This window comes from Hippopotamus amphibius, chromosome 11 (genome assembly GCF_030028045.1).
Source record: "Hippopotamus amphibius kiboko isolate mHipAmp2 chromosome 11, mHipAmp2.hap2, whole genome shotgun sequence".
In the NCBI taxonomy this organism is placed as follows: domain Eukaryota; kingdom Metazoa; phylum Chordata; class Mammalia; order Artiodactyla; family Hippopotamidae; genus Hippopotamus; species Hippopotamus amphibius.
In genome coordinates, this window is record NC_080196.1 from 67,301,899 (window position 1) to 67,590,256 (window position 288,358).

Consider the following 288,358-nt stretch of genomic DNA (forward strand, 5'->3'; position numbering starts at 1 on the left):
AAATATAATCTTAAGTCAGGTGTCGTCTCCTGATTTTGTTTGGGGAAAAGTTCTTGCTATAATTATATCTGGCCTCTTTGTTGGTTCAATGACCTTGTTGACATAACATTTAAAATTTACTTTACACCAAGGAAAGAGGCACCAGAATACATGGAAAAATCAATGAACGTCAGAGAAAAAAAAAGGCTATTATTTAAGGTTCACACGGGTTGGAGTCATTTTCAACTTTCCCCCACCCTCTTGCCCATCCTCCACCACAACCCGAGGGCTCTTTCTAAACTCTGATCATAAGGTTTGTCCTGGGCTTCCCTGGTGGCGCAGTGGTTAAGAATCTGCCTGCCAATGCAGGGTACATGGGTTCAAGCCCTGGTCTGGGAAGACCCCACATTCTGCAGAGCAACTAGGCCCGCGAGCCACAGCTACTGAGTCCACGTGCTGCAACTACTGAAGCCTGAGCACCTAGATCCTGTGCTCCGCAAGAGGAGAAGCCATGGCAGTAAGGAGCCTGTGCACCAGAATGAAGAGCAGCCCCTGCTCTCTGCAACTACAGTGAGCCTGCACACAGCAACAAAGACCCAATGCAGCCAATAAATTAAAAAAAAAAAAAAAAAAGATTCTCCTGCTCAGAGATTTCCCGTGACTCTTGACTGCATAGAGTCTGGTTCCACGGCCTTAATCCTTAGTCTGTATGTACCCCTTCATGAGTATCTTCTACTACGTCCACTGCATGTCATCTCCCAAACACTAGCCACCCTCAGCTTGTGAGGGGAGCCTCTGATCAGCTGATCCCTGTTTTACTTAATCTCCGCTTTTCATGAAAAGCCCTCTTCTCTAAGAAGACCCCTTAGATATTCCCATCCCCAACCTCAGGGAGGGATTAATCTCACCCAGCAGGCTTTTCTTTTTTAAAAAATTTACCTTCTTAACCATTTAAAAAATATATTTATTTATTTGGCTGCATTGGGTCTTTGTTGCTGTGCACGGGCTTCCTCTAGTTGTGGAGAGTGGGGGTTACTCTTTGTTGTGGTTCACGGGCTTCTCAGTGCAGTGACTTATCTTCTTGCGGAGCTCAGGCTCTCGGTGCACGGGCTTCAGTAGTTGTGGTTCACGGGCTCTAGAGCACAGCTCAGTAGTTGTGGTACATGGGCTTAGTTGCTCTGCGCATGTGGGATCTTCCCCGACCAGGGCTCAAACTCACGTCCCCTGCTCTGGCAGGTGGATTCTCGACCACCGCACCACCAGGGAAGTCCTGGTGTTTTCTATCTTTGATGTCTTATTTGTTACAACCCATCTCGATTTTCAGAATAAGGTGTTTGTAACTACCACCTCCACTACTGTGTGGGTCCCTGAAGAGCAAATTCTGGGTCTTACTCACCTTTGAATAAACTTTAAGGCACTAAGCAGTGTTCTGCCCATAGTGAGAAGGCAAGAAATGTTGGTTTAATTAAATCTTGTTTTGCAGAAAAAGTCATCTCTTCTTAAAATTAGCCCACACCAGTTCGAGTGTGTTATTTGTAAATCCATTGGCCGGTCCACCCTCCAAAGTGCGGCATTTTAAATAGAACCAAAGCCTCGTGAGTGACCTTCAGAAAGACATTTTGTATTTCGCCACCAAAGGAGCCTACAGGTTTCATCAGACTTCCATAATCTGGGCCTCGTTTCCCAGGCAATCCTGAAGCAGATCACACTTTATCTGGGAGGAGTACAGTTAGCAAAAGCAGGTATCGGCCTTTGTGAGTTTGCATTGCTAATGAAATCGCTTAATTTTTTCCTCCTAGTTTTGATACTGAGTGACTTTGATTCCTTTGCTGTCTGCATAGTGCCATCTTGTGGCCACAATGCACATAACACTCATTTACTCCAACAGTACTGCGGCAATGGTTTTGAGCGTGTACTCAGGTCCTTATGCTTCTGCTATTCCATCTATTTCTGTGGTCTGGAGCAGAGGTCCCCAACCCCGGGGCCAGGTACCAGTACTGGTCTCCGGCCTGTTAGGAACAGGGCCGTACAACAGGAGGTGAGCAGCAGGTGAGCGAGTGAAGCTTCATCTGCAACTTCCCATTGCTCCCCATGGCTTGCATTACGGTCCAAACCATCCTCCCCACTCCCATCCCCAAACCCCCCACCTTCATCCCCCACCCCCAAACCCCCCACCTCTATCCCCCATCCCCAAACCCCCACCTCCACCCCCCACCCCTGTGGAAAAATTGTCTTCCATGAAACTGGTCCCTGGTGCCAAAAAGGTTGGGCACCAGTGGTCCAGAGGATCTCCAAATGGAGAAACATGAATTACTACTAGGTGAGCACATACATAATTTATTGCTAAGCCCACTCAGCTTGGGCATCATCTAACAAGAGTGTATTTAAAAGCATTTATGATGTTTGTATTTTGTGCCTTTTCGCACTTTTTTCATAGTAGTACTCCGAGGGCTGTTTTTCCCTCCTCACCCCAGTATTTTTCCTCTGAGAAAGAGCCCATGTAAAACTGGGAGGATGGTAGGCTTGGTTCTTGAATGGGAATGACAAAGCTGGAGATTACTCCAGCAGGGTCCAACTCAAGAGGGTTGTGAAACCAGACTTTCTGCTGGAAGAAGCTGAGAGCAGTAGATGAGGGGAAGCGGGACATCTGGGTTCCATTCGAATGTCAGCTGTGGGTAAAAGGACAGAACAATGAAACAAATCTTTAATACAGTGAGTAAAATGTCTTGACAATCTAAGCGAACAGAATATAGAAAGAAACTCTGAAATAAACAGACATGTTGAGTCATTGCGAATAGTTCCCATTCTGCACTAAAACCTTCATAGTTCTCTTTATATCAGAACCCCTTGGTCCCTTCTCAGAGTTTATCAATAAGACTTTACAATGAGAACAAACTTGGGTTTGGGATGCAGCCGGTTAGAGGTTGCAAGTTAAGTGAAGGATGAACAGGTAAGACACCGACATCATAGATCACACACAGGTTTAGGAAATCCACTTAAAAATATTGTTGGATTTTCAAAATTCACAATTGTCCTCTTTGAGTGTATCATGAGAAGACAGATCAAAAAGGCCCATTCTTGCCTTCAGTGATCTCAATTCCTAGTGAGGGTGGGGATAAGAAACAAGATTAATATACACAAAATCGTTTACTTTTTCTTCTTTAATCTGTATTTTGCCTTTTTTCCCCAACAAAGTACATACAATACAAGAAAACAATTTGGTGAAATAATGCTATAAAGTGAGAAAATTGGAGTGACAAAGCAGGGGTTGAACCCAAGGAGTACATCTTCTAAGAAAAATAATTAAATTAAGTGGACATTCTGGTTAGCAAATGACAACTTTTTAAGATTTTAAATATTGGTAATTTCTGCTAGTTGGAGATAGGAGGATGGAGATACCAATGGTTTATTACAAAGCAAGCAAATATTAAACTAAGTCTACAAAATGTACAAATATTTATTAGCAGACAGGCCCAGAAATTCGTACAACCTGATTTTGTAACTCAGGGCCACTTTTACTCCCTGCCTTAGTCCCTTCTGACTAGCAGTTGATGAACAGTAGACAGAATCGTGTTCCGCTGACAGGATAAGCCAGCATTGTGGCTGGTCAGATGGTGGGAATCTCCCAGAAGTGGAAGGACACAGGATTGTTCTGTCCCACGGCTGACATTCGGAAGGAAACCAGATGTCCCGCTTCCCTTCATCTACTGGTTTCAGCTTCTTCCAGCAGAAAGTTTGGTTTCACAACCCTCTTGAGCTGGACCCTGCTGGAGTAATCTCCAGCTTTGTCATTCCCACTCAAGAACCATGCCTACCATCCTCCCAGTTTTACGTGGGCTCTTTCTCAGAGGACTGGTGAGACTCCAGTGCTTCAGTGGAGCCACACGACTCTTGGGGCCGCCATATTTCCATGCCTAGTTTGTGCATCTGCATTTTGGGGGTGGTGTACCCAGTGCCTCAAGAGTCGCCAGTCTCAAAACCATTCATTTCACCAATTAACAAACTTTGCTCCCTTATGCTAATTAGCAAATCTTCCAATGTGGATTTTTAAAAAAATATATATATATATTTTAAGTTTTATTTTGTTTAATTAATTAATTTATTTTTGGCTGTATTGGGTATTCTTTGCTGCACACAGGCTTTCTCTAGTTGCGGCGAGTGGGAGCTACTCTTCATTGCAGTGTGCGGGCTCCTCACTGCGGTGGCTTCTCTTGTTGCAGAGCATGGGCTCCAGGCATGAGGACTTCAGTAGTTGTGGCACATGGGCTCAATAGTTGTGGTTTGTGGGCTTTAGAGTGCAGGCTCAATAGTTGTGGTGTATGGGCTTAGTTGCCCCACAGCTTGTGGAATCTTCCTGGAGCAGGGCTTGAATCTGTGTCCCCTACATTGGCAGGCAGATTCTTAACCACTGCGCCACCTAGGAAGTCCTAAAAATATATTTTTAAATTGAAGTATAGTTGTTACAATGTTGTGTTAATTACTGCTGTACAGCAAAGTGATTCAGTTATACATATATATATTCTTTTTTTATATTCTTTTCCATTATGGTTTATCATAGGTTATTAAATATAGTTTCAATGTGGATTTTGATAATGATATTTGAAGGGCTAAGTAACCACCCTTGGAGTGTCAATTTCTGATTAGAATCCTTCAAACACTAACCACTCCTCAGAAATAAATGAGAACTAAGTTGTATACATGTTTATCCCACACTTTACACTGAAGTGAATTGTCTCGCAGATGTTATAACGGAAGTCAAAATAAAGAAGCAGATCAACATATCTTATTTTAAGGTCTTCATATCGACATTGTGTAAAACTAGAAGGGAATACAGAGGGAGAATAATTTGTACTGACCTAAATTTAGAATACGAAAGAAAACCAGGAAAGGCCACTGCGCTATGTATAGAAGCCTCAGAAGCAAGTAAGAAATAAAGATTAATCCTTAGAAGGAGTTCCATGGGACAGGAAAAGTATGCTTCCCCTCGCTTAGCCAAAGAGTTATTTGTGGTGCATGGGCTGCAAAAACCTCTGAGGAAACAGAAAATCTATATGAAGCCCCACGTCCAATGCCCCTGAGCTGGGGGGTGGTAGTTGCTGTCCCTGGGTTTGGAATCTGTACAACAAGGTGTGCTTTGCTTTGATTGGCTTCAAGCTTTTCCCTAAAGGCTCAGTAGATACTCTGCAGTCTCTTCATTCAGGCTATTTTCAACTCAGGTTTAAGTTTTATTACCATTTCAAGCAATTTGTATTAATTATTAACCAAATAGTTGGATGAAAGAAACTCATGGCTTTCATGGGAAAAAATAGTACAGCTTTTCAAGCTAAGTATGTTTATTTACTAAGTGTTACGGGCTGAGTCCTGTTCCCTCAAAGTTCATCTGTTGAAATCCTCACCCCTAGTACCTCAGAATGTGACTGTGTTTGGAGCTAAGGTCTTTTTTTTTTTTTTTAATGTTTATTTATTTATTTATTGGCTGCATGGGGTCTTCGTTGCTGCATGCGGGGTTTCTCTAGTTGTGGAGAGCAGGGGCTACTCTTTGCTGTGGTGCCCAGACTTCTTTCTGTGGTGGCTTCTCTTGTTGCGGAGCATGGGCTCTAGGTGTGTGGGCTTCAGTAGTTGTGGCACGTGGGCTCAGTAGTTGTGGCTTACGGGCTCTAGAGCGCAGGCTCAGTGGTTGTGGCACATGGGCTTAGTTGTTCCACGGCATGTGGGATCTTCCTGGAGCAGGGCTCGAACCTGTGTCCCCTGCATTGGCAGGCAGATTCTTACCCACTGTGCTACCAGGGAAGTCCCTAAGGTCTTTTTTTCTTTTCTTTTTTTTTAAAGATAGGAACATTGCTTCTGTATAGTGGAGCTAAGGTCTTTACAGAGGCAGTTGGGTTAAAATGAGGTCATCAGGATGGGCCCTAATTCAGGATGACCAGTGTCCTTAAAAGAAGAGGAAATTTGGACATAGACACACACAGAGGGAAGACCATGTGAAGATACAGGGGAAGACAGCCGTCTACAAGCCAAGGAAAGAGGCCTCAGAAGAAACCAGCCCTGCTGACACTTTGATATTAGCCTTCTAGCCTCTAGATGGGTGAGAAAATAAACCTCTGCTGGTTAAGTCCCCCAAGTCTGAGGTGCTGTATCGTGGCAGCCAGAGAAGGCTAATATAGCAGGATTAAAAAGGTGGGTTCTTATGACTTTAAAAATGAATCGTCATTTAGTAGCTGAATGCCTGTCAGCGAGTGTCCCTGGGGAAGCAGACGGAAGTGAGAGAGTTTAATGGATCAAATACAAGTGGTGAGGCAGGTGGGGGAATTCTCGGTCCAGGACCCTGAGTCTGGCAATATTTGAGGAGGGGACAGTCACCACCAGCAGGCCTCCAGGTGCAGAGAGAGGGAGTGGGTCCTGGAACTCAGAGAGGGAGTTGCTTTGTAGAGAGAGACACCCGGCTGGTGCTGGAAGCAGGAGATGAGGGAGAAATGCCCTGATCTTATGTTTCTCTTTCTCTCCAGTCTCCAGCCAATGCCTCCCACTGACCAAGCCCATCTAGAAGCCAGGGGGCAAGGATGCCCAGTGGAGCATTCATGGGTTAGAGCAGGTGAGAAAGGGCAGGGAACAACACGAAGGGGTACCTGGGGAATCTACAGCTCCAGGCATATGTGGATTTTAAAAAGGTACACATTCCTTGTCATATTCTCTCCACTTGGCTCGTGGGCTGGTGGAGCGTCTCTGATCTGTGGAACTTTGAGTCCATTTCCACTCATGAATGGGCTTGACAGAGTTTCACGTCAATAATGCATTACGGCCAATGGGGTGTATCAAGGAAGTTGTTGGGGATAAAAGGCCATGCTTGAGGGCCTCTTGATGACAGTATGGGTGTGAAGAGAGTCAGAGACCTAGTGATATAGCGAGACCCACAAGGTGTAAGTTCAAGGTTTATGTACATTGTGAAGCAATAGAATATTTGAAGGGAGACTACAATAAAGATGCACACTGTAATTTCTAGAGCTATGGTGCCAAAAACCTGTCCACAATGTTAGACATGGTCTATATTTGTGCTGTGCAGTTGGTAGCCACTTGCCACATAGAATGTAGCCCTAGAATCTAAGGGCAAGGAGAAATCTAAAGAAAGAAAAAACGGACTTTTTTCCTGGTGCGAAAAGGGAAAGAGATTTCCTTCCCTTCACCCCTCTCTTTATTTTAGAAAACTTGTAATTGTTAATTCTTTCTCAGCTCCTTTCAGATGGTATATCAATCTTTTTAACTAAATGAGCCTTTTGCTAGCTTGACAAGCAGGAATGTCTTTCTCAAGGACTTGGGAGCCATCTCTTTGAACATCAAGGAAGAAAGCACCCCTATCTCTCCTCCATGGATGCCTGGCTCCAAATTGTAACTAGCTACTTGTCATAGATATTAAAAGTTTTATTTCTTTGGATAAAGGCAATCAACAAACACAATGGCCATCTCAATTACCAGGGGAATTTAAGATGAGCTGTGTATGAAAATGGTGCTGGCAAGTTTCATTTGAGAACAAGTTATCATTTATCTTGTGAACAAGGATGTAATCAGTTGTGTCTGCCTGGTAAAGAGGAGATTTCCTTCTATCTTTGCAATTTCTTTTTGGGTTGCCTGTGATACACATCACATTCTGGCTTAATGCTTATTAAATAATAAAATTTTTCTTTCTCTTCTACCTTTGTGAGAGTTTTTCCAGGTTGGCAGGAATTTTTGTTTTTAATTAGATTTCCACAAGAGCAACCAGTTAAAAAAATAAACACAAGGAGGTATAGTTAAAAGGTCAGTCGAAGAGTTACAAGTGGAATTCTAGAACACACAACACACAAAGGAAGGCAGACAAGAAGGAGCAGAGAGATGAAAGAACAGATGGGACCCAGAGAAAACAAGTACCAAGATGGTAGGTTTAAACTCATCCATGGGAATAACTGCTGTAGGTAGATTAAAACTTTCCATAAGAAAGCAAGACCTTATCTATATGATAATCACAAGAAACACACATTAGAAATATAAAGGCATAGACAGGTTGGGAGTAAAATGGTCAAAAAGATATACCATGAGAACAGTAAGCATCAGAAAGCTGATGTGATGACATTAATGTTAGGCAAAGCAGATTTCAAGACAAAAAATATAACCAGAGATAAAGAGAGACATTCTATGATGAGGCAATTCTTTGGAAAGACACAATAATTCTAAATATATTTGTATCTGTTAACGTAGGTATAACAAGTTTCAAAGTAGGAGAAGTAAACAGAGAAAGAATTAAAGGGGAACAGGCAAAACCACCATCAGTTGGAGACTGTAACTTTCCTCTCTCAGCAATTAATGGAAAAAGTAGACAAAAAAATCAATAACGGGACTTCCCTGGTGGCACAGTGGTTAAGAATCCGCCTGACAATGCAGGGGACTTGGGTTTGATCCCTGGCCTGGGAAGATCCCACATGCTATGGAACAACTAAGCCCGTGCACCACAACTATTGAGCCTGCGCTCTATAGCCCGAGAGCTACAACTACTGAGCCCGCATGCTGCAACTACTAAAGCCCATGCGCCTAGAGCCTGTGCTCCACAACAAGAGAAGCCAGAGCAATGAGAAGCCGCAACGAAGAGTAGCCCCCACTCTCTGCAACTAGAGAAAGCCCATGTGCAGCAATGAAGACCCAATGCAGCCAAAAAAAAAAAAAAAAAAAAAAAAATCAATATAGAGGGTTTGAACTCTACTTATATAGTGAAACTAAGACATTTCAGTACATTAAAGAAGTGAGATTTACCTATCTGACAGTTATCTGAAACACCTCATTTCTAGGTGATAACTTGATAAGCAACATCTTACTGTATGAATTCTGATGCAGTGGCGATTGGAATATGTCTGTAGTCATTCATGAAATAATCAAGTTGCTCCCATGTGCCATTTGGGATGGAGCCTTGGAGTCACAGAACAGTCTTCATGCTTTAGGATGTGTTGGTGTACTCATGCTGTGAAATAGACTTATTAATGTGACATTATAGTTACACTATAGGCAGAAACTCTGCTCTTCTCTCTTGTCAACTACAGTAAGCAACTAAAGCAGCCTCTCCACCTTGATTGAATGATTTCACCTCCTGGGGTCAGATGTGCAGGACTTCTTCAGCCAAAGCCATAGGCTCCTCCAATGTTCCTTTCTGGGCAGAGAGCAAAGCTCAGTCCCTTAGCACAAGGTTATCAGACAGCGTATAGAAACACAGAGCTCACAGTTAAGTTTGAACTTCAGATAACAGATAATTTTTTACCATGGCACGTACCTAAGCTAAAGAACTATTCATTATTGGCCTGAAGCTCCAATTTAGCTGGGCCTTCGTGTGTTCTACTTCACTTAGGAAGGGAACTGTGTCCTCCGAGGAGGCTGGCAGAGCAGGACGTAAGCAGTTCTAATTAAAATGCCAACGTCCCACAAACACCTGCCTTCAGAGGGCTGTCTCCTCCCTAGCAACCAGCTCTACTCCTTGTAAAATATGATGGGGGCAATAAAAAGATATGGGCACAGGGTTGCACAAAAGGTCGCCTTTTTATTTAAATATTTTGATGATACACATACAAATATAATGTTTCTCCCATAGAACAAATGTAAAAACCAATACAAATCACCCTTTCAGAAACAAAGAAAACTATTTTGAAAATGTGATGCCTTTTTTTTTAAAGCTCTTTATTGGAATATAATTGCTTTACACTGTTGTGCCAGTTTTTGCTGTACAAGAATCAGTTCTATTTATACAGTTATCCCCATATCCCCTGTGATGACTTTATATTCAGGAGACAGGGTAGGTTTTTCAAGCCTGTCCAAGAAGGAAATTTAAGACAAAGTTTTGTTTGGAGTACTCAGGTCATATTCACATTTTCACACAGTCGTGATATTCCTGTTGCAGACTTGGCAAAAAATAACTAAGTCTATAATGAAGAAAAAAAAAAAAAGCAACAACAATTACTACTTAGAGAGTAAAAAATTTAGAGCATGGAACAGTGACCTTCATTTTGGCCACAGGCTTATGGTGTCTAAAAATACTTGCCTTTTATTCATACACATCAGTGGGAGTAAAAAAGTATAAATCTTTTGCATAACAGAATTCAATGATATTTTAAAAAGTGTGCCACAAAATGAATTTTTAGAGATTCATTTTCCTAGTAAAATACATTAAAAATTCATAAAATCACAGCCTTTAAAATTTATGGAAATTATTTTGTCATGGACAATATTTATATAATTGATCACTGATATGCACTTATACTTTGAAACCTGAAACGGGTCATTTCTTCAAGGAGCAATAAAAATACAATCTATTTATTTGGCCAAAACACCCAAATCACTTTTCAGAAAGAAAGGCAAGATGTTGTACAAACTCAGGTCAGCTATATAATATTTAATATTACATGTAGTAAGCCATGACCAGTGAGTCAATGACTTTAAGACATGGAATAAATCATAATTTCAAACTCACAATTATAGAAATTATAGGGTCTTCCAATATTTTTTGCAATTACAGATAAAAGAGAGTGGCTTCTAAAATTCAGTTTAATTCTACAAATATTGATTTGGCACCCATGGTAGGCACTGAGGATATACAGCAGGGAAAGAGTTCATACTATAGTGTATACAGTTAATTTAGCTGTACTAACTTAGAAGATAATGTATCCTGAGTTTTTTTAACAGTATATTATTACTATAAAAAATAAAATGATTCTACATTTATGAAATTTGCCCTGAATTATTCTACTGAATTTGAAGTATCTAATATTTTCATGATTATTGAGAGGCAAAGGGAAGGTATAATGCAATTTTTAGGGTCATATAGAACACACACACACACACAGTTACATGCACAGACACACACAATGTGTGTTCTCACCACGTCAGTGTTCCAAGATTCAATTAACCTCACATGGACTGAAGGGCCTCTAGTTTTAAGGACATCAAACAAGCAACACAGGTCACTCAGACTGTGCATGTATCTGTGGTTAGATAAGCTGTTGGTAAGCTCCCGGGTGCAGGGAAGTATGCAACATCGAACAGCAATGTTAAATCTGAACGTGGTAGCGAAGAGGCCCCTCAGTTTCGTGGGTGGCACTGTCAGACGGCTTACACACTGGGCACTCTGTTAATTTGATAACATTCGTAGAAGCCAGGTTTATTCTGTATTTAACTTGCTTTGTGAGTACTGTTTGGCCGTAAGTCACTCAAAGGCACCCAAGTCCCGGCATCATTGTGCGGTGCCCTCAGTGAGGCCTGGGGCATTTCTGAAGTGCACTCGAGAAGCTGAGACCGTGAGGCTCTTTGCATATCAGTGACTGCGAAATATCTGAAGCCCGAGGTACACGTGCCTCTGACATCTGTAAGGCTCATGAAAAGCCAGGTCCTTTGAAAACATGAAATGAGGTCACTGCTCGCTACACTGCGGGGCAGCGTGTGGCTGACCGCTGGTCAGGAGAAGGACCGCTGGACCGTGCTGTGCTTGGAGACCCTGGTGGAAGATGTGCTTATGGTATAATTAGAAGGACTGGACTCCTCGAAGCCGGAGTCTGGCAGAGGGCCTGTGACTCCAGCTCCAGAAACCACCGTCTTCTTGGCCATGACGGAGGTTTCGGTGGGAATCTGGTAACTAGATTGCAGAGTGGAGGCCGGTGTTAGCACTCTTTCCGTCACGGTCACGTTCTGTCCTGCGGCTACACTGGGTGCAGTCAGAGGGGGCTGCACGCTGGCGCTGGGGGCTAGGAAGCGCTCTCTCTCCCGCACCATCACATAGTGTGCATCCTGCAGAGGCCGGGGGCCCTCCAGGGGGCCAGACGCACCCCCGTGAGGCGGAGGCTGGATGACTCTCTCGGTCACCATGACGCTACCCTCACTAGTGTACGGCTGCTCTCCCAAGGTGGACGCCGGGGCGTAGACCCGCTCGGTCACAATCAGGCCCTGGGACTGTCTGGGGTCCAGGACCACGGTGCTCAGTGGCACCGCGGAGCCCGTGGCGTAGGAAGTTTCTGTCACTCTCACGCTACCAGAAGCCAGTGGGTCAGAAAGTGGTGCAGCTACCTTCTGAGCCTGCCTAGAGGATACAGACTTCTCAGTGACTATTTCCTGAGTTACTTTCTCTGTGTTTGCTTCATGCAAAGGTTTTGGAACCTGAAAGCGGCTGCTGGAGGAATAAGCACTCTCGGAATTACCCCTGGTTTGCTCATAGACTGAACGTGAAGCTGCCTTCACGTCTGTTTCTCTCACAGGTTTTGGCCTCTGCTCAATTTCTGTATCCATCTCTATTTTTTGACCCAAGCAAACTTCAGCAAGTGTCTTGAATTTCAATCCTAAGTCATCTAAGAAGCGGTCATCGAGCTCTCCTTCAATAAAACTGCAGCAGCCGATGGAACCCTGGAGAGACTCAGTTTCTTCCTGAGAATAAACCAGAAGGCAATCTTTGGCTGTGTGAATGTCATCTTCCTCAGTATAAGAGGCAGCTTTCTAAAATGGAAAGAAAAACAGGCATGTAATGAGTGACACACTTCATTTAAGGACAAGACTTTAGATTCCTGGTCAAAATGTATAACCTTGGTCTAATTACAAGGAAACATCAGAGGAACACAAATTGAAGGACATCCCACAGCAGGACTGGCCTGTATTCTTAAAAAAATATTAATATTGTGAAAGATGAGAAAGGTAAGGGCACTGTTTTAGATTAAAGGAGATGGAAGTGTCATGACAACTAAATGGAAAGCGGGGCCCTGGACTAGGTCCTAGATGGGAAAAATGGCCATAAAAGACATTATTGGGATAATTGGCTAAACTGAAATATGGAAAGTGTCATTGTTCAATCTCTGTACTGTGGTAATGTAAGAGGGTGTGTGTGCACGCGTGCAAGCGTGCATGAGAGAGAGAGGAGAGACAGAGCAAAAAGCAAATGTGGCAAAATGTCAGTATTTGGGTAATCTGGGTAAAGAGCATATAGGAGTTCAAACTTTCTATTATTATTGCAAATTTTCTGATGAGTTTGAAATGATTTCCAAATTAAAAGCTGAGCACACGTACATAATCGAGAGACTCACGCAGGATTAGAGCAGAGAGGGAAAAAGATACCGAAATAAAACAAACAGGGCACCAGACTGGGACCTGGCAGTGAGACAGACAATGGATGAGAAGCGCTTTTCCTTGACTCTGACCAGTCTGCCCAGCTAATACTTGGAGGCGGGTAGATGGTAAGAAAGAAAGCAGGATGGGAGGGAGCAGAAAGTAGGAAAGCACTCAGGTAATTCGCAGCCATGCAGGAAGGAGAGGACAGAAGTAAAGCGGCCTCTATGGAAGCGCATCCCGTGGCTCCTCACAAGGGTTCTTCAGCTCCCCAGCAATCTGACCCTGCCCATCCCATCCCCAGGCACGACTGTGTTCTCAAGAAAGGCTTCCGATTCCTAATTCCAGGCATGAACTTCCTGACTGCATCCCATCAATCTTTCCTGCACCCTTCCTCCTAATCTTCTGTGAACCACCTCAACAGAGAACCAAGCATGCACCTTCAGACGAAAACACTTAAACGGACTTAACAGATGGTGTTTTTTCGGTGACACAGTCTCTCCCCTCCCAGCCTACCCGGTTCATCCCCATCAAGTCTGCTCCTGCAGAGGGACCGCACTTTCTGACCCACTGACATCAGCCTGGTCACGTGACTCGCTCTGGCCAATGAAATGGGAGCGGGAAAAGGCAGTGGCTTTGGGGGTCATTGCCAGGTTCTGCATTGCTCTGTTGCCTGTGCCCTGAGGATGCCAGCTTTCCGGGCACAACCTGTGCTCTCAGCACGCATCTTGGAATGAGGACCACACGGAGCAGAGCAGAGCTGCACTGAGTGGCAAAAGCATGAATGTGGAAAGTATGCCCTGGTGAGATGTAAGATGGTGGGGTCACTTGTTATCACCATCTAAGTGAGCTGACTGACTGACTCAGTGGGTCACACCTCTCCTTCCTCATTGCCTGTGAGCATTCTCTTAACAAAAGCAACAAAGTCCCATTTAGATCCAAGAAAATGATTACCCTAATAATATCACGGTCACATAGAAATGTTCCCCCCCATTCATAAAAACCAACGCTTACCTCAGTGAAGTAACCTCTTAAAAAGTCCTCGTTCACTGCCACTGCAGCTGCTCGAGCTCCGGACACTTCTTGGGAAGCCCCCGAGGCTCTCGTGGCCCTAAAGGCTTCTGTGGTCATCAAGGCTCCTGCTGTCCCTGTAACCTGGGTGGCCCCACCCGAGATGGCCCCAGCCGAGACGAGGCTTCTATATTCTTCCCATCGGCCGTCCATCTCCGACATTTCGTGCTGCCCTTTGGTAAAGGAAGCCGAGCTGCTTCCTTTCATGGTAGCATCCTTGGTTATCACAGCTCCTGCTCCACTGCCTACGGCTGCACCATCTCTTTGATCCGCCCCCAGAAGAGGCAGCACCACCTGCGAGAGCAAATACAGTCGAGTCATGGATGGTCAGTACGGTTGGTAGAGGATCTGAGCTAAGTGAGCATATGAAGGGAATAAGTTATTTCCACAGAGGCAAATTAGGAAACCTTTGTTTGAATGATTTCTATTTGACTCTTCTGAAGATCTCTGCTCTTCTTTCTAGTTTTGTTAGCTGATTTTAGCCCAAAGAGATGACAAAAAACTTTAAAATATGGTCTCAGCCCATTTACTCTACTGCTACCAATGGCATTTCAGCTTTCCTCTAGAGTTTGATGTCCTGTTTTATGGTTCTAGAACCTTATTTTGTTTTATTTCTTGGACACATGGCTGCCCGAGATAAAGACTACCTTTCCCAGCCTCCGCTGCTACTAGGTACAGCTGCTTGACTAAGTTCCAGCTGATGTGATTTTAAGTGGAAATGGTGTATGCAAATTCTGGGACATGTTCTTAAAAAGCAGTTTTTCATTTTTCTTCCATCTGCAGGCTGGAATGTGGGGATGGTAGCTAGTGTCTGGAGGGTGGGGACAGCAGAAGAGTGGACCTGCTCCATGGAGGAACAGGAGAAAGGAGGAGGCTGGGGCCATGCGGCAGAGGAGGCATCACATAGGTCCTGGATGGCCCATGTTGATGGTGAAGCCACTGTTATTCTGAGTCCTCTGCCGCCTGATACTAAATCATATCCTATCAGGCCGGATGCTTACGGCAGATGAGGACGAAAGGCCTCAGGTGAAGATGCAGCAGAGAGATGATGGGAGATGGCTATCAAGTAGGTAGGGGAGGGGACTTTGCAACATCTTACAACTGTCACAGGGGTTGTGGGTGCACCTCTGCCGACCCCAAGTATCGTGGAATGGAAACGGAGAAGCACCTGGTTGTGGAAGACTGCCCGTTTAATATCTGGACAAACATTTCTACCGAAATCCTTACACTCTCTTGCTCTCTTTGCCTTTGTTCTACATTCCCGGTGTCACTACCTGACCCTTCTTCTACATTCTCTGTAGCTCAGCACCTGTCACAGTAGAGCAAAACCACCTCAGTCAGCTCTGTTCTGGCAACAAATACAATTCGAACCCTGTGTTTAACGAAGGCGTGTGAATGAAATCTGTAGTAACAACTTTACTCTCTCGTGACCTAAGATGTTACAAACACTTCCCAAGGCCCCTTTAAAGCAGAAAAGACACGTTCTGTTCTGTTGACATCTAGTTGTCTGACCTTGTCTTCAGGTGGCGCCCCTTCATTGTTCCAAGGATGCAGCATCTCTATGGTACCAGGGATGGGGGTGAAGCCTTTGGCACCCTTCCCACAATGGCACATCAGCAGTAGAAGCGGTATAACTGCACAGAAACAAAATTGAGGACAGAGAAGGTTAGTCTCCACAGATTTCCAAATTTATGTTGCATAATTTTGGAATTTGCATATCACATCTTGGAGTTCCATCTTCACTTGTTTACAGCCCTATTTCTCTGTTTTTCTTTTCTTCCCCTGATCTAATGTCACCAAGCCTGTTTTGGGTGAGTTATACCAAAGCCTAAAGGCAGGATGGGGGAGTTTTACGGATTCAGAGTTCTTGTCCATTATAAATACTGTGGTCAATGAATGGAACACCAAGACTGGATTCAATACTATCCAAATCATCAAAACCAACTTAAAGGCTTAAATATTTTTTCAACCACTTTAATTTTTAATATGAGAAAATTCACCATCTAAAAAACATACACGTATGTGTTAAAAAAAAATCAAAAGTTCCTAAGGGTAGAAAAACTTTAATATAGTCAATATTCTAGAACATTGGAACTTCTATAATACCTCACCGCTTTACCCTAGAGTAGATTTGGCAGAAGGCATGACTCACTGAGGTCCCAGTTAACCTTTGAATTACCGAAGTACTATTTTCTAAAATGATTCCGCATTAAAAACCCTTAGAATGTATATAACATTTCATCCAGAATTGAATAAAATTTCAGAGCTTCCTCCTTTAGTTTCCATTTAAATTTTTTTTAAATTTATTTTTATTTTATTTATTTTGGCTGCATTGGGTCTTTGTTGCTGCGCTCAGGCTTTCTCTAGTTGCAACGAATAGGTGCGCGGGCTTCTCACGGTGGTGGCTTCTCTTGTCGGGGAGCATGGGCTCCAGGTGCACGGGCTTCAGTGTTTGTGGCACATGGGCTCAGTAGTTCTGGCTCTCAGGCTCTAGAGCACAGGCTCAGTAGTTTTGGTGGAAGGGCTTAGTTGCTCTGTGGCATGTGGGATCTTCCCGGATCAGGGCGCGAAACTGTGTCCCCTGCATTGGCAGGCGGATTCTTAACCACTGGGCCACCAGGGAAGCCCCCTCCAGTTTTATTCTACCTCCAGGAGGAAGTGGAGGCCAATGCTGGCCCCTTGAACAACAGGGTAAAGAATTACCCACATCTGCAAGCAGCCCACCCTACATTAGCTTTTACTGAGGCGCCCATTCGGCAGCTTCCAATGAACTGCCTACTCCCTAGGGTCCTTTTTATGTAATGGTCACTACAGTTACTACAGGTAATGAAAAGAGTGAAATCAGCCAGCGGTAATTCAACAAATGTTTATCAAGTGTCTGCTATGCACCAAAAGCATCATATTAGGCCCAGGAAAATCTGAGATGAGAAGCTGGTACCAGGAATCCCCACATAAAAGATGTAGTCCTACCTACTTATAAACTTGGTAAGCTGAGACAAGGCATTCACCATCATGTCCGTATTTTTACCCATTAAATGGAGATAATGGTATAAAAGCGCACTGTAAACTGTTGAGTGCTGTGCATTTAACTGCACATCTACTAATGGTTTTGACAAGCTCCCCTTCTGACAGAAATAGCTGAGGCTGCCTTGGAGGTGCTGCTTTGCCCATGAGCAGCGGTCAAGTGGAGTGGTTGTATGTGACTCCAGGCTGCAGTCTTCTGTTCTTCAATGAAAGGAAACCCAAGGTCGTTGGAGAGCAGGACTGGCTGTCATTGTTGGGAAACATACAAGTGCTCAGAGGGTCCGGCTCCTGTTGGTGCAGGTGAAGGGGCAAGCCAGGCAGAGGGTCTGGGGAGGAGGAGCTCGGGCAAGTTGAATGTGCAAAGCAAGGATGGATGGGAATAAGATGAGTTTGTAAAATAACCTTGTATCCATACTCTAAATGCATGCAACAAATCTTTTCTGAGAGCTTTCTATGCACGAGGCACTGTGCATGGAAGAAGAGACAACATCTTTCTTTCTCACTCACAGAGCTTATCAAAACAGGGACATCAAAAGGGTTTAGGTTAAAAGGATGTTGAAGAGCATGTACAATGACCTTGATTATTTAAATCAGGAAATGATACACTCCTATAAAACAAAATTCTCAAGAGCGCTCCGGTAACTTTTGGTGAATTTATCAATGATCAATTCTTGCTTCCCTACTCACCCTCAACAGCATTCTAATGTGATGATAGAAAAGCTAAAGAAATCAATGACTATAGTAACAAAATACTAAACAAACAAACAAAAACACAACAAAAAACCCCCCTAAAAAGGCATTAACATTACTAAAAGAGTTAAAGTGTAGCTTTTAAAATACTTACGTAACAAGAGCAGAAGGGCAAAAATTATGAGCGCAATTGCTGCAGGTCCAAGGCCAACATAGGAGTCAGAGTCATACCGCATTTCTGCACAGCCACTGCCTTCCACACACTTGCAAACTGTGAGTTTGAGGATCTGCTTTTCAGGGCAACTAAAGCCTTTACTATCTGCGATCAGGAAGCGAATATCACTCCTCCCAAGTTTTCGTTCGCTTTGTTGCAGTAGCACACTGGTACCTGCAAGGACAGATAATAAAGGAAATAAAAATGAGTGGTTACCAAGGAAGGGCAAGATTAAATTACATAAATTGATTATATTATATGTTTTAGGTGTACAACACTGATTCACAATTTTTAAAGGTTATACTCCAGTTATCGTTATAAAATATTGGCTTTTTCTCTGGTGTACTATATATCCTCATAGCTTATATATTTTAACATAATGGGTTGTACCCCTTTATCCCCTAACCCTATCTTGTTCCTCCTCACTTCCCTCTCCCCCATGGTAACCACTAATTTGTTCTCTACATCTGTGAGTCTACAGAAACATTCTTTAATTGCTAATCATCTTTAGCTCCAGTTAGAAGCTTTATTATTCCATAACTTCTCTATTGAATTCACACTGTGTGCTTGATGAAATCAATCCAAATATGCAGCTGAATAACAAAGGATCAGATCTGGACATACTTTGCTTTTATGATGACTAATGTTAACAAATGTGTGTGATTTACCAGATGCTAGGAACTCTTTCATCACTGGCATACAGTGACAAACAAGTGGAGAGTTAAGTGGCATTTCCATCAAATGACCTTCATTTTACTGTTTCTTACAAGAATTTTATTAAGGCAATTTTCAAACAGAGAGCAGCTGAGGAAACAGCTTAATTAACTTCCATGGTACCCATCTCCAGCTTTAAAAATTTTCAGCAATGGGCCAATCTTGTTTCATCCAGTCCCATCCTTTTTGTTCCCAACACTGTATAGTAGAAATTTTGAAAAATTTCAAATCTACAGAAAATCTGAAAGACTATTACAATGAATACTGATACACTCTTCATGAATTGCTTACATCTTACAAAGATACTTTCTCTTTACACGCACACCTTTTTCCCCCGAACTATTTCAAGGTGTTGCAGAACTCATGACATTCTTCAGCATATACCTTCTAAGACCAAGGGATATTAGTCCTCTCAAGAAATTTATTATTGATATAATAATACTATCTAATATACAAGAAATTTATTATTGATATTATAACATTATCTAATAACACTAATTCACCACATTCAAACTTGCCAATTGTTGTAAAAATGCCCTTTATAGTTCTGTCAATCTCTCTGGCTTTTTTTATTTTTTATTTTTTGTGATCTTGGATCCAATCAAATATTATGTCCTGCATTTAGTTGTCATCTTAGTCTCCGTTAATAACCTATAATAGGCCCACCTTTCTTTTGGCCTTTCAAGATCTTGACCTTGTTGAAGGCCATTTATTTTAAAGGATGCTCCTGTTTGAATTTGTCTGACTGTTTCCTCATGACTGGATTCAGGCTACACATTTTTTGCAAGAATATTCCACAGAAAGTGTTGTGCAAATGACCTTTTATCTTATTTTTTTTAAATGTGACTCATGTTATTTAAAAATTTTTCTTTCGACATGAATAAAAATAATGACCAGTTTTCACACGAGTGAAAATAATGATCAGTTAGAACAACTTAAAACTTTTTCTGATATATGTATAACATTTATTAAAAAATAATTTACTTGCAAGGCATGTAAAGATGAAAGAATACAAAGAAAAAATGAGGTCTTTGGGAGGTTTTTTTGTTTATTTTTGGAAGTAAGACACGTCTTCTCATTTTACGTCTATATTTTATGGAATTTGATCTCCATAGCAAGAAATATACTTATTAAATCATCCCCAAAGCTCTGGAGAAGTGAGGAAAGCGTCTAGTCATTCATTTAAGGAAAGAGCTTATTAAAAGAAATCTAGGAAACATGGCCTGGAAGAATACAACTAAATTCATGATTGACTCTGAGAGGGAAGGGCACAAAGGTGACTTCTACTTTATCAGTGATTGTTAAAAAAAATTGTTAATATTCTTTTAATTCTACGTGGTAGGTAAAAAGGTGTCTGCCTTATTAGTCTCTGGAATTTTCTGTACTTAAAAAATTTCCTAAATAAATAAAATAGTTAGGAGCTATTTATTATCACGATAGTTGGTCGATCATCTCATTGTATAACCAAGGAGAAAAAAGCCTGGGTTACAGAATCCTGTCTCTCTCAATTATGCAGATACATAATCCCAGTGACTTCCTGTTATAACAGTCTAATCTGTAGGTGTATCCTAAAGAGTTTTATGTTCTTAAGGCTAGGAAAAACTTCAAGAGCCCATCAAATTCAAATGTCTTTGTCTTTAGATAGAAAATCCACTGTGTATCTGGAGAGGCAACAGAGCATAAAGGTAAAGAGTAGAGACTCCACAGTCAGACTGCTTGGGTTCAAATCCTAATTCCAACTCTTCAATCAGCTGTAACTTTCAGAATGTCACAGCTAGTAATGTAAAACTTTCTGCACCTTTGGTTTCCTCATCTGTAAAATGTTGATGACTTAATATTAGTAAAGTGCTTAGACCAGTGCCTGGCATCTCCCAAACATCACGTTTCTTAGATGAAACTAAGTAAGTCTTGGAATCCCAGCAAGTTTGGTACAAAACACATTTACATATCTTAGTCAAAGAAACACAAACTCCAATCAAGCAGTCAGCCTCGATGGGAGTCCCAGACTTCTGTGAGTACAGAATGCGATAAAGTGAGCCAGGGGACCAACCCCCTCATGAGCCTTGAGGCCCTTGACTCAGAAGAATCATTTGGATGTCCGCATCCCAGGGTTCATGCTAGAAGCCAGTACTGGACTACTGAAGAGGATTTCAGGTTTATTTATAAGTTAAATTTATTGGAATTTTAGAGTACAGGAATCACAAGAAGGTTTTATTCATTAATTCAGATCATTGAAATACATAAAAAAGAAACCAAATATATTAAGTTTATAAATACATTGAAATGTTAAATGTGTTTAATTTGTAAATTCGACCAAACATGATTCAAAGCCTCTGAAAATGACTGTAAAATTTGCTAAGCCTAAGAAAACAATAAACTTAAAAGTGAAGAAACATTGGGGTATTACATTTAAAAACTTTTCTGAAAGGGGCACTACCTGTTTAAAACAAGAGTCTTCTGGATAGATTTTTCTGCATTTGAAACCATCTTGAAGGAAGCCAATACAGCAGGTCAATAAGGGGGTATGTCCCAGGATATGGATATATGCACATGTCCTTCTAGCATGGGGGTAAAGGGGACAGACAGACTCTTTTTCATGTTGTGTCCATCACTTACCAGCTTTGTGACTTCAAACAAACTACCTAACTGTAGTGAAGCCAAAGTTTCCTCAGCTGTAATCAGGGAATAATGTTATGGGGTAAGGAGTAAATGTGATAATGCACATGACGGGACCGCAGGGTGCCTGGCACATGGCATATGTTCAATAAGTTATTTTTAATGGAATCACCGTTACTGTACCTCAAGATTTTCAGAAGGCACCTACTCTGACTGCTGTCCTTGGAAAGGCTAGGTATTCCTCAGCTTATGAAACAACGACTTCAAGAGCGATTCGGAGAATACCCAGCTACCTTAAAGATATTAGATATCTATTTTCCTTCTCTCTCTCCAAATAGGCTATTTATTATTAGGCAGATCAAAAACACTATGCCTGGGACTTCCCTGGTGGCGCAGTGCTTAAGAATCCATCTACCAATGTAGGGCACCGGGGCTCGAGCCCTGCTCTGGGAAGATTCCACATGCCACGGAGCAACTAAGCCCATGCACCACAACTACTAAGCCTGTGCTCTAGAGCCCATGAGCCACAACTATTGAGCCTGTGTGCCACAACTACTGAAGCCCACGCACCTAGAGCCTGTGCTCCACAATAAGAGAAGCCACTACAATGAGGAGCCCACGCACCACAATGAAGAGCAGCCCAAGCTTGCAGCAACTAGAGAAAGTCCGTGTGCAGCAATGAAGACCCAACGCAGCCAATAAATAAAATAAATAACTTAAAAAAAAAGATTTTAGATTTCTATCACGTTCATTATTTAAATATACAGTCCACTGATTTTGCTTACTTTCTCGGCGTGCTATTTTCCACCTTTCTGCCATTCCAGCTGGTTTGTCAATGACAGAGAAACTGAAAGGCCAGCTGTTTTGGGGTCCGTCCAGGTCCTGTGCGGTCACGTTCACGTACTGCACGTCATCACAGACAGTCTGCACAGGCTCAACCAGTGTGGGACAATTGTCATTGATGTCTTCAACCGAGATAATAATAGTGCCAGTGATGGTTTTTCTAGGATATTCTTAAAAATAAGAAAAAAAAAAGTATATTCTGGTTAGGCTGCTCATAATGGACATAGTTTGAATTCTCCTGCCAATTTGGTAAGAAGGTAGTAACCAAATTAGGATGCTTCCTATCTTAGATATGTTTTCATATTCAGATCATGTAGTATCTTTTAGTCTATTTGTAGAAATGTGAAAGTTTACCCATTTGACCTTCCTACAAGATCAAAACAAAGATCTCTGATGCTGGAAAATAAAATTTAAATGCATATAACCAAGAAAAAAATGTCTATTTAATAACTGACCTTCTGTCATAGCCAAAATCTTTGCAGTGTATGTACCATTTTTGACATATCTGGATTCATAATCAGGAATTTTCACAAGTCTAATTTCAGAGGTGGCAGAATCCACAGAGATCCAGTTGTCTGCATCTTCAAATTTGGCATATCTGTTAGAAAACAGACAAAATTAACTTTGAGTTCTGGTTAAACTGAGACTATCTACAATTAATATCTACAACTCTTTTAAGCTTAATTTCTGCTTTATTATATATGTTCTTATTACAGGCATTAGTTTGGAATGTTTTTAAATTTCTTGAAACTATCCTAAAAGCTGTTCTGTTTATGGTGTATCACACCTACTTTGGAACCTTCCTTATTTCTGTAACACACCCAAGACACACGTTCAAGGGTGACCATCCCTTGCCTACTCACCCGGGAAGTTTACGAGTTGCTCTTCAGTCTGTCTTACAGCTTTCAATCTAGCTTCCCTTAAATTTGGAGTTAACCTTTGGAGGATAACTTAGTCACCCAACAAGAACTCGTGGAGAAAAGCAATCTTACATTCTATTGTTCGCTGGCATATTATCAATATTTGAAAATATCAATTTAAAAAATCAATGGCTGCCTTAAATGCAAGTACTTTACATTCTGGGATATTGTTGATAGTTTGGAGCAATAGGCTTCTTTCAGTTAGAAATGGTTAAAAGTGGAGACAATGCTGATAAGGTGATTTCTGGGTTTCTTCCCTCAAAGCAAAGGAGAATTAGTGCAAAAAGAGACAGCTTTGGGAAGGCAAGGAGAACATTCATAGTATATTTTCAGAAATGTATGTAATTTAATACCATGGAGTTTAAAATGTATCCAAATACAAATATAAACTAAACATATGAGTATTTGGCTCAATCAGTCAGATTAATAATTTATTTTCTATTAAGTGGCTGTTTAGGCACACAAAAATGAGTGGCTAATGTATAGCAATATTTATTTATAGTGATGATTTTGAAAAATTTCAATTATACACTTGAACTAAATTTTCCTACCTTTTAATATTTTTACCAGTAAATGATGATACATTTGGATTTTCACAAATATATCTGAATTTCACGGCTGGAATTTTAAAGCTTGAACTTAGCTGCTGCCAATGTTTTCCCACATTATGCTTATAACGAAGACAAAGCTATAGTAATAAGAATCATATTTCACAAAGGAATGTTTTGTGTGATCTCATTTAAGGAATCTTCTGTTTTCTACTGTGAAAATTAGACCCCATTCAAAGTCGGATAGCAGCTCACATGTCATGTCAAATACCCATGACAACGATGCATGTGGATAATCAGTAAGAGAGCAAATTATGACAAAGTTAAGAGAGTGATTCTTCTGCTGTCCTCATCGATGTTTCTAAATTCGGTGAATACTGGAAAATTATTTCACTTAGCTGTGCCTCTCATTCCTTATCTGTAAAATAGCAGGTCTGAATTTATCTTTAAGATCGTTCTCATTCTAAAGTTCTGTAATTGTATGCTAAAGAATACAATACTTTGAGAAGTAAAGAAACATGGTTCATTACTTTTCAAGGTAGAACTTATAATCTTTTGATACACTCATAACTCTTAATAACAACAGCAACCAAAATTAAATAGATGGAAATAGAAGTTTCAATAGAGAGTCACAATATTACTAGAGGATAATTAATTAGACCATCTAAGCCTCTCAGTGGATAGCGTGAGAAATCATAAGGAACATTCATCCTCAATGCTGGGATTTGCGTAGGGACTGCCTTCTGAAGTTTACAGCCATGGAAATAAAAATTAGACTATAAAACTCAAGAGAAGCTGGACTGGCTCCTGAAGGTAAAGTGGGCAAACAAGGGTCACCAAGACATTGCAGAAAACACAAGGGAAGCTGTTTGTTAACATTATTTTGGAAAAAAGGTCATTTACTCCTATCGGCTGATGAATTTCATGAAAGGGAGATGCACTAAAAGGAAAGAGATTATTGAAGAGCTTCATAAATAATAGCTCTGTAGAGAGTCATCTTTCCATGGCATGGCTCTGAGATCTAAGATGTAAATTCACTTTGAAAATGTGAATGGATCTTGCAAACCCAGATGTCACTACAGGGTGGGCACAGTCCAGCACCTTCCAGCACAGGGGCGGCATCTAGGTTCTCAAAAGGATATTCTGAGTAAAGGTCATCATGACCAAGACCAACATTACCAAAGGTTCATCAAATCCCTAGACCAAATAGCCTGGTTTAAATGAAGATCCATTTCCAAGGCTTATGAGCGGCTAAAACTGGTTTCCCCATTATTAAAATACATTCTGCAGCTATTTTTAGTTCTCTTAACCAAACTTGTATCAAGTGGAATTTGCAGGAAATTTTATTTGCGATTTTCTTATCTCTAATACTCTTTTAAGACAGATTTTAGAAAGTGTCTTTCTGAGCTTTCTCTTTGTTGCTTTCTAGCCCTCTCTACCCAGAATTGCCTTGAGGTGAGCAATGCAGCCCCCGCCTCACTCACGTGGTGGTGGGAAGGGGTTCCTGGGAAAACGCCTCCCTGCCTCTCAGGGACACGTACAACTCCAGGAAATTTAATCTACAGGCCTCAGGGGGTTATGATGGCGGAGTTCGAAGGAGTGAAGTGTTCAAATTTCATTGTGAGTTTTGAAAATAGGCATTCAAAGTAATTCAAAATGATGAAACAATATTCATAACTATCTCTTACTTTACATGGGCTACTTGTCCACTGTCTCCATCAAAAGCTTGAAATTTTCCCATTATTTGGTTTTGGCTTGATTTTTCCACACTCTCGCTAGTGTGAAATCCGATTATGCTGCTTTTAAAATAAATGCCTTCTTTCACATTTTTCACTTTGACTTTGATGGGAATGGATGTAGGCTTATATTTATTCTTAACCGATTTGTGGAAAGCTGCTTTGTTAGTGACAACAATGCTGAAGTCCAGATTCTTCATTTCTTCATAATCTACTTCCTAGAAAGGCAAAATCAAAGGGAATTCTTTTAAAAGGGAAAATAACTAGAACACACACGTGTGGTGTTAGTGTCAGATATGATAATTTAAAACATGAAAAATACAGCAGTACTGAGTATTCTGACTCATATTGATACCATGCTATTGAAAAGTCTGTCAATTTGGATGTTCACAAACATTAAGGATGTTTACGAAGCATCCCCAATTTATTTTATTTAAAGTCAAAATCGTTTAAAATACATACATGTTTATTTTTAGCAATCCGAAGTGATTTTTTTTCTTAATAAAAAAAGTTAATGGACATTCAATGTTAGCTAATATTCCTTAAAATGTGTTCCATGGGTTTGTTCTGGTGAAAAGGGCTACAAAAGTAGCAGCAGCACTGCCAGTTCTGTCCCACAGCAAATCATAAAACTGAGACCTCCTGTAGGGAAAACAACTATTTAGCTTCGGTAAACCCAGGGGTTTTCAAATTTATTTAAATAAAGAATCTAACCCCTCCTTTTTAGCATAATGTCTATTAATATCTGGTTTGCTATTAATGCCATAAAAGATTAACCCTCCTCTAAATACTCTGTTCTTTGTGAATCGTGGTACTTATAAAGTACATTTGATATAATCAGTTTATCACTCTATGCATATTTTATGTTCTGATTTGTCCATTTTCTTTTTTAAAACATTTCTATTGTATTCTACTATTTAGATACACTTAATTTACTTAGCATTCTCTTTATTAGGCATTTGGACTATTTGCAATTAATACTGCTCTGAACATTTTTAGGCAAATTATTTTTCCCCTGTTGAGCTACAGGGGAAAGACGTACCCAGTAAAAGTTTACGAAGGTCCTGCTGCTTTTTATTTCTAGTGGTCCTGACCATTTAGATGTACTGACTAATCATTTTTGCTGTTTCTTCAGTACAACATTGACTATATTACATGTGTTTAAATGAATTACTGCAATGCTCACTTTTGTTTTTGGATGATTAATTATGAAAGCCATCTTCCTCTCTACAGAGTTTTGGATAGATAACTTCTTCTGCCCCCTTTTTTATATGGGTCACTATGGTGTTGGGACAATGACACAACACACATTGCCTAAAGAAAAATACCCTCTGTATTTGTAGAATCCTTGTGAAAGTTATTTTCTTTTCAAGTTGCTCTTGCACTTTACATGCTTACTTTGATGGCATGATGCATGCTGAATGAGAAATAAAATCTTCCAGACAAATGTCATTAGTATTCAAAGACCATGGAAGACCAAGACAATGCTAAAAAAATGCGCTAGGTACTGGAAACATAAAGACTGTTTCATAGTGTTTGTTATAAATAGCCACCATGCTCCAGAGAGAATGGAAAATTTTTCAGCATCAAGAGCAATGTATGAGGGCAGATACCTCTATTTCTACAACTGTTAGCATATTTTATCACTCCCATTTTTGCTATCTTCAATGGCATTAAAGGTACTAAACTTATTTGTTAACACAGCTGAAGCTTCTTCTCATGTGATGATCTACTATCTCTATTTCTACAGTTTAAAGTATCTAGTCTTCTTCTTTGTCTTTTTTAGACAGCTTTATCGAGGTATGATATACCTACAATGAAATTTACCCCTTTTAAGTGTAAAGCATGAGGACGTTTCATAAGCCTATATGGTTTTGCAAATATCAGGACTTTCCAGTTTTAGAACACTTCCATCACTCCCCAAAAGTTCCTTTTTGCTTATTTGTAGCCAACTCACAACCTCCACCTCAAGCAATCACTGATCTGTTTTCTATATATCTACTTTCTGCCTTTTCTACAAATTTCATACTGTACGTAGTATTTTGTGCCTGTATAGAGTATAATGTTTCTGAGGTTCGTCCACGTTGTAGCGTGTATCAGGACTTCATTCCTTTTTAGTGCTCATCAGTATTCCACGTTTTATTTACCTGCTTACCAGCTGGTGGACTTCTGGACTGTTACCAGTTTTTCACTATTAAGAACTCAAGTCTCTATGAACATTTGCATGTAAGTTTTTTTTTTTTGTAGATATATGTTGTTATTTTTCTTGGGTGGATACGTAGGACTAAATTGTCGGGTCACTGGATAAATACTCTATGTTTAACTTTTTACAAAACTGCCAAACTGGCTCTACCATTTAATGTTTCCAATGGTAATATATAGGAGTTCCAGTTTCTCTACATTCTTGAGGACATTTGGTGTTGTCAATCTTTCGATTGTAGCTCATTCTAGCAGGTGTGCAGTGGTAGCTCAGGTAGTCTTAGTTTGCATCTTTCCTAACGACTAATGATGTTGAGTAACCTTTATGTGCACATTTGTTATTTGTGTATCTTCTTTGTCTAACTTCCATGTCTATTCCTTTGAATGGAATCTGATTATCGCCTTTATAATTTGGAGGCAATTCTTTATTGAGAAAGTAAATCTGTAATTTTCTTAATCTGCTGCTGTCATTTTAATACTGAATTTACTATTTTTTTCATGCCCCCTTTGGTAACTATGTCCCTTTCTGTGCTGCCATGATGCATTGAGGATATTTCTATTATTCATCACTAAGTGATTGTTTCTCCTTATGTGTATTAGTGGCTTTTTATCTGAAGCACCTAGCATGGTTGCACCTCTAATCGATGACTAAAAAGGATGCCTAGTTCTATATAAGCGGGTAAATCTATTTTGTCTCTGATGCCATTATCCATTTATTCAGTAATTATAAAATGTGTCTTCCCTTTAAACGTGAGCTAATCTTATTTTCCTTTGCTTTATGAAAAGTAATCTAAATGCATACAGTAGCCTATTGATAACTGGTATTCATAATTATTACTATGAAACTTCAAGTTAATTTTTCTCTATTCTGTTATATATCATATTATCATCACTCCTCTTCCTGCTGTTAGGGTTTACCTACTTTGCCATATATTAAGTTTTTATAAATGTGGAAACTTCTGGAACCGATTTTTGTCTGTGACTTCATGAAATAGTATTTTGAAAGCTGTAGCTTTTTTATTTTAAAATCTGCTAAGGCAATTCTATCATAAACCATTTAACCATACACTGATATTCTTCCTCACTTACTCTATTAGATAAAAACCCATCCTCTGAGTTTTGTTTAAAAAATTCTGTGGGAGTATGGGTTTTAAATGTTTAAGACCCGTATGCTTAATAACACCATTAAATTTTTGTACACTGATTCAATTAAGCACAATTATAACACTGTGTTTCAAAATGTGACCTTCATACTACTGACATTAGAAACACAAAAAGTGTAACCATTTACTAGCCGCAGAACTTGGGCAAATAGGGATGGCTCCTGTCTCTACAACTGTGATGCCAGTTAACTGATCACGAAAAGTACTTCTAAATGTTTGGACCTCAAAATACATCAGTTTCCTCCTCTGGACCAACTTCTTCCATTCCAGTTTTGAACACTAAGTACTTACCTTAATAAGGGTCACGATTCCTTCATTAGTTTGAGTATCAGTTTCTATGCGGAAATAGCCCCCTTCATTTCCTGATGCAAAAGTAAAATTTGCTAACCAATTATCGGAGCCTACTTCATCTGCATCGAACACTTTTATGCGTAAAACTTCTACATTGGCTTTGTTTTCTTCAACTGTCCCTTCGTACTGCAAGACACAAACAGGTGATTTTTATTCGGATGTAACACAAACATAAGTGATATATTTTTAGTTATGACTAAAATATAAGTAGGCATGTTTGTTATAAAAATAACAGTTACCAGTTTATTTTCAACTACAGGTATATTGTCATTGACGTCCAAAATACGAATCTGAACTTGAGCTTGCTTTACTGGTTTATCTGTTATTTGTCCATTGCCATCTCTTGCTTCTACCGTCAAAGTATAGCTGCTGTGTTCCTACAGGGCAATAAAAAAACATCCAGCTGGGGTGAAAATGAATCGCTCCCAAATCTATCCTTCTGGTTTTAGTTCACTTTATCATCAACGGAATAAACCACAGTACATTTTATTCATAAATAAGTTTCCTGATCTGCTGTTAATCCTGTGAAGATACTGTGTATTTGCCATCAGAGTTTTTCTAAAAGGGCAGAAAAGCCTAGAGCAGTTGTTGATATCAAATTCTTAATTATGTCATTGGTGATATTTATCAGGAGATGAGTCTCTCCTTAAAATAGCCTGAGCACAAAAGAGTGCGTTCAAAATGTAGTTTGGGCTACACTGGAAGTGACGGGACTCTATGAATTGTTTTTTTTCTATCCCACACATCATTTTCACCTACAAGTAAAGCCAGAAAAACTTAATCCCCTAAGAACACTTGACCAGTGAACTTTGTCCATACATCCCGGGAGATTAGATTCTTGGAGAACGTGTCCTAGAGAACAACGTCTCAGATGTTACTCCAAAGGGAGCACTTCTCTTCCAAGTGGTCCCCTTCCGATGGCTCCATTCTGTGTGGCTGTTGTTTAAAGGGCCACGCAGGCAGTGCCAGTGCCTGGGGACCCCGTGCAGGGCAAAACTGCTCGGTGAGAGGCAGGACCGCAGAGGCTCTGGAACCAGCAGCCTGGGTTCCAATTCTGACTTACTAGCTGTGTTGGACACACATTATCCCTTGACCCTTGGTTTTCTTCTATGTAAAATGGGGATAATAATTGGATCTGCTTCACAGGCTTTGCAGGTAGATTAAATGAGTTCATCCACATAAAAGGCTTGGAAGAGCACCAGGCACATGGTGAATGCCCAATAAGTGACAGCCAGAATTTTTGGTTAAACTTGCCAGAGACAGAAGCTCATTAAAAAAAAAAAAAAATCACACTACTAATTCAAAATTGTACTTTTCCACTCTCATTTTATGTGAAAAGGTACAGTAGAATTTTAGGAGTAAAAACGTGTAATTTTACAAAGACTTTGATAAGAATGTTGAGCACTGTCCTCTCCTTCTCTGGCCAGAGTCAGATCATTTTTTCCAAGCAATACAAAATACACAGACTGTGCCTGGAGGATGATTTATATTTGATGTTTTTAGGATCATCAACATTTTACTAGGCATGCTGTTACAATCTCTATGTGTGCAGCATTTAAAAAAATCTTCTCTCTCCCTTTTTCAACTAAAATGTTCCCTTTGACTTAGAAATAAAAAGTGAAATGTTTGAGAAAACATCCTTTTTAGGAAACTGACTCAAATTTTCCTCCAGTTTGGGATTTACAGTAACTCTTTCCTTTACAAATACTTCTATTACCCTAAACAGGACTTGTATTTCATATATCAGCAGTAGGAAAGATTCCTGACGTTTTATTACAGAGCCACAAATTAAAGAACATTGCTTTAGAACTCTCTAGCAAACTGATCCTGATTGGAGAGGCCCTAGGACAGTGCTTATGTAATTTTAAAATTTCCTAACAGCCACAATTTAAAAAGTACAAAGAGGGAATTCCCTGGCAGTGAAGCGCTTAGGACTTCGTGCTTCACTGCCGGGGCCCGGGTTCAATCCTTGGCCGGGGAACTAAGGTTCTGCAAGTCAAATGGCATGGCCAAATAAGTAAATAAATAAACATAAAAAAAATAAAAAAGTAAAAAGAAACAGGTGATACTAATTTTAAACAAATATGTTTCATTTAACCCATGGTATCCAAAATATTATCAATTCAACATGTGATCAACAAAAAATTATCATGGTGATATTTTACACATTCTCTTTTTCATGCTAATCTGGTGTATATTTTCCACTTACAGCACATCTCAATTTTGACTAGTCACATTTCAAGTGGTCAATGGCCACATGTGGCTGATGGCCACCACTTCAGACAGCACATCCCTGGAGGAGGATCATTCCGAGTTATCCTCTGAGTGAGTAACACAGAACAGTCAGAAAATTAGAAAACAAATAGAGAGAGAATAAACTGGAAAGACAGAGGAGAGCTGAAAAGATGAGTAACATAAAATATTAACTTACCTCTCTGTCCAAGGTAATACTGGTTGTATAAATCTCTCCTGTGTCTTTATTTAGGTAAAACACTGGAGAACTAGCAGGCTCCTGAGAGACGATTCTATAGGAAACTTTAGAATTCAGAGTGTTGGGCTCATCTGCATCTGTGGCGGTGATTTTCATCACAAGTGTATCTGGCATCAGAAACAAAGGTGTCCAAGATGAAACAACTTTTAGCACACTTATGTATGTTATTATTTTATTTATAATATCAGCTTGTTCCAAAAGGGATTTCAGGTATTTATCAAAATCAGTATACCAAGATCAAAACATTTAACTGCTTGAGGAAATAAGTGTGAATGGAGGTAGGAATAGGAAAAATAGGATGAGGGTGAGGCTGAGGTTAGTACACAAATTCTTAGGATGAAATCTTGAACGCTTGCTATAGGAGGGCCACGAATTTGTTTATAACAGTTCTAATAACCAATACAAAGAGACAAGAATGAACAGATACAAATACATGCTTATTAAAATACAAGCAATTCAGGAGAAGCATAGCTATTCTTTACATTCTGATCAAAGAGAAATCTCCCCTGCAAGTCTCCGTACAGAACACTGCATTTAACACTTGCATTGAAGCCTGACAGTTGAAACAGTATGTCAAAGGTCAGCAAACTACTGCCAGTAGGCCAAAGCCAGCCAGCCACCTGTTTTTGTAAATAAAATTTTACTGGAATACAACCATGTCTATTTGTTTATATGTTATCTGTGGCTGCTTTCCTGATACAGAGTAAAACTGAGTAGTGGCTGTAGAGACCTAACCTATCACATCAATCTACCTTATCTGTTTTGAGGGTAAAAAACATAACAAAAAAGCAGTTCCAAACCTAGAGCAATAAGTCCATTATTATGTGTCCTGTGGGTAATGCTCAGCCTCCGCTAAGACAGAGGTTTCAGTGTTCAGCTACACAACGGGGATAAGATGGGTATTCATTCGTAAAAATAATAAACTCTTACTTGCTGTACTCAGCTCTTCCACAGACCCCACAAAGACGTCCTGTGTGAACACTGGTTCGTTGTCATTGATGTCAAGAACTTTAATTCGGAGTTCTATTGGTTTCTCTAAGTTGTTTCCTTTTTCATCCAAAGCATAACCAATTAGCTGAAATCACGACATAAATAATAGCAGGGATTAGATTTAAGCTGAGGTCATTCAAGTACCATAGTTTCAAAAAAATAATAAAACATATCAAAACTACTACCCAAGAAAAACTACAAACTTACAAATGTAAAATGGATCTTCTTACCAGAAAAAATGGTGTTTCTTCTCGATCTAGAATGGTGGTAATGTTCAATTCTCCAGTGTCTTTATTAAAGACAAACACACCATAAGGTGGCTCTGTGATTCCTTTTCCAGCGTATTTGTACGTAATTTTTAGTCTTTTTTCTTCTGCAAGATCAGAATGTATCTAACATAAAAATAAGAGAGGAATGCCTCAAGTTAAAAACTCTCCATAACATACCGGTAATTGTTTTTAATGGAAAATTCGCTCTGAAGCTGTCAGATGTTGATAGGAGGGAGGTGGCGCACAGGTGCTCCAGGGCAGAGGTGCTGGTGTCAGAGAACCCGGTTCTGTTCCTGTCTCAGCCACTCACTAGGTAGTGATGCTAAGATAGTTACCTACCCTCCTGTGTCTGTGTTCTTATCTGTAACATGAAGAGACACTACTGCCTACCTCTTCGGGTTATGAAATTAAGATATCGTTGCGGGGGTACATCTTGGTGGGGGTGGATTTTAAATCTAGCATATAAGGTAAAAATTGCAGAGTCAAAATCACCTTCATAACTCCATTCGATCATCTGGAAAGTATGAATAAGGCATCCTTCCATAGAAGGGTTAAAATAGTCAAGTACTTTGCCTGCTTGGAATGCTTCAGCAAATCAGTATTTCTAACCTGCTGGGTCTTTTGTAGTTAACACCTTTGCCCTCTATAAATGGCTTTATTTGTATCTCTAATTCATTTGTTTGTTTGTTTTGTTTACCATTTCTGTATCTCTAATTCTTCATTAGTAAATGAGTCTCTGTGGCCCCCTACTGGATTCTCAATGTCTTTTCTTCAGACATCATTGAAGCCATCACCCCCCACCTGCCTGGCCAGTTCTTTGTCCTGAAACCTCAGGGTTAGCTACACATTCTTCCCATGGGATTTCCAACACGCACTGGGGCTGGGGGTTGCTGCTGAGAATGGTCAGATGTGGCTCCCACCTCGTGCTGCACCTGCTCTGCTCCAGGAGTGGAATGGCGATCCTGGGGCAGCCCTGTGACCGCTTTTCACTGAGCTTCTCTCTCTGTCTTTCTTTTTCTGTGTTTCTGTTTGTCTGTCTCTTTCTCTGCCAAGTACATGCATATACACACACAACACATGTGTATGTGTACATACATATATACTTCAGTATTTATAGAGAATATTCTAGACCTTTATGTGCTAATTATATGCATTATATAATTTCACTTATGTTAATAATGAAACCAAACTGTGTGTGGACATAACAGTTGGTTTGTATACACGTGTATGCACATAAGAGTATGTAACTATATACATACATACATATCTCACAAGATCTGGATGATACTAAACTGTTGACAATATTACTCCTAGATAGAGAATTTGGAAAGCTGGGGAAATACAAGATCTTCTGCTTTTTATGTAAATTTTACTCTTAATAACTTTTATAATTAAAATTAGTAAGAAGAATAGCTAACACCTATCGAACCCCAAAGAATCAATGGATTTTAGGGAAAGAATGTGTGAGTGACTATTGAAAGAATGTGTGAAAGAATGTGTGAGTGACTCAGATATCTCACCAAACCAAACAGCTTAACTGCTTGTATACATACTCTTCTGTAAAGCCATAATTAAACACAGATTTTAGAAGGCTTTTATGAAAACAACATGCTGCTGGACAAAGGAAATTGTCGTCTTCTGTTCCATAGCTGCTCTTTCTTTAAGGAGCTCATCATGTATGATGTTTATAAGATGGGAAAGATGAAGGTACAACTTGCATATGAACATTTACTCGTTCACACAAATGTTTACTGAGCACCTACTGATGCTGGCACTGCTCAGGGCACAGGGCATGAACTGTGAGCCCTAAGGTCTAAGCCCCTGTCCTGGGGGAGCTTACACTCTACAGGGGGGAACCAGGCAACAAGCAAGCAATTTATGACATAACGTCCGGGAGGCAAATGAGCTATAAACTGAGCTGAAGGGAGTGAGGGGATTGAGATGGGGGGAGGCTGGGAAGGGAATTCTTTCAGGAGGTAACTCTTGGCCAGAGTCTTGACGCTGCGAGAGCCTGCAAATATCTATGGGGAGGGGGTTCCAGGCAGAGGGAACAGCAGGTGCTAAGGGTGGGAGGCTGGAAGGAGCTTGTGTCAGCTCAGGGAGGTGGCAGAGTGGGGGCTGGGGGTTGACAGGAGCTGAGGTCAGAGGCGAGGGTGAAGGTCAGCAAATCCCAAGAGCTCTTGTAGGCGAGGTGAGGAATTTGCTCCTTCCACTGCAGCAGGCAGCTGTTGAAAGGGTCTCACTAAGGGGGTGAACATGCTTTAATTTGTCTTTTCAAAGGATCGTTCTGGCCGCTTTCTGGATAACGGACTCTGGTGGGGGGAGGGGCAGGCAAGCGTGAAGGCGGGGAGCCGAGGTCGGAGGTTGGGGGCTGACACGGACTGGGACCAGGAGGGTGGCCGTGGGGAGAAGTGGGCAGATTTGGAATATGTTTTTGGTGTAGAGCTGACAGTACTTGCTATATTTTTAAAATACTGGATAGAATTACAGCGTCATTTATTGAAATGGGTAGAACATACGGAGAACAGCTTTTGGGAAAAATCAAGGGTTCAGACTTTCCACACGCTAAGTCTGAGATACATATTAATAGAATTACCATATAACATTTAAAAAATGGTCATTTTTGAGAGTGAAAGGGGAGTTACTGACGATTAGGCCATGACAACGGCCGCAAACCCAGACTGTCTCAGGCAGGATGTGTGGTCGCCCTACCACCTCTTAGATATCCGTTCTTTTCATTTTGAAAACTAAACTTTCATATGTAGGATGGCAGAATACACGACTCTTGGTATAAGAATTATTTCGACCTGAAAGCAACTGAGAAGAAGCAGATACAAGAAAAGCTCTCTGCCCTCCACCTATTTGCCTAAGAGCAGGACGTAAATGTGTAAAGGTGCCTTTCTACCCCTCTCCACCGGGAGGACAAAGAGCTAATCACAGAGTTAGATCCTTATCAGCCTGGAGACCGGACCAGAGGAATCCACAAAACAAACCTGACTGACTAGCTTTTTCTGTTATTAGTTGTCCATATATTTGCCTTCCTAAAGCTATTGCTCTGGGAGATTCAAGGTCTTTTCCCTTTGTCCTGTCACTTCTCTAAAAATTTACTGTTCTTTTGCTAAGTAGTTACATAAACCCAAATCCTAACCAAACCTTGGAAAGAGTTACTCATCTCTGGGAACTCCCATGTGTTACGTGCTTGATAAACATGCTACTAAGCTTGTTTATTTTTCTCTTGTTAATCTGTTTTTTTGTCAGTCCAATTTACAGGGCTCCAGCCAGAGAACCTAGGAGGGTGATAGAAAAAAGAACACTGCTCCGCCCCCAACATATGATACTAACTCCTTTCCAGCGTTGTAACACTCTGTTAAACAAAGACTCAACTGTTAGTTGAATCCATAATGCTGTATCTTCCAGAATGGGAAAGAGGCTCTTACAAGGTGCCATCTGGAATATTACAAAGCTCAGTAAGTACGTCATGTAATTTTCCTAAAATTTTAAAGGGAACATGAAAGTCCTCAGACCACATTTTAGCAATATGCACGCATTTTCTGTCCCTCTTTAGAAGGTACCTTGGCAATCGGATTCTTCCTGGACAGATCCTCTCCCTCCCGAAGAGCCACAGGGGCGGTGATCCAAGTTCGCTTTTGCCTCACTAAGTGTGTATGTTTAGGAAGCAGCTTATTTTCATTTCTTGAGGGTAAGGCCTAAAACAATAAAATATTGCCAAAAAATTATTAAGTACCCTAAGACATTAGCATGGCATCCTGAAATTTACTAAAAGTTGAAAAAGAGCTGTGCAAATTTTAAGGTATAAATTTCATGTTTTTTAACAGGCTTCATTTTCAAAGAGGAAATATATACACTCTAGCAGACACTATATACCTGAAGAGCTTGTTCCCAAACCAGTAAAGCACTTTCTTAGCAGTCAGAAAAGACCTCCCCAAGTGAAGAGTTAAAAAGGCTAGAGTAATTTTGTGGTCTTACAAATGGGCAAATTAAAATTAACATACCAAATCAAGAATTTTTTTTCTTACTGACTGAAAATGAAGTTTTATTTTTCTATGGTGGCTTCTAATTTAAAAATGAATTACTAATGTTTTAAGACTAAATGTCAGTAACTTGTCGATATCAATTTAACTAAAACCAGTGAAAGTGTCAGTTAATGAATTTATTGTTTTAAGAATGAGGTTAGCAGACGCAGAGGACACAGTGGGGGAAGGGGAAGCTGGGACGTCGTGAGAGAGTAGCACTGACATATATACACTACCATGTGTAAAATAGATAGCTAATGGGAAGCTGCTGCATAGCACAGGGAGATCAGCTTGGTGCTCTGTGATGACCTGGAGGGGTGGGATGGGGACGGTGGGAGGGAGGCTCGAGAGGGAGGGGGTATGCGGATATATGTGTAAATATAGCTGAGCCACTATGTTGTACAACAGAAATGAACACAACATTGTAAAGCAATTACACTCCAATAAAGATGAATAAAAAAAAAAAAGAATGAGGTTTAAGGATTAAATCACCCATCTTTGTTTATCAAAAACTTTAGGTAGAGAACTATTCTATAAATTTTCAGTTGGGCTTTAATAGGTGAATATATGCTTTATCCAAAGAAAATTTTAATACAGCTGACCTAGTATTTTAAGATCAGAAATGATTTTTATACTAGGTTTACCATTTTACTCTTTTTGTTGCTCTATATAACATGTATTTTATTTCAAAATATTTACACCAGTTATCACTAGGTCACTGATTTTTTTCTTTGGTTTTAGTGGAAAAATTCTTCTATAATTAAAAAAATTAAATTATGTATCAAAACATTAAAATAACATTAAAGTTTATAACGTAAAAATGTAAAACAGCCTCCTACTTTTTCACTCATACTTTGGAGCATTCACTGTTAATAGCTTGATAAATATCTTTCATGATCTTTTCTTATGACCATACAGCTGCACATGTAAAAAGGCCTCTTTATTAATAAAAATGGAATTATGCTATACATCTCATTCTGCCCCTTGATTTTTCATTCAGTACTTCATCATGGACATTCTTCCATGTACCATAAATTGCTTTATCCTTCTCTCAGTGATGGACATTTAGATTGTCAAAAAATGTTGCAGAGACATCCCTGGATAGAAGTTCCTGTGCACGTGCTTGAGTGGGAATGGCTGTCTGAGGTGATGGGGATGGAGTAGGATAATCAGATGGTTAGCTCAGAAATCCCACCAGGGGACTGTAGATAGAGCGGGAACTCCAGGGGGCTTTGGGAGACCACAGCAAGTTAGTGATCACTCAAGAAAGCAATGGAAAAATCCTGAAACAACGTGGGCTTGCTTGACTGATAAGGCAGAGCAAGTTGCTTAGGACCAAAACCAGATCGGCTAGTTTAACAACAAAACCATGCAACAGAAGCATGAGACGTGCCCCCAAAGAATAAAGTAGTGGAAAATAAGGCCTACAACCGCCCAGTGATAGCAACAAGTTAATGACCCCTAGGACATGCTCTCTGCATACACAAAAATAAGTTATGGAAAGGTGACATTTCAAAGTGAAAGACCCTCACTGTACTGGGACCTGAAATAATTTTCCATAGGGTCATGATGGTCCCAGATGCACCATATAGGGTCAAAAACTCCCCCGCCCGACACGTAGGAGGACTTGATGATGGACGGCTCAAAGAATGAAAAGGAAGGTGGTCTTCTCCCCTCCCTTGCTTTGATTATAAAAATGTAGCCCACTAAGTACTTGGGGCAGCACAACACTTGCCTGCCCACTTGTAAGCCTCGCAAGCGTCCTATTCTAATAAATCACTTTTTATCTATCACTCTGCCTCTTGCTGAATTCTTTCTGTGCTGAGACATAAAGCCCCAGAGCTCCTCGGTGCGCCCCGAAATGCCACCTAGTGGTTTCAGTGGGAGAGTGTGCTTTCAATCTGGCCGAGGCACAACCATCTTCCGTGAAATTAAGCCCGAGTCCAAAAAACAGGAGTAATCCCCTTGGTTCCTTACCTCTAAATGCAGTCCATTTCCAAAGTGAAAGCAGATCTGGAAAATAAAATTATTTGTTGTTTAATACAATTTAATCACTCAATTCAGCTTAAATACTTTGTTAATAAACTATCACCTAGGATATTATAGAATTAAAGGGGGGGATGTTTAACCACTACTATTCTCCTTTATCAAAAGGAAACAAATTTTAATTTTTCCCTTTGCTTTCCCACCATGACCAGGCCCAGAGAGAGGAACCCTCCTTCTTTTAGGTGCATATTGCCTCCTCCAGGAAACTCAGAACACAACTAACATCTGAGAAACGAAGACAACACCTCTCTTCTTGAGGTCTTAGCCACTCCCTGAGTCTCCTCTCCTTACCCTGTGGTTTTCACCTCATGTGCTCAGGGACCCATGTACGTACCTTTCCTCAAGGGCTTTAGTGTGAGATGCAGTACCTCCCCCCCACCTACTAACCTCCGTCATCCCCCAGGGGCCACACACCACTGCCCATATTCAGACTTCATTCCTCAGGTCCCACTGGCTCTTTTCTTTGGTTCTTATCAAGCAGTCACACGTTGGATTTCATCATTACACAGAACTAAACAGAGTTATGTTTGCTCTACATCTGCACAACAAACTCCCATCCTGCCTTCTGACTTTTGCTGTACTTTATATATAGTTCATTAATCTCCTCTTGGCTTCACTCTTCTCTTGGCTTAATCTGAACCAGCACTTCTAATAGGGGAGCCACATGTGGCTATTGACACTAAAATTATTTGAAATTAATAATTCATTTGCTCAGTCACCACAGGAGCCAAGTGGCTTAAGAATACTTCCACCACTGCAGACAATTCTACTGGACGACGCTAGCAGATTATAACCCACCGTTCCAAAGCCATTGTCAGTGACTCAGGGATCCTCAATCTCTTGATCTTCTAAAATTCCTGCCTCACCTTCTCCCCAACTCAGCAAGCCTAACTATGATTCTCTTTGACCCTGTACTGACTACCTCGCTAGAGAGGGCCGGCCAGAGAGACTGAATGGACCCGTGACACATCCAAGCTCCCTCCAGAGGGGCGGTGTGTGTCTAGGGTGACTATACACATTCACGTTTGCCCAGGTGAGTCCTGCTGTGCAGGTGCCCCATCTGTTAGCATCCCTTTCATTCTCAAGTGTGCTCATTCAGACCATGAATTATACAACCATCTCATCTCTGCTTCTTGCATTGCGTCCCTGTCGTAACATCCCAGACTTCCGGACAATACCCCAACCATGCTGACCACTCTTCGGAACCCACTCACTCTTAGGAGATGACCCCACGTTTTATTTGACTGAGACTATTTCTTCCCTCACCCTCTCCTTCCCTTCTTTCTCCAAGGGAGACTTGTCCTGATGCCTTTCCAAGGCTAACCTTCATCTGTGTGCTTTGTTTTCAACTTTTCCACTTATTCTCCCACCTCTACCTTCTCAAGAACCTTGTTCCTTCCACTAATCTTTTATCTTCATTTGCTACTGGCTAATCAAACCTGTTTATTTCCTTCCCATTGGCTGGCCAAACATACTTAGACCTACACCATCATAAAAACAATCAAACCTTTTCCTTGTTTCTGTTAACACTGAATCCACTGCTCCATATCCTTCTTCTCCCATAATTCCAACGTGAAATAATTATCTGTATTTATTGCCTTTACCTCCCCATCTACTACGTATGTATTAACTTTTTGTAATCTGTCTTAAATGTGGATTTTTCTCAGTCTTGTCTGCTTTTATTCATGTGCCTCTCAGGTCACATGGATCCACGAAGCCTTGATTGGTAAATCATGGAAAGCAGGGCTTTCTCTAAAATTCCTAAGTCTCTTTTGCTTACTCACATCCCTTTGAAGGCTTCTCGCAGGGTCTGTTCTACACGTCGATCTTTCACCGTCTTTTCTTTCCTCTACCTTGTAGTACATGTTCTTGTTTCCACCCTTGCAATGATATACTTAAGGAGAGTGGATGTTCAGCCTCTAGTAGGAGTTTCTCTGGGACAGATGAACAACCATGGCTAATTTTCTATTTTCCAGTTAGATATAATATTTCTTCCGCATACTCTCTATTATTAGTTTACCAGCTAACAATGGCCAGAAAATCTCTAACCAGCGTCATGCTCCCCAAATTTATGTACTTTCAAAGTTGCATGGTATACAACAAGAGAAAGCAGTGCTGAATGGATTACTCCTCTCTGCATGTTTCTCTGGTGGGTGTTTTTGAAGTGAAAGACTACAGACTAGATTCACGGTTCCTCACTGTCACATCATCACATCTTAAAATGTGATATATTTCTTGCCCAGCCTCCTAACTACGAGCTTCTTTCCTCTGTACAGGCCATAGTGAGGAGCTGGCTGGATAAAATATTTACTATTTTTTTTCTTCCCTAGAACCTTATCGGGCCTAGCAAAGGTGTGATATTATGTGTTATTTTAAGTAAATGTTACCAGTCTGACCAAATATCATGTATTCCAGGATATAAGATGGAAAAATGTAAAGGTTTAAAATGTGCAAATGTTGTATCTTTTTTTTTTAAGCTCTTTATTGGAATATAATTGCTTTACACTCTTGTGCCAGTTTTTGAGGTACACCAAAGTGAATCAGCTGTATTTACACACATATCCCCATATCCCCTCCCTCCCATGACTCCTTCCCACTCTCCCTATCCCAGCCCTCTAAGTCATCACCCATCATCGAGTTGATCTCCCTGTGTTATGCAGCAGCTTCCCACTAGCTATCTGTTTTACATTCGGTAGTGTATATATGTCAATGCTACTCTCTCACTCCGTCCCAGCCTCCCCATCCGCCCCACCCCCCCGCCCCGTGCCATGCCCTCAGGTCTGTTCACTACATCTTTATCTTTACTCTTGCCCTGCCACTGGGTTCATCAGTACCAATTCTTTTGATTCCACATATATGCATTATGGTAGTTCCATTTTTAGTTTTTTAAGGCAATTCCATACTGTTTTCCACAGTGGCTGTACCAATTTACATTCCCACCAACAGTGCAGGAGGGTTCCCTTTTCTCCACACCCTTCCAGCATTTATTGTTTCTAGATTTTTTGATGATGGCCATTCTGACCAGTGTGAGGTGATACCTCACCGTGGCTTTGATTTGCATTTCTCTAATGATTAGTGATGTTGAGCACATTTCTTTTTAAATAAATTTTTAATTCAGGGATATTTTTAGATTTACACAAATATTGTAAAGAGAGTACCAAGAGTGCCTTTACTCACTTCCCCCTAAAGTTAACATTTTAAATAACTGTGGTAAATCTGTCAAAACTAAGAGATCAACATTGGTATACTGAGATAATGCACAGTTAGTTAAATTCCATGCTTTATTCAGAGTTTACTATTTCCCCCACTAATGTCCTTTCTCTGTTCCAGGATCGACTCTAGGATCCCACACTGCATGAAGCTGTCATGTTTCCCTAATCTCTTCTGCTCTATGATCATTTCTCAGGCTTTCCTTGTGTATCACCCTGACAGTTTTGAAGAGTACTGGCCAATCATCCTGTAGACTGTCCTCTCATTTGGATTTATCTGTTGTTTTTCTTATGTTTAGAACTGGGTGATGTGTTTTTGTAAAGAACACCCCAGAATGGTGGTGAAGTGCCCTTTTCATCGCAGCGTATCGGGGTACATGGTACCCACCCAACAGTATTTGTTAAAGTAGCCTTTGTAGGTTTCTCCACTGTAAAGTTGCTTTTTTTCCCTTTACCTGATGTATTCTTTGGAGGTGAGTCATTTGGAGTGGGGATGCCGGAAGGCAAGAGGTTAAGCTCCACTCCGAGGAGAGGGGCATCTATACATCTATTTGGAATTCTTTAGTAAGAAAGATTTGTCTCTTCTTCCCCCATTTACTTATTAATTCAATCATTTTTATCAACTTGGACTCATGCATATTGATTTTGTTCTGTGGGTTATAATCCAATACTATTTTATTTATTTTGTCGTTCAAATAGTTTCAGCTTTGGCCTCTGGAAGATCTTTACCATCAGACTGTGTCCCTTTGACATGTCCCCATGTTTTGTTTTTTGAGCTCTTTCTTACTGGCTAGTATTATAAGATGCTCCAGGCTCATCTTGTATTTTCCCTGTCCCAGATTCAGAATGAACCATTTCACCAAGGAGCCCTGATTTCTAATATTGAGTGGTATTTAGAAGCCAAGATCTGGGTGTGTAGGTGTAGCACATACATTATAACATTGTTTTCAGTCTCCTCCGGCACTTTTCAGGGGAGCGCACAAAGATAGAGCTTCTCTTCTTAGCTTTGTTGTTACCAGAGACTTATTGAAGATGCCATGTAGAGGGGTACAAAGTAGTTTAAAATATTGTTTTGACTTTGAGGCATTATAATGGCTTATTATTTCCATTCAGCCAGAGAGAACTTTAGCCTGCTTTAGTAAGGGGGGGGGGGGTCAATGGACGATCTTCGGGACCCAAATAGAGGGGACCTAGCATGGGTCCACTGTTGTTCTTCAATCTCATGCCCACCCCCACCCCCGACAATCACAGGAACACCTGTTAACTTCCCTTTCTTACCCACCCTTCCAACCAGGCAGAATGTTTTACAACTCTCTTTCTCCCTCTCACTGTACAGAAGGCAGAATCAGAAACTGCCCTTAGGGTACCTGGCTTACACCCAACCCATTCTTAAAGTGTTTTCAGTTTTGCTTAAATGACTCAAAGGAACTAAAATGAGATAAAACAAAGGCCATGGATGCCACCCGTTTATTTCCTCTGATCACATATCCTGAATTTTCTAACTGTATAGACAGAACTGGTGCTCAGTAGACTCTGTATCCACAAGAAGGTCCGATAAATCTTGTGTTAGACTTATGTTAGAATTTCACATATTATACTATTTTCCTCTTGGTCTTTTTTTTTTAAGGATGGAAGGTGGTCTATAAAATTTCTTAGTTTATGGCAAAACATCATACCTTATTTAGAAATTCCCAACTTAAAAATCCACCTTATAAATGACTCATACATAAATACAATTCCTAAGGCAGCCTCACTCAACAGCTAGTTTAAACATATAACTATATTTGTTTTCCCGGCTGCTGTTTAAAAAAAACCCTCAACAACCAAGAAAAGCAATATTTTGAACTTTAATTTTTCAGCTCTGAATTTGAATTTTAGATAGTAAAATTATATGCTTTAAGGCTGACAGTAATAAATTCTCTTATTGATCATAATCTTGCCTGCTCTTTAGATGTTTGGGCTAATCTTAATGTAACAAATACGATTTGGGGTGAATCATACTGAATTTAGCTTCAAAGGGGAAGAGATACTTTCCTTGGAAACATTTATTGACGCCAAGAATTTTAAAATACAGAGTTAGCAATGCTGTGCTACAGCAGAGTTGTTAGATCAAGTTGCGAACTGTCAAGTTACATTTTGTGTAATCACGAACAGCTCCTATTTTTAACTTGGCATTGACAGCCTGAAGACCCAAAAAAATCAACAATACTTTATTTAGTGTCATTTCCTTGGCCCCTAAAACATTTTTAAAAAAATCAGAGTTGCTAATAAACAGCTAAAAGTAGGCTTTTTTCATATTTAATCTTCTTTCCATTCTCAATTATTTTCTAGTAGGGATGTTAATAAACAGTGATTCTCAAACTTGAGCAGAATGTGAGTCACCTTATCAAAACACAAGACTTCTGGACCCCACACGGGAGCTTCTGATTCAGTAGGTCTGGGATGGGGTATAAAAATCTGTATTTCTATTCTAACAAGTGTCCAGGTAATGCTGATGCCGGTCCGGAGACCTCACTTTTGAAAACAATTGTGTAAAATTACAGAGTGACAAGGGAAAGGGAAGGGGAGGCTGCATAATGCACAGACTGGATAATGAGCCCTTCATTACAGAGGTGTGTGAAACGATATATTCCAAATAAGGAAATTCAGCAACCGAGTTATTCCCATCACGGGATGATTTTCCACTTTACAAGTAGTAATCAACTACAATAAAATTGCTTTAAACAGAGTTTTCTTCTGGTTCCTACATCTTTTAGCTTAACTTTTACTGATTCGGAGCATTTATCACTTTTGAAATACTTTACCATTTTATTCGTGTTTTCTATAAATGCTTCACGTGCTTTTGGAATCAGGCAAAATATAAGTAAATCTGCATAATACATCTTTTCAGATATATCTATTGTAACATATAATTTCTTAGACAAAAATGATGGGCTGTTTTGACCTTTTGCTGCAATATATTCCTGAAAAGTACACTAAAAAATAGAATGAAGAAAACTAGATTTTTTTTCCCCTCCAGAAGCTTAAGAAAACCAAGAACTTCAAATTGTTCTTTTTCATCACTAGATGGCACTGGTCTGTCAGTAAGTCAAACTTCAGAAACTACCAGAAACTACCAATTGACTCCAAGGTCCAAAGTGGGAAACAGGCATTTTCGATTGGCTTCGAATAAGGGAACCAGCAAAACTGAACAGTGAAAATTAATGGTTTTACAAAGCTGTGAAAATACTTCTTTTGCAGGACTGTGAAATTAGGCAATTTTCAATTTACATTTCTTCATTTCTTCCTTTCTAGAATGATTCTATCTTGTAATGAAACTAAACCAATTACCTAGTTTCAAAAGTTCAGGCCTTACATATGACTAACTATAGAAAACTGCTTGTAAAAGGAGGTCACGCTGATGCCTTCTGATTGACACAGCGGTGTTCACTGTTGGGGGGCTTGGGTTCTACCCAGCTTCATCCATGAATAACATTCACGAAATCCAGTTATTGGCATACAGTAGGTGCTCAAAAGATGTCAAATTAGTTTCCCTACATCTGCCTTTCCCCCACTGCAGGTTCCATGACCGTGGGACAGCTCACCACAAGCATCTAGAAGACTGCCTGGCATATAGCTGAAGCACAGCTAGCAACTGCTTAACGTGTTAAAGTCAAACAAAAATTGACCACCCACCCTACCTGAGCATTAAATGTTTCTTCTAAACAAATGAAATTCAGATTATCATTCCACTTTTTTCCAAACATAGAAAAATACATTAACTCTTGGGTTTTTAAAGAATTCTTCTGTGTCCAAAGCACTGAGCTAGTACAGAGAAGTTTAGTTTAGCAGGAGAGAGAAAGTGTACATAAATTACTATAATAAAGGGAGGGAAAAAAAATAAAGGGAGAAAAACACTGTGTGAAGGACAGCTGCAAAAGCAGTGCTGGGGAGCTTGGAAAAGGCAGAAATTACCTCCTCTTAAAAAATCCGGGGAGGTTTAGAGGAGGGAGCAGATGGGAGGCGGAAGGAAATGATCTGCTTTAAAGACCGCCTGTTCCAGAACACAGAAAGAGAGGGCAAAGAACAAGAAGGCGTGCGGTTTGACACCTAGACGATGTGAGCAGAAAATAAGGACAAAAAGTTGTGCTAAGGATCTTCACTGATCCTGTAAGGATCAGCTTCTGATGACGGATACGATGCCACCAGAGCTGCAGAGAGATTTTTTTTGGCAGTCGTGCATGAGGAGAGGCAGGAGGCAGTTTGCAGGTTAAAGTAACAAGCCAGGAGAGATGTAATGAGGACCAGTAATAGGGTAATGGCGCCGGGATGGATGAGTGGAGGCAAGAGTCTTCATGGGGACAACATTAGCCCTTGGCAATGCCCTGTGTGTGGAGGAGAGGGGAAAGGATCAGAGGGTAACTAAATTTGAAATCTGAGTAGCTAGGAGGATGCAATTCTCAGAGCACAGGCTGTAGAAACGCTAAGCTAGAATCCTGAGTAGGGAGGGGATAGCAGATGCTAGAGAGTAGGGTGCTGGGGCTTAACGGGAGGCAGGGGTTGCACGCACAGTCCCAAGGGTGCACCCCTTAGCCACTGCTGTTGCCGCCCACGCACCGCCTCCCCTGCCTCCCAGCCACATCTGATGTGCCTCCTGGTGACGTGGGTACAGCATATCCTCTGGTGCTGGGTCGGAAAACCACCCGCAGCCTCCTGGTGGTGAAAGCAGCCCCAGTAGAGCACTGCGGAAGCAAAGGAAGGAGATACAATATCTGAAAGAAGAGCCGAGGGAGTGTTAGAAGATGCTGATTGAACTAGGCCCCCTGCCCCCTTGCCCAATTAGCACTTTTGGGGTCTAAGGAGAGTGGATCTCTAACATGAAGAAGTTCATGGGCCGTTTCTTTCAATTTATTTATTTTTACTTTGTATCGTAGGGAACTTGAAAGAGTAGTGGGATGGAGGTATTTTAGAGTAGGGGAAACTGGACCTCTCTCCTCTCGTTTCCATCCAAATCTTCCTTCTCATGCCCCCATCAGCCAGGCAGCACCTGCTAGACTGATGAAAGGAATTCCCATGAAGGTGTGATTTTGAGGTAAGACCTAGAAAAATGTTTGGCACAGAGTAGGTGCTCAATAACACGTTGAATAAATGAACGTATCAAAGCTTCATCAACCGAGAGGATATTTCCACATTAAAAGGACAGGTAAGATGAATCCCTAATTAGAATCTCTCACAACTTGTCTCTCAGCATTTCTCAGCGGGGGTGTTATTGGCATTTCTGATACAGAAAGTCGTTTTGAGTGGCCAATTTCTTCTTGAAGGTTCTGTGGGTTGCTGGAGGTTTAGCATCCCTGCCTTTGGAGTACTAAATACTACTAGCATCCTGTGCCTTGTGACAACCAAAATGCCCCTTTCACACCCCTACCTCCCACCCTCAACATTTTCTTGAGAACCTTTGTTCCCAAACCAACCCTCCTGCCAGGCTGCACCCACCCTCGATTGTACTGTCTGGGCTTTTCTGCCAGTCTTTGATCACAGCATCCCAAATTCTGGAAGGCTTTTTTTTTTTTTTTAAATAATGAGGCAAAGTTGTACCCAGCCAACGACCATCTCTTCTTTCTCCACCCTTTCCTGACCAACTCAACTAACATTCATCTTTTCATTTTCTTAATGATTTGAACACCTCCCTAAAAACACTCACTTATCAGTAAGTCTTGTGGCTTCCCCTGGTACCAAGAAGGCTGCAGACTCATCTTTCTGCATGTCGTTTGCCTTGCATTCTGTGTTCCAGCTACAGGGACTCTTTCTGTTCTTTCAAGGAACCATGCACCCTTGTCTTTGGGCCTCTGCATATGCTCTTCTAACTAGAATATTCTTCTCCCTTCTTCTTTTCATATCATCTCACTAATTTATAATTATTCTCAGGTTGTAGCTGGGATGCTCAGTCCTGGAGCTCCTTCTGTAGGCTTCATGATACCATGTGTTCTTTTATCATTACTTCTCTTACCATCACCCATTTAGAATTCAGCCATTTACTTGCTTACAAGACGTAAGCACCATGAGGGCAGAACACGTCTGACTTTTTCACAGTCTCTCAATGTCTAGCACACTGTCTAGAACTGAGTAGGAAATCACTAAATAGCAGTCATATGTGGTTAGTTCCCATTTAGTTTATTTTCTTGTGGGCATTATTCATCTTACCATTAGACTATGGTACAAATTCTGATGTTCCCGCTTTCTTCACCGTAATCACCAAGCTTTGCATATGATAAAAATGTCAACAAATTTTAAAAATAATTTGAAATAAAAATAGTGCAATGTTATATGTGGTATACCTCTGAAACTTTGATAAACTTTACTGAGAAAATCTTTCATCACATGTGAATTATATCTTTGAAAAGCGTTATCAGCTGTTAAAATTTGTGGCATATTGAAAGACAGAAAAAAAAGCTGTGATTAAGAATTGCTGGGCTTCCTAGGTGGCACAGTGGTTGAGAATCCGCCTGTCAATGCAGGGGACATGGGTTCGATCCCTGCTCCAGGAAGATCCCACATGCTGCAGAGCAACTAAGTCTGTGCGCCACAACTACTGAGCCTGCGCTTTAGAGCCCGTGAGTCACAACTATTGAGCCCATGTGCTGCAACTACTGAAGCCCACGAGCCTAGAGCCAATGCTCCGCAGCAAGAGAAGCCACGGCAATGAGGAGACCGTGCACCACAACGAAGAGCAGCCCCCCTCACCGCAACTTGAAAGGAAGCCCACGCACAGCAAAAAAAAGACCCAACACAGCCAATTAAATAAATAAATAAATAACAATTTACTTAAAAAAACTGCTAAAATTGATCTAAAGCTCATTTATAATTTCAATTAAGGTTTCTGAGTTTTACTGCAATTTGGCAGTTTTAAAAATACGAACCCGTCTGTATTTGTGTAATTTCTTTTCCATATGAATATTTGTATGCTTCATTCATGAATAAACTATTTTGCAAAATTTAGACCAGCAATTCTCACTTTTATATCTGTCTCATAATTAGATTAACTGGGAAGTTTCTATCCATATAGAAATATATATCCAAAAACGCTTCTGGAAATATATATCCAGAAACGATATATATTTCTGGATCTCAGTGTTGAGGATTTTAATTTAGCTCATCCGGTACTTCTAATGATCAGGGAGAATTTAGACTAAATTAACACTCATGTCTTTTTGTAAAGTGCTTTCCCCTAAGTTTATAATTAAAGAAACTGTTGAGTTGCCATTTCCCCGTTACCTATTAATTTTTTAGAAACAAAAACAAATGTGAAATTATACATTTCTAAAAGCTCTGAATATGATAAATGATTATTCATGTAAGCTTCAACATTTACCATCTAACTTATACTTGAATTTATTCCTAAAATCTGTTATCCACTTGCATATTAGAACCTTAAGCATAACTCCAATGTTACTGATGATTTACAGGTACTTGAACCTGCTCATTATGGGTTAAACTGTGTCTCTCAAAAGAAGATACATTGAAGTCCTTACCCCTAGTGCCTCAGAATGTGACCTTATACGGAAACAGAATCTTTGCAGATTTAACCAAGCTGAGATCATTAGTGTGAGCCCTGATCCAATAGGACCAGTGTCTGTATAAAAAGGGAAATCTTGACACAGACTCAGATATGCCCAGAGGGAAGTCAGTATGAAAAGACATAGGAAGAATGCCATGTGAAGACTGAGGATTGATGTGTGTATCAACAAGGCAAGGAATCCCAGAGATTGCTGGTCAACCACCCACACCAAGAAGAGGCAAGAAAGAAAACCTACAGATTTCAGTCCCACAGGTTAATTTCAGACTTCTGGCATCTAGGACTGTGAGAATATAAATTTCTGTTTTAAGCCACCCAGTTTTTGGTACTTTGTTACAGCAGCCCTAGCAAACTAATACACTAGTGGATACAACTGTTCACAGTATAATCTGCTACCAATGAATCTTTAAAATGTAGTTTGCTTTTGAAGGATAAGCTTAATTAGTCAAAGGCAAAATGAGGAAACCACCAGAAAATCTCTCCCCCAAGTGCCCTCTTTAGCAGTCTGTTGAAGCCTATGGATCTCTTCTCAAAATAATGTTTTCAAATTTATAAAACAAAAGCCATCGGATTATGAATAAACTCAATTATACTGAAATAGTTATCAGAATTAAAAAAAAATTTGTGATGCAGTCATATCATATATTTCATTAACAACACTAAATAAGATATAGTAGAAAATCTGAGGGGTGGATGGGATGAACTGGGAGACTGGGACTGACATATATACAACTCATGTATAAAACAGATAACCAATTAGAATCTACTGCATGGCACAGGGAACTCTACTCAACGCTCTGTGGTGACCTAAATAGGAAGGAAATCTAAAAAAGAGGGGATATACATTTATATATAACTGATTCACTATGCTGTAGATCAGAAATTAACACAATATTGTAAAGCAACTATACTCCAATAAAAATAAAGACAATATTTGTGTAAAAAAAAAAAGATATAGTAGAAAGTCTGTTAGTGATGGGAAAAGTGGTATTTTGAGATACCTACAGGATGTGAACAAATTTGTGAATTCTATTGTCTAAAGTCACAAGTACTGCTATGCTGTTGAAGTGTCTTTCTCACACTCATAATTTAAAGAAATGCTAAATTTCAGTTAGACATTACTGAGAATAGATATGTAATTTACTCCCAGCCATGTCTAAGGGCCTTCTGAATTCTATCTACGGACCATTTGGGAGTCGGTAGATCCCAGGTAAAGAACTCTTGGAGAGGAAAGGTTCTCCGACTTTATTTACAAAATTGCCTCTATGTCCCACTTTGATAACGTTGGGCTCTATCTGTGTGACAGCCACAGGGGTGCCACTCAACATCTCACTTCTGGTTTGTCTCCCTGAGCTTCAGAGGAAAGCCAGAGACCACATATTATAGACCTCCAGCAGCTAAGGTTCTGTATGTGATTTAGGTTCAACAACCAGCATTCACATGAGATTTGAAAGAAGGAGGTGAAGCAGAAGCTATGTGTCTACAGTTCTTGCTGGCAAGCACAGATGTGGATGGAGCTGGGTTTCTGCAGCTATCATACTCTGGCTCTAGTGTTCATCTACTAGAATTCTTACTAGATTCATGGTGCCAAGATGCAGCATCCTGGCACATTTCATTGGTATGCACCCTAGCAAACATGGCATGGTTCTGGAGCTGGCAGCAAAAGTAGCACCCCGATCACCGCCGTTTCCACATTACCTGGTGGCAGTGTTGCTTTCTGATCACAGGAGGGGCAGCAGTTCCCAAGTGCTTGGGTTCTGCTGGATGGCTTTGCAGTCATTACTGATAGCTCAAAATGGAGTGCTTCCACAGTCCTTGCCACATGCATGCAATCAACACAACGCCCTGAAATAAATCTCTTCCTGCTTTAACTAGCCAGAGTGAATTGTGTATCTGCAACTGAACTCTGACCCATACACACTACAATTTATATTCCCTTCTAGAAAGGATCTGCGTCCTGGAGAATTCCTAATGTCAGAATAGTTGTTTCCAATTATTCTTCACTAAAATCTACACTTCCAACTTCAAACACATCAGCGGCAAAATGCTGAACTGCCCACTGTTTTTTGACCAAAAATAAACATACTCAAATTTATATCATGTAAAGTATTACAGAAAATACAAAGAACTGTCTACAAATTGTGTTTATTCAGTTAGTTATAATCACTTTTTAAAGGAGCAGTAAACTACTGCCCAGTAAAGTAAAAACACTGAATTGCTAAAGTAAAAAATATGCCCAAGTTATGTACCAATTTCTCTGTAAACGTACTTGAACTGGCCTGCTTGCTATACCATTCAATGATAAAGGCAATTTCTCTTCCTACGTGGAAAGATTTAATATTTAACCCTCAAACTGAGCCAGGTGCTATGCTTGTTTGGTAATCTTCTTAGCCAGGAAGTACCACAATGAGGGAACTGGTTGCTCTGTTATTCTGGAGTCCAAAAAGGAAACCACAAAGTATCTCTGAAAAGCTTTATTAACAAAATAAACTTGAATTGAAAATTACCTCAATGACCTGGGCAAAATGAAATGGATAAAAAGCATGAAAATTAACTGGTGTGCCAGAGGTCTGCCGGTCCTAAATAGCATGCAAGTGAGAGTTCACCAAAATCCCTAGATTGCATTAGTCATGTTTCTTCCTGTGTGATATATATATATAACACAAAGGTAAAAAAATTTTTTTCTCTCCTTCATTGCAATTCTGGGATAGAGAGAAGGCAATCTTTTGGAAGTCTTTTCAAGGTTTTTTTTTTTTTTTTTTTTTTTTTTTGATATGGACCATTTTTAAAGTCTTTACTGAATTTGTTACAATATTGCTTCTGCTTTAATTTTGGCCCAGAAGCATGTGGGTATCTTAGCTCTCTGGCTCTCCACCAGGGATGGAAACTGCACCCCCTGCATTGGAAGGCCAAGTCTTAACCACTGCACCGCCAAGGAAGTCCCTGGAAATTAGAACTTTTAATATAGAGAATCTACTTGTATTTTTTATTTTAACCATTATTTAAGAAAACTGAGTACAATTTTGTACCTAATCTCTCTGAACGTACATTTGTTAAGTCTCTGGAAGGTGAATGCACAGCTATATCAGCAGGATAACTGTCACTTCACCAAAACTCATCTAGCAAATCCCTATAAATCAGATACATTTCTTAATTATGTACAAGTCCTTTAACAAGCAGAAAACAAATATATTTAAAAACCAACCTGAGCATAGAAGCCAAGCATAAGAAATGCAGATCTAGAGGCCATACAGTGTTTGCCAGTTTCTTTAATAACCTCTGAAACCCCCATTTGACTGTGGCGCTGCACTTCGATTTTCTGCACTCTTTTAAAATGAAAAAAAAATCTTTAAACTATCACATATGTTCATTACCTTTAACACTAGGCGATTGCTTTAAAACACCAACTTTGTGATCCTTACGTTCAAACTCTATATGGGTGATTTTATGAATCACGTGGATTAACAAAAAAAATTAAACTGTAAAATACATTCAAGAAACTATTTTCTGCAGTCTAAGAATACAGGTGTTTCCTCGGGTCACGGCCGCGCCCGGGTGGCGGGGGGCCGGGAAGGAGGCGCGGCCGCGGCCCCCACCGCCTCCATGTTGCCCTCGGAGGAGACTGGGGACAAAGTCCCCGACCAGCAGGAAAGGGGTCCCCGCTCCAGGGCTCCCTTCTCCCGCAGATCGCGGATACAGAAAGGCGCTGGGGCTTGTGTGCGGCGGCCAGAACAGCGGAACTTCAGCCAGCTTCCCACGCCCGCTCAGCCCGAGCGGAGCCGCAAGGTCCGCGCTCGCCGCCGCCTGCCCGGCCCTTTCCCACCTCCGGGCACAAAGGGAGCGCCGGGCGGGCCGGCCCTTCCCCGGCGGAAGCGGGCAGGTCTGGGCGCGGGCCCGGCGCCCGCCGCTGCCCCGGCCCCCCCACCCTGCCCCCGGGGTTCCGCGCCCCGGTCCCCGCACTCACCAGGAGAAGCAGCAGCGCGCCCTCCACGCCCCGCGCCATCGCGCCTCCGCCTCCGCCGCGGGCCGCCCGCACCGCTCGGCGCCGCCGGCTCCCCGCCGCCCCGCGAGCGCGCGCCCGCTCCTCCCCGGCGCCCCCGCCCCGAGGGTCCCCTCCCTCGCGGGGCCGCGCGGCCCTGCCCAGAGGCGCGGCTCCAGGTGTGGCCTCCGCGAGAAAATGGAGCCCGGAGCCCGGCCGAGCTGCTCGCGCAGGTGGGACGTGCGCGGAGGAGGGAGGCGCACGGTGGCCTCCGGCCCGCCGCACACGCACCTGGAGCCGTGACGTCCCCGGCTTGGGGACTTTGAGTGACAGGCCCCGCCCCGCCGCCCTCCCCTCCCCGGCCCCCTCTCCGCCGGAGGGTGGCCTGGCTCTGCAGCCGGGACCCGCGGCGGCCAGCGAGCCGGCCCGGCCGCCCGAGGCCGCCGGAAGGTCCGGCGCTCCGTGCCTGTGCGCGAGGCCCGGATGGCGCGGAGGAGAAGGGCGAGTGGCGCGCGGCCCCGCGTCCTCACCGCGGCCGCGGGAGCGAAGGTTCTGGAGCGGGATTTCAGGTGGTTGTCTCCGCCACAACTTCTCACCTCTTCCCCTGGCCTCTTCGTGCTTCCCACAGGTTTGCCGCTTGTCTGGCTCAGGGAGCAGCAGTTTTTAGAAGAATCACACAGGATCCAGACGACAGTTTGGGGGCGACCTGTTAACTAGCCTCGACTAAGAGAAGACTCTCGAGGTTTTAAGGGAAGAATGTACTTTTCGATATGATTTACAAAATCCCCCACACAAAGCATTGCTAGCGATCAGAATCGGTGCCTCCGTTTCCAGAGTATGTCAAATGAGGTTAATGACACCCAACAATTAGGGCTGCTGTGAAGATTAAATCGGAAAATCTGTATGATGCGTTCCGTAGTGTCTGACATATCCGGGTTCAACAAATGGTGGTGTAGTTATCATTGCAAGTGTAAATATTAAGCGGAATTCTTCTTGAAAAACAGAAACACTAGAGTCAGCACCAGATTAGGAACCTTCTAAGAAAAACTATCGACAAGGAAGTGTTGGAAGAGCCTGTCAGATTGTAAAGGGTTGGTTTGCTACTGGAAAGAATGGTTTGGCATCAAAGTTGGCCAACATAGCGTTCTCTTGTGGTTAAAAGCGCCTTCCTCTCCCTCCCACAGTATCTCCTACCCTTCTTTCCCCAGTCCTAATCTTGTCACTTTTCCAGACCCAGTGCAATGGCCTTCTCTGCCTTAGTGGCTTTCTTCCTCAGCTGCCAAGGACCACTCCCTCTGTGGGCTGAGAACCACACTTTCCTCTGTTTGTTTAGGGATTAACTGCTGAGTGACTTTTCTTACAGTGTTATTTAAGCATCAGTGGCTAAAGTGAGGACTGAGTATCTAGGAGGAGTGTCTACCTAGTTTCCCACTCTGTTTCCAGTGCCTAGAACAGTGCTGAGTACCATGACAGACTCTCAATAAACATTGGTTGCATAGTTGAGTCAGGAGGGAAGAATGTCTTGTAGTTTCCACTTCTTTCTCTTGAGTTAGAGGTGGATGGTAGCACACCTTGGTGATAATTCTCATTCCCCATCACTACTGGGAAAACTACTAATTAAACAAGGCAGGCTTTACCAAAGTACTCACAAACTATCCCTGGAAACTGTAAGTCCTGCCTAAAATTAGTGCTCTTGCAACTGTCCTATAGGCAAGTATTTATGCCTCATTATCTAAAGTTTGATCTCTGTTTAGTAATAAAGATAACTGTAGCTTCCAGAATGAGAAAAGCTAATGCAAATTTTACTTCTGTTGGATTATTTACCTCCCCTGGAGGCTGTCAAAGACTGTTTCAGGATAGTATTCCTCTATAAGACATTTATTGCAAGGCTTTATGAGAAGATGTCACTACGTGTAACAGTCCAGTGCCATAATATGTCATTCTTGAGTTAGTTCTTCTTTAAAAATTCTGAAACTTATGACAGTCAGTTGAAGGGACTTGTTGGGAGTCAGATCATACACAGCTGGGTCTCTGGCTCTTTACTTTCTGCTGTCATGAGAGTCAATCTATTCCATAAATCTCTTTGCATAAGAACAAATGCCATTACCAGTGAAGTGCTGATTGCTTTAAAATAAATTGAAGTGTTAACAAGATGTGAAAGGTTTAACTTGCAGGTTTTTTCCCTCTAAATTAGTTGAACATTATGGTAAATGTATTTTCTTAAGATACGTACTGTACTTCATGCAAATAATGTTTTAACATCTAGATGTATTCAAAATATCTATCTGCGTTGTTTCCCAGCGTACTTTGTTTCACAGGTACACACAGGTGATTAGCTTATTAGAGTCATCTTTTAGTATTATTTAAAATGAAAATATAAAAAAAAAGTTTTATAAAGACCAACAAAAATTAACATGTCCCTTTTCTACTATCACCTCCTTTTTACTCCCTAGCCATGCCAGCATTAAACATCACTTTATAAATTGTCATGGTATAAATGGCTAATGATTTGATAGTTGGCTGACCATTTAATTCCATTGAAAATCCCCATGGGTATATGTACTAGAATTAATGTTGAAGAGGTGAGAGCTAAATCTGGTTTTTATCTTATGAAATGCCTTAGAAGCAAAGAACAGAAATCTGTGGCTGTTACAACACAAAAAGTGGTTATTATGGTCAGGAGGCTTACTCATAGAATGTGGATTAATGAAGGATATGTGGAACAGGGAATGTGGCTAATATTTTATAATAAATATAAATGAAACATAAACTTTAAAAATTGTGAATCACTATATGGTACACCTGTAACTTGTATAATATTGAACATCACTATGTTTCAATTAAAAAAAAGAAAAAAGGGTATGTGGCTACAGGAAAAATTGTGACATACATCTAGGTAAAGTGAGAAGAACAAAAAAAGGAGGAGTTTGTTTTCTGGTTTAGTTCCACTCATTTGTTCCTTCATTTATTCACCATTTAGTCTGTCTCTGTTCACCAAACATTTAATTTGCATTTATTGGCAATACAAAGATAAATAACCCAAGAAACAAAAATAGATGCTTATGAAATAGTTTAGCTATAACTAACTTATGAACTGTTATAAATGCAGTGGTAGAACTATTTGCACGGTATAAAGCAAACATAGGGAAGAGAGTACCTAACTCACACTTTGGACCATGAGGTTGGGGTGGAGTGGTGTGGTGAGCTGATTTTTAAAGGCTGAATAATTGTGAAGGAGACATTGAAGCTGTCGGGGCAGAGTCACTCAAAGCATAAAGGCTATTGGTGAAGAGTCAGGGGTTTCAGATTTATCTGTGAAAAAAGCATGTTTTTTCATCATATTGACACAAACAGGAAAGTCAGAAGTAAAGGCTTTCCTGTGTGCGTGAAAATTTAATTTGAGTTATTAGAGCAATACTCAATGAGAAAAGTCTAGCAAGTAGTTTGAAATGAGAACATAATTGCAGGTGAATTTAGGAGGCAGAAACACTCACCTAATTTTCTTTCTTTTTGGCTGTTCTTTCTCAATACAGTTCTTATTCTCTGCCTACCTGTTCAATGCTTATGCCTTTTCTTTCCTTTCCATCTTTTCCTCTTACTTGGTACCCAGCACGACTCAGTTGCCACTCGCATTGTGCAAATCTATCACAGCTTCTCTCCTGAGCTTCAAACATGGGACATTACCATTTGGTTATTTCACGGGGACCTCAAGCTACCAGAATAACTTTGTAGGGATCTCAAACTCAGCATACTGACAAGAAAGATTTCCCCATCCCTCTACACCTCTCCAGCTCAAGCTTGCTGCTTCCTCATATGCCTTGTCAACTTGGCCACCAAAGCCAGGAACCTGAGAGTTGTCCTCAATTCTCCTTTTTCCATTCTCTCCATATCCAATCACTATTCTTAATCTTCCTTTCATTGTCTGTGGCTGTGTTCAAAATGATTTATACAACCTGTGCAGCAGCAGTCACATTGTGGTTTATGGTTCATTCATGTCTGCTACTGCAATTATTTTTCTTTCTCAACACTGTTACTTCTTTAAGAGCAGAGGCCATATCCTATTCATAGTGGGCCCAATCCCCTTGTGTCCAGCACTTGTTAGATGATCAATAAAGATTTGCTGAACCAAGCCCACGTGGAAGGAACTAATTAAAAGTGAGAAAGGAGTGTTAGAGGGAAAGTGTTTGAAATATCCACTCTGGATGGATTAATAGTGGATCTGGTCAGAAAATGTTGGTCTGGGATTTTGTGTGTGTGTGTGTGTGTGTGTGTGTGTGTGTGAGAGAGATGCACGTGCATACATGCATGCACACACACATGTATCTGTGTTGGTGGGTGTTTGTGTGTTTCCCCCATCGATACTGCAGCAGGTGAGGAATAGCGGATGGTGGGTGTGAGTCAGTTTCAGAGTGGCCTGGCTGGTAGTTAAGAGGTGTAAGTGTCTGGGATATAGTACCTCCGGAGTTGAGTGTGGCAGGAGGAGCATGGATAGGGCAAAGCTGGAGGAGTTCAGGGGCAGGTTGAGAAGAGAGTGTGTCATACTGGGGGTGGAGAAGCGGGAGAGGATCGTTCTTCCCCTTTGTCCTGGAGAAGGAGTCATGATCCTTTTCTACAGAGGCCAAGGCAAGAGTGACATCACAGACACTAGGTATCAGGATGTTGAAATTTTCATGGACAGTCCAGTTAGCTGGACCAAGAGCTGCCTTTGCCTTAGGCAGTAAGAGAGGGCACTGGCTGACTTGGGGGTAAGGGATGGCCTCTAATAACAGGGTGGGAAAATCTTTGCTGCCTTTCTGAGCTAGAACTTACAGAGTAATAATCAAAGCCCAGCAGACTGCAAGCCCCATGGTCTAGCACAGAGAAGCCGGTACATCCTTAGTGAGCAGCCACAGCCAACACCCTGCCCGAGAGAGAGCCACATGCGGTGAGTCACAGGCTCTGGCTGAGCTGTTCCTCAGAGGCTCCTCCTTGCATATAAGTAGATGAGGACTGACTCCTTAGATACAAAGTCCCGCACCAAAATGACTTAAGGAAATTTTCAAGAGTGTTCTCCGATCAGAGAATTAGAGGAAGATACTACAGTTGCAAAATGAGATTTGGCTCAGCAGAGAAAACAAAATTGTCTATCCTTGGGTCTAAGGAGAGTGCTGAACCAACATCATAAGAGATTTTTTTCACAATACATCATACACTAGTTTTACAAGGCGATGATACTGTAACAGTGCTGAATTGAGGTGTGTACAAAGCAGCGATTGTCTAGAGAACCTCAACAAGGGCTCGATGGCCCATCACAGGGCCTCTCCCTCCTGCTGACTAAGGTCTGAAATCCTTTAGCGGAAGCCTCCCTTGGCTGATACATGCTTATTCCCGGGAGGGTGGCGTGCTAATCTCTTATCAGTTATTTACATGGTAACAAGACACCACAGATACACCGGGCAAGCTCCGCCTCAGAGCCCTTGTACTCTCTGTTCCCTTTCCTGAGACGGTTCTGCTCCAGACACGTGCAAGGTTTACTCCCTCACTCTTCACTTTTTCCCCCTCAAATATTACCTTACCAGTGAGATCTTCTCTGACCACCCATATAAAAATTATAATTACTCTTATCCCCAGGTTCCTTCTTCATTTTTCTTCTTGGCACGTCACAATTTAAAAGACTGTGCAGTTACTTATTTATTATCTGTCACCATTCATTAGAATGTAAACTTCATGGGGGCTGGGGTTTTCTCTGTGAACTGCTATGTATTCAGCACCTAAACAGTGAGTGATCCATTGTAGGTCTTCAGTATATGCCAGTTGAATGTATGAATGAAGGAATAGTGAATACATTTTCAAGGCTGTTTTGGAGGCTAGATCGTGTGTGTGTGTGTGTGTGTGTGTGTGTGTGTGTGTGTGTGTGTGTGTGTAAAATGAGGGTAAAGGGGAAAAGAGAAGAGACCATTATATTCCTGGAATGATGTGAGTAAATGTCATTTGCTCTCCAAAGCCATTGCATCGAGGTGGGGGTGTGCTGGGAGGGCTTCATCACTGTGGACCACCTCCCCCTGCCTCGCAATTTTATCACAGACGGGCCTGCTAAGGCTTCCCAAGCAGTGCAAAGTTTGAGGAGTTCAGAAGCCAGTGGAGAACATTTCTGTGTTCTTCCTCTTCTTCACGACTCCCTTCCTTACAGAAACCATGAACAAACTGGAAAATCCCTTTTCCCTCTGGAGAGGAACAAAGTTAGCATTCATGACAAGAGTGTGGCCCTTGGGAATGTTGATTTTATCTCTCCACCTACGTTTTCTGAAAAAAATTCAGAATAAATCTCTAGCTTTGATTTCACCCTAGGGTTTGTTTATAGGCATTCTTGGAAAGATAATGAAAGTAGCAGTGGCTGGGGAAGAGAGGAGGAGAGTTTGGTTGCTAATAGCTGCCCTGGACTGGCGTCCATTGCCTGTGTGACAGGACTTGTAGGGCTTACAGGCAGCACAAGAGGGTTTATTGAGTCAGACAGAAACAGAAACCGTCACGCTCACCCAGATGTAACTAATGAGCCTAGGAAGACCCACCAAAAAAACCCCTCATAAGATAGAAAAAAGTACTGGTTTCTCGGACGTTACTTCATTCATTTACACGTAGACAAGTGATATTCTTGCATATTAAGAAAGAGTGAAATAGAATCGATGCAATGGCTTTGGAGAGCAAAGGTGGAAGTAAAATACTGGCTTTAAAGGTCTTTTCAAAATGATCTGATTGATGATTATAAATACTGTAGTAGAGAGAAACAGAATTTCAAACATAAGTAGCAATTTCCATGTTAAAGAACAAACAAGGATACAAAGAAATTAACTGATTTTAATTTGCCTTCAAAACTAACCCTGGTGGTGGTTTTTAAAAAACATTTGTACCATGCAAGTCGATGCAGTAACTTGTTAATGATCCAGTTCTGAAATTTGTGATTGATTTACTTGTTAAAATGATTAGAGCACATTTAAAGTTATTCAGGAATGATGTTACTTACTTGCATTTTTGACATTCCCCCTTGGGTGGAGAAAGAGGGTTGATTCCAGCGGGAGAGGCAAACTGAGCCTGAGGGTCGACTTGTCCATGGGAGAGCTTGAGGTTGCAAATGTCACTTGTCACACACGTTACACAGAAGAAATATTGGGAACACTACTCTGCTGAGCAAAAGTTATGATATTGTTATTCTTGAATCCCAAATTTGATATGACAAATGCAAATTATTTCTATGTGGTAACTTTACTTTTATAGCATGAGTAATTGAAAATCTTTTAATATGATAAATAATAATTTAATTAACTCTGTTACATCTGTACATACCCAGGAAATTGGAGAGCTGAAGCAGTCTTTCAGGTATCAGAAGAAAATCAGAATGTCCCTGGTGTCTGAGTATTTCAGGAAAGTGTTCTTAAACCTGTTTTGTTTGAACTTTGCATTTTTTTAAAATAAATTTTATTTTATTTTTTGTGTGCGTTGGGTCTTCATTGCTCTGCAGGCTTTCTCCACTTGTGGCGAGTGGGGGCTACTCTTCGTTGTGGTGCGCAGGCTTCTCATTGCGGTGGCTTCTCATCACAGAGCACAGGCTCTAGATGAGTGGGCTTCTGTAATTGTGGTACTTGGGCTCAGTAGTTGTGGCTTGCGAGCTCTAGAGCACAGGCTCAGTAGTTGTGGCGCATGGGCTTAGTTGTTCCTTGGCATGTGGGATCTTCCCAGACCAGGAATCAAACCCGTGTCCCCTGCATTGGCAGGTTGATTCTTAACCACTGCACTACCAGGGAAGTCCCTGCTTTTTTTTTTTTTTGCAGCAGACCTAGTTTGAGTTTCATCACCTCCTCTGGTTACCAGAGATTTTATTAGACAGAAATGTGTTCAAACGTTATCAAACCAGTTAAGTAAAACTTTGATATAAAAAAGGCAATGGGAAAAAAATTTAGTTTTAACCATCACAATAACCCTTACCAGCTTGTCTGAGGACATTTGTGGTTAAAGATCTTTTTTGAAATCATAATGTTTATTATGGACATTACTATATGCCTTGAAAGCAGACCTCTTGTTTTACAAGGGAATTGCCTGCTAATTTGCTATAACATATTTTTTTAGGTGGACCTCTCTTCTACTGAAACAATGTCTGAATGATTCATACCTTTGGAGAGAGTCACACCCATTTCATGCTGAATCAACTACAATAAAGGTAAGTCAGCCAACAAAGAATTCTTGTGACTAACCTGTGGGTATGAAAGAAGAGAGTGTATCCTCGTACTTCTTGCTTAACTTTAGAACACTCATCTGAAGTAATCAGTAAATTTATGACAACTCGACAAGTTAAGAAGAGCAGTATTACAGGGAAAACTTAGAGTTGGATAAAGTAAAATCCTTGTGAAAGCTCACGTGGAAGAATTGTTTTATAGTTCGTAAAAGGGCCATCATGAGTTTCTATTGTTCAGACCTTGGAATTTTCAGAAATTGGAATCTCAAGTCCACAGAGTATGGTTTATTGTCCATTATACCTTGGATTTTCACTTGAGAAGTATGAATAAGCTGTCTAAAACCAAAATAATTTAAAAAATATCAGAGGAAGGTTTTTATTCTAGGCCTTGGGAATAAAAAGATGGTGGAATTTCTATGAAACATTTTATTTACTTTTATTTCTTAGAGATTAGATGCATTAAGTCAGTTGGTCAGAATGTGAAACCTGAATCTCAGGTGTGCTCTGTGGTCCTGTATGAACTGATAGATGCCACATATGTAATTTGGCAGGAAAGTGTCTGTGCATAAAACACTCCACCTCCTGACCTATGACCTGATGATAATGAAAGTTTGCTTTGTTTTCTGAGTCAGCAGATATTTAAGTATTAAAGATGTATACTCCAAGGAGGAGAACAAAGCATTTTCTGTGATTTATACTTTACTGTGAATTAATTTATCAAACAGTTTAAAAACTTATCAATTAGCTATGGTCAGATTTTTAAGGGAAGGAGGAAGTAGTGATTATGAAAATATTAAGCATATCATATTCTAGAAATAAGGTAATAAAATATGCAAAAGTAAAGACAATTTAACTTCCTTCTATTTTATGTTGGGTCAACCACCTTTTGTAAATAAAACTTCTTTTTCCTCGCACCATAAATCATGTAGAAACTGGATATAAAGTGTGGTCATTTTCTTTGTATAGTAATTACTATTCTACCAGCATTCCCTAACATATGCATCCAACTGGAGGTTGGGTTAATAACATCATTCCTTTCATGCTAATTTTCAAGTAACTATTTTTCTCCCCCAAAGCTACCTGGCTGCCCTATTCTACTTGGTGAAAATGATATAGTTAGAACTCTTAGGGAAAAAAAGCCTCACATTCTGTCCTTTTCCAAGGAAGCTCAACTGAGGAACTGCAATCACCTGGCGATTCTCATCAGTTTGGCTACAAGATCACAATTTGATATGAATGAATTCATCTCTATTTGCTTGTGTATTCAGAGGAATTTCCAGTGCAGAATAGAGTAGACAGGACAAGCTCTGTGGTTAAGGCAAGATTAGTGAAAAAGAAATATTACAGTGGCAGTTTGGAGTCACAAGAAGAGAATTGGCCTAGTTAATTCCTAACTCTATGTTTAATTGACAAGTTACTTTTCAGCCTGTTTGAGCATCTGGAAAACGGGACTTTGGATCAGATAATATAGATGTTTTGAGTTTGTATGGTTTCAGTAGTTTTGTATGTTACCACTCATAACTTTTTGAGTTGAGTTCATTTTGAAGATTGAAAAAAAAATAATTATTTTGTTTCAAATCTTCATGAGTGCTTACTATGTCCTAAGTGCATTCTTGTAATTTCTTTACAGAAACCTCATAAGGTAGGGACTGTTATTATCTCTATAACAATAGTCCAGAGAGGTGCAAAGAGGTGAAGTAACTTGCCAAAGACACACAACTCATTAAGTGGTGAAGTTAGGATTTGAATGCAAGCAGTTTATTTCCAAAGCCTGAACTCATAACCATTAACATAAAACACACAGTTGAAAAACAAAACAAAACAAAATTTCAAGTTTATCTTTTGTTAGTCATTAAAATATAATATATAGTTATCTTTAATTGACTAATAGCTGGAATGAAATTTAAAAATTTTCTCTTAGGTCGTCCAGTAGTAAGTTTTGATTTTCTGCCAACTAGCAGGTTTTCTTTGCCTGATAACTCATAGTTTCCTATCAACATATTCAACATCTCCTGACTTGTTCTTTCAGTGGAAACATCCTTCCCTAGCCAGAGTTGGCAAAAGTGGCAATAGCATGCACTGGCTTGTTCTGGAGGCCCTGGGAGAGTCTTTGTTGCATAGAGTAGAAGGTCTTCTATCACCCTGACAGCATATGCATTTGTTGTTGGTTTGCAATTCAAAAGAATATTTAAAGACCAGCACAAAGAGGACAGTTCCAGGGTCCAAGAACTACACTTAGATAGATAGAGTGGCTAGTTAGACAATCAACTTAGATTTCAATCATTAGCAGCCATAAAATATCTTCTGAGGAAAAATCCATAGCAATTTGTAACAGCTGAGAGGAAAAGGGAAGATGCAGAAAAATATGGTCAAAATTTATTAGCCTAAGGATTTATTACACATTAAAAATTTTTGACATGCAAAAAGTTGTACATAATTGATGTATACAACTTGATGAGTTTGGAGATAAGTATAAACCCATGAAATTACTACCACAATCTATACCATAAACCTGTTTATCACCTTCAAAAGTTTCCTCCTACCCTCTTATATATGACTGTTATTTTGTATGTGTGACAAAAACACTTAACATAAGATTTACCCTCTTAGCAAAATGTTAAGTATACAATACAGTATTTTTAAGTATGGGCTCTATGCTGTACATTAGTCTCTAAGACTTATTCATCTGGTACAACCAAAACTTTGTACCTTTGACTAATAGCTCCATTTCCTATTACACATGTTTTTACTAATCAAAAGTTGTGGGTGTCACCCCTGGATGAGAATAATTAAAAGTTTGGTCAATCAAGCCCTCTTCATTGTGTCTTACCTAAAGAAATTTAGGTGGAAAATCTAGGTGATTCTTTTCTTTTTAATCATACATCTAGAGAGCAGACCTCTTATATTGTGTATATATATGTATATAGAGAAACTTTGTGCCTGCAGTACCACTGAGCATCAGTGTCTGGTCCATGGGTCGGATGATGGAAAGACACTGCTTCAGCTACACCCAGCTACATGGTTAGTGGAGGCAAATATGAATGCGTGTGTGTGTGTGTGTGTGTGTGTGTGTGTGTGTGTGTGTGTGTGTGTTTCTCCTCCTAGTTAGGACCATAACAATCTTATTATCAATACAGTCAGTAGGACATGGAAGCCATGACTAAGTTAATCTCACATTTTGTGTTTAAATACTCATTTTTGGCTTAGTAACAATGCTTCCTTACAGGATTAGAAACCATATCATTATGCCATTTAAATAAATCCAAGATTACCTGATTCTGTACTGCTTTATAATTAAGAGAATTCTTTGCAATCCTCCCTTGATTATGAAAGAATGTAAATACTTCCTCTGCATTCTGAGGAAATGAGGACATACACATTCTTTCAATATCAATGTTTTGTTTTTATCGTAATTTGATGTTCTGTTTTCATACAAAACTTACTGTTTGCTAATTTAATAACGACAAATTCAGCCCACAGGAAAACATCAGAGATGTTCCGAGGCATAAAATTAAAAATACAGTGGTCCCAGGTCCTTCATGGGAATAAAATATTTATTGTAGTTGCGAAAAATTAAAAATACAGTGGTCCCAGGTCCTTTATGGGAATAAAATATTTGTTGTAGTTGCTAAAATATGTTGTTTTCCACAAATCATGGAAACACTGAGGTGGAAGGACTCATTTAAAATTATTATTTTAAAAAAAACAAAACAAAAACCAAGTTCATAGATACAGAAAACAGACTGGTGGTTGCCAGAGGTGAGGGGCTGGGAGGTGGGCAAAATGGGTGCAGGAGGTCAAAAGGTACAAACTTCCAGCTATAAAATAGGTAAGTCCTGGGGGTGGAATGTACAGCAGGGTCACTATAGTTAATAATACTGAACTGCATATTTGAAAGTTGCTACAAGAGTAAATCTTAGAAGTCCTCATCAGAAGAAAAAACATTTTTTTGTAACTATGTGTGGTGACGGATATTAACTAGACTGTGGTGATCATTTTGCAATATATATAAATATCAAATAAAAAATTTTAAATATAAAGTTATTTTCATATCTAGACTTATGTCACATAACCTCTTCTAAATAGTGTGCTATCAAAGTAATTCTTCAGGAGTTTACCGGAAAAGAAATTCCACGACCTCCAGGTAGCTTGTTTCTGTTATTTAATGTGGAAGACAGTTGCCCACTGTGGACTGAAAAATAAACTCAGATATTTTTCAAAGTAGCAGCAAATCATGTGCTTGCATTCTTTCATCTATCCCTACCTTTTTATTTCTCTATCTCTATGTTTCAATCATATGTATGTATACATGTATATATGCCTACATTGTACTGCTTCTTTAATCTTTATAATTATATCTAGATTTATAATCTTTTTATTTTATAATTTTCATAGCTTTCTTTCCAATTTTTCATATTCTACTCAAGTCTTAGAGCTGAAAATAAACAGACTATTCTGAAAGAGTAATAAGTATTATTATTGCTGAGTAATATAGATCAACTTTTACATTTGTGTCACTTATTGTATGACCTTGAGGAAGTTACTTTGCTTCTCTGAGTCTCTGTTTTTATGACTGTAATCTCAAGGTTAATGTAAGAAATAAATCAGAATATAACGCTTTTGGCCATCTGGTAGACTTCACCAACGTCATGCTTGCTCCTGCTCTGGTAACTGCATCCTTTTGCACTTTTAGATCATCATTATCTTGAGTTTTAGTTATATCTGCATTTTGCTTAGATTTCTTTGTTTGTTTTGCATTTGTTTAAAAAAGAAGAAGGAGAAGAAGGAGAAGGAGAAGAAGTAGTCAATGTATAAAAGAAAAAGAAAGCAAAGACACCAACCTGGAGTGGCCTATGTCTAGTCATGGAGGGAATCGTAGTGCACTCTGGATCAGGCAAAGCAGAAGGAATCTCAGTATTCTTTGTGGAAAACGTGTTGTTTCTGGCACCTGGAATTTAAATAATTATCTTATTTTCTCATCAATTATCCCCCTTACGTAAAAATGATCTCAGACTGTGTTGTTGAGCAAGTGTTAAATCATGTGATCACTGATTCAGAATTACTCTTTTGTAGACTCAGTAAAGGAGTTGAGAAAATACTGGATTGCCAGTAACAAGAAGGAAAGAGCCTTAATTTTTACTTAATTGCTAGTTGTTTCTTAATTGCTAGTTGCAGTGAAGCTAGTCAGTTGAATGTATTCCTTTACACTCTTACTTGATTTTTGAAAATTAAGAGAAACTGATCTTGCTGTTTTTATGCCTTCAACTTTCTATGAATAATAGGAACTGATGATTTTTTTTTTTTTTGGAATTTACCTGCGTGGCTTTCATTTTCCTGGGATCTTCTTCACTCAGCATTCACTCTAATCCAGTTTCTGCTCCCCGTACCACAGGTCCAAGTTGAAGTGTCTGTGTTTAAGAATGAGGAGGGTCAGCCAAAGCAAGATCTGAAGTTCTGAAGGGACTTATTTTGTGGCATCCTTTACAGGAAGACATAAAAATAACAGGCATTTACTGGGAGACATACTCACCACAGGGGCTGATGGCTGTCACCAAAAGCATGGTACGTTTTTGTCATCATGTTAGGCTGAAACCTTACCTTCTCTTTACTCCAGCTTTTCTGAGTCTTCGTAGAATGTCACTTTTTTTTTTTTTTTTTTCCTGAGAGACCATTCCAAATTACCAAATAATAAATGAGTTAAATCATTCAGTTAATAAAAGTCTGCCCTGACCTCGTGCAGCACCTTATCCAGCACTATTTCCACCTGAAGAAGAGATCCTGAGTCCCCAAGTACTACCTTCCTGCCTGGGAGGATGCAGAAAAAGTATCAGCTGGAAAAAATGTAAAATACTGATAAAAAATGCATATGCAATCACTTTCTTACATCATATTTCTTAATAGTTATTAATTGCAAAGAGTAGTTCAGCTTTTGCTAAATGATTAAGGAAGTACTCATACATTTGTTGCCAAACAGTTTTATTATAACAGTGTTACACTGTTAAAGTTTTAATATGTACTGTTTAAAATTTATAATACAAGTCAAATGACAGTTTTAAAAAAGTTTTTCTGTTCAAAACAATTTTTATTTTTAGTGAAAAAATACAGATACATTTTTGCTTTGAATTTCATTTACGTGGCAAATCAATTGTAGGTCCTCCTAGACAAGATTGATCTATTTTTATTTTAAAACTCCTTTAATTTCAATTTGTCCCATGTTAGACTTTACTACTATGGCATAGTTTCCTCTGCAGTTTGACAGTGCAGCAAAATTCTCATTTCCTAAGTCGGATTTTAAGCGGCATTGTTAAAATACCTTGAGGATCCCGGAAACCTCTGAACTTCTAATGAGGCTTATTCTGATTATTAATTTAATTCTTATGCATAAAGAGAGTCACAAGTCAACTCTGTGTGTTCTAGATCCCAGAGCAAGGCCCCTCTGTTGAGAAGAGGCCCCAGGGGTAATAGCAAGGTGACTTCCTCAGGACCTGGCAGGCTGCTCCAAAGGCCCTAGTTCCCCTCACTGCAGATGGGCACCCTGCAGGCCTGTTGCCATCGCTGCCTAGTCTTGGAAGAACAAGTTGCCTGTGCTTCTCAGGCTGTCCTAGCACATGCCTTCTGGGTAGTCATGGCGCCCGGGAGAGGGAAGAATGCTAGATGTAAGGACATTTAGGGGGTTTCTTCCCCCCCAGCAATCCTCAGGACTGCACCCTTCTGGGTTAGAACACAAACACTTTATTACTTTTCATTCCATCTGGAAAACAAATATAGGTTTTGAATATGGCAAAAACCAGAAAGGAGTATTTTATGTACAATTAGAGATAATAGAGCCAGACAATGACCCTGTAAAGACTCAGCTAAGACAAAGAAGTTGATAAGAGGTAGGGTGTTCTCTATCGGCTAAAGGCTGAAGACCTTGAATGGTCAGAAATGATTTGAAGAACTGCGTTGCCATCAGGGTAACACACATGAAATGACATATTCTAAGCCGTCACTAACCTAACATTGTTATGCTCAAGAATTAAATTGTGGTAGCAGCTTAATTTAAAAGGAGTGAGACTTAATAAAATAGAGTTACTGATAATCCTTTCTGTATCCTTTTTTTAACCTGAAACACTGCATATAAAACACATTCACAGATGTCACTATGTGTTACTGTAGCCAGAGGCCTCTCTTGCTTATGAGAAAAGCCATTTTGTATTCCCATGAAGTCTTTAGACATTTTTAACATGATAAACATCACTATATGTCATATGTAAGTTACATCTACCTACTGATATTTGAAAAATAAAGAGTAGTTTTCAAAGACTATTCACACAGGATTACTGTTACTGCGAAGTGTGTAGGGAGGAGCTTAATGTAAAATATTCTCTTTAAGTAGATCCTTTCAAGGTGATTTAAAAAAACACAAAATATTTACACCATACTAAACTTTCCTAAATTCTCTGTGATATTTCTATTTCAAAATCGTCCTATTGTGAGAATATGAGGCATATAGATGCAGCAAGTTTAATGCATAAACCAATACCCTTAGCTTGAGCAAGAGATGGGTACCTAGGGTCTCCCAGCACCAAGAAGATGGCAAAAATTCAACTGCAACTGCTTCCTTTTTTCCAAGCAGCTCAAAATGCTTTGGCAAAGTCCTTATGACTTTTATATCATTAATTATGATATAAGAAAAGGTGAAAGATTCAAGAACTGGGGCTCTTGGCTCCAAGCACTTAATCCACTAAAACACATGACATTTGAAGTTTAAAAATTATTAGGAAATTTTCCCACTGAATATGATCTTGAGATTTTTTGAAAAACATTGATTTACTGGGACTTGAATAGTATATGAGAAGCAAGAGTGACAACACATCCAGTTTTGGGATATGAACTAGGCAATTTAGACTGTAATCATGATCAGTTTATGAGAGTAGCAAATAAGTGCCAATTCAGACCAATACTGTGAGATTTGCTATGATATTTTGAATAATTTGCTTCAAATATCCATATTTGGCCAGCATGTAATTCCAGTTCATTCTGGTCATATCAGACGGGAACAAGGATCTTCTGTACAGATCTTACTACATGACCCTCGTAGCTCCGTCGGACCACATAGGTTGCCAGGAACACTGGAAATGGGACAAATCACTCTTTCCGTCACTATTACATTTTGTGTGAGAAGTGGATCAAAGACTGCAGTGGAAGGTTGCATGTGGGAACCAGAAGCCGAGTAAGTCTCCGTTACCAAATAGCTACCATGCTGCAAAGGGTCAGGGATGGAAATGGCTGGTTGGAGGACAGAGCCAGAAGCAGACAAAGCAGATACTCCCTGGCTGCCTGACAAAGTCTGGTACCTAACAGATTCTGACTGCTGGACTTGTACGGATTGGCCACAGGATTCAATCCCAGAACCGCTCTCTTTGGTGGGTGGTTGAGAGTTTTTGGCTTCATCATCCATCCCAAGGCTTATCTCTGCAAGTTTTTTAAATTTGGGACCAAGTGAGTCCAAGAAGCTGTCATCAAACTCATCGGCAATAAAACTGCAACAACCCAGGGAGCCGACGGGAGAACCAGGGGCACCGGCTCCTTCGTTATCATAGATCAGCAAGCAGTCTTTTGCTTCCTGGCCATCATCTTCCTCCGTACAGGCAAATGCTTTCTAAAGGTGGAGAAAAATGGGAAAAAAAATGAATTGTAAGAGACACTCAGTGAAGAATGTAATATACCATTCATAGAACTCAAGGTTTGATCAAGAATGTGTGATTTAGGTAATTCATAGAAGTAAGGGCATCCTCTGTATCAGCAATCTTGTGAGAGCCTGACCCATAACTAGGGCTCGTGCCACACCTTGGAATATTCCTGGAATCCTCATCCCACACAAGCCCTCTCTGCCAGTCTCTCCTCACACACAGTGTCTGTCTTCATCTGCTTGGCCACCAGGCCAGATGCCAGCACTACCACTTCTGACACCAAAACTGTAGGTGGGATCCGTTCTCAAGATACACCAACCAAGAGGCAAGCAACCTGCCTCCCAAAGTCCTCTCTGTTCTTACACCCTGGTCCCGTTGCGATTCTGTGCTTCCTGACACTTCACCTAATCTTGGACCACATCCTTTGTTCCCCCCTTTTGTGTTTGGGTCATCAATTCAATGGTTCTTCAGCATTTTTGCCTTTGGTCTTCTTGACAATGGGAAGAATACTATAACCCTCTCAGAAAAATGTGTGCAGAAGTATTCTGACATACTTCATGGTATAGGAAATAGAAAATAAGCTGCTTTGTATTCCTAAAGAGGATGCTGCTGATCTGAAACGCAAAAGGTTTTGCATTCTGTTGTTATTCCGGTTGGAGGAATGAGGTGCCTTATTCTCTCATCTTACGTCTACGGACCCCTTCTTCCTTGTGACCAGTAGCCAGATTTTGCCATCCATCTTAGGTTATTTGTATTATCTTAAGGAGCCTTTTTTATCTTGTATTTTACCAAGCTGCAAACAAACGAACTGTAAAACTGAAGTAGAGTCCAGTAGAAAGATCTCTAATGTAAACAAGATTTTCCACCAAATCACCTGAGAAAAGTAGGAGTCGAGGAAGTTCATGTTTATTGCCCCTTCCACATACTCCTTGTTGGTTCCTCCCGTGGAATGCCTCGTTCTCATCGTTCCTGATTGTCCTGCGGAATAGCCACTAAGCCCAGCAGCTGCTCCGAACCCTGCAGCGGCTCCAGATCCTGCAGCTGCTCCAAACTTGGTGGTCAGTTCCATTCCCGAAGCTCCTTCCACCACCGTCCCTCCAGCATATGTATTTGTACAAACTCCTAAAAACAGAAGAAAATTCGATAACATCTCATGCTGTGATTTGTCTTGTTTTGTTTTGTTTTTTACTGGTCTTTGATATCCATGAGCAGTCGCCAAGTAAAGCAAGTATGTGGGAGAAAATACAATTTTATGGCTCGAGGTAATAAGAACATCCCACAGTCTATGTGAGAGTAACAGAGAAGGTGAGGCTGTAACAGAGGATGTTAGCAGATGAAATAGCTCTGAAAACATGCTAATTAAAAAATATACAAAGGAGATAGATTTTCAGTGACAATGGCCAGAAATGGAAAAGTGAAAACAAAATATTCAGGGCACAGCCATGGAAAGCTTCTAGTGCAATGCCTGTTTGTTTTCAGGAAAAAAAGAAATTCTAATTAAGTTGTCACATTGGCTCAATATGGAAACCAAAGAGGAAGCATGCATAATGTAATCATGCAAATTAGCAGATGCTAATTTGGTGTCTTGGTGCCTAATGAAAATTTAACAAGCTGTGACTATTTTGCCTGCCACCTTTACATTTTCATGGAAAGCTATTTTTTCTAGAGAATTCTGAATATAGTTTTTGCTATGTAATTATAATGGGAGAAGCAGGTAAGGATTAAGGATTAAGGAAGCTGATAAAGACAGACAGTTACATTTTGGGGGGAGATCTTATGTGGATTTTTCAGGCTGGACGTTTAAAAACAATCTATTGCTAAGCATGGAATTAAGAAAAAAGTTGAATATTAAGCATTAGGTTTTATTGTTCTAGTTTACGCCTTAGTTGTGACATTGAGATAAGATGAATAAAAGTCGTTTGATAAACCAAAGAAATAAATAATTTCACCTATATGACAACGTAAGTGATCCTTGTCCCATTATGATTAAATATAAGAATTGGTAATTGAACTTGAATCAGGATCCTGTTAGTTCTGGGGAAGGAAGAAGAGCGATAAGACCTAGGATGTGCACACACAAGGCTTTAACTGCAAATATTACCAATGTTAGTAGGCAAAGTTGGGTGGTGGGTACACAGTGTTTGATATTTTCCTTTACATTTTTCTATATGTATGAAATCTTTGCTTATTAAAAAATTAGTAATTGACTATCTGAGATTCATACTTTAGTTTATTAAAATTTGGAAAAGTATAACAAATCTTCAGCTAGTAAAAAATGGTGACATCAGTGGATAAATGAACTTATTGAAGCCAGAGCTAGGTCACAGAATTGACCGATATACTAACAGCAAACCATTTCATTGAAAGACCTGTTTCAGTGGTAACATCTCTCAGTATGTGCACAAATATACAATTATTAAGAATTCAGAACATTTCTTATTTTTCAGTATTTCTTATTTAACCCACTATTGCTTTCAAAAATCAATTTGATGTTCACTTACCAGAATTTTCCATGAAATCAACTCCATTGGCAACTATAGGTGGCACACAGATATTTGTGATTTCCTACAAACCATATGCAAAAAATAAATATATTTAAAAATTAACCAGATTTCACCAATATAAGTGAAATATGCAAATTACAAGAATTCCAAATTCTTCCAGGAGTAATCATTTTTATGACTTGACATCTGAAGAGCTAAGATCCTAAAAGGCTCCATTCATTTTAGTACTGACTCTCATGGGTCCTTGAGGGTCAGGACAGGAGTCTCTTACTTGTATACCCCATTACCCCGTTTTCTATATGAATATAAATCGAATTTTGCTCTGTATGATTGAAGTGAATGTTTTACAAAGTGTATCCTCACCTTGTCTTCAGGTTGGGCTCCTTCGATTCCCCACGGATGAATTGTTCCTTCTGAACCATCAGGCACTGGCATAAATCCACCGGTCACTCCCCCAATAGGACCGGTCCCACAGTCACAGGTCAACAGCAGAAGAGGGGCCACTAGTATGTAGGAACACAAAATATCAGAACATTTGAATCACTTGGAAACAAATTGACATGGCAATTGTCAGAAACATTACAAAGAAAATACAATATTTTTAATGCTTATGGATAATCTGATAGAAAGCAAAATTAGTTTCTACAAAAAAAAAATTTGGTAAATTAAGCATACTGAAATTTCACTTGATTGTGAAACTGAAGGAGACAGACCAGATTATTCTTGTGACATGTATATCGTTTTCTTAAAATAGGCACTGTTTGATGAATGATAAAGGTGGCCGTTCATTTCCTCAGTCATTTTCTGTAATATATTTTTATTATTATTGCATTTATTTGTACATGTTGAGGCTGTGTATATGCTGTCAAGTGAATACACACCTGAAGAGTCAAGATTTTAAGTGGGCATTATAGTGATTTGGTAATCTGGTCTCTAATGATGTCTTAGAGAATAGCCATTAACCTGCAAACTCCCTTAGCAACTAGAGTGATGATCTAATGTCATTGCACTCTTAATTGTGACTTAGGAATTCTTAGCTAGGAGGGGCCTTCCTATCTGGGTAATTATCATTCTTTCTGTGCATATCAGTCACATCTTGGCAATAAAGATTAACATCATTCTCAGGCTAATGCACCAAGAGAGAAAGGAAGCACTTTCCAGGCTGGGTGGTCAGTGACCACCTCCACCTTTGGCCTGTTGAGGCCACCTGAATCCCGACGTTTGAGTTCTCTTCACTTACTGGCAGCTTAGTGAAGGGTTTAAGAGTGTCTAGCCTCTGGAGTCAGACTTCTAGGGTTTGGGTTTTGGCTCCACCATTCACCAGCTGGACAAATTATATCATCTTTTCTGGCCTCCATTAATTTATTCAAAGAATAGGAGAATACATAGTATCTACCTCATAGATTGTTGTGAGGATTAAATGAGTTAATATAGATAAAGGATGGTACTGAGTGCCATGAGGACTTGCCAGTACTGTTTGGATGGGCTACATCAGTTGCACAAATTAGGTCAGTTTTATATATAAAATGAAAACATTAGGCCAAGTATATAAAATAAAATAAGTTGGACATATTAATACATTTTCTCAAAATTTAACATAATGTTCATATAAGTGATACTTCTAAAGGTTTTCTTTACTTACTGCCATTCTCAATTCTATGACTTTATTAAATGTGTGGGAAGGGTTGAATATTGTAAATGGACAAATTAGTTTTGAAAAGTGATGAAGATATATCTATATGATCAGTATTTTTAGGTGGGCATAATAGTCTTTTAGAAATCTTGTTTATCATTGTACATGCAATGCATATTAGATTTTTATATATGCATCCAGAGAAAGTTCTGTCCTGCACAAAATTCAAGATATGACATTTTGCGAATGGTGGTATCACATGAAGCAAATATGATTGTGGGAATAACAGAATATATCACCTCTGACTGTCATCCTGAGCCACAATCCCAACTGTACAACAGCCTGGAGGATATTTGCATATCTCAAAATTCCACATTTCAAAATCAAACTTGTCATTGCCACCCTGCGCTTCCTCTGATAGTTTCAATTTCATTTAATGGTTTCAGTAGCAACCGAATTCAGTGGTTCACCTGGACTTCTGATCCACTCTTTCTATCCATTAGTCTCCAAGTCCTCTCCATGTACCCCCGTTGTGCCTCACACATCAGTCCTTTCCTTTATAGTCGAATGCCATGGCTCGAAACTTGGCCTCCATCATCCCTTGTGAACTATTACAATAACCTCCTAACTGTTCTTTCCTTTTTAATTTACAGTACACACTGTGCCAGTGTTACCTTTCTAAAATACAAATATGATCATGTTAGTCTTTTATTCAAATGCTCTCAGCATCTCTCCTTTCTACATGTATATAGGCTCTTTCAAAGTAGTCCAAAAGCACTCTCCAGTTTCATCTCCTTCACGCTCCACAATTTCCCCATGCTTTAGCCTCCCAAGGCTGTGTGCTTCCTAAAACCTGCCAAGTGTTTTCTGGCTTTGGCTCATGCTGTTAACCCTTTGGAAGCACTTTTCCCTCTTTTTGTACTTACTGTATCCTACTCATTTTCCAAGGCTCAAATTGATGATTCCCCTAGTCTGCGAAGCCTCTGCAATATTCCTTAGTGTTCACTTCTATTATATATTATTATATGTATTATAGCTTTATCATGGATATTTTTTCCATATAGTTAGACATGCATAAATCTGTGAACTACATGAAACCCAGAATCAAGTTCCCTTTCCTGGAAGGTACCATAAAGACACATATATAGGTACTTGAAAAATTTTTGGTTTTGAAATTGACTAATAACAACATTGGAAAACTGAAACTCGGAGTGACAATTTCAGCTGTTAAATGAAATGATGCCTGATAACTTCAGATTAGTAAACACTTTTGGGGAAAGAGAAGGAGAATATATGGCATGTGTAGGAGGCCACTGAATGTATGGATAGCAATTTATTTCCATTTTTAAAGAGGTCTGAATAAACATGGCAAATATTAATATCTATTAAGTTTGAGTCGTGGTTATATTTGTGCATGTCATGTAATTTTCTGTACTTCTTTGTGGTTTGAAAATATCTCATAAATTAAGATTAAGGGGTTGAAAAATCTTTTTAACTCTAAAAGTCAATGGTTCTAAAATAATTTAGGGAAGTGATTGTGACTTCATCAAGGATTTCTTTTATTTATTTATACTAGAAGAATTTGCCATGAAGTTCTTTTAAATAGAGACTTGTTACATTCAAAATGCTATTTGATTCACACAATTTTAAGTGTAACTTTTTGAAACCTATATCTATTAAAAAATAAATTTCAGTTTTATTGAAAAATAACACAGGTATGTAATTTCTCTCAATGTGTTCAATAAACTTAATCATATTAAGTGTGAGAGGCTTAAAGGAGTATATTTTCAGGTGGAAAGCTATTTTGAGGAAATTCTGGATTAAACAGTAACTTCTCAGAACCTCTGATATATTTATGTGCATTGTAAAGCCCAAGGCTTATGATATCATATATATATCCCTTAGATTTATTTGGTCAGGGTTCAATTTTATTTTAGAATTTCATGAGACTTGAATATGGAAAAGACATCTTAGAAAGTGCCACACTCACAAAGTCATTATTTTGACCGTGAACACCACGGGCAGTGTGTAGACTATTCATGCTTTATTTCTTTCCCTCTTGATTCTCTCTTGCTGCTTTCTATATGTCTAATATATACCACTTGCTTTGCTGTATTTCAAATACAGATTGTTGGCAAGTGATATGTTGGCTTTAAACATTTCTGATTCTTCCTGAAAATGCCATTTCCCCCCAGCGTTGCCTCTAAAACCATGGCAGACACGCATTGTCCGTGCACCGCCCATGCTGACACCCGGTGCCGTCAAGGTGGCGCTCTGCATACTCACACAGCAGCAGCAGGAGACCGAGGAGTAGCAGGCCGATGGCGGCAGCGCCCAGCCTCCCAGAACTCTCTCCAGGGCCGCTCCAAGGGGTTCTGGTCGGAAGCACAGTTCTACAGGTGTCCCTGTTGTCACACTGACAGACTTCCAGAGTCAGGCTCTCCGGTGTCTCGCATTGCCTGTCCTGGTTGTCTGTGACTACCAGGGGGATTCTGTACACTCCGGGAGACACCTGCTGCGGGCCTTGAAGGAGCGCGGAGGTGGCTGTAAGGGAGCAACCAAACAAATCAGAAGTAGGACAAGGTGTATCTTGCTCTCAAAACTTTTTTTTTTTTTTTTGGTGAACAGAATCAGAGTTTCAGAGTTGCCATAAACATCGCTGTCACAAATAGCAGGGCGAGGCTTGAGCAGATAGGAGGGCTCTCAGGGTTCAGTGGGTATATGGGGCTATACTTCCTCCTTGTCCTTTCTGTCTGCCCCAGATGGGCCCAGTATTCTCCCCTGTGAAAACTCAGTCCTATCTTGATTTTCCCTCACAAGAGGAGAGGAGATGGGCGTCCTTTAAATCCCAGGCCTCCTTCTTCTGGCGCTTAACCACTCTTCTGTACGTCTGCACCAACCCCTGGACGCTTGTGTGGCCCTCTGAATGTATCCCTTCTGCCTCACTCCATGCTTTTGTGCCTGACTTATCAAGACTGAGTTTCTGCTTTGGCTGCTGCTACTTCAACTGCTCCCATCAGACCTCGTCCCAGGAGCCTAAGTCTGTATGGGATTCCCTGTGGTGGACACCTGTCACCTCTCTGACTCATGAGCAATGATCGCTCTCCATTCTCCATTGCTATGCTGTCCCCTCCTAAGTGGACGCCAGCAGCAGCTCTCGTAAGCTGTGGGGTTGTGTCGCTTGAATCATTCTTGACCGCACCATGCCCTTGACATTGTGCCCGATCCGTCCAGTCCAACCACTGTTGCCTTGCCCACTTCTCACCCACACAGGTGTGTCTAGTGCCGGGTCCTGTCTCTCTATGATGTAGCCTTTTCACTGGATGTGTGTCTGGTAAACCCACTTGGCTATATGCACAATTTGGAGCTAGATCCTTACACCAGGATCCGTAAAACCCCGGGAAAGAAGACCACGGAGAACAAGATGCCTTTGGTGACTCTTGCAGTGGCAGATCCTGATGACTAGGGCACCACAGAGTAAGCACATTCACAAAAGGAAGCAAGATTAGTTCAGAAAAGAGCTAGAGATAAGTGAGTTCATTTACAAAGGATCTGACATGGCCTGCTGGTCACTATAAAATCACAAAAGGAAGAAGATTCTCATTAAGTCTAATGGCTTTTTCTACGAGACTCCTGGGAAACATAGGAATTATGAAATTAGCATGCTATAAGTTAGGAGAAAAGGAAGGGTGGATTAGCTCTTGCCCACTGGCTAATGGGTTTACGAATTTCAGTTCCCCGTGCTCTCAAGATTCCTGACTAGTGACAGACTAGCGACAGCCTTGAGCAGGCTGACCCCTCCAGTGCTTCATGTCTGCTGACAGCCTGCCCAGTTCAGAAAAGTTTATGTATTTAGAAACCTAAACAACTCTGCAATAAAACAGGTGCCTGACTATAATCTTTTTATTGATTGATTGATTGGTGTGCTGTGGAAGTACAGATAAAAAATTAAAAATATAAAAGTATCCAAAAATTGGAGTGCACATGAAAACCAGAAAATATTAAATAGTGCTTATATTATATCATCCTTTTTCTTTTCTGAAGAGAAGAAATTCACGAGGCTAGGACCCTATCCTCATTACAAAGAATTTAAAAAACTACTCATGGAAAGCACCAGCTCCCAAATGAATTCTCTCTTAACCTTCTGGAAATATAAAGAAGCAGCAGCTTTCATTTGTGGAAGCAGCTTTACAAGTACTCACCATTCAGTGTTGTGATCCTCCACACGACTGGCAGTTTCACAGTTTGCTCCTCCAGTGAAAATGTGTAGGGGCCACTGTATCTCCCCCTGTCCAGTGATACCGCTTTGACAACCACAGAAGGTGATGAACTACAGATTGTTTCCTTTTCCAGGACAATTGTGGGACAATTTTCATTAAAATCAGGTACTCGGACATATATGGTGCCTGTAGAAGTTTTACTCGTTTTTTCTATAAGGATAACATTTTAGGGTTAGAGAATATACTGAAAAAGTTGTACAAAAAATAAATAACTAAGTAAATAAATAAACCTTTAAAAATTTCTCTCACATGCAGCCAGATTAGTGTATCTACTCGGGAGAAATTGTATTTGTTATTCCCACAAGTAAAAAGATGTCACCCAATTTCCACACCTTGTTGAAAGCAAATTTAAATTTATCAACTTGGCTGATGTCTTTAGTTAGAAGCATTGGCTATTAATTTAATATGCTTGGAACCAAGACCTATAAAGTGATAAATTCACTGATTATGAATGACATCAACACAAAAATCACAGTTTTCTTAAATATATCCTACTGCATGAGCCCAGACTATGTGAAAGATTTTTGCTTCCAAAGCTTGAGCCAAAGTATTTGGAATAAACTATGATTTATTTTTATTACCCCAAATACAAAAGTTTATTGAAGAAAACATTTTTAATGTTGACTATCAAAAACAATAAGATAAAAATCTCTCAGTGGTGGGATTATGAATTATTTTTCTTGCTTCCCTTGGTGCTTTTTTCTGTTTTCCCAGATAATAAGATTTTTGGTGTTTATTCTTTTGTTTTATTTTTGTGTTGATTGCCTTGAGCATAAATTAATTTTACACTTAGGGAAACACACATAGTCAGTGAATATTATTTTAAAAACATTTCAGACGATTTTTATTGTTCAATGATATAAGTGCATGAGGTCTCTATAAGTATCTCACTCTATGTGTAAGTAACTCACAAAGGCACCTCACATTTGAGCTGAGCTTCCCTGATAGGCTTTCTGTATCCATCTTTATCCACCTTCTCAAACCCAGAAATTCCTGCCCAACCACAGCAAACAACAGGACCAAACACAGAATTCACTGGTCCAACAAACTCCAGTGAAAAGCTGGCATGCTCAGTCTTCTCCTGGATTTAGCCAGCTCAGACCGTGAGACCCAAGGCCCCTAAGATAATTAACTATATGTGATGATAAAGGTAATTTGTTAATAATCACAATCATTTATTCATAAAGAAATGCCAATTGGAGTAACATTTCTCTAAAAATGAAATATTTTTCTTACCATCTATGGCCAGAACCTCAGCTGTGATTGTCTTGTTAACTATGAAAGTAGCATCCCGATCAATGTTTTTGGCAAATTTGATTTGAGCAGTTTTTGAATCAATAATTAGCAAACCACCATCATTACGTCCCAATTCATATCTGTTTTATAATAGAAAACAACAATAGGTCTTTTTGTTCAAACATGAAATGTTACCTATTTAATGAAAATGACTCATTAATGTTTAATATATTTATACTTAATATTAGACTGAAATATACTTTTATAAAAGCAGCAGAAAATTAACATATTAGCATAGACAAGCGATATTTCATAATCCTTAAGTATATGTTAGCCTGGTGTTTTAATTTTCTGCTCTGCTCAGTGAAATAACTGTGTCCTTGTTCTTCATAGTATAGCAGCTACTTTGCATGGTACTCTACTACTTTAGGCGTATCTGTCTTTGTATGTGCTGTTCTATCTGACTGCAGCACGGTCTTCTGGTGAAATTCTACTCTTTTTTTAAGGCTCAACTGAAAGTTTCCGTGAAACTTTTTCCTGATCTCTCTAGACAGGTTAAGTCATTCTTTTCTTAGTTTCCACTTTGTTATACTTATGCTACCTTTGCTCACAGCATGCCTCTTCTTGTGTTATACAGTTCCTTGAGTTGGCCACCTTTGTATCTCTTTGTATCCTTCGCACAGAATAGTTTAGATGTTATTTTGTAATAGTTTATAAATTAAAACTAGTCAAGGTAAACAACAAGGTCCTACTATATAGCACAGGGAATTATATTCAATATCCTGTGATATAAAATCTTCTGCACAGCAAAGGAAACTATAAGCAAGATGAAAAGACAACCCTCAGAATGGGAGAAAATATTTGCAAATGAATCAACAGACAAAGGATTAATCTTCAAAATATATAAACAGTTCATCCAGCTCAATATCAAAAAGACAAACAACCCAATCAAAAAATGGACAGAAGACCTAAATAGGCATTTCTCCAAAGAAAACATACGGATGGCCAAGAGGCACATGAAAAGCTGCTCAACATCACTAATTCTTAGAGAAATTCAAATCAAAACTACAGTTAGGTATCACCTCACACTGGTCAAAATGGGCATTGTCAGAAAATCGACAAACAGTAAATGCTGGAGAGGGTGTGGAGCAAAGGGAACGCTCTTGCACTGTTGGTGGGAATGTAAAATTGATACAGCCACTACGGAGAACAGTATGGAGGTTCCTTGCAAAACTAAAAATAGAGTTACCATATGACCCAGCAATCCCACTACTGGGCATATGCCCAGAGAACACCATAATTCAAAAAGACATATGCACTCCAATGTTCATTGCAGCACTATTTACAATAGCCAGGACATGGAAGCAACCTAAATGCCCATCAACAGATGAATGGATAAAAAAGATGTGGTACATATATACAATGGAATATTACTCAGCTGTAAAAAGGAACAAAACTGGAACATTTGTAGAGACATGGATGGACCTAGAGACTGTCATACAGAGTGAAGTGAGTCAGAAAGAGAAAAACAAATATCGTATATTAACACATATATGCAGAATATAGAAAAATGGTACAAATCAACTGGTTTGCAAGGCAGAAATAGACACACAGATGTAGAGAACAAACATATGGATGCCAAGTGGGGAAAGTGGGGCAGGGGGGTGGGGTGGGTGGGGAGGTTGGGAGATTGGGATTGCCATATATATATTACCAATAAGAAAAAAATATCAAATTGTACACTTTAAATATATGCAGTTTATTGTATGTCAACTGTATCTTGATAAATGTTCTTAAAAAAAATGGAAAAAAAATCCTCTGATAAACCGTAATAGAAAAGAATATGGATAAGATTATATATGTATAACTGAGTCATTTTGCTGTACAGCAGAAACTGACACAACATTGTAAATCAACTATACTTTAATAAAATTTTAAAAACTTCATCAAGGAATAATAAAATATTAAAAAATAATCTCACCTGACAAATGAGGCAGCTTTTCCAGTATCTTCATCAATGGCTTCATACGTCCCCACAATATAATTGATCAGTTTCTTACTACTTATGCCTTTTTGGACAGTAAATGTCTTGGAAGCAGGACGGAATGTAATTCCTTCCCTCACATTTATTATTTGAATTGTGAGTGGGGTTGACTGAACTCGATACTGAGAGATTACTGATTTGTGAAATTCAGCTTTGTTTTTGACGGCAATACCAAGTTGCACGCTTTGTAGTTGTTCATAATCTAGAGTCTAGAGTAAAAATAAAATTAGAAGGAAAGAGGTGTCACAAAAATATGATCTGGAAAGAGGACAAGAGAACTCTATGTTACGTGCTGTGAATGAATCCTTTATTTCTATACAGCGAAACGGTTTCACAGATCAGTATAATGCTGTGATGAGACTCCTTTAGGATTTGTAATTCATGAAACCTCAGTTTGGTGACTGATACTTACAAAACAGAGTATTTCTTTTTATTTATTTGTTTTTTAATGAATTAATTAATTTTTTAATTTATTGGCTGCATGGTCTTTGTTGCCACGTGTGGGCTTTCTGTAGTTGTAGAGAATGGGGACTACTCTTCATTGTGGTGCCCGGGCTTCTCATTGCAGTGGCTTCTCTTGTTGCGGAGCACGGGCTCTAGGCCCACGGGCTTCAGTAGTCGTGGTGCATGGGCTCAGTAGTTGTGGCTCGAGGGCTCTAGAGCACAAGTTCGGTAGTTATGGTGCACAGGCTTAGTTGCTCCGCAGCATGTGGGATCTTCTTGGACCAGGGCTCAAACCCGTGTCCCCTGCATTGGCAGGCAGATTCTTAACCACTGCGCCACCAGGGAAGCCCCAGTGTACTTCTTTTTAGACTAACAAAACACCTTTGTAGTTTCTTTAGGCTGTGTGGTACAGTGGAAAGAATCCCAAATTTGCTATGGTAGTGTGGTTTGAATCCTAGTTCTACTACTTAATAGCTGTGTGACTCAGGGCACGATATTTAATATCTGTGATTCTCAACTTTTTACTTCTGATAAAAAACCCTTACCTCATCAGATTCTTATAAGAACTGAACAAATTAAGGCCTATAATACATTCCTGTAAATCACAGCTACATCCATTCACAGAATAGTTATTGGATTCATATGCGATAATATCCTTCCTGACTTAAAAAATTCCCTGTTGGCAAAGATAAATTACCTTAATAAACTTGGTTGGCAAATAGGCCTCTGCAAAGCAGTGAGTGGGTGGCCCGCCAGCTCTTCACAGAACCATTTTCCCATAGTCTTGTGTGTTAACTATTTGTTTGACCCTGTTATCGAGGTGGCCCAAATCAAGGCCTGAGGTACCCCAGGATAGCTTTTTCCATTCACTAGTAAATTTTTTAAGGGTGATGGGATAAGGAAATGTTCATTTTGGTTATATTTGTGTATAACTGAAAGTAATTAAGGTATGAGATCTAGATTTGAGTTTTAACTTTGCAGTGACTGGTTTTGTGGGCTCAAGTGTTTCCTAGTGGAGAAGAGAAAGATGCTTAAACAGGTAATTATAAAATAAGGGATAAGTGACAAAAGAGTTTACAGAGTCTATGTGTGAAAGCGAGTGAAGACTTGTCCTTGAGAAAGTCAGGAAAGGCTTCCATGAGGTTTTCACATGAGCAGAGTGTTTCAGGGTGAGGAGGAGCTATTCAGGCAGAGTGAAAGCACTTGTAAATACCAGAGTTACAGAAGGTGATAGGGAGGGGGCTGCCGAGGGGCCTTGGATACAATTCTCAGGGGGTTGATGGTCATCTCAAAGGCCAGCAGGTGGTCATCAACCCTGGCTGCATATTAGAGTCCCCTGAAGAGGCTTTAAGAACTGCTGCCTGGCCTTCCCCAACTGAACTGATAGTTCCTAACTTCCTACAGGCTAGGAGAAGCTGATGGACAAATGGACAGTCTTGATGAGGGCCACTTTCACAGCCAGTGGAGAACAAGGAAAGTTTTTAAAGAGGAGAGTAACTGGTCCAAATTGGTGTTTTGATTTTTTTTTTAATTTTTATTTTTTGGCTGCATTGGGTCATTGTTGCGGGCTTTCTCTAGTTGTGGCGAATGGGGGTTACTCTTTGTTGTGGTGCATAGGCTTCCCATTGTGGTGGCTTCTCTTGTTGCGGAGCATGGGCTCTAGGTGTGCAGGCTTCAGTAGTTACAGCATGTGAGTTCAGTAGGTGCAGCACGTGGGCTCAGTAGTTGTGGCATAAGGGCTTAGTTGCTCTGTGGTATATGGGATCTTCCAGGCCCAGAGATTGAACCCATGTACCCTGCACTGGCAGGTGGATTCTTAACCACTGTGCCAGTAGGGAAGTCCCAAGTTAGTTTTAAGAAAAATGTGTTAGAAGGAGAATGAAGGAAAATAGACACAGTAGGTAGGGATATCTATCAGGAGGGGAGGAGGTAAGGCCGAGAGGAGCACAGGCCGTAAGAAGGGATACCAGACTTTAAGGACAGTTTCTAGGGCAGAATTTGTCATCTGGCTCTAGGTGGTGAGAAAATGCTACGATTGAAGGTTAAGGCCCAGGTTTCTAGTTTGGGAGACTGGATGACACCAACACAGAAGACTGGGCATATCTCATTCCTAGGCGTTGCTGGGAGTTATAACAAAATCTTTGCAACTGAGGATGGCTGCAACCCACTCTCTGAAAAGCAGAGTAATAGGAATCACTTATGTGGCTTCCAGCAACCTGGAATTACAGCAATCTCCCTGTTAAGGGAATATTATGGGTCTATCATTCTACTGGACTCACGGAATTAAAGAGAGGAGCTCCCATATAGTCCAATGTGCTATGGCAAGGAATGTCCTGAAATAGTGGTAATATTTTTGTAGTCTATACAATATTCAGGCATAAATAGCCTTACGTTATTTCAGATGAAGGAGCTATTGTAGCCAAGCCTGTTACATGGAAGTTTTACTCATTTATTTTTTATTTTGCAGATTTAGCTAATACACTCCCATTTTCTAGAAAAAGTTGCATTTTTTTTCCTCTGAGGACCATAGCTAATCCATTTAAAGTAAGTTGACAAATTCACAAGCCACTATTCCATGTGTTCTTGTCTGTTCCTGAGTTTAAGTCCGGAAATATGTTTTACTTTCTTGTGCTTAAAACAGGCACACTGGTAAGTATATGTATATTAGTGTGTTTGTGTTTCTATAAGGAAATAAATCAACACGTTAAGAAAAGTTTCCTTAGGTAATGTGGCTGTGTGTGTCTTCAAAATTCTATCTACTGTTATGTGTTTTTTTAAGTTTTCTGTGAAGAAGTGGTATGATTATTCGTAAGTGAATAAAGTTTATTTACGACAGTTTTGGTTAATATAGAGTACTAGTTTCGGTTAATACAGAATATATTTCCCACTGAAGGGAGATTAGACCTTACCTTAACCACCTTCAGGATGCCTTCGTTAGTTTTGGGATCAGTTTGTATCTCAAACCAATTCCCTTCATTTCCAGAGGTAAAGAAATACACTGCAAGCCAATTATCTGTGAACTCTTCGTCCAAATCTATTACTTGAAATCGAAGCAAGTCAGAACTCAGTGTGTTTTCCTCAATTCGTGCTAAATACTTAAAAAAAAAAGAAGCAGAATTTAAGACTCAATGTCAGGTTTTATCGAGAGGATTTACATTCATTCTGAATGGCATTAGTCATTAATTCTCAAATTATGTATTGCTTCCTTGCTGGTTACTGAATTCTTATATTTTATAATAGATGATTCTTATATTTTACAATAGCTTATTTTAAAAGAAAAGTGCAGAGAACTTAAATGAAAGACAGCAAGCCGGCAAATCCTGGGTCAGGATGGCAAAGTACAACATAAAATATATATATATATATAAAATTATTTTTTAAGGAATGAAAGGCATACCTGCGACTCTCTGAACGTTGGGAAATTATCATTGACATCTTTCACTTTAATGCTACATTCACACTGAGTTGCGAGTCCTTCTCCATCTTTGTCTGCACCACTCACAACCAGATGATAGCTGCTAACTTGCTAAATTTGGAGAAAAAACAAAGAGAAGTGATTGATCTCTAGTGCCAGGGATACGAATGACAACTACTTGCTTCCTATGGGAAGGAGGTGAAAACATTCAAGTTCATGGTTCATTCTCTAGAAGGACCACACACACTGTTCATTGTCCATCACAGAGGAGGTGTGTGGGGCTCTGGATGGTTGGGTGGAAGCCTTTATGGGTCTAGAACAGGTTTTCTCTTTTGTGAGCTTCTTAGGGCATGAAAGTACACTTAGAGCAAAAATGGACAATGAAGATGGTGGGACGCTTATCTGAGGGAAACTCACAGAGCTTCCCTGTTGGTCTGTTTGGAAAATCACTTGCATAAAAGTTATACAGAGACTGATAGGGTAGCATTTGTTGATGGAGATGTGGTGGTAGGACAATGGAGAAGAGAGAGGCAGGGGATTCTTTAGTGTTCCAGAAGCAGGGGTAAAATTGAAAGAAGTCAGGAAAAAAACCTTAACATCAGAGAAGGCTTTATTCCAGACAGAAATTTCTCCCTTCATCTAAGAAATTTTCTTCTCCTCCATCATTTGAGGGATTATTCCCAGTTCAGTCTCTGTCTGTGGATGCAGTGCCTTCTTTTACTCCCGCACTCTAACACCCACTTGTTTATTTAGGTACAATTGATTGTGCAGGTCTCAGTACACATCCCACCCCAACAGAATCACACTAGGATGCAAGGAGTTTCCCTAGATTGGGCCAATTGAGTCCTGGGAACCTCTCTTCCTTCCTCCTTTTATTCTCAGATAGAAGGGAGTCACCTCTCTTGGCTTTCTTACAACCGAATCCTGAGTTATTGAACAATAACTCAGGCTCCCAAGAGCCTTGCTTTACCTCTCGATCAAGTGAACTGGTCAACGTACGGACTTCCCCCGTGTGTCTGCTTAGGAGGAACATGGGTGTGCCTGCAGGTTCCTGCGAGACGATTTTGAAGGCAATTTTAGAGTTCAGGTGGTTTGGTTCATCTGCATCTGTGGCATTTAGGATCATCACCAGTGAGTCTAGGAATACAGAAGAGGTTTATGAGAGAATATGTAAAGATTGACATTATTATTCACATGAAATATTCAACACAATTTCAAACTGGTCTTTGTCTTTTAAGACCTTAAAACTAAGTATGCTAAAAAAATATTACACTTCACTTGCAATATCTCTTACTGTCTCTCTCAATCAGGTGAATTGCGCTTCCTTCCGTAAAATCTTCAGCTTCTCACTAAGCCTTGGTTGGTTGTGTTGAGGTTGAGACTATTTTCTCTTTATGTTTTCCTTTGCTGGATGGCCTTATAATTCTCCCTTTCCCCCCAGTCATCCAAGTAATGAGTGTGTCTCTGTCCCTTATAATATAAAAAAGCCCAGCTGATGCATCCAGGTTGCCTAAAGCTACCTCCTTAGCTTTGTGACTAGAGTAAGCTTTGACTTGATAACACAACCACAACCTAGAAATAGCAATACAATGGTAGTTGCTAAGTAGCTCAACCACAAACATTAGAAAGGAAGACTCAGGTTATCTCAATGAATTTTTCTACAAAACTACTGATGAAACTAAGAGAATAAATTAACATAAAAATGATGTACTATAGTGATACCTGTATCTGAAAAAAAATTAAAAGTGGTAGTTACTGCAAAAGACTTACTCGCAGCACTATTTTCTTCAATTTCACCCGTGAATATACTTTGTGAAAATACTGGAGCATTGTCATTTATATCTAAAATTTTGACGGTTAGTATAAGTGGTTTCTCTACATCTTGTCCTAGGGCATTGACAGCACGACAGGTAATCTAGAAAAGGAGAGGAAATGTTAATTAATATCCTACAACTTTAGTTTGCCTACTATTAAAACTTGTAGAGATAAGGCCTCTCCAGCCATATACAGTACTTTTGTGCAAAGAAGAAAAGTATTTCCCCAGAGAGGAGACAAAGGAGGCTGAAGTACCTACTCTGGGCATACCAGCTGGGCAAACTGCCCTTCCTGCAGGCTGGTGCTGTGTCTGCTGGCAGCATGAAGCTCCTGGCAAGCTGTGTGATGGAGTTCAGCGCTCATGCACCCTCCTGGGGTAGTCCTTCAGGGGCACAACCATAAGGGGAGGCTCTTTGTTTTATTTTATTTTTTAATTTTTAAAAATTTTATAGCTGTGCTGCACAGCACGGGGGATCTTCGTTCCCCAGCCAGGGATTGAACCTGCGCCCCCTGCAGGGGAAGCACGGATCAACTACTGGAACACCAGGAAAGTCCAGGGCAGGCTCTTTGTAGAGGGACTAATATTGTTATTTGTTGGTGGATGGATTCATGCACTGGTCTCTCTTCTAAGTTAACCTTCTAAAGCCACTGTGCACGAGGTGATCAATATTGAGGACACGAACTTACCTGGAAGCTTGGGGTTACTTCACGATCAACTATGGCTGTTATGTTAATTTCTCCAGTGTTTCTGTCAACAACGAAGATTCCAAAAGGGGGCCGATCAATTCCTATTCCAGAAATGTGGTAGGTAATTTTCTGGGTTGCTTGGAAGTCTGAAGTAATCTGTATCCCAAAATACCCAAAATGTTAAGCTGATCATCACTCAAGCCTATTCCTTCCCCTCCTCTTCTCCATACTCTCAAGTCATCTCCTCATTTTATTCATGCTTTCTTGCCACTGTGCTGTGTATATTTTGCCTTGATAGATACTAGGAATGTGAAATAAAATTGTTTCTTCTGTTGACCAGCATGGACCAACGTGCGTTAATCATTCTGGCTTTAGAATATTTGCCCACATCGTGGTTGCTATGGTGATGTTAAAAGGTTGAGAGAAAGTCAAGGAAACTTAATATTGACAAGGCTACTTCTGAATGCTCCCTTTCATAGCAGATAACATTAAAAAAAAAGACATTTACTTTAGTTTAAAAAGGAGGAGCTGGAGAGAAAAAAGGGAAATGGACTATATAGTGTTAAAAATATTAGAATGCATTGCTTTTATTATTATTAATTTTTAAACATTTTAATAGGGAAAACTTCAAATATATTTTAAAGTTCGAAGAGTATAGTGAACCTGGTATAGCTCATCACCCAGCTTCAGCAATTCTGAATACGTGGCCAATCCAATGTTGACTCTCAACCATCTTTAATTGTCTTATTGCTATGTATTGGTTTGGTATGATTTCAAATCCACTTTTTTTTTTTAATCTCAGAATAAAGTTGTTTTGTTCTAAGAGTGAAGTTGTTTACGTTGAGGAAGCTGCATCAGGATGTCGTCAATAGACACAGTAGCTCAACTGTTGGGAAGCAATGTTGAGGACTTATCGATACGAACATGTGGAGCAGCCTCTATGGCTGGGGGACGTGTAAGCTTTAAATACCAAGAGATTATGAGGACTTCTTGAGTGAGTGTTCAGTTTGGGCAAGGCAACTCTTTGCTGATCTAAATAGCTCTCTGAAGACCTTGGGGCATTATTAGGGCCTGCCTCAGCAAGGCAGCTCCTTGCCTGGCAGTGGTGAAAACCATAATCTTGCTTGGCAACACCACTGCCTCCGTTCCCTAGAAACGTGCTCTAGCGATAAGGGACTTGTGCTTTTGCACTGGAAGCTAGACATCAGCTTGTGGTTGACTAAGAGGACCCTCCCAAGAACCAACTCATAGAAAAGTACACCTCAACTAAATCTGGGCTGTATTCCTTTAACCTCTCCCTTCCTGGAACAATAGTGTGATTAATGTACTTTTGGTTAGGAGTACTTTCGGTTTATTGAGAGACATTATCCTGTATGCTATTGGCTTGTGAAATTATTATAACTCCTGAGGTGAACCCGTGTTAAACAAATTATTGGTAAAGACAATCTTATTCTCTGAGCAAAATTTGCTGCCCAAACAAAGCACTCTCCATGTAATTTTTCTATTTGTTTTGCTAGAATCTGAATCTAAAAAGGTGTATGCATTGAAATTGATTGAAATGTCTCAGTTATTTTTTATTACTCTAGAAGCTGTAGCTCCATCTTTCTCTCTTTTAAATTGTTATGACTATTATTATTGTATATTTTGATTGCTGTTGAAGATACCAGGTTATTTATTCCGTGGACTCCTCAGTCTGCATGTTGCTAATTGGGAACTGCTATATTATTTTAATTTACGTCTAGTACATATAGCCTGAAAACTCACATTGCTTCTGCTCATAAGACTTACTTTGGCAATTGGATTTCTTTTCGAGTTGTCTTCTCCTTCTCTGCAGGGTCTTGCAAATTTCACCCATTCTCGTTTGTATCTCCTTTTGGCTTGTTGTTCCACTGTCTCATCTTCTCCATGTTGCTCTTTTGTCTTATGTGAAAAGGGATTCCATTGTATTATGCACATTGTTGGAAATTTTTACTTTGAGTATTAGTTATAGACACCTATGTTGAGGAGCCCCCTATGTTTCAAGACTGTTAAATATCTAATTTTCTCTCCCTTATACTGTCAAGCAAAGAAGAAACATTAAATAACTAAAACAGCTACAGAGCTATATGATTTTTAATATTAGCATTTAATTGTATTTTATATTTTCTATATGTATTCCACAACATCTAACTGTTCTGGGCACATCAGACCAGTTTAATGAAAACCTGTTGATTTATTCAGGGTAAGAAGAAAGAATGCATGAGATAAATTACAATAATGACATATGCTTGCTAGTATTTCAATATTATTAGTTTCATTGTTAGAATTTTAATTTTATTTTCACAATTAAAATATTAAATAATTTAAAATGTTAAACAAATATTTATTTTTCCTGAGTACAATTTTAATTTTTTAGCTAAACTTATTTTAATTACAAAAAACTTTTTCATACTTTACCTCTATTCTCAATTCTCCATGAACCAAAAGGACCACCTGTAGACATTTAAATAAAGTCAAATTAAATGTGAATTCTTCAAATAAGTAATTACATGAGATAATAATCCTGGTTTTTACAGTCTGCTGTTCATATTGTAGTTTGTTTCTATTTCAAAAGAAGTAGCTTTGGAGATGCAGTATTCAAAGGGCAAAATCCTTCCCCCCCAAAAGAAAATACTCTTCCTATAAACAAGTTCTTTCAATTCTTTAATCTGACTATAGCATTTCAGTGATATACAGGAGAATCTATTGAACTTTTCAAAATTCTAACGGTTGTAGCAACCAGACATTTCTTACCTGGATGCTCTGTAAACACTTCCCAGGAGCTATGGAGGCTGTTGCTTTGGGAAGCAAGGGGTGAGCATCATTGTCATAAGCTTGCGAAAGTGCCACAGGAGATCATTAAAAGCCATGACCTACCCTACTGACTTGTACAAAGGCAATACTGTGTTAGTGAGCTGCAGTTGCAAGGTAAGGTGTTTTCTTAGTCGTATAATAATTGAGAGAATGGAAAGGAACTGGTCTAATTTAGAGAACGAAACGTAAAAGACGGGGATATGTTATTCCAATCACAAGTACTGTTTGCTGTGGGATGCGGATCCGCACATCTCTGCCCTACTGCCTCAGTTTTAAATTTGAGCTTAATTTTCATATTGATCTGAAAAAAATTACATAAAGATAAAATGAAGCCAGGCAGGCTAGGGGCTTCACTTTCTCAAGAGCACACAGGACCTTCGTCTGTGTCATTTTCCATCTTGTTTTCTCCCTGGAATGCATTCTTCTTTCCCTTCACGCACTTAAATATTACTCATCCTTTAAGATCATTTCAAGTTCCAACAGTTTCCATGAAACTGTTCTTGCTGATGTCTCCTTTTCTGAGTTGGTACAACACATATTCTGAAGCATGCAGTTTAGCTTGTAATGGTTTACATGATTTATTATTTCTTATGGCTTTATGTGCATTAAGGTGTCGAGCCAAGAGAATCGCAGACTTTCCAAATCATTGCTTCTATATTATTTTTTTTCTTGCAGTCCTTACAATACCTGTCCCTCTGCAGATGCTTAACGACTATTTTCTGACTCACTGCTTATCTGATCTGAAGTGAATCTGGCAGGAAAAAGATCATGAAAAATAAATTAGAGGAAAAGAAATTATGTTTTTTGTGTCACTTGCTATTCATAGAGCTTTATATTTACTATCTCAATACAGCAGCCATCTGAAGGAGATTCTGTTGTTGTAATCCTTATTTCACGGATGAAGAAATGGAGACATGAGAGAGTGAGCACTTTTCCCCAGCTGACAGCCCTAGGAAAGCCAGGATTTGAACCTCTGCAGCCTGGCTCCAAGGTGTGCACATCACCACTACACTAGATTCTAACCAAAGTCAGCGTAAATAAATAGAAAAAAACTAGTCATAGAAAAAAGTTATATGATAGTCAATTTAGATTTCTTCCTGGCAAGGGCTGTGGTTATTCCTGAAACAATGTAGATTTATTACATTGTTTATTTTGGAAGGTTGTAATAAAGTGGCAAGTCTCAGGCTGAACCAAAGGAATGGCCATAATCAGACATAGGATGCCAGGACCCTTCTGCTCTGAAATTTCAGTAAAACCTTTATTTCAAAGGGTGTTTCTTAAAATTGTCATGAAAAAGAACCATTACTTGTGGTTCTAACAGGTCTCAAAATGATCTTACAGATTTGCTGCTCTTTATTAAACAATATCCTGAGTTGCTTGGGAGAAAAGACCAGAGAAATGTAGTCATTGTACTACTTTCTCAGTTCCTGAGAACGACTCAGCCACACATGAGGGAGGGAGGGGCCAGTCATGATCTCCTTTACAGGAAAACTGGAGAGAGTCATCCAGAAAATATGAATCATGTTGGTACTAGCCCCACAGAGAATGATTCTTCCAGTAGACGTTAAGACATGATTTCTGTTTTCCTCGGAAGCAAAGGAAGGACAAACCCTAAACTATGGAGAATGAGCATTGCAGACAGGTGTTTCTTATTTGTTCAATCATTTCATTGAATCAGAGCCCTTAGAGAAATTACTCAGCCAAACCTTTACTCTTTCCCATCCTCTCTTCTAAAGTCAGACCAACAAGAATGTTCTCTAATTTTAGGGAATATTGTGAAAATGTGATTATTTTTCTGTTTCTAGGAATATGGGGCAGTTAATGAGGAACACTTCTGAATAATGCAATGCTCTTTATATATGTATTTAGACATCCAGTCATAGCCTTACATTATTTTGAAAAGTGTTTTTTAAAAACTTTGCTATTTTAATTAATGCTTATATGTGATTACTTAGTTGTTTTAGTTACTTTGATCAGATAATTATTTTGAATATCTAATACATTTTTCAATAATTTCTTGACAGTGTAATCAACTAAGTTGTCTTTTTTTTGTGGCCTGGAGTCTAGGAAATACCAATATGGAGAAAACACTCTGTATATTGAGAATTTCTTTACTTTTCTCTTTTTCCTTTGTTTCCTGGTTATTTTTATAACTTTGACTATGAGATTTTTAAAGCATTGATATGGTCTAAATACCATATCAATGGTCTAAATACACAAGAATTAGAAATATTTTATCAAAAGCAAATGAGATTGTGAAGTTAAAAAGCATATGACATAAAGTGATTTGATAGTCACATGCCCTTTTTGCTAATTAAAATGTCTATAGTTATATCATTAAGATTTCTATTGAGTATGGTAGGTTCACAATAAATATATTTTGAGGGTATGGGTAACTGGATTTTTAAAAATCATATATGATAACAATTTCTTTTTACTGAGATTGGCCAAGGTTTTGTTTAGAGTAATTTGAAACTTTAGTGTGGGGAAGGACAGACTCTTAGACTATGCACTGGATCCAGGGAGCTAGTCCTAGCCAGCCGAGGGCATGGCCACTCTTCTCAGAATGGGTAAGAGTGGATCACACCTACTCTCCTTTGGGAAATTTGTAGAATGAATTGGGTAATTCAAAGAAATCATTACAAATTTTAAAACTTGTAATTATTTCTTTGATTTTTTTAAATTAATTATTTTTGGAAAAATTCATGAAATTTATATACAAATGTTGGTGATATTTTTATAATTGGTTAGATACAATGATTATTTATGTATCAGATCACAGAGGTCATTCAATACATGTGTGAATAAATTTCGTATGTACAATTCAGAAGAAATGAGTGATTTATCTTTTATGATACCTGATAGCTTTATATATATGTAAGTATATATATATACTTTTTAAAATTAAAATTAAAAAACCTGAAATTATTTTAACAAGCTTTGTATTTATCAAGGCAAATTCTTTAATTGAACAAAAATGATGTATGTTTAACATTAATTTAGGACAATTCAATTTTTAATAATAATGTTTAGCGTAAACTCAATTTAGAAAGTTAAGCCTTGTATCGTGATAGAGATGATAAGAAAAACAAATGCCCATGGCTATTTTCAAGAGCTCATTTTAAACACTGTGTAAAATGCTGTCCAGTGTAGTAATACAAAAGTGGACACTGGATCCTGAATCCCTGGGTTAAAATCCCATCTCACTATGTACCAGCTGAATAACTTTGGAACATTACTTAATTTTTCAGTTTCTTCATCTGTAAACCAGGCATAATAATTCTACTTACTTCATAGGTTTGTTGTGGGGATTAAATGAATTAACAGGTCTAAAGAACATAGATGAGCCCTAGCCTACAGTAACTGCTTAATAAGTGTTAATTACTTCTGTCCGGACTTTAAAAAAGAGGCCTAAAAGAGCCATTGTGATATGAAATGGCCTTTCATTATTATTATTGATGTCAAAGCACATAGGAATTTTTTCTTGAGCATCAGAAAGACACAAGAATCGGTGCTCCACTGTACAACTGTGTAGATTTCTCCTTGTACAACACCAGGGGGGCACTGTTCACACTGCAGTTTACGTGAATGCACCCCCTGGCATTGTGCAGTGTATAGCCTGGCCAACTGTGCAGTGGCCATGCAAGAAAAATGTGCACATTACACAGATTCAATTATTCATAGTATAATTATGCATAGCAACCAATTGCCTATGTAATTCTTGTGATGAACTTCCCAAAGCAAGCCTTCACCTAGGCTATCAAATTGACTCTTAACAGGAAAGGAAGAGCCAAAGGCTAAGAGGTTTATGAGAAACATGGACACTGTTCTAGTTCTAAATAAAAACCGATTTCAGGTGTTAAGCAAGTGGGAGTGATAATGGGCGGAAGTAATTATATCTTTCCTAAGTTTTTGCCCAAGTCAGTAAGGGCTGGCTGAAATTGCTTGGCAAGGTTATTCTGATTTTAGAATCTTAACTTTTGGAGAGATTCAGGAGGAAATTGATTTTCATATATTTATTAGCACTGCAAATTGGATTGCTTTACCAATCAAGAGAAGGAAAGATACGTCAAAGATTTTCCTTCTGTTAAAAATTTGGGCCACTTAGTGTGTAATTCTTTTCTTACAAATTGGATGCTCTCTAGAAGAAGGTGGTTGAAGGTTGTTCTGCTATATTTAGAACACGTTCTAACCCAGAACTTGATATTTAAACTACTTTTCTATTTTTACCAGCACGAACACTACTAACTTTTTTAACACATTGTGCATTGAAAATCTTTGGATTTCAAATGTCTATATTAGTTTTGTAATGAATAAATCTTTACATAATATAGTAACATGAAATTAAATAGCTTATTGTCCAGATGCTATAGGAGTGTGATTTGACAGACTGTGTTTCAGATTTTGTGGACTTTTATGAAGCATCGACCAATGGTCTTCTTTGAAGACAAAAATTGTTTTGAAAAGGTTAAATCTCTGAAGATGAGTATTTTTTGATCCTAAAACCTTCCCTAAAATGTTTGCTTGGTATTGTGCAAAATGGATCAAGAAAACATGGGAAATTGATAAATATTACATTTTTCAACAATAGGCAGCCATTCCCCATGCCGTCCCCTCTCAAATAATTAATCTAAAGAGTGGACAGTTGAAATTGAGTAATGCTCCAAGTTTAAGAATATGTTATTCCCTATGCCCACTGTCATAATCATTGATAGTTTTAATTTTTTTCTGTCAATTTTCAAAAAATTAATCTCACAGCTGTTTTTGATATGTTCTTTCACTCAAGAAAAATGTAGGTTCTTTCTTGACTTATTAAAACTGATGTTGGCAGTTATTTAAAATAGGAAGGCAGAATATTAAGACGTTATCAAGATTCATCTTTGTTACTAAAATATTACGAATAGTAGGAATTAGAGTTTTACGAAGCACCTTATATTTTCCAGAGCACTGTTTTGCACACTTTGCTGCTTTATTCTTACTATGGTCATTCTCATTAGTCAGGGGGATTCTCATTTGACAGCTGAGGAAGCAAGGCCAGGAGTGAGTCAGTGGTACAGGCATAGATTGAAGTCTGTGACTGAGCTTTTATATATTACCTCTCTAGGCAACCCTTGTATGGTCATAGGTTGGTGGAATTAACTTAAAACCTCCAAACAGGTCTTCCAACTTTCAGACCCCACCCTTTCATAATAAAAGATGTGCAGTCCCACTCCACAGTGCTTTTAAAAACATTGGTTTTTCCCATCACCACACTATTTCGAAACTCTGGGTGGCTCCCCACTTCTCAAAGGGTTTCGTTACCCTTCACAGAATGCGCTTTTCAGTCTGACCCTCATCTGCCTTTCTAACTCACGTCCAGATTCTCCAATGCAAACTATCATTCCAGCCAAACCGGTGTGTCCATTGCCCCTAGGCAAGTGCTGTGATTGCAACCACCTTTGCTCGTGCTGGTCTGACAACTGAAGCTATCTCCCTGTGGCCCTTCTGTACTTATCAAAAAAACAGCTCAAATCTCACCTGGTTCATGGAGTCTGGTTTGCCTACCTCACTTCTGACTGACACTGCCTTCCACTAATAGCATTGAGAGTAGACCAGCACTCTCCAGTTGAAATATAATAACCACAAATGTGAGCCGCATGTATCATTTAAAATTTTCTAATATTCATAAAAAGTTTAAAAAGGTAAAATTAATTTTATCAGCATATTTTTAACTAATGCATCCAAAATAATGTCATTTCAATATATAGTCAACATAAAAATTATTAATGATGTCTTACGTTCTTTTATTCATGCAGAGTCTTCAAAATGTGATGTATGCTTTACACCTAACAGCACATCTCAATATAGATCAACCATGTTTCAAGTAGTTGATAGCCACATGTGACTAGTGGCTACCATATTGGATAGAGCAGGTCTAGACCTCTCACTTTAACACTTATGTATGAAGTTATATTGTTGTTTAAATAGCTTGTGTGTTTGTGTATGTGAGCCTGTAAAATTTTCCTGAGGGGGCAAAATGTTCTAACCTCTCATAGCTTCATCCATGACTAGCATTATAGAGGCACTGTGAAGGGGGTGCTATAGCTTAGAGAGGCCTCATTCAATCATTCATTTATCCATTCTTCGAACAATTGTGTCCACTGTAAGATAGATATTATGGTAGGTGTTGCGGATACAAAGGTGAATAAAACAGCCCTCAGTACAAGGATCTTACAGTCATTCCAGAGCCAGAAGGGTAGCTGAGAGTGGTATATGTCAAAGCAGCGAAGAAGCTCCGCTCAGCATGCGGCAGTTCAATTCCGGGACAACACTCTTCAGACATCCCTGGCCACCTATCCCCTAGCTTCCCAAGCTGGTCATTGGCTTGGACAGATGGGTTATGAGCCTACCTGCTGTTCATTTAGTTCAGAAATGACCATCTGGAAAGGTGGAGAAGTCATCCAACCACCACATTTCTCTTTACAACGTTCTCAGGTCAATTAAATTCATTAGATTGCCAAAACAATTAGTTACACTGTCATGATAGAAACAGACTCTAACAGAAGGGTGTGATACCAATTTTCTGCTTGACCATTGCCATGAGAGGGAAGACTGGGAAACTCTGGCTCATAGGCAGTCTATTCTAATTTTAAACATATTTAATTTTTAGAAAGTTCTTTCTTGAAATCTCTCTCCCTGTAACTTCTTGAAGCCCAGTTATCTCAATTTTTTTACATGAGGAAATGAGGGAGACATGCGTAGGCCAACCCAACTTATTATTGATAAAGTGAGGCATTAGTATTAGGAATTTAAAAAATATTCCTTACGGTATATTTTGCTATTTTGATATCTCGGTGTAACTGATAATATTGTGACAAGTTCTTTTCTTCATTGAAACAGCACAGTTAGGAACAGACTAGATTGTAACATCCAGGCTAGTGCTTTGCTCTCCAGATTCCACTTCTCTTTTTATGCAATATTATTGATATATGAGGGTGAGTCAAAAATCATCCTCACTCCAGTTATATTAAAGCTTCTGTAAATTCTACAGCCAGAGTGCGAGTAATTTTTGACTCACCCTTGTATAAAACCTCCCCAATCAACAAAAGTATTACTCTTCTGAAAAACTGGCTTATAAAATATTCTCTTTATTTTTGCCCCAGAGGTTGGATATCTTTTGCATATAATGGCTAAACATAAACACTGTTTTCTTAATAACCCTCCCAACTTCTGTCGAGTCAAACATTGCTTTGATTTTAATTCAGTGGTTTTTGACTAATTAAAAACGTCAGGTATCAAGACCAGGCATGTACAGTTCTTAGCCATATGCTTAAGAGATATGTAACCTTGAAAAATAGGCCTCGTTCTCTTTTACGTGTATTAGTTTGTGTTTAGAATAAAAGCGCGAATAAAAAGATGAATAAAAGATTCCTTTAAAGAACGTGAAGGTGTTGTGGGAAATAAACTTGAGATCAGGATTATTTAATTTATTACCTAAAGAAATGCTAAATGGTGACTTTCAAGTTCATTTCTATCTGGCTTATTTTTCTATGTGGAAATACAACATTAAAAAACAACAAAAGATGGAAATTGGTAATCTTTACAATTTCAATTTTAAATGTTTATTTCCACTGAACTCTTTTTAGAATTTATAATAGGGATTCAGCAGTCAAATATAATATTCTCTAACAAGGAAGGAAACAGGGAAAGTTTGTAATTATTAGAAAAAAAATAGGACTTACCAGTAAAAAGGCCAGAGCCCCTGTGGTTCTGAAAAGGAGCCAAGCCATTGTCTCTGATTTCCCCGGTGAACAAATCCAAGGGAGCTGCTGCCTTAGTCCTCCCAACCGTCCGCATAGGATGTCCGAGGGAAGCCCTTTCTCAGCGGCTCTGCCGTCTCCAGGAGCCTGCAGATGGCCTGTTATGCAGCTCCTCCCCACCCTAATCCAAGGATTGGTCTCACCAGAAACGCTTGCATCACTTTTGCTCCCAGGTAAAAACTTAGACACACCTCAGTTCCTGAAGCAATGAAATCCTTTGTTGGAAGCTGAAAGAAAAGTTCACAGGCTAAAAACCAGTTTTAATAGGAAGGTACCAGATGAATAATAAATTAATCACAGTATGGAAGTGAAAAAGCTAGCCTTGACGACACTGAAAAAGGATCTAGTTGGCTGCTTCTCATGGTGCCAATTAAAACTGAAAAGTATAACAAAACATACGAAATTCCCCCAAATCTAACTTGTGGAAGAGCATTTATTTTCAGCCTGAGTACATGTGAGTAGATTTAAAATTAAGCAAGATATATTTTAGGTGTTAAGCAATAATATATTTTTTTGAAATAAATTACAAATCTGAAGAAGAAAACCACCACATCAACAGTTATTAATACAGGCTTTGAATGAAAACAATTAGAAATAAAATTGGACTAAACACATATGGTGCCTTGGATATTTGAAATATATAAACAGTGCATTGCAAAATCAGATTTCTGATTATACTCAGAGGACATCTTTCCATTGTATTTCTTCATATTTATAAGCTTTTTTAAAAAGTTATTTGCCTAGTGAAGTAGGTTATCTTTTGCACTTTTACTCAAGGCATTTCCTCTACAGCAGACAACTTGCTCACTGCTGTTACTTGTGCACTTCTAAACACCTGGACTCCAACTCAAGTTAGGGGATGGGAAAAAACTACTAACACCCTTTAGTTTGCTTATAATACTAGAGTTAGGAGCACTCTTAACATTCCAGAACATTCTTTAAAAGGTTTGGTAGAAGAACAATATTGTCTTTATAAGTACTCATGCATCAGGTTTTGGAAGCTTTTTAGTTTCAGGGAAACCATTTAATCGGAGTATTTTAGACAGAAAGTATTTTATAGTCTAGGAGTTGCGAAAAAACACCTTGTAGGCAAAATTTTGTAGATTTGGGTTTTTGTTTTTTTTTGTCTTTTTAAAAATTGTGGTAAAATATACATAACAAAATTTACTATTTCAACTATTATTGAGTTACAGCTGAGTGGCCTTGAGTATATTCACATTGTTGTACCACCATCACTACCATTCATCTCCAGAAAAAAAAAATCTTGATTTTGTAATAAAGTTTTTGTCAATAAAGTTTTATTGGAACTCCCATTTGTTTGTATGTGGTGAATGGCTGCTTTTTCGGTTAAACAGCCAAGTTGAGCGAGTTGAGAAGTTGTACAGAGACTGTATGGCTACAAAGCTAAAAATAGTAACTTATATGAAATTTTTGCTTTATTTACTTTCAGAAAACATTTGATGACCCCTGGCTGACACCATATACCTTAAATAGTATTTGTGGCAACTCTGTTGGGTGTTGACTCTTATGGAGAAATAATTAGTGAATTGTTTAAGTCTGCTTCCATTTGGAAAGAAAATTTCTAAAGATCAGGTGTGACATCCTTTGTAAAATTCCCTCTAAGGTTCATAATGTGTATTTTACACACTTTTTGATTAGAATGATAAAGTGAACAAATACTGAATCCTTTCCAACATGGAAAGACTGAAACACAAGGCACGGTCATTTCTGAATGAGGAATTGGTTTCTCTGTGACTGGACTAGTTAACAAATTTAAGGGGATAGAAGCTGGGATGAGCTTTACTGAACTTGTTAGTGATTTGTATGATGCAGAATTCAGCAATCGAAGTGTTGGTTACTTCTGAATTTAGTATCTGAATTTGTTTAACATTGGTGAGAGTTTTGGATTTTTATGTATATACTGGGGCATTTTTCTTACAGTGTAATGAAAAGAAATACATACATATGGGCAAAGACTAGAATGGACTCCCATAATATACTAGAACTTATTTTTTGAATGACATGATTATGGATGTATTTTATTTTCTTCATTATGATTGCATATATTTTCTTATTTTTAGTAATGAGAATGTGTTAGTTTTATAATTAAAAAACAAAGTTCTTTAAAAATAATGCGAGTACAGAAAGCCTTTATGAATAACATTCTAAACTTTGAGGCAGGGTAAAAGAGGAAAAGGTAATGAATTTTCAATTCTTTCCTTTTCCATAATTTAATATCTTGCAATTTCTTCAAAGCATTATGGTGCTAGAGACAAAAGAAATTTTAAAAATGATAGCAGTGAATTATCATATTCCTAGGAATGTCTGTAAGTTGCATTGTGGACTAAATTCTAGATATGGCCCCCCCTTTTTTTTTTCTAATTTACCTTTCCTAAACTCTAGTTCTTTGACAATTTTAATTCATTAGATTTTAAAATGTTAATTTTCACTTGACTCTTTCCTCACCTGAACACAGGTTAAGGATTTAACTGGTATTTCATTTCTGTGTTTTGAAATACCATCTGTGGATTCTTGGTTGGGTTGTATGAATAGGGTATGGGCACCCTTGCAGGAGAGCAGTGTACCAGACTTGGCCTGATGTAGGCTGGCTCCATCTGCTTGTCGCAGTTAAGGAGGACTGTAGAAAGCAAGGACAGATCCCACTGTCCACTGCTTAGGCAGACGGGCCTCCCCGAATCTTCTTTCTGTGTGCTCTTGGTAGTGTCTTAAGCCAACACTTCTTTTTATTTGCAGGATTGGGGAGCTCAGTAAGGTAATAAAGCACCCTTGTGTTGGGGCCACATTTACAAGGTTTTAGGAAGGTGGCCTGGAGCTTACTCCTGCTGGGGAGTGTGTTTGCATTCTGCCTTCTGGACTAAGCAATGTTTTCTCCTGTTATTTTTGTTTATGTGTATGTTTGTGAAAAAGGAAAGAAGAGAGAATTTTCCAGTGGTTCCTCTTGAGCGGTTGGTTATGTTATTACTCTTCAGATAATGGCTTTAGAAACGTGAGCCCAACTTGAAAATGGCTTTTACTCAAGAAGCTGCAATAAAAGTGAGGGTAACAATAATAATCAGAATTATTAAAAAGGAGCTTCATTGTACGTGCATATTGTGCTTCATTTGATGTATCGTAGTAAAAATATAAGAATTGGACAGTAGATACAATACATCATAGGTTTAAGAAGAACCTATTTTTCAGTCTGCTGGAAATTGAACCCTGGCATAAGAAGAGACGCAATAAGAATGAATGTTTATTTAAGTGGCAGTGGTTTCAGAAGCTTCCATGATGTTTCTAACGCTCATTATCTGCAAGCAGTTCTATTATTCATCAGGTATCTCTACTTGCTAGCAAGACTGTTTTCACTGGCAAGCCTTCACTGGTTTTTGTTTGTTTTGACTGGAAACATGTAGATGATATATCTTATATGCCAGACATCACTATTTTTTTGATATTTAATTGTTCTTGAGTGTCCACAAATTCATGAATTAAGATATGACTTCCACAAGTCATGCATTAACAAAATGATACATACATCCTGAAATGGCCTGCCAATGTAGTGAACCATCACTTTTTGTTATTCAAGAAAATGGAAATCATACTCTTCCTCCATTAAGATCACTTGAAGGCATCCAGAAATATCAGAGAATGTAATAATTGTGCACTTGCAGAGAACAGTCTGCAACTTTAAAAATCAGTGAAAATGGAGCTGTTGATCTAATTTTCTATTAGATGGTATGCAACAGGGTCACCATGGTTCTGTGATTCCTGGAATTCTTTCTTTCAAAAGACTTGTGTAGTTTTTATCATATATTGGTTCAAACCCAGACTTCAGAAGAATAAATATGGGTGAATGCGCCTTTAAAAAATTTTTACTTATGCCGTGGGCTAGGGTCAACTTCTTTTGGCTTTGTTTAGTCTGCTGAGGCCATTGCTTATTTGTGGGAATATTTTTGTAAGGTAATAAAGAGTGTGAAGGGAGGAATTTTCCAAATGTGCCTCATGTTCACTTCAACATGAAGTTTCTTTAGGAAAAGCTTTTCTTTGGTTCTTGTGGTTGGTTGGAGGTAAAATTGACAAGGTGGGATCTACTTACAAAATCTATTTTGAATCCATCTAGTTTCTGCCTTCTCAGGGCACCCACACTCGCCAGATTCTTGGCATCTCTCAGGTAGCCTAGGCAATGGGCCTTGGACAGAGCTCTTGTTCCTTTCTTGCCTCTCACCCAATCCGCCTCTCACTCAGCAACCTGACTGCTATTCTAAAAGGATCGTGGCTTCTAATGTACTTGGAACAGAATCAGAACTGCCTGTCATGGCTTCCAGGGAACTGCCTGGTCCATTCCCTGTGATCCTCTACAGTCACATCACACGCTCCCTCCCTCTCACATGCACCTTCTTTTGTTCTTCAAAAACCATCAGCACCTTTCCTGTCTCAGGCTTTCACTCAGTTTCCTTCCCGCCTGGCAGGCTGCTTCTCATTCATCAGGTGGTAGCTTATGAGGTCTTCTCAGAGGGGTCCTTTGTTCCTGCTCCCTAACGTGGGCACTCTCATCCCCATTATTTTACCCATTATCCCAATTTGCTGCCTGTATAGAGCATGTGTCCATTGTTATTTCTTAGTTGGAGTGTTTACATTGCTTTTCTCCTCTTGACTGTGTGCTCTATCTGGGAGGTATCATGTCTGTTTCATTTGGTAGCATGTTCCCAGCACTTTGCAGGGTGAATAAATGAATATATCTTTAAAAATTTTCTGCAAGTATATATGCAGGATCAAAGGACACATATCATTCAGATTTTTACTAGGTCGTCATCCCAGAAGGCTATACCAATTTACATTCCCACTGATAGTGTAAGAAATTGTCCCTCCTCCCTCCCCTCCCCCAGGCATAATGTCTATTGTAGGTAATTCTTTTCTGCTTCTTTTATGAGAAAATAGCACTGGTATAAAAATTATATTTTAGCTCTACTAAGAGATTTAAATGTTGTTCTTTGAATGCTAATAATTTACTAGATTGTAATAAATTAAAATAAAATTAAGATTTTGAATATAGTAATCTAAGAAACTGGACCCAGAACTAAGTAAGTTCTGGATCTTGGTTAGATCCAAAGGACCTGGCATCCCTCCTGGATCTAACCTTATCCTGGCCTTTGATACAATGATATGATTTGAAAAGATAGGACACTCAAATATGCCAAGTCAAATATTAATTTCCTACACTCTCTAGTTATTGTTACATCCCTTTAGTTATATATTTTTAATATTCCTTTTGATGATAAAGAGCACATTTCACAGAAGTCTTTGAACATTTTTAAATATCAAGGGAGCCATGACTTATGCTTTTCTAGTAGACAAATTGTACCAGTATTATTACTGATAATTCCTAGGGAAGGAAAACAAAATTTTTTTTATAATTTAAAAAATCTAAATCTCAACCCACCACTCCACCCATGGGAAGAAATATCATGGGGATGTTTGCTCCACCAGCTTCTCAAACCACATGCCGTGAGGCGTGGCTGCCAGTGGAATGGACACACTGCATTGTATACAGCAGCATCTGTGTTCCCTGCTCTGCCTCAGATGCCAGTCTGTAGATGGGATCTGAAAACAGCAGGGAGCATTTTAAAAAATGATCTCCGCCAAGGATTTCAAGAGTATCTGTGGTTAAGAACTACTAGCTCTATCATGGAAAGGAAGGATGCTTCTGGAAAATGTGCCGTTGGTCATTCTTTACCCTTCAGGATCAAGAACTGATTTGTTTAATCTTCTCTACCAGAGACTCATGTGTTACTGGCTTTTCACCTAGTGAGGCATCATACGCTGATATGTTTATGATTAGTAAGTTGCAAGTAAGTTTGGCAAACCTGTAAAACTTGCACAACTTATTGTCATGTGCATTTTCCCTTTGGGATCCTGACCACGTGCTACAAAACCTCCTGAAAAGATTAATGAGAGGAAACAAATTTCAAGTGTATTGTAGCTTTTGTTTTTCAGGGGCACAGTAACTCTCATATCCTGTGGATCTGTTTTGTATTCACATAGAACTTAGGAAGGCACTGAACTTCCCATTTAAACACATGATCCTCCTTCCTTTGAAAGCAGGAATACATCCATTACATGCTACGTTAGAAAAGGAGTTCTCAGGGCTGCCAACCTTACCATAGAGGTTGAGTAGTAGTATATTTCTCCTACATAAAACAAACAAACAAAAAATACCACATGAACATGTTTCTTCTGCAGTTTTGGACATGTCTAATTGGGCTTCCTTTGAATAAACACCATTATTCTATTCGCTGACATTAAGAAGAGGATCAGAATCCATTATCTACCTAAATAGGGAATAAATCCATGTCTTACAGCAAAATGTCATTTAGCCTATAGAATTTTGTTCTATGTTGTTTCACATTAACTTTTTTGAACATCCTTTCAATTTACTTTCCTTTATTTAAACGTCTGAAGATTCCTATGGATTCATTTAGGCTGAACGTTTCTCAAAGCACAATCTTTACAGTATGATTTTATGTTCTTTGATCCAGTGCCAGCATAGCTACCTTGTATTTGGCCTTTTTTCTGGAAGGATACACTAAAGAGAGACTAAAGGTAGAGAAAACTCCACCTCTAGTCTCCCTTGTTCCCACAGCATGTTCATGAGTCAGTTTGGGCTTCATTTTTGATGCCTTAGACACACGGCCAATTTTACAGATGTTTGTACATGTTAACTTGTGCAACGTGGTGACAATGTTAATCTTTAATTCTCTGTGTGAAATCAGGATTGACAAATTCTCAAAACACCTTTTTATTCCTTTAGACTTGGAAGTGATGAAATTTATACTAATTTGGGCTGGTCAGCCTGCGTTTTAAGTAAGTGTTTTGAGCTTATGAATTTATCTCTAGTTACTCCAAGTTTCACTCTCCAAAGCTCCTCAGTGGTCAGTTGGTCTATCGAGACTTTCCATTTTGGGGGCTACATTTTCATAATTTATATTTTGTGAGGAAATTATCCTTATCGTCTCGTGTTTTCATATTTATTATCACACATTTGCATGTAGCACTCTGCTTAGCAATTTTAAGGTGGATTTTTATAGACTAAATCAGTAACTTTTCATTCCTGAAAGCTAGAAAGCGAAATGAGAAAAAGAATCCATTCATAGTCTCAGTTAAAAACTAAAATATTTGGAAGTAATTCTCTTAAGAATTGTTAGAAAACAATGAAGGATGTAAATTAAAATCTAATAAAATAGAAAGATATCAATGTGTTCCTGAATGAAGTGTACTACTATGCCGATTCCTCAAAGACAAATTCTCAATTCAGTTCTCAGACTTGACTCATAGCCTATGTGAAGGATGGAGATGAAGGAGGATAAAAAAAATCTTAAAGTCTGTATGGAAGAAAAATATGTTCCCAGCAGCTAATTAAAAATGAATAAGAAGAATATTGTGGGAAAACCTGACAGCTACATGTAAAAGAATGAAATAAGAACATTTTCTCACATGATATACAAAAATAAACTCAAATTGGATTAAAGACCTAAATGTAAGACCGGAAATGATAAAGCTCCTAGAAGAAAACATAGAACACTCTTGGACATAAACAGTAGCAATATTTTTTTGAGTCTGTCTCATAAAGCAAAGGAAATAAAATAAAAATAAACAAATGGGACCTAATCAGACTTAAAAGCTACTGCACAGCAAAGGAAACCATCAACAAAACAAAAAGACAATGTACTGAATGGGATAAAATATTTGCTAATGGTATTACTGATAAGGGGTTAATATCTAATATATATAACAGCTGATACAACTCAATAACAAAATACCAAACAATTTAATTTAAAAAATGGGCAGAAGACCTGAATAGACATTTTTCCAAAGAGGACGTGCGGATGGCCAACAGGCACATGAAAAGTTGCTCAAGATTACTAACCATCAGGGAAATGCAAATCAAAACTATAATGAGATATCACCTCACATCTGTCAGAATGGCTATCATCATAAAGAACACAAATAACAAATGGCAAGGATGTGGAGAAAAGGGAACCCTCATATGCTGTTGGTGGGAATGTAAATTGGTACAGTCACTATGGAAAACCATATGCAGGTTTCTCAAAAAACTAAAAATAGAACTGCCACATGACCCAGAAATTCTACTCCTGGGTATTTATTAAAAAAAACCCCAAAACACTAATTTGAAAAAATACATGCACCCTGATGTTCATAGCAGCATTATTTACAATTGCCAACAGGTGGAAGCAACCTAAGTGTCCGTCAACAGATGAATGGATAAAGAAGAGTTGTATGTGTGTATATACAGTATATATAAATAAAATGCTACTAATCTGTTATATGAGGGTGAGTCAAAAATTATCCATACTCTGGTTAAAGATTTCTTAAAGATTATCCTGAAATGTTTGCTTAAGAGTTGATCCCTCTTACTAGTCTATAACATCCCCAAAGAGTGGGGCTGTCTGGTTCCTCTTTGTAGCTCCTGTGCCTCACCTGTTCATGCCAGATACTCAGTAAATATTTGTTGAAATGAAAAGAACTCAGTGGATTAAAAGTATGAGAAAAATGTGGGTTAGGAATCATACCTCTAAGCATTGAAAGAACAGATCTGGGAATCCTGGTAGAAAGTCCAAGATCAGGGTCGGAGATACAAGGTCAGACTGTGGGCACATTTCAGTGTCTGGAAAAGTTCTTATGCCAGCTGTCAGAAATGCAAGTCAGGCCTAAGGGAGAAACAGTCAGAATAAAAGTCAAGAGTTTGACGTTTATGACTAGTATGAGAAAAACAACAAGGACAAAAATGGGAATGGAGTACAAATTAGGAACAAGAATCAGAACAGGCAACTAGTTAATTTAACAAGCTGCAAACCAAGAAATGACTGTCTATCCTAGAACAAGGATGATCTCTGCTCTGTTTTGGGCAGGCTTCCTGGTGAGGTCAGAGATCAGGCTGGGCAGATGTGGCTGGTTCCAGAGCTCAGCAGACTCCTTGGGGCTAGTGAGCCCAGCACTGGCTCTTGACTGCCTTTCAGGGTGCATCCCTCTTCCAGACTGCAGTCTGGGTGCAGCTTACTCTATACATTCCTAATTCCTATTCCCTCACTCTCCCTCTCGTCTTTTTTCTTCCTGCTGCTTCAGCTGCACTCCCCCCACCCCCCAATCCGTTCTTTCTTTCTTTCTATTAGTTTTCCCTTTTTTCCCTTTTCCACACTCCCTCTGGGCAGAATGTAGATCTGAAATTTGTATTACTGTGCTTATCAGAGGAAATTTGATGCTCTATTTTCATTAGAAAATGTAAATTCCCCTTCTTCCAGCATTCACAACTAATAAAATTGCTTGGTATTCATTTAGACTTAATTAAACCCATTCTGCTAGAGCTTGAAGAAAAGCAAGCTGCTCTGTGTGTGTGGGGGTGGGTGGGGGGGGAATCTATGCACTGAGTCTGTCCCCCCCCCACCTCCGCCCCTCCCCCAGTCCATTAGGAAGGGTGGCACACAGAAAGGGGCGGGGGTCACACAAAACCTCAAGGAACTCTGAAGTTTCTTTCTGAAAACGTATCCCTTCGGGAACAACAGTTCATTTCTCTCCATGAGGCTTCATTCCTAATTTTCTCAGCTGACCCTAAACCATCCTGGAAATTGCATACCTGGGGGTTTACTCACAAAGGGGATCCTCTGAAACTGGTTTCTTCTTGAACAAAGTGCCTGGAATGCCTCAGGTCACTCTGGTTTTAGGAAAGCCTTAGGGTCTAATAGGGATTATCTCGTGAAGTAAGAGCAGATTAGATCTGGGCAATTTCACACCCAGAGACATACCTTGTCCAAGAAACTCACATTTTAAAGGGAACACCTGTGAAGCCCAGAGAGGTAAGGGACTCCCTTATCACTGCATGGTTCGTCAGTGGTGGAAGCTGGGCACCGATCCCATCCCCAGGGTCCAGGTTAAGGTGGCAAATCGGCACTGGGCGTGAATTATGGGCACAGGTCTCATCGTCTACAAAATGCAAGCCATTCCATACTCCAAAAGCTGAGGATCAAAGCAAAGAGAGTCAAAAGTGGGGTTTGGTAGGTTTGATTCAAATGAATGAAGATAGGATATACCTACAACCTACATGGAGCCTTCCTTTCCTCCGTATATATAAACTGTCTTTCCTTAGTAACGATTAAAATAGGGTTTTGGTAAATGAGGATCACTGAGTACTCATTTTTACAAACTCTTCTATAGTCCTCCAGGGATTTGATAACTTTCTTATTTTCCCAGTGCTCTGGGAGAGGTATTCTGTATGAAAGATTTACCTACCGCTTGTCTTCATACGATGTGGGTAATAGCAAAAGCACTGAAGTCTCTCTCACTTGCACAGCTTTTGCTCTGCTGCAAGAGCCACTGTCCTCTGTCTGTCACTCTAACTTCCCGTTCCCAGCACTAACACCCTTCCTTGTTCTCTTTCAATTTATTCCTATAATTCAAGCATTTGAGACTCTGAAGAAACTTCAGATGATCTTCTTTTAACCATGGTCAAAAATATATTTATGTCAACAACCAACACACCCATATACAAATGTATCCTCTTACTATGTGAGATATACTCGATTTCCTTTTCTTTTATGTTCTCTCTAAGTCCATTAAAAATATTTCCCTAAATAGCCATGCGAAATTGACTTCATGACTCACTATTGTGGGGTGTGACCCACAGTACAAAAAACATTGATTTAATCCAATTCTCTAATTTTACAAATAAGCAAAGTACGGTGAACAAATTTAAGTGACTTGTTGAAGAATTGAACCCAAATATGAATAGAATTCTCAGTCCAGTTATGCAGAGCTTCAAGCCTTGGAACGTAGATGTTTAATAATATCTCTTCATGATTTTTCTTTTAGAAACATAGATCCTCCCATAATCTACAGCTACTAGAAGAGACAACTTTGATAACAATGTCACAAATTGATTGAATAAGGATAATTCAATCAAGTATATTTTCCATGTGTATGGAATGTATTTATTTATATTTATTGTGTCTAATGTGTACCAGGCACAGTTTAAGCCTTGAGATACAGAGGTGAATGAGATAGTGGTGGAGTCTTGGATCAAGGTGTATCCACAGGCATGGAAAGAAATGAACTAATTCAATTCATGATCTGAAAGGTTTTACATGACAAACTGGTCATGTGAAATTGACAGATATTTTATGAATGCCTACAAGGGTGGCTGTATTTTCTAGAACTCAACTTAGTCTAACAAGAATGAGCACATAAGGGGGCAACAGATTGATGATTTTAAGTTAAGACTGAAAGAGCTGGTGATAAGTGTGAATCCATCCTGGAAATCCAGGAGGTATGGTTACTATTAATTATTGTCCCCAACCCTGAGAATCACCAGTTGTTCCAGATTTCAAAACTCATTAAGCAATTTTCATTTTGCCCGGATTTTTCCAGTGACGACGTGATGGATGTTTTCTAAGTAATCACTGCGAATCAGTCTATCATGGAGCTTAGTGGTTTTTATTTCAGGTATCATTTCTCCGCCCTTTTTTCCTGCTAAGCTACAGGCTTTTCTGTCTTAGCTGAGTATGCTTGACAGGTACTTTGCCAAAACGTGCAATGAGCTGAACACACCCTTATCTTCAGAGAAAGGACATCCCTTTCAATTCTAGGGAAACCATAATTGCTAAGCCAGTGAGATTTTCTGTGGTGTTTTCTCCCTGCCCTTCTTCTCTCTCTAGGGGAGGGAAAAGTGTAGAGGGAGGAATTCGGGAGAATTCTGATGCCCTTCTGACCCACTGCTGGATCCTCCTTCCTGAGGTAGCCTGTGGTGCAGGGCAGAAAGGAACTATTGGCTTGGAGAGAGACTGGGAGAGGCCGGGGTTAACGGAGGGTAGGTGTCCTGTTCCCTCTTGTTCTGCTACAGAACAGCTCTCTCTTTCAGATTCTCCTGCTTGCTTCCACTCAGCAAAAAGGGTTCTTTTGCTAGTAGAAAAGTGTTTTTCTGTTGTTGTTGCTTTTTGTTTTTTGCTATTACGTTCCCCAGAGCCTCCCATCAGAAAATCTGGAGATTGAAAGGGGAAGGCATTAACTCCCTAAACTAGTTGATTACCAGAATATTGTAAAGGATTTAACTTTTTTTCATTTCTTTAGACAATCAGCTGTTTTTCACTGATAAATTCTATGAAAGTGGAATGGGTGGAAAGTGTTAAGCTTCCAGTTAACTGTTTTAGCACTTGCTGTGTGATTTGGTCCAAAAGCACTACTCGATTTTAGAGGTTGGTTGGAAGCATCTTGATTCTAGCCATGCTGTGAAGATTATGCTCATAGATAACAGCCATCAGAAACAGATAATGAATCTTGTTGGCTTGGGATATTTGTTTGGGATTGGCATTCTAGCTTGTAATTTTTATGAAAGCGATGACTGTATAAGCCAAATTTCCCTCATGGGTCCAGGTCTTCCGTCCTCTCTGTTCAAGAGTTGCACATTTTATCCTAATTTTTCAATGTCATTTGTCACAGTGTCTCCTCTCTTCCCAGTATCTCAGTGCAGCTGAAGCAGAAGATGTAAATTCTGTAAGTTAAGGGAGGCAGGTGAAGGAGGGGAAACGTTAGTTTGAAACTGTGGAAATGGAAAATAGCAAGGAACAGGCTAGAACTTGATTGAAATCCACCGATTGTGAAAGATTAGTCAGGGTTTAATGTATTCTGGACAGTGTAAAAATCTCAAATTTTTTGAAATTAAAAACAAAGGTAAGTAATAAGTGCCATCCCAGGATGGGATTTACCATCATCACGTCAGATCATGTCCTATTTTTGCTGGGAATATATTTTTTCCTCTAAAGCACATATTTATTTATTATTTTTTTCTAGGTATACTTTTTCCCCCCTCAGATCGTTATTGGAGTATAATCGTTTTACAATATTGTGCAGTTTCTGCGGTACAACAAAATGAAATGGCTGTACTTACACATATATCCCCATATTCCCTCCCTCTTGAGCCTCCCTCCCACCCTCCCTATCCCACCCCTCTAGGTCATCACCAAGCATTGAGCTGATCTCCCTGTGTTATGCAGCTGCTTCCCACGAGCCATCTATTTTACATTTGGTCGTGTGTATATGTCAGTGCTACTCTCTCACTTCATCCCAGCTTCCCCCCCCCACCCCCCCACCCCGTGTCCTCAAGACCATTCTCCACGTTTGCATCTTTATTCTTGCCCTGCCCCTAGGTTCATCAGTACTGGGGTTTTTTGTTTGTTTGTTTGTTTTGGATTGGTTTTGTTTTGTTTTGTTTTTTAGATACCATATATATGTGTTAGCATACGGCATTTGTTTCTCTCTTTCTGACTTACTTCACTCTGTATGACAGACTTTACGTCCATCCACCTCACTACAGATAACTCAATTTCACTCTAAAGCACAGAGTTAAACCTAAGGACCCTTTCTGATGCATGGTTAACCTAGTTCTATCAGTCAGTCCACACAGGTGGTACCTGGGTGTGCCAGTGTGCATTGTGGTTCAGACTTTCTCATGACTTTTCGGGGGAGACATGTTTTTCAGAGTCTAAGCTGTTAGATGATAATTTGGTACTTTTTAGAAAATTATAACCCATTACTTTGGCTGTCGGGTTATACATACACAGATCAGGGCTGAACACATTGTATGTAGATAGCAGAACTTGTATTGTCTTCAGTCCAAAAACTGAGGTCAGTTTTATGGCCATCAAAAGTAACCTGTAATAGCTTAAGCCTTGATAGCATGGGGTATCTATCTAAATATTCCTCTAGAGTGGTGGCATCCTTACAAATGAATAAAAGTTTCATAATGATTTGATACATCTCTTGGGTACTCAGACTCAGTCTCAGAACTGGAAGGGAAACTGGAACTCCAGAAATGTAAAAAATATATTATAGCTATAATTATTACACTGTAGTGTATAAGGTGTTTTCACTAACATCCTGGACTATCTTGTTAATAATATATTGTAATATACAGATTCTTAAGTATGTGCATAGTCACAAGGTTGTAAAGAAAGTGTGTAGAGACGAAGTACTAACTACAGATTTGGGTTTCTTAGGCATTATCTGTCAACCAAAGGGTAGAGCTATGATAGCATTAACTGAAAGGAAGACTATCATGGTGTTAGCAGTAGATGTCTCTGGGTAATGGGACATGATTTCCATTTTGTTTTTATATTTTTATATTTTCCTATTTTTCTACAATAAGCACACATTAATTTTACACTAGGAAAATAATCAATGGTGCACTAATAGCAAAAAAAAAAAAAAGGCTTAAAATCCTAACACTGACTTTTCTTTTGAATTCATTTCTGTTTCTTATAAATGTAGAAGCCATATTATTCTTGAGGTGAGAGCCTGGGTCCTCGTGTTCATGTCCTTCTCCTTTGGCAGATGGTCCTCCAGGGAGCGTTACCCAGGTTCCAGGGCATTTACTGGCTTGGTGTTTTTAGGTTACAGTGCCATCTTTGGGATAGAGCTGGCATCACTGGTTGCCACCATTTGCTGATGATGTGAAATGCACAATTCAAATATGATTTTGTGAAGTGGGCAGTTAATTATTCAGTTAGCCCAAGGATCGGGGCATGCAGATGAAACTCAAAACAGTCCCTCACTGCCTTGTTTCACTGAAAGAACTTCCTTTGATCTTACCAACAGCCTCCTCCTTGTGTCTACTCCAGAGCAACTTCACAAGTGATTCAAAGTCACTCTTCTCCTTTAAATATTTCAGTGGTTCTCTTTAACGTTCAGATTAAAATTAAAATTCCTTAGCATTTCATACATATTTAGGCCTCCGACTTCTTGTCTATACAACAATCTTCCTCCATTCCCCAGACTTACTAAGTGAATGTCTTTCTCCAGGTCCCCTGGTTTCCCTCTCTCTCTCTGTGTCTCCCCGCCATTCTGTTCTATTGACCTGGAATGCCGTTCCCATTTCTTCCTTTGACTATTTCCTGTGGTCCTGCCAGACTCAGTTCAAAGGTGACTTCTGAGAAGCCCTTCTCGACTCCACTCTGCTGGGCACCCCTCTCTTCTCCCATAGCCCTCTTATTCACACCCCTTACAAGACACCTGTCACACTGTGTTTTAACTTTTACTTCTTCCTGCCTCTGACGTGAGGTTCTTGATGGCAAGGACCCTAATTCAACCTCTCTATCGCTAGCACTCAGTTTACAGGTAATAGCAAAATGCTAAAAACATTTTTAATGGATGAATGAATGAGCATTGAACCGAGGTCACAGTGGTTCACAGATCATTTTTCTTTTTCTCACTTTTCTTCATCTTTAAAAGGATGAAGTAAGTGAGACCATTGGGTGGAGTAAATGAGAAAATATTTGAAAATTAATTAGCATGATGCTTGGTGCATAATAATAAACATTTGTTTTTTTTTTCATTCTTCTTTCTTTACAACTCCTATCTCGTTTCAGGTTCCCCACACCTGGCGGCTCACGCCTCACTGGTAGCAAAGTCTCCACCCCATCAACACCTCCTTGTTAAATACATAACGAAGACTTCCTAGTCAACCAATATTTATGCTGATCACACGCAAACACTGTGATTTTTGTACTAACACCTCCCCATCACTCACCGCACATACTCACTGCCTCCTATTAAACACACATTCAGCATCTCTTCCCTTTAACTCAGTCATCTTACTAATCACAGGCAATCTCAGCTATGGATTTCTAACCAAAGTGTCGTCTTCTTTTTAAGAAAAAAGTTTGGTCTGTTATGCCAACAGCAATAAATATAGATAGTCCTCAATTTTCATTTTTTCCACTCAATTCAATTCACTTTTTCCACAATGTGTATTGGTACTCTTGTGTTACATTTCTTATGCACAATTCAGCCTGCATATGAGCTAGTGAACAAGCACTTTGTGCCAGCACGTGATACGCCCTGCCAACAGTGCAACCATCTTTATCTGCAGAAAAGAATTTATCTGTATAATTATTGGAATATTGGAATGGTCTTATTGCTTTTTCCTTTATTATTTTTTTCTGCACTTAGTTTTGTTATTTAAAAAAACAATAATAATTGATTTAACCAGTTTTAAATGTTTAATAATCTTGTAAGAATTATGATTACCTGATGTATACACATGTAGACACACTCTTTTGCTTATTCACTTTCTTAACAATCCACGAAAGCACTGGCAAGTCTACAGTGATTCTTTCCTAGCATGAACTCTGTTTTTTCACTCTTACTTTTATTTCAAATAAGCTGAAATAGAATTTAAAGAAGTTTTAGCAAATTAATTTTCATCTGTGTTTATTATCTAGTCCATGTTTACATATTGCAACAACCATTTACACATGGACACATGGTAACATTCAAGAAAAAAGTAAAAAATTATACCACATTTAGTGACAATAAGTGTCGGCTTTCTGGGAATGGGGTTTTTCCATGTAACATGTTTAATAAGTGTAATGTGTAGGGTTCATTTATATGGTTTTCATGGTTGTTTTGAGAAATGTATTATGATGAAAGGTAAAGAACTTTTATTTTACTATTGGGAACTTTATTTTGCCCTCTACTGTGTGATTTTTCTTTTTTGTTACTGAACTTATATATAAGAAATAGAGGAAATGATTTTGAAAGCAATGAGAAGTAATCTTATTATCAGCAGTCCCAAATTTCTAGAAGCTTTAACTTTTTCTGAAGTGTTTATCCTGTGTAAAATATCACACCGGAAAAGGCAAAGATTAATGCTATTTTTGAAGGTCTCAAAGTTATTCACCTATAAATTCAATTTAATTTAATGTTCAATCAAAATTCCATCAAGCTTATTATCTTTTCTAAACTTGAGTATATCAGAAATGCCAAAATAATTTTAAAAAGAGCCAACTGCGGCAACCAGATATCAAAACATATTAAAAAATGTAGTGCACCTGTAACAATAGTCAGAATTATCAGCCGACTTAATCATATGTCAGTGTGATAAAGGAGAGACTAGAAAATATCTAAGCATATATGGTAATTTATTATACTCATTTGATGGTTCATTCTTTTATTCAATCAACTTATATTTATTGATTGTCAAAATCTGTATAGATGATGGGTATACATCAGGTAATCATAATTCTTACTAGATTATTAAAAATTAAAAAACTGATTAAATCAGTTATTATTGTTTGTGGTTAAGCAAATTCTATCAAGAACTGTTGATGGGAGTGTAAATTGACATACTTTGTTTAGAGAGAAATTTGGGAAAACTATAAAAAATTACTTGCATGTATCCTTTGGCATGGCAACCTTTTTAAGAAGCTATCCTATAGAAATATATGAACATGTGTATGTGCTCCTGTGATTATGTACGTGTGTGTGTATATGTGCATATATATATAAATGTCCATTGTAGTGTCGTTAATAATAGCAAAAACTGGAATCTACCTAGTTTTCTTGGATTAAGGGAATGGTTAAAAATGTGTGGTACAAATTGATGAATATTATGCAGAATTTTGAGAGCATGATGTTCATGATAATGTGGGGAAATCAGATTATAGAAGAATAGATTATAATAGAAAAATTCAAAATTCAATGACAGAGTCTTGGTGCTAAATGCACAATCTAATACAGTGGTCCCCAACCTTTTTGGCACCAGGGACTGGTTTCGTGGAGGACAATGTTTCCACGGATGGACGGGGTGGGGGTGGGTGGGGAGGGGAGGATATGGTTCAGGCAGTCATGTGCGCAATGGGGAGATGAAGCTTTGATGGTTTGCCTGCCACTCACCTCCTGCTGTGCAGCCTAGTTCCCCAGGGGTTGGGGACCCCTGCTCTAATACCTTTACTTTGACCAACTCTAGAAAAAGCAAAAATGCTATCACTGCTTTAAAACTAGTTGTTTTGAGATGCCTGATTGCCAACTTTCAGCTTTGCTTCACCATCACGCATTTTTAAGGTCTTTGGACTACATTTCCCAAAGTCACCTCTGTAAACATTTTAGAATTTATGTTATTCAGCTGTCTCATAACGTCTTTCAAAAAGCATGTGAGATTGTTTTCAATGACTTTATTACTGTCCTGTAAATGGTAAATTTCTCCTGTAATTGTAATTATAATAATTGTAAGTGTAATTGTCTTCATGAGTTTATACTTGCATCTTCCTGCTAAGGGTGGCATTTACACACACCTTTCAAAGGTCCTTTTAAGGGTTGCTGTCTAGAGGCCATACTGCTGAACTCGAGACACTTCCGTTTAGGTGCTTGAGAGATTTTGACTATATTCTTCACTTCTGAAAGTAATGAGTGCACCCGCTGTACTAGACATTCTACTAACACAGGAGATACAGAAATGAGAAGTGTTGCCCTTGTTCTCAAGGGGCAGAGGAAAAATGGTATCTTAATTGCTGAAGGGAGTAAGGAAGAAGAGCTAGCTAAGCAAGTAGGTTGGGGCAGTGGAAGACATATTAAGAAATGTTCCTAGGAAGTAACAATGCTCGGGGAGGTGAGTGTTGAGGCCTGAGGAGGAAAAAGCTGAGTAGATGAGGGGAGTGAAGAGAGTTTCCAGTTAAGGAGCCAGGGTGTGGCAGAATGACAGAGGTATGAGAAAGCGTGCCCTACTCTAGAAACTGAAATAGTCCATATGCCTCATCTAAAGTAATAAAATAGGGCAGGGGCATGCAATGTACAAATCCTTTGGTCAACCTAGAGAATGATTGACTGCAGTTGTTTTAGAGAACACAGCATGGACCTGCTCACCTCAGTGGTGATCAGAGCATCTCCCAGGCTTTGGGGCCAGCAAGCTCACTTTGGAATGCTGGCTTTTCAGAAGATCCTGACACCATACTAGACTCTCTGCCTTAGTGATCTGGCCACAGGGGTGTCTCTGTATCATAATGATCAATAGCACACCACCTATCATGAGGACTCCTGAAGGCTGCCCCAGTATCATCTCATAAAATAGGACCTGGCCATTCACTAGCACAAAAAGTTTCACTGGGTCCCTCATTTCCTACCAAGTTAAATCCAAAACCCTAGTGGGATTCAAGATCCTCTGCCATCTGCCTCCCACATATCCTTCTAGAATTAAGTCAGAAGAATTTGTTGAGTAAGAATAAGGTCTTTGGAGTTAGGCTGTTCAAGGTTTGAATTGTAACTCTGCTATTTGCTTAGGCACACATAAAACTAACTTTCTCATCTACAACATGGGTGTAAATCATACCATGTAGTGTTGTTTTGCAAATTCAATAGGATATATTTTTGAGTCATTAGTACAATAAGCATTATACACAATGGCTGACTATATGATCATTTTGTTAATTCCTATTTTGCATCAGACATTTTAAATTATATTTATTTTGACTATTAGTATTCTCTGAATATATGCTGTGTTTCTGGTTTTTATACTTTTGGAACCACTGTCAGATAAAATTCTACTTGGCCTACCTCAGGTGTCACCATCTTCAGGGAGCCTTTAAAAAATGATTGAAATGAATTATTCTTTTCTTATTTCAACAGAAATTGGTACCTCTGGCACAGAAATAATAGTAATAATTTTTGCTAAATCCAGTAAGAAGAGGTGGTATTTTATTATTTACATGTCTAGAACAATTTCTGGAGTGTATTCAATTGATTTGTTAGTTTATAGTGAGCATTTGTTAATAAAATAATGATGATATTGAGAAATTCTACCATTGATAAATTATTCTGAATTTCAATTTGTAAGTGAATTCCTGTTCCTGAATTGCACACATGATGATAAAGATGTTGATCACCTAGTAACAAAATGGGAAAAGATTTTCCAAATGTGTGTCTGTGTATGGAATACTACATGCACCAAAGAGAAAATAAAACATTTTTTCTAATCACATATTTTTTATTGAAGACATATATAAAGCATTATATTCAGTAGTACATTGCAATCTGAAATATCTAATTCAAAAGACGGAATTTTTAAAAAATAATGTTTTTCTGAAATAAGTTTATAAATTCTCTGTCTTCTTATGTCTTCCTTTCCCTTCACCCAATAAGACTTTTCTAAGAGAACCCATTTATTTACTTAATAATGACATCTCCTCAAGTAATTCCATGATGCAGGAGATATGACTCAAACTACATACTGTTACATTTGTTTAAAATCTCATTTCCTAGACTTCTAAGTTCATTTTCAAACTTAACATGAATGTTATATCATCTTTATCTCCTAGATAGATCAGTACTCTAACTCTTAAGCAGGGAAGGGGAAATCTTGCTTTATGCTTTCTATTTTGTTTGAGATGATGTTTTTAACATATATCAGTTTCAGAGGCTTGAGTCATATATCATTGATACTGACCATCTTACATGATGGAGAAGTTCCTCTCCACTGATAATATTGAGAGAAAGAATGAAATGGTTCTGGTCTTGTTTCTATGGCTAGTATAGAAGAAGGCATTGACCAGAGGTGGAGATTCTCTTTTCAAAGCACCGTTAAATCTTTGCATATTGATAGAGGGATAGAGCACAGAAAAATTTTCTGATGCTTCTCACAAGTGGTTTCACCTCCTTTTAAAATTTTAATCAGTTAAATGCTTACTATTTTATTCTTCATTTCTCAAATCTCATAGTATTTTCAGTTTTAATCCCACTAGCACCTTACATTTAATTATTCACTAATCGTTCCATAACCCTTAGGCTCATTGGCCTAATAGTATCTGAACTTCAAGCAATATCCACCTCAGGATATAACACAGGACTGGACGCGTACAAGATGCACCATGGCTGCTTGTTAATTGAGTGTTAAAATGACCGTGGCAGCAATGTTCCTTGGCTGTCCTACGGATTTCGCCCAATTATAGAGTAATGAAATGTAGCAGAATCTCGGTTGTGAATAACTAAAGTAAGGAATGGCTGTAATAGCTGACAGTATATATAATTTGGGAAAGATTAGAAAACAAGTAAACAACCTTCCGGTGTTATGACGTTATAGCCATTCTGCACTTAAACTTCACAAAACCTATTTTTCTGCACTTAAACTTTGCAAAACCTATTTTCTTTTCTTTTTTTTTAAAAATTTACTTATTTATTTAATTTTTTAATTGGCTGTGTTGGGTCTTCGTTGCTGCACACGGGCTTTCTCTAGTTGCAGTGAGCGGGGGCTACTCTTCATTGTGGTGCTCAGGCTCCTTGTTGTGGTGGCTTCTCTTGTTGTGGAGCATGGGCTCTAGGTGTGTGGGCTTCAGTAGTTGCAGCACATGGGCTCGATAGTTGTGGTTCATGGGCTTAGTTGCTCCTTGGCATGTGGGATCTTCCTGGGACAGGGATTGAACCCTTGTCTCCTGCATTGGCAGGCAGATTCTTAACCACTGCACCACCTAGGAAGTCCTATTTTTTTTTCTTGACAGATACTTTTAATTCCAATTAGGAAATAGCAAAGACCATGCAAAAGGCCAAATTGGATCCTCTCTATGTCTGATGAAGTTATAATATTGAAAAGCACACTGGCCAGAGTATCTGAGCAGTGGGTTCAAGGTTTTGTATTACAACTGGCTGGTTCTGATCATTTAATCTCTCTAGTTATAGATTCCTTTTCTATAAAATGAGAATTGGGTAAGAGATTGTGAGATGCCCCAAATTCTTCAATACTTTTACTTAAAAACAAAATTAACCATGAAGTACTATAGTTATTTCCTTCCAAAAGGAATAAGCCTTGAAAATAAATTTATTTCATTTATATTATCTTACTAGTTACATTATACTTACTACTATATAGTTGACATATTTTACAGAATTAAATAAAACTATTTTGCTAGAATTTCTTCTCAAGCCTGCTTTATGCCTACTAAAAATAAACAATCTGTACATGGGTTTCCATTTTATTCATTCAACATTACTAGTAGTATTTAAAAAAGAAACACATCTTGGTAATGGAATTAAATATTTTATTAATTATCCTTGGTAGGAACTCAAGGCCATATCCCCAGGGTTTTAAGTCTAGAAATGAATTAGAAGCTCTGTGAAGACTGGAATGTTGTCAGTCGTCTTCATCTATATATTCACAGAGCCAAGACCAGCACTCAACACAGAGTAGCTGCTGAGTAAATATTGTTGAACATTTGCATAATTACAAAGATGCTTTTAAAGAATATCTGGTTTCTAAAGGAAAGGTCTATGACTCAGGTCAATGAAACTGATTAAACCACACTTCATGCGGTTTTCTGACATAATTAACAAGAGCAGGGAAAAAATTTCTCTAAGGGGTAAAATCTCTAATACTTCCCCTAAGAACTGTTTCTACTGTAGTGTTGTCACAATTTTATTTTTGCTATTCTAAATTAATTTACAGTTGATGATATAAATCAATAAACTGCAATAAGAATTCATCCATATTGATAGCTATATTTGCATATCTATACATTGGTATATAATTTCTTTTGATAAACCATTTTCAGTGACACATTCACCTAGGCAGTTTTCCCTGTATGATATTAAGCATGCCCTAATAATTACATATCTTGAGAAACCATCTGAAGCGACAAATGACTTTAGATCTCTATGGATAGATGGTCTATCTTCTTTTTCAGTTTCACTTCAAAAGTGTCACTTTTTCAATCAAAAGTTTTAAATAGAAATATGTCTTTAAAGATTAATATGGCTGGTGAATGCAGACAAGACTTCCTTTGCAACTTTCAAGAACAAGGGCATCTTGGTTTACATGACCAGTTTTACATGCCCAAAGACCTCTAAGATTCACCCTATGAGTTACCTGCTATTTATTAGACAGTATCAAAGGATGTAACACATTGCGTCAAGGTTTTTTGGCACGTTACTTAAAATCAGAAAAAAATTTAAAAGGCTTATCTAAAGTGCTTAGCTATATTTAGCCCCAAAAAGATATAATCAAAGAGTCTCACTGAATTTAGAATTTTCGAATGTTTGTTGACTGTTAAAATGTTAAATATAGTACATTATACATCTTTGATGGATATGTTGGTGATTACAAGGTGCGAGGTCTCCAAAGAGAATACTGGCCATAAAGCACTTATTGTTGGGAGTAATGTATGTTACTATACCGTGTTACTCTGTGTCGCGATGTCATTGGGGATGTGGAACCAATGGTTTGGCTTATGTGAATGTCTGGACTCACCAGTTGCGTCACTTGAATTTCTGGTCCTACCAAAATACTGCCACTCATCACGGGTCCCTTACAACTATCAGTCATGCTACTACTGCTCATGTCAGGCCTACCAGGACTAGACAGCACTCTCTCAGCATAGATTACATTGTGTGTGTTGGCTGACTCAGTAGGGACACAAATATTCTCTTGAACTTCGTAGACAGGTGCCATTACTGTTTCTGTTACAACAACATTGGATGCAAGCTGAGGATCAAAAATAATCGTAGTGGGTTGCACGCTTGGATCAGCAGTAGTGTAAGTCTCAGTCACCACAATATCCCTGTGCATTGTGGGTTCAGGCTTGGCCATTTCTGCCTGGAATTCAGCCTCTGATAGAGTCATTCCTGAAGATTCGTTAACAAAGTAATTTGGTCCAAGTAAAGGGAGGTCAGTACTGATGGGAATACAGGCCTGCTGTGAAGGAAATGGCTCGATTTCTGCATCTAAGCAGATTTCAGCAAGAGTCCTGAATTTTGGATCTAAAGTCTCCATGTAGCTTTCATCTAAATCATCCACAATCCAACTGCAACAACCGATGGAGCCCACAGGACTCCCTACTCCCTCATGGTCATAAATGAGCAAACAGTCGTTTGCTGGTCGGCCTCCATCTTTGTCTGCGAAAGCACATGCTTTCTAAAATTAAAAGAAAAAATAGAAAATTAGAAGTTTCTTTTTCTTCAAATAAAGAAGAAGGACAACAATGCCTTAGAGACGTTTGATCTAAGATGATTTTATGGAATGAACTATGAAAAACACGGATTCATTGCTGTATTTCTAAATAATCGAAATTTTTAAAGGAGATCAGAGTGCATTTGATATATAGTCTTTTGTCTCTGAGGTGGCCTGAAAGTAATAAAATATATTTAGTTATGTCCAAAATATTATTTACTTAAGGAGAGAGATTTAATTAACTTAGAATAGAAGCATGTACAGAGGTGTACCTAGCTCTAAGCTTCAGAGACTTATTTTACATGGCCTGGGTGAAAAGAGCTGGAGTTAGGTTACTAGGAGGAAGGCATGAAGGTGCTATCTACTGGAATGTTCAAATTTTTTATTTTTAATGACAGATCCTTTAAATGAAATCCTAGGTACAACCTCAACATGTTGAAGCGATGACATTGGAACCTCTCTGTTTGAAGGGGGGGGGTGGGAGCAGAGACCGGCTGGCTGCCTTCCCCATTGGCCTCAACTGCTATGGCCCTTGGTGGGTTCCATGAAATTCCACAGGGCCTGCCCAACCCCATCTGAAATCACCTGATATAATCTGACCCCTTCTTTCTTTTATAAATAAGGTAATAAAAGGCCCAGAGAAAGTGAATGGCATGCCCAAGGCTTAGTTGTTGAACGTGACTTTAAATCCTCCTGTCCTTGCTCCACTGCACCATGCTGCTTTCCCTCTGGTCTGTACCAGAGTCTAAATCCTACCATTAGAAATGAATGGTGTGAAGGTCTTCAAATCAATTATTCATGAGTTTGGTATCACCTTAAAACTTTGCTGTTCAATATTTTACACGACATCTCAGTAAGAGAACAGTCCCTTCTTACCTGGGGCACAAGTTAGCTTCTGGGCTGGGTGGTGGTGGTGAAAAAAAGTGACAGGAAGGAAGCACTGGTACCGTCCTGCAGAGGCTTCACCTTGCAGAGTGAGAGGCTGTATCGCATTACCTCTGAAATCCAGTACCATTTTTTAATGTAAAAAAAAAAAAAGCAAATGTTTGGGGAAAGATGACCTCATTGCCCACAGAGAAAGGGGAATGCACTTTGAGTTTCTTTGTCCCATAAAGCACCAATTGTAACCAAATAAAAACATGCCCAGGGCAATTTTGACAGTAATGGTAAAGTTCCTTTAATATTGGTGTGATTTTTATGAATGATTCTTTGAATATAATTTCTATGACATTTCTATGACACGTATATAATTTGTGCCCATTTGTCAAATGTACTGAGTGGTATGGATTACTCATTTAAATAATAGGTACTATTCATGCACTGTCTATAATGGTATTTGTAACCACCAATTTTAAGATATAACTTACAATTACAACATCTTTAGCATTTTGTTGTTGTTGTTGTTAAGAGCGGTGGTAAAACTTGTGTTACCATATAAGGAGTAACACAGGCTAATTGGAATATGAGATAAAATAGATGGCTAGTTAAGTGAAATAAACATACTAAATAGAGATTCACCCTTTGTGCTACCCTGTTAGGCCAACCCAGTGCCTCACATCTTTCCTCCTGGAATACTTATAGATCCATGATCTCTTCCCCTAGTGAGGAACAAAGTACATGGGGCACCGGATAGAGATCAGGAGACTTGGGTTCTAGGCCCTGGTTATCACTAAGTCATGGTGATGCCCTGTTCCTGAGTTTCCTCTCTCTTCCTTCCCCAATTCTGGCTTTTGATTTATCTTTTCTCCTTTCTATTGGAGGCTCCTGCAGGGCAGGAAGGACACCTCGAAGAACAGACACGAATACACATTTTTTTCCTGATCAGGATCCTCCTGCCTTGCTGTTGCTATGGGAAACAAAGTGGGAACACCAGAAGGAAACAGAAGATGGGAAAATGGCAAAAGGGAAGTGGACACTGAGGAGATGCTGGCCTTTCCCACAGCAGTCAGATGTGTTATGTCCATCGAATATGAAATGTTTCAGCAAATTGGCTCTTTGCATTTTAAGGAGAAGTGAAATATTTTTTAGTCAGGATTGGGACAGAGCTAAGAGTACTGAATACATCTCAGAAGAATCTACTGCTATTGTCATTATTACTATTCTGTCTCAAGGCTATTTTGTGGAACTGAGTGCAGGGGAATTACCTCAGAGAAATAGCTGTCCAGGAAAGCCAGGTGCAGGCCGGCGTCTGCCTGGTCCCGCTGAGTCCCTAGCGTGGAGCTCCTCCTCCCGCCTGTGGCCGCCGGGCCTCCGGCCACCAGGCCAGCGCCTGTCCCCAGACCCGTGTTGAGTTCCAGTCCCGATACGCCCTCTTCAATCGTTCCTCCGCCCGTGTAGGTGTTAGTGTAGATTTCTGAAAGGAGAGGGAGTTCATAACAGTGCCGGCGTCGTCTGCACTGTTTATCCACGTAAACACTGCCAGCCACTGTTTGCCTACCCCACCCCCAACATAGAGAAGGTTCCGGAATGCTCGTATAAGAGCAATTCGAACTATACCTATAATCTTCAGGCTTGCTTATAACATAAAACCAAATTCATGGTGCAGACGGAGCCAGCCATCAGACGTGGCTTTCTCACATTTGCACGAACCTTGGCCCCCGACTTGAATGTGTAGAACGAGACAAGAGGCGCGGGGCCACTGTGCCCGCACCGGTTCCTTCGGTGGCAAGCTCCCCCGGCCGCTCAGAGGGGACCTGCCTCCGCTGAGGAACCCCCCAGAGCAGGGCCAGCTGTGCGTTTGTAGAAACCGAAACTCAGGGTCCTCATTCACCCTGGTGCTGGATGGAGAGCTGGCTTCAATAGGAAGGTTCACCGTGTTCTCGGGCTCTTTGCATCCAGAGTCTGGCTTGGGATACTCAGGAACCATCACTGAGAAACCTCACGTCTGCTCTAGAACTGCGCAGCCTCTCTACTCTGTTCAGTCATTACCCAATGCTGGGTATTTTTCAGCATTCTAAGGCCGGCGTGGGATTTAGTAAATTAGGAGACGGTAAAGCTGGTGAGGCAAATGCATGTATGAATTTAAGAAAAGTTCTTCACTGTATTATTAGGAGAACATATTTGCTGCTCCATCTTTTCTTTCCTTTCTTTTTTGAACAGCTTGTTCTACAGATAATAGTAGCACTTGCACTCTGCACAAGGCACTATTCTAATGTATACTTTGTGAGATATATATATATATATACACACAAGGGTGAATCAAAAATTATCCGCACCCTGGTTATATTAAAACTTCTGTAAATTCTACAGCCAGAGTGCAGACAATTTTTGACTCATCCTCATCTATAGCACATACACATACATTCATATACGATACATAATATATAATACACATTATGTATCATACATATGAATGTGTATGTATATGTATACACTCATTTACTCCTCACAGCAACACTTTGAAGTAGGTACTATCATAAGCTCAATTTCAAAGATAAGGAAACTGAGGCTCAGAGAGGTTAAGTGTCTTGCTCAAGGACTTAATGACTAGTAAGTGGCAGAGCTGGGAATCAAACTCGAGCATTCTGGTTCTAGACTTTGCCCTTTTAATTGCTACATCATTCTTTACTGCCAGGAGTTTAAGATAGAAAAATAAAGTCACCACTTCAAACGTGTAACTTCCCCTCCAGTTACACTGTCCTCCAAGGAAATTAACAGATATGCTGATTTCTTGTAAGGTGCTTATACATGAGATTTGTCTGGTCGAAGAATTTTGCAAATTTAAAAAAAAAAAAAGGATTTTGGTGTCCACTGACCAGAGGAATCTATACGATCTTGGGTATTAGAGGCAGTCATTGGTACACATATATTTGATACATCCTGAAAAGAAAAGAAAAAAAGTTTTAAAAAATAAATGCTTTATGTTAAGCATTTAAAAATTGACATATTTCCAGTTTTGTGCAGTGTATAACTGTCAGGACATGCTAAGTCCCATTGAAACCCTGAGCTTCTCTGGAACATGACGGTCCACTCACCCTGTCCTCGGGATGGGCCCCTTCTGTTCTCCAGGACTGCATCATTCCCTCTCCCCCCTCGGGCACAGGAGCAAAATTTGTCCCCAGCCCTTCTGGCTGTTTTCGTTTGCAGCAACACATGAGCAGCAAGAGCGGTGCCACTGCTCGAGAAAGTGGAAAGGAAGAGTTAACACGCTACTCAATTTAGGAAGTCATCGAATGTATCACTTTTGGGAAAATGCGGCATTATATTTAGAACCAGAGGGATAAATACAAATGCGGGAAAGCATCAATTTTCCCCTCAAGGATTGAGTATACATATCCGTGTTTATAAATACAAAACCACCAAATCACATAGACCTTTAGGGCTAGAATGGAGGGAGTTTGAGATCATATAGTCTGGGTGCTTTAGCGACCGATTAGGCAAATAAGGTCCTTTCTTCCTGGTAATCCAAGACTCCAAACTGGTTGGTGGCAGATTCAGGATTCAAATCCAATTTTATGTTTTCTATCCTCCGTGTACCTGCATACACTTTTACACATGTGTGTTTATGTTTGTGCTGTTCCTTTGTCCTAGACTGCCTTTCTGATTTCCCCACACACCATCCTCCTACTAAGAAAATCTTCAGCTTTTAGAGTTTGACTCCAAGCCACTTCCTCCATCGAGACTTCCCCAACCTTCCCACTTGGACTTAATTGCTTCTGCCTCTCTACTCTTAAAGGACTTTGTGGAAATTTTCATGATAGGATTTACATTATGTTCTGCTATCTTATACTTAGGGATTTGCACGTTTCACATCTTTATGACCCTCACTAACCCTAGACTTTCTAAGTTATCATTATTGAACAAGCACATGCCCTTATCAGTCCCATTGCTTCTTTCCAGATTTCCACAACAATTGCTATAAATACTGAAAAGAAATGGCCAAAGAAACGTAGCTGTTCCAGGGAACCTGGCTACATGCTTATTTTGAAGAACTGCTGAAAAGAGGGATTTAATCAGTACTTACGAAGCAGTAGTAAGAGGCCCAGAGCGATCATGCCAATCCCTGTTGGTCCGAGACCAACATGTGAAGCCCCAGTTTGGTCATCAGTGACAGACACACTGGTAACAGAGCTGCCGTCCCCCGTGCTGATGCCCGTGGTACCCGAGAACAAGCACGTGTAGCTGGTGTCACAGTCGCAAGCCTTTAACTCCACCATCTGCGGCAATTCGCACGCTCTGTTAAAACTGTCCTTTACTAGGATTGGAATTTCGTAACATAAGGGATATAAAGTTTGCTCAGTCGTCAGGATTGCTGAGGTAGCTGAAAAGGAAGAGAGGGGAGAGAAAATATATTAAAATTTTTTGGAGGTAACCGTTCCTAATACCCAAGATTAACTTAGGGTCTGATTTTTTTTCATGTTCCTTTAGTCATAGAGTACATTGTACTTTTTAAAAATTAACACTTATAATGCTTATTTCCAGAGCAACAATACTTAGCATATAATATGCACTCAATGAATATTTGTCCAATGAATGAAGAATACTGAGCTGAAAGGAAATATTGGAAGTCTTCTATTTGGAATTATAGTTTGCAAATGACCTTCTGAAGACTGTTGTTTATCTCTTATTCAAAATTGCTGTTCTATTATTTAAAATTATTCCAATAACTATTATTTTCCTAACTCTTTGTGTTACAATTGCCTATTGATTTTTGTAGAAACTATAAAAAAACTATTAAAACATAGGTTGAAATTTCCATATAGACCTGAGGAGGGTTTAGAGGTGATTTACTCATAAATCCTGAATAGTAATTGATTAATCTTTAACACTCATTATTATTATTACTATGGGTTATTACTTTCAGTTAGTTATGTGATAAGCTGGCTATGTCTACCAAAATGTGGCCTGTGCTCAAAATAAGAGTCAAATAAGGCCCATCCACAGCCTGGTAGGTGGGATTTTATTCTGTTCTTCAACACGAACATATAAATAGGACCCTAAGAATATTCTTTCCAATGTGATTATATTTTTTACAGGCAGATGTATAATATCGTTTAAATACCTTTACAAACCTTCATGCTGAACATTTTTTCTTATGTTTTTACTCATAATATCTAGGATCTGAATGAGGAAAAAGTGGTTAGCAATTATTTAGCATATTGGGCTTTGTAGGGAAAGAGGAATTTAGAGTTGTCTTGATTTTAATGGAATTGCTTAGCTTTTAAATTATTAAAGTGGTTTTGTGGGAAAGGGCTAAAAGGTTTTATGGTGAAAACAGGTTACCTAATTTCCTCCAAGTCCTTAATGGTGGCATTTTTTTCTGGCATCATTTTAGGATGAATGGAGAAGCGTGGTGACCTCAGAAAGGTGGGTTTTTCCTCTTACCTTGGACTCTGTCGTCTGACCCCCATCTTACCACCCTACTCCCCAAAGTCTTTCCAGTTTCCCCAAATGAATATGAGATTAGAGAGCCCAGGTGAGGTTCTCTCATGACATTTCATTTTCTATTAAACATTTAACATCTTGGGAAAAAGAACCCAAGGTATATAGTGTTATGTTGCTTGAAACTTAATCTCAATTTTTATTGATTTGAGGCCTTCATTTTAAAGTAGCAACAGTTAGCACAAACACATACTATTATAGGCTCTTTATATGCTTGGTGGAAATAGAGTTAGAAAATATTGTTATGCGACTCGACTAAATATTTGGTAATTATTTTTGCTTTTGGTCTTACAGTGTGAGCAACTTTGCATTCTACTTACCATTTATTGATTTGATATCCCAACTGTCCGCTGTCCCTGGGGGTTCATCAACAACACAGAAGGTAAAGGGAGACCCGTAAGAGTGATCGTTAACGCCTGTTGCAGAGATCAGAATGGAGGGAGAGGCAATGCAGATGGTTTCCCTCTCAGCAGCAATGACTGGGCAGTAATCACTGATATCAGGAACTTCGATGCATATGGTTCCCGTGGCTGTTTTCCCAGAGGCATCTGAAACAGCAAAACATATTGGGTGTTGGGGTAAATGGGGTCAGGGAGAAAATTCTTTCTCTTATCCCATGATGATGCCACAGCATAGAGGAACAGTGTGACTGATTCCCGAGATGGTGCGTACAGGTTCCTGCCTGCTTCAGTCTCCTGAAATCACTCTTGCCTTTGCTCGTTGCCTTCCAGCCACACTGGCTTCTTTTTAGTTCTTTGAACAAGTCCTTTCCTAATCCAGAACACTTGGGCATTCTATTCACTCTTCCTAAAATGCTTTTCATCCTGTTTCATTCTGCTAATTCCTTCACATTTCAGGATGCAAAATTAAATGCCATTTCTCAGAGAAGGTTTACTGCTTTCTATTCCCACCCTGTCCCCCAAATGAGCCCCCTCCAGTCCAGCTTAGAGCCTTCCATTCTAGATGCTTATTGAGTCCTGTGTTTGTGGAAAGAACTGCAATTGAAATTAAATAATTTTTTGTGTATTTTTTTCTTTCTGTTTTACTATTTAAGGCCATCCATTAGATGCTATTTCTCTCTGAAATGGTATTTCTGAAAACAACTATAAACATATTAGATTTCTTCCTAATCCATTTGAAACAAATTTTGGGTTAGTATAATTTATTAGAAGGGGCAGAGGACCAAGAGAAAAGTCTAGGCTTTCAGTCCACTTTTCTACTTTATGTTGAATAAAGAATTATTTTGTTTTTAACTTGCAAAGAGTCTTAGTGTTCTCATTTGTAGATGAGAACATTATCATCTCTAGATATTTTGCTCGGTGACTTTTTGGGAAGTTTATAAACGTATTTTAAAGATGTTTTCTGTGTGCCTAAGTGGTAGAGTCATTTAGTTAATCGAATGATAACAAACCAGGAGCCTATTCACACCCTGCATGGTTTTGTACGGTATGTTCTTATACCCGATTCGGCAGTGGACTTTCTAGACTTAGTCTCATTAGAGACACACAGATTATCTCATGGATTGTGTGCTGTGTTGTTCTCTGATCCTCCAGAACTTTCCTACGGCCTCGTGCTGTGGCAAAACCACAGCTCAAGCGATTGTCGACAGCATCTGCTCCCCTGTTGTGTTTCCCATATGCAGAGCTCTGCTTCTTCACCTGGTGGCTGAGCATCCTTGAGCCAACTTATCCCAACCATCTGGATGGCTTTTGCCAGTGCAGAGACTCTGCCTGGATGGATAAACAATAGCCCTTGGTTTTAGGTTTCTGTGGATACATTTTGATGTATTTTTCTTTTCATTTACTTGAAATGACTAATTTTTATTCTAGTTTTTGAAGATTTTCACGTATTACCCATGTACAAACACTGGCTGTGATCAACCACACTAGAATTCATTCTAGGAACAGGCCTTCTAGAATACTGATAGCAAATAAGACTGTAATATTTATATCACTCACCCAGATGTTAAAAGTGATACTCATAGGATGAAGATTAGAATGTATGGTAATTATAATTGCTCGGGTGTTACCATGGTTTCTCTTTCCATCTTATACTCCCTGTTTCTCTTTCTCTTTTTTGGCTACTGTAAATCTCAGATGTAAACTTAACGTAAACCTACAATATCTATCTTCTATTAGGTATGTATTTGGGACATCTATTTTTCTCCCTTCTTTCCTGGTTACTGACTGTTTTCTGTTGTTTTGTTTTGTAGTAGCTGGTTTCCCAGCCATTGCTCCAAAGAATCATTAACTATTGCTAAATAAACAGAATTCCCGTTGCTACTCACCAAGAGGAATGCTTAATAGATTTTCCCAGGTGAGAAGCAGCAGAATTACAAGTTAAGCCAGTGCATCTGCACTTACGACTTTTAATTTGGATCTTATGTTTGGGAGAACCTTGTGCTTTCTTGGTCTTTAACATCTTACTTTGGACACCAGCACTCACACAGGCCTCTTTTATTGGAGCTCAGTTTTAGTGACTCTAAAATAACTATACACTTCGGGACACTGCCTTTCCCACAGGTCACCTTCAGGTGAATTTTACGTACCCTTGTAGCACTTACTTTAATTAAACACTTCTAACATACTCTACAAGCTGATCAACCATCCCAAGCGATGAGGTCATAAGTAGAAACTGAATTTTATTTATATATTTTAACTTTTATGCTTCACACTGTAAGTCACATACAGTTCTTTCTTGGAAGTAGGTGAAATAAATTATGACTTAAATGTAAATTATGGTTATAAGGATATTGAGGGCTTCCTAGGTGGCGCAGTGGTTAAGAATCTGCCTGCCAATGCAGGGGACACAGGTTCGATCCCTGCTCCAGGAAGATCCCACATGCCACGGAGCAACTAAGCCCGTGTGCCAAAAAAAAAAAAAAACAAAAAAAAAAAAAAACAAAAACAAAAACAAAGGATATTGAATTCAGTCCTTGACCTAAGGTATTTAGAACTGTCTGTGAGCTTACAAACACCAGTAAACTGTATATTGTATTTGAGTCAATCTAATATCAATATTAGAATAATATTTGTATTGAATGTAATAGTAATAATTTTATTAAAATTTGAAAACAAATTTTCTTACCATCTATAGCCAGGATCTCTGCTGTGTATATCCCATTGGTAATATATTTTGACTTCTTATCAAATTCTCTAGAAAATTGTATCTCGCCAGTCCTTGAATCTACTTTTAACCAGTTGCCTGCATCATGTCCCATGATATACCTGTTTTTAAATAAATACATTAATCCTTTGCTTATGTGAAAGTTAATCATTTTAAGCCACACAATGTATTAAACTTATATATGGTGTTTGTATGCTTTATGATGATAATTTACTTGGTTTATAAAATGTAAAGAGAATAATATCCAGTATTGAACATATTAATGCATAGATTCACAACAGAATTTTATAATTTTATAATTCTTATTCTTCTGGCTCAATATAATTGTTACTAAAATATGAATTTATTTCAGCTCTGTGAAGTCACAGCACTGTATATTGAGGGAATATGCTTTATTCTTTTTTGCATGTAGTATACTTTGTTTTTCTTAGATTTTAAGGTGTATTGGTTTCAGAGCACCTCATTGTTGGCCTGTAAGGGGTTGTGGTATCATCTAGTCAGCTTGTGTATATGGATTTTTGTTACAGATAATGGATTCAAAGTTCTTGACCTTATTGGAAGAAGATCTAGTCTCTGTACCAGGCATAATTTCCAATGTCCAAGGCACTTATATGGCATATTCTTTCTTTAGATAAACTTCATAATTTTTGTTGTCTGTCAATTTATTAGCTGATTAAACAATCAAAACTGTTAATTTCAAAAGTAAGTTATAGGTCAGTAGACTTTGTTCACTCCAAAAATATTGGGAGGAAGAAAAGAAGAGAGACGAGGAAAAGATAAAGAGAATACTTATACATTTCACTCTAGTTACTTCCCAGAATATCTTATATAGGTCGAATTCCTGTGTAATCTGTGTATCTGGTGTCCATAATACCTACCTTTCTATTTTTCCAATTCTGACTCTCTTTAGGCTCATCAAATTTCTGAAATACCTGTCTCTCAGCTTTCCCTGTTATCAATTTTTTTGTTTGTTTCAGGCCAAGCAGGAGATTGAAATTACCCTCAAAGTTCTTAGATAACACAGGTTTTAAGGTAAAAAATAGTGACTCATCTTTTATGATGTCTTCCTGTTTATAATACAGCTTAATCATCCAGGTCCAGGGTAGTACAACAGGACACAGAAGATCAAAGAGACTCGCAGAGTAACTGTAGGTGGCTCTTTGATCCTACAATTGCTCTTTGGACACAATTATTCCTTTAACCAATTTCAGCCCTTATTGCCTCTAAAACACTATTAAAATTCTGAAAAAAATGTTAATACCACAATAGTCTTCTAAAACAAGCAAGCAAACAAATAAAGACAAAAAGCAAAACAAAACTCCAAAAGTATTTCAACCCACATATGCTAGCACATACTAGTGAATTAACATAGGACAGAACCGTGCTTTATCACTTAAACATGAGCAAAATATTTGCAGTACCTGACATTTGTTGCAGGATTTCCTGTATCCAAATCTATAGCTGTATATATGCCAAGTACATAATTCATTAAGGAATTTCCTTTTATTCCTTCTCGCACACTGAAAGTCACAGAATTTGGATGAAATGCGGGTCCTTCTCTCACATTAACAACCTGAATTCTCACAGGGGTTGAGTGCATTCGGAATTGAGAGGCAACTGAGTGGTGAAACTCAGCTTGGTTTTTAACTCCAATACTAAGGTGAATATTAGGCACTTGTTCATAATCCAGCATCTGAAATGATGGAAAGTAAAAAACTTTGAAACAGCAAAAAGACTCTCTTGATACAAGAATAAGAAGCCAAGATAAAAAAGTAGCACCGTAGAATAAAGGCCAGGAGCTATGCAATTCTGATCTTGAATTGATGATAGTTTATTTATTACTGCATTAGGTATTTCAGATGTGTTATTTCCTTTATATTTTGGCATAATCAGGTAAATGTGTCATTTAGGCCTGTGACTTTAAGTTGGACTCCAATTTTGGAGTTTTGAACTTCTTACATAAAAGCCCTGAAATGAAAGATGATCCTTCTTTCCAAATGAGGTGCTTATGAAAAATAAAAAGTAAAACTTAGAATGGAATAAAAATGTTCACATTTATTGAATGAATAAATAGTACCCAGGTTTCCTTTGTAGAATTTCTGAGAATATCTTGGAAGTATAATCAGAGAGTCACGAAGCCAAGGTATATGATGTAATTGAATGTGTAACTTTAAAAAATGATTCAAACAACTTCTAAAGGAGAATTTGTGACTATTATAGTCAGCCCTAAACTATAATTTAATTGTGCTGAGTCTGGTGGATAAGAAGACTCCTTCACTGGGCACATTCAAATAAATAAATCCCATGCCCAGAAAAAGTCACCTTTGAGATGGGTTCTTTGATTAAGAGGTGAATAGAATCTTTTGATCCAGAATGATTGATGTGGTGACATGAAAGGTCACCATCAATGATTCAGCATAGAGCTGAATGTGAATTGTGGACTCAAAAACGGATTTTCAGTTGGAAGAGGTAAAAAACCCCAACATCTGTAACAGGTAAAAAAACCCAACAATTGTAGAAAAGGGAGTACTGGGCACTGTGTAGAAGTGACCTGGAAGCTAATGTAAGCATCATTTGCAAGACATTTACCAACAACAGAAGGTAACATATCAGTGCCATGAGCAGGCCCCTTAGATAACCTCTGCTTCTTAGGGACATTCCATGACCTCATGAATGTTCTTTTAGAATTTAGTTAAATTCTTCACAAGAGCTAATAAGGCAGAAATACTCACAGGAATTCATCTGGGTTCTTATTTGGGGCTAGCTCAACATGCCTCACTTAAATTTCAGCTGAGCCTTTTGAGATTTGGGATTTTAATTGCTGAAAATTCCAGAAGTTGACATTTTCTGGTGTAAATATGAGTGGAAGAGACCAGCAGGGCACACACAGTCAGGAAGGAGCTTACAGAGGTGAAGAGAGGGAAAAATCTCAAGGCCCTAGTTCTCTCCTAAAATTTGGTTTACTGGCCCCAGAGTACATGGTGAGGCATGGAGGTGGCAGTCAAATATGACTTTGGAATCAGATCTGGTTGGAGCGATCTTTGTCATTTGCCACCTGGGTAATAAGTTAGCTCTCCTTTTTGATTTTGTTTTTCACTTTCTATAAAAAAGGAATCACGATATTTTCTTCCCTGAGTTGTGATGACTAAGATAATGGTAAAGCCTTCATACACAGGATATAACCCAATAGCCTGTGCTCAGAGATTGTTAATAAACCTTACCTAGAATTATGATAAAAACAGGGAACCAATCTTTCTTTGTTAGAATTCCAATTGGGTAGCATTTTGCTTTTCTTCTCAATGTTGAAGTGAATGTGTACACACAGCCCCACCCATATATTTATATTGTTTGTTAGTAATCCATACAAAGGTATTGATAAATGCCAAACAGAAGTTTTTATTGACAAAGAGAATTTTTATTTTCTTAGAGATTGTCTCTTGTTACCCTACACTGTAGGGGCTGATCCTAAGGAGGGGTAGAACCGCCAGGGTTCCATACCCAAGAAACAGGTTAATTAATTATGGGCAATATTAGGGAGTGAGTGGGGAAAAGGAGAAAAAGGTTTGCTAACCTAAGGATACCACAACCCTGGAAGGAGCAAGGCTTCTAGAACAAAGGTAAAATCACTAGGATGGCTCTGTTAGGATTTTCTGTTCCCTCATGTACATGGGATGGTTCCTGGAGATCAGGGACGATGTCTCATTCATATCCCAGGCACCTTTCATTTCTCAAATTTGGGTTGAATTGAATCATTTGTAATGTCCGCAGACTAAGAAAAGGGTTATAAAAATCTTAGTCAAAAGCCCATTCCTAGAGGCTAGTTCCCACAGGGGTAAGTGGTAGCTTTAGTGTAAATGAAGAGGGTCCAAGGGACATTAGTGACCTCATTCCAAATACCAAATCCTGGGGAAATCACACACATATTCTCTCTCTAAATACATGGTTCTTTTGCTGATGTGCTAGCACACATATTAAGGTTTTAAATTTCTTTAGCCTTTCTACATTATTTTGATGTTTTAAAGCATATTGTTTTCTGCTCTCCATAAGAAACTTGGGAAGTTATCATCCAGAAAAAAAGATAGACAACTCGAGGATGGAAGATGCCTTAGAGGACTGGGGCAGGGAGGGTGGGGGGGAGTTGAGGGGGGGGAGTCAAGGAAGGGAGGGAATACGGGGATATGTGTATAAAAACAGATGATTGAACCTGGTGTACCCCCCAAAAAAATAAAAAGTTAAAAAAAAAAAAAGATAGATACTTTGTCTACACAACATTTAATACTACCTTGACCAGTTTTTCATGAAACTGAATTTCCAATAGTTTTTTTGGCAATAAAGTAAGTGTATCTTTAAAAAACTTTTAGCTCTCACAGAAGACATATTGTATGTCATAGATAATGCATTGCCTGAGTTATGAATGTGTTTTCTTTTTCATTTTTGTAATTTTATAGAAATGATGAATTCTGCAGTCAAGCTCAGTGACACATTGGGTGAGAGTAGCAGTTTCAGCAAATGTCATCATCCACACTATCCGCAAAGTTTTGTGAGTTGCTACTATCTTCCCGACACAGTGCCAGGTGCTAGGGATGGAAAGATATTTAGGTCAAGTTGTTTATGCTCAAATATTTTTTGCTCTTATTTCAGTAGTTTAGGAGGCAGATTAAAAGCAAACAAGAGTTACATATTGCAAGATAATATACAAAGTCAGTGATAAAGATGGTAAGAAAATAGGTAAGGATTTCATGACATGTCCAGATCTTGGTTTTTAACCAAGATGCAAGGTGGGAGAAATTCTGATCCCTGGAAAAAGCTTGACTAAGTATATTCAGAATTTGATAAGGTGGTGGGTGACCTTTCGTCTTTCTCTTTCTATCTGTGTTACATTTGGCAATGGCTCTTCATTCTTGTTCCCTCATTTGCATTTCTACTGCTATTGCCTTAGATCAGCTCATAATGTTACTGCTATTTAAAAATATATCCTAAAGCTTTTCTTGGTCTGTAAGTAGGGGTTGGTGAATTTTTTTGATGAAGGGCAGATAGTAAATATTTTAGACTTTGGAAGTCAGATGTAATTTCCGTGTCAAGCATTCTGTTCAGCCAATGGAGTGTGGAAACAGCCACGGGAAATACATAGATGAATGAGTGTGGCTGTGTTCCAATAAAACTTTATTTGCAAAAAGGTGGCAGGTCAGATTTGGTCTGTGGGTCATAGTTTGCTGATTTCTGCCCCAAAGCCATGTTTCTCAAATAGGAGGTTCATTACATATTCTTGGAGTCCTTGTGTTCTCTTAAAGAATTTTGAAATGTTGTGTGTTCATTTGAATGACAATTTAAAAAAGCACTTATAGATATTTTCCACAGTTTTGATGACCAGTTCACAAATTAATACACTGCATGATTTCAGTGCTAGTGGTTGTGTTTTGTGTTAAAGTAGTAATACTCTAATTTCTCCAAATGGTTGCCAAAAGAATAGAGATAAACTGAATATATAAATAATATGTTTGCATCAGATGAAGGCTAAATAGCTTCCTAATTTACTGTCTGATAAAAAAGTTTCACAGTAACTGGAATAGAGAAAAGTAGTAACAATTGAATAATCACAGTTCACACTGTGTGCTAAACTAAATGTGTGCATAGGTCTACTAGTCTATAGTTTCATAGCTGTAAGTTTCTGTTTATGTTGTTAGTACTAATTGTGTTTGAGAAAAATTAATTTCCCTTATCACATTAATGCTAATTTGAATCTTACTGGTTTGTAGTTTTGTTTCTAATTTGTATTTTTAGATTTTATTGTTGTCCATAAAATAAAAGCATAAAGTAGTTTAAGAAAAATTAATCTGTAAGAAAAACTCAAACCCTGTAGTCCGGTACTCAAAGTTCTCAGCAGGCTGACTCCAGCTCAACATCTGTTCTTGCATCTCATTGCTTCCCTCCGTGAATACCCTGCAAGAGCCCCGCAGGACTGCTCATCATGCCTGAACATGCTTTACGTTTTCTCACCACAGTGTGTTTGCTCATTCCATTACTCTCATTAGCAGTCTCAGTTATAAGGTCTTGCTTAAACCCGATTCCAAGGTTGAAACATTTTCAGCCACATCTAGCTCAGAAGGATCTCACTTCTTAGGAATTACTTCATATTTCACCCATCTGGCCATATTTCACATTTACTACCGTAACATATGGACGACTATTTATTTCGTTTTTAACTCACATTATTATCTAGTTTGGGAGTACTTGCCTTAACTTCTCAATTAGGTGTTGAGAAAATTGTGAGAACAAAACAGCTTTCTTATTTCTCTTGGCAATAAATACTGTATTGCTCGGCTGGGAGTCTCAGGCTGACACAGTGAGCTAACTCAGGGCACTTGTCCACACAAATAGTATTCAAAGCTGTGGAGTACTTGTTGCAGGGAGATTCTCTCGCTGAGTATTTTTAACCCTTCTTTGGAAGAAAATATCGCAGATCCCATACTGTACCTTGACAACCTTCAAAATGCCTTCATTGGTTCGTGGGTCTGTTTGAATATCAAACCAATTCCCATCATTTCCAGAGAGAATTAAATATTTTGCCAACCAATTGTCAGTGCCTTCTTCGTCAAGATCAATTGCTTGAAATCGTATCAGTTCTGAACTTAAACAGTTCTCTTCAATGCTTGCTGAGTACTGAAATGACATAGATCAATTTTATATTCAATGAATTTTCAAGAGGGAAGAGTTTGCTGTACGTAACTATCATTTAAAATACTAACAACAGACTATGCCGATGATTTCTGCATCAGTCATGTGTCTAATCAGAAACATAAGAATAAAATGATTATAAGATAATAAAACTGATATTCTTGCTCTGTATGTGAAATCAAGGTCAAACTGGCACTTTGTTTCATTTTTCTTGCTTATTTTAAATTTTCCTTAAGTTACTCCCTCCTTTCACGTTAAGGGCTAGATGGTAATTATATTAGGCTTTGTGGGCCAGAGAGTCCGTGTCACAATTACTCTGCTGCTGTAGGATAAAAACAGACAACATGAGGACAGTTGTGGCCCAATAAAGCTTTTTTCTTTTAACCAAGATAGGCGGTGAGCCAGGTTTGGCCCTGCTGTTTCCAATTGTGCACTTCTTTATGCCTAAAGATGAACATGGAAGTTGGGAATGGTTGGGACTCTTAGAGATTTAATTCAGCAAATCATCAGGCATAGAAAGATACATCAGTGTTGTTACATGATTCCCAGAGTTGTATGAATAAATTTCCACATTTCTGTGAGTAGAGAGCATGGAGGAGATTGTCCGTTGCTTTCACAGAAGGGATTTGTACAGAACAGTGGCTCAAAGGCAAACATGTACTATTAAGGTATATGATTATACATAAGAAGTTCCAAAGTTTATACAGCAAGTAAGTTGACTACATCTATACATGTAACAGACCAGGCTCACAAACTAGTGGGAAAGCAAATCTATTACTGACACATATGGAAAAAGGATTATAAGAGTGACGACTTACGTAAGTTTTCTCCAAAGTGGGGAAATTATCATTGACGTCTAAAACCTTGATTCTACAGTCACAGTCCGAAGACAGTCCATCCGTAGCTCCATCCCGATCCGAGCCCCTCACAAGGAGGTTATACATGCTGTGTTGCTTAAGATGAGAGAGAATTTTAAGACTTTTTGATCTTGTTTTGAATAAAATCCAACACATTCTGATTATTCCATTTTTCTTTTATAATTTTCTATAATCTTTTAATACAATTTTTCCTTTTCATCATTTTCATTTAAAAATAATGGTGGGACTTCCCTGGTGGTGCAGTGGTTGGGAATCCGCCTGCCAATGCAGGGGACATGGGTTCGAACCCTGGTCTGGGAAGAACCCACATGCCACAGAGCTACTAAGCCACTGCGCCACAACTATAGAGCCTGCGCTCTAGAGCCCGAGAGCCACAACTATTGAGCCCACGTGCTACAACTGCTGAAGCCTGTGCGCCTAGAGCCCATGCTCCACAAGAGAAGCCATAACAATGAGAAGCCCCTGCACCACAACGAAGAGTAGCCCCCACTATCCGCAACTAGAGAAAGCCCTCAAGCAGCAATGAACACCCAAAACAGCCAATAAATAAATAAATTAAGAAAAAAAATTATGGTGGACTATTTTGACTTTTCTCCTTTACATGGGAGGAAGGGCACACATGAATCACTGCAACTTTGTCTCTTCAAAATTGAATTCCTTATTTCTTTTTTTAAAAAATTTTTTAATTTTTTAATTTTTCAAGCTCTTTTTTGGAGCATAATTGCTTTACACTGCTGTGCCAGTTTCTGCTGTACACCAAAGTGAATCAGCTGTATTTATACGTATATCCCCATATCCCCTCCCTCCCGTGACTCCTCCCCACCCTTCATTCACGGAAAGCTTTACCTCTCTGTCGAGGAAATTGGACGTGGTGCGGACTTCTCCAGTGTACCTGTTCAGGATGAACATTGGTGCGCCCGCTGGCTCCTGAGAGACAATCTTATAGGCAATTTTAGAATTCAGGTGACTGTCTTCATCTGCATCTGTGGCACTCAGCTTCACTACCAGGGTGTCTAGAAATGAAGATGGAGGTGAAGAATGTTTGGGATTCTGTTAGAATCAATTCAGCAAATCATCAGGCCTAGGAAGAAAGATCGGTCAGCCTTCTCCTGAATTCTCTTGCTCAAGTTTCCCATGAGAATATATTACCATAACTTTCAGCTACACCACTGACTACAAAAATAATGATGGTTTGCTTCTATAAAATCCTTTACCATTTATAAAGTACTTGCACTTCTTCAATGATTAAATGGTAAATTAGCAAAATATAGTAATCTTTTTTAAACATCAATAATCTTTATTTTTTAAAATGTACTTATTAATTTAAAGTAACAATGAGAAATTCATTACATGTTTATGTAAGTCACATCCTTTTTATAAAAATGAACTATAATCAAAACATAATTTAGTGAGAAGGCTGGCGTCTCATATTTCTGCAAATGTATTTTTAAAAAACTTTAAAAATTGTTTAATACAGTTTTTCAAGGTTACTTTCCATTTACAGTTATTACAAAATACTGGCTAGATTCCCCATGTTGTACAATACATCTTTGAGCCTATCTTACACCCAATAGTTTGTAAAGTAATTAATCTTTAATGTATGAAGTTCAACAGCCTTTATCATAAAGCTGAAAAATTGACTTTATCCATTTGCTTTTGCCACAGTTTTGTGAAATTATTTTAAAATGCTTAATTAGGAAAGACTATAGCTTAATTAAATTCAACACTGCAGTTATTTATTGAGCACCTGTGTTCATTATTTCCACTCATCCACAAAGCAGGGAATTATTACTGGTTGCCTTTGAAGATAATAGTACTTTATCCAATAGTCAAAAATACATGATGATTGAAAAGAAGATTTGTCCGCAGGAATAGAAGAAGTTTTTAGTTATTCATAGGGGCAAAACAGAGGCGTCCTAGGCTAATCCCCAACGACATCAGCCCACAGGGCGGTTTTTCAGAGTTGGTTGGTCCCTGATGTTTTTCTTCTTCCTAGCCAGGCTTCATAGTGAAAAATCCCAGTACAGAGAACCAGGGAGCCCCTTGAAGAGAAAGAGCCAGGTTTTGTGAAGTTGCTAGCTGATGAAAGTATGCCCCGGCCCTGCGGATACCTCTCCTCTTCTGAGGGGCATTAACAAGGCTGCCGATCAGCAAGCCAGTGGACTTCGATGTGGACTTGGGTGTCGGTTTCACCTTCTCTTCCTCCACCAAGCTTGTGCTGAGGTGTGTTAGTGAGGAAACAATGATGGACTTTGGACACCCTCTCTCTGTTTTGCCTCTTTGAGGCAGAACCCTCGCTTTGGCTCCCTATGTCCTCCCGTCTATAAAATGTTATAAAACATTTTGTGTTTCTTATTTTCAATAGCACTTTTCTTAGGAGATCTGAGAAAGAAGTTCTCCTGACACCCCTCTCAACCTCTGCCCTTTGTTCTCTCGTTTATTCTCTCCTCTAGCATTTTTGTCTCTTTTCTTCCCCACCAGATCTCTCCATCCTTCCTTTGACTGTCCATTGGTACCTCTAACTTGTTTTTTTATCTGCATTCTTCTGAAATTTCTTTTTTCTCTTCTTTTATTCCCAAATTTATTTAGAGGTGTAAGAGCAGACATAGATGTGAAAGGAAAAGGAATATTAGAGGATTGGGGGAAGAAAGAGGCAGAAGACAAAGAGGGAGAGAAGAGAGGAAGTAGCAATGTAGGAAAAGCATACGCAGAGAAAGGAAGAAAGTTCGGGAGGAGTGATAAAGGGAAAGAGAGATGAGTATTGGAGTCGGAGAATGAATGAAGCAGGACGAAAAAAATGAAAAAATAAAAAAACCCAAAAAACAAAAACACAAGAGGATGTAATGTAACTTGCCTGTGTAGACTGTGAAGGCCAGTGATTACCTTTGTGAGTGATCTGATGGGGACAATTGCAGATGAACCCTTCACCACTCTCTATCTGGCGAGGTTCAGCCCCAAATTTGAGGAACAGGCATGTGCATGGTTTCTTCCTCAGTTTACTTATTTAGAGTATGTTAATCATGAGCCCAGTGACAATCTCTGAGGAAGGTGCTAGGCTCCTGCTAAATCACATATATAAGGATCCTACACAAACAAGAAGATGCTTAGCATTTTAGATATGATTTTTCTTCTACATAAATTTTAAGTTAGAATTTGTGAGGTTTGTTCAACATGTAGGTTCAGCTTGTCCTGATAATGAAATTACCTGTATTTCAATCTCCTAAAGGTTTTGACGAAGAGAACTGGAGATGGGGTAATACAGAGAAGGAGTGTCATTCTACTTACTTGTGTCACTGTTTTCTTCGATGCTGGCTGTGTACACATTTTGTGTAAAGACTGGGGGGTTATCGTTTATGTCCATAACTTTGACTCTAAGCTCAAGAGGACTTTCTAAATCTTCACCCCGAGAATTCAGAGCCCGGCAACAGATCTGTGGAAAGTTGGGGGAAAAACTGTCTTTCTCCACCAAAGGAAATTAAGTAACATACCTGAAAATATTCCAGGAAATGTGCAAGGAGACAATTTTCTCAGGGAATTCAGACTGTATTACAATCTAGTAATTTCAATATTATCAAGACATTTGATCACATACATATGCAATTCTGAAATATAAACTTACATTTTCATACTCTTTTCATCAAGTCCTTTATTTTGATTTCAGTCTACTGTGTTTTTTCAAAAGTAAGCACTAGTCTTGAGATGATATTTTTTTTAAAAAGGGAAGAAAAACAATATGCATAAATCAAAACACACTGCCGTGACTTACCAGGAAAAGTGGGGTTATCTCTCTGTCCACCACGGAGGTGATGTTAATTTCCCCAGTCCGGGGGTTAATGGTGAACACTCCATAGGGCGGTCGATCAATTCCCGCCCCAGAGATGCGATATGTAATCTTCTGATTCACTTCACAGTCTGATCGAATCTGCAAGGAAAATAGCTAGGACTGTGATCTAATTTAGAGCAGATCATGATCTTCAGAGTGTAGCACGGTGAGAAGGGAATGGGTTTTGTAGCCTGATGGGCTTTGGGTTGAAACCTGGCACCATGACTTACGGACTTTGGAAAATTCGCTTAGCTTTGCCAGGCATCAGCTGTGCTGGGATAATACCACCCATATCCCAGGCTTGCTGCAGGGATCTTATGAGGCGATGTAGAGACACCTCAGCCCAATGCCTGGCTTGTGGCGCTTCTGGGCTTGATGCTTATTACCAATATACTGTCCAATTCTCTGATTTTCTTTGCATATAGATAAAGAGTTTGACATAAGAAATCACCATCTTTACTATTTTTAAAAGATTGTGTCATATTAATATGAACCCTGCCTAGATTTTAGTTAGAGATTTAATAAAAATTATAGATAACTTAAGAAAGCCAGAAGAGAAATACAGTGTTTAGAGATATGGTCAATATTTTTGTCAATGGAAACCTGCCACATCACTCTTTTGCCAAATAAATTTTATGGCAAATATTCTCCCATATCGGTTTTGTTTGAATAGTTTTATATCCATTGCTTATCAATTTGAACAATGATATTTTAATTTTGAAATCTCACCTGTATACTAAAGATGAGAACACTCATTAAAATACTAAGAATTATTACCCAAATATCCATAATTAAAGACAGATGGAAATACAACTTGGATTAGTTTAGCTAATCCAAAGATCTTATTTATATAGATGAAAATCCAGGAAGTCCCCCAAATGCAAATAAAAAGAAGAGAATATGCCATGTAAGTGGAATAACATAAAGCTATAACTGTGAGTTGAATGGAAACAAAAACAATTGAAAACTTTCCAAAAATTTCCAAAAATTTGAAAACTTCTGAGAGAGAATAAATCTCTTATCTGAGCTGAGGTTGTATCTGTAATATCACTGCTGATGCTTATTATATATGTAAAGCTTTATATATATGCTTAAGCTATGTGTACGTGTAATGCTTTAAGGAGAAGGTTCTGGTAGATCACTGTGCTGTTGATTCACCAGTGGGACAGGGCCAAGATGCCCAGAAAGAGCTCGTGGGGCTATTAGTGCGGGTCCCATCCTTCATGAATTAATTTATTATACATTCTCTTCTTCACTCTCCTTTCTTAATGATTGCCATTATGTGGAGTATTTTTTAAAACTCTTCTAATTTCTGGATGTAGGCATCTTGTGGGAACTTTTGACACTATCCTTACTTTCTTGGAGAGAATTAATCAATGCTGTAAACCATTGATTTTGGGGAGGGATAGTCAGAAGACTATTACATACACCATGAATACCTTTCTTATAACATCTACGTGTGATGATACACAGAACACAAATGAACAGGTAAAGCCAAATTATGCTGGAGAGCCCAATCTCTCAGGATCACCCAAGGACCCTCTGCTGTGTATCAGCTCCCAGCAGGTGATATTCAAAATGATGCCTCCGCAACCTGAGCACGTTACTCCACGTCACCCATCTTCCTAAATCACTATGGTGGACACTGCAAAGGCTGCAAATCCTCCAAACGTCTGAGAAATTTCCTGCCCCGCAGAAACCTTTCTTATCAGCACAGCCTACTTCTGTTTATTTCATCACTTACTCTGGCAATCGGATTCCTCTTGGCGTTATCTTCTCCTTCTCGACAGGCTGCGGCAAACTTGATCCACTCCCGCTTCTGTCTTCTGACTGTTTGCCATTTCGCGGTGCTATTTTCCACGTCTAATTCTTTCACCTTAAGCAAAAAGCGTTCCCATTTCACACAATGTTGGGACAGTTTTACTCAGTAGGGACATTTATTCAACACTGTGGGGTGGCACCCAGAAGAAGCAATGGCACTGAATTTTACTCGTTCACGACTCTAGATACATACAGCTTGGCCACCCTGACGAGCAGCTTCTTTTTGGAATCATCTCTTTTCTAACTATAGGATTTCAGTGAAACAAATTTCATTAGAAATTGTGTGTGGAGCTCATAATGTGTTCTATTGGATAACATGTGTGGTTTTTCTTTCTTCAGTCTATCCTCACCAGGTGAGAGGGCTTGCCCGCCTCACCCTTCACTGTGTTCTCATCAGGGTTCAGGAGTTTTGTGCTGGTGAGTGTGCTCACCTAAAAGAGGGAAGGGACTTTTCTCTTCTCTTGGTGAGGATGCCACTCTGGCTAAGCATCCAAATATATTATCTCAGGATTAGAAGAATTTTTTAACTGAATTGATGGTACCTGCAGTAATCCCATGGACGTCTACATGCCTCTCAGTGTTGTCCATTTGTATCTCTGCTTTCTACATGTTTTTCTCTTTGTAGTCTTATGTTGCTATTATCGGAGGATGTTTTAGAATTTTATAAAGAATTATAAATGTTACTACATGCATAAACATATGCATATGTATAGATATGTTTTAAAAAATAACTCCTTATGTACTTTTGAGACATAGAATATTCTGTGTTTGTTTAAGCTAAAGCTTCGTTTAATTACCACTTTGGGGGAAGGAAATGTCCCCTGTGAATGGAGCTTATCCTTTCAAGAACCAAAGCATTTTCATTTCTCTCCCATTTTGATACAACCTGAAATGTACCACATATCCCCTCATTTGTCAAGAGAGATTAGAAAGGTAATTTTATTTTCTTCAAAGATTTGAGATCATCATAATGAAAATGTAACTACTGAAATAAAGTTCTGCTGGAGGTAGGGGATAGCAGCTTTATTTCGTGAGTCCCGCCCTAAATGGTACCAGATTCTCTGCTGTTTTATTTAGTTGTGATTACATATTTTTATCTTTGTGTCTTTCACCCATTGATTTACCACCAGTTGTCTTTCTTGCTGATGTAGCTTTCTAAAAATCCTCTTCCCATTTTAATATATTACTTTGCTTCTTTTTCTTTGATTTAGGTTGGGAAATGTATAAATAAGCTAATAGTATAGTTTGATAAATGCATGGCTAAATGCATGGCTATTTGGGAAAATGAGTTTTACCATTGCTATTTCAATTTGGAAGAGATTCTTTCTCTTACTTTTTATCTCAACAATTATGCTTTCAAATGTTCTGATTTTTGATATATGATGCATAACAAAATTCAAAATTCAGTTTTTTTTTTGATTTTAAATTGAGAAAATAGTTTTATTGTACATTACCTCAACAATGAAGTCACCCTTTATTTCCAGCACCATCTGTTATGGAAGGGAAAATATTAGCATAAATTTGCATAATTTAAAGGAAGTGATATCAGAAAGCCATTGACAATGTTCTCTTATTTATTCATTTGTTAAATACACATTTTGTTAATCATATAGAATAAACATGGGTAATGCAAAATGAATAATACAGGCTTTTTGTCCTCTAAAGGCTTAACCTTTAGGGAAGGCAAACATGTAACTACATCAAGGCAGGACGTGCTGCACCAGAGGCACTGATGGGCTCGGTGGAAGGGTAGAGTGGACATTCAGGTTATCAAGGTGAATTCTAGGGAAGCCTCACAGGAGAGTAGGGATTTGAAAGGCGTCTTCAGGATGAACTGCTTTGATAAGAGGAACTGATGAGCAAGAAAGTTTCAGCCAGACTAAAACATGAGCACAGTTGTAAAGGCACTAATTTCAGCAGATATTCCAGAAATGGTAAATAATACTAGCTGGAAGGTAGAGGAAATAGTGAGAAGACATGGGAGACAAGGCTTGGAATGTCAGCTTGGAGATCATGAGGTGATTTTTATGCCAGACTGAGTCCACTTTATTGGTTAAGAGACTGGGAGTGACAAAAACAAGATTTTTAAAACATGTCATGATACTAAGGGAAGATTACAAGGGAAAAGTATTTTCCTTCGGATTTAAGTAGCACTTCTGTTTGGATAAATTCTACTTCTTTTTTTCTTCTTTATTTTAAAATAAATTTATTTACTTATTGGCTGTGTTGGTTCTTCTTTGTTGCACATGGGCTTTCTCTAATTGCGATGAGTGGGGGCTACTCTTTATTGTGGTGTGCGGACTGCTCATTGTGGCTTCTCTTGTTGCAGGGCACGGGCTCTAGGCGCATGGGCTTCAGTAGTTGCTGCACATGGGCTCAATAGTTGTGGCACATGGGCTTAGTTGCTCTGTGGCATGTGGTATCTTCCTGGGGCTAGGGCTTGAACCCGTGACCCCTGCATTGGCAGGCAGATTCTTAACCAGTGTGCCACTTAGGAAGTCCAATAAATTCTACTTCTATAGCTTTTATATTTATCCCAAATTTTGGAAACAGATTGAAAATTAATAAAACAAACTTCAGTCACCATCTCCCTGCAGTGATAATCTGCTGATTTTCTGTTTCTATTAATAGTTCTTCTATTCTCCCAGAAAGCCAAGCTCACATCAGCAGAATCATCTGACTCTTCCTCCCCTCCTACCCCACAGTCCACAAGCCCTATTGGTTCTTTGGTAATACCTCCAACCTCTCCCCCTCCCAGCACCACTTCAGCACCGATGTTCATGTTCTATGTCTTACCTAAGCAGTTGCTAATTCCTAAGGGTCTCAACTTCAAGTGCTTTTCCCTTGTATTCTTCCCTTAGTATCATGACATGTTTTAAAAATCATGTTTTTGTCACTCCCAGTCTCTTAACCAATAAAGTGGACTCCTTACTTAAATCTGAAGGAAATGACTTGAAAGAAATTGAAGTCAAATTATGACTTGAATCAGTTTAAGATAAAGAAGTAGGCAGGGAACAGAATCTTTTGGGAAATGCTTATATTTGTGCAGAGGGCAGAAGGAAGAAGTCTAAAAGCAGAGGGCACCCAGAAACTAAGAGAAGAGAGAGGTCAAGGGACCAGGAATGTGGGTAAACAGCAGATTCTGTCAGTGTGAGAATGATAAGAAAGCTCAGGGGTTGTGGTGCTTGTGGTGGAGGACTGGGGAGGGAGCTGAGTTCAGAAAGGAGAAGAGGTTGGATAAGTAGGTGGAGGAGAAGCAGCAGAAAAGCAGGCAGAATGAGTGGAGTGGAGTGAGATTGAAGTTAGACAAAGTGGGAATATTTAATGGTTTATGTGCCGTAACAAGGTCAAGGAGAATGGGAGCTGAGGGTGTCATGGGGTCTAAAGGAAGCCGTCATTGCTAACTTTTCTCAGGGCCATAAATCAAATTACAGGAGTCAAGGAATAAGTTATTGAGAAAATGAAATAGCAACTGTAGATTACATCCTTAAGTTGAGAGATTTTAAAAATATGAGATGCAATTGAGGATTTAATTAGGTCAAGTCATATTCTTAAGGTTGGGAAACCATGATCAAATACACAGTCTATAGGGAGAGGAAACAGGTTTGTGGAGAAAGAGTGATAGAAAGAGAAGGGGGAAGTGAGGGGGAGAAGGAGGAAGAAATCAAGGAGTAGTTACAACTGTGATTAAGAGAGAATAGGGAGGGAGGAATTGGGAGCAATTGGGATTGACACATAACTATTACTGACACTATGTATAAAATAGACAGCTGATGGGGACATACTGTATAGCACAGGGAACTCTACCTAATGCTCTGTGGTAACCTAAATGGGGGGGGGGAGTCCAAAACAGGGGGGATATCTGTGTGTATATGGCTGATTCATTTTGTCATACGTGGAGGCTAACACAACATTGTAAAGCAAACATACTCCAATGAAAATTAATAATAATTAAAAAAAAGAAAACAGGATGACTGAATCAGAGCTGTGGGTAAAAGAGACCTGTTAATGAGGAAGACTGTTTCTTCCTTTGGAACAGAAGGGTAGGAGAACAGAACGAAGAGAAGCAATCATTTAGAGGTGTAACTTGAGGAAAATTACGCACATACCTATTCCATAGTTTTGCAGGGTTGGAGTGAACAAGCACGGGGAGGGGATAGAGGAGACTGTCAGAGACTTCTAGAATCTGCCAGAGGGAAGGTGACAGGAAGCCAAGCCAACAGTACAAATCAGAGAGGATCAGTAGGCCCACCTAGCATTCTTGAATTAGGGAACACAGAAAATTAGAAACAGAAAATAAAAGATTATTCCATAGTTGGTGAAGAGTGTGACGACCAGCTAAGATTAGGAAGCAGGACTATGATGTGTAGCCCATCTGCTTTGTGCCTTTTCTAGTAGAACTTGGCACCTTGGGAGTGGGAGGAGAAGGAACACGAGGGCTGTCCCAGCGTAGGGGATTGTTGTCAAAGCAGAGTGGAGACAGACTCAGGGAGGTGATCAGACACTGTCGTGAACTCCAGCAAGTCAGGGCGCTCCGGTGAACTGAGGTTAGAGAGAGCCTGGGACAGGTGAAGTCAGGGCAGAGCAGATTTCTCAGGTGTGAGGAGGGTGTAGGAGGGAGTGCAGCGTGTGGGTGGGGATTTGGAATGACAGCTGAGTCCAGAAGGGGGTAAAATACAGAGTAGAACTTTGGCAGTAGAGCACAATGCTTCCTTTTAACTCACTTTCTTCCTCACGTGTACTTTTATTAGACATTAGTAAAATATCTAGACCCGGGGAAAAGTTTAATATTTAATAGAAGATGGTTTCAATTGGTTGCAGAAGGTGTTTTATTTTATAATAAATATTGACTCGGGAGTTAGATATTCTTTTTATTAGAAAAGTAAATGATTCTAGAAGGTATCAGAAAAAGTAAAAATCACACAGAATCCCACTCCTTGGAGATCACTATGGTTAATACTTGGAGAAATTCTTTTAGACTTTTTTTTTTCATAAACACTTATGCAAGGTGTATTTTTTTAACCAGAAAAGCAATCATATTATAACATGGCATTTGGTAATTTGGTTTTTGTGCTTGATTATTGGATGAAACATAGGAACATCATACATTTTGAAGGTTGCCTTATGTATCACTTTAATAGATGTCTTCCATTCAGGGCATCGGGATACTAGGATAGCAGAGAACTGATAGATTCTGCAGTTTAGAGCTGGAGACTAAGCTCTGACATGCGATTCTCAGGCACTGTCCTACAGTGGGAGGTTAAGGGCTGTCTTGGTGGATGTCAGAAGGTTGGTGAGCTCAGCACATGAGCTCGCGGTTAAGAAGAAGCAATCCCTCCTCATCTTTAGCCTCCCACTTGTCTCCCTTGTCTCCTTCTCCTCTGCTTCTCCTCTTCTCTTTCTTTCTTCCTCCTCTTTGATATTCTCTTACACCTGTTCCTCTTGCCCTTGTTCCTCTTAGACTTCACTGAGAATCACGCCAGCCACATTATCCTGCTTCCTCTCAGAGCTGTAATCAACCCAGTAACCTAATTTTCACTGGGAGGTAGTGAGAGTGAGTCCTAGCTGGGGTTCTGCTCATCATTCAGTTAGCAATGTGGCAGGTAATTTCTGCAGTATCCTCACCCTGGTTTCTGCCTGCTTACAAGCCTGCAAGGTTAATGTTGGATCTATGCAGTGTGAAAACACCTGCTGGAGGATGGACCCAAATCACTGATTCTTTTTGTTAAATTAATTAAACAAGGAGGCTATTAGACTGGGGTGGCTCTTATGCTGTGGTGCTGAGGCAAGCAAACCAAAATCCAAGCCTGTAAATGCCTGAAAGTGACAAAGTTGAAACTTAAGGACAGGACTTCCCTGGTGGTGCAGTGGTTAAGAATTCACCTGCCAGTGCAGGGGACATGGGTTTGAGTCCTGGTCCAGGAAGATCCCACGTGCCACCGAGCAACTAAGCCCATGTGCCACAACTACTGAGCCTGTGCTCTAGAGTTCATGAACCACAACTACTGAAGCCCACTTGCGTAGAGCCCGTGCTCCACAAGAAGAGAAATCACTGTAATGAGAAGCTCGCGTATCATAATTAAGAGTAAACCCCGCTCATCGCAACTAGAGAAAGCCTGTGCGCAGCAACAGAGACCCAACACAGCCAATAAATAAATAAGCAAAATTAAAGAAAAGAAAAGAAACTTAAGGACAGCTGTTCACAGTCAACTAGGCTGTAGCCAACCAATAATTACCTTACTTTGCTTTTGCTTTTTCTCTGTAAAAGTTTTCCCCCAGCTTCTGTTGGCAGAGCATTTGTAATCACTTCTGATTTGGTGATGCCTGATTTGAATAGATTTTTATTCAAATAAATTCTTAAGATTTTAATGTTTCAATTTATCTTTTAATTAATTAATTAATTAAGCACTTTATTGGAATATAATTGCTTTACGCTCTTTACCAGCTTTTGAGGTACACCAAAGTGAATCAGCTGTATTTATACATATATCCCCATATCCCCTCCCTCCCGCGACTCCCTCCCACCCTCCCTGTCCTGGCCCTCTAAGGCATCACCCATCATTGAGTTGATCTCCCTTTGCTATACAGCAACTTCCCACTAGCTATCTATTTTACAGTTGGTAGTATATATATGTCTATGCTACTCTCTCACTTAGTCCCAGCTTCCCCTTCGCCCCCCCACCCAACCCCATGTCCTCCAGTCCATTCTCTGCATCTTGCATCCTTATTCCTATTACATATTGAGTGTATTTAAAGTAGTAGCTATGGAATAAGTCTATTTTTCACCTCCATAACTTACCTTTTTGAAGTCAGTTTTTGAAGTTATTTGCACATCTAGGATCAACTTATTAATAAGCAGTTCTCTCCTGGGTAATACTCATAAAAATAATTGAGTAAAGCAATTGCTGTTCTCATAGAGAAATGGTGGAGCTGCCAAGTTCAAGCCTAATTATACCACTTTTGTTTGTAATTGAAGGTATATTAAGTAGTGGCATTTTAGTTTGGAAGCCGTGTAATTTTCTGTGTAGAAAGGAAGGCCAAACGTTTCTCATGTAGGTAATACCCGAAGGTTTCACTCCAGTCCCTCCTCTAGCAGCCCTGTCATCAGAGCTGCTCTCTGTGAGTGAAGAATTCCAACTTCAATCCCATATGGGAAAGAAAAGGAAACATTACTGCAGCTCAAACAACAGTTTCATTACTTTACAAGGACTCCTCCCTGGATACCTAAGGATGGGAAGTAGTCATAAGATAATGTACTCAGAATCAAGAAGTTCTTTAAAACAGAGAGGTATCTTGGAATAAGGGAAAGCATCAGAGAGTCTCAAGAGCCATGAAATATTTTTAGAGCAGGACTTTTATGCTACAACTCTATAGGGAGATATTGTTTAGAAGACTATTAAAATTGTAGGTCATGCTATGGTAATAATGGCAGGTATACTTGGAATATAACACTTATTTTTCTAGTTCACCATGAACTCTGCAGGAATTTGAAGGTAAAAATATAATTTTTCCCACTGGTTTAAAATGTATAATTCCTTAGCCATTTATATCAACCAGAAAATAATAGAGGTGAGATTTGCTTTCATGTAACCTTTCGGGTGATGAGGACATTAATGTTTCTATAAGAAGCAGAACTGAAATCAACAATTTAAGGCTGTCTAGGGTATTCTGTTTAATACAAATAAAAAACCAAATCAGATAGGGTTTTTTTTCCTACTGGTCTATATGTCTAGAAATTTGCCTGACAATAAAATAAATAAAAACAAAATCCTGTTCCACATATCAGAATCACATTGTTTTATGTGAGAACTAAATTGATAGGTTGGTTCTAAATATGTTTTACAGTTTTGATGCATGTTTTCAACTTATGGTGAGATAATATGTATATGCTTTGCCACCTACCTTATTTACTTTCCAAGAACCAGAATCTTTCATTGTAAGGTTTACATCTTATATGTAGCATGAATGGTCACCGTACATGCACAAAAATTCTTATCTGATAAGAAGCTATGTGGCTATTTTTAATGATATCATCAACTCGATAAAATATATCCTCTCACAGCTAATAATTGCTCTGCCTTAAGTGATTCCTTCCTAGTAAAACTTCTATAATCCATCGCATGACTTACATCTTTAGATTCTCCATCCAAAGTTATGAAAATAATATTCAGGAGTCAGTTATGAATTTCTACTACATAACTATTCAGTTGAGATAATTATAGAATTGCAGAGTTTCTGCATTGGCAGAAACTTGGTGACATCATGTCTAATTATGTGTTCAGACGTGGGGCACAGTGAGGCCCCGTGAGGTTGGGTGCCTTGGTCAAAGTTACACAGCCCCTCTGAGGCGAGGCTGTGACTCACCCCTGGAGTTTCTGAGTCTTAGTTCAGTGTTGACTACACCTTCCCACCTGAATTCATGTTATAGCAGAAGCACGTGAGGAGCACCCCTAGGAAGAAGATGCAGAAGGACTCATGCGGTATAATGAAATACCCTCTTGTAGCTTAGAGTTTTGGGGTATCTTTTATAGGTGGTCAGTCAAAATCCTGTTTAAAGTACTCTTTGTGGTTGGGAGATAGATGACACAAAGTACCTGTCTCTGAGAGGCTGCCACACCCTCATTTGTGTAAGCTGCAATGATGCTCCAGAGAGCCTTTGATTTAGTTAATGAAAAGGGGGCAGAGTTCAAGTTCAGGAAATGAAAGAGAAGTAGGCATGCCTATTTTCCACAGGATATATAATATTATATTGATTCTTTTTAAACATTTCTTGCTTTTGTCCCAATGTTGACACATGCTAGAAGTTTCTACTTCCCAGTTCCAAAAGTTACTAATTGATATCTCAAGGGATCTATTAGAAATGCAAAAAGAACTTAAGTCTATTACCAAGAAATGTAAAACACAAATACTTTAGTATCAGTGGGGAGCAGGGAGAAATTTAGTATCAAAAACACTAAAATTACTAAGGATAATAAATCAATACTACCAAGAAGAGATACTGAGAATCTGAAATATAATACTCTTTCAAGATCAAGGAGAAGAACAATTAACTCTTCAGTTAAATAATATTGTCATAAAACATGCCTGTGCAGAGAGGAATAGGAGGTGAAATTTAACGCTCAGAAGTTGCCTCTAAAATCTTGAAACATGCAATCAGTCTTCCTTAGAGAAGCAAAAGGTTTATCTGAGTTAAAATATGCAGGTAACCCACAGAAGTGTCACAAGAGGTCTATACTGACAATTCTTGATTTCTATTAAAGATCGAGTCACAGTGTCCCCTCTTCCTTTAGTAGAGTAAATAAACAGTGATCATTACAACAGGGCATTACAATTCTATTTGAGGTTTTCCAGTTTACAAATATTTTTCAAAAATTGTTGCCTTGTACTCTGTCTCCCAAGCTCAGAGAACGGAATGTTCCCCTCTGGTCCCTTCCAGGCTTGGGCGTGTGCCCTTTGGCAGTGTCAGGCTCCTGCACTGCTTTTGAAGTTCACAGAAATGTGAACTCCAGAAGAACAGCGCCTGCGAGGCCAACTGTACGACGGCGAGGTGTTCCCTTATCTCCCCAGCCTGGCTGCCCTCTGCCCTTTAGAGGGGCTGTTCACAGGAGTCCCGTATAAGGCCACTGCCTGCAAGGAGGGCGGAAACCATTTTCCAAGCTTATGTTGTAGCACCACTGATGACTTTCCTGGGAGACTGAGGTGCTGCCAACTATAGGTATTTGGCTTTATTTGCTGGGAAAAAATATGTACAATTTCCTAACAATCCTCTTCTATCTTTCCACTTATTTTTTCTTAACTGTTTCGACTGAACTGTTCTGTCACTTGATCATTGATAGATTTGTCTAGTTTAATCGAACTTTATTCTTTAAATAGATGTTTCTAGTTGAATTGGCAATAGTTTGGTGAATTGACTAACCTGATCTTTGTTCCTCTAAGGATCTGGCATTAGAAGCTGCCTTCCCTCTTTCAAGGGTAGGACATTCCCTCCGCGTGTTGCTTGTCTGGAAAGCACTTCACGCCTTGGGCACTTAAGGGTTGGAGGAAAGTAATATAATATCCAAAATGCTGTGTGTACTTTAAAGAAATAGGTCACCTAAATGATCCTTCCTGGACTGTAGGAATGCCTTAATAATTCCTGAAAGGGTTTGTCTTAATGGCTCGGTTTTCTTCATTTTTCTTTAGTCATTTCTGACCGGAAAAAATTCCTATGACTTAAATATTTTATTAGTTGCAGTATAATCTTGACATAGCTAATATCCCCTCACCTTCAAACAAACTCACAGGAAAAAAACAGTTTAAAAGAAATGGGCTTGATCAACTTTACTTCCCTACAAATGTAGAACCCATTTGCACTGGAAATTTTGACAGCAATCTGATTTAAGTATAAGAAAATAGAAAAATAATTTTATTTCTGATTATACATTTTAGAATTATTCCAGCATTTTTTCTGAATTAGAGTATGTCTCTGATGTCATTTAAGTCTAATTCGACCAGATTGCCAACCAGATTCTCACCTTGCTTCTCTATGGCATTTGTTCTCTCAAGCATGGAGAGTCCTTTGAAGTTACAGAGGCTGAACTCATAGAACTCCCTTTGCAGGAGGGGTTTAAAATGGAGTAAATCCCATGTAGAAAGTCCAACAACTGACATAGGAAGCAAGCCCTCACATTTGCATTTCTTTCCCAGGCCTTTAAATTCTACTTACCATGAAAATAATCAAAAGACAAATGTTGCTGAAACGGAGCCAATCCATTCCTCCAGGTCCGTTTTGCACAGGAACCCCGGTGAGATTTGATTTTCGTCTTAGTCCTCTGGGTCCTGAATGTGGCTCTGCAGCAAGATGTGCTTCGAGATGCCTTCTAGGAGAGCCTGGGCGACAACTCTGCCGCTGTCTGCGCGGAGGAATGAAGATGTTCTATAATGACTCTGTTTCCCTATCCCGAACTCCTGGGCTGGTCTGGAAAACTGGCATTGCTCGGGCCCTGGGTCAGAACATAAACACACCTTGATTCTTATTGCAATGAAACCCTTTGTTGGACACCAAAGAAAAATCTTACAGAGTGAGGACAAGATTTACAGGGAAGATACCCAATGAATAATAAATTACTCACAACATGAAAAATAATTAAAACGCTAGGGTCTGTCATCACGCTGAATAAAATTAGTAGGCTTCTTCTTACAGCCAACATTGTAAAAGCAAAATTACATATACTCACACACACACATGTCCACTACAGAACCAACTTCAAGGACTGACACTGTGAGCAGAGGACATTGTGAAAGGCACCAGGCCTAAGGATGGTGTAAGGAGAAAAACAGAAACTCTCATCTCTTAATTCTAGTGATTTCTGCTTCTCTCCTTAAGAAATCCTATAGTTGAGCTGCATTCTTCAGTTTTAAAGATCGTCTAAAAATAAGGTTAAGACAAAGAAACTCTGATTTCACTGGTATATTTGTTTTCACATTTTAGCATCTTCTTTCCTCAAACCAGTGTGGTATAACATTAACTAAAATGTTTTAAGGTAACCACAGTACAGAGTGAATTCACTCCTCATGGCATTTCTGCTGATATAAAAGTACATAACATGGCTGAAGAACACCTTTTAAACCCTCATAAATATTGAGAAGAAGCTGAAATTAGAAACCTAAGAATTTAAGGGGAAAAGACCAGAGCAGCATCTGGATATTTCTGAAAATCATTTTCCCTTTTTCATTTTTCTCTTCTCCTTTGTTTGTCTGGGTTTAGAATAGGTATAGTTTTCTCATGAAAAAATTGCAGGCTGGCAGCAACATTCACAAACATAAGAAGAAAATATAGTTAAATGTTCTCTAATTGCTAATAGTTGTTGGCTGGAGAATTTTAAAGGGAGACTGCATCTTGTCTTCACTACAAGAAGTGAAGAACAAATCTTCACTTCACCATCCCTGCGATCAGAAACAAGACAGGTCTATCTCTAATCGTGGAATGTATTCCAAATAATACTTAGTCCTTCGAGAACCTTAGTTTAGCATTTTTGGAAGCATAGGAAAGAATCTAGGCAATTAGAGGGTTGGCATAGTACTCTAAAGCGAAGAGAAATGAATTATATGTTAAAGATATTGATGGGACAGACAGCAGGAAATTATACTTAAGCAACAGACAAAAATGAATTGTTACAAAGAGGCAGTATTTTGATATATCTGCCTAAGCTAAACTGTATGTTTGAGGATATTTGCCTAATTAAAAAATATATAAGCTAATCTGATAAAGCATATGTATGGATCATGTTTTAAAATACATCTTTGGGTGGTCCTCCAGTATGTCTGGAACTAATACACATACATTCACTGGGTGGACATTAACCAACTGTTTCACTGTATGTTAGATTAGTCTGTAAACCAAGAATTATGGAAACCTATGCTTGAGAAAATAAGCATTTAAAACATCCTCTTGTAACTGTTTTATATCCAACTGAGCTTTCATCCTTCTTCATTTTCGTGAATGTTTGTCCAGAGGTTTGAAATGAGACTGTTGTATCTATCATAGAAAAATTTTCTTTTATAGCTAGGTCAGAACAGCATTAAATTATTTTTTCTCTTTGAAATATACCCTCTATCAATGGTGCCAGTGAGCCTTGCGCTTTTGGAACGCACAGCATTTTCCCTTTGTTTTTCTATATATGGAAGGTACAAATGGAGCGGCTGCTTGAGACTATTTCCAAGAGAAATAATAATCTGGTAGGAGGGGTTTATCTCCAATCCAGCCTCCCAAAGACTTTTTCATTGGCTATAACTGCACTGTGGCCTTGTTTTTATTTTTTGTACAAACCATTTGACTCTTAGCTTGGTATAAAGAAGGACGATGAGAATTTGCACTGTATCAGTGAGTGGGGATATTCCTTGGCTAACTGTGTATATTTCTATCCCTAGAAACACACCACAACAGCTCTGGAGATGGTTTGTGTCTTGTGGAAATATAATGTGCAATACTGCTTAAGATTTGAATTATAGAAATACAGGAAGAGATGATAAAGTGTCTCAAATAAGTGGGATTTCAGGTTTGAAAAATATATATGGCTGGCATCCTCTTTCTATGTGCTACGCAATTTATCATGGCCATGTACATAAAATTCTTTTTTGGTGTCTGCATCAAAAAGAGAATATGAGAGGGTGGTAGCGAGTGTATCAGAGCTTCATGGCTTCCCATACTGTGCTCTGGGCCAAGAGGCAGGAATACATATGGGAGATCTTTGATTGCAGTTGGAGTCACTGCAGAACAGTAGAGAATGGGAGAAGCCAGCAGGGACTTATAATCCATAGTGGTTTTATGGTGCTGAACAATGGGTCTGTCAGAGCTTAAGAAGGAATTAAGGGGTCAGGGAGAAAAGTCAGTAGCTATCACGATGGTTTTATTTCCATAACAACTTCCAAGCAGGCTCTGAGGCAACCTCTAATAGTGTATTATACTAACATCATCATATGGAAAATTGATCATTGTTTAGCCAGTTAAAGAAATTTATTTTTGTTTTATCAATAGTTAATATTGAGTTAGAATAATTTAATTTGTCTGAGAGAATTAATGCAACAGGTCTAGATCCCTGTGAGTTATTGTTTTTCACAGGGGAAAACTGTACTTTTCCCTTGCTGTGTCATATGGAGATATTTTACAAGGGTTTCTCCCCTTTGTTTATACCATGATTGGCTGTTTTCTTCTGAAATATAAAATTTTCTGTCTATTTGAACTGCTATTCGCAGGGTGAATTTCAAAGGAAACAACAAGCAATAGAAATAAGGACTAGATCATTTAGATGATTCCTCCAGATTTCCCCATTTGTAACTCCTGATTTCAGTGCCCCTCAGAATTTGTCTGGAGGTTACTCTCATGAGCAAATTTAAAATATTCTGCAGTAACTGAGAAGTGGCTACTTCATGCCCTATCACCTTATTTGTACTTACTCCTTGGGAAAGCTGTGGGGATGATCTCAAAGTAGAATCCCCAAAGGATTTTAGTTGGTGAACTCCTTTTCTAGGCAAAGCTTGATCATGATTTTGAGCTTAGGTAGAGAAATAGCCTCTTCTGTTTCACTTGTGGGGTACCAGCCATCATAGACACAGAGCATGAAATATTAATGCTTAAAGATACCTTAGAGATTATTAATCCAATCTGTCCTCCCTTCCTTCTCTTGTCTCCATGTTACAGTATAGCCCAGAGAGGCTGAAAAGTACTATAAAGAGGGCAAGACTTCTACCTTCTGATTTATAGTCAGTTTATATGTATACCAACCCACTTTCCAGCATTGGCTAGATATGTGAGGGCAAAATAGAAAAGAGTTAATGACTGAACGTTATCATCTTAAAACAAAAACAAACACACACACACAAACCTTTCTATATTGCAGAGTTGCCCAAACTATTGAGTTTAGGAGCTGACTTTGCAAGCAGAAATTTTCAAGTAAGTTTGCTCTATTATGTATGTTTGAAATCAAACCAGCGGTATTTCATTTGCTCATATGAAAGTGTACATTGAATTTCAGGGGTGCTCTTGATATTTAACTATTGTTCTTGTGCTTCTGTAATATTGTCTCATCCTGCTTTCAAAGTCGTAAGATATTTTCATTCCAAATTTCATACCCTCCTAACACATGGTAAGCACTTTAACACATTTTTAAAAATAATGCCACCAAGGACAGCTAATTCTTACATTCCAGTTCAAATTCTTTTTGGAAAAAAAGAAAAAAGAAATCTCTACAGGCAAAGATATTAAGGAAATGATGTCAAGACAAAGCTTTACATCACATTATCATAGTTTAGGGTTACTGGTGGATATTATTTAAGTATCTAAGGGCAGCTTAATTTCTTGAAGACTGGTGTTAGAGGAAAGGAAATTTAGGAAATATTTATGGTCCCAAACTATGTCAAATTCTGCAGGCAGGTAGGTTGTAGAGTTGACTCAAGCAAAAGGGTTTTCATTAGCATGGGCCTGGGGGAATGGACAAAAGGTAAACAAAGCTGTCTTGGTTTTGACCTAGAGCAGTTACTGTGAATACATGTCTGTTCACCTTGAGATAATGGCATTGAAGATAAACAACCTGTCTCCTCCTTAAAGCCAGTTTATGTATAGCAACAAGGGTGCTAGCAAACCAGGTTATTTAGTGGTTGTCAGAAATCATGGAGTTAAACATCAGTTTCCTAAAGAGTTATGTTAATACCATAAGGAGGTTGTTAGTTTACACCCTAAAATCATACTTACCCACAGACAGTAGTGCCTTGTTGGTTCTCTGAGACTTCATGCCCTTGCTGTGGGATGTTTTCCAAATGAGGGCAGAAAGATTAGCCTGGCTTCTAGCTCTGTATTAATTAAAGTGTATTACTTACACACTTATTACATACTTGATGCATACGTATCCCCCAAAATGTCATTGTATTTCACCCCGTGACTCCTGATCATGACAGTAGTGGCAGCGGTTCCACAATGTGGTGATTACTTAGATGTCACTCTGGCTACTTTGATGACACTGGCAGTGTCCTTCTTTGGCAGAGTTGTAATGTATATATATATATATATCTATATATGTGTGTGTATATATGTATATAATTTGCTTTTGATGCTGTTAATTATACGTCTAGCAGACTCTGAATAGGATCTGGGCTCAGGTTGTTTTGGAAGAAATCCAGATATAGGAAGGTCAAAAGCTAGGCAGTGCTTTTAGAAATGTATTTCTTGGGCCACTTGCACCAAAATCCTATGGTCCAGTACAGAACAAACTCAGATTTCTCAGCTCCAGGTTTACTGAATAAGAATCTCTGGAGGCGGGACCTAGAATTATTCTTTCTTAACAAGATTTCTAGGTAATTCTGGAGTCTCAGGCTGAAGTTTAAGAGTTACAGAGCCAAAATAATTAACCTGGGCCTATGGGTAACCCGAAATGGCAGCAGGTAAACATGGACATTTTTCTAATGTGATAAGATTACCATTTCTTCATAGGAGGGAAGCGATATTAGCTATTAGTGTTTCTTTTTATGTGAAAAGTTTGCTTCCTTTTTCCTTTTTCCCACTGTGTTACTGAGGTTTTAATTATGGACATATAAACACTCTTTACGTGTAAGGGAAATTAACCTCTGTCATATGTGTTACAATTGTTTTTACTTTTTTTTTCTATTTTGAGTTTGTTTTGGATTTTCTTAAATTTCGCAATTGAGAATGATTATATTTTTACATAGAGTAGGCTGTTATAAACACTCCTGCTATCTCTTAGTTCCCTATTGCTGCTATCGTAAATTATCACAAACTTAGTGACTGAAAACAACACAAATTCGTAATTCTGCAGTTCTGAAGTTCAGAAGTCCAAAATGAATCTCATGGGGCTAAAATAAAGGTGTTGGCAGGGCTTCAGTTCTACTAGAGGCTCTAGAGAAGAACTGATTCCTTTTCCAACTTCCAGCGGATGCCTTCAGTTCTTCGGTTCATGGCCCCCTTCCAGCAATCCTGTCACCTTCGCCTCTGTCCTCGAATCTCCTTTATATCCGCACGTGTACACAGTTTCCCTGGGGAGTATACAAGGAGCACAATTTCTGGATCGTAAGTTAATTTTCTTTAACTTGTTTCCCCAAGTGGCTATACTGATCTGAGTTCTCATCATTAGTTTCAGAGAGTTGGCTTTGCTTACCCACACAGAAAGCAAAAGAAAAAGCATTGTCAGACTTTTAAATTTTATCGAAGTGGGTACTTGTACCTCCTATGCACTTCTCTGGTTGTTGTTGAGTTTAATGTCTTCGTGTACTTTTATTGTCCATTTGGATTTTTTTCTTCTGTTAAAGACATATTGAAGGTTTTTTTTCCAATATTTTAATTAGATTGTGCCCCAACAGAAATTAGAAAGGATTGTCAAAATTTCAATTTTGAGTCATGTATTGAAATACATAAACAAGGAGTTTTTCTTTATATTTTTAGGTTTTATGTAATGAAGTTTTATTATTTTATTATTTTTACAGAGACCTTTTAAATTTATTCTTCGGTACTAGTATAATAATATAATGATATATTTTCTTTTTTTTAAGAACTTTTATTGAGATATAATTGACATACAATAAACTGCATATAAAGTGTACAATTTGATATTTTTTTCTTATTAATAATGTATATATGAGTGATACATTTAATTACAATTTCTAACATTTTTTTTCTTGCACATACAAATACAGTTGATTGTGGCCTTCTGAGTTTTGTATCCAGCAATTTTGCTAAACCCTTATTTTTAACTTGAATGATATATCTGAAAAGTGTTTCAGATTTTTAAATACACAGTTATTTAACCTGACAATAATGATAGTTTTGTTTCTGTTTTTCCAATCCTCATAACCTTTCCCTCCTACTTTTTGTACCATCAGCAAAATATTAAACAAAGCTTTGGTAGTGAACATCATTATTTTATTTCTCTATTTCAGAGAGAAAGCTTTTAATACAACTAAGTATGATATTTATTTGGGGGATTTAATAGATAGCTTGTATAAAGTTAGGAAAGGCTCCTATACTCATACTATGAGCATGTGTTTTACTAAACATGTCCTATATATTGGGAAGATTATATGATGTTTCTCATATAATTAATTAATCTGTTTCTGTGGTGTATCACACGCATGGGATTTTCTAATGTTGACTGAATCTTGTGTTTTCAGTTATAAACCCAGATTTGGTTATCATCATTTTGATATAGATTCAGTTTGTGAATATTCTGTTTAGGAATTTTTCACCTATGTTCATGAGTGAAATTGACATACAATTTCCTTTCTTATGCTAATCTTGCTGAATTTGTTATCAAAGTTATGCTAGCCTTCTTAAATAAGTTGAGGATTCTGATGTTTTATTCTCTTGTCTAGAGCTGTGTTAGATTGAAATTATTTCCTCTTTGAGACAGTTTGAGTAAATTGTACTTTTTACTATGAATTTCTCCATTTTATTTAAATATTCTAATTAATTGGCACCAAGTTGTTTATAGTAGCCTCATTATTTTCCTAATATCTGTGGAATCTATAGTTATGTCCTATTTTAAAGCATTTCTTGAATTTTAAAATTTTAATTTGTGCATTCTCTTTTTGTTTTGATTTGTATATATAGTATACCTGATATATGAATTTTATTAGATTTTTATTTGCTAGCACATGCCTGATGATTTCAATATGTGAAATTTTTTAAGGTGCTTTTCTGCATTTTGTTGTTTCTGCTGGTTTGTACTCATGAAGTTTAGTTGGATTGGTCCCTGAGTTACTTTGAATGTGCAATAATAGTATTCTTTTTCTTCCTTCCTCATTTCTGTGGGGTCAGGAAGTAAAGATGATATATATTTTTTAAAGATTTATTTTATTATTTATTTATCTATTTATCTTATTTTTGGCTGCATTGGGTCTGCATTGCGGCACATGGGCTTTCTCTAGTTGTGGTGCACGGGGGCTACTCTTCATTGTGGTGCGAGGGCTGCTCACTGTGGTGGCTTCCCTTATTGCAGACCATGGACTCTAGGTGCACGGGCTCAGTAGTTGTGGCGCACAGGCTTAGTTGCTCCACAGCATGTGGGATCTTGCCGGCCCAGGGATGGAACCCATGTCCCCTGCATTGGCAGGTGGATTCTTAACCACCGCACCACCAGGGAAGCCCAAAGATGACATCGGCAAGGAGTCTGCCTTTCAGCTTTGACTCACCTACTGACCAGTGATATGGAACGGGATTCCTATAGGTAATTCTATAGCTTGCCTACATCACTAAATCTTGAGAGACTGTGCCATTTGCTTTTAGAGAAATCTGCACTCCACAAGAGATCTGGAGTAATATTTGTTACCTCTAGAACTTCCTAGTTTTGGTCCACATTTCAGTGTACTTAGTGGACATTGCATGTGTGTGTGTGTGTGTGTGTGTGTGTGCGTGTGCATGCATGCTTTTTGAGGGTGGATTGTTATTTTCAACTATTATTATTTATTGTTACTTTATTTCATAGAGTTCAGCAGAGTAAAAATATCTTAACTTAACTATCATTAACTGGAAATCTTCACTGTCTTTGTTTTTATCACATTTGTTATTTTTTATTGTGTAGAAGTTAAAATATGTTTTTATTTTGTTTAATGTGACTTTTTTCTAATTATAGTGTCTTGTTTGTTAAGCTCAGAGAATTATCTATTTACAGTTAAGATCAATGTGCTGTGCTAGTGTGGCGTATTGAAATAGATAAAGATTACGATATGGTTCAAATTCCAGGAATTTCACTAACTGGGTTTGTTTCCATGAGTGAGTTAATTTATTTCTGTAAATAGCAAATTGCTTATCTATTTCCTTCCCTCGTAGATTTTGGGCCATTCAATTTGATACATTTAAATAGAAAAAGTTAACACCCAGTGCATTCTCTTTGAGTAGTATTCTTTCTTTCATAATTTATAGAGTGTATATACCTTTAGCAGACTTGCCATTTATTAAAAATTCTGGCATTAGGTGTAGATATAAGTTATTTTTTCTATATACTAGTATTCAGTTTTCACTGTTAGTCATTAAATATGATTTTCTTATTGTTTGCTACTCTATAACACATTAATTTCTGACAATTTTGTATCTGTATTTAAAATTTTATTCTATTTAATTTATTTTTAATCTTCAATTTGGTTTTAATAATTTAAAAAATACATTATATACCTTAAAAAACATAGCTCATTATCCTTACTTTACAAATAATAATGTTTTAGAAGAAAAGTTTTGGGCTGTTAATGATGAGTGTTGCAAAGAGAAGTCCAAACAACAGTCACCCAAATGGGACCTGTTAATTACTTAACTTGGCCTGAGTTCCCCTTTGCAAGGTTTATATCCGAGTTTTCTAGGCTCACCTTTATTTTTGTCTTTATGTTGAAAATAGATCAGTTTTCCTGGTGATTGATGCAATACTAATGTTTATAGGTGATTTATAAAGTAGAATATTAATTTATGAGTTTGCAGTGGGGGATTTTTCCATGGTGGGATAACTGAAGTTAGTACTCTCTTCTCCAGATGCCCTCTACTTGCCCTAGCCATCAAGGTACCAACCCCCAAATTGTTTATTGCTCATGAATAGAGAGCAAAAATGGATAGATATTTTGACATGCCCTTCATCTAAGCTGCAGGGCTGTCTAGTAAAATATTATTCTCCTGTGAGGAGAAATGCCTTTATTCACTCTCCTAGAGGATAGCATGTGAAAAGTTCTGAACTTCTACATATATTTGATTTCATCTGTCAGGTGATAGTTGATATGATTTGTTAATCTCGCAGGGTCCTGGGAGCACTTTTCTTTTGGTACCGTGATCTTTGTCCTATGAAGAAAGCTATATTCTCATTCCAGTTTTTGGGGGGCTCATTTTTCAAATATTTGAAAAATATTTAGTTATATTTGGAAATAAACTATTTTTCTTTAGTTAACCCTTTAATTCTAACTACATACTAGTAAGGTCAAAATTTTTATATATCAAACCTTTTCCCAAAGCATATTTAAGACATTTGGTAAAGATACATTTTACAATCTAACAAAATTAAATTATATTGTCTCTCATTGTAAAGAGGCATCATCATGCCAAAGAATAACTTTGAAAGAGAAGTTTTATTGGAAATGGTGTGAATTTGACAAGCACTGTGAGGTCATCTAGGGGTTCAGTTCTCATATAGACTGTCAAGGTAAGAATGGATTTTAGAAAAACTGAGGTGTGAATGGATTGCTTTTATTCATGTACCCACAAATAATTTTTGAGTTTCTCTTGTCACTTTTAACCTCTCTTCATTACATAGTCATTCAAAACTTGTTATTTCATTGCTTCCATATTCAAATAATTACAATGGAATTTTTGAGGTACCCTTTTTCAATAAGCTAGATGCAAGACTATGTCTTGGAAATGGAGTGAACTGTCATGTTGTTGTTAGAAATAAGCTATTAAAGTGTTGGGGCTACATGTACAGAAAATGATGACTTTGACTTGTAGCCCTTGTTTTTTTGGAAGTAAATAGACATCAAAACCAATTATCTATCAATGTCATTCCTAAATGTGTAACAGTAAAGCTAAGTCATGTATTATAGGAGAATGATTATATGTCTAAACACTTTACAGGGACAAGCATCTAATTAACAAAAATGATATAATATCATAAAGGTACAAATTCATGACAAGGGGAACCTGAAGACTTTCCCTATGTTACACCATTGGGTTTTGTTATCCAATCTATCGATACGTTAACTTATGATCCATTCTTATTTACAGTGAAATGTTCAAGAAAGGCCTGTCAAATCAGAAAATTCTGAGGTTTCATGTCATATATTTCATCAGAGAGTGTTCTGTAGAGGGTACCAATGGTTGTAACAGATCCTTTCGGTACCATCTCCATATTTTGTCCCTATCACTTCAGTGTCCACATGCCCAGTTTCTAACTGCCAGCTCCTGTGTTTCTTCACTTTGTTGGAGCCGTAGCCACTTTACCCACCTGTGCAGCAAGCACAGGGAATTCTGTGCCCAGAGGCAGTCCTTAACTACTAACTGATGGTAGCCGTTGTGTGAACACACAATCACCCTCATTTCTGGGACGATTTAGCTCCATGGTGCAAGTACCACATCAGCTCCCAGGGTTTTCCCCAGGAGGGGTTTTCCCTTCCCAAGTGGGCTGAGCTTTAGTTGGCCATGGTGGTCACTACTGCCTTTATTGGCTGCTTTCCCTTCCCTCTTTCATCTCCTTATTTACTGCCAGTGGTTCTTGCACCTCCATGCCTTCCCCCAAATTGCCCTCACATCCTATCTCAGGGTCTGCTTCTGGGTGAATCTAATTGAAATTGTGATCAAAACAAACTGAGAAGCCTGGGTCAGTAATTTATGAAGCAGAAACTGCATACATTTTGAAAGAGGTATCTATTAATTTGAATGCAGCAAACTACTTTCCTTTGAAAAATGTGACCAATTATATTCTGGTCCAACCAGAGATGAACTTTGATAAGAATTGGAGCCTGATATTTGAGCAATTGCAGGAAAGTTCTTGAGGCAGGGGCTTTCCTTCCCTAGGTTTTATATAAGGAGGATGGCTGGGATGAACAGGCACAGAGCAGACCGGGATATCCCAAGTTTGGCATCATTAAGCTTTGTTTGTAAAATTAGGAAAAATAAATCTCCCAGAGTCAGCTGGAGTTCATTGTATTTGAACTCAATTACCAAGTACATGTCCAGAAACTGGCATCTGTTTCAAATTTTTGGCCAATTTAATACTCTCCATTTGTATTTATTGTGCTTGGTTCTTTGAAATGAGATTTCTATATATTATAAAAATAGTGATGATGATTGAACTTGGTGTACCCCCCCAAAAAATAATAAATAAATAAAAAAAATAGTGAGATCTTTTAGGTTTTATTTTTTGGCCACACTGCACGGCATGTGCAATCTTAGTTCCCAGACCAGGGATTGAACCCGTGCCTCCTGCACTGGAAGCACAGAGTCTTAACCACTGGATTGCCAGGGAGTGAGGTTTTAATTTACTCTATTACTCAGTGTCTTTTTTCCAATTTCTTTTTCATGTTGCTATTAAACTATGTAGGGCCTTTGCCTTATTTTTGTCACTTGTTTTGCTACCAAACTGTATGGTCAAACCAGGTAATAGGACTCTCTTTAAAGAGAGCTAGCAACAGGTGATCTTTTAAAAATATAAATCTGAGCAGAGCACTCCTCTGTCCAAGCTTTCCAGTGGCTCTCCATTTCACTGAGAATGTCCAAATTTTTACAACGGCCTGCAAGGTCAAACTCCATCTCATCCCTTGTTACCTCTCAGACTTCATTTCTTACTGCTTTCCTTCTTTCACTCCCACATGTAGGTCTCCTTCTTCCTTGAATACCCCAAGAACATGCCTGCCTCAGAATTTTTGCAATTTTGTAGTTCCCTGTACCCAGATAGCCACATGGCTTGTTCCTGAATGTTCTTCAGGTGTTTGCTCAAATATTGCCTTGTAACTAACCCTGACACAGCACAGATGAATCTGTTTGCAAGGCAGAAATAGAGACACAGATGTCGAGAACAAACATATGGACACTAAGGGGGAAAGGGGAGGTGGGATGAATTGGAAGATTGGGATTGACACATATATGCTAATATGTATAAAATAAATGACTAATGAGAACCTATCAGCACAGGGTACTCTACTCAGTGCTCTGTGGTGACCTAGATGGGAGGGAGACCTGGGAAAGAGGGATATATGTATACATGTGGCTGATTCACTTCTCTGTATAGTAGAAACTAACCCAACATTGTAAAGTGACTATACCCCAATTAAAAAAAAAGAGAGAGTATCCCTCCCATCCTGCACTCCCTAGCCTAGTTGCTCTGCTTTTTCTCTTGACCATTTACTGCCATCTAACATACTCTGTACTTACTTGTTCATTGTCAGACAGCCCCCCAACCCGGCCCAGCCCAATCCTGAGCATAAACTCCAAGAGGAATTTTGTTCATTATTATATCATCACTGCTTGGCGAAACTATTAGGCATTTAATAACCATCTGTGGAATGAATCAATGAATGATTCAGTGAATGAATAAGTTGGAAAAGGAAAGCATTTATTAGGAAGTGATACTTAAATTGTTACCTAAAAGATGAAAGGATGCAATCATATGAAAATGAGGAGGGGAATGTTCCGTGCAGAGTGAATACCAGCTGCAAAGGCTAAGCTGTTCTAAGACATGCAATGAAAATTCATGAAAATTCTTAAAATAGGGATTGACTTAATCTAACTTATATTTTAGAAGGCCACATAGGCGCATCTGTAGAAAATTGTTTAAATGAAGCTAGTATGGAAGCAGTGAGACTACTTAAGAAGCAGTTCTGATAAGGTGGCAGATGGGGATGGAAACTATTAGATGGCTCGAGATATATTTTGGTTATAAAATCAACAGGACTTACTAATGGATTAAATGTGAGGGGTGAAGGAAAGGATGAAATCCAGAGGAGTACTTAGTTTCTGGGTTGAGCAATGGGTCAATGGCATCATATTTACTGGGATGAGGAATATTAGGGGATAAATTATAAGTTCTAATCCTGAACAGTTAAAAAAGGGCTTGGATGAGTTATCATAGAGAAAATGTACAGTGTTAACAGGAGACGTCTGGTGACAAACTTTAGGGGAATGTGACCATTCAAAGTTGGGTAAATGGGGAACAAACAAAAAATAATAAGAGAGAGAGTGGCCAGTGAAATATAATCAATATCCCTAGAGGATGGTGGTATAAAAGCCAAGAAAGAAGAATGTTTCAGGGAAGAGAGAACAGTTACTTTTTTCAGATTCTTTACAACAATTAAGAAAGGCCAGAATAGAAAAGTAGACCTTGTATTTGGCAATGTATACGTCAGACAAATTTGACAAGGGCCATTCTAAGGGACTGATGGGTGAATGTGGAAGTCTCATGGGACATGGGAAAGAAAGGAAAGCATGTGTACATGACTCTTAAGAAACTTGGTGAAATAAACAAAGGAAAAATGAGACGGTAGCCACAGGAGGGGTGCTGATGGAAATGTTCTAGGGTGGGGGAGAGAGAGAGAGAGAGAGGGAGAGAGAGGGAGAGAGAGAGCGAGAATAGGAAATGTGTTAGGGAAGGAGCAAAGTCCTTGAGCTCAAATGGGGAATTGTCTTTTTATATGAGTAGGACACTAACTCCGTTGTAATACAGTGCAGGAAGAATACGGGTGGCTATGCAGGTTTGGCAGAAGAAGGTGCGTGGATTCAAGATTGATGACTTCTGTTTTCTCAGTGAACAATAGGGTTAGGTCATCAACTGAGAATAAGGAGGGAAGAGGAGGTGTGGGAGGGCTGAGAGCAGAGACAGTATGGAACAGTAATCTAATGTAATGAGATGGGAAGTCTATCACAGAATCAACTAGGATTAGGGAAGCATTTGATGTTAATCTGAGATTTGAAATCGAGTACTTAAAATGAAAAAAGTCAACTCACTTGAATCATTTGTTTAACTGTTTGTGTGCAGACAGAGATGTGGGGGTGAAAGATTTGGAATATGAAAGGGGGGGCAGGGCAAGGAGGTTGAAAGTATGCTCCAAGAAGTGAAAGCAGTTGGGCTTATGAAGTTTGATTAGACAAGGAGGGGAGTGAAGCTGACAGATACTGAGAAAGTGGTAGGAATCCAAAGAATGGAAGCTTTGACGACGTGGAGGAATTGAAACAATCAGAATTCATAAGCAAGGGAGCTGGAAGGATAAGGCGGAAGTGAAACCAAGGCATCTGAGGTCCTGCCATGCCAGGTTATGATGGGCCAGGGAGTGACGGAGGGGAATGGAGGTCTAGGAACTGAGAATATGGGGTGCCGAGTGTCTCATCCATGGAGTTGGAGAAGCACAGAAGACCTTGGGCCAGAATACAAGAGTCTTTGGTAAAATTAGGGACCTTATTAAGAAGTCAGGAAATGGCACAAGGAGAAGAGAGGGAGGGGGATATAAGCATGCTGTGTATGTCTGAAAAGGGGAAGGTTTTGTGCACAGGGAAGATGATAATGTTCTGAAGGTGGCATCGGAGAGCAAAAAGGAGATGCACCCCAAGATGAAAGATGAAAGGATATGATTTTAAAAGCAAATAAGGACTTCCTAGGTGGCGCGGTGGTTAAGAATCTGTCTGCCAATGCAGGGGACACGGGTTCGAGCCCTGCTCCGGGAAGATTCCACGTGCCATGGAGCAACTAAGCCCGTGTGCCACAACTATTGAGCCTGTACTCTAGAGCCCATGAGCCACAACAATTGAGCCCGTGTGTCACAACTATTGAAGCCCACGCAGCTAGGGCCCGTGCTCCGGAACAAGAGAAGCCACGGCAATGAGGAGCCCGTGCACCATAATGAAGAGTAGCCCCCGCTCTCAGCAACTAGAGAAAGCCCATGTGCAGCAACGAAGACCCAATGCAGCCAATAAATAAATAAAAAATAAATAAATAATAAATATAAAGCAAATAAGAAGAAAAGCCATTTAAAAGAAATAAAATGCTGGTGTAAACATAAGAAATTAGACTATGAAAGAGAAAAAAGTGAAAACATAATGATGCTAGAAGCATCAAATAAAAGCTTAAAATGCAGGTTATTGATCATTTTCTTAATTGCGTGAGGCTGCTGAAGGCTGTGTCCTGACATTACTAAGCAGCATTCTGGAGAGTAGGCTCCTCAGTAAACATGAGAAAAAAACAAGTTAGGAAACGGAAAATGAAAAATTTTAACAGTGTGAAAATAAAATAATGATTTCTTCCCTTATATGGACTGAAAATAATAACTAGATTTGATAACCTCTGATTATTCCTTATATTCTAAAACCCATCCCCACTTTGCAATTCAGAGAAGATAATGAAGGCATATTAATCATTTTATTGCTGTAAACATAACTCTTTAGAAATTACAAACCAACTTAAAATAGCCAACAGATGAACAAAAGGAACTAGCACCCAAATAATCCCAGAACTTTATACTGAAACTTGAAGGAAAGCACCTTGTTGTAAACATCACCCAAGATGAGTATTAGAGTTTAAAAATACTTGTAAAATAGCAAAAGAAAAATAAGTTAGACCAAGTACAGCTTGATGATAGTGTTTAGTAATTGAAATATAACTAAATAGAGGAATGTAGACAACTAAACAATAGATTATTCATTGTTTTAAAATTATTTGATGGACAACAGGTTGATCCATGTATGCTTGTGTCCTAACATGAAACAGATAATCTGGAACTGGAAGATAGATTCTGTTTCATGTACTACTAATCTATGTGGACCGGTGTATTCTAGTGCAATGTGAAATAGGTCTTACCAACACCAGAAGTCCCCTCAAGGGTTGGATTTGATGAAATAGGCATAGGGAAATGTGGCAATACTTTCAAAAGTTTGTTTTGGGTTTCAAATGTCTTTCTGAAAAAGCCAGGGCCATTGTAGCCAAGACTATAACACCTTTAAACTCCTGCTAAAGTCAAAGGCTGTTATATGTGTTATACCCTGGCTGACATTCAAGTTTGGTATAAATTCAGAAGTGAATTGTGTCTATAATTAGAAACATCCAGTCAGAGGGAATATGCAAATTTTGAAGCTATGTAACTAAAATTCTGTCAGAACATCACATTGAATGAAGATTATGAAGCTAAAAACTTTACACACAAATGTAGAACAGATGTCCAGATGAAGGCCTAAAAATAACCTCAAATAGATACTTTTCCTAAAAATTTTTCAGAGCAAATATAGTTACATCAGGCAACATACCTAGAGGCTAATAATATGTAGCAGATATATTTGGAATTCAACGTCAAAGTTAGCTCAAGATGGTATTTTGGTTGATATTAAATAAAAAAAGTATTTATAATACAGTAATTTTTGCCCCTAAGGACTACCTCTTTGGAAAGGGAGATGTTTTATAAATATTAAACACTTTGTTTTCAAACTATATACACATACTATTTAAATCACTTCCTTCTCTTTTGTTCAGAGAAAGTTGTTCTGAGACTCAGCTTGCAATATGGATTTGATTTATAACTGTTCACTTATAAAATAATTTTCATATCTTTAAGTCTATGGAGTGACATAAAGTATATGAGTTAGAGTAAAGCATCTAAAGAGAAGGATTAAATTCTTCCTGAAGGCTGTTCATTAAAAAAAATTACATGCCTTTAAATGACTGTTAGAATGGTTGTTGACTTAAAAAGGGTAATTTTAAAATTTAGCGATAAAGAGTTAGAACAAGAATGTGTAATCCTGAAAAAAAGTTTGATTTGAAAGTATCTTCCTAGAAAGATTGATGACTAATACGGCCACTTTTTTTTTTAACTTGTATCTCCCATGGTTTTATGTAACTAATGGATCTTAATAACAAAAGTTCTTAAAGATGGTCACTCGAGCATTTGTCAGACAATCTAAAAAACATTTCTGGAAGATATCAGGAGTCTTAAGAAAACTCCTCTGATGATACGTCACATCAAAGTGATAAAAATACTAGCAATTAATGATTATTTTTATTTCTTCAAAATCCTGGACCCAGGCATACTCAAGTATATTTCAATAAGTAGCTTTTGACTTTATTTCTGGAAAGATTACCCATTATTAATGGAACCAAATGGGAGAAAGAAATAAAAGACCCCCTGTGAATGATTTTATTTATACCTCTGCATTTTGGCTTGCTACAGACTATCAAAAATTTACATAGTCTACAGAGTTAAAATAAGATGTGTATTGTGGCTTTGAAAATATTGATATCATCTGCTATAACATAGAGCAAAATAGCTCTAGGTAAAATAATTCACTCCCCATCCCCCTCTGACAAGTGCTGGAAGTCCAATAACTACTCTTTGATCTTGTTACACTCTGGAAAATTTGAGTAATTGGGGGAGCTAATCCTTAAAAGATTTTTGTTATATCCAGTTTCACATTAGTGAGCACATATCAACATTGAATTTAGAAAAGAGAAAAAATTCCTCTACTATACAATAGTAAATTTACCTCTAAGAATGCTTTGATTCTTTTTAGAGATTTTAACCAGGTAACAATACTATACAGCAAATTCACAGAAACGACTTATCACAAATAGCACATTATTAAACTTTGAAGTTAGAAAATATACCATACTATATAATTTGGAAACTATCTATACATTGGAGCATATATAACCCAAGAGATTATTGACAAGTCAAATCAGGAATGTAAAATTTAGGCTAGTGAGAAAATTCAGTTAGGGGTGGGATACAGTAAGGAAACTGGGTTGTCTAGTATAATTTCATTCATATTAGCACAACGTCATCGGCTCTGTCAAATGTTCCTAGATGATCTCTTCAAAATAGCAGCAGAGGGTTGTTAAAAAAAGCACTAAACTCAATTAAAACTAATAGTATGGTATTATTTACTGAACAATTCTAACTTCCCCCATTAAACATTTTACATGTTCTAAAAACATTTTTTTTAAGATCCCCTTAAAAAAATTTCCCCAAAGCTTAACTATACTGCAGGCTTTTCTTCACAGCTCAGACTAAGTCAGCTATTTTAACTTAGGAGATGTATAATAAAGAGCTGGATATAAATGAATAACACTTACTAAAAACACAAACTGAAAATACTGTGAGATTCCCCTCTACTTCTTTGGAAGGTAATTTACCATGTCAGGTGTTACTTGTTTCAGTCTGAAAAGTATATTAGGCAGGTTTTCCTTTGTTAAGTCAGAGTCACTATGGTAAAGGAAAAATGAGTGTGATATCCTGTAACCTCACCACTATGCAATATTCATCAATATTGCGTCTACCACTGAACACAGACTAGAATCAGAGAAGTCCTTGACTCCATAGGAATTACAATGAAGCCCCATCTCAAGATCTAGTCTCAGACACTCATCCCCAATCAATCTCACTATATTGCCACTCTCTTATGGAATTTCCTTCCCAGGAAACCTTTCTTAATTTGAGGTTTGTTTCATCTAGTGCAATTATGAAGGTGGGAGTGCTTGGTGGCTTGTGAACTTGGCTGTGCAGCCAGACTTTTTTTTCTTTAATGGTTAACCCCGGTCTAAATATGTGGTTGGATTTTTATTTATATTATCTGTGAAGTTGACAAGGCATTTGGGGCATATTTCAAATTCTTTCCACATACTTGAGCAAATATTGCATGTTTAGTTTTATTTAAATATTGCCTGAGCTACATGGCAATTCAAAACAGAGCAAGGAGAGTGATGCCAATTGCCATCTTAAGGCCAATGCTTTTACATGACCCAGTTTTATTTATTCCACGTGCTGGAGACACACTACAGGCCACACAAAAGCAAAGAAGACCCTACAGGCCATCCAGGCACAAAGAAGACCCTGTCTCAAGTTTTAGTTCACGGTCATGATTCCGTTCGTATTAACCTAAGAAAAAAGTTTACAAATGCTCAGGAGAGCTCCTGCGCAAAGCACTTTCATCTGTTTTTCTCACTGTGGTATCTCACCTTGTTCCACAATTTTCTTAGCACCTGGTTGTGTGTCATAAATCACATTGTTAGTTTTTTGGTGGTGGGCATTAAACCTAAATCACAGCGACTGAGCAAAAGCGTGCTGGGGTCCTGGCTACTTGGTATATTGTACTGTACTGTACTTCGTGATTCGACTTCGGCCTGTGGTAGGGGAGGCGGATCCAAGGGTGTTGCTAAAGGGATGCTCAGAGGAACCCCGCAAGTGGCCAATGGTGGCGGTGCCTCCGATGCTGCTACTCAGGCCCCCGCCTCCTCCCAGGCTGCTCAGCCCGGTGCTGCCGCCACTTACGGCCGCTGCACTGCCCACCAGGCCACTGCCGCCTATGCCGCTGACCCCGCCCATCCCAGCTGGGCCACCAATGCCAGTGATGCTGGAGCCCGAAACTACCCTCTCTGTCACAATCACATTGTGGGTGTTCGATAACTCGGGGCGCATACTCAGGTTGCCCACCATGCCGGAAGTTGGCCGGATTACTCTTTCTGTCACTACTACATTGGAAGACTCTCTAGGATCAGGGATGGTCAAGGTGGTGGGCAGGCTTGAACCTGGTGCTATTACCCTCTCTGTCACTATAACATTTGACCCATCTCTCAAGTCAGGCATCTCTAACATCCCCTGAAGATTGGCACCGGACATCGGGCCGACCACCCTCTCTGTCACCACCACGTTTGGTGCGTGTCGGTTATCGTGAACGTGGACAGAGGGCTTCAGGGTGCCCGAGGTGGTGTAAGACTCGGTTACAGTGACATTACCATAGCCCAGAGGGTCAGGAATAGGCATAGGATGCTGTACGCCAGGTCCCGAGGGGTAGGTGCTCTCAGAAATAACGGTGGTAGTGCCGAAATGTGGGGAGATGGGTGGGTGTCCGCTGCCAATGGGCTCTATTCCCTGCGGAGGGCGGATCGGTTCAGTGCTGTCAGGTGGCCAACAGAAGTCAGGGTCTGGATATGGTTCAGCTTCTTTTCCCAGGCTGATATCTGCCAACTTCCTAAATTTAGGCCCCAGTGTATCCAAGAAGCTGTCATCCAAGTCTTCTCCAATGAAACTACAACAACCTACAGAGCCTGCAGGGGAGCCTACACCTTCAATATCATATATGAGCAAACAGTCATTGGATGGGCGTCCTTCATCTTCATCTGCATAAGCATATGCTTTCTGAATTTGTAGAAGAAAAAGAAAATGAAATGATGAATATATTTTAACAATAATAGAAGTCTTTATCATTATTTTTTCTTCCAGGGCTTTACCAAAAAACAATATATAAAACGAAATGCTAACATATTCTAGAGACTCTTTAGAAGTCATTATATAATTACTTGAAAGAATTTGGTCAGAAATTATTTTAACTGTAATTTTGATAATACGTTTTGATATTTATTTAGATGGACTTCATAATAGTGCACTTTGGACACAAAAGCACAGAAAGAATCACATGAATTATTTTACAGCCGTGTTAGAAGGAGGTACTTAAAAACACTGAACTGAAAGTATACCAAAACTGTGAATTTTTCGAATTTGTTTAAAATAGGTAGTTCGTAGTTGATTTGGGTTCATTCAGGATTGTGCTTTTCTTCCTTCAGTAAATATGGTGGCTCCATGAAGATAGATTTCAATGTGGCTTTTTAAGCAAAATAGCAGGAATATTTGACTCTGGGTCTATGTCACTTTTAGATTCAAAATTGAAGGTGACCAAAGACAGTTCTTAAAAATCCCCTTCAATTCAGAGTGAAAGCCCACAGACATGTGTACTTTTATTTCATCTCTTCTGTTTGTAATATTGGATCGTAAACTTGCAGGTTAAGCAGAAATTATTAGCACACCAACTCATTGTGCCATTTCAATCCAAAAACATTTGTTGAGTTCTTACTATTTGCCAGACACTCTATTAGGAAGTTGGCAATAAAGTAATGAACAAAACCAGATCAAGTCCCTCTCTCATAGGGCTTACATTTCTGTAGGGTGAGACAGACAACACATAAACGTATTTGTCAGGAGGTGCAGAGTAAAAGAATAGAGAGGGATGGGGTTGCTCTTTCGGACAGAGTGGTCAGGGACAGCATCTCATAAAGTGATGTTTGTTCAGAGACTAAAGTCATGCGGAGAGTAAAGCAGAGAGAGTGTTCTGGGCAGAAGGAGATACGAGTGCAAAAGTTTTGAGGCAGAAATTGTATTTTTCATGAACGTAATATCCTCTTGTAGGAACATGGGTAGGAAGTATGCCTACGGATCTCAGCAACAGTCCTCTTATTATTTGTTGCTATTTGAAAGGCCTTTTCCAGTATTTCAGTTCAAAATATAAGCCACCCTCTGATTCGGAGAGTTAATGAAGGTATTTGAGGCCAGGGTGTAGAAGGACATAAATGTATCAGAGACAGTATCAGAGGTAGGAAATATCTGAAGGTTTAAGTGTCACATGGGGTATAACCACTGGCAATTCCGTCTCTACCTGAAGATGGCAAAATTAATTCTCTCTGGTTCTTAGAATGTCCTGGAAGTGTACTATGGCTCTTGGACCCACTTTTATTGCATGTTTACTCTGGGCTTAGAACTGAACCAGGTACTAGCAACATAGCATAGAGCACTTGCGGACGAGGCACTAAAAACAGTGGTGGACATGTAACTGAGAGATTTTAGCAATGGTACGTTCTGTAAAATGTACAAATAAAGTACTACAGAAATACACGTAAAGAAACATCAACCCTATTCTGGATGAGAGGATTAACTAGTAAAAGGCAGGGATGTTTGAACTGGATTGAAAGATGAGTGGGGGTTTGTGAGAGAGACGATCAGGTAAAAGCATTCCAGGACGAGCACAGGATAAACAAAGACATGGAGGAGAGTGGACCAGTGTGAGTAAGGCAAAGGCACATGGCAAGTGGGGTGGTTGGTGAGGAGTAATTGGAGGTGTGGGGGAGAGGTCAATTGTTATGTGAAGGAGTTCGGACTTCATGCCATAGACAAAACAGAGCTGGGAGCCCCTGGCTGTTTTAAAGTGGGGGAGTAAAGTGCTGAAGTCAGAGTTTTAGAAATATCATTCCACACATTGTCAGGCATAAAGACCAGGGGCTGGGAACCTAGTTAGGAAACGCCCACCAAAGCCCTGCTGGGAAATAGCGGGAGCCTGGGGTAGAGATATGGGTGCAGGATGGAGAGTGCATGGGGATAGAGACCTTACCTGGCAGAAGTAATTTTCCATGAAGTTCATATGCAGCCCTCCGTCTCTACATTCCCTCATAGAACTTCTTCTTAATGTTCCAGAATATTCTTGACATGTCTCAGGTACCACTGATGTTTTAATTCCATCTGTTATTTCAAATGCTGTTGTTCTTTCTCCTCCTCCCAGATCTTGTATTTCTCTGCCACAATACTCATTTGTGTAAACCCCTAAAAGTGTCAATCAAATTAAATTTTACTTGCTCCAGTAAATTGCTTTTTCTCTAGTGTATCAGAAACTAAAAATTAGTAACTGAATGTAATATATAGTTTCTTCATTTAACCACGCAGATGTGAGTGAGCAAAGAAATAGAATGAAGGTAAGACATAAAGGAAGGAGATGTAAATATGATATTGAGTTCAAAATAATATTATTAATCAATTTGTTAATTCAGTAATTATTTGAGACACAACTATATGTTGTGTTGGGATAGAGGGGCTCCACAGAGGTTACAAAACCCTATCTCTGCCTTAGGGAGTTTGATTTCAAATTGGGGGAAAACTCCCAAATTCTAAAAGTTAAAAACAATAAGAATACTCAGTGTATTACTAGAAGCACAGGGCCTCCAGGGCTTTCAGAGAAGAGGCCATGGCTATGGTGAGGGGAAAGGTTTTTGGAGACTCTGGGATTTGCACGTGAACGTGAGGGGTGAGTAGAAGCCTGTTACAATATTCCAGGCAGGTGAGATAAAAGGATGGGCCAGACTATGGGAGTGCCATGGACAGAGAAAGTGTGGACAATGGGATAGGTGTCCTATGGCTTGCATATTTTAAAGATCTTGAGTTTAGGTACAGTGTTTCATACTTCTTACTCTGGGACCTCTCATTGTGCTTTGTTCAAAGTTTGTAGACTTAATGAGGGAAGACATGCATAAATAAATCCTGGTGGATCTGAGGATTTGCCAAGTCTTGAGAACTGACTGTCAGTGAACAGGGAGATAAGAGAGTCAACAATGAGTTTCTGCTTTTGGGGTGGAGGCTGTTGGTGTTATTAACAAAAAATGAATATCTCAGTGGGAGAAGTAAGTTTACAGACTAGCATCTCCAGTCTTTTTTGAATGTGGTCCAGTTCTGTAAGTTGTAAACATTCCTATGTCTTTTACATCTTGAAGGGTTCAAAGTGGGAAAGTCATGATCACAAGTTTGAAAAAGACTGAATGAAAAATAACAGAATCAGTAATATTTATTTTCTTTGAAAAAAGGCAAGATGGTACAATTATTTTCAAAGATATGAGTTTTTTAAATTAATTCCTCTTTTTATTAGAGTGATTTTGTGAATTGTGGAGGCAGATGCTAGCCTCAATAAATGAGCCTACATCTATTTAATAGAGTTGTACTTTAATTCACATTAGTGGTTTTTTAATAAACAACAATTGCTCTGTTAGACAAAAAATCTCGACCAAAATTGACTTCTGGTTACAATTCAGTACTTCTATTTATAGAAATCCTAATCAGGTCATCTCTTGTGTACTCTCTGATGATTGAAAAAGATTTAAAAAATACAACCTAAAAGAATAGTAATTATTGTAGGTTTTTCTTTATTATTTAATTTGCAAATTAGTCATTTAAAAAAGAATGATGGGAACAATTGTAAAGATAAGACAATTTAGATAGTAAGGTATGTAAAGACAGAACAGAGTTCCTTCTTAGTCATTTGAGATGTTAAAACTTAAAAAATTTTTTTTCTTACCTGAGTTGTCAATGCGCTCAATTATATTTGCATTATTGGGTGGTATTGGTGGTGGACAGATATTGGGCAAATCCTAAAGGACAGGAAACATTTTCCCATTTGTAATGATTCTTTTCTTTCAAAAATTATACATTGGGTTTGTTCTCAATTCAGATTTTCTAAAATAATACTAAAATAATGTGAACTTCATTTAGAAAGGCTTCCCTTGTTACTGTCATCTAATTTTGATGTACCTTTGATTTCTCTTCATTTTCCCCATTGGCTATCCCAGAACAAAGAACAGCTAGACTGCGAGTGAGCACTTACCACAAGTTCGGGCTGTGCTCCTTCCACCGCCCACGAATGAATTGCTCCATCAGAACATTCGAGAACAGGCTCGAAGCCAGCCCCACCACCAGGGGCACCTCCACAGTCACAAAAGAGCAGCAAAAATGGGACCACTGATGGTGAAAAGATAGGAATATTGGCATTAGCAGTGGGACTGTAGTAAAACAAAGCAGTCTGCTTTTATGATTAAATTTGAATCCCTAATACAATGCCATTTGATTCTAACATTATTCTGAAAGTCTCAGAAAACAAGCTGAATAATGGTGAAATACCAAAAATCAATGTGAGCTTCAGATTGCGATCAATTTTTACCTGTTTTAAGTATTCAGATTACAGATCAAAGTACACTGTTAAAAAAAATGTCTTTTCCCTGTCATTACTTAGGAAAATGTTAAAAGAGAAATATTCCTCAGAGACTGTAGCATCTGGCTCATCACCACTCTAATTTCTATCATCATCCAAGTTAATGTTAAAGACCACTTGGAGAATCCATTGGATATTATACCCTCATGTCTAGATCCTTGACTATGTCCACTCTAGCGACCATAGGATGTGGTCTGTCTCTAAACACTTCCATGCGTGGTACTTCCTTTCATTATCAAAGTATTGCTGTGAAGTAAGTTTTATTATTTCACAGATGGCAAAAGCAAAGCTCAGAAAAGTTGGGTAAGTCAGAAAAGTTGGAAAGACTTAGACAATTGAATTTAGAAGCTGAAGTTTAACCCTTCCTCTGTTTGGCTCTCTTTTCCTCAGGCTGTGCAGCTTCAGCACAGCATGAAATCCTTTCGACGTCTAGCCCCTGCCCATCTTTCTAGTCTCAACTCTCACCATGCTGCCAGGCACATCCTTTATTTCATCTGTGCTGGAGTCCTTTATTTCAGTTACTTGCACTGTCATTCTCTTGGGATTTTGCACATGGATTTTTTTCTTCTTCTTGTATTATGTTCCCCTTTTCTTGTCCACTAGGCTAGCTCCTATTCATCTATTAAAACCCAACTCAGAGTTTATTTTCTCTATGTAGCCTTTGCTGGTTGTTTCAATCAGTTGCTTCTGACTGTCTTCTTCACTCAAATAGCAATTTGAACCTATCTGTTATGGTACATTCCTATTACATTGAGATTCAATGCAAAAAAAGTTTTTATCCTTCACTGCACTCTATGGGGTCAAGCTGTTTGATTTTTTTCATGCCATAAACCCAACACCAAACATAGAAATTTCTTGATAATTGCACAAAATAAGAATTTGTAGGGACTTGCCTGGTAGCACAGTGGTTAAGAATTCACCTGCCAATGCAGGGGACATGGGTTTGAACCCTGGTCTGGGAAGATCCCACATGCCACGGAGCACTAAGCCCGTGTGCCACGGCTACTGAGCCTGTGCTCTAGAGCCTGAGAGCCACCACTACTGAAGCCTGCACACTTAGAGTCTGTGCTCCACAACAAGAAAAGCCACTGCAATGAGAAGCCCGCACACCACAATGAAGAGTAGCCCCCACTCTCCGCAACTGGAGAAAGCCTGTGTGCAGCAATGAAGACCCAATGCAGCCAAAAATAAAATAAATAAATAAATAAATAAATTGTAAAATATATTTCATCAAAGGATCAGAAAACTTATTGCCTCTCCACAGTTTTTTAGGGGGCACATAAAAACAGGACGGCTAAAGTACTTACATCCCAGGACCAAGAATCCCATGATGAGTAGTCCAATGCCAGCAGGACCAAAATGTACATTATCATCAGTATTTCTCGGAAAAGGACCGTTAACACCAAAAGTATCTGTGCCAGAACGGATACCGGTTGTGTAGGTAGTAGTGGTAACATCTGTGGAAATGGTAACACCTGTGCCAATTGTGCTAGTAGTTGAAAGAGGTCCACCAGAACCTGTACCACCAGAGTCTGTACCATTTCTCCAGCCATTATCTTCAAGGTTAATAATAATTGTACCAGTACAAGTTCTTTGAAGAGCATCTGTAAGAAGGTTTAAAATGAAAGAAATATTTTATACATTTAGCATAATAATTGTTGGACAATACAAAACTATTTTCTTTTTGCATCAATACTTATTTTAATGTCTTTATTCCCACCAATTAAGTAAATCCCCATGTTGTCTCTTGTCTGTGATTCAGGTTTTAAATCAAACCATTATAAATAAATATTAGTGCTTGAGAAAAACTGTCCTATGTGTTGAGAAACATATACAGTAGATGCCACATCATGTATTGGTGTGTTATAAGCCACTGTGGAGACATTTCTAGACTGTGTGTTGCACACTTCTCCATATATTAGACTAGATTTTGTTTGCTGTTTTACCGTCTTATCTTCAGTTCTTGTCTTTATGCTTTTATGGGATGACAAAACCAACAGACTTTGAGCAGACTTCGGTCAGTCATCTGTACAGAAATCTCCTACTCATAAAGTAGCATATCCTCAAACTCGCAACCAGCAGTTCAAACAACTCATAGGAGAGGGAATTTGGCACTACTGGGGAAGGGGAATCTTAATATCAATAAAATGAAGCACTTTTGTTTCACACCAGATATTCCAAATTTGCTTTCTTCTTGTCCTTGAAAGTTTCAGTAAATTATTAGTTTGTTGACTAAACACAGGAGGAGAGACATTTGTGATTTTTTTCAACTTAACGGCTCCACACTTGCTGTTGGTTTCAGCAAGTTACTATTATTATTATTATCTCTATGACATAGATGTCAGACTGTTGTCAGACTTTGTCCATCAGTGTCACTCTAGAATCTGGCACAATGGCTGATGTTTGGTTGGAATTCAATACTTAGTTTCTGCATAAATGAATAAAGATATCCCTGGAAGTACAGAACAGAGATAAGGCTTACATCCAGTCTATCTGATATCAAACCCCATGCCCTTTCAGCCCAGCCATGCTGATTCTGTTGTTACTGTTTTATTAGAATACAACAATTCTATTGTATTGTTACTGTTTTTGTTATTTTTATTATCATCAGATCTAATGTTTATCCTCAAAAGGTTGTATTTTTTTAATGACAAAGGGAATGCTCCCCCTTTGCCAGAAGCCTAGGGTTTAGTAAGTTACAGTTTCAATTTCTCCTTCATGTGTCCAATTAAGCTCCATGTTGGATATAAGTAAAGGGGTAAACTAGTAATTGTTTGAGACAATTTCAGCACTGAAATAAGCTTTATTTGTGGATGGAATAAACATTTCTCTTTGTAATACACATTTTTAAAACTACATTTATTTCTACTTATGGTAAAGACCAGCACAATTTGGTAAAAATTCTGAATTGTTGAATGATTTTGACATCATCTTTGGCACCTTATCTTTGACAAAGGAGGCAAAAATATACAATGGAAAAAAAGACAGCCTCTTCAATAAGCGGTGCTGGGAAAATTGGACAGCAATATGTAAAAGAATGAAAATAGAACATTTCCTAATACCATACACAAAAACAAACTCAAAATGTTTTATTTCTTTTTAATCTGTGAAGCAAGTGGAAATTGTCAATCCCTTTTTAGGATGATTGAAAGAAAAAGAGGAAGAAAGAGAGAGAAGGAGGCAGAAGGGAAGAAGAGAAACTGAAATAGCAAATATTGCTTAAAATTAGCCTCGAGGAACTTTCCTCCTAGTGATTAGCCTAAGTTAATTTTGTTGGTTTTGAAGAGAAAGATAAGCATGCTGATTCCGAATTGTTTACATGAAGCTGTACATCAGCTTTCCAAGGATCAGGTAAAGTTAAGTTAGCTTGGCTTTGGATCTATTTGAAAATAATTTTACAATACAATTAAAATTTTTCAATTACTGACCTTAATAACCAACTAATATTTATTGAATGACAGCACTCGTCTCGTGCTTTACCTGTAATAACTCCTTAAGTACTTCTAAATCCATAATGTTATTGTCCCATTTTATGGAAGAGAAAACTGAGGGATAAATGGGTTAAATAACTTCTCTAAAATCTTATAGCTAGTGAGTGACTGTACAAAATACCAATCCAGTGTCATTCCAGAGCTCACAATCTTAACCCTAAATTATAATGCCTCTTGTATCATTCAGGATTTGATTGTATAATACCCCAATATGATAAATTTTGTTGGAAAAAGGGTTACTTCAAAATATAATAATTAAAATTATAGTTTCTGAATGTATATATAACTTCCACTAGAAAGGAAATAATAAAATTGATTTCTTACCATCTATAGATAGAATTGTTCCTTGGTATTTTCCTTTAAGTATGTTGTATCGTTCCATAGTAACTATGTTTCTCAAAGTAATTATGCCCGTTTTTGAATCAATAGCTAGCAGGTCAGCTGGATTATTTCCCATTACATATCTGTATTTGTAAGACAACAGTGCAAATTAATGTTAGCTATCTAAAGGGGAGGGGTGGAGAGAGAGAGAGAGACATTTTGATTTTAAAGCATGTTTCCAGCCAGTAGTTGTAACCCCGGATATAATTTTCAGTTATTAGAGACTGGTTGTTTTTTTTTTCAGGGCACTCCAGCTGTTTGAGGACATTCAGAAATGGATGAACATTTAAATTTAAGAAAGAAGAATGACTGAGCAGCCACTCGTGATGGAATGTCTATTTTGCCCACTTGAGTGTCTGCATAACCCTCTGATACTTGCAACCTCATCATCATTTGATTTTGGTAGCATCAGAATTGTCCTGGACATCCCAGGTACTGCACCTTCCTGGGCTGCTGCTAATTCTAAATGATTCTCTTAGCAAAGAAGTCACTTCTTCAGCAGCTTGGCTTTCATCCCTTCCCTATTTGTCCCCCCCTCCCCATATGCACAGCGAATTTACAGGACTTCTTGTGGATTCCAAGCTCTGCCCTTGTCTTGTGCTCCTATCCTATTCTCTATTCTCTTTCTCTCCTTATCTTTGACTTTGAAGTTTTCCTTCTCCTCTGTATGTTTGTTAGATAAACATTGGTTAGATAACTCTGTGTCAGGCATTGTGCTAAACTCAGGGAATAGAACTCTAAAAAGGAGTCAAAAGTGGGGGTGTGGTCTTCCTTTAGTGAACTCACATTTGTGGAGTACAAGAGAGCTTATCAGTAATGGCGGTGCAGTGTGATAAGCGCTATAATTTTTATCTTTCATTCTATTAATATAATGTATCACATTTATTAATATATATACATCAAATTATCCTTGCTTCTCAGGGATAAGAATGGCAATATTTAAATAGAAGAAATGATAGGAGCAAGATTCCACGGTGCCCGCTGTGGTTTCTGGGTCTCCCTTTTAAAAAAAAGATATTTATTTACTGATTTATTTGGCTGTGCTGGTCTTAGTTGCAGCATGGGGAATCTTTTAGTGGTGGCATGTAGGCTCTTTAGTTGCAGCACATGGGCTCAGTAGTTGTGGCGCATGGGCTTAGTTGCTCTACGGCATGTGGGATATTCCTGGCCTAGGGATCAAACCTGTGTCCCCTGCATTGGCAGGCAGGTTCTTAACCACTGAGCCATCAGGGAAGCCAGAGAGGGCCAATTTTATATTTCATTCTGAGAGTCCACCTCTATCCCTAAGAGATGCAAAGCCTGAAAAATGACAACCATCTTTATAACATATGGCCCAAACCCCAGCACCTGGAGAAATACTCACATGGAGTGAGGGGAACAGAGAGAAAGAACTTTTAAAATTCATTTGTGAGGCATTTCTACCCCACCATTATTATTGATCACAAACACATTTGCAAAATACATGTGCACATATAGACACAAATTTTTCATGATTAAGTAGAAACATTCAGATATGTAGAGTTAAAAAAAAACTATACAGCATAATTTTTCCTTAATGTAACCAATTTTTCATAGCAAGGTTATTGTTGACCAATATTAAGTGCTGATTTAGGTAAGAAAGTAACTGAAATGAGTTAACTAAACCTAATTGATTTCAATCTGGACAAATCTGCAATGGGAAAATCAACCCATCAAACCTTCTAAGGGGAATAACCATGATATGTGGTAATCAGCTAACTGGTCAATAAAATATATAAATACAGGAGTGTCAGACTATCAAAATACAACATTTTCTGGTGGGAATGTAAGTTGGTACAGCCACTATGGAAAACAGTTTGGAGGTTCCTTAAAAAACTAAAAATGGAACTATCATATGACCCAGCAATCCCACTCCTGGGCATATACCCAGAGAAAACCATAATCCAAAAAGAAACATGTACCACAATGTTCATTGCAGCACTATTTATAATAGCCAGACATGGAAGCAACCTAAATGCCCATCAACAGATGAATGGATAAAGAAGATGTGGCACATCTATACAATGAAATATTACCCAGCCATAAAAAGAAATGAAATTGAGTTATTTGTAGTGAGGTGGATGGACCTAGAGTCTGTCATACAGAGCAAAGTAAGCCAGAAAGAGAAAAATAAATACCGTATGCTAACTCATATATATGGAATCTAAAAAAATGGTACTGATGAACCCAGTGACAGGGCAAGAATAAAGAGGCAGATATAGAGAACGGACTTGAGGAAATGGGTGGGGGGGTGACGAAGGGGAAGCCGGGACAAAGTGAGAGAGTAGCATTGACATATATACACTACCAAGTGTAAAATAGATAGCTAGTGGGAAGTTGCTGCATAACTTAGAGAGATCAACTTGATGATGGGTGATGACTTAGAGGGGTGGGTTAGGGAGGGTGGGAGGGAGTCGTGGGAGGGAGGGGATATGGGGATATATGTATAAATACAGCTGACTCACTTTGGTGTACCTCAAAAGCTGGTACAAGAGTGTAAAGCAATTATATTCCAATAAAGAGCTTAAAAAAAAAAAGATACAACATTTTCACATTTTAAACCTTTACATTTTTCCATCTTACATTTTGCACAAATTTTTATATTTTCTTAAGTTAAAGACTCTAAATTAGGTAACAATTCAGCAATTAGTACATTTTATGATTGAATTTCAAAAATAGTGAAAAATATTTTAATTCAGATACTTCAAATTTCTAAAAAGAACATATTTACTTAAGTTCAATATGCGGTAAAAATTAGTTGGAAAATGTCAGTCTTACCTAACAGTCGTTGAAGGTCGACCTGTGTCCAGATCAGTAGCTATAAAGTCTCCCAATTTATAGTTTTGTCCCATATCACTAGTTACTATGAATGTCTTTGAACCTGGACGGAACACTGAGCCTTCAACAGCATTTAACACAGTCACAGAGACTGCAGTTCCTGTAAGTTTATATTGAGACTTAATTGATTGATGAAATTCAGCTTTATTTCTAACACCAAGACTAAGTTGCAGATTCTTCACAGCTTCATAATCTAGGGGCTAGAAAATAAAGAGTGAAATAGTTTTACTATAGGAAAAAAAGCATTCTAGGGGAAAGAGAAATTCTTTGATTGATAATAGGCAAAAAAAATTCTTACATCTTTTTCTTTAAATAAATATAAATATATATAAATACACTATCTATTCCTACTTTATCTCCAATACAAAACAAACACATAAAGATACAGTAAAAAAGTCCAATTTTCTTAGATCCTTTGCTGAAAAAGTTGAAAATGTATGAGGTCTAATTGTCCACCAAATTAAAAAACTTAAAATAATATAGGTGGTCAAATCCATGCATTTTGTAGCACAAAGAGAGCTTATGTTAGATGCTATCATTTCATCTTTCTCAGAAAACAGCTCTATTTATTATGAAGAATTGGCCAAATATATCATAGCTTTAATCATTTGACTGATTTTATCCATAAAGAACTATTTACAAGAAATTTTACTCTGTATATGTGACAAAATACTTTGTATTTATTCTTTCAATAAATCAAATAATAGAATGTAGTATATAAACAGTAAAAAGAAATACATATTTTATTCAACATATCCTGGAAAAATTTATTTTATGTTATAAAATTAGCAAGTAGTCATTTTCATTATGAAAGACAGTGTCAAAATCCACTGCTCACAAAATCCACAACTATGCATATGCCCATAAATACCAACTATATTTTTCTAAATTTTCACATAAGAGTAGTTTAGATGACCATCAGTTCACACACTGAGCTCTCCACTTAGCTGAAATTTTCAGTCTTTGCTCTAATATTAGCTTTATTTGCAATTCCAGGAATAGCTATAAAATTATGTATACGTATACATCACACACATATTACATATATATAATCCTAACAAAAGAATTAATATATGATGTCACTTCTGAGAGAAAAATCAACATTATTCCCATTGTACAGATAGGGATATTGAGGCCAGATAGCTCAAGTTTCTAAAGTAATATCATAGTTTGGGGTAAAATAGATTAGGACTCAGTTTCCCCAGCATGGAACCCTAGATAGTATAGTGGAAAGAATGTAAACTTAATAGCTAGAGAAGCCTAAGTTTGAATGTCAGCTGTTCCACTTATTAGTGACAAGAACTGAGCAGGTTGCAAACTCTCTCTGAACCTCAATGTATTTATTGGTAATGTGGGCATATAACCTATTTTGCAGGGATGCTGTAGAGCCGTGGTCCCCAACTTTTTTGGCACCAGGAAATGGTCTTGTGGAAGACCATTTTCATGGACAGCATGGGGTGGGGGGAGATGGTTCAGGCGGTAATGTGAGTGATGGGGAGTGATGGGGAGCGGCAGATGAAGCTTAGCTCATTCACACTGCTCATCCCTGCTGTGTGGCTGGGTTTCTAACAGGCCGAAGACCGGTACCAGTCCACGGCCAGCATGGGGGGTGGGGGGGAAGCCCTTGCTGTAGAGAAAAAGCTAAAGCATCCGCACACTGCCTCAGTGGATGGAAGCTATAGACATGGGGACACTTTATGAAGACATGAGACAAATGATCACATTCCTATGGGACAGAATTCCTTAGCAGTTTATTTCCCAGAGCAATTCTGAAGGAAGGAAACAGTTAAAAAGGAACTACGTTTTACCATGAAGAATACATATTGCATGTATCACATACAATCCATGCACAGCTATTGCAGATTTTAAAAAATAAACTAACAAGTCTTGTAGCACACAGGGTGAAACCTTCACTGTCAGCTCCCTAGAAGTCAGACATTTTTTCGCCTGGAATCTCAGAGAAAATTCTACTGCAGTTAAATGTGGTTGATCAATAATGTAGAGGGGACACAGGAGAACTCTGTTGACTTGGACCAAATCTCTATGACTTGGACCAAGTTTGTAATAAGCCTGGATCAGCAGCCAAAGTGAGATGAGAGTGTGATAATCCTGCAATTACAGTAATTTAATTTTAATTTTGTAAAAACACACTGCATGAACTAACAACTTTTAATTTACATGATGAATATTATTAATGAATAATAATTGACTTATAGTGTTGACAGGGAAACTTTTTTTTTAGGCCATGTTAAATCTGCTTCAAAAAAATAAGGATTAATCATAGTTTGTTGTCAGCATGAAATAAGATTTGTGTTTAAAAATGCTTTCCATTTATATGATGTATGAGGGAATACTGTATTGATAGAAAAGAGTTTCAAGTAAAAAGTTCAATGCCTGTTTTTATGAAATGATATAAGCAGAAAAACTCTCTATGAGAAAGCTCTATATCACATACAATTCTAAAACACAGTAATTTTTATTCTTTTACACACTCAAGTTTGTGAAACATTAACATGATTTTAAGATTAACACTTTAAAAAAAAAGCAAGAAAACAAAATATTTAGGATAATTATACCATACCTTAACAATCTTTAAAGTTCCCACATTTGTTCTTTCATTCATTTCTATTTCAAACCAATTTCCCTCATTTCCAGAGATAAAGAAAATGACTGCCATCCAGTTAGCTGAGAACTCTTCATCCAAATCAATTACTCTGATCTGGAGCAAATTTGAATCTAGAACATTTTCTTGAACACTTATGGAATACTGAAATAAGAAGCAAAAAAAAATTTAGCACAAACTATGTGAGAAAGAGAACTATACTAATTTTATATAGAGTGTTTATAATTATTCATGATATGGAAACGAGATCTATGTTTGCGGTCTCACTTTTCATTGTTTAAATATGGGTTTTCTCATATGTATTATGTAAACAAACACACGATGAATATATGTGTACATTGGGTTGTAGGTGACTAAAGATAACATGCACATCTGTAAATAGAACTGTTTGAACAAATTTAAGAGGGTAATGAATTTAAAGTTATTGTTAAATTCAAGGACTAATACTTACTGATGACTGTTCCATGTATGGGATGTTATCATTGACATCGAGGAGTTTAATGCTGCATTCACACTCTGCTGACATACCATCTGCCCCACCATCTCGGTCGGAGCCTCTTACAGCTAGAGAGTACTGGCCATATTGCTAAAAATACATGCAACAAACAATATCACAGTTGATGTAGACAGTTCTTATTTTGTTTCATACAAAGATCTGTTAACATGTTGGCTCAACATTTACATAAATCTATGATGACAATAGAGGTAACACAGAATATTGAAAATTCACAAATGTCACATAAATCAATATGAAGTTGCCACTTCTATTCCCAGCATCATTTAAAAGAAGCAACATTTTAAAAGATCTCATTCCTTATTATATGTTGAAAAGTTTATGAAGTGTGAAGGAGACCAAAATGATCAGGAAGGGAGAGATTTAGGTTTACCAAGAATTATGGAATGAATATCTGTACCCCAAATTATCAGCCCCTGAATGTGTGAGAAGAATAAAGAGATAGCAAATGGTCTGCATTTGGGGGGGGGGGGGGGTGGAAGGTTGTGGCAGTACAGTTATTGATGATCTGTTTTCTTGATTCTACTCAATGGTGCTTAAATTTTTGGAAGCTAGTAAAAACCATGAAGCCTTTCTCAGACACATGCATATATATATCCTCACTCAAAGTTGTGGATATAATTTTAGAAGAGTCAACGTTAGAGACATCCTGAGGGCTCTCCACAAATCCCAGGTTAAGAATATCTGCTCTGAAAAAAAAGAAAGAGGGTTCAAATCAATAAAATTAGAAATGAAAAAGGAGAAGTTATAATGGACACCACAGATATACAAAGGATCATGAGAGACTACTATATGCCAATAAAATGGACAACCTGGAAGAAATGGACAAATTTTTAGAAAGATACAATCTCCCAAGAGTGAACCAGAAAGAAAAAGAAAATTTGAACAGACCAAACATAAGTACTAAAATTGAAACTGCGATTCAAAACCTCCCAACAAATAAAAGTTCAGGACTAGATGGCTTCACAGGTGAATTCTATCAAACATTTAGAGAAGCGTTAACACCTATTTATTCTTCTGAAACTATTCCAAAATGTTACAGATGAAGGAATACTCCCAAACTCATTCTATGAGGCCACCATCACCCTGATACCAAAATCAGACAAAGATACCACAAAAAAAGAAAATTACAGGCTGAAGAACATAGATGCAAACATCCTCAACAAAATACTGGCAATCTGAATCCAACATACATTAAAAGGATCACACACCATAATCAAGTAGGATTTATTCCAGGGATGCAAGGACTTTTCAAGATCCACAAATCAGTCAGTGTGATACACTGCATTAACAAATTGAAGAATAAAAACCATGTGATTATTTTAATAGATGCAGAAAAAGCTTTTGACAAAATTCAACACCCATTTATAATAAAAACTCTCCAGAAAGTGGGCATAGAGGGAACATACCTCAACATAATGAAGGCCATATATGACAAACATACAGCTAACATTTTACTCAGTAGTGAAAAGCTGAAAATATTTCCTCTAAGATCAGGAACAAGACAAGGATGTCCACTCTCACCACTTTTGTTCAACATAGTTTTGGAAGTTCTAGCCATGGCAATCAGAGAAGAAAAAGAAATAAAAGGAATCCAAATTGGAAAAGGAAAGGTAAAATTGTGACTATTTGCAGATGACATGATACTATACACAGAAAATCCTAAAGATGCTACCAGAAAACTACTAGATCTCATCAATGAATTCAGTAAAGTTTCAGTATAGAAAATTAATACAGAGAAATCTGTTGCATTTCTACACACTAACAATGAAAGACCAGAAAGAGAAACTAAAGAAACAATCCCACTTACCATCTCATCAAAAAAGAATAAAATACCTAAGAATAAACCTAGCTAAGGAGACAAAAGATCTGTGCTCTGAAAACAATAAGACACAGATGAAACAAATCGAAGATGACACAAACAGATGGAAAGATATACCATGTTCTTGGATTGGAAGAATCAACATTGTCAAAATGACTGTACTGCCCAAGGCAATCTACAGATTCAATGCAATCTCTATCAAATTACCAATGGCATTTTTCATAGAACTAGAGCAAAAAAATATTAAAATTTGTATGGAAACACAAAACACCCCAAATGGTCAAAGCAATCTTCACAAAGAAAAATGGAGCTGGAGGAATTAGGCTCTCTGTCTTCAGATTATCCTACAAAGGTACAGTCATCAAAACAGTATGGTATTGGAACAAAAATAGAAATATGGATCAATGGAAAAGGATAGAAAGCCCAGAAATGAATAAACCCATGCACCTATGGTCAATTAATCTACAAACAGGGAGGCAAGACTACAATGGAGGAAAAACAGTCACTTCAATAAATGGTGCTGGGAAAACTGGACAACTACATTTAAAAAAAGAAACTAGAACATTCTTTAACATCATACACAAAAATAAACTGAAAATGGATTAAAGACCTAAATGTAAGACCAGATACTATAAAACTCTTAGAGGAAAACATAGAATAGTCTTTGACATAAATTGCAGCAATATCTTTTCTGAGCTGTCTCCTAGCTTAATGGAAATAAACACAAAAATAAACAAATGGGACCTAATTAAACTCAAAACCTTTTGCGCAGCAAAGGAAACCATAAACAAAATTAAAAGACAACACACAGAATAGAAGAAAAGATTTACAAATGATGCGACCAACAAGGGATTAGTCTCCAAAATTTACAAACAGCTCATGCAGCTCAATTAAAAAAAAAAATTCAAAAAATGGACAGAAGACCTAAATAGACATTTCTCCAAAGGAGACATACAGGTGGCCAAAAGGCACATGAAAGGATGCTCAACATTGCTAATTATTAGAGAAATGCAAATCAAAACCACAATGAGATGTCACCTCACACCAGCCAGAATGGCCATCATCAAAAATCTACAAATGATAAATGCTGGAGAGGGTGTGGGGAAAAGGGAACCCTCCTACACTGTTGGTGGGAATGTAAATTGGTACAGCCACTGTGGAGAAAAGTATGGTGGTTCCTTAAGAAACTAAAAACAGAGCTACCATATGACCCAGCAATCCCACTCCTGGGCATATATCTGGAGAAAAACATGGTTCAAAAGGATACACGCACCCCAATTTTCATTGCATCAATGTTTACCATGGCCGAGACATGGAGGCAACCTAAATGTCCACTGACAGATGAATGGATAAAGAAGATGTGGTACATACATACAATGGAATATTACTCAGCCATTAAAAAGAATAAAATAATGCCATTTGCAGCAGTATAGATGGACCTGGAGATTATCTTACTAAGTGAAGTAAGTCAGACAGAAAAAGACAAATATCATATGATATTGCTTATACATGGAATCTAAAAAAAAAATGATACAAATGAACTTTGTTTACAAAGTGGAAACAGACTCATAGGCTTAGAGAATAAACTTATGATTACTGGGGGGGAAGTTGGGGGGGCATGGAGTGTGAGTTTGGGACTGACATGTACACACTGCTATGTTTAAAATAGATAACCAACAAGGACCTACTGTATAGCACAGGAAACACTGCTCAATATTCTGTAATAACCTAAATGGGAAAAGAATTTGAAAAAGAATAGATACGTATACATGTATAACTGAATCACTTTGCCACACACCTGAAACTAACACAGCATTGTTAATCAACTAAACTCTGACATAAAATAAAAATTAAAAAAAATAATATCTCCTCTGGTGGCTTGCCAGTGACTGCAGAATTCCTTTACTTTTTAGAGCTGTTCACCATTACAACTCTTTTCATGTTAAAGGGATCCCACTGGGCTCTTTAAGAAAGTTTGAGAGAGAAAAAGCTAAATAATCAATTTTCAAACAAGTGAAAAAGAACATAATGGTAACCTAGAAACTGATGGCATTTGGATCATTAGTGTTAAAATAATCCGATTTATCTTAAATCTAGGAATAATTAGCAGGGAATTGGTCATTTTTAAATAACTATAATACTTAAAATTTAATTATCAAATACAAAATAAAACTTCCTTGTTTATAACCCTAAACTATATGCACACCAGTTATATTCTATCTATATTAAAAAAACATAATAAAAGGACTTCCCTGGTGGCGCAGTGGTTAAGAATCCGCCTGTCGGAAGACCTAAATAGACATTTGTCCAAAGAAGACATGCAGATGGCCAACAAACACATGAAAAGATGCTCAACATCATTAATCATTAGAGAGATGCAAGTCAAAGCCACAATGAGGTATTACCTCACACCAGTCAGAATGGCCATCATCAAAAAATCTGGAAACAATAAATGCTGGAGAGGGTATGGAAAAAAGTGAACCCTCCTGCACTGTTGGTAGGAATGTAAATTGGTACAGCCACTATGGAAAACAGTTTGGAGGTTCCTTAAAAAACTAAAAATAGAACTATCATATGACCCAGCAATCCCACTCCTGGGCAAATATCCTGAGAAAACCATAATCCGAAAAGAAACACGTACCACAATGTTCATCACAGCACTGTTTACAATAGCCAGGACATGGAAGCAACCTAAATGCCCAACAACAGATGAATGGATAAAGAAGATGTGGCACATCTATATAATGGAATATCACTCAGCCATAAAAAGGAATGAAATTGTTATTTGTAGTGAGGTGGATGGACCTAGAGTCTGTCATACAGAGCAAAGTAAGCCAGAAAGAGAAAAATAAATACCGTATGCTAACTCATATATATGGAATCTAAAAAAATGGTACTGATGAAAAAAACAAAACAAAACAAAACAAAAACCAAACAAATGGTACTGATGAACCCAGTGACAGGGCAAGAATAAAGATGTAGATGTGGGGAACAGACTTGAGGACACGGGGTGGGAGGGTGAAGGGGAAGCCGGGACAAAGTGAGAGAGTAGCATTGACATATATACACTATCAAATGTAAAATAGCTAGTGGGAAGCTGCTGCATAACACAGGGAGATCAACTTGATGAAGGGTGATGACTTAGAGGGGTGAGATAGGGAGGGTGGGAAGGAGCAGCGGGAGGAAGGGGATATGGGGATATATGTATAAATACAGCTGATTCACTTTGTTGTACAGCAGAAACTAACACAACAGTGTAAAGCAATTATATTCCAATAAAGAGCTTAAAAAAAAAAAAAAAAGAATCTGCCTGCCAATGCAGGGGACTCGGGTTCGATCCCCCGTCCAGGAAGATCCCACATGCTGCGGAGCAACTAAGCCCATGCACCACAACTACTGGGCCTGTGCTCTAGAGCCCTCGAGCCACAATTACTGAGCCCATTGGCCACAACTACTGAAGCCTGCTCACCTAGAGCTCGTGCTCCTCAACAGGAGAAGCCACCACAATGAGAAGCCTGTGCACCACAATGAAGAGTAGCCCCCACTTGGCGCAACTAGAAAAAGCCCACATGCAGCAACGAAGACCCAATGCACTCAATAAATAAATAAATAAATAAATAAATAAATAAATAAATAAATATTTTAAAAAAACATAATGAAAAAGTTGATATTTTAAAATTGTCACTGGTCCATATGGTATTATAGAAACCCTGTAATGCTGATTCTAATTTGGTAACAATCAGTAATTATTTTTTTTATATGTAAATGAAAAGACTGGTCTGGATATTACTTAATTACTATCCATCATTCTGAATCTGTGATTCATTTCCTGAAGTCATCAGTGGGCTGTCAGTAGGTGAGATACAGGAAGAGAAAAAAAACAGTGTTGTCAAATGAGCCTAGGATATGCTGGATTAAAGAAAGATAAACAAACAAACAAAACAAAAAAGAAAGATAAAAAATTTTCTCAGCCTGTAAAAATTCTTGGAGCTTCTACTGTGTTCACCTGCATTGTGACTCACCAAGATGGGGGACATAATAGCAACTGTTTCTTAAATTTATTTCATTATAGAACATACTTTAAAAAAGAAATAGAGCTTTTGCCTCTACCTTGTGTGTACTCTCAGAATATAGTTTTCTTAAATTGAGACAAATCCTAAGTAAAATTAAATGAAAAATGAGTATAAAATCTATTTGAGCAATTCCTATTTTTTTCATCTCACAGATATTTCCTATGTCATTACCATTATGTGAAAAGGTTATGTAATGAAAATTTTAAACTATTGTTTTTCTTTTTCTTAGAACTCTTGTTTTTAGAATCAGTTCCTTCGAGACTACAACCCACTCAAAGAAAAAAAAAATTACCTCTCTGTCTAGGAAACTATTCATTGTTCGTATTTCTCCAGTGTATCTGTTGATAATAAACATTGGTGAATCAGAAGGTTCTTGTCTTATGATCTTGAAGGCTATTTTTGAGTTCAAATTATTTGGTTCATCTGCATCAGTAGCATTGAGTTTCATCACCAGTGTATCTAGAAATCAAGAGAAATTGGTTGCAAATGGACAGTTTGCATTTTTGCTGTAGTATATTGTATTGTATTGTTTTTCCAACAAGGCGTTAGGGTTAGTTGGTCTGTATAATGGGCACGCTACCATTTTCCCTTTGTACTGCTTCAACATATCAGTATCTTAGCTCATTTCTATACATTTGTCTTGATGAAAAGATCATATTTTACCAGGGAACTCAGACATTACTGATAGTTAGAAAACAAAGAAATATTTTCTTCTGCCTTTCCATTTCTTATTCAAATATGATTATTGTTTTTTAAAGGCTCCTATGGTGAAAAAAAATGATATAAGGCCAGACCAACTCGTTCCCAACTATAGCGCTTTCTACCTATGTGATCTTGGCCTCAGTTTCCATATCTACAAATGGGGATGATAATAGTATCCTCACTGAGCTCATGAAAGAATTAAACAGCTATATGAAGAAAATTATGTGAAGTTCCTTTTGAATAATGCACATTCGATAAACATACATTATTGTTCTACTTTGCATGGTCTCTAGTAAAGTGCTAGGTAACTAGTAGGTTTAAAGACACGCTTGTTTAATTACATACTTTGTCCTATCCCTCAGCTTTTCCAGTAACCTTCAGCAGTTAGCAGTTTTGATGAAGGACATTGGAGAATATGAAAAGCTGCCAGCATTCATAAACTAGACTTCTCTACACTCACTCAACTCTGTTTCAAGCACAATTGGCCTGTCCTTAGACACCAACTACCAGCTCCCATCTCTCGCTCTCTCTCTCTTTCTCTTTCTCTCAATCTCTGTGTGTGTATTCATTTCAGCATCATTTTTAAGGGTTTTCAGAGGCAATTAATTCATTAATCATGGTGCGTTCATGTAGTGAAATCTCACGAAACTGTTAAAAGGAATGAAGAAACCTGTATTTCCTAATCTGGAAATATGTCCAAAATATGTTTAAATAAAAATTCACATTGTGGATTAGTATGTAAAACATGGTCACATTTGTTTCTTCTTTGGAAACTTGTTTGTATATATTTACATGATTATAGAAAGTAGGTACCTAAGTAACTAGTGAAAGTGCTTGCTCCCCCAGAATGGTATTAGGGAGAGCAAAGGACACATTTTTATTCTGTTTTTACTCATATTTTGTGAATTTTTATAGTAAACATTCTTATGGTAGTATTTTTTTAAAACTTAAAGTATAGATATAGTATTTTAATCAATAAGATGAAAATGTAAGAATTATTTGAATTTATAGGAAATTATACCGCTTAAAAGTTAAAAGCAACTATGGTGAATTGAAGTTTTGAATTCAAATGAGACATTGTCTCTGCTGGTTTTTAATATATTTAGGACAATCTTCAATGGTATGCTAAGCAGTTAATATACTGTCCTGCGCAAGTGACTAAATATTTGGCAGTTAAAACATTGCCTCTTACAGTAATCTATAAGGAAGCAATTGCATATGTAGATTGTTAAAGCCCTTGAGGGTAAATGCTGGATCTAGTTCCTAGATTTTCTGGTGCGTCTCCACTTGAGGTGGTGACCGTCCACCTTTCTGGTGACCATCCCTTGAGATGGTCAGCTTTAAGTATACATGGCGGACCAAACAGCATTAGGTTTATGATACATTTCAAATACATAAAATCAGTGATGAGTAAAAAACAAACAAAATCTATCTTTATCAAATCATATTATAAGAAGGGGGAAACAATGCTTATTTTTGTATTTATTTGCTGTCAAAAAAAAAGCTCTTGAAGATTATGGCCACCAAATAGATTGTCTGAAGTGACTTCTATGAGTGACTTTAAAGCAGTCAAAATTAAAAAACAAACAAACAAAAAAACAAAACAAAAAAACAAGCAGTATGAATAGAAGTGAATGAGATTCCCCTTCAAAGTAGTCAGGCTGGGAGGCTAAATTCTCTTCCCAGTGCTTCTGTCACCAGTGTGCAAAGTACTTTTGGAATTTTTCCTTAGGAAGCTACTACAGAACTAGTGTGTGAGAAAATCCTTCCCACTACTTTAGAGTTGCTACCTGTGTATAACAGTTGGAGCTGTTTCCACGGTTGAAGGGAAAGCCATTATAGAGACTTCCTTATGCCTTCCTGTTCTACATGCTTTTCTAACTTTACCTTTTACATTCATGATGCAGTACCTTGACAGAGTTTAGCCTCTAGTTGCCTGGCTGTTAAGAATGATCCAGAAGCCAAAATAGCCTTGTTTGCTTAATGAAGTAGACTACTTACTTGCGTTAGAATTTTCTTCTATTTCGCCTAGAAAAGTAGACATAGAAAATACCGGAGGGTTGTCATTTATATCCAGAACCCTGACTCTGAGCTCAAGCGGTCTCTCTAAATCTTGGCCAAGCGAATTCAGAGCCCGACAATAGATCTAGGAGAGAAAAGAGGAATAAGTACGTGGTGCAATACGGATTTATTAAGTTCTTGCTTTCTTTGAGCACTATGCTAGGCACTGTGGAAAACTAAAAGAACACTAAGACATATGATTTCCTTCTCGAAGGTAGGCACAAGCAGTACTTATAATCAATAAGGAGAGGCGGACACTAACTCAAAGTCCCATTCGAGAAAAGGTAACATGATAAATAATATGAAAGAAGAACAAAATTACTATGACTTCATAGGAGGATGTCATGATTGAGAGGTCTTCAAAGAAAATGTCAACAGGCGGAGCAGGGGATTGGCAGGGTGTTCCAAGCAAAGGGATTCACGTGAGGAAGGAAATGGAGCAGTGAAAACTCGTTTGTAATTAGGAATAGGTGTTATGGGGCTTGAGAATGTGACAAAGGAGAGTCACACGGGGGCTTCAAAGAAATACAGCATTCATGGGATAGGTGGAGGCTATGTGGGTGTTTATATTATTATTATTATTTGGTATACACAAGTATAATATATACTATTTTGCCTATGTGATATATTTCATTTAATAAATGCATTGTGCTTCCAGGAAAGCTAATAGGCTGGCATGTTGATTTAGAGTTTTCACAGAAACACTGTGGGAGACAAGGCAGGAATATAGATTTGGAACAGAAGAGTAAGGAATTAAAGTAGTTTGAGTCATACAGACAAGCAGTACGAGTGAAAGCCTGCAAGCGTAGATTACTATTTGAAGGCATTTTTGAAAATTATGGGGTTTGAATAGAAGAGGTTACAAGATCAAAGTTAGTTTTAAAAATGTCTTTATTTTTATTTTTCAAGTATTAACAAGTGTTGACCCTAATGATAGATGGAAATGGATTAGCAGCCAATGGAGCAAGCAGAAGAGAGATGAAAAAACAAAGCTCATTGATTAAGGTTCTTGGACGGGTAATTATGGGAAAATAGATAGTTCTTGGGATAAGCCGTTGGGGAAGAGCAGAGAATTGATCCTGTTTTTGGATTTAATTCAGAACACTTCTGAACAGGAGGAGAGAGGATTAAATGTGGGAGTTTGTGATGGAGGGCCTCAGACTTTTTAATGAAGTTCGTCACCAGGTCAGCTGTGTAAAGTGGAAACGAGGTTGAGGGTTTGAAGTTTTGTCACAGCAACTGTAAAGAATAGAGTGAGATTCATTAAGGGTGAATTAAAGTATCTCCAAGGCACATTCTGAGCTCAGGTGAGCCTGAGCAACGTGCATTCATCATAAAGTATGTTCACTCAGGAAAGGCTGCATCGGGAGCTCCAGAATCATCCTTTGTCACTGGAGTTCAGAGGAACCGATATTCTCAACTGAATCAAAGAAAAAGAAGTGAGGCCCCTGCCATTCAAAACAAACACTTTAACTTGACATCAGAGGTTAGCATGTTTGCTAAGGCAGTTAAGCAAACATTCCTCTCTCTCTTAATCTTTTGTTTCTTTTGGGTCTTATGAAATAAGAGACAACCAAAAATGCCTAATATTGAGACTTTTGAAATCAAATCAAGTATGATCTGAGCTTAAGATATTTCGAAAATAATATAGACCTGAACATACTTATTGACCCACTTACAATGAAAAAAGGGGTGACCTCTCGATCAACTATGGCCGTTATGTTAATTTCGCCAGTTTTTTGATTAATGATGAAGATTCCGTAAGGTGGTTGATCAATTCCTACTCCAGAGATGCGGTACGTAACTTGCTGGTTTGCAGCACAGTCTGAGTGAATCTGCAGAAAGGGCACAAGTGAAAACATTAGAGGGAGCAAGTCAAGAGTGCTGTGTTTGATATAAGAGGACTATCTTTCTTGAGAACTGTTCGATGTGAGCACCTGTTATCTTTCAAGAAATGCTGAAATAGAGAATTATTTTCCTAGATAAGTGGAGTAACTACAGCTCTATATTTTCAATGGTAAATGACAATGTAATAAAGGAAATTCAATTTCTGTTTCTACCAAATAAGAAAAAAGTAAAACATCACCCTAATAAATCTAAATCTATGCAGTCATCATTCATGCATTCATTCATTCACGAACATTTACAACAGACCGTATTATTTTAGTCTCTGGCTAACGCTGGGGCCAGTAGGGAACTCCTTGCCCTCTTAAGGCATTTACCAATATTATTACATAACTTTGATTTTCGGATTAAAAAGTTTTTTAAATGTGAGGTTTGAGAAGAAAGTTTTAAGTGGATTTATGTAGGTGACAAGAGTTATCGACTCTGTGTAGAAGGTTTCTGAAAATGAGGAGGATGTATTAGCAGAAAAGTAAGGAGACCACCCCAAATAAATGCTTATAGAAACCAGGACTCTCTTTGAAATAAAAAATTGTATGACTATAAGCAATTTTATGGGGGAATCTCTGTGTAAATTTGTGTATATGTGTATATATATGTTTGTATGTGTGAATCTGTGTGTGGGGATGTGTTTTTGTGTGAGTGTGCACATGCGTGAACGTGTGTGTGAAAGGAAGATAAAGGAAAATGAAAGGAAAAGAGAGTGTGAAACAGAGTACGTTGTGAATGTTCATAACAAAGCCAAAAGTAGGAATTCGATTCTAAGAAATTATGAGGCAGAATTAGCACGCGTCGAAATAGTTCCTGTGAATGTGCTGAGCATTAAATTCATTGTTTAAATCACTATATTACTTTCATCTAGAGGTTGGGATGACATATGATCATGTATGTTAATTTCACCAGTGTGGTGAGTCAGTGGTTAACAGTTTACCTGAGTGCCTAAATTTCTTAATTTATACTTTTAATGGCTTCAATTTTCATAATCTGAGTGAGTATAGTTCTGTTTTGTATTGTAACTTCTCAGTGAGATGTTTTCATAAAACACTTAAAAGACAGGCTCTTTTGAAAATTTAACGCCACACGTTCTGATTTCTGATTTTAAGCTTAGGCGTTGATACTTACTTTGGCGATTGGGTTCCGCTTTGAGTTGTCCTCACCTTCACGGCAGGCTGCGGCAAACTTGATCCACTCACGTTTTTGCCTCCTGATGGAGTGCCACTTGATGGTGCCATTTTTAGTGTTATAATCTCTGACCTTGGGTGGGCAGGATAAAGTAATAGCATCTATTAACTTTTGTTCCTAATTCACATTCCACTGGAGATTTTGGAGGACAGGGTAATGTCAGAAAGAAAGGATGTTTAATTGGGAAAATTGGTAATTTTGATAATCTGTTAATTTTAGCATAACATTAACATTACTTATAAGGATGAATTTTCTTTGGAAAATATGTTGCTTCGCCCAAACTATTTTTCTTATTTTTAATTTGGAAAAAATTAATTTGTTATATGTTACCTGGATTCGAAATTCACTGTTCACTTCCAGCACCACCTATAAAAAAAGATAATCATAGTTAATTTTTAATTGAATGTGTTACAATTCACGTTATCCCACTGCTTAAAAAAAATTAAACAGTAGTCTTGTGTGTTATTAGCAGGTGGGTCCAGTTTATCTCTCAAGGTCTGATGACAGTGCTAAGGATTCCTTTGTGTTTGACTTTTTACCTTTCAGTTTTGCTCTTCTTTACTTTTATTGTTAACTTCTTTGCAGATACTTGTAATTATGATACAATATTTGAAGCTAGAACCCAGGGAGAATGAGGGTTGGGAACTCAGGACATCTTAGAAAATCTTGTGCCTAAAGAGCTGGAGATACTCAGATGCTATTTAGTTATTTCAAGAGTATGTTTGATACTAAAATATTTGACTGTAGTTTTGCAATCTGACTAGCCACAGATGGAAATAGAAAAAAAATTTGGGGTAAAGAAAGGATATAAAGGCAGAAATTATCTGGAAAGCTTTGGAATATTTGCTTTTACACAGACCAATTCTAGATGGAAGATTTTCTAGCGTTCTTGAAAATCTTAAGATGATAAATCTTTACGTTGCTTTGAAATATGAGAATAGAAAGTTCTAAAATAAAAACATTTTCTTTATGCAAAAATGAGTTCATATTTGATGTTATATTGTTGGCACTAAACAAAACAGATGGTATAAATGCATCCTTCCATAGCAATGAAAATAAATTACAAGCCTGTAAGGACAAATAGCTGTGTAAGCAACTTTCATTAGTCTTTTCTCCTGCATTAAAAATTTCCCTGTCAAACAAGTGAGCTAGTCAAACAGAGCTCTGCCTAGTCTCAGCTCTGGTCTTAAACTTTACATATAATTTGTAGTGTAAAGTCATACATATTATTTAAATTATTTTTCTTTAAAAACAAAGGCATTTCTAAAAACACATTTATATATTAAATCTAATATATCAATATGCTTAAGATATTGTAAAATATCTATCTAAAAATTACATGTGATTTGAAGGATTTGTCTACATTTATTAATTTTTAAATTTAATTTAAAATTAATTAAAGATGGTGTAATATTTTAGTTTTTATTTATCCCTAAATAAGAAATTTTTAACTTCTATTTGATTTTCTCAGAGTTGCTAATTTTGAAAACTGTTATCACAATTAGACTTTATCTGTATCACTGATAAAAGAAAATTATAGTTTGTGTTAAAAAATAGTAATAATGATAATTTCAGAATATATAAATTACTTTTTATAGTTAGTTCAATTTCACCATTAAATAAAATAAAATTTTAATCTCCAATACATATTTTTAAAAAATTGCTGTAATTGATAATTCAGGAAAATATGTGTTTATGGTTAATATGAATATGTAAAGAGATAATGTTTTTATTATAGGAATTATATACTCCTGGTATCTATTTAATGTTAATCATTATCATTAATTGCCATTACAATTCACTGAATGATAACTAAGTACCAGACAATGTGTTTAGAGAAATCCATGCATTCAATCTTCACTGGTACATGTGGTCAGTACTATAATTGTCTCCATTTTACAGATGAAGAAATTGAGGTTTTGATATTAATTTATGGCTAAATACAACCCAACACAATTTAGCCTAAATTTGTGCTTGAGGTGTGAGTTTTGCAATAAAGTATAAGAGCCTATTCCAAGTAAATTACTAAGCAAAATGTACTACAAAAAATTGACATTATTACATCTTCGAGAATTCAAAATAATTCTAATTTTAATCTAATCTCATAATATCCTTGTGATTAAGAATGCTTATATACAATAATAACAATAACAATGATAGTAATATTGAGGGGGGAAAAGAAAAATAAATGGCCCAAATGATCCAAGTTACTTTGGACAAGTAACTGAAATGTTATTGCAGAGTCCCTCTTGGGCACAGAATTGAAATGATGTTAGTGCGAACGTGTATTTCTTGCTACCTATGAACTCAGGAACACTTTTTCCTCTCATTTGTGGATGTGGGACAGGGGTGTGGGGGTATCTTATTTGTCTGTTTAGAAGCCATTTCTTCATAGCTACAGAATTGTGTATGCATCTGTTACCTGTCTTGCGCTTCTCTTACCACACAGAAGTGTCAGTGCCTGCTGTTTGTTTTGGAGAACTATGCCAGATGACTAAGAAACCTTCCGATTTTATGAAGCTGGGTCATTCTTTTTCCCATGAGTAGCAACTTAGGCAGAAGACCAAGCAGGTTTCACCATAGTGTCAGGCTCTCAACTGGATTAGTAATTAAAAAACTGCCAAGTCTGCTTAAAAAGGTTTTGTTGACATAATCTTAACTGTGATTTGCTCAGAGTCCAGAAAAAACTCTGAAATAAAGTCACTCTTGGACTTTCATAGGCAAAATAATGAGATAAAAAGAGGACTTGGTAGAGTCAGAAAACTCAGTGTACTTCCTCGATTCTCTGAGCTTTAGTTTTCTCATCTGTGAAAAGACAGGGGTATACTAAATTATATACAGTTACCTTTTCAATTCTAACATGGAACCCCTGTGTGCAGTAGAAAAATATCAAAGTTTTTTGATCATGGGAAAGGCATGATAAAATTGTGGGCTTAAAGATTACTCTGACAACAATAGGTGGGAGTGGTGGGAAGAGGCAGTGATTACAGTCCACCCAGAGTTGAGTGTTTTGCATCAAATTAGGCCAGAGATGAGAAGCTGAACAGGAGCCATGGCAACGGGAACAGACTGGGAAAGATCAAGGGAGAGATACTGCATGGTTGAAATTGACGAGGCTTGAGAACCAATGGAATGTGAGAGTCAAGAGAGGGAAGCATCTCTTGAGATGCAGGAGCAAAGCCATAGCAGAATTTAGCAGGTTAGAGCACATCCAGTTTGAGATGCCAGAGAAAAGCCTGGGCAAAGATGCCTAGCAATTTGAAATATGACTCAGTACTGTGAACAATGGTGGTTCAGACCTGATACATGGAGGAATATCTGCTCAGGTAGGTTAGTTGAAATCATGGAAGAACTTGAAATCCCTCAGGAGTATAGCAAAGAAAGAGCCTGTGGGTGAGAATAAAACTAGGGGAATTCCTAGTATTATGTAACTGGGAACAATGACAAGAAGTGAGAAACGAAAAGAGAAAAAAGAAGTGGCTGAAAAAATAGGAGGAAAATATCATGGGATGTCAAGGATATCAAAGGAAGGGAAAACTGAAAGACAGATGGCGTGTGAACTGTATCAGATGATATGAAATAGTTGAGCAGAGTGAATCCTGAGGAAATCTGAGGTTTTCTGTGACCTTGAACAGGATGCTTTCAGTTGGATGGAACAGGCCTTTTCTGACTAAAAGAAATTGGGGAATAAGATGGAGGGGAAGAGGACAGAAACCATTTTTTTTTTCTTTTGTTGGTGCTACACGGCACACGGATCTTAGTTCCTGGACCGGGGATCGAACCCGTACCCCCTGCAGTGGAAGCGTGGAGTTCTAACCCCTGGACCACCAGGGAATTCCCAAGAGGACATAATGATCGTCACTTTTCTAAGAAGTTTAGTGATTAAAAACAAACAAACAAACCCAGAAATATGGATAGTAGAATTAGATGTAGTGTCCAAGGAAATATTTTGGGAGAGGGAGACATGGGTTTTTGAAGGTGAAGTGTAGGAAATTTTGATTTGAAAGAGGAGAGGTTCACTATGAAAGTCCTTGATGGAGGTGTCGTGATGGGGAGAGCAGGAGGGAATAGGCAGAAAGAAAGGACTTTGAAGGCAGAGAGTAGGGAAGAGAGGAGGATGGAGATGAAAGTCACTTGATTGGAGAGTAGAAGGACACTATCCTGAACGACCTAGACCTTGTCCCTAGAATAAGGATAAGGTATTTGGGGGCAACTAGGGGACTAGTCTGGATGCTGAAATGAGTTAGCAATACATCCTGTGGAGACTGTGATGGAGAATCACTTAGACATGAAGACAGAGTTGTCAAGCTGAGTACATCTCAGCTCCCTTGCCCACTGGATATGGGTGTTGTGGTGAGTCACTTACCCATTCTGTGCCTGTTTCCTCATTCGTATATGACGCTAAAGCCCTTTCCAGTTGAAACATTCTAAGAAAGCAGTGCATAATTCACTTAAAGTACATCCTCAATGAGTCCTCCCTGCATCTCTATTTTAGGAGCCAATCCACATATTTTTTTAAAAAGCCACAAGACACAAAATTGCATGCTAATTTCAATGACTCGCTAATTATACTCATTTTTAGTTTTTTCTTTTGATATTGAGGTTACGCTTCTTTGAATATAATAAAAATGGTCTTGAAAGTAAGAACTAATTTTTATAAGGAAAACCTCTTGCATTTAACACTTGTGAGGCAGTCTTCTACAGTCACGTGACAGTTTTTAAGCACCAAATTCTAATGTGTTTAACTGTTATATACATTACAAGGATGAACCTGAGATAAAGCTAAAATATAATAATTTGCTTCTTTAAAAAAACCTCTTGTTTCATCTTTCCTTTGTATTACTTGGACAGCAGCTATCGGTCTGTAGTTGACAACACATTGATAGGTCACTTCTCTTTTTTGTTGATTGGTTTATTTATTTATTTGACAAATACATATCAAATATAATCCACACTTTGGTGTGGACCCAAGGCTGGATTAAGACTTTTGAAGGGCTTAAGCCCTAAAAATATTATAGCAAGCCTTAGATTACATGTAAATGTAATACTGCGTCATAAAAATGTTTTAGGGAAATTCAGTGTGATTATTTTCATGCTTAATACCAAAAAATCATCCAAATATGCCCTTTTGATGCCTCTACTTTGTGAATTAGACACCTACTGAGCAAACTTGCACTGGCACACGGCACTGTGAAGGATACAAATGTGAATCAGACACAGAACCTGCCCTCCAATAATTTACAGTCAAGTAGTTTTATGAGCAGCGGGCAACCATTAATTTATGAAGAAGTGGGTTTTCATTGGACAAGGTTGTGCTCTGTGCTCATAGACCGACTGAGAGTCTGGAGCAGCAGCCAGTGGCATTTAAACCACTTTGACTTGCCTAAGTCCGTTAAAGGACCTTGCATGCCAAGCATAGCCAGCCAGGGTGGCATGACGCAGTGTTCTGTAAGGGTGTTCCCTGATTGAGGGCAGCATAGTGAGTCTAACTGCAGTACTGAGCATGCGTCCTGCTTCTATATTAGGCAATGCCTGTTATGACACAGAGATACTCAGCAACAATGTCCTTGAGGAATGTATGGTAGAGAAAAGAGTTATCAGAAATTAAGTGCTCTGTGTATAGACAGTGTTATTTTTCTAGATTCATGAGCCTTGTTAAGTAGGTGAATCTTGTCCTTTAGGGGCCAAGCCTTCAGATTTATCCAGTTAGCATTTCCTAGTTCTTTAGGTTTTTCTATTACCTAAATCAGACACAGCAAAATGGTCTTACTCTGTGGCAACTCAAACCAATTAAATGATGACAAATTTGTACTCTCGATTTTCCTAACAGCGAAAGAAGACGCTGATCCTAAATCTGCTGTGAAATGCCAAAGCTTTTAAAAGCATCATGATTTTGCTTAAATACACTTTATAAATTTGACTTAACAGATGAACAGACATGCTGCTTCCATTTTCTATAAAGTATTTTACTGGAATCCTAATATCTACCATATGTATCACTATAATACGTGCACAAGAAAGCACAAAGAATCCTCTCTTTTGCTTCTCTTCTGTTTGGTCTGTACTAGTTGGTCATCCTTCTCTTGCTTTAAGGATCAATGGACACAATTAGGGAAATTTAAGATGTCTGGTTCACATAAGTTGATGAACTATATAATAAAGTATATGTTATATTCTGTGTATTTTAGCACTGGTCCTGAGAAATACCCTAAAAATGCCTGCTTATATCCATAATAATTTCAGCTAAGGTCAAGTTGTGGAATTAGTTTATCAGGTGGTCAGAAGGAGATTTTTTAGAAAGGAAGTATTAATCATGGAAAGAAGAGAAGCTAGGCTGGTATGGTCAACTGTAGAAATCCATCATTCTTGGTAATAAAGACAGGTTTATTTGCTCTTTGAGTGTAAGCTGCAGAAGTCGGCTTTAATAGAAAAAGACATCTTGAGATCTGTGTTGATTTGAGTTGACTGATTGGACCTGGTGAAGTTGCAAGTAAGTTTTAGAAATCAATAGAACTACAAAAATTCTACTGGTTCTACTTTGCTTTCCCATAGTCACCATGCATACTGTATACTACTATTACAACCATTCACAGAGATTTCTTATGTTTGATACAAAGATAACATTGCTTTCTGGTCTAGAATTCATTCTAACCACCCCCCAACACCCTGCCAGCCATACACACTAATTTCATGGAAACAAAAAAGAAAGAAAAATAAATGTAGCATCAATAACATTTATTTGGCTTGCAGTGTTATAACAGCTGCAAGCTATTGTCTGTCCAGGCAACTTGTCTAAATAATGGGATAGTCATGTGACAGTCTTGGTGTCTGTATGAAGAGGTTCTTCACCTTTATTCTCCTTGATTTAACCTACGAATTTGAACAATGTCAAAAACTTAAAGGGACATTGAGCAGACTACGCAACATACTTGTACATACATGGTTGCCCAGTTCTTAGTGTGTTTGTGTTAACGATATCACCAGTTTAAATGTCTTAAAGGTCTTCAAAATTGTCCAAATATGCTCCCTAATGTAGATTTTCACTTAGCGACACTGAGCAGCAAAGAATATAAAGACTTTACGCAGATTTCTTTCTTTTTTTTTAAATTGGTAAAAGCAAATAATCAGAATAAGGCTAGCAGAAAAGTAAGTGGAAGAGTGTGCTATAGTGATGGGTAATTATCAGAAAAAAATATTTTAAGGCAAAAATAGACTGGATAACTCCAAAGGACATTTATGCAAATCATCTGGTAAAATCAGTAGTAAAAAAAAATTGTGATTTTCTAAACCTTAGAAAGTGAAATGTTTTACAAAAAATGTTAAAATTATATGAAGTGAAACATCTCAATTCTTTATAAAATACATTCTTTGAGAAGTAATTTTCTTAAGGTGTGTGAAAAACTTGATTGATTCCAAAGTAAAATATGGCAACAAACAATCTACATACAAACAAACAAAAATTATCCAGACTCAGAAAATAAAGCACCAATGCTCAGAAATCTCTCTACAAAGAGAGAAATTTCAATGAGTATACATGATTTTGATAAAATGATATGTTATACTGAAGAATGACTAGTTACAAATGGCTGTTTAAAGGAATTTTATAGGATGTAATTAGTTAGAAATAATCATAAAAATAAAAAAAGGCATCTTATAGATTCAATGAAAGTACCTAAGCATATGAATAAACTTTAATCAACTGACACTATAATAAAACTTAATTGGATCAAATTTACATGAAATTTAAAATAAAAGTATTTTATTATTTCATAATTAACAAACACTCCTATATTTAAATGACATGCTGTGTGGGGCTCATTAATCCCTGCTGTGTCCCAAATTATGATATTGCATAATCCTCAGGATAAAGTCCATGGAATAAGGCTAATATTTGAAGGGCAGTTTGGAACTACAGCTACAGTTTACTAATGCCCATTTATAGCTAAATCCACTGGTTATGGCTCTTAATTTATACAGTGAATTCAAGCTAACCAGCATATGTTGAATCAAAGATCTAACTTGTTATTATAGAAACCCAACAATCCAATGCAAAAATTAAGCAAGTAAAGACAAATACGCACCACAGCACTACATCCTGCCAAATTGGAGGACCTGGTACTTGCCTCTTTGGATAATATTAACCTTACAGGGAGAGAGACCATGATTTTCAGTTTTTCAACATAAGTGAAATTGATGCAACACACCGGTGTTGCACTTAGAATTATCTCTAAAGAGAAAAGACTAATGGACTAAAAACGTGTAGAGGGGCAATGACAAAGTATCTTGTTACATGTCTCTAATCATCAAATGTACAACTTTTATCTCACAGTCATTACTGACTTTCCAGTAGTAAGAACCAGTATCATAATAATTATACTTACTCTTTAATTATAGCCATCCCTTCACCTACTATGTCATTTATAAATCTCCCATAGTGCCATTCTTTTTGAAGTTAAAAAATGCTGTTTTAAATAAAATTGCAGTTTAGTAGTGTGGAGCTTCTGATATTAGTGATACGGACTCCCAAACACGTATGGAACCAATGAGATTGTTTGGATAGTGAAGCCAGTCACAAACAGCTATGCTTTTAATTTGTATGGATTCTAATTTTATGTTTTATAAATCGTAGTGAATCTACTAGCAAAGATACCAAAAGTATGGGAGAATGCCTAGGTTAAAAATCAGGATACACCTGTGTGATTAGTTTTCAAAGCCCACCTGCAAAAGAGAATTTGAACAACAAAATGCTATTAAGTACTGATATGACTTTCCCAAAGTCAGTATTTTCCCAGCATAATTTAGCAATGACTTCGATGTCAGAGATGTGTTATGACGAGGTGACACTGATGCATTAATATGATCTTGAGTCTTGAATTAAGGAGAGAAACACTATTTAAAAATCTAGTTCATAAAATCACCTTATCATGAACACTATTTAAAAATCTAGTTCATAAAATCACCTTATCATGAACACTATTTAAAAATCTAGTTCATAAAATCACCTTATCATGAACATAAACTTTTAATGTGTTTACGTTGGAAATAAGACAAAAAAACATTTTCTTAAAAGTCCTCACTTGTTCACAATGAGAATCATGATGGAAAGTTTTTAACAGGATCTACTTACCAGGAAAATGAACAGCACTGCAGCTGTTCTGAAGAAGGGCCAGTTCATCTCTGCTGGGTGCTCTTACATCCAAGACCAAGGGAGTTTTGTTTGTTCTTCTCTGTTCTTTTTCTTCCCCCCACTCAGCTGGTGTCTGCTTAAAATAATTTCTCAGTAGATGTTCTTACATGCAGGCTGTGAGGTGTTTCTGCCTTCTCTGGGAGCAGGTCTGAAGGTACGTTTAACCTGTCTAAATCCCCACCCTAAAAGCTTGGGCTGGTCTCACTGAAATGCTTAACAAGATCATCATTCCTCGTAGGTAAAAGCTTAGGGACACACCCTCTTCCAGCTGAAAGGTAGCTCTCTGTGGGGCACAGAAGATTCACTTCTTTATTGGAGGTTTCCAGTGGCAGGCATTTAAAATGATCAGAAGTGTGGAAAGTTGTACAACTGATAGGGACTTTTCACCCTGTGCTTTCTTTATAGGTTGTTTAGCTTCCTCCCATGTTAAAAAGGCACGGGCAGTCTGGATGTTTATATTATTCAAAGAGGATTATCTTTGCTCCTTGCCAGAACTTCAGGTCACAGTAGAAAATTATCAACTTTCCATTTCAGTGGACGTTAGGAAACAGTCACTCATTTTCTAAGCTATTTTTGAAGAGACAGAAAATTTGCTAATGTAAAGTGAGTTTTTTTTTTTTTAAAGCATTAGTTCAAACAAGCAAAACTGTGATACTTACAATTGCATAAATTCCTTGCATATATCACAATTCCCTTTAAGTGACCAGCCTAAGTCCAGGGAAGCCTCTATTTTCTCTCTAAATGAATATCTTCTTTCCCCAATTATTTTTCTCTCTTTAAGTTTCTGTCCTTTTCTAATGCAGTAGAATAAAATTTAAAATATAATTAAGCCAGGTTAAAAGTAAACAATCAAAACCACCACTTAAAATCCTGTTGATAGTTTAAAAAATGAGGATCAGAGCCTGAAATACTAATGGAAACACAGAAAGCTGTTCTTCAAGTGAGGTGGGTTAAAAGTTGGTGACAGTTCCCAAGCACAGAGCCAAGAATCTGTATAGTGAGCCAATTAGAGCACAGAGAATACACTGGAGAAAAAGGCTGCCCACACATGCAAATGGGAAACCGAATGTAGCCCTGAAGTCGGTGAAAATAGTGACTCTTTGGAGGTGTTCTAGGGATAATCTCCTCTTCCCCCGGTAATGTCTTGTATAAATATTGTGAGTGGCTGGAAGTCTATGGAGATGGAAATGGCAGTCTGGAAAAAGAGATCTATCTGATAAGATGTTGATTATGGTGAAAAGGTGATAAAAATTTTCCCAGAAAGGAAGGGTATCTCTGAGGGTCAGAGGTTCTCTAGAGTGCTGTCATTTCACTACAGATATGTGGCAAAGAAGTTTACTCCGTGCTGGTTTGAAATGTCATGCTTTTCATGACAGAGCTTAGAGGAAAGGAGATAGGCTGCCTGTATTTACTTGCCGTGAATAAGAATGCTTATGATAGGATTTGGTTGATGTGAATAAACAAAATAAAAGGAGATGATCAGGCCAAACTTCTTATTTGTCAAGTAAGATAGAATGTAAGTGTCAACCTATGACTTAGTCTGAACAATGTATTAGTAGTAGGACTATCTGACCATGAATGACTGAAGACTCACTGGGCGCTGGAGGTGAAAGGACCTACTCCTGTAAACTTTCCAATGGCCAGTGAATGTTCTATCCACCTTGAATTCTGGGCATGGTGCTAAGATGTACACAGGCTCTCTTCATCCATGGAATGACTCTTCCCCACATCCAACCCTGGCTCCACCCCGAACTCCACCACTGCTCCACAACCCCAACCAGCTAGAGCATCGTAAGGCAGTAATGTCTCCAGCAGCTTTCTGGAGAGAAGGTGTGGCAGAACCCTGATGTTGCAGAGCAATGGCTATGCTAATTGTCACATGAGAACTAGTGACATTAAGTAACAAGTGGGGAAGGGAGTTTATGAATCACCACCCCTCCTCCTTCATCTCTTTCTCTGCTTTTTCCTTTCCCACTCATCTTGATGTCCTTAGAACAGCATTGTCCAATAGACAACTTCCTGAAATGTGGAAATGTTGCCTATCTGTGCATCCAGTATGGTAGCCACTAAACAGAAGTGGCTACTGAACATTTGAAATGTAACTAATGGGACTAAGGAACTGAATTTTTAACTTTAAATTTAAATAGCCACATGTGGCCAGTGGTTACCATATTGCCCAGTACAGAAAGGTTAGAGCATCACTGCTTTTATTATCTTCTGTCTTATTCTAAGCCTTAATTCCTCTTCTTTATCAGTTTAGCTCCCTCTATTTAAATCGACCCCTATTCTTTTTCTCAATTGAGGGAACTCCAGCTTTCTGCTTTTCCAGTCAGCATATTTGATTCCTTTCCTTTATGTATTCCTATTGTCTGAGTTGCCAAGTCCCTTATTTTTGACCCTTTGCTAACCCTGTGTCTTAATGCCAATGAGTTGAGAGACTTTAAAACACAGGCAACAGCACACACCTCTCTCATTTCTATGGTCACGTTTTCTCAAGTATTTCTTCCAGGCCCCTTATCTGTAACCTCACACCCCACTGTGGCATAAGTGCTGCATAAAGTTACTCCTCTCTGGTCTCACTGCACCCTGTTTCTACTATGAACAGTGTTCAGTATGTGCACCTCCACCTACATACCAACAGTTCTCACTTCATAGGAATTTTATGAAATTTGGGGTGATTTTTCTGTGTTTTTTTTTTGTGTGTGTGTGTGTGGTGTTTTCTGGGAAGTTGACAGATTTTCTTACAAAGATCAAAATTCTCCTGGGAAAGGATTTTACCCTCTCATAAGGCACTGCACACCCTAGGATGTCATCCCAAGGGTCTACATTTCTATGTATTTTTCACAGCTTGGGATATTTTAATACCCTCTTGAAAGGCAAAATAATCAGCATCCTCCACTGGAGGTGATGGATTCTTCTGATCTAGAATTTCTTAAGCTTTATTAAAGTGACTGCTCTATCTCCCTTCATTTACACAGCACCCATAGCATGGACTCATATATTGCAGAGAAAAACTTTGGATTTTTTTTTCTTTGGGCTGCATTGGGTCTTCTCTGCTGTGTGTGGGCTTTCTCAGTGCGGTGGCTTCTCTTGCTGCAGAGCTCAGGCTCTAGGCACGAGGGCTTCAGTAGTTGTGGTGCATGGGCTCAGTAGTTGTGGCTCGTGGGCTCAGTAGTTGTGGCTCGAGGGCTCTAGAGTGCAGGCTCAGTAGTTGTGGCGCATGGGCTTAGCTACTCCATGGCACGTGGGATCTTCCCAGACCAGGGCTCGAACCTGTGTCCCCTGCATTGGCAGGTGGATTCTTAACCATTGAGCCACCAGGGAAGTCCCTGGAATATGTTTTTATGTTATATGTGAACCTCTGGTGTCATATATGTATCTAAATTACCTTAATCAGCTCTAGAAATTGCTTAAAAAATAAGTGAAAGATTTAAAAAAATCTTAAAAGTGGAGAAGAAATTGGAATAAGAGTTAAGGATAATAGAAACAAAAACGTTTGTATTTCCCTCTATATTAATGTTCTAGCGAGGTGTATTGATTCCAGATCTTGCTCACATTGTTTAAAGTCAAACTATTCCTCAATGAGTCACAGAAAAAATTCTGCGGGATGGAGACTGCTTTAGATTAAATGAGACTTTTCAGGTACAGCAATCAAATGCAGTATCTGATCCTTAATTGGATTCCTCATTTGAACAAAACAGTTATAGAAATAACTTTGGGGATATTTGGGAAAATTTAAATATAGACTGTTGGGGAATTATAAATTTTATTAGTACTGTGTCCTATTTATTTATTAATAATTTATTAATATCATTTATTATAGCAATTAATTTATATTTATGATGATATTTATTTAGTATAACTGTATAAACTTACATAATTGATTACAATTAGCTAATTATAATCATATTTCTATTTGTTAATATATTTATCGATATGTCTTTATCTTTAAAGATGTGTGCTAAATTATGTAGGAACAAAATCTCATGATGACAGAAATTTTCTTTATGATAATTCAGCAATAACATAGATGAAGTAAATATGGCAAAGTATTAACTGTTAAATCTAAATGATAGCATATGGTTTTCTCTTTGTTTTCTGTATATTGAGAATTTTCATAATAAAATTAAAAATAATGGACTAACGTAGGTGTTGGCAAATTATAGCCATGAGCCAAATCTGGCTCTCTGCCTTCTTTGTTATTTTACTGGAACACAACCATACTCACTGGCTTCGGTACTGTCTGTGGCTACTTTCCCTTTACAACAGCAGAGCGGAGTAGTTATGACAGAGACCACGTAGCCTACCAAGCCTAAAATAATTACTTTTCTGTTCCTTTACAGAAAAAAGTTCGCTGACTCATGCATCAGAGGAATAGTTTGTAATACAAAATATGATTCATTAGTATATTAGTTGATCTTAGGAGAATTCAGAAGATTGATCTAGAGAGTGTGAACAGAAATCAGGAAGACTGAAAATAACCACCAAAAGTAAAGCAATTAATCATTGAAGAAAAGATACATCTTTATAATCAAATTATATTTTTAGTTTCATATTTTCAGAAAGACTTTGTTTAATTGGCTAGGATAATCTATAGTCTCACTCTTCTTCCTTTCCTTTAAATCAGTTATAAGGAGAACTTTCATTTTTCTCTGGTCAGTTCTAGAATGAGAGTCCAACATCATCACATCTTTATGTGTTTTTCTCTATATAGAAAGAATATTCATTAGCAGGGGGAAATCTCATGTGCTTTTGAAAGCACTGGACTCTACTTAAATATTTTATGACCAAATAAGAGTGGTGAAAGAGATTTGTTATTATTGTCAATTTAAAAAAAAAAAATTAAAAATATTTCTAATTGAACATCCCCTGTATGCTCAGTACCGTGCTTGGTGCTGTGTAATGTTCAAAATAATTCTGAACTCTGTTCTTAAAGAGGTCACACCATAGCTGCAAAAATCCTGAAACAGAGGTATTACTACTCCCTTCTGGAAGACTGTCCGACTCACAAACATATGTGTATCATCTACCACCCTTTGAATTTCATGTGCAAGTTCAGTCCTCCCTTTTACCTGTAATATATTGTCATCAGTTCAGTTCTACAATCTTTTTCACTTTGGCCGTCTCTGTGCCTATACTTGGCACTGGAGTTACAAAGGTGGATGCAACACGGTCCTTGCCCTTAAGTAGGTCCAAGCTAGCTAGGATGAGAAAGAAAACAGACTTTTTTCCTCACTTGCTAAATAGAAACATGCACAAGGTGCTTTGGGAATCCTACACATTTATGATACAATAGAACTGATCTCTAAAATGCTTGATTTCTTCTTTCCCTTGTAGCTTACCTAAATCAACTCTTGACATACTTTAAATTTGTATCTGTGCCTTTCTGTCTTCATTTTTGCTGATATAGAGCCCCTCCTGGCCCTCTTCGCCTGGCATTGCCAGGCCACACCTCTAACTGTACCTCTGCATTCTTTCCTGTGGTTAGTTTTGTATTCATTTTCCAGAACATTGGTTCTGAAACATTGCTTTTCTACGTCATGCCTTTTCTCGAGTAACTTCAGTAATCATATTGCCTCCCAAGTCAAAACGTCTTGATATTGCAACTTCTCAGAGGCAAATTTATGTCTCCAGCTTACTTACTGTACCTGGTGCAAACAAAATGCAATCACCCTCCATGGTTACAGGATTTTCCAGCATTGCCTTTCATTTTGGAAGACTCTGCTTTTGATGATGAGGAGGATCATGGTGATACAATGTTTCAGGTTAATATACTCATTGGCAGCTCTCTAGAATATATTCCATTTAGGCATTAGTGTATAACCTATGAGATGGTAAAAACTTTACTTCATCATTTTCAGAAACTGTTGTTTGACTGTAGTTTTTTTGTTTTTTAATGCCCACCCCCCCCTTAGATTTTTTTTAAAATTAATTAATTTATTTATTTTATTGGCTGTGTTGGGTCTTTTTTGCTGTGTGCGGGCTTTCTTTAGTTGCAGTGAGTGGGGGGCTACTCTTCATTGTGGTGCGCAGGCTCCTCATTGCCGTGGCTTCTCTTGCTGCAGAGCATGGGCTCTAGGTGTGTGGGCTTCAGTAGTTGCAGCACATGGGCTCAATAGTTGTGGCTCATGGGCTGTAGAGTGCAGGCTCAATAGTTGTGGCTCACGGGCTTAGTTGCTCTGAGGCATGTGGGATCTTCCTGGAGCTGGGATCAAACCCGTGTCCCCTGCATTGGCAGGCAGATTCTTAACCACTGCGCCACCTAGGAAGTCTCTTGACTGTAGTTTTAAAAATTCAATTCCACCAACATTCTTGAACCTTATTAGAGACTGTACTAGTTTTTAGGAGAGGTAAAAATGGGTAATAGAAGTTTCTCTCTTTAAGAAGGCTATATTCCTGACTGGCTCCTGAAGAGGTGATGAGGCTTGTCTCTGTTACGAGGTACATTGACGTATGTGCGATAGGAAATGTATATAGTGAGTTCTCTGAGTCCTGCGAAAGGGAAATAATTTCCTCATTAAAGGAACTGGAAAACACTTCAGGGAAGAGGTAGAGTTTGAAATTTTCAGGAAGACTACATTCTCAATAAATGGAGATGTAGATGAGAAAGAAAGCAAGAAGGGTTATGTATTTTTCAGGCCAAAAAGGAGTCAGTTTGGACCTACGTATATTATTTGTGTTGTTTGAGGTAGCAGAGCTGATGATGATTTAGCAGAATGTGGAGGACTTTGAATGCCCTGCTGAGGAATTTGCGTGGTATTATATGACAGATCAAGAACCACTGTGGACTTTTGAACAGGTATTTTCCTAATCAAAGCTGTGCTTGAGAAATTTGTCTTGGAAGCTTTGTGGAATGGATAAAGAAGAGACACTGGAGTGAGAATGATAAATCTGGAGGTCACCGTAGTGGTTTAGGTAATGAACCTGAAATAACGTGGTCTCAGTGGGAAGGGAAAAGGAGCTAGAAGTATGAAGGAGGTAAAATGGAGAGTACCAGATGATAGAGGTGGAGGAATAAGGTGATGGGGACTGGAGGGGAACACTTTCTTCCTTTTGAAATTGGGTGCAATGGAAGAAAAAGGAAACTATCAGGTTTGCTGTAAGAACTGATCAGTTTTTAACATTTTGTTTCTCTTTTGTTTTTTCCCTTTTCTACTTAAAAAGATTCAAACCTTTATCCAGACTAAAAATTTGTTAATATTTTGCCACATTAACTTTCTCTTTATGTACAAATACACTTTCTTGGTATATTTTGTATAATCTTTGTATTTGAATATTTTCAATAATTTGAAAGTTGCATATATCATGACACTTCATTTCTAAATACTACAGTATACATCTCCTAATAACAAAGACGTTTGCTGTATAGTCAGTTTGTGTCCTTGATGCAAAAAACATCAAAAAGAATCATGATGTTCGTGAGCTATGACACATTGAGTTAAAAAAGAACACGTGAGTCCACAGAGTTCCTCAGAAGGCATGGTGGCGGTGAAAAGTAAGCTTTTCTGTAGAGAAGACTGTCGACTAATAAATACAGAAAAAATAGTAGATTAGAAAATTTTAATGTTGCACCCAGCAAGGTAATAAGTGATTCAGGTAAAGATCATCAGTGGATGTTAATATTATCAAGTGAAACTTTGTTGGGAAACCAGGTATTTACACCGTCTCAATATATCACATCATCTCAACAATGGGTAAAACTAAGCATTGGTCAAAATGGGACAAGCTGAAACCATGCACCACCTTGCATGTTGCAATCAAAACTATATAATATCACTCATGTAATATTCTTGCCCAAAATGGGCAACCTGAATCTTCAAATGAAAAGACAATAAGAAAAATCTCAATTTTGAAATGTTCTGTAACAAAATGACCTTAATTTTTCAAAAATGTCAATGTTATGATACACAAAATATAGTGGGGGATTGTGCTAGATTAAAGGAGACTAGAGGGACCTCGAAACTCCGCACAATATTTGATTCTTAATTGAGTCATAGAACACTCAATAGCAATGAAGAATAGCAATAGAGGGCATTTATGAGACAAATGAAAAAAATTTGTCCAGAAAATATGTTTTTAATGTCTGGTTTTGTAAATATTTTTAGCACAAATATATACAGAATAGAAAGCAGGAGTAGCATTATATGTTATTGATAAAATTTAAATAAAGACATTTTTAAAGGAGACAATAATTAGATATTGGTGAGGATATTGTCATGAATAATTTTGCATCAAATAAAATAGCATAACATGCTCAAAGGAAAAAATGAAAGGAAGGAGACAGAATTAGATTTTAATTTATGTCTTTAGTCACTGATAGCTTATAAAAATATGATTCTGAAAATGTTAGACAAAGACAACAAAAACAAAAAGCAACACAACAACAAAACCAAATGGAACAATATTATTCACTGATAAAGTTGCTGAAGTTTGAAATAATATATTGACATATGAATTTGGGGAGCACATTAAAAGAATAAGTCACAACCAATTGAAATTCTCTCTAAGAAGGTAAGGTGGTCCAAAGTTAGAAAAATCTATTTCAATATTTAACCATTGTATCAATTCAAAAAAGTAACTTCCATAGGTGCTTTAAAAAGCTGGATGTAATTTATCAGCTGTTTTTAAGTGAAAGAATGAAATATAAAAAAATGGAATGAGCAACTTTATAAAAATGATGTATCATACAAAACTCTGCCATTGTGCTTAGTAACAAAAGGTAAACACTTTTTTTAAATCAGGAAATTTATCCCACTATTACATAATATTTTCTGGAAGTAATAACCAAATACAAATATTAGAAAGAAGTTAAATTATGATTATTGATAAGTATACATTTTTCTACATGGAAATCCCAAGAGAATCAATTAAAAATTAATGCAAACAATAAGAAAATTTATTAAGGTGGCCGAGTACCTAATTAATAACAAAATTCAATAATCTAAACAATTATCAGTTAGAAATATAATATACTAGTTTATAGTAGCATCTATAAATGCAAACTACCTCATAATGAAGCAGAGCAGAAATGTGTAGAATCTGCATGATGAAAATGTTAAAGCTTTCCTGAGGGACATAAAGAGGACATGAATCAATAGAAAGACATACCTGTTTTTGTGCAGAAAAACAACATGATAAAAAGACCCCCTAAATTCTATTTTTTTGTGGAATTTGACAAAATGATTTCATATTCACATTGAGCAACAAATAATCAAGAATAGGCATTTAAATTCCAGTATAGGAAAAGTAGAGTACTGAGTGAGGTCAAGTCTTACAACGTATTAAATATGACGCTACAGTAATTAACACATATTGGAACTGGAAAATGAATAAAGCGATCAACAAAATAGATTAGGAATTTCAGCAATAGATTTAATGTATAGTTAAAGGGATCTCTGATCTGAAATACAGTTGGCTCCTCAGATCACTCAGAAAATGTACATAATTCAAAAGATGGTGTTGAGGCAGGGGGCCAGCCACTTTGAACAAAATTCACCTACTCCTTATAGCAGAAAAAATTCCAGGTAGAAAAAAGGTTTAAATGTAAAGGAAGCCAGTCATAAAAGAAAAAAAACTGAGTAAAAATTTAACTACCTTGTTGGGGGTGGCGGGGGTGGGGGGATGTCAGTCTAAATCCCATAGAGTTAAGGACTGATGACTTTCAGCAACATAAAAATTAAAACGTGAATATAGCAAATAAGCATAAGCAAAGAAAAAAGAGGCATAAACTCGAAAAAAGTTTCACATGTGTAGCAAAGTTCTGTTCCCATAATATATAATGAGCTCTTGCAAATCTGTAAGGAAAAGTTGACAACCCAAAAGAAAAACAGGCAGAGAACATAAGCGATCGTTCACTTAAAATGATGTAAGATGATTCATAGGGAGAAGCTGCTCAGTCTTAGTCAGAATTAGATACGTAAGTAATAACAACAACAAAAACAAGTAAAAATGTGTCACTGATCAGATTAAGCATTTGATAACAAAAACATCAGTAATATGCATTGCTGGGGAGGAAGTAAGGAAATCATCTCCTTGACTGAAAGTGAAAGTTCCAGTCTGCAAAATGTTTGGGGAAGACGGTTTGATCATAGCTAACAAAAATTTATTTATACACGCACCTTGATGCAACAATTTCTACTCTCTGAAGTCAGCCCATTTGATGCATTTATTTCGTGAGGCTTGGTCCTACATGCCTTTTCCCTGTCTGGAGTCTCTAGATTGGCCTCATGCAACAAGAACCTACAGGTAGATCTACAGAGTCCAGGCCTGTTTTACTCTGAACTGCAGTCCTATACATCCGAATGTCTACTTGGCATCTCCTCCTAGAAGTTTTAAATACAGCTCAAATTCAACGTGTTGAAAACTCATGTACTCTTTCTCACATTGACCAGTGTCCACTTCCCAGGCAATAAGACCACCATCTATCTCTATCTAGTTGTTCAAGACTGAAGCCCCAGAGATGTTATCGACACCTTTTTCTTCTTAACCTTCCATTTCCAATCTGTCACCAAATTCTTTTGGTTTTACATGTAAAATATCTCTCAAATTCATTCCCTTCTCTCCATCACTGGATACCACGACCATCACTGGATACCACAACCATCACTGCCTTAGGCAAGTGATTATTGTTCCTCACCTTGATTATTATTGTTGTAACTTCCTATCAGATCTGTAGCCATTCTGACCAGCTTCCAATCTGTTTACTACACGAGTCCTGGGAAAGGCATTTTTCAAGAGCAAAACCCCAAGCCTATAAATATGTTTTTAAAACATTCAAAGGCTTTTAGCATAAAAGGGGACAAAAATTTTTAGTTTATGCTAGAAGGTCCTGAATTGTCTGTCACTTGCCCACTTTTCAATCTCACCTTGTACCATATTCTACTCACAAGGAGTTTGCGGGCCCCCATACATCTTCTCCTTACAGGTCTCGCAGTTGCAAGTTTACATGCACTGTGTGGTTCTTACTCTCTGTCCTCACCACTAGACTGTTATATCCTTGAGAACAGGAACCATGGGTTTTTTTGTTTTGTTTTGTTTTCTTTTGGTTTGTCTTTCAGTTTTTGTCAAAATTGTATTCCTGGAACCTAGCACAGAAAAGTGCTTAATAAATATTTTTGAATTAATAAAGAAATGAATGAAAGCAAAAGGTAGTTTCAAGAAGAAAGAATGTGTGTTTCGAGCTTTGTTGAAAGATCCAAGAGGATAATGGTAAATAATAACAAGCAGCCAACACATTTGAAAATAGATGATTGTTGGTGATTCCAGAGGGGAAGGCAGTTATTGACAAGAGAATCCAAAAAGACTATGGAATCTATTCTGGAAAGGGAGGAAGAGAATGAGGAATAGGTCACATAAGTGATTAATTTTGGAGAAATGCAGGGTATAAGGGTCTGGAGATCTCAGTGAGGTCAAAGACATATGTATTAGAAGAAAAGGAATGAGATTCATGTAAGAATAGTAGGTTGTGGTCCTAAAACTTTCCTATTAGAATTTAAATGTTAGGAGTGGGACAGTTTCCTAAGGCTTAGGATGTGGCTGTAGGAACTGGTGTTTAAGATGGTATGAATTGTACTCTAGATACTCTGTGCATGCTTCCTAAGAAATTAAAATCTCCTTAAAGTTGGGGAGCATATCTTCTTCCCTCTGCTTCCCTAGTGTTGCCTGGGGCCCCATAAATACCTAATAAATATTTGAAATTAAATTGAATTAAAGCCCTATTTTAAAGAAATTCTGCCACCCTAGTTCTTATAACATCTTTCTAGACTCATCCCACAGTTACTTCCATCACAATATCTTGCAAAGAGATTAGCATCTGTTGTATTCATTTTCCCCTCACTTGATCTCAAACAGTGATTTTTTTTTTTCATTTTCATACCATTGGGAATTTCTAGAATAAATTTGCTGTTGCAGTCAGTGAGCAGTGCATATTTTTTGGTATCATGACAAAGTTAACAACAAGAAACCTGGGAACAGGTTTTTAAAACATGTGTCTGGTTTTTGGGAGGGTTTTTCAACTCAAGCAACTGCAAACATCATCAGAATTTCATGATATAATCAACTAGTTACTATGAAATGCTGATGACTCATCCCTGGAACTGCACATCCAAGCAGTCAAACTAGTATATTATGAGTCACAGAATTGTGGACCTAGAGTCAGTGAGAAGAACACCCAGGAAAATCTGCGTACGTTCAGAGATATTGATTGTGAATAAGAATAAAAGAAACGCCCAATTCTATCAGAAATTGTGTCAATATTATGTCATCAGCTCTTACCTCAAACTAATCATATCTAGGAGTAACTACAGAATCTTATGGAACTTTTTACCATCAAACACATTTACTTCCATTCAGAGGTGTTAAGTTTGATTCCTTGCAAATTGAAGAATATATAGAAAACTGTATCTCACGATGTTCTCAAAATGTTGATTCTCAGGCCTTACTTTATATTTATTAAATCCATATTTCTACAGAGTGGGACCCAGACAACTATATTTTTAGTGTCCAAAATGGATTGGATGTACCTTAAAGTTTGAGAATTTCTGACGTAGAAGCTTAGTTAATAAGATTTTATTCCTAAACTGTCTTGGCACGTATATCACAACTGTTACACAAATGGGTAGAGACACAATGATCTTGGGGGTATTCTATGATCTAACTTGTTATTGCCAGTTTCTGACCTTTCAGCAATGGAGAACCATCTGAGTGTTTCTGTTAATAAGGAGAAATTGATTGACATAGAGGCAAAGAAGACAAACTTTGGAGTCAGACAAGCTGAGATCAAACCCTGTATCTTCCACTGTGTGACTTTGGCTAAATCAATCACTGTCCACAAGTCTCAGTTTTCTCATTTGAAAAATGGAGATAATGATGTTTGTATAAGAGGCAAGCATTTATGGGAATTAAATGAGGGCATGAGAAATCATGGTGAGTTATATGCAGTTCCATCGAGGTGAAACGAACCCTGTGAAGGGCCTTGGTGAGGGATTAAACCAGAAATATAAGCCGGAGTCAGGTGATGAATGGTCTTGTAGGAAATCATTTGAGCCTGATGATAGATCATTTCCCAAATCCCAGAACGTTGCTTCCTGGTCTTTATTTTATTAAAGATACCCAAGTAGTTCTTCTCTCTCCTTGAATAATCTCAGCCCCATTTAACCCAAGCCTCACTATCTATGAATCCTGAAGAAGATGATGGGACACGGCTTCAAGAATCCTCGAGAACACAGGATGGAAAAGAGGTAGCGCTAACCTTGCCGCCAGCAGGAGGGGTTGCCAGTGACAACTTGAGCACTTCCAGTGGAGGCTGCCAGGATCAGGCAGGGTTATAGTCACCGGCACCGAAGCATGGACCAGTATTCACTGAGCATACGTTGGGTGAGGATCTGAGGATATGAAGATACGTGAGGTCTATGTGCCATTAACTAACACAGTCTACTGGGAGAATATACACAGGTAAAAATGAATTAAAATGTCACGTGTCAACTGCTATAATAGAGGTTTAAAAATTCTCTAGGAAAAGAGTAAAGAACTTTGTTCACTCATCTGCTTTAAAGAGTGAGAAGGGTCTTCACAGAGGAGCAATGAGCACCTCTTCATTCAGCATTTGAGATGAATCCTGATGGGATGTGGAGGATGTCTGTAGATGGAGAGAGATGTGGGGAGGGGGGAAGTGCACCATCCTAGAGGGAACAGATTATGCCAAAGTCATGATGAGCCAAAGCCTGGAGAGTTGAAAGAGACAGGATTTGGCGAGTGATTGGTCTTTGGGTTAGCTCTGCTGTGACTGGCTGTGCTTTGTTTCCCTCCAAGAGGAGACACGGGTAAACTTCCTTTTTCTGCTGTAGAGTGGGTTGCAACGGGCCCCACAGGCATAGTGTGCCGTGTGGGTTGTCGTCCTCCCTTCCCTCCACCATTGCCTCATCGGGACACACCCTAGCAGGTGTCTTTGCAATCATCACTCACTTGCTCACATCAGCCCACATCAGAATTATTTTTCTGAAGGCCAAGCACTACTTTTCTGGTGTTTGTTCAACAGCTGGTTTATGTTACTCACCTGTGAAGCATCTTCAGATGCTCTGTGATAAGTTGCTTCTCCTCAACACAAGTTGAGGATGAGACTCTGGATGGGAAAGTTTCATGCCCATTTTATTTATACAACCAGAATCTAAAACAACTCGCTTAAATGCTGGCTGGTCCTCTTCAAACATTTGCCTAACAATTTGTTACTGTTGTTTCTCTGTTTTGTATCTTCTTCCTGGAGGATGGATGATCTCAGCCTCTGCGTGTGTGTGTGGTGTGTGTGTGTTTGTCTATGTCTATGTGTGTGTTGGTGTGTATATCTTTGCTGTAAACTCCTCCCACTATACTAAAGATTTTCTTTCTCTCATTGTCATTTGTTTATTGTCAAAACTTTTAGATTTAGAAAAAGTCTCATGGGGCTAGATATTCACTGTGAAACCTCCGTAGGACTTTCTTCTTAACTCTAGAAACAGGGGCTTTTGGCCACTGAATGAGACCTTACTTATAAAGCCTGCTAGGGCCGGGTTCCTCCATGACAAGGTGCTTCATAAAAAGCAGTTTGACCTTCAGCATGTACTTCCTCTTTAAAGAGAGCATCTCTCAGAGGCCTTCTTTTTTGTGAGGCAGGTGGCACAAATAGGGCCACACCCACAGCATGGTGTGGTCCATGAGCCAGCAGGCATTCCACCTGCTCCTCAGAATGCCCCTCCTCTACCTGCACTCAGATCCCAATAAACACTTGGCTTAAGAATACCCACTGACTATTTTTTGTAATGTTTATTTATTTATTTATTTGTTTATTTTTATTGGCTGCATTGGGTCTTTGTTGCTGTGCACAGGCTTTCTCTAGTTGCAGTGAGTGGGGGCCTACTCTTCGTTGTGGTGCATGCGCCTCTCATTGCAGTGGCTTCTCTTGTTGTGGAGCACAGACTCTAGGTGCACGGGCTTCAGTGGTTGTGGCACTTGGGCTCAGTAGTTGTGGCTCGCAGGCTCTAGAACACAGGCTCAGTAGTTGTGGTGCACGGGCTTAGTTGCTGTGTGGCATGTGGGATCTTCCCCGACCAGGGATCGAACCTGTATCCCCTGTGTTGGCAGGCGGATTCTTAACCACTGCACCACCAGGGAAGCCCCTCATCGATTATTAAAACAAAAAACATCTGTCAGTGGAATATTTTGAGAAAGTGATGGGTAATGGTTTTATAGACACTTGCCAATTAATGAAATTCAATAGTTTATTTGTGCAATAAACTTGGATTGTGTTCTGATTATGTGTCAGATACTATGCTAGGTGTTGGAGATCCAACATATGTCCATAAAGATGTCACAGTGTAAAGAGCATGATGCCCTTGTGGAGAAAATGATGGTATTGCTTTATTAATATATTTATATTATCTATGTTCCTTAGGTCAGTAGAGCCTAATCTGTAAGCCAGGAATTTAGCAGGCTGAAATTATTACAAAGAGCCTTTGATATCTTACATTTTCCCATCATTGTCTGTAGACTAAATAGATAGACCCAAATTTATATATTCTCCGTTTAATACTAAAACCGTGATAATTCCAAAAATTAGTTCAAATTTTCAAATATTTATAAAATATTTCACGTATTTATGATAATTACCCTATTTGTAAAATTAATAAAATACACATAAAATTAATTAATTGTAACTTTAGTAATTGAGTATTTTCTTGACGGGTATTAATTAGTGGTATTACAATCCAGTAAAAAGTTTTTCTATAAGTGCAAACTGTATAAATATTTAAAAGGAGAACTGCATACCTTAAAAACAGAAACCACTAAGAACCACTGACCACTAAACTGTTAACATGAATGAGCCTAAGCCACATTTATTTTAAAACAAATAATTAGAAATTCTTGATTATTCTTTTTTCACCTACAAGGAATTTTCCAAGAGTTTTTGAGAATTTAATGTTATTCTTTCATTTATTCCACTAGTATTTATTGAGTGCCCACAATTAGGCCCTCAATACTGTATCTAGCACAGAAAATTGCATAAAACCCTGACAAATATTGGGGAGATTAACCATTTAGAAAGATATACTAATAAATTACTTTTTTGCAATGAATTTACTTTTCTCATTAATTTACATAAAGTTGTTAATGTTTCAAATAAAATGTTATTGACCCTGATAAATAATATGGTCTTCAAGTATGAATGCAGGAAAAAATGGATGCAGCAAAATTTTTTTTAATTGCAAAAATTGGAAAGATGCTTAGATTTTCTGTAAGTTACTTTTTCACCTGATGCTTGAATTACCCTCTTAAACCACATGTTTGTTGCAAAAATAATAAATAGGTTGCTTGCATGTCCTCCTAACAGATGAATGGGTAAAGAAGACGTGGCACATCTATACAATGGAATATTACTCAGTCATAAAAAGGAGCAAAATTGAGCTATTTATAATGAGGTGGATGGATCTAGAGTCTGTCATGCAGAGTGAAGTAAATCAGAAAGAGAAAAACAAATACCGTATGCTAACGCATATATATGGAATCTAGAAAAATGGTACTGAAGAACCTAGTGGCAGGGCAGGAATAGAGACGCAGATGTAGAGAACAGGCTTGAGGACACAGTGTGGCGGGGGTTGGGAGGAGGGAGGCTGGGACACAGTGAGAGAGTAGCATTGACATATACACACTACCAAATGTAAAATAGATAGCTAGTGGGAAGCTGCTAGAGAGCACAGGGAGATCAGCTCAATGCTTTGTGAAGATCTAAAGGGGTGGGATAGGGAGGGTGAGAGGCAGGCTCAAGAGGGAGGGGATATGGGCATATATGTATACATATAGCTGATTTGCTCTTTTGTACAGCAGAAACTAACACAATACTATAAAGCAATTATAGTCCAATAAAGATGAAGAAAAAGATAGTTTTAAACTTTCCAAAGTTCAAAAATTAATGTTTATTGAAATAATTACTAGTAATAGTGTTTAATATTTATAATTAGTAATAGAATATAAGCACAGAAAATAAAAACCAAATATGAAATAAGTTCTGGTAGTGTGATTATCTGCCGTATGCATTTTACTGCGATAGAGGTGGCAGACCAAAAGACTTTCAAAGTTAATGAAAGTGCTTGAAAACCTCCTTGACTCCTAAATTTAAAGTGTATTTTAAATGAAACATTGACTATTTTTGCACACATTGTGAAATGAATCGTTCACCATCTTTTAAGATATCTTTCCTTTTAAAGATCTTATATATAGTTTATTTCACTTTGTGTTTTACTTTATTTATTGATTGATTGATACTCCATTCCTTTATTTATCTATTTTTTATTGAGGTATAATTGACATATAACATTATGTTAGTTTCAGGTGTACAACATAATGATTCAATATTTGTATATATCAAGAAGTGATCACCACAAGTTTAGTTAACATCCATCATTTTTTGTTTAATATTTTTTTGGGGGGGATGTGGACCATTTTTAAAGTTTTTATGGAATCTGTTATAATATTGCTTCTTTTTTATATTTTGGTCTTTTGGCCGTGAGGCTTGTGGGATCTTAGCTCCCTGACCAGGGATTGAACCCATACCCCCTGCATTGGAAGGCGAAGTCTTAATCACTGGACTGCCAGAGAAGTCCCCCAACATTTCTTTTTGTTGATGAATAACATTCCTTCACATGGTATACCACATTGTGTTTATCTATTCATCAACTGATGAACAGTGGGTTGCTTCAACTTTTTTGACTATTATGAATAACATTTCTATGAACAGTTGTGTACAAGTTTTTTGGGTTTTTTTGTTTGTTTTAGTTTATTTAACTGTCTGAATTTCAGGATGTTGTGGCACTTAAAATGAAAGATTATCAAAACTTGCTGAAAGATAAGTGGATGCTTCAGTGGTCTGGATTATATCTAGATCCAGCCAATACTTAATAGCAATGAACAAATGAGTAGGTTGTGACAGTTTATCCATCTTTTCAACTTAACTGCCTAGATAGTGAATTAAGAGCCTGTTGCTTACTGGGGGCTATTAATACATCAAGATGGTATTTGCAGAATCTAGCCAGGTTCACCTTCCTGAACTTTGGCTGTTGATAAATTGTGAGATTGACACATGCTAGAGTTTCCCAGACCCTCACCTGAAAGCAGTATCAGGACAAAGTGATGATGTACGGTCATCAAATTCTGTAAGTTGGGGGAATATTTGATTTAAATAGTACTTTAATTTCAAAATGATTTTGAAATTAGAGACACTACAAGAAACTGGATGGACTTTCTTTTACTGTCTAACTCCATATCTGTCCCTTCAGAGATCCATCCCGGCTCTGACCGCAACTGTAAATGTTATCTCACACTCAGCCCGTGTAGATGCACATGCTGAATTGGAATCAGACTTATGGATTTGACCCATTATCCCATGTCTGTTGCTGTCTTTTTGCTTACCACCTGCCACAGCTGCTTTATATTATTATTATTATTTTGCTAAATTAATGTCTAATAAATGTATGTTCTCAGCAAGAACTTGTTATATTTTTTTTTCTGGTGGGTGTGACCAATTAGTATAACTTTACATACTCATTATTCTCTGTACCAACTTAAATTACTCACATAGAACTTAGTTTTGAAGACAAAGCATTTAAAATATTTCAAAGGCACAGAAACGAAGAAGACAGACTGAATTCTAGAAGTCCTATTTAAAATTGCATGATAGTAAAAATGAGTTTTCCTTGGCAATATTCAAGGAAAACTGTGATTATTTTTTTAAGCCTTGCTACCATTCCTTTTTTAGTAAGTCATACCTTGACCGAGGTTGACATATTTCTGGGTGGCAGAGTTCTTTTCCACAAAGTAGAAATGTTATGTTACATTAGATGAAATGAGGCTCCTTCTAGTTCTAACAGTTTGTGATTCTAGGAAATACATGTTTTTATAATAAGTATATTTTGTTATAGATTTAAGAGAAAGGGAACTTTGGAATTGCATTTAGTGAAGCTGCAAGGTTAATTCTCATCATAATGCATAATTCCCTGATGATTTTTGTGTGTGGTAAATTTTTCTATCCTATATGCTTATAAATTATTAGTTTTTTAAACCCAAGTACTTAGCATACAGTATGGACTCAACATATTTTTGGAATAATCAAATCTTTGGGAACAACCCTGATTTTTCCTGGTCTACCACTTCAATTCACAAAAGACACGAGGGCCTGAGATGGCAAAAAAGATTTGTCCAAGGTCAGCTCAGGGCTTTGACTCCTTTAGTGCTTTTTTTCTACACTGGTTCAGCCTCTCAGTGTAAGATTTCATAAATTTAGCCATTCTTATAAAGACAGAAAAAAATACTGCTGAGCTGCAAGATTGAAATTATTACAACCTATCATGACAGTCAGAATGATGGATAAGGATACTACTCAGGCATTCCTAGAATTAAAGGAACCAAAAGAGTTATGTTATCTTCACAATTATAAAAAAAAAATGAAAATTTAGCTAATAATGGGAAAATTTGGTATTGATAAAACAACAGTAAAATTTTGTTATTGGATTTTTTTTTGTTAAGTGAAAGAAGTTGGTCTTTGTTCAGTTTTCCAAGGCTTGTAATTTTAAGATTGCCTGGACACTAAACAATAGTTGTGGTTTTGCAGAGGTGGAGTTTTTAGCTGTTGTTCAATTGAGAATGATGACATTAACATAAATGTTTTCCCCTTTTTGTTTAAAAGAATAATAGATGTACTAGTAAATTACTATTGAAGGTTTCCCTTTTGTATTCTATTCACAATATTGATCAGTCCTGAGATGTAGGAATATAATTTATTAAAACACTTTATATTTAACTAGAAACATTAATTCTTAACATCAATTTACAGCATTCTCATTTTCATCTTGCATGGAGTAGGATTATTGTAAAGTAAGTGGATGGAATCAGAATCACATTGATGATAACCTATGAAAACCCTTAAACTGTCCATCGACAGCAGTATACTTTGTTTTGTGAATATAACCCTACGTAGTGACTTAAAGTTACACATCTCTAATGTCGGAGGGCAGGCACTTGTCCCAGAGTGTGGCAGCCTGGTTTCAAATCCTAGTCTTGTCATTTCCAATCCCTGTGACCCTGGGAAAATTAGTTCACTTCTTTTTGCCTCAGTTTCCTTATTGATAAAATAGGTAAAATACCAGTGGCTACCTCATATTGTTAGAAGAATTTCATGATTTAATATATACGCCAAGCCCAGAGCAAGTACTGAAAAAGTTTCAGTTATTTTCATTAGAACACAGAAATGTACATAATATAGTGACGAGAACACACATGCCATGTAATTGTCCAGTTTTTTAAAATGTGTGATTGAATTTGACGTAAGATACCTCTGTGCATGATGATAGACTCGGTATATCCTGTTCTTTCCTCTGGTGTATGGTATTAATTTATATATTCTTCAGTATATATGTGTATGTACCGGATCAGTATATAAAATATTTTTTTGTGGTGGGTTATGGTTAAAGGATTGAAAGTGGCCATCTAGAGCATCTGAATTCCTCCTCAACTGCTAAAATTTACTTGGATGCTAAGTTGTTGGGTTTTTTTTTTCCCAACTAGTGAACAGTGAGCAGTAAAACTGGCTTTCAGGATGGGGAGTGAATGTATGGTGTAAGCAGCTTGGGAGAGCAGGGATCGCCTCCAGGAGTAGACGGGGCGGGGGACAGAGGCGGTGGGTGGAGAGGTATAACTGGGTGGAGGAGTAGAAGCCCAGAGCATGCAGCAACCTGTGCTCAGACTCTGGGTTGGGCTGTAGGAGGGGTGGAGAGTCTCTGCTGAGATTAAACTTGTTTGGTTCTTGAAAGGAGGTCGGTTGAGAGAAGGGAGGAAAAAAAACGTTTTAAGTAGGCTAATGCTTGCATGGCATGAGAGGAGGTTCTGAGGAGGCTAGCACTCTTCAAAACTTGCTGGGAAACAATAGAGGGATAGACGGGGGAGGGGTGAAGTGGTGAGAGAAGTTGAGGGAAGAGATAAGGAAAGGTTGTAGTCAGTTGAGTAAGAATCTTGACACCCTAAACTCCTTATGACTCAAGATGATGTGTTTTAGGCACTGCTCATAAGCCAATTAAGAGCTGATTGAACTCATTTGGACTGGATGCAGTGTATAAGAACAAAAAGCTGTTGCTGCATTCATAAAGTCCAAAATTGGGTTTCTGTAGCCGATGAAGAACTTATGTCCAATTGTAAAGTTCATACGTGATGAACTGAAGAAGCACAAAGGGCAATGATGTGCTTTTCTGAGGAGATAGTGAACCACCCAAGATACATGCCAAAGTTTACGGTTATGCTAAAACTGGTAAACAAATGGTAGAGAGGCACTAAAGGACAGACTGCCGGGAGAAGGGGTGGATAAGTAGTTCTGGTTCTTTTAATTGTAATTGATCTTTTGTCAGACAGGGGCCCCATCTGCTAATACATGCCCCTCGATCCCAAATAGACCACCCTCTGAACCCTCAAGCATTTCTGAGATTTCTTGGAGGATTTCATCAAAGTGTTCATGAGTAGATCTGGTGATGCCAAGTGCACCACTGTCCTTGCCCAGAGAGTGCCCCCTCTCCCACTAAAGAGAATTGGATCCCATGAGGCAATGGTCTGCGGAGAGGAAAAGAGAATGTCATCCTTTTTTATTAATGGAAGGCCATCAAGCTAATGATGAATTGTCTTTCAAAAGTGAAGGTTTCTGTACTGCTGTCTCCCTAAATCTCAGGCATGGGCAGGGCAGGAAGAACTCTGAGTGGCACATGCTGGCCTGTTCTCAAGTGTGCTTCACTCTCCCAGGACAAGGCTTTGCTCCTGGGCTGCACTATGCTGGTCTCCTTCCAGTACATGACGTCTCTGCCTCGCCTCCTGACCTCCTGTTTATTATTACTGTATCTTTCATAAGTGACTCCACTTGATTATTTTTTAAACATTTCAAAGTATGCTAAAGGGAGCTAAATAAAATGACATATTTTTTCATTTTAGAGCTTTTAAAGCATTTTTTCATAGAAAGCTCTTTTAGAATTTGGTAGTTTCAGTGAATAAGTGTATAACTACATTAAATGTGGTCTCTCCTTTTATGGCTCTTCCTCAAAGGCCAGGGCTGCTGACACGTGGGAGGCATGAACTGAAGTGCAGGGAAGGTTTCCTTTCTCTCCCCTAGTTGTGTGCCTCTGGGTTCATTATGTATGGATGGGCTCATCAGAAATTTAGGCATGCATGAGGGACTGATGTGCTACCTGGAAGAGACTCTCAGCTGTGAAGAGAGTCAGGAAGACAAAGCAGTTTGGGACTTCCTTGGAGGTCCAGTGGTTAAGATTTTGCCTTCCAGTGCAGAGGATGAGGGTTCAATCCCTGGTTGGGGAACTAAGATTCCCACATGCCTCGTGGCCAAAAACTCACAGCATAAAACAGAAGTAACAATGTAACAAATTCAATAAAGATTTCAAAATGGTCCACATCAAAAGAAAAATCTTAAAAAAGAAAAAAGGAAGACAAGTTTGGTCTAGGAAACAAAGCATTGGTTGTCAGAGAAGTAGAAACAATCATGAACACACCACATTGTTCACGTATCGATCTCTCGTTTGACCTCAGTGCATATCTGATTCCATTGGAAAAGAAGGGGTTGACTGTAAAACCAAAATGATAACTTCACTAAAACCTACAAACACCTATTAGTGGCAACAGCAATACACGGCTCCCAAAAGGAAAAAAAAAGAAAAATCTAATAACTCTTCTTTGCAAGTTAGCTGCCCACCGTAGCTTCTACATCTTGAGGATTCCAGGAGGAGACAGCAGTGTACTCCCTGGAGCAAATATCACCGGAAGGGGCCAGCGAGGAGAGGAAGATAATGGTAGATGTCATGGAATGTTTGGGTGGACAGGAGCATGCAGAAGACATCCTGGGAATTCTGGGTATTCTTGACACAGCTGGGGTGCAGGATAGATTTCATCTCACAACAGCTGGAAGCAAGAACCAACAAAACAGGTGCGCCAAAGGTCCATGTGCAGGGGTGTTCAGGTCCTTTAGCCAGTTAGATCAGTCATTTACAGGTGTAAATTAGTTAAACAGGGTTCAAATATCTTGTTAGGTCAATAAATACACACATACATCTCCTGTAAGGGAGAATACATAGCTTGTCTGAGAAACAGCTCTTTACGTAAGTAGTCACGGGGTCCCTCTGTTACAGAACTAGTGCTGGAAACTGCACCACAACTCTTCTGGGTTGTCCTGCTGTCCCATCCTGAGGAAAATGAGTTGCGAGTGACAACTAGGGATCTTAAACATTAGTATAATACCCAATGAGCTGCCTAGACAGGCCCCATAGTGTGCTTACACGAGGTTGCATTTCTATAAACAAATGAGCAGGGCAGGTTACTAGCTAGAAGAGTATTATTCTTCCCTTGATATCTCAAGTCTTCATATCTGATTGAAAGCTTCCTGTCTTCCCTCATCACTCCAGCTTCCAGCCTGTGCTCCACTGGACTACTTATCCTTTCTCTAAATGCTAAGCCCTTTCATTCCTCTATGAGTGTGCTCATATGGTTTCATCCTGTTGGGATGTCTTTCCCCCAGCCCTCGCCTCATTTCTCAGTCTGACAAATTATTTCTTATTCTTTTAAATGCATCTCAGATGGCTTCTCCTCTTTGCAGCCTTCCCTGACTCCCTAGGAAGAACTAGTGTGTTCTATTATAATACAGGTGTGTCTCAGGTTCGGTTACAGACCACCGCAATAACACAAATATGATAAAGTAATTAAAGAAACTTTTTAGTTTCTTGGTGCATAAAAGGGTTATCACTATAGTGATACTATAGTCTATTAAGTGTGCAATAGCATTATGTCTAAAAAAGCAATGTGCATACCTTAATTAAAAAATATGAAAATGTACTAACCGTCATCTGAGCCTTCACTGAGTCATAATCTTTTTCCTGGTGGAGGCTCTTGCCTCAGTGTCAGTGCTCAGGGCGATTGCTCAGGGTGGTAGTTGCTGAAGCTTGGGTGGTTGTGGCAATTTCTTAAAATAAGACAACAAATGAAGTTTGCCACATCAATTGACTCTTCCTTTCATGAACGATTTCTCTGTAGCATGCAGTGCTATTTGATGGCATTTTATCCACAGCAGAATGTCTTTCAAAATTGCAGTCAGTCCTCTCAAACCCTGCCACTGCTCTATCAACTAAGTTTATGGAATATTCTAAATCCTTTGTTGGCATTTCAACAGTTTTTACAGCATCTTCACCAGGAGTAGTTTCCATCTCAGGGTACCACTTTCTTTGCTCACCCATAAAAAGCAACTTTTCATCCATTAAAGTTTTGTCATGAGATTGCAGCAATTCCGCCACATCTTCAGGCCCCACTTCTAATTCTCACCACATCTGCAGTTACTTCCTCCAATGAAGTCTTGAACTTCTCTAAGTCATTCATGAGAGTTGGAATCAACTTCTTCCAATCTCCTGTGAGTGCTGGTATTTTGACCTCGTCCCATGAATCATGAATGTTCTTAATGACGTCTGCAATAATGAATCCTTTTCAGAAAGTTTTCCATTGACTTTGCCCAGATCCATTAGAGGAATCACTATCTATGACAGCTATCGCCTTATGAAATGTATTTCTTCAATAATAAGACTTGAAAGTCGAGAGTACTCCTTTATCCATGGGCTGTAGAATGAATGTTGTTGTAGCAGGTATGAAAACAACATTAATCTCGTTTCACACCTCCATCTGAGCTCTTGAGTGATCAGGTGCATTGTCATTGAGCAGTGATATGTTGATAGGAATGCTTTTTTTCTGAGCAGTAGTTCTCAACATTGGGCTTATAGTATTCAGTGAAGTGTTGTAAACAGATGTGCTGTTGTTCAGGCTTTGTTGTTGCATTTATAGAGCACAGGCAGAGAGAATTCAGCATACTTTTTGAGGACCCTAAGGTTTTCAGAATGGTAAATGTACACTGGCTTCAACTTCAATTCACCAACTGCTTTAGCACCTAACAAGACAGTCAGCCTGTCCTTTGAAGCTTGGAAGCCAGGCATTGACTTCTCCTGTCTAGCTATGAAAGTCTTAGACGGCATTTTCTTCCAATAAAAGGCGGTTTCATCTACACTGAAAATCTGTTGTTTAGTGTAGCCACCTTCGTTCGTTATCTGAGCTAGATCTTCTGGATAACTTACTGCAGGTTCTACATCAGCACTTGTTTCTTCATCTTGTACTTTGATGTTATAGAGAAGCCTTCTTTCCTTAAACCTCAAGAGCCAACTTCTGTTAGCTTCAGTTTTTTCTTCTGCAGCTTCCTCACCTCTCTCAGCCTTCACAGAACTGAGGAGAGTCAGGGTCTTGCTTTGGCTTCAGGGAATGTTGTGGCTGGTTTGGTCTTCTTTCCAGACCACTTAAATTTTCTTCATATCAGCAATAAGGCTGTTTCACCTTCTTATCATTGGTGTGTTCATTGGAGTGGCACTTTTAATTTCCTTCAAGAACTTTTCCTTTGCATTCACAACTTGGCTAACTCTTTGGTGCAAGAGGCCTTAGCTTTCAGCCTATTTCAGCTTTTGATTTGACATGCCTCCCTCACTAAGCTTATTTCTATATTTTGATTTAAAGTGAGTGACATGAGACTCTTCCTTTCACTTGAGTAGTTAGAGGGATTGCAGGGCTCTTAATTGGCCTAATTTCAATATTGTTGTGTCAGACTTCCCTGGTGGCGCCTTGGTTAAGAATCTGCCTGGCAATGCAGGGGACACAAGTTCGAGCCCTGGTCCGGGAAAATCCCACATGCCTTGGAGCAACTTAGCCCATGTGCCACAACCACTGAGCCTGTGTGCTGCAACTACTGAAGCCCACGTGCCTAGAGTCTGTGCTCTGCAACAAGAGAAGCCACTGCAATGAGAAGCCTGCACACCGCAACAAAGAGTAGCCCCCGCTCGCCGCAACTAGAGAAAAGCTGCATGCAGCAATGAAGACCCCATGCAGCCAGAAAAAAAAAAAAAGTCCTGTCTCAGGGAGTAGGGAGACCTAAGGAGAGGGACAGAAACAGAAAATGGCAGTCTGTGAAGCAGTCAAAGCATACCCATCTTTTATCAATTAAGTTCATCATCTTATATGGGCATGGTTCATGGCGCCCCAAAACAATTATAGTAGTAACATCAAAGATCACTCCTCACAGACCACCATAACAAATAATAGTAACGAAAAAGTTTGAAATATTGTGAAAATTACCAAAATGTGACATAGAGACATGGAGTGAGAAAATACTTTTGGAAAACTGGTGCCCATATGTTTGTTTGACACAGGGTTGCCACAAAACTTCAATTGTGTAGAAAATGCAGTATCCGTGAAGTATAATAGTAAAGTGTGATAAAATGAGGCACACCTGTACCTATCAAATTCTGTAATGTAATTTCCTGTTAATCTGTCTGCTTCCATAAAAGCAGGGTTTGAAGAGAAGGGGTTGACCAATATTGATGGTGTCACTGAAGTCCCTGGATCCAAGTAAAATCAACCCCTAGATTTTTTAGTATGATATAAGCCAATAAATTTGGATTAAGTTAATTTGAGTTGTATCATAACCAAAGGTTTCTTACCTATTAGGTTTAGGAATTTAAGATGAAGATTAGAGTCAGGAATCTCATAGACTGTAGATTGACAGCCAGTAATGAGGAGAGAGAAATTTTCCTTGGGATCACAGCTTGAACAGAAAATATTTGCTTTCAGCACTTGTGCCTTTGACATACAAATTTCCCTTAAAATGCTCCAACTGACCCTACGCTCGCTGCCACATATATATACACACTCACACGTATGTACATAGATATGTGGAATGGAAGACAAGAGGAAACTAAGAACAATTTCTTATTTAAAAGTGGTGAATTTTAAAAATGTAATCTCAATCTGGAAGATTATAAAATATGTGAATGAACATTGCTTATGAACGAACATAGCATTTCAAATATAAACTATCTTTTGCAGCTTATAAAGCATAAGATTTGGACAATTAAAGTAGAGCCAGGAAATCTTGCAACTATAAGGAACTTTGATGTCATTAGGTCAAATCCTACTCTCTTGTCTTCTGGAAGAAGCAGACCCAGAGACGTGAAATGACTGACTCATTTTCTCCCTAGAAGTTGAGAGAATACCAGGCTTCTTCTCTTTCAAGTGCTCTATCCATTACAGAAAAGAATGATTCAGGAGATGATGTGTGGCTAGACACTTAACTTGTTTAAAAAATGCTTAAACAAATTCATTAATAACAAATTAATAATGAGTTTTTTTTTCAGGCAAACCACCTCTGTCTGTAAGCTCCTAATTTTTGTAGCTGATGTCACAAAGATCAACACTTTATTCTATCAACATGGCATTTCATAACATTCCCAAAGAGTGACACTAGGTTGGAAATGCTTTGAGCAATCATTAGGCATCACTATGTAAGGTATGAGGATACCATTCTCCGCAGAAGCTGACATGTATCATTCCAAGCACTTGACATAAGTTATTTCAGTGAGTTATCTCAGTTAAACTCTGAATAACACTACTAGGTTTAAGCAAAGAGATTTAAATTGTAGGATTTAAGCTCCATGAGAACAGGGAACTTGTGTTCTTTTCGAACTATTTTAAATGCAGCATCCAAACCAGAACTGGCATAAAATGGATACTCAATAAACACTTGTTGAAGTGATGCAGCTGGTATGCAAGTCAAATTCCAAGTGGCTATAAAACCCTTGTTGATTGCAGGATGCCCTTTTGACTTCCAAGCTCTAGTGTGAAGAGAGTTAGCTGACTATGGGGCAAAGAAAGTTGGGCTCCAGCTGCTGTCTGTGAGAAGATCTCTTATAAAATCTTAACAGGGAAAACTAATGTGTACCTTTAGCCAAGTAAACAGGAATTTATCATCAAATCCTGCTGCCAAGGCATCATATGCTACAATACATGGAAAGACCAAAAATATCAAAATAAAAAACTCTACCACCCTGCCATGCCGCTACCCACCTGCTCACCAAATGAAAAAGCATGTTTTTAAAAACTTTGATAGATAATGATATTAATGTGGCATCAAGGTAAAAATCATGCTACATTCAAGTATGCATTTCCTTAGCTCGTATTAGCTCTGAAATGTGGTTACGTTCAGTTCTTTGACACAACTGGATCATAGTTACACTCAAGTAGCAAATGAAATCCTTATATACCTTCCAGAATAATTTAGCTGTTTCTTGTTGGGGACGAGAAAAGTCCACAGGAAAGGGTCACGTGTCCTTTTTGAAGAACAAATGGCACTACTGTGGAGTGGAACAAGAAGCTGGTACATAACTACTCTAGGTTTTCTTGTACATAGAACCATAGGGTTTCTTTCTAAGAACTTTTATCGAGATATAATTGACATACAATAAACTGCATGTATTTAAAGTGTACAATTTGATCATTTTTTCTTATTAGTAATGTATATATGTCAATTCCAATCTCCCAATTCATTCCATCCCAACCCTCCCACCCCCGCTTTTCCCCCTTGGTGTCCATATGTTTGTTCTCCACATCTGTGTCTCTATTTCTGCCTTGCAAACCGGTTGATCTGTACTATTTTTCTAGATTCCACATATATGTGTTAATATACCATATTTTTCTCTTTCTGACTTACTTCACTCTGTATGACAGAGTCTAGGTCCATCCATGTCTCTACAAATGTCCCAATTTTGTTCCCTTTTGCAGCTGAGTAATATTCCATTGTATATATGTACTATATCTTTATCTATTCCTCTGTTGATGGACATTTAGGTTGCTTCCATGACCTGGTTATTGTAAACAGTGCTGCAATGAACATTGGGGTGGATGTGTCTTTTTGGATTGTGGTTTTCTCTGGGTATATGCCCAGTAGTGGGATTGCTGGGTCATATGGTAACTCTATTTTTAGTTTTTATAGGAACCTCCATACTATTCTCCATAGTGGCTGTATCCATTTACATTTCCACCAACAGTGCAAGAGGGTTCCCTTTTCACCACGTCCTCGCCAGCATTTATTGTTTATAGATTTTCTGATGATGCCCATTCTGACTGATGTGAGGTGATACTTCATTATAGTTTTAATTTGCATTTCTCTAATAATTAGTGATATTGAGCAGTTTTTCATGTGCCTCTTGGCCATCTGTATGTCTCCTTTGAAGAAATGCCTATTTAGGTCTTCTGCCCATTTTTTGATTGGGTTGTTTGTGTTTTTGATATTGAGCTGCATGAAACCATAGGGTTTCATAGTATAGTAGAAAGAATCTATAGGGAGGTCAGGGAGAGATTATACTGGTGAACAAATAATCTTCCATTAAAATCATGGTTATGAGAGGCCAGGTGTATTTGTCATTGAGTAAAGAGCTCCGGTTTATTGTTTCTTCTTCTGGGACAAATTTGTTTCTAGTTCTTGGAATAATACTAGAAATCAAGTAGCAATTCCATGATAAATATGGAAGAGTACTCGGAGAATTTCATTGTGAATATTCTTTTACTCTCAGACTGTACAGACTTTATTGAAGTGCTGAGTTTCATTTGGATACATAACATGTAAGTTTCTAAGAATATGGAGACAATCTGGAGGAGAATCATAAAAAAATTATTCATGTGGGAAAGTAGGCTTAATGTGATGAATCATTTATTCAGTCTAGAAAGCTAGAACTTGAGGAAGGGGAGTTATTTTCATGTCTATTCATTCAGCAAACATTTGTCAGTTCCTACCAGTTGCTGGGCACTATTTTAGGCATTTGGGATATAGGAGTAAATAATAAATAGTCCCAAAACATCCTTGAGTTATTGGAGCTTACAGTCTAGTGGGTGGAGAGGATAAGTATAATAAAACAATAAGTATATAACACATAAGAAAGTGTTAAGTGCTGTAGGAAAATTAGAGCAGGGAAAAGAAGTTTAAGAGTGGGGACTTGCCACTTGTAAAAAGGTGATCAGGATAAGCTTATGAGCACATAATTTTTGAGCACATACTTTGAGGTGGAAATGGAATTATCCATGCAGATATCTGCGGGATGAACATCTCAGGCGGAGGAAATACCCAAGGCAAATATCTTAAAGCAGAAATACCTTACATAGAGTTGAGGGGAAGGGGATAATGAGTGGGACAGATGATGTGGGGTCATCTTAAAGGTATCATAAGGAATTTAACTTTTACCTGTTTTATGAAAAAATACTTCAGGGTTTTAAACAAAGCAATGACGTGGTTTGACATCCATTTTCAAAGGACTCCTCTTATGGTAATGTGGAAAATAGACTTTAGACAGAGAGAAGAGTAATAGTCACACCAGCTGGGAGGCTATTACAGTAACCCAGTAAAGGATCTTGGTTGCCAGTATTAGTATTATAGCAGTGGAAGTGGAAGGAAGTTGTCCTGGATACATTCTGAAAGTAGAGATTTGTAAACAGGTTGGATATGGGGTATGAAAGAAAGAGAGGAGAAAAAGATATCAAGATATTTGGTCCAAATGACTTGAAGTATGGACTTGCAATTAACTGTGATGGGGAAAAGCTATGGCTATAGTAGGTTTGGGGCAGAGTGAAGGTGCCAAAGAGGGAATCAGTTTGAACATATGAAGTTTGAGATGTCTGTTGGATATTAAGAAGAGATGTTGAATAAGCCTTTGGACAAATAAGTTTGGAGTTCAGGAAAGAAGTTTGGGCTGTAGATACAAATTTGGTAGTCACTGGCATCTGCATGGTTTTTAAGGCCATGAGACAAGGCGATGTAATCAATGGAGTGTAGCAAGAAAGGAGAAGAGAGCCAAGGACTGAGTCTTGTGGAATTCCAACAATGAGAGCTGAAGGAGAAGAGGCAGAGCCAATAAAAGAATCTATGAAGTGGTGACTAGTAAGAGGAGAGAAAAAGAGAGTGTGGTATGCTGGAACTCAAGTGAGGAAGGTATACCAAAGAAAAGATGATTAACTATATTGAATGAGGTTAACAGGTCACATTATATTAATGATGAGAAACTGACCATCAACTGGATCCAATTTAGGAGAATTAATGGGACTGGAAGACTGATTGAAATGGGTTTAAGAGAGAATAGGAAAAGTTGAAATGGCAAAATTGAGTATGGACCTCTTGGCAAGAGTTTTGCTACAAAGGATAAAAAGGGAAATGGGGAGGTAGCTGAAGGAGAGTGGAACCAAAAGATTTTTTTGTACGTTTGTTTAATTTTTTTTTTTTTAGATGGGAGAAATGGAAATACATTTGTATAGTGATTGGAATGATCTGGTAGAAAAGAAAAATTAAAGGCCAAAGGGCTTCTTTGTGTCCATTGAGGACAGAACCGAAGGGAGTGCATTTCAACTATATTAAAGGAGATTAAAGGTGGACATTAGGATGGACTTCATGATCATATAGGGAGTGAGACCAGAGCATAGTATCACAGGAAGTTGTAAAAAGTTATCCTCTTACACTTAAAAATATTAACATAAATAATAATGTAATAGATGATCATGAAGTATTCCCAGAGCTAGAGAGCCTGGGGAGACAGGATGAGTGAAGCCCAGTTTTTAGTTTTTAGGAATTTATTATAGGACAGTGACTAAGAGTATGAACTCTGGAGCTGGCTGGGTTGAATCCTTGGCTTTTCCACTTATTAGCTGTGTGGACTTGGACGGGCCACTTAAACTCTCTTTGCCTAAGTTTGCACATTTATAAAATGGGGTAATAATAGTATGTAACTGATATGTCAGTTATGAGAATTATAGTTAAAGAAATACCTTAAACATAGCAAGTGGTATGTATAACTATTTATTAGTCTAATTAGCTATTACTAGTCAAATATTATAAGTGCTCATTTAATAGAGGTAAAATTAGAGTATCATGGTGGCGTAGAAGAGACTGTTGTTCATTTTGACTTAGAGGTCAGGAAGGGTCCCAGAATGTTTTACCTACAAGGCACGTTTAAATGGGTCTTGCAGAATGAGTCAGACTTACCAGGTAGAGTAAAGCTAAGCAGACAACTGTGAAGCAAAGGCTCAGATTTTGAGTTTGTGATGTATTTGTGAATAGAGAGATCAAGAATGTATAAGTTTAGGCTGGAAAGTTATCCCTGGAGACATGGTTGCAGGACCTTGAATACCTTCGACAGAGTTTGCACTTGGCCCTGTATACAGGATGCTATTACAGAGTTCTAAGAGGGGGGTTACTCCAGAGAGGAAGAGAAAAGTAGACGGGGATGGCCCCAGGCACCTTGAACTCAACACGTTTAACTCTAAACTGGTCATCCTGCCCTTACTTCCATGGGCAGGATGGAACTCTAACTTCATTTTTTTTGCTCAGTCCTTTGGTTACAGCCTCAGTTTCTCTCAATTTTTAACGTTCTCTCTCACCTTTATGTGCTTCTACCTTCTGCTTTCTCTGCATGATTACGTTTTATCTTCAGCGTCAGCTTAGACTGAGCTCTGGAATCTTTCCTCGCTCTCCAGACAGGCAGTAAAAACTCTTCCAACAACAGGTCCCGAGTGCCCTGAACTTCCCTGACAGAGCATTTATCCCCCTTTTGGTTTTTAGTTTTCCATAAGAAGCGAAACAAGCCCAAACCAATAGCAACAAAAACCCCTTTACATTCCTCAAGTTCTCACAGGGTGCTTGAAACACAATGTAATCATACAAGCTGAGTAAGTGAGTAAATTAGTAAAATAACAAACAATTTTTAATTGTTTAAGAAAAAAAATGATCAGAGAGTAAGGAAGATGATATGGAGAAAATGATGTTGAGAATCCTCAAAGAGGTCCAAGGAATTCTTCTGCAGGTCTCCCCTGGAAAAGTAATCCTGGGAAATCACTTTGGTTTTCTGGATTCATCGTTGGATATTGTTAGCATTGAAGTTTCCTTTTTTTTTTTTTTTTTAAAAAAAAGACAATTTAAAAGCCTATAAAAATTAAAGGCTCAAACCAAGTTCAAAATATTCTCTCCCCAAGGACTAAATTAAATGGGAAACTTCCAGCTACAAGAGAAAACAGTGCTTGAATGAGAGCCTATTTTCTGACAGAGATGAAATCCATCTTGTTCGGGACTAGTGTGAACATGGGTTAACCTGACATTATGTGTGGTCATCAAAGTCGTCCCTTGGAGACCTGTAGTTTCCTAGAGACAAAGGCAAATGAGGATGCACTGAATTAGCTGCAGAGGCAGCTCAGCTTCCCCGCGCTCGCTCGGGGCTCCCGCCACCCCCTTGCCTTCCCTATGCGGCTGCCTCAGCAGAGAATGCCTCTGCCGCATTCTCTGCCCATCACGTTACCACCCAGCTTCCACCTCTCTGCAGAGGCTGCCTCCCTCCATCAACCTTTTGGATATGTTTTACAGTCAGAAGAAACACATCCAAAATACCCCCACCACTGTTTTCATTCTGACTTGAATTGCAGTTGATTGTTTACATATTTTCCCCGAAAATACTCACCCCTCTCTTTTACACACACAGACACACACAAGCACATGCACACATTCAAATGTAAGGTTAGAGGAAAAAGGTTGGGACTTGCCTGGTGGATCAGTGGTTAAGAATCCACCTGCCAATGGGGACTTGGTTAGAACCCTGGTCTGGGAAGATCCCCCATGCCCTGCAGCAACTAAGCCCGTGCGCCACAACTACTGAGCCTGTGCTCTAGAGCCTGTGAACCACAACTACTGAGCCCGCATGCTGCAACTACTGAAGCCCACGCACCTAGAGCTCATGATCCTCAAGAAGAGAAGCCACCACAATGAGAAACTTGTGCACCACAATGAAGAGCAGCCCCAGCTTGCCACAGCTAGAGAAAGCCCACATACAACAACAAAGACCGAACACAGCCAATAAATAAATAAATAAATAAATAAATAAATAAATAAATAAAAATAAGTTATGTTAAGAAAAAAGAAGAATAAGATTAGGGCTTACTTGTTTCTCAAAGAGCCTTTTATATTATCATTTAGTAAGTATTCAGAGAAGGAAGAAATTGATGTTGGAGAATGAATACATGGAAAGTGCTTGGGAAATTCTTGTGGACTGTTTCCCGAATAGAGGATAACCGTATTTTAAAAAAGAGAGAGAGAGAGAGATTTGGGCACAGAGTTTATTAAGTTGAAAAATGCAGTTAGGTAGCACCATTTATATAGCTTTAAATTGGGGGTATCAGAATAGAATGTTTATGTGTCTCTCTTTTTAATAAAGAATTTACTATAAAAGGACATTAAAGAAGGGAAGAAAAGGGAATATGGTTAAGGGAAATGGAAAGATCTGCTCTACTGTTTTAAAAATGCTGCCTGAGATTCATTTATGAACAGGGCGTGGATTATGACACCTGGCAATATGCAAGCCTACAATTATTGGATTCTGTGAAAAAGAAAACAGGAACCTACCTCATTTGATTGAGATCTTGGTGTAGCCTAAAGAAAGTTAAAGAAACCTAGTTTTCTTAGCTGGCTAAAGTTTTAAAATGAGAAGGATTTTCAGAAAATAAGGGGTCAGACAAGTTTTAAAAATTTTTCCAAACCAGAGGTTAGTTGGTGAATAATACCACCAGATCTGTGTGGTAGGATTTTGCCCCTCCTCTAAACTCAGAAAGATTACACATAACATAGGGATGGAATGTTCATATGTTTTATCTGAAGTCAGAAGTACCTCAATGTGAAAGGAAGTCATTCATTTTCTGGGTCAAAAGTAAAGTCTATGACCATGTGGAAGACAGAAATGTTTTCAAACTAGTGTTTTTATTCCTACATCCACACACATTGTTGACTCCGTTTAGCTCTTTTCATTTACAGTGGCATTCACCTCAAATCCTGCCTCTAAAATTGTATTCTCATCAGCTATATGGCAAAAGCCCACCCAAGTCTGTCATCACCACCATTTTCGAAACTGTCTATCAACCCTCAAGTGGAGCACTTTGCCAGTTACCGTGCGGAAACCACTCCCAAGATGAGTGGATTGTTTGGTTCATCACCTTGGAAATGGGGAGCGGGGGCACACTTCTGAAGGTGGGTTTGGAGAGGAACTGGAGGCTCTAAAACCTCACCAGCATGTCCTCAGTATTCTGTGAAAACCTCTTCATCTTCCTCTGGAATATCAATTCAGCTCATGGGGATTTTTCTCTTTTCTTTTTCGTGAGCACACAGTCTATGCTGTTCTCCTAAAGCAAAGCAATCCCTGATAGAGGAAGCTTGGACCAGGCCTCTCTGGAGGGCTTGGATATTTTTCTCAGGTCAAACCAGACAATAATTAATCCTGGACTTTTATAATCAGAAGGGTAAGGAACTTGTTCTATGCCTTAACACTGTTAGGATGGGGTTTTGTTTCTGGTTTTTTGTTTTGTTTTTGTTTTTGCCATGGCACGAATATAATTACCTTCTTAAAAGCAGGTAACTCAAAGACATGGTCATTTAGAACAGCATAAAAGTTGATAATATCAAAGGAAGATGTTATTTAAGAAGGGTAGAGTTGAAAGACTAAAAAAAAGAAATACTAAAAAGAATTATAATTTGCTTGCTAAGAAAATTGTTTTACACAGGATAAAACGTCATTTGGGATTTTAAAAACTTGGTAATAAAGGTTGTGAACTTTAGAATTTGACTTCTAATGAAAAAGCAACAGCAGAATTGCATATTCTTCTACATGAAAACTACTTTGTTGACTTAATCTACAATCAGATCTTCATTAAAAAAAATAGACACATACCAAGCGAAAACTGCTTATTCAGTGACGCTGCTCACTGAAGGAATTATTCTTTGACTCTGTTTGTAGCTGGGTGTGGAAAGGTAATTTTCCCTCTTGGCTGGAAGCTTGGAGAGGAGCCAAAGGGAACACCCATGTGAACGCAAAATAATTAGGAAAGGTTCATTCTGAATCAGTTGGTTCCCATGAACAAGCTGTGAGTTTTAAATCTGCCCTCATTGAAATTACTTAGACTATAGACTTGGAAGTGGGTAAGCAAGTGAATAAGGAAAAAGACTACATCAGAGACAACTAAATGTTTAAGTGTTTTGAGATCATTAAGATAGATCAAAATGAACACTCATAAGAAACATAATTAGTCTTTATTACTTTTCTTATTAATCATCATTTAAAAAAAACAAGAAAAATGTTAGCATTATAATTTCTGTCTCACAAATTTGGCTTTGTGAAAGCATAGATAGATAAAATTCTAGAAAGTTAGATGTTCTCAATACTTAGAATAAATAATCTTTTTTTTCCTAAGGAAAGAAACTTATTTCAGTTTTCTATTTAGACTGTGCAAAGTCAAGTTAATAACCACATGAGGTAGTTTTCTTTAAGAAATTAAAAATAATTTATTAGAGAATATAACTTTTTTTTTCAACTTTTACAGTTAAAGAATTTTTATGGGACTATTAGAGTATGTAATAGATTTATTTTATGCAATAGTTGCTTGAAAGATGGGACCAACATAAATTGTTATAGTTACCTAAAATGTGCATGGGATACTTGTTTTCAATATTATGAGTAAGAAGTCAAATTCTACCCATCAAGCTTGTTGGTACAACTACAAATAGCTTTGAGGGGAAAAAAAGGCACAACCCAAGCATCATTATTTAGTTCGCAAGTGCAATTAGTTACAAGGGTTTCACCCATAATTCTTTAGTCTTAGCGTATTATTCCAACTAATAACAGCAGAGGTCAATGCTGAAAAGTTGATCTGATTATAGCACAATTCGGAGAGTTTCTTGTCACAAGTAATAATGATTACTTGCTTTGATCGTGGAAATATTTTGTGTGCACACATATTGAAAGCGAAACATCATAGGATTTTTGTCTTCTTGAGAAAAATTCTACTGGCTCATTTATTTTCAGAATTTTGTCTCTCTCTACTTTATACAAAACATAGTCATAGTTAGACTTCCAGAATGACTTTAGAGTGCTATAAAATAATCTCCGGTGGAAAAAACACCGGGTTCTATATTCAGAGTTTGGCAGATAACAAAAAAATTACTTTCAAAAGTTCTGATTAGAGGCTACTGAGCCCATCGGAACTCATTGTTGACTTGAGATAGAGAGGCTTCTGCTCTTGTAACCAAGCAAACGACACGTCCCTGAAATAATGTCAGCACTCTTTTTGTCACTTCAAAAATATGGAGATAGAATGAATTGGGAGATTGGGATACCAAATTGTGCACTCTAAATATATGCAGTTTATTGTATGTTAACTGTACCTCAATAAAAGTTCTTAAAAACAAACAAACAAGCAAACAAAAAATATGGAGATAGCCACCAATCAACACCCACTTCTTTAACAGGAATATTGTGCTTGTAATGATAATGATTGAAAAAGATTTTGAACTTGGAGGATATGGTACAAATGTAAAAAAATTAGGGTGTCAACATTCTGCAATTTATATCAGAGTTTTTACCTTCATATTTAGGTATAATCTCTATAATTTTACAATCTGAATATTTTTCCTTTAATTTTCCAGGACTTATTACATAAGTAAAGGTTATCTTTTATTGGAAAGAAAATACAACCTTAAATGCCATCTTTTTTAAGAACTTTTTTTGAGATATAATTGACATACAATAAATTGCATGTATTTAAAGTGTACGATTTGATTTCTTTTCTTATTAGTAGTGTATATATGGCAATCCCAATCTGCCAATTAAATGCCATTTTTGATTAAGATGATCTTTTAGTCGAGCACATCAATTTTTATTCATTACCTCATATCTGCATGTTTTTATATGGCATAATCATATTGTATAAACAACTTTACATGATATTTTTATTGAATATGGTTGTTCATTTTTAAAGGTATTGTCATACTCTATCTTGTCTTATCAGAATATTTTAAACTGTTTCATTAAGTCGATATATTTGGGATTTTGACCTTTTTTTCCCCTTGATTTAGTTTTTATTGTTGTAGATGGCCATTAACATCCTCATGAATTTCTTTCTGCTGTCTCAAAGGCTTTCCTTAAGATAACTTATTCCTAGTTCCCCCCCGCCCCCACCATGCGTACTATTCCTTATAAAGCCATTAAACTGAAAGGAAGTATTTTATTTTATTTTTCAAGTCCGCCCTCAATTAGTATATTAGTTTCTCGAAGGAAGGGAATATATGTTGCTGGTATTTATATTCTAGGCCCCTACTATAGGAGCTTCATAAACATCTATGAATAAATAAATGAGCAGATTTCCAGAAATGGAATAACTGATATGGATTTTTTCATGATTCTTGAACACATTGTTCCCTAAAGCATTGCATAATTTATAAAGCTACTAACAGTGTTTTCTTGGGTGAATCTTACCATAGCATAGCCGCCATTATCATGGAAAATAATTTTGGCATTCTTATAGGTGTGGTACATCACCTCCAGGTTGTTACAATTTATGCCTCTTTAATTATAGGCAAGGATACATATTTTCCAAATACTTTTGGGGTACTAATTTAAAAATACCTTTTCTTAGCCATTATTTATTTATTCGTCTTATTTAACATCACCTCAACATTTGTTATTTGGATCATATTTTACATCTAGTTCTTCTCTTTAATGCTAAAAGAATACTTTGGGCCAGTGATTTCTTTAATCATTTTAAAGCAAATTTTTAAAACAATTATGTGAAGATAACAGCATTGAAAGTGATTTGAAATTTGGCCTGGTTTCTAGACAATTAAATTTAATGATCCTTCAGCACAGACACTCCCAGAAGTTTGAAATGAATTACTTCAATTGAAGATCCCAACATTATAGTATAAAATAAATTGCACAGAATGAGAAATTTTAAACCTTACGCTGAGGTTCTACTTCGGTTATGGCTGACCACAAAGTACTGTTTCCCTGAATGTGCTCATTACACGTTTATTCACTTTCTCATCTGTCAGCCACTTGAACTGCAGTACAAGGCTACGTGATGCATAACATACTTGACATGCCCTAAACTTCTGCACCCATTCAACATTAGTTAACTTAAGAGACCTTTTTCTAGTGTCTCACGCTACACTTCCTTCCCCCAAGTAATTTTGAATCTGTATTGTTTCCTCTATATGAGGTTCCATTCCTTCTCATATTTTTTTCCCTTCAACATACTACCTAGGACTTCCCTGATAGTGCAGTGGTTGAGTATCTGCCTGCCAATGCAGGGGACATGTTTGATCCCTGGTCCAGGAAGATCCCACATGCCACGAGGAGCAACTAAGCCATGCGCCACAACTACAGAGTCTGTGCTCTATAGCCTGTGAGCCATAACTATCAGGCCCATGTGCCACAACTACTGAAGCCACGCGCCTAGAGCCCATGCTCTGCAACAAGAGAAGCCACTGCACTGAGAAGCCCACACACTGCGATGAAGAGTAGCCCCCGCGCTCTGCAACTAAGGAAAGCCCGTGCGCAGCAATGAAGACCCAATGCAGCCAATAAATTAAGTAATGAATTATTCAAAATACTACCTAATTTTAAAGACCCAAGTCAGTCTATGCCATTTCCATAAAGATTCCAACTTCCTCAGTCAGAATTCATCACTTGGATAACTTTGTTTTTCAGCTCTATTTTAAAGCACATGTCCTATTCTGTTTTTGTTATAGTCATAAGATAGTGTAATGGTTAAAAGCATAATCTGGGATCAGACTTCTTGGTTTTGAATGCCTTTTCTACACCGCTGCTACCTCGGGCGAGTTTCCTCACATCTCTGTGCCTCAGTCTCCTCATCAACAGTAAGAGACACTGATAGAACCAACTCCTATGTTGTTGATGAGGATTGAGATAATGTGTGTGAAGTGCATACACGAAAGACTCAAAGAATGTCAGCTGTTATCTTTCTCCTTAGTTTGTGAGTTGCTGAAAAAGACGGTTCTATTTTATTGATCTTTGAATCTCTGATAATTATCACAGTAACAACTTGATAAATAGCATTTTAATCTAGAACAAATTTTCTTAGGGGTCCTTATTGTGCTTTGGAAAACACCAACACATTCTAGATAAATCTCTAAAGGAACAGATAATCAGATTGATTAAAAGTAAAAGTATTACAAAATATATAAGCATCTCATGCAGCTCAATATCAAAAAGAACATACAACCCAATCAAAAAATGGATGGAAGACCTAAACAGACATTTCTCCAAAGAAGACATATGGATGGCCAAGAGGCACATAAAATGATGCTCAACATCACTGATTATTAGAGAAATGCAAATCGAAACTACAATGAGGTATCACCTCACATCAGTCAGAATGGCCATCATCAAAAAATCTGTAAACAATAAATGCTGGAGAGGGTGTGGAGAAAGGGGAACCCTCTTGCACTGTTGGGGGGAATGTAAATTGATACAACCACTATGGAGAACAGTATGGAGAGTCCTTAAAAAACTAAAAATAGAACTACCATATGACCCAGCAGTCCCACTACTGGGCATATACCCCAAGAAAACCATAATTCAAAAAGACACATGCACCCCAGTGTTTATTGAAGCACTATTTACAGCAGCCAGGACATGGAAGTAATCTAAATGTCCATTAACAGAGGAATGGATAAAGAAGATGTGGCACATATATACAACGTAATATTACTCAGCCATTAAAAGTAACGAAATTGGGTCATTTGTAGAGATGGACCTACAAAATGTCATACAGAGTGAAGTAAGTCAGAAAGTAAAACAAATATTGTATACTAACACATATATGTGGAATCTAAAAAAATAGTATAGATGATCTTTTCTGCAAAGCAGAAATAGACACAGATGTAGAGAACAAACAGATATCAAGGGAGAAGGAGGGGTGGGTTGAATTGGGATATGGGGATTGACATATATACACTATTGATACTAGGTATAAAATAGATAACTAATGAAAACCCACTGTATAGCACAGGGAACTCTACTCAATGTTCTATGGTGACCTAAATGAGAAGGAAATCCAAAAAAAAGACTGGATATATGTATATGTATAGCTGATTCACTTTGCTGTATAGTAGAAACTAACACAACATTGTAAAGCAACTATATGCCAAAAAAAAATTACAGATCTAATGAATGAGAAAAATGTTGATGGAATATTTCTAAATGATTAATTACATTGTTTCTAAAAGTGTTAGTTAACTACATTTAACAATTTTTCTGTATGTACATTACAAATGTAGAAAAATGTCTTATCTTTGTATCCCTTCCCTTTCCTAGCCACACCTGGCAAATTATGGACATTTAGTAACACTGTAACAAATCAGAGATAATGCCGATATATTAAACCTAAATAATAGAAACAAGGAAAGTGAAATTGACAAAAGGAAATATTAAAGAAAGATGATTTTAGACAAATTGGACTATCCAAAATTGAATTCCTGAAAACAAATTATTGTTTGTCAATTGTAATTATTCCCTAACAAAATATATTTTATATCTTAATAAAGTCTTCTATTAAACAACAACAACAAAAAAGTAAAAGTATTAGGAAGAAAAGTGAAACTACTTGAAAAACTCTATCTCCTTGAAACTGCAAGTTCATTCGATGTGATTGAATTGAAGAATAGACCCCTCAACTGCTTTTCAAAGACTTTGTTGATGGGTAAATTTGGCATGCTGGGTAGATTTCTTAAAAAATCAATTTATTTTCATTTACCTAAGGGATGCTGCATATCAAAGTGAAGTCTGAGACCCAAATTCATCATTTACAATTGGAATTAGCAAGATCTGGGTCCAAGACTCCTCAACCAGTATTAAGAGTACATCTCTATTTTTTGGCTGCGTTAGGTCTTCGTTGTTGCTCATGGGCTTTCTCCAGTTGTGACAAGTGGGGACTACTCTTCGTTGTGGTGCGAGGGCTTCTCAGTGTGGTGCTTTCTCTTGTTGTGGAGCATGGGCTATAGGCACATGCGCTCAGTAGTTGTGGCTTATGGGCTCTATAGGGCAGGCTCAGTAGTTGTGGCACGTGGGCTCAGTTGCTCCATGTGGGATCTTCCCAGCCCAGGGATAAAACCTGTGTACCCCGCATTGGCAGGTGAATTCTTAACCACTGTGCCACCAGAAAAGTCCCAAGAGTACATCTCCAAATCCCTCTGGTCACCCATCAGAAAGGCTAAAATAAAAAGATGGAAAATATTGTCAAAAATGTAGAGCAATTGGAACTCTCACACATTGCAGCTGCAATGTAAATTGGTAGAAACACTTTGGAAAAATTTTTGGCACTATCTATTAAAGCAAATAAGTATGTACCTATCCTGTGGCTTAGCAATTCCACTTCCTTGATAAATACCTATCGTAAATGAATGAATATATGCACTGAAAGACACATATATGAGAATGTTTATCACAGTACTATTTCTAACATCCCCAAACTAGAACTGCTCAAAGGTTCATCAATAGTAGAATGGATAATATATTACAGTATGTTCATATAACAAAATACGATACAGCAATGAGAATAACCAATCTAATCCATAACTACCCCCAAATATATGAATTAATCATACAAACATAATGTTGGATGGAAGCCATATACAAGAAGAGAACATACAGCATTATTTCATTTATTCAAGGTAAATAAACAAAAGCTTAAAAACAAAAAATAGGCAAAACTATGCTGTTAGAATTCAGGATAGTAGTTACATCAGAAGTTGGTGATGGAAGGCCTTCTGTTAATGCTCTAGATCATGATCAGGGCGCTAGTGACAGGAGATGTAGTTATCTGATAAAAACTCACTGAGCCGTGTGCCTGTGATAGGTGTGCTTTTCAGAGGCACCATAGGTATATCATGTTTATATTATATGTTAATTTAAAAAGTAATGAAACCTTCCCTATGAGTCTGGACAGAGCATCTTATAAATTTGCTTTTATAAAGAACTTTTTGAATCCCTTTAGAGCAGGCAGCAAAATACATTATGAAGTCCCTTTCCTGAGCCTAGGACTTCTTTCTTTTGTGGGTCCAGAGGCATCAACATTTATGCTTCTCTGTCTGGAAGGGCAACTCTAAGGCTACCTTCCTAGAGTTTGAAGGAAAAAAAAATAGCCCTTTCCTTCATCTTCAGTGTTTTAACTCAGTCACAGGAAAATCTGGTGATAAGCTCCAATGTTTACCCACCCTATCTAGAGACTTGGGGGCCTTCTGGTACGCGGAATTCCTCTGACACCACAGGTGTATCCAGAGAGGTCAGGCATCCTGGGCTGCATAAGGAGTAATTAACATCTACTATTATCTCCCAGTTGTGGAGACTAGAAGTCTTGTGTCCTCATTTCCTTGTACCGGAGGTCCATAGAGGAGAGTCACTATTCTAATGGGAAATTTGAAAGTGGGTGGAGGCTATGGACGCCCCGCCTCTGATGTGACTAGCTTGTTCTACCCGTGGGCAAAGGAGGAGGGAGGCATATGCTTAGGGTGACTCTGCCCTGCCTCTCCTTTCTGTGTTCGCTTTGGCAAAGAACTGCTTATGTGCCTTTATTTTGCAAGAAGGAGCAGGAAACAAGAAATTGGGTCTCAAATGCAAAGTACCTAAGATTTTCCGGGTAGCTAATACAGAATAATAACACAAATTCCTTCTTGCTAACTTTGTTTTTTATTATGTGCCTTTAGTTGAGCATCAGAAATGAGCGTGGTGCTGTCCACAATTCCCTTATTATCACATTCCATGAGATTATGAGGAGTTTAAAATACAATGTATCATCTCTGCTTTCAATGATAATTAAATTACTGATTTGTTGCTCTTTTACACTTGATGTAAAAATCAGCTTGCTGCCAGTGTTCTCACTCTACTTGGTTTAGGGCAAAACTGACTTCTTATACAACAGTCACTGATATTTCTTGTCTGGCTCAGAGGTCTAAATCTTCTCCACTTGGCAGATGATCTAACCATCCTGTCTGTCTACTCATGGCAAAATCTTACTGCTTCTTCCATTATGTTACTTCCCAAATTTATTTCCTCCTTACTACTGCAATCGACAAGAAATTTTTTTGTTGTTGGCCTCTAGCTGACTTCTCTCTCTCTCTCTCTCCCTCTGTCGCTCCCAAGCATTATAATATTATCTTTTTTTTTCTTGCCCATTCCTTTAATTTCCTCCAAGGCAATTATTAATTACTTGTATGAGTGCTTTGTTTCTTGTATTTCATTTCTCTCGTATCTCTTTCAAGTTCCCCATACTAAAGTCATGCCTATTTTCTCCTCTTTATACTTCTCTCTGTCTTCTGTTATATTACTCATGCTTAAGTGATCTCTTTCTGTTGAAAATAGGCTTTGCATTCCTTTCTTAAATCTTTTCTTCATTAAGCCCTGTTTAGCAAAGTATAGAAAAAGGAGCCCAGTTTTTCTCTGGGCTTCTTCATCTGTATCTATAGTTTGCTTGCTGGGTATACTCTATAATATTAGCTGAGGAGTTTAGGCCAAATAGTTTAAGAATTTTTAACTTGCTAGTCTCAAGTATGTAGAAAATCAGATTTATTGAATGAGTTATGTTGGAAATTATTGGTTTTCAATCTATAAGTAAACTGCATAGAACTTTCCTTGTCCTCATGTTCTATTTTTCTTCTACTCAGTGATATCTGTATAAATCATCACTCCAACTGTTGTCCATTATCACCCAGAGTCTGTGCTCTGCCTCTGTGACCTCAAGTCCCAGGCCTGGTGCTTTTCCCAAACCTTTGGTAAATAACCCAGGAAAAATCCCTAAGTACACTATGCTCACAGAGTCAGAAACCACAGCGAAAAGGGATAGAGGTGAAAAAAGAAGGGGAAAAAAAAAAACACAAATGAAAGGAAGAATAATGATACAGAGAAGAGTAAAGGAAGAAGTGGAAAGAAGGAAAAATGAAAATGCAATAGGGATAGAGAGGAAAACTCTGGATGGGGGAAATCTAGAGGAAAAAAAATTGCTGAAAAAAAATTGCACTTACTGCCTTCCAGGGATTTTTTCTTTGCTAAAAAACACGTGGTCATATAGGCGTTAGCTGGTTTGCAGAGATGCACCATGTCTTTGTACCTGTGGCATGAAAGACTTCATTCTTTTTCTAAGACTCATTTGAGGATATGACAGTCTAATTTATATGTGATGAGCGTGCCTTAAAATTTAGGTAGGAGATTTCTGACAAACAGTAGAATTTAGACATGGAGTAACAAACAAATAACTGGAAATCAACCAACCAGTTATTATGAGTGGAGAAACACATCTCATTTGCAGTGAAAAATACCGAGTTCCAGAGGAACTCCATTGATGAATGATATGGCTGTGGAGTAATGGCTGCTACTACTGAGGAAATGCTGGTTACCTTTTCCGGAGTTGTACGAGTGTGGGGTGTGGGAGCATTTATGTACAAGCCAGTTGAGGGTGGATGGAAAGATCTGCGACAATAAGATTCTTACTAACAAATCATACGTTTCAATTGTTCCTACAGGCTAACATTTCCCTTGAGGCGACTGTGATCTCTGACGGAGTATTTAATCAGGGATGGCAGTGATTATATTGACCATGCTAATGAACTCTCTCTTCCTATAAGAGGCCCTAATGGCAAAGTATGGTCAGGAAACTTGCCTTATAATGTTAATGATAACAACCACAATCATCTATATAGAGAATTATAGCTTCAAAAGTGTATCATCGGGACTTCCCTGGGGTCCAGTGGTTCAGACTTCGCCTTCCAGTGCAGGGGGTCCAGGTTCAACCCCTGGTCGGGGAGCTAAGATCCCACGTGCCTCGAGGCCAAAAAACCAAAACATAAAACAGAAGCAGTATTGTAACAAATTCAATAAGGACTTTAAAAATGGTCCACATTAAAAAAAAAACTATATCATCAAATAATATTTTATTGGGAGGCATGAACCTTGATGGGTTTTCATTAAAAACTATGAATTGAATTGAATAAGTACTTTAAAACCTGATGTTTAAATTAGAATTTATCTCCTGATTGATGGTGCCCTTCCTGGGTTTAAGAATCATTGCCATAATATTCATCACGATTATTTTCCTCATATTTCAAGAAATGTAAACAAACAATTGGCAATAAAACTATTTTCCTCCGATAAGAAAATGATTCAAAGTTGGAAATTGGAGTATTGACATGTATCTTTGTCATCTTGTCACTTTGCTAAGATTTATTAGTAAGAAAATTAATGTAATGAATCAGAGAACAGAAATTTTCATAGCTATAAAAGCCCTTGACAAATATATTTGTATTTGAGTAACATATATATTTAGTCTGATATATTTCTATATTATATATACAGCATATGCTTATAAATATATAAGCATATACTGTAAGCATAGACATAACTAGGGGTCTTTTAGAAATCCCATCAGTATGATTGCAGTGACATTGTTTTCATAATTACTAATGGTTTGTAATATTACCAGCCATTTTAACCAGCGAATGTAATAATACTTCATAAATAAGAAGAGCTTGCTGCAAATGTTGAAGACAGATTTGCTTAGGATGCTGCCACCTTCAGGAAATTTTACCTTATGATAATTTGTATCTGTGATATTGGGGAACATATTCCTGCTTAAGGAGCATTAAAAATTCTGTGTACTCAAATTATAATTTTCCTTTACCTGATAACAGAGAGTTGAACAGTACTGTTGATATCAAAAAATTCTATTTTGGAAAGCATTTGAAATGGGCTGTGTTACTCCATTAAGAAAAAGGACATCATTTTTATCAATAAAGATATGATGTGAATTCTATGTACTTTAAAATATTATCCCTGACTTAGCAAAATACATACATCAGTACAAGTGGCTTGGTAAATAACTAAATAATATTCCTGCTTTAAAGGGATTAAATGATAAAGCAATTTACTTATAGTTTCTTATGCCTTTAGTCATGTAGCTCTTAATATAGTTACACTTCATTAATTCCATAAGATGTGCTGTTATTTAAAAAAACATCTTTCACTCAATATTGGATTGAAATATTACTAATTATTTCAAAATCTGTTCATGGTCACAGCTCACTACAAAGGTAAATTTACCTAAATCTAAGGATTCATAGAATTTTACAATTGATAATAAACTCCTCAAATTTCCTCAATTCTCACCATGTCCTGAAGACTAAAATCACAGATGAATAATAATTAAAAGGCATTTCTTTAAACATCTTTCTATGTATAAGATCATTTATATTTGTGTTTCTATGGAAGTAACATTCTTCCCAAACACTCATGCCTGTATAAGAGGTACTATCTTATTCTTTTTCCACAAAAGGAACAAATATTTAATTACTGAAATTATACAGTAACTACAAAAGTTATCCATTTTTTCCACTCTACCTCTAAACCCCTCTCTACCTCTACTTTTTAAGTATGTTTTTGTACAATGATACCTATAGAAACATAATACATACACACTCATACACACACATATATGTATACACGTACATATAACTTTTATTTTTATTTTAATTTGGCAAAAATGAGATCATACTTTATAAACATAATACCTGGAATTGATTTTTATCACTTAATGTATCAGAGATACCCCCTCAGATTATTAGGTATTGACAGGTTAATTCATTCACATTGATAACTGTACAATACTTCATACACATAGAAGAATCATTCTTTATTCAATAATTCCAGCTTGTTTTTTAATTTTCGATTATCATACAGTAAAATTGATGTTGGGGGTGTACAGTTTTTGAATTTTAGATTTCTGTAAATCTAAAATGTACAAGTTACATCAGGTTACAGAACAATTTCATCACCTTCAAAAACTCTCGTGCTATTCTTTTATAGTCACATGCTTCCTATATTTGTAACTCCTTGAACCCACTGAACTGTTCTCCAACTGATAGTTTCGTTTTTTGGAAAATGTCACATACATGGAGCCATATAATACGTAGATTTTGAGACTACAAAAGCTAAAGTGTGATGATTTCTTTCACTCAGCACAATGTCTTTGAGATTCATCCAAGCTGTAGAGTTTATCAACAGTTTGTTCCTTTGATATGAATTTACCAAAGTTTGTTTATCCATTAGAAATTGATGGAGTTTTTGATTATTATGGAAAAAGATGCTGTAAACATTCAAGTACAGGTCTTTCAGTGTGAAGATAATTTTTATTTCTCTCCAGTAAGTGATAAATTTTGAAGAAATTGCCCAACTTTTCCAGAGTAGCTGTACCATTTTGCATTCCTGGAAGCAAGTATGAGCATTCCAGTTGCTCCACATACTCACCAGCACTTGATGTTGTCAGTATTTTTCATTTTAATTGTTCTAATAGTTTTGTAGTAGTATTTTACCTTGGTTTTAATTTACATTTACCTAATGGCTAGTGAATTGGATATCCTTTCAAGCGCTTGTTTGCTCTCTGTAGATCTTCTTCAGTAAAGTGTCTGTTCAAGTCTTTTGCACATCTTTATATAGGTTTTTATGTTTTCTTACTGTTGAATTTTGACAGTTCGTCACATAGTCTTGGTACAGATCATTTATTGCATATGCGATTTGCAAACATTTTCTCCCAGTTTGTAGCTTGCCTTTTGATTTTCTTAACAGTGTCTTGAATAAAGCAAATATTTTTAATTTGGATGAAGTTCATTTTTTTCTTGAACAGGTTTTTTTGTCACTTCTAAGAACACTTTACCTAACCCCGGGTAACAAAGATTTTTTAAAATGTTTTTTTCTAAATGTTTTATGATTTTTATGATGTAAATCTAGGTCTATGATCCTTTGTCAGTTAATTTTGTTATAATGTATAAGATGAAGTTCATTTTCTTGCCTATAGCTGTCCCATTGTTCCAGCACTATTTGTTAAAAAGACTAAGCTTTTTTCCCATGAATGAGTTTTGCACTTCTGTGGATCTAGTTTTAATTTACATATTTAAGTATGTATGTACACATATATTATCACAAAGGAGGCTGTAATAAAAATCTTGGTACATATATCATACAGAGTGAAGTAAGCCAGAAAGAGAAAAACAAATACCATATGCTAACTCATATATATGGAATCTAAAAAGATGGTACTGATGAACCCAGTGACAGGGCAAGAATAAAGATGCAGATGTAGAGGACAGACTTGAGGACACTGGGTGCGGGGTGGGGAGGGGTGAAGGGGAAGCCGGGATGAAGTGAGAGAGTAACACTGACATATATACCCTACCAAATGTAAAACAGATAGCTAGTGAGAAGCTGCTGCATATTACAGGGAGATCAACTTGATGATGGGTGATGCCTTAGAGAGCCAGGATAGGGAGGGTGGGAAGGAGTTGAGGGAGGCGGGGATATGGGGATATATGTATAAATACAGCTGATTCACTTTGATGTACCTCAAAAGCTGGTACAAGAGTGTAAGGCAATTATATTCCAATAAAGAGCTTAAAAAAACAACAAAGTTTGTATTTGTGATGGGTTGGTTCTAAAGTGAAATTTCCTAATCAAAATGTAAGAAATTTTAAAATTTACTAGATATTAATTAGATGGATTTCTAAAAAGTTGTAGCAATTCACATACCTAACAGGAATAAGGGAGAATTCCGTCACCTGCACATCCTTTTCATCACTGGAAAGTTTTAATTATTCATGTTTGCCAATTTGATGGCTGAAAGGTTTGTATTATTTGTGGTTTAAGTGTAAATCTCTCTGACTTTAATGAAGTTGAGGTTTAATGTTTTTATTAGCCATTTGCATTTTTCTTTCCATGAACTCTGTTCATATCCTCAACTGAATGAGCTCTGTAACTGTCCAGTTACAAGCAGCCACTGTGATTTTGAGTCAGAATCATTTCACCTCTGAACCCAAGTGAGCTCCTTTGTGAAATTGTAGAAATACTTTTCCCATGGAGTTGCTGTGATTTTTACCTGAAAATCACATATAGGAAATCACTGTTGCTCAATATGTAAAAACAAAACTATTTAATTGGACTATGCTAGATTTGTATTCCAGTTACTATGATCTGCTTTATTAAAATTTAGTCTCTATATCACATTGCTCTTATATGGGTTAAGTATTCTTTTTTTATGTTTATTTATTTACTTATTTATTTGTTGGTGGTGTTGGGCCTTTGTTGCTGCACATGGGCTTTCTCTAGTTGCGGCAAGCCAGGGCTACTCTTCGTTGTGGTGCATGGGCTCTTCCTTGCCATGGCTTCTCTTGTGGCAGAGAACAGGCTCTAGGCACATGGTCTTCAGTAGTTGCGGCACATGGGCTCAATAGCTGTACTACACGGGCTTAGTTGCTCCGTGGCATGTGGGATCTTCCTGGAGCAGGGATTGAAACTGTGCCGCCTGCATTGGCAGGCGGATTCTTAACCACTGTGCCACCTAGGAAGCCCTGGGTTAAGTATTTATTTCATTTCAATTAAGACACTTAGGAAATTTACTTATACATAAGTAATTTATCTTCACTTAGGAGATGTTCGAAAAGAAAATGGAGAATACTGACTTACTTAGAGGAAGATAGCAAAGGAAGTCAGGGCATGAAAGTAAGCTCTTGACTCGAATTTTGGTTTCTTTACTTAATTATTGTGAAACCTTGGGGAAGTTACCTAAATTCCCTAAATCTTGATTTCTCATCTATAAAGTGGGGGAACTATTACCTGCTTCAGTTTTTGTGAAGATTAAATGAGATAAGGAATGCAAAGTCCTTAGCAAATTGTCTAGTACTGGAAATTTCAAAGCAAATGTGTCTACAGTCATCTGCACTACATTTAGTTAGCTGTAGAAAAGCAAATTATCTGGTAGCCTTGTTTTGTACATAGTCTACAACTCACCTTTAAACTTTACTTAACTGGATTATATCTATTTAAGTATTGCACTTGTTTCATTTGGCCAATTATCCTTTGTGAGTATTAATACCTTCTAAAGACAGAACATGTGCATACATGCACACACACACCAAGTGTGCAGAGGTAGTTCAGTTTTTAAGACGATTCAAATGTTTTTATTTAATTCCTTACTCATAAGAGAATCTTCTGGTTTATAAGCAAAGGGAAGAAGTACTAAGTCCCACTTCCAGTTCATACTTTGTAAAATACTTTGCAACTTGATTTTTTAAAATTGTATTCACGGAGAAATAAGCATACGGTATCTATAAATGAAAGTTTCCTTAAGAGAAAGACAAACTGATGGATACAAGAGCTAAATGCTTTCTCCCATGCATTGCTTGGCACTTTCTTCTTAAAACTGTTGATTTCTTACTAGGTTTTAGGGATACCTTAGGTCTTTTTTCATCTCGTTAATCATGCTTGTTTTGAAGTTACGTTTGTGTGTGTCCCTGGGTCTCTATTTGTTTAAGAATACTTCTATTTCAGCAAATAATTTCTTAATCAACCATAAAGGTATTCAAAAAGTGTAGTGAGATACAGTAATTATTATATGGTGACTTTGTAGCCCTTGACTAACTTTCTTAGTATTTATAGGCATTTTTTTCCTGATGCCTTAAGATTTTTATAAACAAAATGACGCCATCTGTGAAGAAAAGCCATTTTTACTTCTCTGTTTTCCAAACTTTAGGCTTTGTGTTTATCTCAAAGAGTATTGATCAAAAGAAGCCAGACACCAAAGAATATAGACTTTACAGTTTCATTCATATCAAGTCCATGCAAAGAATATGCAAAACTAATTTTTGGTGATAGAAATCAGAAAAGCAGTTACACCTGAAGAAAGGGAGGGCTGTTGATTGGAAAGTGACATGGAGAAATTTTCTAGAACGACAGACATTTTTTTCTGTATCTTGGTCTGGATGTTGGTTACCTGTGTATATACATATGTCAAAATTAATTGAACTGTACAGTTAAGATTTATTCATTCTCCTCTGTGTAAATTACAAAAGAAACAAAACCACATTTTATTTGCTTTTGGTGGGGGAAGATAATGGAATAGTAAAGATTAAGTTGGAGCCCTCCACGCAGTTCATTATGGGTCAGGACTCTATCCTTGACTGACTGAGAATAGCAATCCCAAATCTAAACCATGAAACTCCCTTTAGGCTGCTATAGTTAAAGATTTACATTAAAATTTTAGATAATTAAAAACCCAGTAACCAGGTGTAGAAGCTGAAATGATCATCTCTACTAGAATAATCGGGGTTGAACCCTTTTAATTTGAAATCTTGCCCCAAATCAAGGTGCTAATGAGAATAAAAGATTCAATTAATATTTTTAAAATTTGTGACTCATTATACACAAATATAAATTGATATATGTTATTACTTCTTTTTGGTAATTTATTTTAATAGGAGGTTACTTACTTTGAAACCATAAGGTGGTAAGCAGGCAGTTGCTACATCTGTAAGTATTAACTTAGTTTGGAAACAGTCTGTAATATGTGTGTTTATAAGTATAAAACAACCAAATGCAGTTGAATAAAATCTATACTCAGCACAGCTCAATATGCATTCTTTTTCCCAGAGAAAGTAAAACGTGTGAAATAAGTAAAACACGTGTGAGTTACTTTAGTTGAACCTTAAGTCGAGTGTAAGGGACCAGCCCCTGATAAGAGAAGAATGTGGATCTGCTTTTCAGAGCGAGAACTGTTAAAAGAGGTGCAGTTTGCTTCCTAAATAGCAACTGTAAATAGCAAATGAGACAGAAAAACAGCAGCGAGTGCTAAAACATCATTTGCTTCAAACAATCTTCTCTTTCTATTTAGACAAATTTCCAAAAGTACTAACTTAAGAATAATTAAATAGAAAAATATAGTCAATCTTTTAAAATGTGAAATAAAAGGTTTTAAACGTTCTTGTCAAAATATCTGTTAGATACATAGATATAAATTTGAATTAAGAAGAAATCACACTCTTCTTTCCTTACCCCAGTAGACACACTGTGCTGTGAGGGAGCTGAACCTGCCATCCTCCCAGCCTTGGGTATGTGCAGTCATCCCTTCCACTGCTCACTCGGAATTGTTGGCCAGGACTCATATTGAAACTTGAGACTTGAGAATCTCTGAAATCCTAGGAAATCCAAGATGCCTTGAATATTCCCCTTCTTGTCTGGGAAATCTCTTAAGAGTTATGGGTCACTTTGGGCTTTACTATTCCTCAGCCTCTGCAGAATCCACGTAACAGGGGACTGAAGGGCGGAAGTCTGGTTGAGCACAAGACTTTAGAACTCGGTACAGGAAGGTGATATGGTCATGCTGTGCCTTGTCAAGAATTTGGAGCTTCTGGCTTTAGAAAATATGCTTAAAACATGCCTGGGTGTCGAGGGGTATACTGAAGGAAGTATTTGGAGACTCCTTATTTTGTTTTAAAAACCGCTGTTGAATTATGGGGATGCAGAGGACCCAGTAAACCTATTTAGGCTACTGAATAGCCAGACCAGGGCGAAGATTTAAATCTAGGTGGTCCATGCTCATTTTTAAAAAAATCACCAATATTCTTTAACATGTCAAATAAAATGACATGCGATCGCTAATGTTTATGAAAAACATTAGCAATCTCATGCCCAATCCCTACCCATTCCTGACCTGTCTACCGGAGGCAACCAATTTGCAATTCTGCTTCTCCTGGGATTTCTTTCAAATTTTAAATGTACTTTTCAGTTTTAAAAATTGAGATATAACCCATTAAATTCATTTTATGGAAGATGACACGATTATTTAGCTCTCTTTAAAACCAACAAATGGAAAACAAACAAACCCAGCAACAACCTGGTTTCAATACAAACATTCTTCTTTCAACGCATCATCCCAACTCAGTTATCCCATAATTTGGGGTAAGAAGAAAATTCAGTGTTTCCATTATTCTTACTACGTCTGTATCGTTCACAGCTGAACCACAGAGCACACTATGATCACCTTTTCTTTTTGTGTGCAATTTTCCATTTCCCTTGGAGTTCGTTAGCAATTGTCTCACTGCTTAGATTTCTGTGTCCTTTTCATTAAATAATTCATTGGGTACTTTCACAGAACCCTGAAAACTTAGGTAATCATTCACTCCAGTTTTTTTCTTCGTTTATTTGCTCCTTTGTTTGACTTGGTCTGTTTAGCTTCCCTCCTAGGGTATTTTCTCTCAGCTCCCGTTTGATCTGACTGTTCTTATCAGATTAGTTTTACAACCCTACTTCCCTCTTATTTGTAGCATTTTCTGCTCCTTTCTCCTTTGCTGGATCTCTTGTTTCCCAGGTCTCATGATTTCTTCTTCTTGATTTATTCCTTGAAGAGAACAGCTTCTGAGAAAAGGTACATTGGAAATAATCATTCTGAGACTTGACATTATGGAAATTTTTTATTTTACTCTCACACTTAATTGTAGGACTAGATATAGAATTCTAAGTTGGAAGTTAATTTCCCTTAGAATTTCAAATATGTTGCTCCATTATCTTCTGGCTTCCAGGATTGCTGTTCAAAATTTCACTTAGTGGGATTTTGGCAAAGAGAATACATATTTGTGTTCAGTCACCAATATTTAATCCTCTTTATTACACCACATTGATTTCTTGTTCTCTCAAATATTTTCTATCTGTTCAAGCATGCCTGATTATTGTTTTTTTTAAGAGCAAAAGGTAAAGCATTGGTTTGTGCTTTCAGTAAGGTATAACATGACTAATAATTTTTTAAAAATGAAAACATGCTTTGGTAGAACCGAGTTATAACAAAGCTGAAAAAGAAAGTAAATACATCAAGAGAGTTCCAGAAAATATCAGAAGAACTTTGGCCTTACTGAATACTTTATAACTTTTCTAGATGAGTAGCTATTTATTTCTTTATGGCTCTTAAATGTAAAACAGAGGCCTAATAATTGTTTGGGCAGTCCTATAGTTTTGTTCCTATGTTACTGGAACTTTCTAAAACTCAAATTCTTTAAAGACTGGTAATAGACATGTATTAAGAAAGAGTTCCATTGTGAAATCCCTAATTACACTTCACTTATGAAACACCATTTTTTGGTCATGTATTTTTAGCATTCAAATCATATCCTTTAAGTTTATTCTTGTACCTTATAACTTCAGATATTCAACTGACATAAATCCAGTAAGCATCAAATTGAATGTAAAGAGATGTAGCTTCTAGTAGGCCTAGCGATTTCCATCTCTGTCCCAAACATATTAAGTTTGTGAAACATAGACTTCTTATCTCTCATATTAGCATTTTTCTTTTTATAATTTCCACTTAATTTTGCACAATGATGAGATGAGATGAGATGAGATGAAGAAAAGTCTGTTTATAAGAAATTCTTTGTGGAAAGGAATTGGATTATGGGGAAAAACAATTTGGGGGAGTTTCTAGTTAGATACTTCAGACTAAATACACCCCAAGTCAAATCCAAATAATTAAAACAACCTAATGGGATTCAAACAACTGTTAATGTATAAGGATAAAGGTAGAGAGTAAACAATTTCAATGATGTTTTAGAATGAAAATATCAGGCAGACAAGTGTTATTTGAATCAATGGAACTCTGAGAGTTGAAACCAGAAGCAGATGAATTCATTACTCAAAACTCCAAGGCCTTAAGAATTGGAGAGAGATGCAGATGGAGAGAAATCGAGGATAAGGGTCAATATTGGAGTAGTTAATACTACATCTTCCAAATCCTGCACAACTGAGGGATAGTGCTCCTTTACCCAAGAGGAAGATTAGTGTTTACTCTCTGGAGAGTTTCAACTAGAGAGATTCTGGACTTGCAGTCACCCCCATGCTGAAAATGGGGGTTAGGTAAATCTCTACATTCTGAATGGTTGTATCATAACCCCTTTCCTTCATTAACTCAGAGATGTTGACTGCCAGCAATATTTCTCCATGGTAGGAAAATGGGAGAAGATTCTTCTTTATAAAAAACTTACCAGCGCTATCCCCCCACCAAAGATTTATAGTCATTGAGAGTCAGGAGTACTTGAATTAATTTCCTAGATAGATACTCTTTAACAATGTCTATAATTTGATAAATTCTATCCATGCACACTGAACTTCTATTCATCATTTCATTGCCTGTTCTTAGGTATGAATGAATGTCATCAAACTTCTCAGCAACCCTAAGAGCTAGAAAACAGTGGAGATGTGCTCTTGAAATTCTTAGGGAAACTGACTACTAACCTGGAATCCTATTCCTGGCTAAACTGTCAGTTTAGTATAAGGATAAAATATAGAAATCTACAGATATCCCATGTCTCATTTTTTTTTTCTCTCATTTGTCCTTCCATAGTAAGCTAGTAGATGATATTATTCATTACAATGAGAACTAATCTAAGAAAGAGGATGACATGGGACCAGAAATCAGGAGAGCCAACACAGGAGAGAAGAAAATGCTCAGGATGCTGGTGAAAGGAAGATCCAATACGATAACTGAGTGTCCAGCCTGGAGAGTGAACCATTCAGGTCAGAGGAGGACAGGGGACTCTAGTGGATTTGTCTCTAAGAAAAAATTATAGACTAGTGATACATTTGAATGATTTGCATTTGTCCTAGAGATTTCTGGCATGATAGGTTCATGTAAATCTCAGCAAACAAACAAACAAGCAGAGAAAAGCATGAGGTACCAAGCTGCACAAACTTTAAGCTCAGTGTACAAAACATGTATTAGTGTTGACTATGTGTGATAGACCTAATGGCTACTTGGTTTAAATTTGAACAGACTGAAGTTGGAAGTTGTTCATATGTCCTTAAAAATGTAGTCGAGCTTCAGAAGAAACAGTCCATGGTCCTCCTTTGCTTAGATCTTATCTTTTGTGTTCCCTCTGCCCAGGATGCTTTCCCACAGGAAAATTGATTGAGTCACTGTTTCAGTCGTGGAGGTCTTTGCTCAAACGTCACTTCCGTGATCAATCTACTAAAAATAGTACCTGCCATCACCTCCTCTGTTTCATTTTCTTCATAGGACTTATCAATTCCCTAAAATTACACTATTTTTTAAAATCGTTTATTTTCTCTCTGGTTCTCTGCTGTGTCCCAGCACTTAGAACATTGCCTTGATGTGATAAGTGCTCAATAAAGGCTGTGGAATGAATGAACCCAATGGATAGTAAGCTCCACGGAAGCAGAGGATGTCTTGTTCACCATTGCATCTTCAACCCCTTGTCAGGTCTCTATAGATCTAGACATTCCAGGAATCTCTGTTGAATGAATGAATGAAATCAAGGGTGAGTGTTCTCTTAAAATTTTTAATAAAAATATTGTTTTGTAACCTTTGGAGGCTTCACACAATTAAAGAAGACTCATCTGTGCAGTAGGACTCAGAATGACTGATTAAATACCTTCTTTGCTCCTCCATGGGGGATCTCTGAATCTGAGCTGTAGGTTCTGATGGTGCGTGTGTGGTATGTTCCCTCACTCCTGAGAGAGGGAGCAAATGCAAATGAGCACGATTACTAACACGAATAAAGGTGATAAGGACACCTCAGGGTCAATGTCACTTTATAGTCCCTTTGGGGTTCTCTTCATGGCAGGTACTCTGCCTCTTCCCTCTCTTCTCTGTAGATATTCGTGGTTTATACAAAGTTAGCAAAGGGAGGAAATAATTTTGCACATTATCTATGAATGATATAACTAGAATTCTACGGATTTTTCTTAAAGCAACATGAACAGGAGTGAATACTTTAAGAAGTGGACCATCCCCTTAAAGTGTAACCAGCAAGTACAGACAGGCTGTGGGAATACAAACAGTTGTGAAATAGTGAACGTGGGGCCAGAGGTGGTAGTGGGGGGTGGGGGGGAAGGGGTTGGCATTCTTAATTCTCTGGCTATAAACGTCTCATATGAAGTATTTCTATCGGCTAAACATATTTTCATTGGCCTTCTTGATAAAGATATTTATACAATGTTTTCTCAGAAATCATAAAGAGAAGAAAAAAGAATTCAGATTCATTGAGACCTAAGAAAACACTGACTGAAAGAGCACTCCATTGCTCATTTTGATGTTTTTAAGAGCCGAGGGTGTGTTCCGCCTTTAATCCGGGGGCTCTGCTTTCAAGCAGCAGTGCTGGCAAAACAAGGAATGTAGTTGCCCCGTAGGCTGAAGGCAAGATCCTACCTGTTGTCTCTGGGAACCTTAACTATGTAGTCCAAGTCTTTGATTCAAATAAGCTGTGGATGAGGGAGAATGAGGTCAGAAATAAAAAAGATTCCCAATCTGGATTTCTTTAAGAGTTTTACACACATACACACACATATACATATATACACATATGTATATATGAAGAGAGAGACAGAAAAAGGCAAAGATAATTTAAATATTCTAAACTAATCTAATTTAAATGCATAGATCCCTATCTACTAAAAATATTTACCACTCTGGATTACTAATAGTACTGACAAAGTTTTGGTACATATCAACAACAAGGGTGATTTAGACTTCTTAAGTGATATCTTTGTTTGTCTGTCCTAGGCCACGCCTCGGGTCAGACTTTAGCCCAGGACACAAGGAGGGCAGGGACGGAATGACTGGGATAGCCAGGCTGGCTGAGCTGGAAGAGCTCAGATTACGTCCTGCCAGAGGATGCCCATGTGTTTCCTGTGGACAGCACGTGGCCCACGTGGAAACATGTTGGCTGGAGCTCCTGGGGGAGGGAAGGACCCCAGCACTGAGTGCTTGGTGGGGTGGGGGCGGGACGGGACACCAGTGAAACTGGGCCAACACTCAGGCACCTGCAGGGAACCCCCGCACGGTTCTTGAAAGCACTTGTAGGAGAAGCACTGCCAGAGCGTGAAGCCACCCAACCAAGTCTGAGCTCTCCTCTCTCCTCCCTTCCTTCATCCTGATGGGGGTCCAAGCATCCCCTCGAGAATGAGGGATGGATGAAGGATATCGGAGCAGAAGTCAAAGCACCCCCTGTCTACAGAGGTGTCCAACTGTAGGGACCTCAGCTGGGAAAAGGGAGAAGACTTACCTCTGAGTGAATATTGAAGAGTTGATTCTCCTAGTTGTTTTATGCATACTTTTCCCCCTGACATTTCGATTTTTAAACTGGGACAGCATTTTGTGACGACATTGTGACTTAAAGATCTATTCATCTAAATTGGGAGATTGGGATTGCCATATATACATTACTCATAAGAAAAAAAAATCAAGTTGTACACTTTACATATATGAAGTTTATTGTATGTCAATTGTATCTCAATAAATGGTTAAAAAAAAAAAAGAGCAATTCATCATCTAAGAATAAACAAAAGGCTCATGGGAACTGCCCCAATTTCATCTAGAGGCAGGGCCAGGTTATAGCCAATGAACACATTTTAAAAGGACGCTGGGAGACCAAAAATTAAAGTTGTGTTTTTACTAAACCACAACACAAACAAACAAAACTCTGTTACTTCATTTCTTGTATGTGGTTCTTGACCCATCTTAAGACAATGACCTAAAATAATTAGTTTAACAAGAAATCACCCTTAAGAAAAGTTATTCACTCCCACACACTGGATAATGTTGTTCAAAATTTGTATTTTACACATTTTCTAACTTTATAAGCAAAGCGTTTAAGAAAGTGTCCCTAGACATGACTGAGGGTAATGTCTGCACTTATCTGAGAGTTGCCTGAGTCAGGCTGGAAGTGGACCAGTGAGATCTGAGGATGCTCCTTGATAAAGCAACATCCCCAAAATTGATGAAAGAACTATGCGCAACAACTGTTAACACAAGAAGGTGATTACTTGGACATAAACTGAAATTTATTCTTGAAGTAAAGCGGGATTGCACAAGATTATCAAGGTAGTAAGAACAAAGAGCAAGGCGTTTTCCTCAGATTTCTCTGGTCCTCATATCCCACATCCCATATATCAGCAGGTCCATTTCTCAGGCCTGTCCACCTCTCTGCAGCTCTGCCACTGTCACCCCAGTCCAACTTCTCATTGCTTAACCCCCAGACTACATGGTGGCCTTCTGCTGCTCTTCTTACTTCTACCATTAAGTCCATAGGATCTATTTTCATTACAGCAATTGAAGTGACTTTTCAAAAATATGTATATAACCAGATCATACCCTCACACTACTTTAAACCTCCTAATAATAGCACAGAGAAGAAACATGTCCATTTGTAAACCCTTACATGGCCCAGCCTCTGCTTACCAGTCGGACTTCATTTCATACCACTTTCCCAGTTATCCACTGCTCTCCAGCTTGTTTCACTGATATCACAGCCAGACTAGCTGGCTTCCTCTAGTCATTAATTTCTCATATCAGATGGCATTTCCTCAAGGAGGCCTTCTCTGACCATTCAATCAAGAGACACCGGGTCACAGTCATAGCACCGTAGTTTGATTCTCTGCAGAGTAGTCATTTCCATCTCATGTTATTCTCGTATATTTATTTACAGGTGTGGCAGACAGACTTCAAGAAAGCCCCCGTCATCCCTGTCTCCTGGTATTTACGCCTTTGTATAATCTCCTCCCCTTGGGTATGGGCAGGACCTCTGACTTGCTTGTAACCAATAGAATATGGTGACAGTGATGGGATATAACCTTTTATTGTAAAGGTAATGGATGTTATCCCTGAGATTAGGTACATTATAAAAGATTCCATTTCCTTAGCAGGCTTGCTTTAGAGACTTTATCCTGATGGATTCACATTTCAAATATAAAATTTAAACGTAAAATTGAAATAGTCTCCAAAGCCTGTGCGCTTAACGGTTAATCTACAATGTTGCTACGAAAAGAAATCAACTCCTTCAAGGGCAGAAAAAATGAATATGATTTATGCAACTACCCACAATAAGACCATGGTATAATTACATAGCATTTATAAAATAATACCTGAAACTGTCGAGAATGAACACTATATTATTTAGCAGGTATTATATTTCATTTTCAAATATTAATACTTAATTTTTCAATAATAACTAAACATTTTATTTGGAACTACCATTTATGTCCACAATATAATGGATGTTATTCTGTGTACAGCATGAATCGGATTTTGTTGAACAAAAATTTAAGTATTTGAAAAGGAATAATTCAGTGCTATAATTCTACAAATTCTAAATATTATTCCTCCTTATATGATGTAAATATGTAAAACTGGAAACATCATATAATCAACTGACATAGTTGACTTTTTCTTTTTTAGGGATGAGTTAAGTTTTGATAAAAGAAGACAAGGAAAATAAACTTACTTTCTATGATTCAATGGGACTACTACTGTCAAATTGATAAGGATTTTTCAAGACAAGCTTTATTTCATTGTCATACCTATTTATATTTGGACTCTCAAATCTACACTTGCTTATACTTCTGTTCTTGTCTCATTTCTGCCGTAATTGGCTTCATGATTTCTTACTCTACCAAGAATTTCTTCTTTTATCTTTTTGAATATCCTAATCATATTTATTTTAAAGCTACTTACAGATTGCTCTTACCTTTTCATTTTTATCTAGAAGAATTACATTTCTGATTGTTGATTTTGTTTATTGTCTTTCTTACTGCCATGTTTGCATAAACATGTGTTTGCTTTGGAATTTTGATTTGTGAACTCACTGAAATGCTTATTTATTCTCTCCCTTTCTCCCTATTGACCCTTTTATGTTTTTTGCAGTTTTGAGATGACTTGGAGAGCATAGGGCCAAATCAGGGCCTATGTTCGTGGTTTATGGCTCTTCTGCTATTCTTGGCAACATGCTGTTCAAGTTACTTGAGATGAGGAGATGTCTCAGCCCAGTTACTGACTGCAAAAGTGTGTCTGTCCTACCACCTTCCCTAGTGACTTTGTATAAGCCTTCACTCTAAGCAGTAGTTTGAACTTTTTAAGCCTCATTTTAAAGGTGGTGGATGTTTCCACTACAATATCCAAATTTAGGCAATTAAGCAGACTCAAGAATTCTACCTCGTATGGGGTACTTCTAGCAGCAAGAGTTATATGTCTATAGTTTTAGTTTTTATCTTCAAATTTTAACACACACACACACACACACATCTTTTTCTAAGAAAGTCTAGCGTTATTTTGTGTTTCTATTCTTTTCCAAAATAAGGCAAGGACTCTACTGCACCTTAGCTATCCGTTAAACAATGTCTCTACTTCTGCCCACAATTACATTTATCTAATTTTTTTAGCACATTCACTTATTTTTACTTTCTTTTTAATTTTTTTTTAATATTTATTTGGTTGCACCAGGTCTTCGTTGCAGCTCACCGGCTTCTTAGCTGTGACATGTAAGCTCTTAGTTGTAGCATGCATGTGGGGCCTAGTTCCCTGACCAGGGTTCGAACCCGGGCCCCCTGCATTGGGAGTGCAAAGTCTTACCCACTGCGCCACCAGGGAAGTCCCTACTTTATTTTTTAGAAAGCATACTTTATATGTGTTAGGAACATGGCAGTGATGGATGGCAGTGTTCAAAGCATATACTTATATTGCCATCTTAATCATTCTCTAACTCTCTATGATTGTAATACCGTTGCTGAGTTAAAGAGTGTGAAGGGATTTTCACATTTCTACTGGTCTAGCTTGCAGATTGTCAAAGGATTTTAACATTTCAAATGAATAAGTGGAATGGTCTTTAAAAAAAAGATTTATTTAAAAACTAATGTTAGTATAACATTATTAAAGGAAATATTCAAAAGAAAAAATATTCATTACTCAATATTCTTCCTTTCCTTGATATGGCTAATTTGGTTTATACACAAATATACCTAGAAAATTAGTGATGTTCCTTCAATGTGTTCCTATTGGAAAACTACCCAATTGTTATACGTTGTTGGCCACATCTCTCAGTATTTTAGGATTCCTCTGTGATTAATTTCAAAGATTGCAACAAAGTTTCTGGTGACAAATTTCTGTCCTTTGAGGTGGATTTGATTTTTAACAATCACCAAAAGTCATTCGGAAACAAGTTTCTTGATTAGTTCTATAATTTAAGCTGAGTGATACATTTTTTGATGTAAGCAAACATTTTAGAATAAAAATGATAAAGTAAGTCTCTTTTGTGACTTATAAATTGAGTTTGCAGATAGTTTTAAAAGAAGTACTTTAAAAAATGTTCTATGCCAGGACTTCCCTGGCAGCCCAGGGGTTAGGACTCTGTGCTTCCACTGAGGTGGGGAGGGGCGTGGGGCGAGGGTTCCATCCCTGGTCGGGGAACGAGGATCCCACCTGCAGTGAGGTGCTGTGCAACAACAACAACAAAAAATTAAAAACAAACAAACAAACAAAAATTCTGTGTCATTATTCCAGCTTTCTGAAGCAATTACTTTGCTGCAAACATTCATTAAATAACAGATCTTGGTAAATTTGTTGAAAAATCCATAAAATCACCTCATTTTCATGCCTTAAGAGGAAAGAATGCTTGAGTTTTTAATCTCTGGATCTCTCATGAAGTAACTCTGGTTTTGAACAAACAGCTTCAGCTCACTGGACTCAACGACCCGCGCTGTCAAAGTGAGAGTGGTGGGAGCCAGGCTAGGGATGAGGGAAAAGCCTAATATTTCCTCTAGTGCTACATCTATGATATTTATACTCCTTCATATATTCCAAGCAGGTCCTGTTATTTGTTAACATTTTCTAGATTAAATAACAAAGATGCATTGTATAATTCTACATTAGATATCATTTTCCCAAACCTTTAATTGTTTGATAATTTCTTCAATTCATTTTAAGTCCAGTGAATCAAACTGGATGTTAAAGAAATGAATTGACCTGACATAGCAGAGATTTACCTTCGGAATTTTGTTTGACATTTTTTGAATATGTTGCAGAGTCATGTTGGCTTGTTCACAAAACTGTTTTGCTGCATTGTTCAGCATATGGAAAACTGGGACAAACTTCCTCCTCTGCTCCTGCCCAGCCTCCCTCCTCTCCTCCTGTCCAACATCCCAGGCTTTTAAAACTAGGCTTTAGAGCCACATTATTACAAGTTCCCTGAAATGTGGTGTCGTTTCTTTTATTTTTATTCCGGAAATGATTTTTTTCCCCATAAATGGTAAAATACCTCATATCATCACAATAGAAAGAAAAATAAAAAAATAACTAAGATTTTTTTCCTTGTCTCTTGCTATTCTTTTTACCTTACCAGTAATAAGCATAAGGTACTTTTAGAGCCAAATTCCCTGTAGGAATTAATGACATGCAGCTAGTGTCTGTATGCAGTGGCATATGGGATGAATAATCATAAGTCAATTCAGAAAAGATAACAAGTTAGGGAAAAGTTAATGACAAAGACAAAGTACAGATTTGGGGAAAGTTGGTAAAAGTGCCATCTCAACATTTAGTGAAAAAAGTGATTTCTTTGATAATATATGTGGGATTTTAATTAATGTCTAAGGAATGGTATTGATAACTTGATTGATAAAAATAGATTCTTTTTCTACAGTGATTCTTTGATGGTTCACTTTTTAATGGTATTTTCATAGTCTCTTTAAGAAAGAGAAGGCAAAACGATGTTCGGTGACTTCAATGACCTTAGTTTTACTTTATCCATATAGTCTCTTCATTCCTAAGACTGCAGTTCCTCAGATTTCCTTATGCCACTTTCTGCAACAGATCAGTGCAGACAGCAGCTATCCTGGGGCTTCAAGCAAGGCCATGACTTGTGGAGGAGACAGAAATTGAGACAACTATGGTTTTCCATATTTTTGAAAGAACTCAAAGAAAAGCTTCTTAAAGTTCCTTCCAGTTGATGACAGCAAGGGAATTATTTTTAGTTGAGATTTGTAGATTGTAGAATATCTATGGATACAGAATTTTAATTTTGATTAATTGATCGCTAAGATTTTGAAAATATATTTTAGGCATTGCCTTGGTTACATCAGTTTTTAATTTCCTGAATTTATATCCAGAATCTTATCTATACATATTTCTGTTTTAATCACAAGAACTATAGCTGACCTCAGTTGAAAGATATTGAAGAAATTGCTTCAGTAATTTTTGCTGTTTATCTTGTGCTAAAGTAGGAAAATGGGGTTTCTGCTCTGCTCTCATGATAAAGCAACCTGTCTGGTATCTTTCTGCTTGCTCTCTTCCTAGAACTCTTCCCTGACTCCACCCCACACATTTCAACTCCAAAGCTCAACCGTCATGGTACGTGTCACTCAAAAAACACACGTGTCCCCAAATTCCTGGCATCATCTAAATCCTCTCTTGTACTAAACAAGCAGGTTTATCTCATCAAATACCATATGTAGTATAACCAGTGGAAGTTGAAATAATTTTTACTCCAATAGATGATTCAGTGTGATGAGTGATGGTTTCTAAAGTGTTCTTGATATGCATCTTAACATATTCCTGGGCTCCGCACTGGTGAAGTGTATCACCCTAATGATATTAATAGTATAGTGGCTTAGTGTCAGTTACACATTTTTAGTACACAAGAATAAATGTCTAACACCATAGCATACACACACATACACCCCAAACACTTGGTATTAATTTTATACTTAAAGTGAAAAAGAAAAAACTATATGATCCATTATTTTAAGAAAATTATTATTCATAAAGGTAACTTGTATAACATCTACCACTGTGGTAGTGTCTGAGAGAAAGCTGAAATGAGATAATGTACAAAAGACACACAAGTATTTATTATTATTATTTCTAGCAGTATTAGCTATAGTGCTTCTATCTTACATGACATGATTTGAAAGAGAAATAAATCTGTTAGGACCATTTGTAGGAACTTAACGTGCCATTAGAGGGTTCAGTCAACATTTTTAAGGAGCCGCTGCTCATTTGTAATGCGTTGGTCATATTGCAAGAGAATGTTTAGAGTATATCAAAGTGCTAACCAGATGACCATTTCGATTTTGCATGTTTTCTTTAGCAAGGATGAATGTCAAATATCTGTTTAAAACATGGAAAAATAATAACAGTAGTTGACACCCCTATACACTCCTACTTACCTTATGCCATTATGAGAATAAATGAGTTTTACCTGAGTAAAACAGAAGTAGAAATACACTTCTACGTGTGTAATCACCACTATTACACAGTAGCGACATGTGCTCGTAGAATTTGATGTGTTTCTTATCATAGGAGGTCTGAGGGCATCATTTGCTGTACCTGCTCTTTATGGGGCAGGAAACAGTGAGAAAGACGTTTAAAATGTTTGGCTTCTCAGAACTCACCGTGAGGAGACTATCTCTACCTAGTACTGAGGTCACTTCTCACCTGGGGGGTTGGTTTGTCTCCACACCCATGAAATCTCATTTTCTCTGCTGACACTGCCAATTTAAATTTATTTTACATGTGATGTGGACAGATGTCTGCCAGGAGCTGGACCGAGTCCATTAACCTTCACAGAGGGAGGGTGGTGGTTTTAATACTTAAGTGGTAGTTGGCAGCTTTGACTCTTGGCCCTAGCTTGGGAAAAAGCCTGGACTCCTCAAAACTTAACTCGTTTTTGGGACACATTTTTTAGACCTTTTTTCTATCATGTGCAAGAGAGAAAAATGAAGTGTTCCTCAGTTGATTCATCTTAAAGGTGGCTAAATTGATGGTTCATTTAGAATGGAGCGATCTCTCTTCCAAGAGAGGGATGGTGACAGGCATTGTCAATGCTGCAATAGCACCTCTTTCTATTCCATATGTTATGCATTTGCAGAGAGAATTAATTTCATGGAATATTTCCAAGGAGCCGAATTCTCATTCTCACCGGTCCTTAAAGCATACAGGGCAAGCACTAGTCCACAAAGGTATATTAAAATCTGAATGAACTGCCAATGTTAAATATAATTATAATCGCGAAGATTCATAATTTCTGTGGAATTTAGTCCACAAAGCCTATTTCTCTCACATAATCCTCTGGTTCTTTATTTCTTTCCGGGGCTATCAGGCAAGGCTCTTTGCAGTGAGTCGTCTTCCAGCTTTCCTGAATGTGTTTGCGAAGCATCGGAGAAACATCTTCCCAGCCAACCTCTTGGGCTAACAAGCACCTCTCTTCTTGCAATGCTGCTGCCTGTGCCTCTGACCACTGTGGTCAAGATCTCTTTCCTTCTTGCTGTCTAGTCAGATTATAGCAGTTGATTGACTCATCTGGTGTTTCCCTGGGGCACAGCTGTCAGCAAAATTTACCCAATCTGAGCCATCTTTTCTCTGGGGGTTGCCCTCCTATCTCCTACTTCCTGTTTTCTTTTTCCTAACTAGGCCAATTTCTAATGGATCTTCAGACATTCGGTATAAAATAAAATTATTTTATTAAAATAAATAATTTTATTAAAAATAAAAAAAAAATTTTAAGTGCTTTCTGGCAACTTTTTAGGAGATTTTATCAACAAACATAAAAGACCAGAGCCAGTTTTTGTTTGTGTCTTTTGTTTTTTACTCTCTTAACATAGATTTCTTTGTTGAAAGCTTGCTTTAGATGAGTTCCTATTTTGGCCTTCATTTAATCCCTTGCCAATTAGCCTATAGTTCATTTCATTCTAAACATTTCTGTTTTGCGTTTGCAGTTTCAGCATTCTCTTAATGACTCAGAGCTGTAGAAAATGGTGTGCTTGATCAGGTAGAATAAATTAAAGAAGGGAGTGTTCTAGATGTTGGCAGTGAAGACAGTCATTGTTTGACAAAGTGCAGTATGAGATTCAGCAGTTTCCTTTCCAGTTTAAGAAGCCGCATCCTAAAAGACAAGTCAAATCATGAGTGCAAAATAGGTGAGAGATTTATATAAGAAATTAAATGTACATTAGAAACCCTGACGGAGAGACTCCGTTTTTGTCATTTGTTAAAGACTCTACCGTGAGATTGACTATTACTCTAAACACTTCACTTCCTGGTTATCATTTTTCTTCGTGTATTATTGCATTCCAGCCCTTTACAGTTTACATTGCTGCTCTGCAAACTGCATATAGTGCTGGCCTTCAGAAGTGTGATTTCTGGGACTATTTGTTTTTCCACTTCCCATGCTTTCAGCCCTGCCATATTGCTTCAGCCACAAGACTAGCAGCCGAAGCTAGCTGAGACCATGAGGCTTGGGATGTCGCTGCCTTTCTTTACTAGAATGGCCTTCTTGGGGAAGTTAAATTACTTTCATTTCTAGTTCTTTTCTAAAGCTCATATCTCAAAAACCTGGATGCTGACTTCAAATAAGCTATTATTAGCCCAGCCTTGTGTTCAGACCCTGATAAGTGTCCCACGTGCTATATGCACAAAAAGGCCAGTAGCTGTTCAAGCCTTCTAAGTGTGCAGGTCTTTGAATCTTGCAGAGAATTTTCATATCCAAATTATTTCTTGTTTAACCCTCACAGAACCTCTATAGTTTGGATAACATCCCTATGTTACCAGGACTTAGCCAAATTCAGGGCTGGCAAATGGCCATCTCAAACCCTTATCTTCGGATTCCATTCCAGTGCAAGCGGAGTTCTTTTTTGTTTTGTTTCTTTACTTTCCAGCATGTCTTTACTTACCACATTCCTCAAAGGCTCAGAAAAATGTAAGAAAGAGAGGAAAAGGGCTTTTCTGATAAGTGGCAAATTTAGAGTGCTGACAGTATGAAAACACATTTAAGTTGAAAAGACATTCACCATACATTTTAGAAGCATTCTTGAAGGGCTTTTTCGTGCCCTGAAAACACCCACTTTGCATGGCCAGTGCCTTTGATGGGGGGAGAGAGAGCCCTTCCTAGCCAGGAAGGCTGCTGTAGCTCTCTACTCAGGGAAAGTGTGATCTCAACTATATCTGCCCCGTGGCTGGGTGACAGCAGCACTGGCTCTGTTTCGCGGGGTTTCCCCTGCCTTGCCATACTTGGGTAGGCATTCAGTGTTAAAGATAACAAATGATCCCATCTGCTGTTCACGTCCATGCTTTGTGTGCCAAGTGTGGTTACTCTTACCTGAGTAACCGCAATGACTGTGTGTAGTATTTATACCCCTCTGAGGTCACAGACCAAGTCTAGTTTCCAATTTGCTAGGTTCTCCTGGAAGTGAGTTATCTGAATTAATGAGTTTTAATATTTTGGGTTTATCAAATGAATTCAAGTCAGTGTAACCAGATATTTTAGAAGTCACCTCAGTCCATAGTCGTACTGGCTAAGGACAGTGAGGGAATCGCAGTGAGGAAAGCTTTGAGTGGTTTTCAAATGCGTTGCTTACATAACCTCACACTTAGAGACAACTGAAATATAAACGAAATATATGTGCATTATTGTCCACTGCCCCCAGCAGATACCAGCATTTCTATAGGAGACTTTACGAAGACACTAGAGGTTTTAGGGCTGCGGTTCTGTATCCTTCCTGTTTGCTGCCATCTCCCATGGAACATTTAAAAACCTGCATTTGTGAAACACTACAGAGTTGGTTCAGATAGTCAAGGCCTCCTTTCAAGAAAGTCTATTGATTTCTATTCGGAGAAAAAGGAGAAATGAAAAACAAAACCAAAAAACAAGGACATCTTAGGGGACTTAACTCTTTCTTCCTTTCCCCTGTGGTCGTGTCTGCACAGCAGTTATTACTGCTAGAAATCATCCATTTTTCAACTGTTTATTCCCACCTGTTCATCCAGCATATGTATTCCACAAGAGTAGAAACATTCTTTTACTTTGCACTAAATAAACACTGCTGAATGAATAAAAACAACTTCAGAGAACACCTCTATCCACCCTACTCTTTATGTATTAAAACATTGAGATCCAGTACATTTCAGTGATTTAAGAATTTTCAAAATTAGCAATGAATGAACCTGGATAAAAACCTAGGTCTCATGACACCTCTTTTCTATGTGTTGGTTACCTTCGAGCAGTCACCTACTCAAATACATTCACCCCAATAGTATTTATTGATTATCAGTGTGTCAGGCACCTCATACAGAAAGTGCAATAACACTGTTCTTGCCCCTAGGAATTTCTTATCTCGTAAGGACAATGAAACGTACCTACTGAAACTATTCCCTTCAGTGATTGCTCCTCCAAAGTGAAGAAAACCACCGAATCTTTGGCAAATCCATCAATGACATAGCAACTTGGCTCAACCCACTTTGGTAAAATGCCAATTATATTGCACAGTGTATAAACACCTTTTACCAAATTCATCTATCTGTATGTCTAGCATGTAAGATTTTGTTTCAGGCCTTATGGACACATGGTTAGTCTATGGCTCTTTGCATGGAATTATTGGATGGGACTTCTTGTAGGTTCTGACACTGTACCATCTTTTGTCACACAGCTCATTGCTCCTCTAACAGCCACCTTGAGGAAGGGGTGAGAAGGGTATTGGAATGGACAGTGACAAGTTTTCTTTTCTAGGTCCTTAACCGAGGCCTGAATTTGTCTGATTACTTGAAGAATGTACTTGTTAACATAGGGAAGGCAAAAATTCCACGTTGTCAGCAAAACTTTGATAGTATCAAATTAAATGAGTCATGTAATTTGAGCTTTTGAAGGTGGGGGTTGACAAACCAGAAAGAAGGCTTTCCTGATAGTCAGGGAGTGAGTTGGTAAGGCCTGGTGGGACTGAGTGGGGGATTCCCTCCCCAGCACACAGAGTAATTGCTCAGACCACCACCAGGGTACCTAAAAGTCTGGTGCATGAAAGCAAAGGAAGAATTTCCTTTTCCTGGTCAATATTTAGATGCACCATGAAACAGACACCTCTGCTGTGAATCCTGCAGTCTCACACAGATCAAAGATCAAGAGGAGGTGTTACTGGACAGTTTCATTGCTCAGGGCTAATTATTCATAGGAGAATCCACCCAGGAAAGTTGCTAAGCTGGTTTGCTGGCTGTTTGGTGGAGACTTTTAAAGAGACATTACCACATTTGAACAGAGAATTTTGTTTTACGTAAAAATTATACATGAAGAGAAGAGAGAAAAGACAAGTAACTATGACAATGTAAGTGGGATGTCTTTTAATTTCCATTCTTTAAAACTATATTTAAAAATGAGCTAAAGAGCATGCCAGAACTGTTCATCAAACATCTCATTAAAAAGGCATTTAAAGTTTCTTTATGTTTTTAAGATGTGAATGCATGGAGGAAAGTTGGAAAAATGCCATATATTACTGTGGGAAAATCATGATAAAATATTACTTATTAAAGATATGTTTAGAGACTCTACATACAGGCCTGTGCACATACTACCCAAAACGACCTTTCTTATATTCTAAAAACGAAAGAATATGCATACTTGATTCCTTCATGATTATTCTTTTTCGAATAAATTTCTTTTTTAATTGGAGTATAGTTGCTTTACAATGTTGCGTTAGTTTCTGCTGTACAATGAAGTGAATCAGCCACATGTATACATATATCTCCTCCCTCTTGGACGTCCCTTCCACTCCCGCCCCCATCCCACCCACCTAGGTCATCACAGAGCACCGAGCTGAGCTCTCTGTGCTATACAGCACGTTCCCACTAGCTATCTGTTGATATTCTACACATGGTAGTATATGTATGTCAATCCTAATCTCCCAATTCGTCCCACCCTCCCCTTCCCCGCCTGTGTCCACATATCTGTCCTTCACATCTGTGTCTCTATTCCTGTCCTGCAAATAGGTTCATCTGTACCATTTTTCTAGAGTCCACATATACGCGTTAATATATGATATTTGTTTTTCTCTTTCTGACTTACTTCACTCTGTATGGCAGAGTCTAGGTCTATCCACATCTCTACAAATGACCCAATTTCATTCCTTTTAGTTTTGAATAAAATTTTTTAAGGCAAAGAAGAGTTAGGAGAGGCACCCTTTTTTACAACAACCATTTTCACATAGTTTTCTGGGAACTTTGGCAGAAATTCTGTGCCCCAAGTACCTCTTCTGCAGATCTTAAAGGGAGAGATATAATTTTAAAAATACAACTAAGTTAACAATTGACATGATTTATTTATTTATGTAACATACAAAAGTCAATTTTATTTCTATGCAATAGCAATGAACACATGGACATTAAAATTAAAAATACAATTCCACTTATAATTGCTCAAAATAAAAAATAAATCACTTAAGCTTAAATCAACCAAAACATGTATAACATTGTCCACTGAAACCTACAAAATTCTGCTGAAAGTAATCAAAGAAGAGCCAAATTAATGGAGAGACATACTATGTTCATGAATTGGAAGATACAACATAGTAAAAATATGAATGCTCCTCAAATTGATGTACAGATTTCTGATATGATTTGAAGACCTTGGCTTAGTCCCTCTCCAACAGGATTGGCTGCTTCCTCTGTGTCTCCATAGCTCATGGTATCCTTTTTATCTGTATCAATGATAGTCCAGCATGGTGCCTGAACCAGAAGAGGTTTAGCAAGTGGTTTGTTGAATGACTAACAACATCTAAGGCTGTTTTCTATTTTAGTGAAGCCGGTCTTGAATTGGATTTAGTGTGTGAATATCTCTGTATGTTTCTATAATATGTGTTTTAGGAATAAACATTCTACTGAATATAGCTATAAAGCATATGGTAGAGTGAGACATAAAATGATTTGAATGATCTAACAAGGACTTCACATTAAAACACTGCCAATCTGAGATTCAGATGTGTAAACAAATTTCTTCTTTAATGTGCTTAAACACTGTCATAGACTCAAGTAGGATAGATAACATTTTTTTGTAATCCAGTACATCCAGGCACTATACTTTGCATAAATATTACCACATTTAATTGTCACAATTAAATGTGATAATATTTATTGTACTACTCTGCTCATTTTGCTGAGATGAAGAAACTGAGGTTCAGAGAACTGAGGTTCTCCTTAGTAAATGGGAGAAAAATCAGTGTTCAAGCTTAGATCTCTCTGACTCTAATGACAGTGCCCTTTATACAAAACTGTTAGCATTTTCAGTCATTCACATCTTAGTATGAATTATTTTACTCTGATTTTTTTTCCTGAATATAACATATCAGCCTCCCTGAGAAAGGGGAGGTTTGAGGAAAAGGAAGAGGGGTGGACAGTTTTAAAGCTGGAAGTAAGAATAGAAATCTAGGGTACCTTGGTGATGCATTGTAAACAGAGAATGAGGTTTCAAGGTGCTTGGTATGTTTGTGCTTCTACTGAGGTTAGGGAGGGCATTTTGTGAGAAAGGAAACACTGAGGGAAAGAAAGGGTGGTAAAGACATTCTTTTAGAATTTTGTTGTCTAATAGTGGGAAACTAAGGAAGTGATACTAAATGCATCCTTATTTCAGAAAGTATTCCTAATTTATATTGGTTAACTTAAACAAGTATATCTTTCTTCTTTAAAATGCATTTCATCTGTCCTTTCTTTAGTTAAAGTTTACATGAGGAGGTAAATGGTGATTAAGAAGAACATAGGGACTTCCCTGGCAGTCCCATGGTTAAGACTCTGCACTTCCACAGCAGGGGGTGGTGTGGGTTTGATCCTTGGTTGGAAACTAAGAACCCACATGGTGTGCAGTGTGGCAAAAAAAAAAAAAAAAATATATATATATATATATATATATGGAAAAAAATGTCAGGTTTGGAGCAGAGGACTGGAATTTTCTCTACATGGGACAAAGGGCAAGCTGTAGCTCCACCTCCTCAACTCCAATAACTTGGGTTTTAGAAATGAAAAAGGCAGGTTCACTCACTCATTCAGTAGGCCTTTGGGGCACAATGTAACATCTAGGTCTCTTTTGTGCACATCTATTTATGAAGAAGCAGGTGTCAGTGCCACTCATTACTCAGTAAATTCTGCTCTGTTTCTTCAGAACAAATCATAACATAGGAACTAAATATATATGTCAAATGTTAAAAAGTTAGACTCCTTTCCTAGAACTATTAGTCTCTGTCTTTTATCAGAACCTCCAAAGTGTTAATGAGCCCAGAAAACAGATGTACTTGAAGGCATTCCATCGAATGTTCTGAACACCAATGGTTAAGAACCCTGGAAGAAGAACGTTCCTGGGCTCAACTAAGGCTCTACCACTTACTGGTTGTATGACTTCAAACAAGTTACTAAATGTTTCCAAGCCTCAAATACCTCATCTATAACATGGGGTGATAATTCTACCAAACTCATGAGATTCTTGTGAAGATGAAAAAGGATGAGCCATGTAATATGTTCCATGTGGTGCTTAGCATGTAGTGAGCACTCAGTAAATACTACCTCCCCCAACAGAAATGGCTTTTGAGGTTTTACCTGATCTTGAAGTACACCTTCTAGTTAATTCTCCTAGGTAAATATCCTTCAGTAGTTCTACTTCTCCTAAAATCCAGAGTTTAACCTGAAACCTATACACACTTTTAGGACAAATTTGATGGCAAAAATTAGAGAGTTTAGTTTGGAAGTAAATAAGAATTGACCAAGTTGGGATCACTTTCCACCCGTCTATGCTTCTTACACACACACAGGTACCTGGAAATTCACTTGCTTGCTCCGTGGATCTTTAAGAACAGAGAAGGAATAGGACAAGTTTTGTCTATGAAGTTAGGCTTAAATATACTTCATTCAAAATGATTGAAAATTAAGAAATTCTAAGAAAGGGATGAAATTATCCTTCAAAGAATTAATACCCAGAGATAATGCAATTGACCTTAACGTAGCCTCTTGTTAATAAAACATGTATGAGTTTTTGAACATGAACAAGAAACATGAATGTCTTCTTCCCATATTTACTCTTCTTCTAAAATATGCCAGAAAGTTCTCTGACCTGGGGCCCTCAGCCCATGCACTCCTGGCATGAGAAGACCCCCCAAGAGAAAAGAAAATCATGGGGATAGCCTTGTACTCTGCTGAAGATTTTGTAATCTCTAGTCAAATCTGTGTCATTCTCAATCCTTGCAAACACTAAATGGGCTGGATGTTCTACACATCTATCCCATTTAAATGCAGTATTTAGAGGTTTTGAACAACTATTAAAAGGTATTTTAATAGACCGATTTTGTTATGTGATGCTATGTATATTGTTTCAAGTGTTGCTGCTAGTTTGGAATTTGAGGTTTTATTTATTTTTGCTGTCTCTTTAATTGCCGTATATGTTATTCATGCATGTTTCATTGCTTAGAAACTCAAACAATGGTGATCTTCTGCCGTTTGTGCCAACACACCACTATTCGCACTAAAGGGAGTAAGAAGACAGCAATCCCAGTTATTACTAGGTGACACTAGATCACAGTGCACTGGTAGATTTTAGTTCCTAAATAAAGCCTTTTTATGCCACTATTAAGTTATTTTATTTTTTCTCACCACGCATCAGTAAAATAGCGGAAGAAAGTAGATGAGTTCGGAGCAGAGGGGTAGAGACAGAGACAGAGAGAGACGGGTGTGTGTGTGTGTGTGTGTGTGTGTGTGAGCGCGCGCGCGCATGCGAGTGGGTAGGATGTATATCAGAACATCAGGAATAATCCTTATCGCAGGTGTTTTGTTGAAAACAATACCACTATAGATATTTTATGCTCATTAAATATCATGCGGCTATTCTAGGTTATACTGTTATCAAATGCCACAATTTCCTCTTTTTTTTTCTCACCAACCAAGGTAAAATAGATGCCAAAGTAATTGTTACTATTCACTAGCCACTGAATACTCTTCTCAGAAAAAAATTCTTGTAACATTAGAAATTGACCCCCCAAAAACCCAGAAAAATTAAAATTCACCAAATTTTCCTTTTCCTTTTCAGGCTTTTCACAATAATTGGGTACCAAAAAAAAGATGAAAAGAAAGTCAAAATAAAAATTACCAAATATTTAGAAATGAAAGGAAATGAACCCACTATATATGCTTTGGGAAATAATCAAATAAAACTATACAGACTTAAATGAAATTATTAGGAAGTAAGAGTAAAAAGCACCAAATTCAAAGTTTCAATATTAGAAAAAAATAAATACAACAAAAAGAGAAGTAAGGATTAATAAAATAATTTTTAAAAACTAGTGTTTGGAAATAATAAAATAGGAAAAAAAAGAATCAATTATCTATATATTTTCATTTCTTTTTCACCCCCTCACTTAAAGTTCTCTTGCCAAAAATAGTTGTGGTGTTATAAGCACAAAATGATTTGAGGATATAAAATAATATGAAATAAAGGAGAGACTGACTACTTGAAATGATAAAAAAATACTGAGGACTAATTAAACAAATAATGGATGACTTCATAGCCATTGAGAAAGACACAGTCATGATGAGATTCTCTGATGCAAACACAACAGAAACATCTGAGACAGAACAAGCTGTTAGATCTTCGAATTCCTTTCTAGGGTGTGTTAATTAGTATAGGAAAAGATTTTTTAAAAGAACAAATACTTCCATCCACTTGCTTGCTAATTGAGACATTTTCATAATTTGATCAATTTAGACTTAAATCTGCATTTTGCCTAATAAATTTCACAAATAACCACCCCCCCTCCCCCGCACCCACCCAACAATGTAAGCTCCCTGAAGCACTGACTGCAAAGTGCCTGGTACACACACTAGGACCTCAATAATATTTGTTGAATGAACAGGTAAATGAATGAGCTGCCAATTACACAGGTAAAGACTGAGCTCATTTTCTGAAAAAGAATGAACCAATGAACAGCAAACTAAGACTACACGTTTGGTATATTTCACTTTTTATTTTATTATTGACCATGATTTAGTTCATCTAGATCAGCTTTAAAATCAAGCAGA

General features: G+C 38.0%; 4 protein-coding genes and 1 non-coding gene across 10 annotated transcripts; 1 reads left to right on the forward strand and 4 right to left on the reverse strand.

Annotated features, from left to right (window-relative positions):
• Positions 1-9,528: 9,528 nt before the first annotated feature.
• DSG2 (desmoglein 2) lies at positions 9,529-67,797 on the reverse strand. 6 transcript variants are annotated; one of them, XM_057698271.1, is made up of 17 exons: positions 67,252-67,797; positions 66,778-66,884; positions 60,731-60,887; positions 38,922-38,957; positions 36,483-36,617; positions 32,872-33,033; positions 32,582-32,726; positions 31,592-31,758; positions 29,400-29,537; positions 29,101-29,286; positions 25,400-25,665; positions 22,699-22,841; positions 22,186-22,413; positions 18,011-18,244; positions 15,655-15,776; positions 14,086-14,436; positions 9,529-12,468 (listed from the first exon to the last, which is right to left on the reverse strand). In XM_057698271.1, the coding sequence occupies exons 3-17, from the start codon at positions 60,743-60,745 to the stop codon at positions 11,440-11,442; spliced, it is 3,357 nt and encodes a 1,118-aa protein (XP_057554254.1). In that variant the 5' UTR covers positions 60,746-60,887; positions 66,778-66,884; positions 67,252-67,797; the 3' UTR covers positions 9,529-11,439. The 6 variants fall into 6 exon arrangements, with proteins under 6 accessions (XP_057554254.1, XP_057554256.1, XP_057554257.1 ...); XM_057698273.1 differs by having other exon boundaries at positions 60,731-60,890; XM_057698274.1 differs by lacking the exons at positions 66,778-66,884; positions 67,252-67,797 and adding an exon at positions 61,051-62,339.
• Positions 67,798-67,895: 98 nt separating this feature from the next.
• DSG3 (desmoglein 3) lies at positions 67,896-99,431 on the reverse strand. The gene is made up of 16 exons (XM_057698275.1): positions 99,223-99,431; positions 91,106-91,141; positions 90,458-90,589; positions 88,670-88,825; positions 87,938-88,082; positions 87,138-87,304; positions 86,150-86,278; positions 85,662-85,847; positions 82,246-82,517; positions 80,265-80,404; positions 78,951-79,178; positions 77,035-77,292; positions 73,479-73,618; positions 73,113-73,176; positions 71,486-71,733; positions 67,896-70,580 (listed from the first exon to the last, which is right to left on the reverse strand). The coding sequence occupies exons 1-16, from the start codon at positions 99,268-99,270 to the stop codon at positions 69,963-69,965; spliced, it is 2,967 nt and encodes a 988-aa protein (XP_057554258.1). The 5' UTR covers positions 99,271-99,431; the 3' UTR covers positions 67,896-69,962.
• A 5,932-nt stretch (positions 99,432-105,363) lies between these two features.
• LOC130832166 (small nucleolar RNA U109) lies at positions 105,364-105,496 on the forward strand. The gene has a single exon (XR_009048243.1). It is a non-coding gene; the product is annotated as a small nucleolar RNA U109 (small nucleolar RNA).
• Positions 105,497-121,493: 15,997 nt separating this feature from the next.
• DSG4 (desmoglein 4) lies at positions 121,494-156,524 on the reverse strand. The gene is made up of 16 exons (XM_057699482.1): positions 156,477-156,524; positions 147,226-147,261; positions 145,695-145,826; positions 143,894-144,049; positions 143,413-143,557; positions 140,974-141,140; positions 140,068-140,202; positions 139,049-139,234; positions 133,996-134,267; positions 132,536-132,675; positions 129,769-129,996; positions 128,031-128,327; positions 127,042-127,181; positions 126,823-126,886; positions 125,212-125,420; positions 121,494-123,031 (listed from the first exon to the last, which is right to left on the reverse strand). Exons 1-16 carry the CDS (start codon positions 156,522-156,524, stop codon positions 122,264-122,266), a joined length of 3,123 nt encoding a protein of 1,040 aa, XP_057555465.1. The 3' UTR covers positions 121,494-122,263.
• Positions 156,525-172,109: 15,585 nt separating this feature from the next.
• DSG1 (desmoglein 1) lies at positions 172,110-212,329 on the reverse strand. The gene is made up of 15 exons (XM_057699332.1): positions 212,063-212,329; positions 203,266-203,301; positions 202,876-203,007; positions 201,531-201,686; positions 199,792-199,936; positions 197,381-197,547; positions 191,131-191,265; positions 190,638-190,823; positions 187,997-188,256; positions 185,144-185,283; positions 182,636-182,932; positions 180,945-181,078; positions 180,639-180,711; positions 178,911-179,119; positions 172,110-176,890 (listed from the first exon to the last, which is right to left on the reverse strand). Exons 1-15 carry the CDS (start codon positions 212,108-212,110, stop codon positions 175,829-175,831), a joined length of 3,180 nt encoding a protein of 1,059 aa, XP_057555315.1. The 5' UTR covers positions 212,111-212,329; the 3' UTR covers positions 172,110-175,828.
• Positions 212,330-288,358: the final 76,029 nt, after the last annotated feature.

Bases quoted from the DNA above. Each gene is read 5' to 3' on its own strand.
- DSG1 (XM_057699332.1), bottom strand. From the start codon at position 212,110: ATGAACTGGCCCTTCTTCAGAACAGCTGCAGTGCTGTTCATTTTCCTG. The intron at 185,284-187,996 runs GTAAGACTGACA...TTACAAATACAG, and splicing joins CGACCTTCAACGACTGTTAG to ATATGTAATGGGAAATAATC. The intron at 181,079-182,635 runs GTAAGTACTTTA...TTTCACCATCAG, and splicing joins GGGATTCTTGGTCCTGGGAT to TGGTCCCATTTTTGCTGCTC.
- DSG4 (XM_057699482.1), bottom strand. From the start codon at position 156,524: ATGGATTGGCTCCGTTTCAGCAACATTTGTCTTTTGATTATTTTCATG. The intron at 134,268-139,048 runs GTACAGTATGGG...CCATCATTTCAG, and splicing joins GCATTTTGAAGGTTGTCAAG to ATGCTGGATTATGAACAAGT. The intron at 126,887-127,041 runs GTGAGTGGACCG...TTTTCTTTTCAG, and splicing joins GGGCCCATCCCGAGGACAGG to GATGTATCAAATATATGTGT.
- DSG2 (XM_057698269.1), bottom strand. From the start codon at position 53,043: ATGGGGGTTTCAGAGGTTATTAAAGAAACTGGCAAACACTGTATGGCC. The intron at 29,538-31,591 runs GTAAGTTAATAT...ATTGCCCTGTAG, and splicing joins GTATTACCTTGGACAGAGAG to GAACACAGCAGCTATACTTT. The intron at 25,666-29,100 runs GTAAGTACTTAG...TTGCCTTTCTAG, and splicing joins GAATCGTGACCCTTATTAAG to GAAGTAGATTATGAAGAAAT.
- DSG3 (XM_057698275.1), bottom strand. From the start codon at position 99,270: ATGGCTTGGCTCCTTTTCAGAACCACAGGGGCTCTGGCCTTTTTACTG. The intron at 80,405-82,245 runs GTGAGATTATTT...ATTATAAAACAG, and splicing joins AAAGCTGCCTCATTTGTCAG to ATATGAATTGGGACGTAATG. The intron at 79,179-80,264 runs GTAAGAAAAATA...TTATCCTTATAG, and splicing joins TGAGGTTCTGGCCATAGATG to AAAAAACGAGTAAAACTTCT.